Here is a 213,403-nt window from a genome sequence, read left to right on the forward strand (position 1 = left end):
TTATAATGAAAGATCTATAGATGATGCTGGTGTTGAAAAATGACAAAAACTGTAAGGAAATTAACAGGGATTCTTTTTTTTTATTTTACGGAAAGTTTACAATCACAAACAGCGGAGGGGACAGAAAAACAACTAAAAGTAATGAAATAATGTGCAGAGATGAGATTTTTGCAGAGTGAGGCTCCACTTTTACTCCTTCCAGCCCCGTCGTGGCCAAGGTAACAATGGGCCACACTGGACACGTCTTGCCTAACACTGCGGGATTCTACATCTTCTTCTATTCCGCACGGACGCACCGGAAGTACTTGTATCCAGGGACCTAATGGTGAAGCCGTGAGGTTGGAAGCAGCAATAGTGATTTCTCTTCTAATAACTACAATAAAAATTCTAAATCGAATTATTTTAAGCTATGGATATGTGTGTTATCCCCAATACGATGAATGTGCCCTGATATTGTTATTATGGATGTCGGGGTCATGTATGAGCGAGGTTACAGAACAACAACTGACTTTGACGAGAGATATATTCTTGGAGATGTCGCACTTTTCCTACAGTAGTTACGCTCTGCAATAGTAACACAGATGAACTTGAATTGACAATCTGGTCATTTCCGCTAAGAGCCAAAGTTTAACCCAATGGGGTTTACTTTTCTTTGAGTGTTAGCTAATCTGTAGCCCTTTTCAGGGCTTATTTTTTCCATGGATTTTTGCTCACGCCCACTGATTACCTTTCGGGGTCCACTTATAAAATTTTCCAATGAGATGATACAGACTTTGTCAGGATTAGGAGCAGTGAGATCGGAACGTGTAGACCCTGTGTCTTTCTCCCTTCCCTTCCCGTTTTTCAGAATTAAAATTTTTCCCTGATTTTAATGATACCAATAAATGTGATGTTTTATTATTTTTTTCTAACTCTTTTTTTCCCGGATGCTGAGACTACATCCTTTTGTTGTCTACATTGCCCAGTTTGGTCTGGAGTTTCTGTGCACCGCACCCCGTATCAAGGCATTATCTGGTGAGCGGATATCGGTGCTTTTTTTTTCTCCTTTGTGTAATGTCCGTTGCTACATTGTTTACAGGGAGACAAGGAGACAGTACTGTCTGTTCCTGCATCAATTACAGGGAGATGAGGTGATGGTACTGTCTGTTCCTGCATAGTTTACAGGGAGACAAGGAAACAGGACTGTCTGTTGCTACATTGTTCACAGGGAGACGAGGATACGGTACTGTCTGTTCCTGCATCCATTACAGGGAGACAAGGAGATGGTACTGTCTGATCCTATATCGTTTACATGGAGAAAGTCCTTGTCCGTCCCTGCATAGTTTACAGGGAGACAAGGAGACAGGACTGTCTGTTCCTACACTGTTTACAGGGAGATGAGGCAATGGTACTATCTGTTCCTGCATTGTTTACAGGAAGAAGAGGAGATGGTACTGTCTGTTCCTATATCATTTACAGGAAGATGGTACTGTCTGTTCCCATATCATTTACAGGAAGATGGTACTGTCTATTCTTGCATCACTTACAGGGAGATAATGACTCAGTAATGTCTGTTCCTGCATAATTTTTAAGTAGACAAGGATACCATGCTGACCATCTATAAACAATGCAGGAACAGAAAGTACTGCCTCCTTGTTTCATTGCAAATGATGTAGGAACAGATAGTACTGCCTCCTTATGAATGATGTACTGTCTCATTGCTTCTCTGTATATGATGTAGGCACAGACAGTACTGCCTCTTTTTCTCCTTTTGAATGATGTAGAAAAGACAGTACTGACGGTACCTTTTTTCCTTCTCTAAATGATGTAAAAACAGGCAGTACTCTCTGTTTCCATATTATTTACATAGAGACAGTACTGCGTCCTTGTCTCTAACTGCATCATTTACAGGGAGACAAGGACTCAGTACTGCGTCTGTGTCTCACTGTAAATCACATGGGGTCAGATGATACTATCCGTTCCTACATGATTTATAAATGGTCATGGAGGCAGTACTATCTGTTACAGAAGAAGGAGGGGACTATTAGAAGGCAGTGCTAATCAGGCACACATATAAGGGGTAGGATAGTATGAAGATCAGAATTGTTGCATTATTGCGGTGGTAAAAGTTCCTCTTTCATACATGACCCCATTTGTGAGGTAGAAGCCCCCGACCTCTGTGTGTGAGGACTCGGGTGTCACAGAGGTCTTCTGATGAGCAGGTTCTCTCCGCTCCGGGATTTCTCTGGCTCCCCCGGTCCGTCTATGCCTGCTGGTGCTTGTGTTGCTGGTATTTCCGGTAATGGCTCTGAATGGTGAGGGCAGCTCGCTCCGTGGCGTCTTGCACTGACGAGTCACTTTGTGGGTTTTCCCCCTTCAGCCCTGTAGACACAGAAGAGCGATGTGTCCTGTTTCTATACATCTCCTGATCTACTATCTATAGCAGCCACTCGCCCGCTCTTCAGCTGGAAGCATTACCGCAGATCTGATCCGATTACAGCACCACGCAAGAGGACGTATAGTACTAACACAAAATTACTCCGAACTTCTCTGTTTTGTATGATCAACGGGTAAATCATCGACAATGAGAATCAGAAGGCAAACTTGGCAGATGCCTAGGGACCACAGAAACGGGGGGTTGGCAAGATTACAGAAAAATACATTATCTGGGGCAAAAAGTAGGCATATTGGCTCTTAAGAGAGGAAGAGGACTTGAACACTAGAACCATTCAATGGAATTGGCAATTCTAAAATTCAATATTGACCCTTTTAATGAGCCTTGTCACGTGACTTGGGAGAAACGTTACCCCTTAGATCCCAGTCTTAAGCCTCTCACCTAGCCAAATCAGATCTCCTACTTTGCACTGATGAGGGGCAACCACCCCGAAACAGCCGTCAGGGCGTTCAGGCAGGCAGAGAACATAGCCATCAGAGAAACGTTACCCCTTAGAGCCCAGTCTTAAGCCTCTCACCTAGCCAAATCAGATCTCATACTTTGCACTGATAAGGGGCAACCACCCCGAAACAGCCGTCAGGGCGGGCAGGCAGAGAACATAGCCGTCAGAGAAACGTTACCCCTTAAAGCCCAGTCTTGAGCCTCTCACATAACCAAATCAGATCTCATACTTTGCACTGATGAGGGGCAACCACCCCGAAACAGCCATCAGGGCGGGCAGGCAGGCGGAGAACACAGCCGTCAGGGCGGCAAAGAAACGTTACCCCTTAGATCCCAGTCTTAAGCCTGTCACCTAGTCAAATCAGATCTCATACTTTGCACTGATGAGGGGCAACCACCCCGAAACAGCCATCAGGGCGGGCAGGCAGGCGGAGAACACAGCCGTCAGGGCGGCAGAGAAACGTTACCCCTTACATCCCAGTCTTAAGCCTCTCACCTAGCCAAATCAGATCTCATACTTTGCACTGATGAGGGGCAGCCACCCTGAAACACCGTGTCTGCAAACTGATATTCTGGTTTGGATTTTCTTTTAAGTCATATGGCAAGGCTCGTTAACGGGGCAATATTGACTTTTAGGATCTCTAGGTGGCACTAGAGTTCAGAGAGGGAGAGGACTAGAAGAGGCAATTTGCATATTTAATAATTTCCCAGAGGGGCATGTATGGCTTATACGTCTCCTCATTCTGACATGCCAGGCTTGGCTTGTCACTCTCCACAAGGAGAAGTGATCCCTGGGGGGAAAAAATAAAATCATGCAGATAATTGCTGACTGTCATGGCATGACTGTCAAATGCGATTTCCAATGCTTTATTCGGGAGCAAAAATACAAAGCCATGAGTACAGCTGGACCCCTCCACTAACGTGCCCCATAGATGATGATCTATATATATGAATACTGACCATTCTTGTCTCTTGCAGGGTACGTCATACACGTGTACTGACAGCTTCCTCTCCTCTACAACGTGCAAAAAAACAAAACATAAGACACATTAATATGCAGCACAACATCAGGGGGACTCATTTTACCCCCCACACTGCATGTGACATAGTAATTGATAATGTTTTTTTAAAGGTAATCTGTTACCAATCTGATGGTAGCATAAAACAGGTGCGGAAACCCCGATTCCAGTGAAGTATGACTTACTTGGCTGCGTGCTGCAGTTTTGATTAATAATTGTTTTTTTTTTCTGCTGCAGATCTCTAATGCTGAGCTGTGTATGACCCCGCCCCCACCACTGATTGGCAGCTTTCTGCCTATGCACAGTGTACACAGAAATCTGTCAGTAAGCGTTGGGGGGTGTAGCTAGAAAGAGCTAATTAATATCAAATACTACATGACAGGAGCTCATCTCTGAGAGGAACAGCAGATAAATCAGTGTTTGATCAAAATTACAGCAAGTAGCACAGTAAGCAATACTGTGCTGGAATCAGAGTCTCTGTCCCTGAAACAGGGCAGCAAATATCTAGTGACAAAATCTATTTAGAGCCAAGAGGAATTGAGTCACTTAAAGGGTTTATCCACAGACATAAACAGTTAGTTGGATGTACAGTGGGTACGGAAAGTATTCAGACCCCTTTAAATTTGTCACTCTTTGTTTCATTACAGCCATTTGGTAAATTCTAAAAAGTTCATTTTTTTTCTCATTAAAGTACACTCTGCACCCCATCTTGACTGAAAAAAAACAAATGTAGAAATTTTTGCAAATTTATTAAAAAAGAAAAACTGAAATATCACATGGTCATAAGTATTCAGACCCTTTGCTCAGACACTCATATTTAAGTCACATACTGTCCATTTCCTTGTGATCCTTCTTGAGATGGTTCGACTCCTTCATTGGAGTCCAGCTGTGTTTAATTAAACTGATAGGACTTGATCTGGAAAGGCACACACCTGTCTATATAAGACCTCACAGCTCACAGTGCATGTCAGGCCAAATGAGAATCATGAGCTCAAAGGAACTGCCCAAGGAGCTCATAGACAGAATTGTGGTAAGGCGCAGATCTGGCCAAGGTTACAAAAGAATTTCTGCATTACTCAAAGATCCTAAGAGCACAGTGGCCTTCATAATTCTTAAATGGAAGACGTTTGGGACCACCAGAAGTCTTCCTAGACCTGGCTCTCTAGCCAAACTGAGCAATCGTGGGAGAAGAGCCTTGGTGAGAGAGGTAAAGAAGAACCCCAAGATCACTGTGGCTGAGCTCCAGAGATGCAGTAGGGAGATGGGAGAAAGTTCCACAAAGTCACTGCAGCTCTCCACCAGTCGGGCCTTTATGGCAGAGTGGCATGACGGAAGCCTCTCCTCAGTGCAAGACATATGAAAGTCCGCATAGAATTTGCTCAAAAACACATGAAGGACTCCCAGACTATGAGAAATAAGATTCTCTGGTCTGATGAGACGAAGATAGAACTTTTTGGTGATAATTCAAAGCGGTATGTGTGGAGAAAGCCAGGCACTGCTCATCACCTGCCCAATACAATCCCAACAGTAAAACATGGTGGAGGCAGCATCATGCCATGGGGGTGTTTTTCAGCTGCAAGGACAGGATGACTGGTTGCAATTGAAGGAAACATGAATGCGGCCAAGTACAGGGATCTCCTGGATGAAAACCTCTTCCAGAGTGCTCTGAATCTTAGACTTGGCCGAAAGTTCACCTTCCAACTAGGCAATGACCCTAAGCACACAGCTAAATTAACAAAGGCGTGGCTTCAGAACAACTCTGTGACCATTCTTGACTGGCCCAGCCAGAGCCCTGACCTAAACCCAATTGAGCATCTCTGGAGTGACCTGAAAATGGCTGTCCACCAACGTTCACCATCCAACCTGACGGAACTGGAGAGCATCTGCAAGGAAGAATGGCAGAGGATCCCCAAATCCAGGTGTGAAAAACTTGTTGCATTATTCCCAAGAAGACTCATGGCTGTACTAGCTCAAAAGGGGGCTTCTACTCAATACTGAGCAAAGGGTCTGAATACTTATGACCATGTGATATTTCAGTTTTTCTTTTTTAATAAATTTGCAAAAATTTCTACATTTCTGTTTTTCTTCTGTCAAGATGGGGTGCAGAGTGTACATTAATGAGAAAAAAATTGAACTTTTTAGAATTTATCAAATGGCTGCAATGAAACAAAGAGTGAAAAATTTAAAGGGGTCTGAATACTTTCCGTACCCACTGTAAAATATATACAAAATAATTAACTTTAAATATCCAAATACCATCAATGTCCCAATACATTTTTTTACTGACATATGCCAATATAGTTGGACACTTCCAACAGAGTTATATATGGCTATACTGCTGCTATACACCGCAGAAAAGGGAAAAAAAGGAAATGAGAACAGACTCGTATAAATATGCACTATTATGTGGTACATGGCAAAGGTGGTAGGACTTGATATCCAGGCTGAAAGGCAGTACAGTCCAATGTGTTTTATCCACAGATATTTCCATGATTTGTCTAGAAAAAAATGATTTATCGAAAACATCCATAGACAGAATTGCACTACGTTATACAGACGTCCTCCTACCTCTTGGTCTCGGCTTGCTCTTCTGTTCTGTGATACATACTGCACCTGCCACGGGAGGGGCTGGTACGTAAAATATGGGGCTTGTTCCTCTCGAAATAGTGAGCTGCCTAACTGTAGGAGGAGAATATAGTTGTCAGTACAGGTAGGAGGCGAACATAGCAGTCCAGGCAGGTAGCGCGAGAACATAGCGGTCCGGGCAGGTAGCGCGAGAACAGAGCGGTCCGGGCAGGTGGACAGAGAACAGAGCGATCAGGGCAGGTGGACAGAGAACAGAGCGGTCAGGGCAGGTGGAGAGAGAACAGAGCAGTCAGGGCAGGTGGAGAGAGAACAAAGCGGTCAGGGCAGGTGGAGAGAGAACACAACGGTCAGGGCAGGTAGAGGGAGAACAGAGCGGTCAGGGCAGGTAGAGGGAGAACAGAGCGGTCAGGGCAGGTAGAGGGAGAACAGAGCGGTCAGGGCAGGTAGAGGGAGAACAGAGCGGTCAGGGCAGGTAGAGGGAGAACAGAGCGGTCAGAGCAGGTGGAGAGAGAACAGAGCGGTCAGGGCAGGTGGAGAGAGAACAGAGCGGTCAGGGCAGGTGGAGAGAGAACAGAGCGGTCAGGGCAGGTGGAGAGAGAACAGAGCGGTCAGGGCAGGTGGAGAGAGAACAGAGCGGTCAGGGCAGGTGGAGAGAGAACAGAGCGGTCAGGGCAGGTGGAGAGAGAACAGAGCGGTCAGGGCAGGTGGAGCGAGAACAGAGCGGTCAGGGCAGGTGGAGAGAGAACAGAGCGGTCAGGGCAGGTGGAGAGAGAACAGAGCGGTCAGGGCAGGTGGAGAGAGAACAGAGCGGTCAGGGCAGGTGGAGAGAGAACAGAGCGGTCAGGGCAGGTGGAGAGAGAACAGAGAGGTCAGGGCAGGTGGAGAGAGAACAGAGCGGTCAGGGCAGGTGGAGAGAGAACAGAGCGGTCAGGGCAGGTGGAGAGAGAACAGAGCGGTCAGGGCAGGTGGAGAGAGAACAGAGAGGTCAGGGCAGGTGGAGAGAGAACAGAGAGGTCAGGGCAGGTGGAGAGAACAGAGCGGTCAGGGCAGGTGGAGAGAGAACAGAGCGGTCAGGGCAGGTGGAGAGAGAACAAAGGTCAGGGCAGGTGGAGAGAGAGCACAGCAGTCAGGGCAGGTGGAGGGAGAACACAGCGGTCAGGGCAGGTAGGAGAAAATAATGGACAGGGCAGTAAGGAGGAGGATAATAGTCAGGGTAGATAGAGGGAGAATGTAGCGGTCGGGGCAGGTAGAGGGAGAACGTAGCTGTCAGGGCAGGAAGGAGGAAAACAGTGGTCAGGGCAGGTGGAGCGAGAACACAGCGGTCAGGGCAGGTGGAGAGAGAAGAGCAGTCAGGGCAGGTGTAGAGAGAACACAGCGGTCAGGGCAGGTGTAGAGAGAACACAGCGATCAGGGCAGGTGTAGAGAGAACACAGCGGTCAGGGCAGGTGTAGAGAGAACACAGCGGTCAGGGCAGGTAGGAGAAAATAATGGACAGGGCAGTAAGGAGGAGGATAATAGTCAGGGTAGATAGAGGGAGAACGTAGCGGTCGGGGCAGGTAGAGGGAGAACGTAGCTGTCAGGGCAGGAAGGAAGAAAACATAGTGGTCAGGGAAGGTACAGTAGGGGGAGAACACATCCATCAGTGAGCTAGAATTTTGCAGTCAGTGCAAGCTATAGGAGAATATAGCAGCCAGGAGAGGTAGGACAACATAGAGCTCACTGCAGGTCAAAGGAGAACAGGGCAGCCAGTGCAGATGCCAACTCCTGTAATCTCTCACTGCTCTTTAACCCCATAGATGCAACTTTCAATCTTTGACAGTAACATTTCAGCGGTTGTAACTAAAGAAGCAGCGACTGAGCGCCCATCCTTTCCTACTTCTCCCAAAATGCATTTTGGGACATCATTAGAGATGATTGAATCCTTTGAAATTCACATTCACACTCTTTGGTGAATCATACGTTCTCTAACTGAACTGAAAAGACGTGAATATCACTCAGAGGTCTCTTTACTATCGCACATTGAACAACTTCTAAGCGAAACACAAAAGTAGGGAAGGGAAAAAAAAAAAAATCAAAAGGTGCAAACACGAAAATGGTCCACAACGTTAAAGGGTCCATATCAATATTATACAGCCATTCTGAAATGGATTTTCAAAGTAAGTACACCAGCCTCATCAGGTCAAATGTTTATTTGCAGTTTCTTGTGTGTGATTGGGTGACAGATTGGCTTTAATATTGAACTTAAAGATGTATTCCAGCATGAAGCACCTATCACTTTCTTACTGGCTAGATGACAAATGCTATAGATAGTTGGTGGTCCGACCACTTGGGACTCTCACTGACCACCACAACTGGACTGCGGTATAGCAGAAATATGCTTCTCCTCCTCCTTCACTCTCAATTTAAAGATTAAGCCTGTACACTAAGACATCTCCTTTGTCATCGACATCTAGCTGTAAATCTCGTGCCATCACAGGTCACCTTAATGCCGGCGCAGGCGCGTTTCACACTGCCTTGTTCCTGGCATTGGTATTAACTGGGCTTTGTCCACGTGCCGGCCTTTACGTGCACGGCCACCGCAAGAGGTTTATGGCTACATGTGGATGACGTTAGTGATGTCAACAAGAAACTGGATTATCAGGATGTCCCAAGGTGCCAAGAAGGGTCCAGGCTTGCCTAACGGGCCACTCGGCAGTACGTTGAAAGTCATCTATCTATGCCTGACTGTGGTGGTGGAAAAAAGTCACTGAAGGGATGGCAAACATACGGAAGCAGTTTTAAGGTCCATTTACACTGCTCCATTATCGGGAACAAGTGTTTCTAGGAACGCTCCTTTCACAATCTTGCAGTCTAAACAGGCAGCCGATCACCCGACAAACAAGCAAAACGCTTGAAATGCTGTTTTGGGCTGCACTTTCGAAAGAGCATCATTCTCGGCAGCACATTATCCTGTGTAAACAGGAGTTGTGCTGCCAAAAACAATGGCTGCTTACATGGACTGAAAGATCCATTACCGATCATTCAGTGAGCATCCAAACTGTGGTCGGCACAGAGTCTTACACCACCGCCAAGTAGCTGATCGGCGATTGTTTCGTGCCGGTAGTCAGCACAGACTCTTACACCAGCGCCAAGTAGCCGAGTTGTTTAGTGCCGCCGGTTGGATAATGGAAACAGTCGACAGGTTCCATTAAAAGAAGAGTGTAGAAATGATGTAACTATCAGTACCTTGATTGAATAACCCAAGTGCAACCATTGGCCCATGAACAAGAAGGCACCGATCATCTCCATTGTCCCCTGGCAGCACGCAACAATGCAGGCCGCAAAGGCCCTGCGACTTTACCAATCGGCGGATTTAAACGTCAGCTCCATAAACTTAGCATTGCCGTAATTGTACTGAGCCACAAAAATAAAGGACCTGCGTTATTTTTATTGCATAGTAAACATCTTAAAAATAAAGGCGTAATTGCCATTTTTCTTCATTGCCGCCACCCCACAAAGAATTTATTCCTCTTTTCGATACACTATATAGCAAATAAATAAAATAATTAATAAATAAATAATAATTTGGCAATTAAAAACTGCCCAAAAAAAAGAAGCTCTCGCATTTGGAAGATGACGAAACAACTAAAACTGGCCAGGGCTGAGAGGGGTTAATGGTAGAATGTCGTAGATTTGTCGCAAAGAATGTCTTAGGTAAGATCCCAAAGCAGCAATTAGCTGTTCCTTTGCTACAAGAGAAATATGAAGACTTAATCTATACTTATAACAAACAGTGCAATTACCATTGGTACGAGAGAGAGTTTGCACTTAGTGGATGGCGCGGGCTGTGATTAAGATCAGCGACTGATTGGCAGCGGGACGTCTGCCCACAACGACAGATACTAGACAGGGTAGCGATGCTGCATCCGGACCCAGATCTGAGATACTGACCTTGCCGATTACTCGTACCACGAAAAACAGCGCGGTCATCAGAGACGCCAACATGATGCCGGAGGAGCCGCAGTGTATGAAGTGGCCAGCGCCGGCTGTCAGCAGCTGAACCCTAGTAATAGGATTACAGGACTACATCCCGCACCTGCTGTCCTAGGATGTAATCCCTCTGGGGAGAGAGGAAAAAAAATCAAACCAAGCCTGGACGAGGGGGGGGGGGGGTGAGAGGTGCAGCGGAAAGTGGAGCGAGGACCTGGAAGATAAAGTGTTAAATCAAAATAGACACTAATGTATCCGCTGCGGGAAAAGTTACCTTCTGCACTGGAGGTCACCACTATTTTAGAGAGAATTGTTACAACCACTTATCTTTTACCCTTAAAGCATCAGAAGATGACCCATTGCTAACCCCTTCATGACGGGACATTTTCTGTTTTTTGTTTTTCCATTTTCCCCCCTCCTTTAAAGAGCCCTAGCTTACTTATTCCATCCACATAGCCATATAAGGGTTTGCTTTATTATTTTTGTAATTATTAACACCATTCACTTTGCCGAGTAATATATCAAATAAAATAAAAAATAGTTCTTCTCTTTTTTTTTCTTATTTCTTCCTCTTTTTTTCCCCTCCCCATTAAAGTTTAATTTTCCCTCCCCTCCTTCAACTCCCTCCCCCAGATTTCCTTTTACCTTAGTTTAGGTGTAGTTTAGTATTTAGTTTACATTTCTTTGTCAACCCCCTAAAATTTAAAATCAATAAAAATACTGGAATAAGAAAAAAAAAAAAAAAAGAAAGAAAAATTTCAAGTGTGGAAAAATGGTGACAAAAAGAAAACACATTATTTTTGTGGGGTTTTGTGCATTGTACGGTAAAAATTACCAGGCGGTATGATTTTCCAGGTCAGTATGTGTATGGCGTTGCCAAACTTATACTTTTTTTTTATATATAAAAAATGTAAAAAAATCATACATCATTACTTTGTGAAAAAGAAATTATTCCTTTGTGAAAAAAAAAACACTTTTAAGACCCAATGGAGCTGAACAAGGTCTTGTTTTTTTGCCCACTGAACTGACAATTTTATTATTTATAACATTTGGCGTACACACAACGTTTCGATCTCTTTACTGCTTTTTTTGTGCAGCGACTGAAAAAAAAAAAAAAGAAGCCATTCTTGCATTTTAACACTTTTTTTTTTTCGGCATTTAAACATATGGTTAATGTAATTCTATCTCATGATAGATCAGACTTTTAAAGACCGGGGCACGAGACCAAACGTTTATTTTTCTATTTTTTAAATGGGAAAGGGGGGTGATTTAAACTTTATTATACTTTTTTTTTTAATGTTTTTCTTTTTTTTCTTAGGAGACTTGAACCTGTGATTGTTTCTACTATATACATGCACTTTATATTGCAATAACACAGTATTGGCATATAGTGTAATCACAGCTCTCCTATGAAGCTCAGCCAGTGGCTGAATTTCACAGGAGTGACAAAATACATAACATATGAATGAAAAAAAAAAAAATCTCCAAAAAATGCTGAAAAGTAAATAAAAATATTTCGGCTGTATCCAGCCTTCCTGAGGCTGTGACATCACCTATTATGAATGGCAAATCATGAGTTCTCAATATAAAGGTGTTATCATTGTACACCTGTCTGTGATGATAATGGGAGTGCTGAAAAGTGATCTGTATAGAACAGGAAGTAGGAGTCCAATATTGAGCTTAGTGGAAATTTTCAATATTTTTTATTTTGTTTTTAATATAGATATTTTTTAAATTTTCCATATTACTCTCAATAACGTTTAGCTGATCTGCTGTTTTAGGGTCTGCTGTTTTTCGCTGTGCTTTTGCTTTCGGAAAATCCACTGTGTATTACAGTATCGGTGATGTGAATGAGATTTACCCCCCTTAAATCCTCCAAACATGTACAGCTCATCAGGTGCAGGAGTACGGATCGGGCTCAGGAGCTGAGCCTGCGTCATACCCACAATGCTAGCTGTACTACACAAACGGCATCTGCCTCTAACAGCAGCGATTGGAGCGAAGCTGTGAAACAATTGCAGACAGCCGAGGTTTTCTGAAAGCCCCCAAGCCTGCCATGTCGTAACTCCTGCGAAGCCCAGCTATACGCTGCGCTTCATAGGAGACCCCAGTTTTCTCCGTATACTGCAATACAGTTGTAATGCACTAAATAAAACAAGTGATCACAGTTTCAAGTCCCCTAAAGGGAACTAAAAAGTGAAAAAAAAAGTTTAAAAAAAAGATATTAAACCCCCAAAAATTTTCAAATGATATTTAAAAAAAAACATTTTTTTGGTAGCACCACATCCGTAAAATTCCTATCAAACTATAAAATGATTTAAACCGTACAGTACCCGCCGTGGATCAACAAGAAGAATTGATCCGGCAGAATTGCCGTTTTTCAGTTGTCACACCTCTGCAACAAAATGCAATTAAAAGTGATCAATAAGTCTTATTTACCCCAATATTGTATCAATAAAATGTCAGCTTGTCATGGGAAAACTAAGCCCCGACTCGGGTCATTTGACAGAAAAATAAAAAAAATTACAGGTCTGAGAAAATGGTGGCCCTAAAAATTTTTTTTTTTTTTCCATAAATTACAATTTTTTTTAATCACTAAAATAAAAAAACTACACAAGTTTGGTATCGTCGTAATCGTGCTGACCTAGAAAAATCATCATCAATGAACACCTTAAAATTAAATCCCTCCCAAAAAAATTGCATTTTTTTCACAATTTTACCATAATTGTAAATTCTAGAACATATGATGAAATTGTCGAATAATAATCTGGACGTCGGGAGCAGGAATAATTGTGAACATGGGCCAAGTGGATCCTTCAAGATTCAATTCTCCGCAGATTGTGATTCTTAGGCAGAGAAAATTCTCCTTCCTACTCAGCTCATTATTCACTACCAGTGTTACAATGAGATTCCACCAGCAACGTACAGTATATGGATTTATTCTGAATGATGCAATTCACACACAGCATACAAAGAACGGGTATAAAAAATGCCACAATGTCATTGCCACAGTCAATAAATATCAGCACACGGCTATAAAAGATACATAACCAAACACAGCAGGCGCGAGTGCGTCCGGTAGAATTGCATAGTAGCAAGGAGTGCAGATCTGTCGCCATGAAAAAAAAAACTAGTAAAAAAATATATTTAATTTACTGATACAGGGATCGTATGATCTATTGTAGATACAGTTGCAGCCGGATGGGCATGCTGGGAGTTGTAGTTGAGTAAAAGCCTCAGGTTGCAGCCCACTGCCTTACACAATTCATATACAAATTATGTGACCCGCCTCGGCCGGTGATTGTCTCAGCTGGCATTTCTGGGGGTCCGGGAAGCACAGACCTGCAGGGAGTGGATGAGCGCGGGAACAAGACCTGCGGGAGTTAGAGGGGTTAATATAGGAGCATATAATTTTTTAATTATTATTTAAATCCAGTCTGAATCATTTAAAGTATGAATTTGATTGGCTAGTAATCCATTCAGGGCCAATCCTTACAATTGTCTGATTGAAGAGGATCTGGCAACAGTTTTTTCCTATGTAAACTCAGAGCAGCATTATGTAGGGGCAGCGATCCCGATTCCAGCAATGTCTCAACTGCTGGTCTGTATGCTGTCGTTCTGAAACAATCACTGTTTTTTTTCTCCAGCAGAGCTCTGAATGCCGAGTCTTATATAACCCCACCCACATCACTGATTGGCAGAAAGCTAGCCAATCAGTGGTGGGGGCGGGGTTACACAGAGCAGAAGGGCTGGGAGGCATGAGACACCTAGTGCTGTAAGGATAATCTCCTGCTGATAAAACACTGATTTTATCGAAACAACAATACACAGCCCAAAAAGTGACACAAGTGGAATCAGGATCTCAGATTACATAGCACAAACGTGCTGACAGATTCTCTTCATGGCCCCCGTTTACTAGTCCTGAGATCCCCAGGAAGAAACACTCAAGCTTATCCTCAAGTCCGTACGCAGCTCTGCTAAACGCTCCCAGGGTTAGCAGATTACTTCTGCCTTATTCCAGTGATCACTGGAGGTGTTAAAGATCCCGGCCTCCACCGATCCAAACTACTAGGCGGTGGCAACAACATATTGTCAACGTTTCAAAAAGTCAAAACTTTCGTTGTCCAATCTGCTGGAAAATTTTAAATGTCATGAACATGGGTAACTTTTTCTTTATTTTTCACCATCGGCTTCCAACCGTTTGAGAACCGAGATGTACAATAAGGCAATGTGTAAAATCATCAGGCACTGACGTGACCTCTGTAGGCGACACTGATGGGCAGAGTGTGTACCGCTCACAGTGTGCCTCTGTACAAAGTGCAGAAGCGAATATTGATCCAGTATAAAAAAATAAATATATACACAATGTATTGAAACCATTCTACCTGTTGTACCTGACAATCCCTGCAGGAGAAATATCTAAAGCTTAGGAACAAGACATTTGCATACTTGTCGATACAACCACAGTGCTACGGATTTTTTCTTTTTTTTTTACAAGATTCCTTCAGCGGATATGGAGTGCGCATAATCATTATGATCTGTAACTTCTGCCTTTGTTTTGGAATTACTCCTTTAAACAAATTTTCACCTAGGAGATAAATGGCTGATGGGTGGGGATCCAAGGATCCCAAGATCGGGGCTATGCAGCATCTTAAAAGGAGCGGAGGTGTAAACACTTGACCCCGTTTCAGAATCCATTAAATGTTGTGGAAGTCGAGCACTAGCACCTCTGCTCCTTTCAAGCCAGGACTCTGCAGATCCTGATTCTCTGGGTTACCGAGCCACATTCTTGGGTTTGTTGATGTCCCAGCAATCAGCAAGTTAACCCTTATACTATTGGTAGGGGGTAACTTTTTTTGTGAATAACCCTTCAAAGTTAATTTCTACCCTTGAATTTTTTGCTTTATCTAGATCGGTTGACATTAATATTAGTCGGCACGGTACCCTGTCCGATCAGCTATCTGCCTTGGCTCCATGCGCCATGTAGTGGATATTCTTGGTACTGCAGCTCAGTTCCCATTCACTTCAATAGGAGCTGAGCAGAAGTACCCAAGAATGGCCATGCTGTTCCGGCACTTCACACTGGCATACATCCAGCTTCAAACAACCGATCGGCCGGTTTGTTGGGTGTCAGACCCCAACTGATCTGAAAATGACAACCTATCCTGCCCTCTGCAGTGCTCTGTAGAAAGTCTTCTTGACTTTGTCCATAGACTGACTGTAAAGGAACATATAGAAATGAATGTGTGCAGCCACACAAAGGAAACAAAGTACAGTGACGATCGTGGGGGCGCTCAATTATACAAGCCCAGAATTGCAAAGCCTTACTTTGGGGTACAGGACTTCATGGATATATAACATTCATTGAAAGATAATTAGAATTTTGATATTAAATGATATCCAAGTGGTAACCTTTCTCCTTGTGCAAAGTGACAAGCCAGGCCTGGAGCTGGCATAGCCTATAAGTCTCCTCACTCTGACTTGGCAGGCTTGGCTTGTCACTCTCCACAAGGAGAAACGTTACCCCTTAGATCCCAGTCTGAAGCCTCTCACCTAGTCAAATCAGATCTCATACTTTGCACAGATGAGGGGCAACATCCCGAAACACCATGTCTGCAAATTGAGAATCTGGTTTGGCTTTAATTCTAAGAGTTCTTGTTCTCTTCCTCTCTGAAGACGCAATTTGCACTATAAAATGGTAAAACCCATTTACTAAATCAACAAAGGGTGGAGATTCACTTTAAAAAACAGTTAAGCAGATTATATAGGGGGAAATAGTGCATAAATGGCAACTCTGATGGGGTGTTAAAAGTTAAAGTGGTAATGCAATGATGGGTAATTGCTATTTATGCCATTTCCTAACAAGGAACACTAAACCTAATGTCCGTAACGAGCAGAAAGGGAGCTAATAAAAACTGATACTATTGGTATATATGTATGTAGCCGGACATATAGGAAAGCTATCATGCAGCTATCATGTCGCAATCACCGGCATAGGAGACGTACGTGGAAAGTACTTTGCAATCGCTGGCACCGCAGACGTAGGTGGGAAGGACTTTGCAATCGCCGGCACCGCAGACGTAGGTGGGAAGGACTTTGCAATCGCCGGCACCGCAGACGTACGTGTGAAAGAATTTGTAATCGCCGGCACCGCATACGTACATGGGAAGGACTTTGCAAATGCTGGCACCACAGACGTAGGCGGGAAGAACTTTGCAATGGCCGGCACCCCAGAAGTACGCAGGAAGGACTTTGCAATCGCTGGCACCACAGACGTACGCACAAAGGGCTTTGCAATCGCTGGCACCGCAGACGTAAGCAGGAAGGACTTTGCAATCGCTGGCACCACAGACGTACGCACGAAGGGCTTTGCAATCGCTGGCACCGCAGACGTAAGCAGGAAGGACTTTGCAATCGCTGGCACCACAGACGTACGCAGGAAGGACTTTGCAATCGCTGGCACCACAGACGTACGCAGGAAGGACTTTGCAATCGCTGGCACCACAGACGTACGCACGAAGGGCTTTGCAATCGCTGGCATCACAGACGTACGCACGAAGGGCTTTGCAATCGCTGGCACCACAGACGTACGCACGAAGGGCTTAGCAATCGCTGGCACCACAGACGTACGCACGAAGGGCTTTGCAATCGCTGGCACCACAGACGTATGTGGGAAGGACTCTGCAATCGCCGTCACCGCAGACGTAAGCAAGAACTTTGCAATCCCCGGCACCGCAGACGTACGCACGAAGGGCTTTGCAATCGCCGGCACCGCAGACGTACGCGGGAAGGACTCTGCAATCACTGGCACCGCAGACGTATGTGGGAAGGACTCTGCAATCGCCGGCACCGCAGACGTAAGCAAGGACTTTGCAATCCCCGGCACCGCAGACGTACGTGGGAAGGACTCTGCAATCGCCTGCACCGCAGACGTACATGGGAAGGACTCTGCAATCGCCCGCACCGCAGACGTACGTGGGAAGGACTCTGCAATGGCAGGTACCGCAGACGTACGTGGGAAGGACTCTGCAATCCCCGGCACCGCAGACGTACGTGGGAAGGACTCTGCAATGGCAGGCACCGCAGACGTACGTGGGAAGGACTCTGCAATCCCTGGCATCGCAGACGTACGTGGGAAGGACTCTGCAATCGCCGGCCCTGCAGACGTACGTGGGAAGGACTCTGCAATCCCCGACACCGCAAACGTACGTGGGAAGGACTCTGCAATCCCCGACACCGCAAACGTACGTGGGAAGGACTCTGCAATCCCCGACACCGCAAACGTACGTGGGAAGGACTTCAGGCTTAGTGTTCTCTAGTGAGTTACATGAGTGGCCATTCCTGATATAGTAAGGTGGAGCTCCCCTTTAATATCTGTGACCTGCAATATTATGAAAAAGTCCCCAATTCTTTCATAATTCTGTATCTGCAATGTCAATTCTGTCTCATCGGTTTCCTGATCTGAAGATACTGTGTCGGCTCCACCGCTAGTAATGATAGACTTTAATCTTGTCATTTTCATCCAATCCCAGCTGCAAAACTCCTTTTCCTGTTGGAGATCGGCTCATGCGAGAAGGAAGTAGACTGAGCGTTTAGTTAAGGTAAACCGGGCAACCGGGGCGACAATCTAAAATAGTCACATGGACTAAAATTCAAATTGTTACTTGTTAGTATATATGATATTATTAGTATTCAAGTACTCAAAAATACCTGCTTTACTGCGTGCTGAAAAATGTGTGTCCCAAACCTATTCTATCACACACTCTTGAAAAGGGATTCTGTTATGATCCACATCTTTATTAAAGGGACAGTCTGTGATATATAAATGTTCTGTCCTACAAATAGATCGTCAAAGTGTGATCTGTGAAAGGTCCAGAGTCCGCAACCGGCAATCCTGGGCAAGTGGTCCAGATCTCCATTGGCGACATCTTCTGTATAAGAAAGGTGGATGTGCACACTATATGTATTGAGCGGGCTGAGGAGCAGAGCAGGTGCAGTCTGTTATACAGCCGGCACCTGAGTATAACTGCTGCCATTGGAGCTTGGTGTCCCTTACAATGTCCATCGTCCCCCTCCTGAGACATAATTGCATTCTGATGATATGATATCAGCTTAGGACCTGCTGAAATCCCCCATGTCTAGTAAAATATAAATACAGTGTAATAGGTCAGATCATCATCCTTTTTCCTGAAAAATTTTAAAAAAAATAAAATTGGGGTATTGCTGCATGAGTAAACTAATAAAATATCAAAAACTAATAAAAATAAAAAAACAGGTCTTCTGTATTTTTGACACTTTGCATTTGAAGAAATGGAATCAAAAGATATATCAGAAAGTTGTATGACACTCACAGCTCGTCTGTCGAGAATGTGTCAGGTTTGACAGACAGTCATTATGGATCCGGCTGTAGGAGGTCGCTGAACTTGGCCTTGCAAACACCTTCTTGATCCTTTCATCATCCCTCAACTCTAGGACCCAGCGGTGATCTCCACCTTCTGCTGCTAATTAACACACCCTAGCTGGATCCTTAAATACACTCAGTTTATCCAGAGATTCGCTTGTGATAGAGTAATATCCTCTGTCCAGGTCTGGAGTTCTGGCGGTGGGCTGGATTCTCCTTGGAGTTCCTTTGTGGTTTGTAGTCGTGATCTCTCTGGTGTCTTCTCAAAGCTAAGTGTATCCCCTTGTCTGTTTCCCTGGTTTGTCTTTAGTTGCAGTGGGGCTGACTAGTGCTCACCCCTTCCCCTCCCTACCTAGGGCCTAGCTCTAGGGTCAGCCAGGGCTAAGGTATCCTGCTCGGCGATGGGTGCGGAACCTATTTAGGGACGATAGGGGAGTCAGGGTGTCGTTAGATCTGCCTATAGGTCTCCACTCCCTCTTTCCCATCGTCGTATGGTGGGTTTCTTCCCATACCTAGCGTGACATTGTCCCGTTGATCAGCTGATTGAAGTGATCAAGGCACCCAGGAATTGGTATATGTCACGGTCCTGTGCCTGTTCTGCTGCCCCCTTAATCCAATGATCGTTGAGAGTCCCAGGAGTGAAATTCCAACAATTTGATATATGTTCTAAGGAATGGATCATTAAAGGGTTCTTTTTTTTTTACTTAAAGGGGTTTTCCCACAAACAAAGATAATTTTAATCAACATTTTAATCAATAGATTTTGGAATAATAATAACTTCCACAATTGGATGTGTTTAAATAAAATGTTCCTGTGCTGAGATAATCTTATAAATGTGCCCCTCCTGTGTACTGTGTAATGGCTGTGTCTGACCGTGCTGGAAAATGGTCTGATCATACCACATCTCCTGGGCAGGGGAGGAAGCAAAAGAGTATACAGAAATTACAGCACCGGATCACAGTTGATTCTTTCTTTGAGGTAAAACATTTCCTTAAAAATAGGCAGTGAAATGTTTTACCTCACAAAAAGATACAGACAGGACAGTATGGGATCACAGCAGATTATTTTCTTTTGCCTCCTCCCCTGCCCAGGAGATGTGGTATGATCAGACCATGTTCCTGCACGGTCAGACACAGCCATTACACAGTACACAGCAGGGGCACATTTATAAGATTATCTCAGCACAGGAACATTATTTTTAAACACATCCAATTGTGGAAGTTATTAATATACAAAGATCGATTGATTAAAATTAGAGTTTTTTTGTGTGCGAAAACCCCTTTAACCCCTTAATAACATCTGACGTACTAATACGCGTCTGTGCCCTGGGACTTAAGAGCCAGACCCGTATTAGTACGTCATGGCGATCGCGCGCGCACACAGGCTGTGCGGGCGCGATCGCCGCCGGGTGTCAGCTGATTGTCACAGCTGACACTCGGTACTATGTGCAGGGAGTGGTCCTGCACCGCTCCCAGCACATTAACCCCCGCGATGCTGCGATCGAAGTCGATCACGGCATTGCGGGGGCAAGGGGAGGTGATCGGCGATACTCACCTCCTCTTCCGGCTTCCAGCGCAGTCTGCAAAGGCTTCCCGGGTGTTGCCATGACGACCCGATGTCGTCATGACAACATTCGGGTCACCAGAGAGCAGGAAGATTGCTTGGGCATGCGCAGTGCATCTCCAAGCAATCTTCACACTGTGCACTTCTGACAGCCTTCATGGCATAGGGATGGTGCTTCATTCCTGTGCCATGCAGGCGATCAGAAAAAAAAAAGTGAAAGTCCCAGAGTGGGACAAAGTAATAAAGTGTATAAACTGTGTGAAAGTGGAAAAAAAAAAAAAAAAATGTGCAAAAATATTATAAAAAAATAAAAAAAATAATACACCAAAAATAAAAATATAATGTACCCATCAATAAATATTATTATAAAAAAAAAAACAATAAAAGTACACATATTTGGTATCGCCGCGTCCGGAACAACCTGACCTATAAAACTGTCCCACTAGTTAACCCCTTCAGTGAACACGGTAAAAAAAAAAAAAAAAAAAAAAGAAGCAAAAAACAATGCTTTATCACCATACCGCCAAACAAAAAGTGGAATAACACGCGATCAAAAAGACGCATATAAATAAAAATGATACCGCTGAAAACGTCATCTCGTCCCGCAAAAAACAAGCCGCCATACAGCTCCATCAGCCGAAAAATAAAAAAGTTATAGCTCTCAGAATAAAGCTATGCTAAAAAATATTTTTTTCTATAAAATAGCTTTTATTGTGTATAAGCGCCAAAACATAGAAAAATGATACAAATGTGGTACCGCTGTAAACGTACTGACCCGAAGAATAAAGCTACCTCATCAATTTTACCACACGCGGAACAGAATAAAAAAAAAAAAACAATTCCTGAATTGTTGGTTTTTGTTTATTCTGCCTCCCAAAAATCGGAATAGAAAGCGATCAAAAAATGTCACGTGCCTGAAAATGGCACCAATAACAACGTCAAGTCATCCCGCAAAAAACGAGCCGTCACATGACTGTCTGCCAAAATCTGGAAAAATTATAGCTCTCAAAATATGGCGATGCAAAAACTAGATTTTACAAAAAATGCGTCTTTTAGTGTGTGACAGCTGTCAGTCATAAAAACCCCATATGATTCTGGCATTGCTGTAATCACACCGACCCGAAGAATAAAGTCGTCTAATCACTTATACCGCACAAGGAACGGCGTCAAAAATAAACTCTTGGGTTAGGATTGGGCTAGGGTTAGGGCTGGGTTTGGGGCTATGGTTGTGCTGGGGCTAGGGTTGTGCTGGGGCTAGGGTTGTGCTGGGGCTAGGGTTGTGCTGGGGCTAGGGTTGTGCTGGGGCTAGGGTTGTGCTGGGGCTAGGGTTGTGCTAGGGCTAGGGTTGTGCTAGGGCTAGGGCTGGGGTTGTGCTAGTGTTAGGGCTGGGGTTGGGATTTTTTTCAAAAGTAAGAAAAAAAGATGACGATATGGCGACTAGTGTTGAGCGCAAGTGCTCGCTACTTGAGTTTGCATCGGGTGCTCTGGTATGCATTGAGTATCGTGGGTATTTGAGTGACATGCTCGAGTCTCTGCCCCATATGCTTCGCGGCCAAAAAACTTTACGGGGATTGCCTGCCATGCACGAGCGATCCCCGCATGTTTTTTTTTGGGTGTCTAATAACCGTGAAACATGCGGAGCAGGACTCGAGCATGTCACTCGAGCACACGCTGTACATGGTGCATACCTGAGTACCCGATGCAAACTCAAGTAGCGAGCACTTGCGCTCAAGAATAATGACAACTTATTCAATATGATGACCTAATGTAAACAAATTCTGTGCCGTACCTCTGGGTTCAAAATGTTCACCTTAATAAAATCCTTGAGGGGTATAGTTTCCAAAATGGGGACACTTGTGGGCGAGCTCCATTGTTTAGGCACATCACGGGCTCTCCAAACGCGACATGGTGTCCGCTAACAAATTGAATGGAAAATCGGCTCAAATTGTTAGCGGACGCCATGTTGCGTTTGGAGAGCCCCTGTGTGTCCAAACATTGGAGCTCCCCCACAAGTGACGCCATTTTGGAAACTAGACCCCCCAAGGCACCTATCTAGATGCATAGTGAGCACTTGGAACCCCCAGGTGCTTCACAAATTGATTCGTAAAAATGAAAAAGTGAAAAAAAAAACACTTTTTCATTTTTATGAATCAATTTGTGAAGCACCTGGGGTTCCAAGTGCTCACTATGAATCTAGATAGGTGCCTTTGGGGGTCTAGTTTCCAAAATGGGGTCACTTGTGGGGGAGCTCCAATGTTTGGGCACACAGGGACTCTCCAAATGCAACATGATATCCGCTAACAAATTGTCGGCTCAAATTGTTAGCGGATATCATGTTGCATTTGGAGAGTCCCTGTGTGCCCAAACATTGGAGCTCCCCCACAAGTGACCCCATTTTGGAAACTAGACCCCCCAAGGCACCTATCTAGATGCATAGTGAGCACTTGGAACCCCAGGTGTTTCACAAATTGATTCATAAAAATGAAAAAGTGTTTTTTTTTTCACTTTTTCATTTTTACGAATCAATTTGTGAAGCACCTGGGGGTTCCAAGTGCTCACTATGCATCTATAAAGGTGCCTTGGGGGGTCTAGTTTCCAAAATGGGGTCACTTGTGGGGGAGCTCCAAAGTTTGGGCATACAGGGGCTCTCCAAACACAACATGGCGTCCGCTAATTATTCAAGCAAATTTTACAATCAAAAAGTCAAATGGCGCTCCTTCCCTTCCGAGCCCTGCCGTGCGCCCAAACAGTGTTTTTTCCCCAAATATTGGGTATCTGCGTGCCCAGGGGAAATTGCACAACAAATTTTGGGGTCCATTTTTTCTCGTTACCCCTGTGAAAATAAAAAAAAATTGGGTCTAAAGTAACATTTTTGTGAAAAAAGTTAAATGTTCATTTTTTTCTTCCACATTCAAAAAATTCCTGTGAAGCACCTGAAGGCTTAATAAAGTTCTTGAATGTGGTTTTGAGCACCTTGAGGGGTGCAGTTTTTAGAATGGTGTCACTTTTGGGTATTTTCTGTCATAAAGACCTCTCCAAGTGACTTCAAATGTGATGTGGTCCCTAAAAAATGGTTTTGTAAATTTTGTTGGAAAAATGAGAAATCGCTGGTCAACTTTTAACCCTTATAGCTCCCTAACAAAAAAAAATTTTGGTTCCAAAATTGTGCTGATGTAAAGTAGACATGTGGGAAATGTAATTTATTAAGTATTTTGTGTGACATATCTCTCAGATTTAAGGGCTTAAAAATTCAAATTTTGAAAATTGCAAAATTTTCAAAATTTTCACCACATTTCCGTTTTTTTCACAAATAAACGCAAGTGATATCGAAGAAATTTTTCCACAATCATGAAGTACAATATGTCACGAAAAAACAATCTCAGAATCAGGGGGATCCGTTGAAGCGTTCCAGAGTAATTACCTCATAAAGTGACAGTGGTCAGAATTGTAAAAATTGGCCCGGTCATTAACGTGCAAACCACCCGCGGGGCTTAAGGGGTTAAGTGCATGTAACCAGGGCTAAAAATAAATGCATTTATGTTAAAAAAAATAAAATAAAAATGAAAGCCAGAGAACCTCTTTAAGCAGCACATCCTCTAACCCGGAGACATCAGACAGACACGATGTATAAGGATACGCCTTGGGGTCATTCTTATATGTCTCCAGCCATTTCTTGTTGGTCTCGATCATGGCCTGCATGGTCTGCTTATCCGTGTGCTGGGCTCGTAATGTCACGCTCTGCATGTTTTTGAGCTGTTCCCTACAGTAGAAAAATGACAAGTTAACTATCGATTAGATATATATATCCTCTTTAGACAATCCCTACTTGCTAAAAGTATCTCTTGACAATAAGCAGATCACCGAGTGTTGTCTGGACCACCAGCGGTCACCTAGAAATCTATGGAGAAATCTGAGATAGTGACTCACTCAGCAGAAACGTAGCCTAATTTATTCTCTGTGCGTAGCGGATGATCATTCAGTGACGGCGTCCCCCCTGAAATACAGAAAACACAGGTCACATTTGGTCATGGATATGTTCCAACCCACTGAATATGGCAGGACCAGCAGGCCTTCTATCATATCTTCTATCTTCATTTGTCAGGAGAGACAAGGATCAGGCATGTTGTATTTGAATGCCTGACCATTTTGTTATCAGGTGAGACAAGGATCAGGCATGTAGTATTTCAATGCCTGACCATTTTGTTCCCAGGTGAGACAAGGATCGGGCATGTTGTATTTCAATGCCTGACCATTTTGTTCCCAGGTGATACAAGGATCGGGCATGTTGTATTTCAATGCCTGACCATTTTGTTCCCAAGGGAGACAAGGATCGGACATGTTGTATTTGAATGCCTAACCATTTTATTCCCATGGGAGTGAAGACGCTGGAAGTGTCTGGCAGAGGATTACACCCCTCTTCCCATGCAGAACACATGCACGCCCAACTTACCGGGGTGTGTTGATATGTATGAGGAGGATGGGGAGAGATAGAGGTCGGCTGAGAAGCTGAGTCTGCGATAGGGCAGGCGCCAGCTGTGTTTTACAGCCAGCAGCGGCCGGAGCATGCTCGATTGTTGCTGTTTAACCACTTAAATGCTGCTGTTAAAAATGTATTTACCTGGGAAATACTTTCTCCATTTCTCTGCCATAATGGCGTCCACCGTCTGGGCGGCAGAGGCAGAAGCAGCGGCGTTGGAGTGGACACTGGTTCTCCAGGCCCATGGGGACAGAGGATGGCTGCCAATGTCAGGACTCAGTCTGGACAATGATGTGTAGGCGGAAACAGGGATCCCCGTCATGGCTGGAGGCGGATGGAGTATGGAGTGAGGGTCGGAGGAGAGTGATGATAGCACGCTGTTCAGCTCGGCAGTGAGGTGACGCAGGGATTGTGTGAGGTGCTGGACCTTCAGGGGAAGGCTGCTCTGTGATCCTGAAACATCCACCGCTGAAACATGAAGGAAGGATCATTACCTGATGCCAGAAATTCTCTCTTTTTTACCATATAAGTGGATGGTATACTCATCCAACCACCTAATGTGTATGGGGGTATATAAAAAGGATCAGCCATGCTGAATAAAAACATGCACAAAAAAAAAAAAAGCCAATGAAAGAGGAATCTGCAGCGGCGAAACTCCACTATGTCCACTGAAAAGGCAAACGTAGAGCCAAGTGGAGGTGTGTATGGAGAGTCAAGAGAGAGCTGTCAAGTGAATGAGCGGTCAGCAGATAGATGCAGAACTATGGACTGATGAATAGGAGAAACATTATGGGTGACCTGGTGGTGCCAAATATATAAGTAACGATAACAATCAGCTTCATAGACAAGACTATTATACTGAAAGAAGGCAGCACGTCACTCATCTCCAGGCTCACCTCTATGTACGTCCATACTGGTCCCACTACTGGTGTCATCCGAGTCACTGACATCAAAGGTCACAAATTTTTTGTTCTTTCTGCTCTTCAGAGTATCATCTTCTGATACCTTCAAAAGATAGAAAGTGAAAGGTTCAGAAAAATGTGTTATCTACTGTATATAGAGGTGTTATCAGTCATTGTACAGGAGGAGGAGGAAGTGAGCTGTGACATCACCTATTGTGAATAGTGGATCCTGTGTTATCTACTGTATATAGAGGAGTTATCAGTCATTGTACAGGAGGTGAGCTGTGACATCACCTATTGTGAATAGTGGATCCTGTGCTATCTACTGTATATAGAGGAGTTATCAGTCATTGTACAGGAGGTGAGCTGTGACATCACCTATTGTGAATAGTGGATCCTGTGTTATCTACTGTGTATAGAGGAGTTATCAGTCATTGTACAGGAGGTGAGCTGTGACATCACCTATTGTGAATAGTGGATCCTGTGCTATCTACTGTATATAGAGGAGTTATCAGTCATTGTACAGGAGGAGGAGGTGAGCTGTGACATCACCTATTGTGAATGGTGGATCCTGTGTTATCTACTGTATATAGAGGAGTTATCAGTCATTGTACAGGAGGAGGAGGTGAGCTGTGACATCACCTATTGTGAATGGTGGATCCTGTGTTATCTACTGTATATACAGGTGTTATCAGTCATTGTACAGGAGGAGGAGGTGAGCTGTGACATCACCTATTGTGAATAGTGGATCCTGTGCTATCTACTGTATATAGAGGAGTTATCAGTCATTGTACAGGAGGAGGAGGTGAGTTGTGATATCACCTATTGTGAATGGTGGATCCTGTGTTATCTACTGTATATAGAGCAGCTTCTCAGTATTGCTATTACAAGGCTTCTTGAGGGTACGTGCACACGCCTTTTAGAAGCCGATGTAACCGCCTAGTGAAGCAAAAAAAACACATTAGAAAAAGCCAGTGGTGCTTTTCCTGAAGCTTCTTCTCCTTTTCATCTTTTCAGTCGTTTTTTTGTTTTAATTTTATATACAAAATAGATGCGGTTTCCCAGCATTAGCGGGCAGAAGAATGGACTGGTTATTTCTTTCAGCCGTTCCACAGCTTTCGAAGCCTGAAGCGGTTAAAAGAGACGGCACATCTGCACGGTAAGTCGTTTCTACATTGTTGTGCAGATGATCATTCTTTTTGGTGCTTGTTTCAGTGCTTTTTCAGGAGCGTTCAAGACGAATCCACCTGAAAAAGACGTTGTGGGCACTTACCCTAAAAGTGCCAGTAGTAAATGGAGCTGACCAAATTTTCCTCATTCCCTCAACTATGATATACAGTCATGGCCAAAAGTGGTGGCACCCTTGAAATTATTCCAGAAAATGAAGTATTTCTCCCAGAACATAATCACAATTCCACATGTGTTGTTATACATACGTTTATTTGCTTTGTGTGTATTGGAAAAAAAAAAACAGAGAAAAAAGGCAAATTGGACATAATTTCCCACAAAACCCAAAAAATATGCTGGACAAAATTGTTGTCACTTTTCAGAAATTGTGGGTAAACAACTTTGTTTCAAGCATGTGATGCTTGTTCAAACTCACCTGTGGCAAGTAACAGGTGTGGGCAATATGAAAATCACACCTGAAACCAGATAAAAAAGGAGAAGTTGATTCAATCTTTGCATTGTGTGTCTGTATGTGTCACACTAAGCATGGAGAACAGAAAGAGGAGAAGAGAACTGTCTGAGGACTTGAGAACCAAAATTGTTAGAAAGATATCAACAATCTGAGAGTTACAAGTCCTTGTCCAGAGATCTTGATGTTCCTTTGTCCACGGTGCACAACATAATCAAGAAGTTTACAACCCTTGGCACTGTAGATAATCTCCCTGGAGGTGGACAGCAGAGAAAAAACGATGAAAGGTTGCAATGTAGGGTAGTAAGGATAGTGGATAAGCAGCCCCAATCAAGGTCCAAAGAAATTCAAGCTGTCCTGCAGACTCAGGGTGAAGTAGAGTCAGCGCAAACTATTCGTCCAAATTTGAATGAAACGCTATGGCAGGAGACCCAGGAGGACCCCACTGCTGACACAGAGACATAAAAAGCTAGACTGCAGTTTGCCAAAATGTACGTGAGTAAGCCAAAATCCTTCCGGGAAAGTGTCTTGCGGACAAATGAGATCAAGAAAGAGGTTTTTGGTAAAGCACATCATTCAGTTTACAGAAAACTAAATGAGGCCTAGAAAGAAAAGAAAACAGTACCTACAGTCAAATATGGTGGAGGTTCAAAGATGTTTTGGGGTTTTCTGCCTCTAGCACTGGGTGCCATGACTGTGTGCAATGCATCATGAAATCTGAAGATTACCAAAGGATTTTGGGCAGCAGTGTAGTGCCCAGTGTCAGAAAGCTGGGTTTGCATCCTCGGTCTTCCAGCAGGAAAATGACCCCAAGCATTCTTCAAGAAGCCCCCAGAAATGGATGGAAACAAAGTGCTTGAGAGTTCTGAAGTGGCAGCAACGAGTTTGGATCTACATCCCATTGATCACCTGTGGAGAGATCTTAAAATTGCTGTTGTGAGAAGACGCCTTCAAATATGAGAGACCTGGAGCAACCTGCCGAAGAAGAGTCCAAGATTCCAGCTGAGAGGTGTAAGAAGCTTGTTGATGGTTATAGGAAGCGACTAATTGCAGTTATTTATTCCAAAGGGGGCAACCAAATATTAAGCTGAGGGTGCCAACAATTTTGTCCGGCTCATTTTGTGTGAAATTATGTCCAATTTGCCTTTTTTTCTCTGTTTTTTGTGTTGTTCCAATACACGCAAAGGAAATAAACATGTGTATAACAAAACATGTGTGATTGTGATAATGTACTGGGAGAAATACTTCATTTTCTGGAACAATTTCAAGGGTGCCATTACTTTCGGCCATGACTGTATTTGTGCCAAGTTGAGATACAACTTGAGTGGTCTATGCACACAGATATGTGGCCCCTAAATATCTAGATCTTAATATTGCATCTTGTGTGCAGTACTTGTGCTATCATTCACACCCATGTGACGTCTGTCTAGCTGCATGAACTGGCTTAGTGCCGCAGTTTTCTTTCATTTTTTGTTCAATCCTAAAACATCAATGACCATTAACTACCCCCCCCCCCAAAAAAAAAATCCTGAAGCTTTCCTAAGTTCTGTTATTGTGTATTTATGAGCGACTGCATTATCACCCTCTGCTGAAATCCGTTTCTGCTGTGAAACCCTAAACCTCCCCTCTGGAGTTGCGTGCCAAGCCCACCATCTGCTGCGTTACTGCCGCCCCCCAGAGAGCGCTTGTGCCAGCCTCCGCTCTGGGATGCAGATGTGCCCGTGTACGGTGTGGATTACAGAAAAAATGTTGTTGTGCATCGCCGTGAATAACGTCTGACCCTCAGAGATAATAATATAGCGATAGTCTGCTGCAATATGGCATCAAGCAGACGTCGGGTATGGTTCTTTATTCTTGGGTGGGCTTATGTCGGGGCTGTGGACCAGCCGCTCGCATAGGGAGTAGGATTCCTTTCCGTAAGTGTCTACCTCCTCAAGGAGCGAGTCCTCCAGCTCCTGCAGACGCTGCTCCTTCTCCTGCAGCAATACGTGTCCCTTCTCCATCGTGCTGCGGATGTCTTTCAGGTTGCGAGATTCCTGCAGGAAGAAAAGCAGAGCATTAAGGGTTATCTACCGAGACATGGATAACGAACGCGGCACTGATAATAGAGTGACATAAAGATGGCGGTCCGCATACGATGAGGATGAGGAGTATGGATGCTCCATAATAGTCCACAAGCCGCCCTGTAAAATGCTGTGGTGCATTTATACCTGAATAATGGCTCTAATATGTATACAGTAATTCTCCTACCGCTGTGAGCCGGTGCACAGTAAGTGTCTACCATGCTGATCCGGCGGCTTACCTTCCCCTCTCCCGCCCCGGTAGCTGGCCTCCTCCCTGTGTGACAGATGACAGATTTTTCTCCGGGTGTCGGTAAGCTGTCAGCGGGCCCTCGCGGCTGTCCATAAAACAACAGCGTGGTTTCTACGCTGGATTTTATTGATACATAAAATTAAAAAATATATATTAAAATGGTGGGAAGACAGATCAATATTGGAAAGTTCAAGACAAATGTATTAGAACGACGTGTATGTGGAAGGGGTTAATCAAAAACTACTGGTGTGTTCTCAGTAAAGTATTTAATATGTAAAGTGAAATGTAGCAGCTATATATCCAATATAGAGGTATAGTAGTAAGGAGATAGTTATAAGATAGAGAAACTGCACATATCAATTAGGGAACACACCATAAAAAGAGAAGAACAGCATATAAGTCAAGACCCCAGGACACCGACGTACGTTTCGCCATTGGCTTTCTCAAAGAGTCCCGGGGTTTTGACTTATATGCTGTTCTTCTCTTTTTTATGGTATGTTCCCTAATAGATAAACTGCACATATCAATTAGGGAACATAGCATAAAAAGAGAAGAACAGTATATAATTCAAGACCCCACGACTCCGACGTACGTTTTGCCTTTGGCTTTCTCAAGGAGTCCTGGGGTTTTGACTTATATACTTATATGATGTTCTTCTCTTTTTATGGTATGTTCCCTAATTGATGTGTGCAGTTTATCAATTAGAGAACATGCCATAAAAAGAGAATAACAGCATATAAATCAAGACCCTAGGACTCTTGAAGTACGTTTCGCCCCTTGGCTTTCTCAAGGAGTCCTGGGGTTCTTGACTTACATGATGTTCTTCTCTTTTTATGGTATGTTCCCTCATTGATGTGTGCAGTTTATCTATCTTATAACTATCAATTAGGGAACATACCAAAAAAAGAGAAGAACAGGATATAAGTCAAGACCCCAGGACTCCTTGAGAAAGCCAAAAGCGAAACGTACGTCAGAGTCCTGGGGTCCTGACTTATATGCTGCTCTTCTCCTTTTATGGTGTATTCCCTAATTAATATGAGCAGTTTATCGATCTTATAACTATCTACTTACTACTATATTTATATATTGGATATATAGCTACTGCATTTCACTTTAAATATTAAATACTTTACTGAGAACACAACAGTATTTTTTGATTTACTTCTTCCACATACATGTTGTTCTAATACGTTTCTCGTGAACTTTCTAATGTCTTACTCCCCGCAATTTTAATATATATTTTTTAATTTTATGTATCAAAAAATTCTATATTTTTATGATATAGGTAAGTTTCCACTGTGATTTTTCACTTTTCGGTGTAGCCCATGATGATTTCTACGTGAATATCTACTCAGATTAAGTGATTTGCATATTTAGGTTTTTTTGTGATGTATTTCTATGGTTTCTAAGCTGTCAAGCCAAATCCTTCATCATTTAAAGGGCTTCTAAACCTGACAACTGGAGTTTGTAGACAATAAAAAAAGGTTGTCCGGCATCGGGAGGCAAGTGGCGCTGATGATGATGATGACGACTCGGTCCCATATACATCCACCTGCACGATCCACAGATATGGTGCACACGTACGATACCTCCCTTCGTGGCCTGTCCGCAGTGTGCCGCTGGTGCCACCTCCATCTTTTCCCAAAAATCAGTTTTCCTTGCTCCTTAAAGGGGGTTATCCGCTTTTAATAAAAAATGTCATCCCAATTGATGGCTCTCATGTAAAATAACAGAATCAGATAGTACTCGCCCTCCTCGATCCAGCGCCGGCTTCTCTGCAGCTGCTCCGGTCTCTGTGTTTTAGCTGTAGAGGTGACATCATGTCAACGGCACACGGCATTGCTGCAGACAATCACTGAGCCCAGCAGCTTGTGCTGTCTAAATAGGCAGTGCCAATAAGCTCAATGATTGGCTGCAGCAGTGATGCGAGCTGTCGAAGTCACGACTGCAGCCAAAACACAAAAAACAGAACAGAAGTAGAGAGTCGGCACTGGACCAGGGGAGGGTGAGTACCATCTGATTTTTTGCCATCATTTGGAGACCTTCCGTCTGACGGTTTCTCCTTCTGGAGTCTGGTGCTGGAAGGATCTTCACAGTGACATCATTTGGAGGCTGTCTCATCATGGGAAGCCAATGGGAACGTCATGTGGAAATCTATTTAAAAAATGGCTCATTTTGCAGATTTAACTTCACAGGCCTGAAGAGCGGAAGTAGTGGCCAGGCCCTTTAAACAGAAGAAGTGCTGCGCTTCACAAGTCTCCAGGTGAGTACAAGTTCACCGCCGGCCACACCAGGACCTCAGCGTGTTATCTATATCCTCAGCAGACACGTTTCGCCCACCCTTACCAGAAGCGTTTCACCCACCCTTACAAGAAGCGTTTTGCCCACCCTTACCAGAAGCGTTTCACCCACCCTTACCAGAAGCGTTTCGCCCACCCTTACCAGAAGCGTTTCGCCCACCCTTACCAGAAGCGTTTCGCCCACCCTTACAAGAAGCGTTTTGCCCACCCTTACCAGAAGCGTTTCACCCACCCTTACCAGAAGCGTTTCGCCCACCCTTACCAGAAGCGTTTCGCCCACCCTTACCAGAAGCGTTTCGCCCACCCTTACCAGAAGCGTTTCGCCCACCCTTACAAGAAGCGTTTCGCCCACCCTTACAAGAAGCGTTTCGCCCACCCTTACAAGAAGCGTTTCGCCCACCCTTCCCAGAAGCCACCCTTACCAGAAGCGTTTCGCCCACCCTTACCAGAAGCGTTTCGCCCACCCTTACCAGAAGCCACCCTTACCAGAAGCGTTTCGCCCACCCTTACCAGAAGCGTTTCGCCCACCCTTACCAGAAGCGTTTCGCCCACCCTTACCAGAAGCGTTTCGCCCACCCTTACCAGAAGCCACCCTTACCAGAAGCGCTTCGCCCACCTTTACCAAAAGCGTTTCGCCCACCTTTACCAAAAGCGTTTCGCCCACCCTTACCAAAAGCGATTCGCCCACCCTTACCAAAAGCGTTTCGCCCACCCTTACCAAAAGCGTTTCGCCCACCCTTACCAAAAGCGTTTCGCCCACCCTTTCAAGGCGCCTTTCGCCTAGTCTTCCAAGGCACGTTTCGACAACCCTTTCAAGGCGCATTTCGCCCACCCTTACCAGGCGCGTTTCACCAAAACACAAGTGTTTAGCAGCGGTTTGAGTCCTACAGAGTATACAGGTGTAATACAGCCATATACCTCCTCTAGGTTCTTCCTGATGCCATCCAGCTTCAGCGACTCCTGTAGATCCTGAGACTCGTGGACGTTGTGACGCCACTGCTGTTTGGCTGCTTTCAGCAAAGTCTGTCGCCGGCACATGGATCGGGTCTGAAGGAGTAAAAAATCCTTGGCCCTCTGAATTGAAGCTCCTTGTGATGATATGTAAGAACGCATCCTGGAAAAAATATATACAAAGGAGGGAGAATAATTAAGTCAAATAAATATTTTTGCTAAAGGGACCGCGTCATGTTGGTAACTATACTTTTATTAATCAGAGAAGAGAAATAATGTTTTTTAGTTGTAGATTTAAAGGGAACCTGTCACCTGATTTATGAGGCCCAAACCGCAGCAGCGTGAATCAGATCCTGGCAAGTATATTATTCTCTAAAATTATCAGAGAAAATATACTTTACAGATCTTACCGGGGACCATAACCAGAGACGAGATGCACAGAGCCTTATCTGTGTGCATAGTGTTACATTGCACGATTATCATTCCTATGAAAACTCTTTTCCCGATAATCGTGCAGTGTAAACAGGCTGACGATCACTTCATGATGGGAGTCCCAGCAACAGATCCCCAGCGATCAGCAAGGAATTACTTATCCTATGGATTGGAGATATCTTTGCTAAGACTCTGTAATGGAAATGAGATTTCTCTGCTCATTCTTTCCAAGTCCCTACAGGAAAGTTGGTAAGGGATATACGGAAAAGACGGGAGCGTCTGCCTGTTGTCACTGCTCCAATTTAAAGACGAATTTTAGAACTCTGTTCTCAGGATCGATATGAGTCCCAGAAACAGATCCCCAGTGATCAGCAGGGATTGGAGATAACTTGCCAAGACTCTGTAGTAGAAATGAGTTTTCTCTGCTCATTCTTTCCAAGTCTATACGGAAAAGCCCGGAGCGTCTGCCTGTTGTCACTGCTCAAATTTAAAGGGGCATTTTAAAGTTCTGTTCTCAGGATCGATGGCAGCCCCAGTGATCAGCAGGGTATCACTTATCCTATAGATTGGAGATAACTAGTTAAGACTCTGTAATAGAAATGAGATCTCTCTGCTCATTCGTTCCAAGTCTATATGGAAAAGCTCTACTCCAACGGTCAGCGTGAAAACTTCTCATTAAGAAAAAATGTTAAAAAAATGACACCATTTCTACAAAAAATGAAATGTCCGGAGGCTTCCGCAATCCCCTTTAACCCCTTGTGCTACCGGGATAATTTTCAAACACAAATAAAACCTTAATTGTAAAATTTAAAAAAAAATAAAAAATCTTAATATATCCCAATACTGATATATTTTCTAAAAGACACCTTGCTTTAATATTAAGTGTGCTTTACTCATCCTCCCCTCCCCAATTAGAGAGCTCAGTGGCTCTGCCCGAGTCGCAAAGCTTGCTGATCAGCGGCAGCGCTGTAGATGTGATGACAGCGCTGCGGACAATCGCAGACACTGGGAGCAGCAGCGGAGACACAGCGCTGGACTCAGGGATAGAGAGCAAAGAAAAGTTTATGTTCAATCAAACTGCAAATTCCTTTTAATTCCCCCATACACATTGGATAACCCGCTGATTTTAGGGGAAAATAGAATCCTTTTAAGCTACAGATGATTTTGGCAGCGAGTTAAGGCCCCCATACACTTTAGAGCTGAACAAACCAGGATTGGCTGACAGTCTAGTGTGCATGGAGGCTTCTAGACTCTTCCCAGACACATGATGTCAGGGAAGAGAAGGATTCTGCATGTCCAATTTCCGAGCAATAAGTCAGTACTAGAGTCGTCGTTCAGCTGACAGCTATCTGTGTACGGGGGACTTTACTCCACTCTTCCCATAAAGAACACTGGAAATCTCGGCTGAGAGTTCCTATATATGGGGAAAATCGGAAAAGATATCATCCAAATTGTTCTATGGTCATCTTCAACCTATGATTTCCTTCCATCGAGAACTCTAATAGCTCCATATGTGGAGCCCAACTCACTCATCAATGCTGGAGTCCAGGGCTGGGATGTGTACAGGGGTCACGGACACCATTGGACGCTCTGTCTTATACTGCGAGGGAGAAGAAAGCAAGAGAGCAATGTCAGTAATTGCAATTATCGGCGTAGAGCATTACTCCGGTCCTATGCCGGGTGGAGGACACTATAGGCCATACGAACAAATGTAGTGGCTGCAAACATGGTGCCTGCGGCGAGCTATAGGGCACCTGCACTATTTCCGTAGCACACTGCTCATCCACACCTAATAGGAACAGGCGCATGGCACAAATAATGGGAACAGGCGCACGGCACAAATAATGGGAACAGGCGCATGGCACAAATAATGGGAACAGGCGCGCGGCACAAATAGTGGGAACAGGCGCGCGGCACAAATAATGGGAACAGGCGCGCGGCACAAATAATGGGAACAGGCGCGCGGCACAAATAATGGGAACAGGCGCGCGGCACAAATAATGGGAAGAGGAGCGCGGCACAAATAGTGGGAACAGGCGCGCGGCACAAATAATGGGAACAGGTGCGCGGCACAAATAATGGGAACAGGCGCACGGCACATATAGCCAAGATCACCCTGTGCCGTTATTGACCATGTTGACGGCTGCTGCATCTGTTGAGATCTAAAAATTCACATCATAGAAAATAAAAAACTCTGACAACTAAAGACTAGAATAGAATGGTTTGCAATAATTAGTAAAGGTGCTGACCGGAGTGGACGTGGTGTGGACAAAGCTCTCTGACTTCATTAGATCCTCTACGCGGAGTTCGCTCTCCCCGGGATCATCAGTTGCCTCTTTCTTCAGCTCCTCGCGTTTCTTGCTTACTTCTCCCTCCAGGTCGCTGCAGAGAATATATTTGTTACCTCTGGTGACATATCAGTGATACTGGGCGATTATTTTATTCATTACGGACAGAACAGATTTTACTTGGCCATTTTCTGAAGGCGGCTGCACCGGCTCTGGAGGTTTTCTATTTGGGCCTCCAATTCGGCCTTCTGGTCCTGAACCTCTTCGAGTTCCCTGAGTTTTAGTTGGATTAATTCACTGAGTTGTCTCTGCTCCGCAAGTGCAGTTTCCCGAGACTTGACGCTCTATGAGAGGAGGAGAACAATAACGAATGAGTTAACTGAGAATCCATCAGTGAGCTTGTTCTAACGCTGAATTTATAACTGTTTATGTCTATTTCTTGCATCCTGGGTACCTCTGGCATTAACAAGGCTCCCATGTTGTTGCGGTGCAATGTCAGGACCTCATGCGAGGCCTAGTGACAAGGACCCACGAGACGTTACGATGTCGCAGGAGCCTAGTCAATGCCAGAAGAAGTTCGCAGGACACCGGTTCGGCTATCATGGAGTACTGACATGGATGCCGAACCCGGGTCCTATGAATCTGTTCGCTCGTCTCTAGTAATAAATGCTTTTCATGGGATAACCTCTATAAACGGATTTCCTAACACTGAGAACACACTGTAAGCCATTCAGGTTTGATCAGTAGGGATCCGACTGCTGGGACCTGGGTGTCCTAAGCCATTGCTACAAGGGGCTTTCTGCCGTGTGATGCACAGGCAGGTTGAGCACCTAAGATGTATAGGAAGACAACTGGATAATTTGCATTAAATTTAGTTTTTTTCCAAAGTTGCAGTATTGCTGTATGACAGCGACTGCAGAATTTGTGCAATGGTCCCACAGATAGGACTGTCCCTGCACTATCAATGATGCAAGCCACCATGTGCATGAAGTGGTAAGGACCATGGACCTCTATATACAGTCATAACAGTGTGTGCGGTCACCTCTGCTTTCTCCTCCAGCTTCTTTTCTTGAACTTCCAGGTCCTCTCTTTTCTGAGCCAAAGCTTCTGCCTAAAAGAAGACGTCACATAGAGAAGATCACCAAAAGCCTGGCAAATTAATTGCCCCAAACACGTTCGGAAGCCTGAGACTGTCTGACCTGAGCGTGTTATTAAAGGAGCTTTCTATAACTTTACATATGGACCGAGCATGGAAAAAAATAAGAAATGGCAAATACGCACCTATACATCCCCCGTTGCTCCTCTGTCCCTGCCAAACGTGTCCTCCACTGGTCTCATTTCCCTCTGTTCTAGTCAAAAGCTGTGCCAATTGATTGGCTGCAGCGGTCAGAAGTAAGGTGAGGAGACCAGTGGGGAACACGGCTAACAATACAGAGGAGCAGCGGGGAATCCATAGCCGAGTATAAGTAATTTCTTATTTTACCACACTTAAAGAAAAAAGAGGAAACCCCTTTTAATATGACAACTCTCTGCTTTTAGTGAAGAGAACCCTTCCCATTTACAATCAGAAGGCTGAAAACTCCTCGTATAAAGGATCAGGACAGGTCTTCAGCCTCTGGATGTAAACAATGTGTTTATTTACATACAGCAAGTAGAGTTCTTACAAAAAAAATAACTTTTCTTACAAATCTGCACAACTTGTCATTAGATAATGGACTCTACAGACAACATTGCAATTCTTCTTCACGTCTCCTGACGAAGCCGGAAAGAGAAACGCGCGTCGAGGCGCTTGCACAGATTCCCAGCTTGCTCCATAACGACAGCATGTCTCAAGGTATAGCACCTTTTCACTGAAGATTTGTTATGCTTATTAGCTCTTAACTCACCAGGTACTTGCTCATGTGCTCTGTGTATTCTGATACCTGGAGAGTATTATTATTTCTTACACTTTTTAGTAATATGTAATACTAATAAGCATACATGCTGTCTCCTAAAAACTTTCTAGTGAACCTTGTTGAGGATCCTATGTGTCTTTTTTATGGGCATCCACTATTTATCATTGTTCATAACAATTAGTTCTATCTCACCTTATATGTCTTTTCATCTATATGAGAATATATTTTCAATAAAATTTATTATACGTATCATTAAACTGATCCCACAGTTTTTTTGATCTTTTGTTTAATTTCAAATGACTATATTAATCCCTTGACATTTCAATTTTACAAATATTACCTTGGGACTTATTAATTAGATCATATCTTACAGATCAAACTATTTTTCTTTTTTGGTTGAGAGAACTTGTCATTAGATAAATGACAACATTGCAATTCTTCTGACCGAGCAGCACGCTACCTCTCGATCCAGCTGACCCGTCTTCATCACCAGCTGTTTTCGTCTGATCTCCAGGTTTTGCTCTAAATCCTGTAACTTGTTCTTCTAAATAAAGAGGCGACATAAAGAAAAAAATAATAAAGATACTTCAGCGTGCGCCTGCAGCCTATGAGCATGTGCCGGGACAAGTACCTGCTCCTGGTAACTTCGCTGCCGTTCTTCCAGACGCCTCTCTTGCTCCTGGCGTTGGATCTCCAGCTCCTCTTCATGCAGCCGCATTATCCTTTCCAACTCCTCTTTTAACTTTTCCAGCATTTGTGACCTTTGTCTCTGCTCCTAACGGTAGACGTTAAAGAGAACAACGCGGGTCATCCACAATATCTGTATGGAGTGTGCATGTTCTAGCCGTGTATTTCTGGGGCTTTCATGTGCGCCCCTTCTTCTGAAGTCATGTTTCTATTGATTGGCTTTACTGCATGTGAGCCTGAAATGCGGACATTAGTCTGGGGGTCTCCTGGGGGGCAGGAATATTGCAGAATGAAGAGTGATGAATTAATACATCCACATAGGCTTAATGCAATCTGCCTGCAGAGCAACTTTGCGCTCAGTAACTTTTCCCACTAATAACTAACTGCATGAATCGAAGGTTATGGTCACATCTTACTTTTGTATCGAGATTAGTCCTGGATGTTCACCTTCCATGAAACCAGCGAGTGCCAGAATAGTGTCCCTTTTGGACATTTATTTAAAAGTGTAATCTTCACGGTATTACCTGTTTACAGTGGGTGGTGACTAGGGATGGGCGAGCATTCTCCGCATGTTTAGTGGCAGTGTATCAGCCACGAGACATGAGGCCGTGGGTCCCCAAGTATTTGACTTGAGCACGCTGGCTCCGCTATCCGAACCAGAGCACGATCGCTCATCCCTAGTGGTGACGTATGGTGCCGTGTGCCTATGTAATGGCAAACATGGGTGGATAGATTTGGTGAAAATCTCTTTGTAGGACCAATAATCTATGGCCGCTGGGTGAGACCCATGGGGACCACCGTTTTCCTGACAGCTCTTCTTTTGATTAATCAGCCGGGTATGCCGTCGTCATTGCGGCATGATGAACGAATAGCATCGCGCCTGGCTGGCTAATCAGAAGAGCCGAGGATGCCGTTAGGTTCTCAGGGCTCCATAGCATCCAGAGACCACTGTCGTGACAGATGGATTGGGTCCTGCAAATGGATTTGCAACAACTCTAGTTGGTGGCTATTGTGATGTGTACGTCTAATAGAGCCTAAAAGTGAGGCAAGGAGCCCTACCTCGCTCTCCAGCTGATCCCGCGTCCTCTCCAGGACCTGCCCATGGTCCTCTTTTATACGCTCTAGTTTTCTTTCGTGGTCGCACTGCAATGCATCCCGCTTTTCTTGCAATAGGTCCTTCATCTAATGTAAAAATTGGAAATGGAATAATTGGAAAAAACTGTAGAGAACAGAAGGCAATTATATGTGATCTGCTTCGTGACTATTGATTTACTGTAGGAGGATACCTGTGTCTCAAAGTCCAACGCTTGAGTCATCTTCTTGTTAGCCAGGTACAATTCACCTGGTGTCGCAGAATCCTCTTTCTGCAGATCGGACGCTTCCTGAGAGACCCAAAACATTTTTTTTAACCCTATTCTATGGATGAGCCACCAACACTAACCACCATATCCAAGATCAGAACATTTTACAGTAGGCTGCATAGGAGCTGACCTTTTTTGTGGAAATCCCACGTGCCGGTCATGAGAAATCTAGTGTGAAAGCCATATGCAAATCAGACTGGAAGTGCATTGGGGGTGTGTCAATGAATTTGAAAAATGCAGTGACCCACCCCCAGTGCACTTCCTGCCTGATTTGCATGTGGCTTTTAAGTTAGTTTTCTCATAACTTACACACCGGATCTCCTTAATAAAGGAATCTTTGTGTTGGAGTAGACAGCCGTACCACTACTGCTATATGCAAGATTATGCTGACAGGCTCCCTTTAAACTGATATTTTCTGGCAGAGAAAATATATTAAAAAAACAAAGTCTTAAGTGCCTCCTGTCCCGACCTTGTGATGTCTCTCCAGAACTTCGGCTCTAAGTCGCTCCAGATCTTCCTGATGCTTTTTCTCCAAACACTCAAGAACCTGAAAAAAATAGGACACATACATACGATGACATTGCAGGACTTAGATATTAACCACCCCCCATTAGATGGCCGTACTCGGGTATAGCATCTCAGCTGCTACTGAAGTGAATGGGAGCTGAGCTGCAGCACCAGAAATGACCACTACACAGGGTATGGCGCTGTGGTATTCCGGCACCGTACACTGGAGCTGGGGACAGCTGATCGGTGGGGGTGTCAGATGTCGGACCCCACCTAACCTAAGGATAGAAATTAACTGAAAAGGACAGAAATCCAAAAAACATCATAGAAACAAAAAAAAAAGGCGCCATACTTACAAATGCCTGGTCACAACACTAAAGCATTGCAGGAGCAGCAGACCCCAATGATATTAACCCCTTAATGCTGAATGATGTATATACTGTATCTATCATGGAGAAGATCGGGGTGTGCAGATTGGGCTCAGAAGCTGAACTGACACAGTGCAGATGTCGGCAGTATTACTGCCAGCATCTGCCTCTAAAAGCAGCAATAGGACCTAGCTCCGATCGCTGCTGTTTAACTCCTAAAATCCCTCAAAGGCCAGAGAGAACATCTGCTACCCATCCCCGAGCCTCCAACGTCAAGGATAGTGCTGGATCTACGAGTTGCTGTGTGACCTTCACTTTATGATGAAATAGGAAACATAAGTAACTTGGCACAATAAAGGGGTCCTCCACCCTTTCTTATACTTTACATATGGGTCGAGTATAAAGATAATAGCACACACTCACTGACCGATACAGTCGCTCCTCCTTCCCACTAGTGTCCTCTCCTGTTCTGTTCTTAAAGCACAGAACCGCTGCAGTCACCGATTAGCTGCAGTAGTCACGCGCCGACAATGCAAGGAAAGATATATATAACATGCATATCCCCAGGATTAAGCCCTTGTCACCATGGGAAATGTTTCATTTTTTGTATTTCCTTTTGTGTTTTCCTTCCCTTCATCCAAGAGCCATAACTTTTTTTTTTTAATTATCAATCAAGACAGCCAGCCACACGAAGGCATGTTTTCTTTTGTGAGAAGAATTGCAGTTTTGATTGACACTATTCATTTTACTGAAAAATGGGAAAAGTAGGGTGAAGTTGTGAATAAAAAAAACCCAGACTTACCGATAAGGCAGCAAAGAAAACCCCTCGCTGGGTACCCGATAAATACCTGGAATGGCACGTGGGAACACATGCCTTAAGTGTGGTCTATCAGAAGTTGATAGCAGCATTTAGATGGTTGACAGCAGCATTTAAGCGGTTGACAGCAGCAATCACAGTTTAGCTCCGATTGCTGCAGTTACAGGCAGGTGTTTGCTGTACAACACATATACGGCACACATCGGGAAGGGCTAATACTGTACTATTCGGTTTAGATTCAAGTAGTCAACCGCTCACCTCCTTTATTTCCAGCCCGTGTTTCTCTCTCAGCTTTTCCAGGGAAGCTTCTCTTTCCCACAACGATATATTTCTTTCTTGTTCCAGTAAATGTTCAGTTTCTCGTTTCATCCTTTCCAGCAGCTCCTGCTTTTCCTGCAACATCTTCTCCTCCTGAGCCTCCTCCATGTCCTCTAATGCCTGCTTACGCTTCTCTCCAAGTTCCTCTTCTCGGATCCTGCAGGACATAGACGAGTCCACAGCAGAAAAGTGCGGTGAGAATAGTTGGGTCACCGGCCACCACAAAAAAAGGTCCTGACTTATTCCCAAATGTAAAAGTATTACACTTACCAATACACTTTATTCCTCAAAACTTTATGGGTGGTCCAATTTTAATCCCCTCTTGAAGTGAAGCTAAGAATTTCCTCCTACTCCCTGTATAAGGGATACGGTGAAGGGGGCTGGCTTCACGGTTTCATTAATTAGCTAAACTAACCCATTTCTCCGTCTCTGCAACAGCCATGATGGAGAAAGGGGGATGGCTTAGATAATAAAGTGTACCAGACAGTCTTCTCCTCTTTGTCTCTACATCAACACTTATAAAGAAGGGTCTGTCTTGGCTAATGAACCGAGTTGTGGGCAGTCAGCCTCCTTGTCTTCCTTAGCATTAGCCGTAATGGAGAAGAGGGCTGAATCAGGCTGATTTGTTGCCTCCTCCTTCTTTGGTGACAAGCTTGAAAGGGGCAGGGCTGTCTTTGCTAATGTCCGTTACCAGACAGCCAGGCCCCTCCAAGCTCGTCTTTTCTGTTTTTGCCTCAGCTGTGATGGAGTATGGGACTGGTTTAGTTAATGAATTGAGCCAGACCCCTTCTTAGTTTTTCCATCAGCATTAATGGAAAAGGTGGTGGTTGTAAGTAATAGATTGCGCCAGTCAGTAGTAAGGGGCTGGCTTAGGTAATGAACTGACCCACGCAGCCAGCCCCCTTCAAGCTTGTGTTTTCTGTTTTCGCCTCAGCTGTGATGGAGTATGGGCTTGGTTTAGTTTGAGCCAGACCCCTTCTTGTTTTTTCCATCAGCATTAATGGAAAAGGGGGTGGTCGTAAGTAATAGATTGCGCCAGTCAGTAGGAAGGAGCTGGCTTAGGTAATGAACTGACCCAGATGGCCAACCCCTTTCATCACGTCAATTACATGTGTTAAAATTTGTTTTCAGAAGTGAAGCATTCAGTACCACTGGTGACCAATCACAAACTTTGTGTGAACTTTTTACACCCCCACCCACCCCTGTTACATTTCCCCTTACTTCATGTGTTCTTCTTCCTCCTCCCTCTCCAGGTTGAGTTCACTTTCCAGCTTTAGCAACTTCTGTTTCTGGATTTCCAGAAGTTTTTCCTCTTCTTTCTTTGTCTCCTGTTCTAACCTTTCTTCTAAGGCTCTGGGGAAACAAGAAGCAAATACATCCATATAACTTTCTTTCCATCACATGTGAACCAGATGCAGAAATTACCTATAAATGTTAAAGAAGGGGGCTGGCTTAGTTACTGAATCACGTGAAAAAGCCAGCGTCCTTCCCCTCTTTTTTTCCCCCAATAAATCCACAAGTATCACAGTTTAAGATCACTTTATTCCTGGAATAAGTGGGTCCTAATAGAAAACTCGGTTTAGTATTGGTGGAGGATTACCTGAGGTTGCTCTCCTGTTCTTGGTACAGTCGATGTCTCTCTTCCTCCTCTTCTTTTCTCAGCTCCTCTCTCAATTCTTGCAGTTTCCGTCGATGTCCTTCCCTTACTGCCTCTTTCTCCGGCTCCACCATTGATTGAGAATTATCACTGGAAAGTTTCGAAGCCTCGTCCACAACGTTCGCTGGCTCCGGGGTGGGTGGAACAGATTCTTCTTTTAGTTTGGACTCTTTCGCAGCAGTTTGCAAGGACGGGATACTGGGTTTATAAGATTCTGATAATCTGGACGGGTCCTTAGTGATCGCCAGTTCCAGGGTAGAGTTTATGGACTTTGGTTCCGGAATATTTCTAAAATGAAAAAAAACAACAGCAAAAATAAGTATCAAGAATTAAAAGGTTAAAAAAAATAAATAAACAAAACAAACTATTTGCACTTACTTTTTCGTTATCTCTGTTAGATCTTTTACAGGCTCAAGGTGATCGTCACTAACATCTTCCTCAATATCCTCATCTATATCTATAGTGTCCTAAATTATAAAAAAAAGTACATTATATATAACATGTCTATCCATCCTGTGATTTCCACAATTCCACGACTTTTTCACAATACAAGCTGAATACCATAACAAATAAGTCTCTTATACCTGATGAGACTAGTGTGCTTACTTTGAAAATCCATGTCAGAATGGCTGCATAATTCTTTATCAAATTTTAACTCAATCTCAGCCTACCTAGCCAAAGTGACAGCTCCTCAGTGTCCCTCCGCCCTGCTGAATCTCCCCCCACCTAGCCCAAGTGACAGCTTCTCAGTGTCCCTCCTCCCTGCTGAATCTCTACCCACCTAGCTAGACTGACAGCTCCTCAGTGTCCCACCTCCCTGCTGAATCTCCCCCCACCTAGCTAGACTGACAGCTCCTCGGTGTCCCACCTCCCTGCTGAATCTCTACCCACCTAGCTAGACTGACAGCTCCTCAGTGTCCCACCTCCCTGCTGAATCTCCCCCCACCTAGCTAGACTGACAGCTCCTCAGTGTCCCACCACCCTGCTGAATCTCCACCCCACCTAGCCCAAGTGACAGCTCCTCAGTGTCTCTCCTCCCTGCTGAATCTCCCTCCACCTAGCTAGACTGACTGCTCCTCAGTGTCCCTCCTCCCCTCTGAATCTCCCCCCACCTAGCCCAAGTGACAGCTCCTCAGTGTCCCTCCTCCCTGCTGAATCTCCCCCACCTAGCTAGACTGACAGCTCCTCAGTGTCCCACCTCCCTGCTGAATCTCTACTCACCTAGCTAGACTGACAGCTCCTCAGTGTCCCACCTCCCTGCTGAATCTCCCCCCACCTAGCTAGACTGACAGCTCCTCAGTGTCCCACCTCCCTGCTGAATCTCCACCCCACCTAGCCCAAGTGACAGCTCCTCAGTGTCTCTCCTCCCTGCTGAATCTCCCCCCACCTAGCCCAAGTGACAGCTCCTCAGTGTCCCACCTCCCTGCTGAATCTCCCCCCACCTAGCTAGACTGACAGCTCCTCAGTGTCCCACCTCCCTGCTGAATCTCTACCCACCTAGCTAGACTGACAGCTCCTCAGTGTCCCACCTCCCTGCTGAATCTCCCCCCACCTAGCTAGACTGACAGCTCCTCAGTGTCCCACCTCCCTGCTGAATCTCCACCCCACCTAGCCCAAGTGACAGCTCCTCAGTGTCTCTCCTCCCTGCTGAATCTCCCTCCACCTAGCTAGACTGACTGCTCCTCAGTGTCCCTCCTCCCCTCTGAATCTCCCCCCACCTAGCCCAAGTGACAGCTCCTCAGTGTCCCTCCTCCCTGCTGAATCTCCCCCACCTAGCTAGACTGACAGCTCCTCAGTGTCCCACCTCCCTGCTGAATCTCTACCCACCTAGCTAGACTGACAGCTCCTCAGTGTCCCACCTCCCTGCTGAATCTCCCCCCACCTAGCTAGACTGACAGCTCCTCAGTGTCCCACCTCCCTGCTGAATCTCCACCCCACCTAGCCCAAGTGACAGCTCCTCAGTGTCTCTCCTCCCTGCTGAATCTCCCTCCACCTAGCTAGACTGACTGCTCCTCAGTGTCCCTCCTCCCTTCTGAATCTCCCCCCACCTAGCCCAAGTGACAGCTCCTCAGTGTCCCTCCTCCCTGCTGAATCTCCCCCACCTAGCTAGACTGACAGCTTCTCAGTGTCCCTCCTCCCTGCTGAATCTCCCCCCACCTTGCTAGATTGACAGCTCCTCAGTGTCCTTCCTCCTTGCTGAATCTCCCTCCACCTAGCTAGACTGACAGCTCTTCGGTATCCTTTGTCCCTGTTGAATCTCCCTCCACCTAGCTAGACTGACAGCTCTTCAGTGTCCCTCCTCCCTGTCGAATCTCCCCCCTCCTTGCTAGATTGACAGCTCCTCAGTGTCTCTCCTACCTGCTGAATCTCTACCCACCTAGCCACACTGACAGCTCCTCAGTGTCCTTCCTACCTGTTGAATCTCCCTCCACCTAGCTAGACTGACAGCTCTTCAGTGTCCCTCCTCCCTGTCGAATCTCCCCCCTCCTTGCTAGATTGACAGCTCCTCAGTGTCTCTCCTACCTGCTGAATCTCTACCCACCTAGCCACACTGACAGCTCCTCAGTGTCCTTCCTACCTGTTGAATCTCCCTCCACCTAGCTAGACTGACATCTCTTCAGTGTTCCTCTTCCTGTTGAATCTCCACCTACCTACCCAGACTGACAGTCCCTCAGTGTCCCTCCTCCCTGAACTTAAATTCAACTAGCCAGACTGACAGCTCCTCATTGTCCCTCCTATCTGCTGAGATCTCACACTACTCAGAACAAGCTGCAGCTGTCAGGCTGGGCAGAGACTTAATACACTTGGATTCATGAGTTCCTTTACTCTCTAGCTGGATTCCTAAAATGCTCGTTTTAATATCAGGTTATACAGCCATTCTGCCATGGATTTTCACAGTACACCAGACTCATCAGGTCTAGGAGATTTTTGTACTATTGTATGCAGTCTTGTGAAATCTGGTGACTGAGCCACTTTAAGGTTTTGGCTCTACATAGCAAATGTTAGACACTTGTCAGTGCCAGAGCGGAGGGTCGCTTTAAGGATGTGTGGTCAGTGTCTTAAAGGAGTTGACCCAAGTCGAGAACAGGGCTCTGAAACACCCCATCCCAATGGAACTCCATTCATTGTCTGTGGGCCTTCCGCAGATAGCGGAGTACAATGGAAGTTCCATAGAGAATGAATGGAGCGATGGTGCAATGTGGATTTTCTGTTCAGATGTGCAGGCAGAAAATCTGCAGCATATTATAGCAGCCGAAAAATCCACAAATTTGTATGTGTGAACGTGCCCTAAAATCAGTGGTGCTGCTAGCAATGCTATTAATGGTGGCGTGGTGCACCGCTATCCTCCGAACCGTCGGAGCTCACTGTAATATGCAGCCTACAGCTGTGATTAATATCTTGGCTGGTTCTACCTGAATATTATCATTTTTGCAGTCCTTTAATTAGCAGTGTGCCCCTTCTGTTCTTGCTGCCTGCGCTTAGTGATCACAGGTCAGGTAATGCTATACCCACGGGTGGCCGTATCTGCTGGAGCCGTCATCCAGCTGAGCCCTGGAACGAAAGCTGCTGAGCAACCGAAAATCCGAATAAGAAGTGTATACAGCGCCGCCTGCTGGCTGCACACTTGCATTACTTAATTTTTTTTATTTTTTTTTCTCCCTTTTTCCCTCTAAAAAGCTTATATTTTTACTAAAATAATTATTTTCTTATTTTCTTTTAAGCTATGGCTCTTATTGGTCATTTTTAATTCCATTTTTTTTTTTTTTTTTTTTTACAAATATTCAGACTTTTTTTTTTTTCTTTTTTGCTGCTTTTTACCAAGCAGGTAAACTTCAGATTGTTCAGGACATCTGCAAGAATGATTGTCCGGAGAATAAAAAGCGAGCCCTGTGTTTTCCAACAGTAAAGCATCTCGAGACATTCATGTGTGGGGAGCTTTTCATCTATGGAGGGGGATCACTCACAATTTTGCCTAAAAACACAGATGATATCTAAACATCCTCCACGAGCAACTTTTCCCGTCATCCAGGAGAATTTTGGTAATGGACAATGCTTTTTACGGCATGACGGAGACCATATAACAAGACAAAATTGATAACTAAGTGGCTGAGTAAACAAAGCAGTAAAATGTGGGATCAATGGCCAGGAACCTCCCCAGATCTCAATCCCATTAAGAACCTGTGGTCAATCCTCAAAAAGGAACAAACAAAAACCCAGAGGTTGAGCTAAACCCGAAGCACTGATGAGACAAGAACGGGCGGCCATCAGTCAGGATTTGGCCCAGAAGCCGATGTCCAGCTGCCAGTGCAAAGGGCAGAAGTCGTGAAAAATAAGGGACAGAGCTGGAAACATTGAGGCTTTGTACAAACTTGTATTTGTCAATAAAATGTAAAAAACATTTGAAATGTTTGTAACTGCACTTTGGTAACTATAGAAACATCCAACTAAAAGATCTAAAAACACTGAAGCAGCAAATTGCAAAAAACAAAATTTGTGCCATTCTCAAAACTTTTGGCCACGACTTGAACAGTCTCCAGGGGGCTGACTTGGCAAGGTGGGGATACAGGAGCTCTTCTTCATGTTCTCACCCACCTTCATTCACCAATGGCAAGGTGGGGATACAGGAGCTCTTTTTCATGTTCTCACGCACCTTCATTCACCAATGGCAAGGTGGGGATACAGGAGCTCTTCTTCATATTATCACCCGCCTTCCTTTACCATTGGAAAAGTGGGGAAACGAGATATCTTCATATTATCACCCACCTTCCTTTACCATTGGCAAGGTGAGGATACAGGAGCTCTTCTTCATGTTATGACCCACCTTACTTTATTGTTGGCAAGGTGGAGATACAGGAACTCTTCTTGATGTTATGACCCACCTTCCTTTACCATTGGAAAGGTGGAGCTGCAGGAGCTCTTCTTCAAGTTATCACCCACCTTCCTTTACCATTGGAAAGGTGGGGATACAGAAGCTCTTCTTCATGTTATGACCCACCTTCCTTTATTGTTGGCAAGGTGGAGATACAGGAGCTCTTCTTCATGTTCTCACCCACCTTCATTCACCAATGGCAAGGTGGGGATACAGGAGCTCTTTTTCATGTTCTCACCCACCTTCATTCACCAATGGCAAGGTGGGGATACAGGAGCTCTTCTTCATGTTATCATCCACCTTCCTTTACCTTTAGCAAGATGGGGATACAGGAGTTCTTCTTCATGTTCTCACCCATTTTCCTTTACCATTGGCAATGTGGGGATACAGGAGCTCTTCTTCATATTATCACCCGCCTTCCTTTACCATTGGAAAAGTGGGGAAACGAGATATCTTCATATTATCACCCACCTTCCTTTACCATTGGCAAGGTGAGGATACAGGAGCTCTTCTTCATGTTATGACCCACCTTACTTTATTGTTGGCAAGGTGGAGATACAGGAACTCTTCTTGATGTTATGACCCACCTTCCTTTACCATTGGAAAGGTGGAGCTGCAGGAGCTCTTCTTCAAGTTATCACCCACCTTCCTTTACCATTGGAAAGGTGGGGATACAGAAGCTCTTCTTCATGTTATGACCCACCTTCCTTTATTGTTGGCAAGGTGGAGATACAGGAACTCTTCTTGATGTTATGACCCACCGTCCTTTACCATTGGCAAGGTGAAAAAACAGGAGCTCTTCTTCATGTTAACACCCACCTTCCTTTACCATTGGCAAGGTGGGGATACAAGAGCTCGCCTTCATGTTATGACCCACCTTACTTTACCAATAGCAAGGTGGGGATACAGGAGCTCTTCTTCATGTTATCACCCACCTTCTTTTACCATTGGCAAGGTTGGGATACGGGAGCTGGTCTTCATTTTATCACCTACCTTCCTTTATTGTTGGCAAGATGGGGATACAGGAGCTCTTCTTCATGTTATCACCCACCTTCCTTTACCATTGGCAAAGTGGAGATACAGAAGCTCTTCTTCATTTTATCACCCACCTTACTTTATTGTTGGCAAGGTGGAGATACAGGAACTCTTCTTCATGTTATCACACACCTTCCTTTACCAATAGCAAGTTGGGGATACAGGAGCTCATCTTCATGTTATCACCCACCTTCCTTTACCATTGGCAAGGTGGGGATACAGGAGCTCTTCTTCATGTTATGACCCACCTTACTTTACCAATAGCAAGGTGGGGATACAGGAGCTCTTCTTCATGTTATCACCCACCTTCTTTTACAAATGGCAAGGTTGGGATACAGGAGCTGGTCTTTATTTTATCACCTACCTTCCTTTATTGTTGGCAAGATGGGGATACAGGAGCTCTTCTTCATGTTATGACCCACCTTCCTTTACCATTGGCGAAGTGGAGATACAGGAGTTCGTCTTCATGTTATCACCCACCTTCCTTTACCATTGGCAAGGTAGGGATACAGGAGCTCTTAATGTTATCACCCACCTTAATTTATTGTTGGCAAGGTGGAGATACAGGAACTCTTCTTCATGTTATCACCCAACTTCCTTTACCAATAGCAAGGTGGGGATACAGGAGCTCATCTTCATGTTATCACCCACCTTCCTTTACCATTGGCAAGGTGGGGATACAGGAGCTCTTCTTCATCTTATGACCCACCTTACTTTACCAATAGCAAGGTGGGGATACAGGAGCTCATCTCCATGTTATCACCGACCTTTCTTTACCATTGGCAAGGTAGGGATACACGAGCTTTTCTTCATTTTATCATCCACTTTCCTTTACCAATGGCAAGGTGGGGATACAGGAACTCTTCTTCATGTTATCACCCACCTTTCTTTATTGTTGGCAAGGTGGTGATACAGGAGTTCGTCTTCATGTTATCACCCACCTTCCTTTACCATTGGCAAGGTTAGGATACAGGAGCTCTTCTTAATATTATTACCCACCGTCCTTTACCATTGGCAAGGTTAGGATAGAGGAGCTCTTCTTCATGTTATCATTCACCTTCCTTTACCAATGGCAAGTTGGGGATACAGGAGCTCTTCTTCATGTTATCCGCCTTAATTTACCATTGGCAAGTTGGGGATACAGGAGTTTTTCTTCATGTTATCACCCACCTTGTTTTACAAATGGCAAGTTGGGGATACAGGAGCTCTTCTTCATGTTATCACCCACCTTCTTTTAGCATTGGCAAGGTGGGGATACAGGAGCTCTTCTTCATGTTATCACCCACCTTGTTTTACAAATGGCAAGGTGGGGATACAGGAGCTCTTCTTCATGTTATCACCCACCTTGTTTTACAAATGGCAAGGTGGGGATACAGGAGCTCTTCTTCATGTTATCACCCACGTTCTTTTACCAATGGCAAGGTGGGGATACAGGAGCTCTTCTTCATGTTATCACTCAACTTTCTTTGCCATTGGCAAGGTTAGGATACAGGAGCTCTTCTTCATGTTATCACCCACCTTTACCATCGGTAAGGTGAAAAAACAGGAGCTCTTCTTTATGTTATCCACCTTAATTTACCATTGGCAAGTTGGGGATACAGAAGTTTTTCTTCATGTTATCACCCAACTTCTTCTACCAATGGCAAGTTGGGGATACAGGAGCTCTTCTTCATGTTATCACCCACCATCTTTTACCATTGGCAAGTTGGGGATACAGGAGCTCTTCTTCATGTTATCACCCACCATCCTTTACCATTGGCAAGGTGAAAAAACGGGAGCTCTTCTTCATGTTATCACCCACCTTCCTTTACCATTGGTAAGGTGGGGATACAGGAGCTCGTCTTCATGTTATGATATAAGAGCTTTTCTTCATGTTATGACTCATCTTCCTTTATTGTTGGCAAGGTGGAGATACAGGAACTCTTCTTCATGTTATCACCCACCTTCCTTTACCATTGGCAAAGTGGATACAGAAGCTCTTCTTCATGTTATCACTCACCTTCCTTTACCATTGGCAAGGTGGGGATACAGGAGCTCGTCTTCATGTTATCACCCACCTTCCTTTACCATTGGCAAAGTGGAGATACAGAAGCTCTTCTTCATGTTATCACTCACCTTAATTTACCAACGGCAAGGTGGGGACACATGAACTCTTATTCATGTTATCATCCACCCTAATTTACCATTGGCAAGGTGGGGATACAGGAGCTCTTCTTCATGTTATCATCCACCTTCTTTTACCATTGGCAAGGTTGGGATACAGGAGCTGGTCTTAATCTTATCATCTACCTTCCTTTACCATTGGCAAGATGGGGATACAGGAGTTCGTCTTCATGTTATCACCCACCTTCCTTTACCATTGGCAAAGTGGAGATACAGAAGCTCTTCTTCGTGTTATCACTCACCTTCCTTTACCATTGGCAAGGTAGGAATACAGGAGCTCTTAATGTTATGACCCACCTTACTTTATTGTTGGAAAGGTAGAGATACAGAAGCTCTTCTTCATGTTATCACCCACCTTCCTTTACCATTGGCAAGGAGGGGATACAGGAGGTCTTCTTCATGTTATCATCCACTTCCTTTACCATTGGCAAGGCGAAAAAAACAGGAGCTCTTCAAGTTATCACCCACCTTCCTTTACCAATAGCAAGGTGGGGATACAGAAGCTGGTCTTCATCTTATCACCTACCTTCCTTTATTGTTGGCAAGATGGGGATACAGGAGCTCTTCTTCATGTTATCACCCACCTTCCTTTACAAATAGCAAGGTGGGGATACAGAAGCTCTTCTTCATGTTATCACCCACCTTCCTTTACCAATGGCAAAGTAGGGATACAGGAGCTCTTCTTCATGTTATCACCCACCTTCATTTACCAATGGCAAGGTAGGGATACAGGAGCTTTTCTTCATGCTATCATCGACTTTCCTTTACCGTTGGCAAGGTGAACATACAGGAGCTCTTTTTCATGTTATCACCCACCTTCCTTTACCATTGGCAAGATGGGGATAGAGGAGCTCTTCTTCATGTTATCCACCTTAATTTACCATTGGCAAGTTGGGGATACAGGAGCTCTTCTTCATGTTATCCACCTTAATTTACCATTGGCAAGGTGGGGATACAGGAGCTCTTCTTCATGTTATCACCCACCTTCCTTTACCAACGGCAAAGTGGGGATACAGGAGCTCCTCTTCATGTTATCATCCACCCTAATTTACCATTGGCAATGTGGGGATACAGAAGCTCTTCTTCATGTTATCACCCACCTTACTTTACCTTTGGCAAAGTGGAGATACAGAAGCTCTTCTTCATGTTATCACTCACCTTCCTTTACCATTGGCAAGGTGGGGATACAGGAGTTCTTCTTCATGTTATCACCCACCTTCCTTAACCATTGGCAAGGTAGGAATACAGGAGCTCTTAATGTTATGACCCACCTTACTTTATTGTTGGCAAGGTGGAGATACAGGAGCACTTCTTCATGTTATCACCCACCTTACTTTACCAATAAAAAGGTGGGGATACAGGAGCTCTTCATGTTATCACCCACCTTCCTTTACCATTGGCAAGGTGGGGATACAGGAGGTCTTCTTCATGTTATCACCCACCTTCCTTTACCATTGGCAAGGCGAAAAAACAGGAGCTCTTCATGTTATCACCCACCTTCATTTACCAATGGCAAGGTAGGGATACAGGAGCTCTTCTACATGTTATCACCTACCTTCCTTTACCAATAGCAAGGTGGGGGTGCAGGAGATCTTCTTCATGCTATCACCCACCTTCCTTTACCAATGGCAAGGTGGGGATACAGGAGCTCTTCTTCATGTTATCACCCACCTTCATTTAACAATGTCAAGGTGGGGATACTGTAGTTCTTCTTCATGTTATCACCCAAGTTAATTTACCATTGGCAAGTTGGGGATACGGGAGCTCTTCTTCATGTTATCCACCTTCATTTACCATTGGCAAGGTGGGGATACAGGAGCTCTTCTTCATGTTATCACCCAAAATCCTTTACCAATAGCAAGGTGGGAATACAGAAACTCTTCTTCATGTTATCATCCACCTTAATTTACCATTGGCAAGGTGGAGATACAGGAGCTGGTCTTCATGTTATCACTCACCTTCCTTTACTGTTGGCAAGGTGAGGATGCAGAAGCTCTTCTTCATATATATGTGTATGTACAGTACAGACCAAAAGTTTGAACACACCTTCTCATTTAAAGATTTTTCTGTATTTTCATGACTTTAAAAATTGTACATTCACACTGAAGGCATCAAAACTATGAATTAACACATGTGGAATTATATACTTAACAAAAAAGTGTGAAACAACTGAAAATATGTCTTATACTCTAGGTTCTTCAAAGTAGCCACCTTTTGCTTTGATGACTGCTTTGCACACTCTTGGTATTCTCTTGATGAGCTTCAAGAGGTAGTCACCGGAAATGGTTTTCACTTCACAGGTGTGCCCTGTCAGGTTTAATAAGTGGGATTTCTTGCCTTATAAATGGGGTTGGGACCATCAGTTGTGTTGTACAGAAGTCAGGTGGATACACAGCTGATAGTCCTACTGAATAGACTGTTAGAATTTGTATTATGGAAAGCAAAAAGCAGCTAAATAAAGAAAAACGAGTGGCCATCATTACTTTAAGAAATGAAGGTCAGTCAGTCCGAAAAATTGGGCAAACTTTGAAAGTGTCCCCAAGTGCAGTTGCAAAAACCATCAAGCGCTACAAAGAAACTGGCTCACATGAGGACCGCCCCAGGAAAGGAAGACCAAGAGTCACCTCTGCTTCTGAGGATAAGTTTATCCGAGTCACCAGCCTCAGAAATCGCAGGTTAACAGCAGCTCAGATTAGAGACCAGGTCAATGCCACACAGAGTTCTAGCAGCAGACACATCTCTTCAACAACTGTTAAGAGGAGACTTTGTGCAGCAGGCCTTCATGGTAAAATAGAAGAAGAGAAGAGACTTGTTTGGGCTAAAGAACACAAGGAATGGACATTAGACCAGTGGAAATCTGTGCTTTGGTCTGATGAGTCCAAATTTGAGATCTTTGGTTCCAACCACCATGTCTTTGTGCGACGCAGAAAAGGTGAACGGATGGACTCTACATGCCTGGTTCCCACCGTGAAGCATGGAGGAGGAGGTGTGATGATGTGGGGGTGCTTTGCTGGTGACACTGTTGGGGATTTATTCAAAATTGAAGGCATACTGAACCAGCATGGCTACCACAGCATCTTGCAGCGGCATGCTATTCCATCCGTTTTGCGTTTAGTTGGACCATCATTTATTTTTCAACGGGACAATGACCCCAAACACACCTCCAGGCTGTGTAAGGGCTATTTGACTGAGAAGGAGAGTGATTGGGTGCTACGCCAGATGACCTGGCCTCCACAGTCACCAGACCTGAACCCAATCGAGATGGTTTGGGGTGAGCTGGACCGCAGAGTGAAGGCAAAAGGGCCAACAAGTGCTAAGCATCTCTGGGAACTCCTTCAAGATTGTTGGAAGACCATTTCCGGTGACTACCTCTTGAAGCTCAAGAGAATGCCAAGAGTGTGCAAAGCAGTCATCAAAGCAAAAGGTGGCTACTTTGAAGAACCTAGAATATAAGACATATTTTCAGTTGTTTCACACTTTTTTGTTAAGTATATAATTCCACATGTGTTAATTCATAGTTTTGATGCCTTCAGTGTGAATGTACAATTTTCATAGTCATGAAAATACAGAAAAATCTTTAAATGAGGTGTGTCCAAACTTTTGGTCTGTACTGTATGTATGTGTATATATATATATATATATATATATATATATATATATATATATATATATATATATATATATATATATATATATATATATATACACACGGTGGGCCATTTATATGAATACACCTAAATTAAATGGGAATGCTTGGTGATATCAACTTCCTGTTTGCGGCACATTAGTATATGGGAGGGGGAAAACTTTTCCAGATGGGTGGTGACCATGGCCACCATTTTTAAGTCGGCCATTTTGGATCCAAGTTTATTTTTTTCAATGGGAAGAGGGTCATGTGACACATCAAATTTCATAAGAAAAACAATGGTGTGCTTGGTTTTAATGTAACTTTATTCTTTCATGAGTTTTTTTACAAGTTTATGACCACTTATAAAATGTGTTCAAAATGCTGCCCATTGTGTTGGATTGTCAATGCAACCCTCTTCTCCCACTCTTGACACAATGATAGCAACACTGCAAAAGAAATGCTATGGTCACCACCCATCTGGAAAAGTTTTCCCCCTCCCATACACTAATGTGCCACAAACAGGAAGTTGATATCACCAACCATTCCCATTTAATTAAGTAGTATCCATATAAATGGCCCACCGTGTATATATACATACAAACATACATACATACAAAGATCTGGCATGTCCGTTTCGGACTGCCAATCCTTTAGTTATTGGTGAAATAAGCCGATGAGACTGATAGCAGCTCTCTCATAGAGAACACAGGAGTGTCTGGCAGAGCGAGTGCTCCTGGGTATGGAGGAGTCAGGAGAGATAGCAGCTGAAAGACTGCTTATTGTAGCGTCGAGAACATTTTGGCCATCAAGAGGGTAAGAGGAAAGACTTTCTTTCTTGTGGATTGGAAGGGGTTTGGTCCTGAGGAGAGGTCTTGGGAGCCCAGGGAGAACATTCATGCCCCTCGTCTTCTTGAAAAATTTCTTGCGGGCCTAAAGAAGACGGGGCGTAAAGGGGGGGGGGGGGACAGTAGCGTCGGCGTCTCTGCCTCCTGCTGGGCAGAGATGCCGTTCCCCTCACCGCCATGGTCCCGGTCCGGCGTCCTCCAGCTCCCTTGCTCCTGCTGCTGCTGTTGCGCGCAACGTGAGCAGCTTCTCGGGCACTGTGCTTAGGGAGCGCGCTCCCTCCCTCTTAAGGGGCCGTGCGCGCTGTCCTAAAGCGTCCCCGGACAATGGCCGGAGGACCACTCCTATATGAAGCACCTCCTCCAAAATGGAGGTGCCTGTGCAAGGTTGTTGTTTGTGTGCTATCACTCTCCTCAGCCCTCAGGTTCCAGTACCTGCCAGCCTGTCTGTTAGCCGTGCCTGCCAGCATGTCTATTAGCCGTGCCCGCCAGCCTGTCAGGTTAGCCGTGCCCGCCAGCCTGTCAGGTTAGCCGTGCCCGCCAGCCTGTCCGTCAGCCGTGCCCGCCAGCCTGTCCGTCAGCCGTGCCCGCCAGCCTGTCCGTCAGCCGTGCCCGCCAGCCTGTCCGTCAGCCGTGCCCGCCTGCCTGTCCGTCAGCCGTGCCCGCCTGCCTGCCTGTCCGTCAGCCGAGCCCGCCTGCCTGCCTGTCCGTCAGCCGAGCCCGCCTGCCTGTCCGTCAGCCGAGCCCGCCTGCCTGTCCGTCAGCCGAGCCCGCCTGCCTGTCCGCCAGCCGAGCCCGCCTGCCTGTCCGTCAGCCGAGCCCGCCTGCTTGTCCGTCAGCCGAGCCCACCTGCCTGTCCGTCAGACGTGCCCGCCTGCCTGTCTACCCGGATCATCCGTCTGGCTACCTGCCGTGCCCGCCTGCTTGCCTACCTGGATCACCTGTCTGGCTACCTGTTGAGCCCACCTGCCTGCCTACCCGGATCACCCGTCAAGCTACCTGCCGTGTTCATCCGCTGTACCGGTCAGCTTCAGCTATCTGACCCGTGGGAGTCGCCTGCTCTCACACAAGGTCGATTCCAGAGTGGCACCTTGTCCACCTGCCCGGTCCCTCCCTGGTTCACGGAGTGGACTAAGCCGCCATGCGACCAGTGTCGGTCCGAGTAGGCACTTATTTACGCCCTTCTGGTCCCTCCTTGCATCTCGGCACAGAGGTTCCATCACCCAGATCCCTAACACTTATCTCTGGTGTGTGGTGGTATAATACCATTTTATTGTTTAATAATTCAGGTTTTGTTTGTTAAAAGTGTGAAAATCTTTCTTGCAGAGGAAGCATTAGCATTGTACTATATTTAAGACAGGTGTCTTACTTTTGGGCTGAAAGGTTCAGGAGACAGTGCACTGATGTCAAGAACTTTCTCAAGCGATCGACCACCAAATCCAAAGTCCTGTAAAGAAAACATGATAGAAAGTAAGACAATATGAAAAAGTAAATGTGAGTGGCTGATATATTCCTAATTCTGTTTCATCTGTCAACACAGAAAATATGTAAAGTACATAAAAGGCGCCGCAAGCAAATGCCATCGCTTCATGACCAACCTCTGAGAATCCCACCGATTCTGAAAATAAAAAAGGCTGCTGCTCCGCTCTCGTCATAACTTTCCTCTGCACAGGGGCGACTGCTGCAGCGTGGCTCTATTACGTGGGCAACCGTAAAGGGGATACAGGGCTGAAGCCACTTCATTCTCAGGATCTGGGGTCTAATTCCCAGTGATTGTTAAATGATTGCAAATCCTAGAGATATGCCATCACTTACGGAGATGATCTCTACTACCTGCAGTTACCTAAGTGGGAAGTAGTGATGGGAACTGGAACACAGATACCACCGGGATGGAGTAAGACCCCATCGCTATACCCCATCATCGGTATACAGAATAACAGTAATGTCCTTTATAAAGGGGGCTTACCATAGTTCCTAGTCCATTGTTACTTGGCTTGGGAAGATCTTTGACATCGTCACTGGGTTCAGACTCCTGAAATGAAAATGAGAATGTGGATTTTATAGGCTCCGTTCACTTAACTCTGCTCATTCCGGGCTTAGGAGACATCGCCGCCCTGTTTGAGAGTACATACAGATAGGTTGCGATCAGTAAGTGTGAGAAGAGAAAATGTGATTAACGTTAAATGAGTGTTTTCTAGTTTGATCGCTCAGATAGTGATCGGGAAACTTCTGAAGATGGTTTGTTGGGGCGATCCTCACCCTTTGCAAAAGGTCTAAAAGTTTCTCCGTTTGCTAGGCCTTTTTGCTCAGGTTCAAACATTAGTTTTACGATGTTTATCAAGTAGGATAAATAATGTGAGATTTTATCAGTTAAGACTGATACAGAAGTAAAGATACATGATGGCCCGACGCATCCCACAATCATGGGTGGTGGTGTAAAAGAGCAACACCTTTTCCCCCCTTTCCTCTCAGACTGTTTCCCTCCGAGTATGGAGCAGATGCCAGCCGACCATCTGACCGGAAATAAAGCGTAGATGTTAAAGGGGTTGAAGAAGTATATAAGTTATCCTCTACCCAAGGGACAGGGGATGACTTATTGATCGCTCTGCAGCCAACCACTGATCAAGAATGGAGCAGAGATGGGCATGCTGGAGGGGATCCGCTGTTCTCGAAATCATAGAGATCGGACCCCAAGAGATCAATAGGTTATAACCCAAGACAACTGCTGTTCATTTACCGTGATCATCCTACTGTTAGGGCCCAATTATGAGACAAAATGAAAATCAGCACAGAAGTTTGTTTCTGAATGGCCCCCATCCAACATTACATCGTATGGCCAAAGGCAGCTTCCTCTGGCGTTCAGAGGAATATTCTGCCTTTTCCCTTCTTTGTTCAGAGGGGTGAGGACATTTTACTTCAGCAGCTTCTCTATTACTTCTATATCATATATACTATATACTGGTCATCTTCTTTGAGAAGACCACCCCCTTAGAAGACCACTTTGCGGTGCAATGGTTGACTTTTGCAATACTCACTTATGGAATAACAGCTTATACTTACACACGAGCAATGGTCTACCACCTACGACCACTACTAAACAGATCAACTACTACTATAGTCTATCACAGAAGCACTTTCGGGGGAAAGGGATATTTCTTACATCCTGGGCATCATGTTCCAGGATACGATCCCCGGTACTGGAGCCCGGTTCTCCGGCTAAGGAGGCAGCAGAGATTTCTTCCTTAGCGTCACTCTCAGAGTAGTTTGGAGCAGGCTTTTCAGCTGGAGACATACTGTGCTCCTCTTGTATATCTGACCCTTCGCGTGATTCAGTCTGTGCTTTGACCAAACTGGTGTCCCGGACTCCGGGTGATGACTGAGGGGTGGAATGGGAAGTAGGATGCCCAATCGGACTTTCCTTTAATGCCATCTAGAAAGAGCATTAGTGGGAATGTCAATGTGCAATGGTAGCGTTGCACACCGTCACCAATCACATAGGACGTCTGCAGAAATTTGTCTACAGCCCGGAAAACCCTTTTAAAAGCCACTTTTTGCTAAGTCTAATCAACACAAACAATAATACATCTAGTGAGAAAGTAGGAAAGGCTGCACTCGGAGAAGGCTACAGGTGAGTGAGGAGGGATCACACACATGCAGGGTGTCCATGACATCACGGCGGCGTGATGTCATATGCCCAGGGCACCTCTCTTTGGCTCTCCTCTTCATCCTCAGATTTCGCAAGGTTCTGCAGCTCTGGCTCAGAGCCTTCGTCTGCACTGGACTCCTCTCTCCGCTCACTCTCCTGGATAACACATACAAATGCAACTTCCACTTCCACTTTGACAAGCCGCGTGTATTGATTTCACCGGTAAGTAGCTTCCCAGGCCCATAGCTTTATTGTGTATTAAAGATGCTTACCTCATATTCAAAGCCCAAAGATCCAATGTCCATGTGCAGGTTCTTGAGCAGACGAGCAGATCCGCGCGGACTCTGAAAGAAGTCATTCAAGTGATAGGAAACTAATAATTGCCAAAAATGAACATTGTGGTTCTGTCTAATGAGGTTTTATGCAAGAATGGAAAATCATAAAAATCACTTTTGTCTTTATTTTAACAGATGTGGTTTTGTGGCACTCCTAATATATAAGTATTGCACGTTCTCCTCCTGTACTTGTTAATGCTGAAGTCCTGCTGTGTCTAGCACAAGCGATCGGATCCCATGGAGACTATTGAAGCAAGTAAAAAGTGTAAGAAAAAAAAAAGTTTTTAAATATACTTAAAAAATTAAAAAAATATATAAGTTCAAACCCCCCCCTCCTTTTGTTCCATTCAAAATAAAACAATCAAAAATACAAATATTTGGCATCATCGAGTTCAGAATCACTCGATCTATTAAGATATAAAAATAATCCGATCGGTAAACAGTGTAACGAGAAAAAGAATCAAAACGCCAGAATTACATTTTTTGCTCGCCTAAACATTGCAATAAAATGCAATAAAGGGTGATCAAAACATCGTATCTACCCCAAAATGGTATCAGTAAAAACGTCAGCTCAGCGCACAAAACATAAGCCCTCACCCAGCTCCAGATCATGAAAAATGGAGACGCCATGAGTTTCGGAAAATGGCGCCATTTTATTTGTTTTACAAACTTTGGATTTTTTTTTCATCACTTAAATAAAAAAAAAACTATATATGTTTGGTATCTACAAATTCGTAATGACCTGGAGAATCATAATTGCAGGTCAGCTTTATCATTTAGTGAACATGGTTATATAAAAAAAATTAAAAAAAATAATTGTGGAATTGCACTTTTTTGCAATTTTACAGCACTTGCAATTTTATTTCTGCTTTCCGGTACAAAATATGGTAAAACCAATGGTGTGGTTCAAAAGTACATCTCATCCCGCAAAAAACAAGCCCTCACATGGCCATATTGACAGAAAAATAAAAAAGTTATGGCTCTGGTAAGAAGGGAAGCAAAAAATGAAAATGCAAAAACGAAAAATCCCAAGGTGGTAAAGGAGTTAATCGGCTAAGTTTAGTACCTGATCTTCGCTATCCAGCTCTCCTTCCTCATCTTCCTCTTCCAGACCCGGCAATGTGAGGCTCACTCTCTCCTCCGGCTGCTTTATTGTGGGGTTCTTGATATACACTGCATTTTTTTGTGGAAGTGCAGCAGAGACCTTATGAAAAAAAAATGTACGTTAAAAAAAAATCCTATAATTTCAGCTTCAACATAAAAAATGGTTAAATTGTAAAAATAAGCAACATTGCAATTGACTTCTTATAATAAATCATCACAGTTCTCAAGAGTTTTTATTATTTACTCCTCCTCGTCATCTAAGTTACCGGCCGCCTCTGCAGGCTATCAAGTGTTGGCTGGTCTTCTATGAAAGGATCACAGAGTTTACAAGCTTGTTTTATGGAGCTTGTACGCGCTGCTCTGAAGCTGGCCAGATCGCTGGATCCCTTCAGCTTCCATACCCCGAGGCTCCAGTATGGTAGCGTTTGCCAGGACCAGAAGTGACAACACCCTGTCCATTCAGTCACTTGATCAATGATGCCAGTGATCGGCTGCAGGGTCAGGTAACAGATAGATGGGACATCAGTTTCCTTGGCAGTATGGTAGCACACAGGATCCCTAAAGTTACATATTATGGACCATGGGTACTCCAATGCAGCATCATATGGTTTCTCTAGGTATAATGCTTCTGTGGGACAAATTCGCCATAATAAATGAGGAATTTGAACTTTTTTTCTCTCCCAAATTGCATATGAATCCATCCATAAAAACAGGCACTTACTCCAGACGTGCCGCCCAACAGGTTGTCGAATCCTCCGGAGCTTCCGGCACTGCTGCTCAGAGATCCCCGCGCTCCACCGCCGCCTCCTGCAGATTCCCCCACCGCACGCAAAGGGGCCAGACTGCCGAGAGGTCCCTGCACAGGTCCCAGAGGCGTCCCGAGAGACTACGGATGAAAAGCACACGTGTCATAAATACAACAATAAATATTCTCCGGAAACAACTCAGAATACCCAAAATCACTGAGCTAAAGCAATCTGAGGTCTCATGACTCATTTCAGACAACTCATCTGATAGATAATGTGATAAACAAACAATCTGAAAATTACGGTATTTATATATGTTGTCTTACCCCAGAAAAGTCACCCAAAGTGCGGGCCACTGGCTGTCTCTCTCCATGTAATCTCCATCTCTAGCAGCAGAGATGCCAAGACAAGTGGCGGTGGGGTATTAACCCTACACAGGAGGTGGGGGGGCGGTTCTTTCTCCCTCTACAGGAGGTGGGGGGGCGGTTCTTTCTCCCTCTACAGGAGGTGGGGGGGCGGTTCTTTCTCCCTCTACAGGAGGTGGGGGGGCGGTTCTTTCTCCCTCTACAGGAGGTGGGGGGGCGGTTCTTTCTCCCTCTACAGGAGGTAGGGGGGCGGTTCTTTCTCCCTCTACAGGAGGTAGGGGGGCGTTTCTTTCACCCTCTACAGGAGGTGGGGGCGGTTCTTTCACCCTCTACAGGAGGTGGGGGCGGTTCTTTCACCCTCTACAGGAGGTAGGGGGGCGGTTCTTTCACCCTCTACAGGAGGTAGGGGGGCGGTTCTTTCTCCCTCTACAGGAGGTAGGGGGGCGGTTCTTTCTCCCTCTACAGGAGGTAGGGGGGCGGTTCTTTCACCCTCTACAGGAGGTAGGGGGGCGGTTCTTTCACCCTCTACAGGAGGTGGGGGGGCGGTTCTTTCACCCTCTACAGGAGGTGGGGGGGCAGTTCTTTCACCCTCTACAGGAGGTGGGGGCGCGGTTCTTTCACCCTCTACAGGAGGTGGGGGCGGTTCTTTCTCCCTCTCTACAGGAAGTGGGGGAGGGTCACTGTCTCTCTACAGGAAGTGGGGGAGGGTCACTGTCTCTCTACAGGAAGTGGGGGAGGGTCACTGTCTCTCTACAGGAAGTGGGAGAGGGTCACTGTCTCTCTACAGGAAGTGGGAGAGGGTCACTGTCTCTCTACAGGAAGTGGGAGAGGGTCACTATCTCTCTACAGGAAGCTGGGGAGGGTCACTGTCTCTCTACAGGAAGTGGGGGAGGGTCACTGTCTCTCTACAGGAAGTGGGAGAGGGTCACTATCTCTCTACAGGAAGCTGGGGAGGGTCACTGTCTCTCTACAGGAAGTGGGGGAGGGTCACTGTCTCTCTACAGGAAGTGGGAGAGGGTCACTGTCTCTCTACAGGAAGCTGGGGAGGGTCACTGTCTCTCTACAGGAAGTGGGGGAGGGTCACTGTCTCTCTACAGGAAGTGGGGGAGGGTCACTGTCGCTCTCTTGTCAGTCACTGCACACAGGTAAAACAGAGAGGTACAGAACAGACGTCTGGCACTCTGGGAATCCTTCTGTATCTCTCCAAGCTGCACGGAGTAAAGGGAGAGTTGCTGGATATTCAAAATGTCTGATATACCACGGCTGACAAGATCTCACAGATAATGGTTGTATCCTGGGAGCCAAAACGTCCCATATAATAAAACTGCCAGGACATTGTAGTCGGGATATTTCACATTTTGTAATTATTGTTGAAGGATCGTTCAGTGTGAGGTGGTGGAAGATGAGGGACGTGGCTCTTCAGAAGAGAGTAAGGAATATAAGTCCTTATGCTTAGCATCATGGAAGCTCAAGAACGGGAATTTGAAACCATTGAAAAATTGTTGGCTCATGTATCATTTGAATACATAAAATTGCTATTTTCATGTCCAATTTTAGTGACAAAAGGCAAGAAAATACACACTGATAGGCATCGGTACAGAGAGCAATTCACACCAACCATCAGAAATGATTTTCTTTCAAATGGACAGCCGGTTACACAGAAATGCTCTGACACGTTGACAGCGCGATGCTACGTTCACCAACAACCTAGCATTTTAGGTTCACATTTATTAAAACTTCCAGAGAGATAGGGAACACGACATTCCCTGCTGTCAATCACCCCTTAAAAGAGGGTGTCCAATATACTTTCTTCAGGAGTGAACCGTTTCTCTGCCTTCCAGCTTCCTGGAGTGGCGGTGCGCTCCTGAAGACTGACAGTTCAATCCAACGTCATGGTAACGCTGCAAGTAGAGTCAGTTTTACTGTGAAACTTGAGAGGAATATAGGGGTGATGCTGAAGCTGCTCAAATCCAGCAGTGATTGCAAGCTTTAAAGCAAAGAATTGGCAAGTGGAAACCGGGCACCACTGATGCACTGCAGAAGTAGCTGGTAACATGGGCAAAGAGCAGTAAATTACGAACCTTCATCATATATCATTCTACCCACACGACTTCCTACTCTTCACCCCCCCATTGTGCTTTCGATTACATTTCTTCCCTTACCTCTGCTCTATGTTGCATGTCTCTCAGGATATTGTTTCTTACAGATCTCTGTAGGACGATGACCTTCCCCTTTCCAACCCATAATTCTGGGCTCACCTGTACTGCCACCTACCTGAATGTCCAGTGCTTCCTTGCCCTTTCTCACGTTTCATTGCCTCTACATAATTCTATTTATTCATAAAAGAAAACGTTAATAAAGGAACTAACTTTCACATTCAGGGACTCTGACGGCTCGTCAAAGGGATGTTCGGAATCTAAGTCGGCAAACTTTTGGGATGGGCAAGAACGGCGCAGCGGTTGATGTGGGAGCTTCCAATCTTGGTGACATTTAATGCTTGGACATGACAGAGAACAATCACTTAATTCATCCAAGGTGTCTATACAAGGTGGAGACCTTTTGCTAAGAGACGTTCTTTCAGAAAATGGTTCTTCTATCTCCTCCTTTGCATCGCTGCCCGTTTTTGTGATGCTTTCTCCTCTGGTGGCGTACTGTTGCTGCCTCTGCTCTGCCTTCCTGATAGTTTTTCTTCCCTCGATACATCTTTCCACGTACTTTTCACTACTCTGATACTTTTCTTCCACAGGACCTGGAGAGATCTGAGCTTTGTGTAGGCCCTCCAAGGGTATAATCAAATGATCTATTTGCCGATTAATAACTTGACCCGGTACTTCTCCCTCACTGAGATCACTAGTTTGTTCTATCTGGTTTATAAAAGGGTATTTTACATCAGAATCATCCTCGGATGCGCTCGATACGTCTAATGTGGCAATGGGTATGAGTCTTTTGTGTCGCACCCCAGCGTTTGGAGGTGGATTGCACGCTCGAACTACTTTCGGCTTACGGTCAACCGCAGAGATGCCTTCTGTCCTCCACAAAAACTCATCTAAGATGTTTGTGCTCTGCTCTATTTCCAAAGGCTGCAGTCTGTGAGGCGCTCGGGCTCTCCCTGTACCACATATATCGGCTCGCACTGTCTCCATAGGAGTGGTCTCCCTATTTTCGTCTTCTCTGGTACTCTGTCTACCTGACGCTTGAGACTGTAAGCTACAGAAAAGGTTTGAGGACGGATGATTTTTCTTTGCTTGTGCAGCCTAAACACGCAATAGGGAAACAGAAAATTATGATATCACTACTGCGGATACTTCTTGATTAACATCTATTTTTCCTATTCAATAAATATACTAAATGTAAGATAGAAATTAAATGAGCATATAACCTGCTATAAGTAAAAAGCAATAGTGAATAGAAATTACATGGTGTACTGTTTTTGATGAAAAAAAGCATAAAAGCCATCCCACCAGCACCAGGGTGAACCTAGTCGGAACGGTCCTAACCTCTAGTATTAAAACCCTCCCAGCTGGGTTCACCTTGGCGTTGGTGGGATGGGATGGCTGACTTGGACGCCTTTGTCTCACCCCTCTATCTATGACGTACCATCCTAGTTTTAACCATGGACTTCTTGACTACACAGCCTCCTGGCTTGTCCGTGAGTAGTGACTAGCATCACACTTACAATAATTTGATTTTCTTCATGGTTTTCTTAAAAGGGAACTTGTCAGCCGGTTTCCCGTTAATAAACTGCTGCTAGCCAATTATGTCCTTTCTAATTAGGATCCTAATGATCCTTTCTATGCACCTTGCATACCCCTAAAAATTATCTTTATTCGCTGCTCTCATGCATGGTACTCAGTGCCGCGCGGTCCGATGGGCAGGTAAGGACCAACCACGGCGCCTACTGTGACCTCACTAAACTGCCTAACCCGGTGTCACACACAGTGTGGGAAAGACTAAGTGCAACACAAAGGGATGAGGGGAGGGTAGCCCAAACGCTAGGGAAAGGGGTAGTGGAGACCCCTAGGCAGATCTAATACCACCCTACCTGTCCTAGCGTCCCATTATTGGTTCCGCACAGGAAACCTCATCCCTGTATATCCCTAGAGCTAGGCCCTAGCTAGAGAGGGGGTGAGCACTTGTCAGTTCCCACTAAACTAAGGACAACAAGGGAAACAAACAAAGGGGGGAAAACTTAGCTTGAGCAGCCACCAGAGAGATAACACCAAACGTCCTCCAAGAGCACCAGAGAGGAAGCTAGCCGATTGCTATTGCTCCAAGCCTTCACACGGGAAAATAAGAATATCACTGGCGACTCCCTGAAGCACACAGAGTGTATAAACACCCGGACCAGTGTGTGTCAATCAGAGCAGGAGGGAGGTTGCCGCTGGGTCCAAAAGTCAGAAGGATTAAGAAGGCGTCTGCAATGCCAGACGCAGTGACCTTCTGCAGCCAGATCCAGGGTGACTGTCTATTATATCTGACACACCCGTGACACCTGGCCCCATTAATCCAAGTCAGAGGGGCCGGGTTAGCGATTTCACAGCAGGGGCCGAGATTGAGCCGCATGGCACTGAGTACAGTGAATAAAGACAGGTATGCCGGGATACAGGGACGAACAGAACGGGTCATTAAGCTCTTAATTAGGAAGGGTATTATGAGCTGGCAGCAGTAAGATAACAGGTCCCCTTTAGAGTGAACAGTCACGCTGAATATTCAGTCTGATCTACTGACACCATGTTTTATAACTAATTTATTTTATCTAATTTTGTGGGAAAAGATTCAGTATAACTTGCATTTTATTCAGTGAAGCTCTAAGAGTCCAGTGGGTGGTCCTATAGTTAATGAAAAGGACCACCCTCTGGACTCCTAAGCTCAAAACTTAAACAAAAGTAAAAGTTCTACTGAATCTTTACTCACAAAACTATGTCGATGTGCTCAGCATCTCCTGCCCTAAAACATGGTGTTGGAAAATCTGACTGTTAAGGGGAACCGATCAGATCCGCCATTGCCACAAAACGGTCGCGGTCGATCACTAGAGCCCTATTACTGTATTATAATAGAGTTTTTGATGCGCCAAACCTCTCCTGTTATGTGTGGCAAAAAAAAAACACTGTGATATCGTTGCTTATTATATGCAGTTTAGTCAGGACTAGTCCAGTGGGGCCTCTTTTCCCCCAGACTAGTCCAGCCTTAGGTTCAGCCCATTGGCGTGATTGCGTCTTCCTCCCTGTCATCATCACATCTTCATTACAAGAAACCTCACGTAGTCACACAATGTTCCGCATGGAACATATGACAGATGCAGTGAAGAAGACGCCAATCCACTGACCTGGACAGCTTCAGGGCAGCACTTGCAAGATGAATAGCAAAGAGCTGCCGAGTGCTGCCCACCTTGCCCAGCAAACCGGCCACTCTCAGGTGTCAGAGGTGGAAAACTTTAAGTAGAAAATGCCTTTAAAGGTAGGGGGTGTCACGCAAGGTGAGGGAAAGACTAAGTGCAACACGAAGGGAAGAGGGTCAGGAAGCCCAAACACCAGGGAAAGGGGGAGTGAAGACCCCTAGCCAGATCTAATATAACCCTGCCTACCCTATTGTCCCTATATAGATTCCACACCTATCGCCAAGCAGGAACCTAAGCCCTGAATGTTCCTTGAGCTTGACCCTAGATAGGGAGGAGCAGCGGTGAGCACTAGTCAAGCTCCACTATAAACTAAAGACAACAAGATAGACAAACAAAGGGGATACACTTAGCTTGAGCAGACACCAGAGAGATAACACCAACTGTCCTCCAAAGGCCCCAGAGAAGAAACTAGCTGACTGCTAGTGCTCCAAGCCTGCACACAGGTACATAGAACTATCACCGGAACCTCTCTGGAGAAACTGAGACTTTTTAACTACCCAACAAGGGTGTGTCAATCAGAAGCAGAAGGTGGTGGTCGCCGCTGGGTCCTAAAAAAGAAGGATATAACTATACTACAGAGATAAGGGAATCACGAAGGCATCTGCAATGCTAAGCGCAGTGGCCTTCTACAGTCGGATCCAGAGCGTCTTTCTGTCACACCTGACACACCCGTGACAGGGGGACTATACACAATTCTCACACAAGGGCCCTTTGCTCTCAGTATAGAAGTTTCCTTTCTTATTATATGTATATAGTACATACAGCAAAATAATCTGTAGTATACTGTATAAAGTAAATTAGAGAGTCCGTGGGGAGCAAGAAGGGCTTTCCTCTCATCTACATTACATTTTCCCACATGAGCTTTCCCCTGGGAATAAGGATTTACGCTCAAAGTCATTTTTTTAGCTCTTGTCGATTTACAGATGAGATCTGGTCGCCGGTACGTTGACGCGTTTCAGGCTCATTTTACTCTGCATAGAAGTAATTAACGGATACAAAAGCCTTTACTGACGAGAGAGCTTCTTGGCAAGTGAGAGACATCCGAGATCAATAGACATCAAGGAAGAATACAGAAATAGCACGATATTTACTAGCGCATTGATCTGTTGGCGAATATATGCAGCGATGCACTGTCCTGATCCCATCATGACTGCGCGGACGTTTATCTTGGATAGCCCCCCATTAGGGCAGTACACATATGTCGACAATACTTGTCCATTTGCACCCACTTAAAAAAAAAGTTTAACAGCGGAGATAAAATTTTAAGGGGTGTAAAATACCAATCATCACCATTCACCTACTTTTGTCCCCTGCGATCCAGCCCTGACCCCTTCTGCTGTGCGCCTGATCTTTGTTTTACATAGGGGTGGCACAGGACCACCCGCAGCGGTCACGTTCTGTACTACTGGCACAATGGCGCCTATCAGTGAGCAGTGATGCTGGTGGTACAGCACGGGACTGAAATGACCACTGATCAGTCAGCAGTCCTGTGTAAAAAAAAAGTCCGGGGGCGCTGCAGAAGGGTCAGGGCTGGGTCGCTGGGTAGGTGAGGAGTGATGATTTTGTTAAGAGCAGCCATAGAAATCAGGAAAGGGGAAAGAAAATGACATAGTATGAGGACGACCAGAAGACTAATCACACTCCTGAACCACATGGAGAGATGAGACTGAAATATACCATCATAGGGAACAGGGTGTATATATGTATCCGGCTCCATGTTAGGGATCCTAGTGCTGAAAAGAGGCACCGGTCTTATTAAAATGTTGGTACATTGACAAATCGTCCATAACTGAAGGCCTGGACTGTGGACTCGGATATGACCGGTGTTGAGGTCCTCATGTACTGTTTGTCACAGTTTTTTGTGATTTTAAATATCAATGGTATTGTAGTGCTTTCTGATTGGAAAACAGGGGATCACAGTGCTTTCTTATGGTAAGTAGTGTCCCACGGAGCGGTCGCCCACGGCTCATTACAGCTGCATCATCTTTTGTACATGGCTGCCCGGTTTTCCAAAGACGGTCTTTAAAATTGAGGATGTGTGTTTTATTGTGATGTGACAGCAGTGTGTCTTTATGTCTGGGCTGTGTTTTATTGTGATGTGACAGCAGTGTGTCTTTATGTTTAGGCTGTGTTTTATTGTGATGTCACAGCAGTGTGTCTTTATGTTTGGGTTGTGTTTTATTGTGATATAACAGGAGTGTTTCTCTATGTCTGAACTGTGTTTTATTGTGATGTAACAGCAGTGTGTCTTTATGTCTAGGCTGTGTTTTATTGTGATGTCACAGTAGTGTCTGTCTTTATGTCTGGGTTGTGTTTTATTGTGATGGAACAGGAGTGTTTGCCTATGTCTGGGCTGTGTTTTATTGTGATGTGACAGCAGTGTGTCTTTATGTCTAGGCTATGTTTTATTGTGATGTCACAGCAGTGTGTCTATGTCTGGGCTGTGTTTTATTGTGATGTCACAGCAGAGTGTCTTTATGTCTGGGTTGTGTTTTATTGTGATGTGACAGCAGTGTCTGTCTTTATGTCTGGGTTGTGTTTTATTCTGATGTAACAGGTCTGGGCTGTGTTTTATTGTGATGTCACAGCAGTGTATGTCGATGTCTGGGCTGTGTTTTATTGTGATGTCACAGCAGTGTCTGTCTTTATGTCTAGGCTGTGTTTTATTGTGATGTAACAGGAGTGTTTGTCTATGTCTGTCTGGGCTGTGTTTTATTGTGATGTCACAGCAGTGTCTGTTTTTATATCTGGGCTGTGTTTTATTGTGATGTCACAGCGGTGTTTGTCTTTATTATTTGGATTGGTTTTACTGTGACATCCCAGCAGTGTTTGTCTTTATGTCTAGGCTGTATTTTATTGTGATGTCAGAGCAGTGATTCTCTTAAAAACATATATTATTATTATTTAATATTATTTTTTATGTCTTTGCTATGTGTTTTTCTTTGTTATGATGTCACAACAGTGTTTTCTTTTCTGGTGCTATTGTGATGATTCTATCAGACTATGTGCGCACAGTGAGTATTTGGATGCAGAAATTTCTGCAGCATTTCTGCACCTCTTGGCAGCAAAAAAGAAAAAAAAAGCGTTTTGCCAATGCAATCAATAGGAAAAACGCTGGCAAAAACGCACAAAGAATTGACATGCTGCAGATTTAAACGCACGTGAAATCCTGTTAGGAAAAACACTGATCATGTGCACAGATCTTCAGAATGCCCATAGACAACACTGGGAAAAGGATTCCAATGCATTTTTGGGGCCAATTTCACGCGTAAAAAAAAAACGCTTCAAAAACGTACCATGCGCACAGAGCCTAATACTGTTACTTTAGTAAGGTTCTGCCTAAAACATGACTTCTCCACTTACATAGGGGTGACACAGGACCATCCACAGCGGTCACGTTCTGTGCTACTGGCACCACTGCGCCTATCGGTGAGCAGTGATGCTGGTGGTACAGCACGGGACTGAAATGACCACTGATCAGTCAGCAGTCCTGTGCAAATAAAGCCCGGGGTCGCTGCAGAAGGGTCAGGGCTGGGTCGCTGGGTAGGTGAGGAGTGATGATTTTGTTAAGAGCAGCCATAGAGATCAGGAATGGGGAAAGAAAATTAAATAGTATGAGGACGACAAGAAGACTAATCACACTCCTGAACCACCTGAAGAGATGAGACTGAAATATACCATCATGGGGAACAGGGTGTATATATGTATCTGGCTCCATGTTTGGGATGCTAGTGCTAAAAAGCGGCACGGGTCTTATTAAAATGTTGGACTCAGATATGACCGGTGTTGAGGTCCTCATGTACTGTTTGTCACAGTTTTTTGTGATTTTAAATATCAATGGGATTGTAGTGCTTTCTGATTGGAAAACAGGGGATCACAGTGCTTTCTTATGGTAAGTAAATGGCCAGGCTGGTGTCCCACGGAGCGGTCGCCCACGGCTCATTACAGCTGCATCATCTTTTGTACATGGCTGCCCGGTTTTACAAAGACGGTCTTTAAAATTGAGGATGTGTGTTTTATTGTGATGTCACAGCAGTGTGTCTTTATGTCTACACTGTGTTTTATTGTGATGTCACAGCAGTGTCTGTCTATGTCTGGGCTGTGTTTTATTGTGATGTCACAGCAGTGTGTCTTTATGTCTACGCTGTGTTTTATTGTGATGTCACAGCAGTGTCTGTCTATGTCTGGGCTGTGTTTTATTGTGATGTAACAGGAGTACTGTCTATGTCTGGGTTGTGTTTTATTGTGATGTCACAGCAGTGTATGTCGATGTCTGGGCTGTGTTTTATTGTGATGTCACAGCAGTGTCTGTCTTTATGTCTAGGCTGTGTTTTATTGTGATGTAACAGGAGTGTTTGTCTATGTCTGTCTGGGCTGTGTTTTATTGTGATGTGAAAGCAGTGTCTGTCTTTATGTCTAGGCTGTTTTATTGTGATGCAACAGGAGCATTTGTCTATGTCTAGGCTGTGTTTTATTGTGATGTCACAGCGGTGTTTGTCTTTATTATTTGGATGGGTTTTACTGTGACGTTCCAGCAGTGTTTGTCTTTATGTCTAGGCTGTGTTTTATTGTGATGTCAGAGCAGTGTTTCTCTTAAAAACATGTATTATTATTACCTGATAATATTATTTTTTATGTCTTTGCTATGTGTTTTTTTTTGCTATGATGTCACAACAGTGTTTTCTTTTCTGGTGCTATTGTGATGATTCTATCAGAGTATGTGCGCACAATGAGTATTTGGATGCAGAAATTTCTGCAGCATTTCTGCACCTCTTGGCAGCAAAAAAAGAAAAAAAAAGCGTTTTGCCAATGCAATCAATAGGAAAAACGCTGGCAAAAACGCACAAAAAATTGACATGCTGCAGATTTAAACGCACGTGAAATCCTGTAAGGAAAAACACTGATCATGTGCACAGATCTTCAGAATGCTCCTAGACAATGCTGGGAAAAGGATTCCAATGCATTTTTGAGGCCAATTTCACGCGGAAAAAGAAAGCATCAAAAACGTACCATGTGCACAGAGCCTAATACTGTTACTTTAGTAAGGTTCTGCCTAATACATGACTCCTCCACTACATTATTATCCAATATAGTTTCCAATGCTTCCAAGGTATCTGAACTTATCTTTCATTTGGCAATTATGCTGCTAAAATAGTGATTTCTGCAGTTAAAAAATGGCCCCATGAAACGATATACCCAGCTGCTCCTTACTATTCACTGCGTGACCTGTGACCTTGTGAGTTCCGGTCTATTGTGAAAAGAAACACTACATAATATCTCAATAAAGTTGTCCAATTTTGTTGGAATCAGCTGACCTTCTAACGTTAAGGGTATCTCCTGACTCTCCCCCTGATAGATGATGTTGGGGTAGATAAGGATCATCCACTCTGAATTCAGATGCCCGATCGTTTTATTCTCAATCTAGGCATCTTTTTTGCATCGTAAAGTAACTGCAGAACCTCTTTAATCAATGTATAAGAATAGTCCATAACTTTGCCGAAGAAAAATAAAACAAATTACCATGAAAATGTAGTAATTACAGACTGAAGTAGGAGCAGTACAAGATGGGGAGACGCACATTCATGTGGCTTCATTTCACAAGACATCTGATGAACACATGTCCCTATCTAAACCTTGAAAGAAGAAGTAACTTAATACTTCACCCTGGAAAATAAAGAACAAGGGACCGCGCAAATGTTTTCTTGCTCCTGGTACTTAATTTTGGTTTATGCAAATTCTGCAGCTACACATCTGAGCTTGACAGACGCTGTGAGGTGCGGGTTATCCAGTGCAAAGAGCTGGTAAAGTCTGCAGGTCAATGCACCGGAGACCAGGGGTCCGGGAGAGCTGAAATTAATTGCAATTGTCCAGAATAATGCAACCAGGACTATGCAACCCAACACTCTGTAAATATGGTACATGCATGGCCAAACTGTGGAAAATATATAGATTACAGGGTTGAACACGCATCTGATTTAAAGGGAACCAGTCATCAGTTTCTTTGAAGCCTGGATCGGTTTGATTGACAGGTTTATTCCTATGCGCAAACAGGAAAAGAACAGTCAATCATACCAAGCAGGGTTGAAAGAAGCTGGAGGGGAAACACTTCTCCCCAATCCCGGACGCTTCTCCCAGAGCCCGGAGGCTTCTCCCCGAGGCCGGACGCTTCTCCCCGAGGCCGGACGCTTCTCCCCGAGGCCGGACGCCTCTCACCAAGCCCGGACGCCTCTCCCAGAGCCCGGACGCCTCTCCCAGAGGCCGGACGCCTCTCCCAGAGGCTGGACGCCTCTCCCAGAGGCCGGACGCCTCTCACCGAGCCCGGACGCCTCTCACCGAGCCCGGACGCTTCTCACCGAGCCCGGACGCTTCTCACCGAGCCCGGACGCTTCTCACCGAGCCCGGACGCTTCTCACCGAGCCCGGACGCTTCTCACCGAGCCCGGACGCTTCTCACCGAGCCCGGACGCTTCTCACCGAGCCCGGACGCTTCTCACCGAGCCCGGACGCTTCTCACCGAGCCCGGACGCTTCTCACCGAGCCCGGACGCTTCTCACCGAGCCCGGACGCTTCTCCTCAAACCCATCTCACTTTTAAAACTTCAATTCAGTGTAAAACATACCACTCTCTTGGGATTTCATAATACCCGAACCATGGGCGCCATGAAAACCCAACAGAGAGCCTCTTTACACAGGTTCCCTTTAAAGAGGTTTATAGCCCTTTTTAAACAAAATATAAATGATACTCATATTCAGATCCCCCCTCCCCACTGCTCCTCCATATGGCGGCCCAGGCTCTCCCATGGTCTCCTCTTCTGACAGCCGACAACACATGACCCATGTAGCTACACATCAGAGGCTGCAGGGGTGCGTAGGAGCGTCAGGGGTCAGCAGGGGAATACTTTTGTTAACCTAATGGCCATGATGGGCTCATTTACTAAAAAGAACCGGTGGACATCTCATCTATCTATGGTGGTGAAGACGTTCAGCAATCCTTCCGACGACTTATAACCACCAAACTATCTACAATGACTTTGTTTATCCTGGCAGACTCCTTCACTTACCGTCGCAGGTTTATGAAGTTCCTTTGCCTTCTTGTCTTTCTTTTTCTCCTTCTTTTTTTTCTTCTCTCGCTTCTTGACACCACTTTGACTTTGCAGCTTCGCTCGCTCCTCTGTGACCAGTTCTCTGTAATGTTCATCTATCGGATGGTCCCACGTGGACTGGCCGGTGGCAAAGTTGAAGTAATAGATATCGCCGGTAACATCCTGGCTGCAAGACAAATAAGAGGGCACAGTCTGCGGAGAGCTGGTATCTCGCCTTGTAGGACTGCAGTCGTTACATCAGGCGTTATGGTAGTAATCTGCCGCAGTAGACTTAAAGGGATTGTCCAGTGAAAACAAGTCATCATCAATCCACAGGACAGGTGATAACTTATTAATTGCTGGGGGTCTGGCCACTGGGACTTACATTGATTGGAAAAAAGGATACCTTTTAAAATGGCCCTAGACCACCGCTCCATTCTTTCTCTGCGCACGTCTTTCTCCGGCAGGGAATAAATGAAGCAGCGGTCATGCGCCCTCCATTTTGGAACAGGGATAAAAGTTCTCCGTCGGGGCAAAAGTTCCCCAATCTGCAGATTGGTGCGGGTTTCATAGTTGGGACACCCACCAATCAGCGAGTTATCATTGCTTTAACCAGGAAACGTTTCATTCTCTCATGTCATTTTAGTACCTTGGTGAAACTTTTAGAGCTGCGTCAGGCAACAAGCTTGCTGACTGTTTCCAATTGTAACCCGAAGATTTGTGAATGCAACTTAATACAGACGCAGAAGGTACCCAAACTTTCACTCTCCCCCAAACCTTTCAAGAAACATGCACGCTCGGCTTGGATAACATGCATATTTTTTTCAATGAGTAGAAGCAGGCAAGTCGCTGACAGTCACTTCTGGCAGCGACTCCTTGTCTAGCACAAAATAAAGCATTGAAAGGCCTTCCGTATAAGAGCTGCCCAGGATTTAAAGAATGGATAGCAGCAGGAAAAGCAGTAAAAAATAAGAAATATTCAATTTTTCACTGCTCTGCAGCTCCAGCACCGATTCTTCCAGGGTCGGCACTGATCTCTCTTCACTTGCCCGCAGCGATGAGAACATGTATATTTAAGTGACCTCTGCAGCAAAGTGCCGACTCCGCGGTCACGTGTCGTACATGCCAGCATGGCTGGAGAGGCCAGAGACTGTCTGCAGCACTCACAGCAAATCCCCCCCCCCCCCCCGAGGGCTCGACGTGTGCTGTGGCCTGACTTTCCCCTTACCATGGTTTCCAATCTGGAGGTAAAGGAGCGACAATCCCTTCCCGAGCCAACCACATCAGTTCAGCTTCAGTGTCTGGATCGATCCCTATCATCCTGGCATACTCTTGAATTTCTTAAAAAAAAAAAAAAAAATGTACAAAAAGACATTATCAGAACTGCAAAAATGCATTGAAAATCCTAACCGGCTTCTTTCTCCATTTATAAGCCACTTCCCCTCCTCCCTACCTACTGAACTCATAATTTGTCCTGAAAAACAGCTAAAATCCATTTGCTTAAGACAAAATACACTGCAGGTATCAGATTTCAGCTGCCATTTTAAGTCTATGGAGAAGAGAGCAGTACAGTGACACTCCGAGAAACAGATCATGCTGCAACTTTTAAGTAAGAGTGTCAGTGCTGGATTCACAGCAACTCTACTCAGTGGAACTGCTGGATAATATCCTCCATGCTGCTGCTGCTGCTGCTGTACAGGTCATACATAGAGACTAGCCCTAGTCTACTAGTGACAATCTGGTTTTCTGCAGCACATCGCATACCGTGCTCTTGAGGTATGTAGCTTTCATCATGGTCTTCCTCCAGAATCAGCTGATCACCCATACGAGTTGCAGGAATAGCCAACATGTCGGAGCTTGACACAAGCAGGCCTATGGAGGGAAACCGGTTAGCAATCGCCATATTCAACTCTCCGAGCCAAGGACCCTCCTCTATGGGGCCTATATACCCTAATACAACAGATGCACATGTCTTTATGACACCACAGGTAAAGGGGTTATCCCACCAATAGAATTTATCAACTATGTATGATCGATAAAGGTCCAACTGATCTGAAGATTGAATGAATCGAGTGGTAATGTTCATCTATGATTGCAACTCCTGTAGTGGTCATGCATGTGCAGCACCTCTACTGTCACGCATGGGAGCAGTGGTCATGCATGTGCAGCACCTCTACTGTCACATACGGGAGCAGTGGTCATGCTTGTGCAGCTCCTCTACTGTCACGTACGGGAGCAGTGGTCATGCTTGTGCAGCTCCTCTACTGTCACACACGGGAGCAGTGGTCATGCATGTGCAGCACCTCTACTGTCACGTACGGGAGCAGTGGTCATGCATGTTCAGCACCTCTACTGTCACGTACGGGAGCAGTGGTCATGCATGTGCAGCACCTCTACTGTCACGTACGGGAGCAGTGGTCATGCATGTGCAGCACCTCTACTGTCACGTACGGGAGCAGTGGTCATGCATGTGCAGCACCTCTACTGTCAAGTACGTGACACCCCTGTTCTTGAAGTCAGTAAGGGAGTTTTAAGTAGGATAACCCCTGTAAAGGGTTGTACAATGAAAATACACTTTATGGGAGACATAATTGGACTGGCTTTTCTCTTAAAGGGGTGGTCCATTACTAAATAGCACATTAGTAAAGGGATTTTCAACTTTAACAATAATAGTACAAAAAAAAAGCTGTAAAACAACAAATACAGATAATACTCACCCTCCCCGAGTCCTGCTTTGGTCTCTGTGTATTGGATGTGTAGCGCCCCGAGGGCTTGGCCGCTACAGGGGTATTGCACCTCTGGCAGAGGTGTGGTATTCCACTCCCGGGTAAGGATGGAGTATGGACCAGGGCTCAGTTAGCTGCATACAGCACACTCACCCCATTTCCGAGGGACAGCTCAACGGTGCTCCCATTAGACAGAAATGCAGGTACGACAGACCATGTCCCTGGCTGGAGTGGGGAGGGGGGAGGAATACCCAGTGATGTAGGAGCAGATAGGGGACGGTTCCTGAGCGTAGGTAGGAGCTCATTGGTTGCTGGTCACCTGGGCTCATGGCTAGAGGGAGGTATAAAAGGTGGGCACCATCTTAGGACAGGAGTTCAGTTCAGTCTGTGCAGAGAGTGGAGAAGACAGGGAGTAGAGGCTCTGTAGGAGCTCTACTCCAGAGTGGGCCTAGAGAGAGGCCGAGGAGGAGAGTGGAGTGGAGAGAGAGAGGAGGTGAAGGGGAGCTGGGATTACTTCTCAGCCCAGCTCCACGAGAAAGGAGAAGAAGGAGGAACAGAAAAGAGGAGAAGAAGAGACAGAGGAACAGAAGGGCTCAGGAACAAGAAGGTGGAAGGGACCCTAAGAACCCACGAGAATACAGGGTGAAGGGTCAGGCAGATTAAGGGTGCCGGATCCCAAGTTGGTGGAGGAGAAACAACCCTCAGCCAAAGACCGGAGGTCGTGATCATTTATTGGTGTGACACCTCATCAAACCTGCTAGGAAGGCACCATATAGGACAGCGGAGGACGGGATCCACGTTTACCTGCACAAGTTCGCGGCAGCTGGACAAAAGTGGGTCACTTGTGAGGCAGGCCAGAGGAAGGATTGAAGGGGGTCCTGAGCCATACTTCTGAGCTGCCTGGGAGTTGACCGAGCCCCTCACCTGGTGAACGCAGCACGGCTCGGGCAGTCATTGCCAGCTGAAGTGACTTGGATATTAACTGTGAGTAAAGACCCTGGACTGCAGTACGTTGTCTGTGTGCTTTTTCGCTCCTCCGGCACTATCGGTACTGGGACTCTCACCACCATCACTCCCACCATCCACTACACTGCCCTGGGGCTGCACTCTTCCCGTGGGGAGTCACACCACCTCAGCTGCATACACCATCAGCACCAGCGGTCTGCCCTGCAGCGGCGGTTCCTAGTGACCGCAAATCCACGGGTGGCGTAGTCGGACGTTATCAAGAGCACATAGCAGACTACCACTGGCCTGACCAACCTGAGCCACGGAACCGGGTAGCCACTACTACCCCCATCGTTCCCCTATTGCCTGGATCCGAGTGCCCCACGGCCCAGGGGGCGAGTCAGATGCAGTGAAGTCACAACTAAAGGCACATCACCGCTGCTGCCAATCACTCATGCCATCTACATCAGAAGGGCACCTGACCTCAGTGATGGGTGGCAGTAGTAATGTGCCCAAATCAGTGCAGTTCGGGCTTGTTCATAAGTATTATTTTTACAGCTTTTTTTTTTTCCGTACAGAAACAAAATGCAGCGTTTTACAGTAGCAGCAAAACAAATGAGTGAAATTTTTCCCTTGCGTTTTTTGTTTAGCTGCAAGGGACCGTACGCAGCACCTTTCCAACTAACACTCTGCATTTTTTCATGAGGAAAAAAACGCTGCACAGAAAAAACATTTTGTGAACAAGCCTTTATACTGTACCAGCTATGCAGATGACAATTCTACAAGTTTCATGTACACATTGCAGATATTTTTTGCGAGTAAATTGATCTGCGGTACTTTTCCAACACCACATGATTTCGATGTTTTTGTGTGGATTCAGAGTGGATTTTAGCAGCGGCTATAGAAAGTGTGAAATCTGCACCAAACTCACAAAATCCGCACAAAATATCCAATGTTTGTGTTTAGCGATGGGTTTGCTCGTATGATGCAAATGTGCAACAGATTTTCCGCAGCGCAAAGCAGCAAAAGCTAAACAGATGAGATTTCTACAAAACGCCATCTACACGTCACAGAAAACCACTGCGCTAAAAAATCTGCAGCATGTAATGTCATGCAACGCAAAGGATGAAACCGGCATGAAATCTGCAACACAATCAGCAGCAAAACCTTCCATAAATATAAGTTAGGATTTTCCCAGCAAATAAGCAGAGACCTTTCTTTATACCATAATTAGGTTATACTTAGAGGGGTTGTCCTAAATTAGCAAGTTATTAAAAATCCGCAGGAGAGGTTACAACTGACTGATCGCAGATGATCCCACTGATGAGACGTCAACAAATCCCAAGTGCCAGAAAGACAAAGGATTAAGGACTGGCGCAGCTTCAGACATCTGTCAGTCTCTCGGGAAGGACACTGTGTAATTACACCGGGGCCTATTATATGTGGTCACAGACACGACCGTGATATTGTACAGCCATATAGTCAGAGTTTACAACAAGAAAGAGGATGAGGAGGGGAAGAAGGAAGAAGAAGAAGAAGAGGAAGGAAGAAGAAGAGGAAGGAAGAAGAAGAGGAAGGAAGAGGAAGAGGAAGAGCAACAACAGGAAGAAGAAGAGCAACAACAGGAAGAAGAAGAGCAACAACAGGAAGAAGAAGAGCAAGAAGAGGAAAAAGAAGAAGATGAAGAAGAGCAAGAAGAGGAAGAGCAAGAAGAAGAGCAAGAACAGGAAGAAGAAGAGCAAGAACAGGAAGAAGAAGAAGAGCAAGAACAGGAAGAAGAAGAAGAGCAAGAACAGGAAGAGGAAGAAGAAGAGCAAGAAGAGGAGGAAGAAAAAGAGCAAGAAGAGGAGGAAGAAAAAGAGCAAGAAGAGGAGGAAGAAAAAGAGCAAGAAGAGGAGGAAGAAAAAGAGCAAGAAGAGGAGGAAGAAAAAGAGCAAGAAGAGGAGGAAGAAAAAGAGCAAGAAGAGGAGGAAGAAGAAGAGCAAGAGGAAGAAGTAGAAGAGCAAGAGGAAGAAGTAGAGAAAGAAGAGGAGGAAGAAGAGCAAGAGGAAGAAGAGCAGCGAGAAGAGCGGCAAGAAGAGGAAGAGGAAGAGCAAGAAGAGGAGGAGGAGGAAGAGCAAGAAGAGGAGGAGGAGGAAGAGCAAGAAGAGGAGGAGGAGGAAGAGCAAGAAGAGGAGGAGGAGGAAGAGCAAGAAGAGGAGGAGGAGGAAGAGCAAGAAGAGGAGGAGGAGGAAGAGCAAGAAGAGGAGGAGGAGGAAGAGCAAGAAGAGGAGGAGGAGGAAGAGCAAGAAGAGGAGGAGGAGGAAGAGCAAGAAGAGGAGGAGGAGGAAGAGCAAGAAGAGGAGGAGGAGGAAGAGCAAGAAGAGAAGGAGGAGGAAGAGCAAGAAGAGAAGGAGGAGGAAGAGCAAGACGAGGGGCAAGAGCAAGACGAGGGGCAAGAGCAAGACGAGGGGCAAGAGCAAGACGAGGGGCAAGAGCAAGACGAGGGGCAAGAGCAAGACGAGGGGCAAGAGCAAGACGAGGGGCAAGAGCAAGACGAGGGGCAAGAGCAAGACGAGGGGCAAGAGCAAGACGAGGGGCAAGAGCAAGACGAGGGGCAAGAGCAAGACGAGGGGCAAGAGCAAGACGAGGGGCAAGAGCAAGACGAGGGGCAAGAGCAAGACGAGGGGCAAGAGCAAGACGAGGGGCAAGAGCAAGACGAGGGGCAAGAGCAAGACGAGGGGCAAGAGCAAGACGAGGGGCAAGAGCAAGACGAGGGGCAAGAGCAAGACGAGGGGCAAGAGCAAGACGAGGGGCAAGAGCAAGACGAGGGGCAAGAGCAAGACGAGGGGCAAGAGCAAGACGAGGGGCAAGAGCAAGACGAGGGGCAAGAGCAAGACGAGGGGCAAGAGCAAGACGAGGGGCAAGAGCAAGACGAGGGGCAAGAGCAAGACGAGGGGCAAGAGCAAGACGAGGGGCAAGAGCAAGACGAGGGGCAAGAGCAAGACGAGGGGCAAGAGCAAGACGAGGGGCAAGAGCAAGACGAGGGGCAAGAGCAAGACGAGGGGCAAGAGCAAGACGAGGGGCAAGAGCAAGACGAGGGGCAAGAGCAAGACGAGGGGCAAGAGCAAGACGAGGGGCAAGAGCAAGACGAGGGGCAAGAGCAAGACGAGGGGCAAGAGCAAGACGAGGGGCAAGAGCAAGACGAGGGGGAAGAGCAAGACGAGGGGGAAGAGCAAGACGAGGGGGAAGAGCAAGACGAGGGGGAAGAGCAAGACGAGGGGGAAGAGCAAGACGAGGGGGAAGAGCAAGACGAGGGGGAAGAGCAAGACGAGGGGGAAGAGCAAGACGAGGGGGAAGAGCAAGAAGAGGAGGAATAAGAGCAAGAAGAGGAGGAAGAAGAGCAAGAAGAGGAGGAAGAAGAGCAAGAAGAGGAGGAAGAAGAGCAAGAAGAGGAGGAAGAAGAAGAGCAAGAAGAGGAGGAAGAAGAAGAGCAAGAAAAAGAAGAAGAAGAAGAGCAAGAAGAAGAAGAGCAAGAAGAAGAAGAGCAAGAAGAGGAGGAAGAAGAAGAGCAAGAAGAGGAGGAAGAAAAAGAGCAAGAAGAGGAGGAAGAAAAAGAGCAAGAAGAGAAGGAAGAAAAAGAACAAGAAGAGGAGGAAGAAAAAGAGCAAGAAGAGGAGGAAGAAAAGCAAGAGGAAGAAGTAGAAGAGCAAGAGGAAGAAGTAGAGAAAGAAGAGGAGGAAGAAGAGCAAGAAGAGGAAGAGGAAGAAGAACTGCAAGAAGAGGAAGAGCAAGAAGAGGAGGAGGAGGAAGAGCAAGAAGAGGAGGAGGAGGAAGAGCAAGAAGAGGAGGAGGAGGAAGAGCAAGAAGAGGAGGAGGAGGAAGAGCAAGAAGAGGAGGAGGAGGAAGAGCAAGAAGAGGAGGAGGAGGAAGAGCAAGAAGAGGAGGAGGAGGAAGAACAAGAAGAGGAGGAGGAGGAAGAACAAGAAGAGGAGGAGGAGGAAGAACAAGAAGAGGAGGAGGAGGAAGAACAAGAAGAGGAGAAGGAGGAAGAACAAGAAGAGGAGGAGGAAGAACAAGAAGAGGAGGAGGAGGAAGAGCAAGAAGAGAAGGAGGAGGAAGAGCAAGAAGAGAAGGAGGAGGAAGAGCAAGAAGAGAAGGAGGAGGAAGAGCAAGAAGAGAAGGAGGAGGAAGAGCAAGAAGGAAGAGCAAGAAGAGCAAGAAGGAAGAGCAAGAAGAGAAGGAAGAGCAAGAAGAGAAGGAAGAGCAAGAAGAGAAGGAAGAGCAAGAAGAGAAGGAAGAGCAAGAAGAGAAGGAAGAGCAAGAAGAGAAGGAAGAGCAAGAAGAGAAGGAAGAGCAAGAAGAGGAGGAAAAGCAAGAAGAGGAGGAAGAGCAAGAAGAGGAGGAAGAGCAAGAAGAGGAGGAAGAGCAAGAAGAGGAGGAAGAGCAAGAAGAGGAGGAAGAGCAAGAAGAGGAGGAAGAGCAAGAAGAGGAGGAAGAGCAAGAAGAGGAGGAAGAGCAAGAAGAGGAGGAAGAGCAAGAAGAGGAGGAAGAGCAAGAAGAGGAGGAAGAGCAAGAAGAGGAGGAAGAGCAAGAAGAGGAGGAAGAGCAAGAAGAGGAGGAAGAGCAAGAAGAGGAGGAAGAGCAAGAAGAGGAGGAAGAGCAAGAAGAGGAGGAAGAGCAAGAAGAGGAGGAAGAGTAAGAAGAGCAGGAAGAGCAAGAAGAGCAGGAAGAGCAAGAAGAGAAGAAAGAGCAAGAAGAGGAGGAAGAGCAAGAAGAGGAGGAAGAGCAAGAAGAGGAGGAAGAGCAAGAAGAGGAGGAAGAGCAAGACGAGGAGGAAGAGCAAGACGAGGGGGAAGAGCAAGACGAGGGGGAAGAGCAAGAAGAGGAGGAAGAGCAAGACGAGGAGGAAGAGCAAGAAGAGGAGGAAGAGCAAGACGAGGAGGAAGAGCAAGACGAGGAGGAAGAGCAAGACGAGGAGGAAGAGCAAGACGAGGAGGAAGAGCAAGACGAGGGGGAAGAGCAAGAAGAGGAGGAAGAGGAAGAAGAGGAGGAAGAGGAAGAAGAGCAGGAAGAGGAAGAAGAGCAGGAAGAGGAAGAAGAGGAGGAAGAGGAAGAGCAAGAAGAGGAAGAGCATGAAGAGGAAGAAGAGGAAGAGCATGAAGAGGAGGAAGAGGAAAAAGAGGAGGAAGCGGAAAAAGAGGAGGAAGAGGAAAAAGAGGAGGAAGAGGAAGAAGAGGAGGAAGAGGAAAAAGAGGAGGAAGAACAAAAATCATTGTCTCCAACTGGACAGAAACGAGCAAGCTGACATACACTTTATAACAGCATAATACATTAAAAAAAGATTGCAACGTTTTCTCTATGGTGAAGTCACCGCCATTGTCCAAATGACAGAACCTGGGCTGCGAAACGCGTCTGCTTGACTTCTAGGCTCATAGAAGTCTATGAATAGCAGAAAAAGGGGAGACCATATTGCACAGGCCCGACCCGCAGCAGGACGCCATCCGGGCGGTGACGGAACTTACTGAATTTTTCCCAGGGGAGAAAGGGCGCAATTATGTTTTTGGAAGGGAGGTAAAATGTAATAAAAGAATGACAAAGTCGTTAATCTCCTATATAATCTCCCTGCGGTTCCCATGCTATACTGCTCTCTGTGGAGATGAAGTGGTGAATACCACAAGTGACCGCTGCAGCCAATCACTGAATTGAGCAGACAAGAACAACAAGAGCGGAGGGCAGCACTGGGATCCAAAAGTAACTAGGCCGAGGCTACATCTCCGCTGCGCCATACACCGGGCCGGGGTCGCCCCCAGGGTACTATGACCGCGACAAGAGTCTTTGATTCCTTGTGAAGAGTAGCAGCCGCAGCCTCCTTCCGACCGCATCCACTCACACTGCGCTGTGATGTAGCAGCGACGCCACATGTCACATCCAGGCCGGGTTCACACACTGCAGATTTTACGATGCTGCGGGGTGGGGGAGGGGATAACGTTTTGGTGCAGGGACCAAATATTAATCGTCTCTTGTCGGTTTTTATAATTAGGCAGAGCGTCACTTCTCTGTTGGCCTTTACAAGGAAAAGGAGGAAAATCAGCACCAAATCTGGAAGAAAATCAGCAGCAGAATCCACATGTCACCAGCAAAAGAATCTGCTGCAGAAAGGCTGGAAATCAGCACCGTCTGATCCTAGACTGAGGCGTGTTCACACCCAGCGTTAATGCTGCTGCTGATTTTTTTCTGCAGCTTTCTATCCGGATAATTTCCTCCATAACGGCGGATTACAGGACGGTTTCGTCAGAATCCCGGATAGTCGTGGACTCTTCTGGGAGAGAAAACAGCAGAAAACTACAACTCCCAGCATGCCCGGGCTACCTGTCACTGTCCGGGCATGCTGGAAGTTGTAGTCTTCCCTCAGGTATGGCTCGGTGAGCGCCGGTATGTGGTGTAGTGAGAGGTGCCGAGCTCTGCCTCCCGGTACACAGTCCTTTCCACACAGCCAGGCCTCCCCTAATAATCCCGGCCATGGCCGCCTCCTCCCCCGCCGCTCCGCACTCACCTCGGGCCCCGACGTGCACACATGCACTAACGGCTCCGCTTCCAAGGACGCTCCCTGCGTTGCCCTGCAAAAGGCAATAGCAACCACTTCCGGGCTCTTCCTGCCTGGCAACGAAGAGAATCCGCCCACTTCGATTAATGATTGGATAACGGGATAAAATTCGCGTTCTGATTGGATCAGCTTACAGTCAGTCATGAAAAAGCAGGGTCATGACGTCACGGACGTCCGAGGGCTGCCGGTAAATGTAGTCTTTAGGTCGTTGTAGGTCAGTGTCGTGCAGTGCGAGCGTCAGAGCGAGTGAGGTGTGCGGAGGTCCCCTGTAAATGGTGTTCAGAGTGGGGAACAGGGAGAATGGAGAGTGCTGATGTGCTCTGAGCCCTGGTGAGCCCTGGTTCAGACCAAATCTGTCAGTCTGCCTACTCATCTATCTATCCCATATCAATCTATCTAGGAAAAAGAAAGCGACAATGCGGGAACAAACCTCCGGAGCCACCGGCCATCAGATCCCAAAATATAAAGCGCAACCCTGGCGGCCGCGATAAATCCCAGAAATGATTTATCTCATGTCTGATATGCGACAAGGCTGCGCTAAAAAGGCTGAGAGCCGAGGAGAAACAGAGAAATCCTTCTCGGTTTTATTGCAGGACGCACAGCCTCCATGACTCCATGTCTCCAAGACTTCTCTTGTGCTGCCCCATTTCTCTGGAATGCTCTACCCAGGACAATTTGATTCATTCCAATACCCACAGCTTTAAGCCTGGCCTGAAACTGCATTTCTTTAGGCAGGTCCATCGTCTCACCTCACTTATCTAACTATCCCTATTTTGCCCATAGAAAACTTTCTTCAAAACCAGGACCCCTGTAGCATCTGTTCACACACGCTACATGCACTTAATAGCCCTCTGTGCAGCATTATGTGAATCCCCCCATGTAGTTTATTGATGGTCGAACCGCACAATACAAGCCTTTCTTATCAGTTTGTCTATTTCCTCATAGATTGTAGTTTGTGGGCTGCAGTCCCTCTCTGCTCTTGGCTCCTAATGATTTATGTCATTATCATTATTCTGAAATGTCTTTATTGTCTGTACAAGTCCCCTCTGTAATGTAAAGTGCTGCCGAATATGTTGACGCTATAGAAATAAAAATTATCTATATAATATCTATTTATCCTTCATCTATCTATCTATTTTCTCAAATTCATCTATTATCTATCTCTCTATATATCATCTATCTATTATCTATCTATCATCTATCTATTATCTATATATTATATATCATCTATCTATTATCTATCTATCATCTATCTATTATCTATTTATCTATCTATTATCTATATATCATCTATCTATCTATTATCTATTTATCTATCTATTATCTATCTATCTATTATCTATCTATTATCTATCATCTATCTATTATCTATCTATTTATCTATCTATTATCTATCTATTATCTATATATTATATATCATCTATCTATTATCTATCTTATCTATCTTTTTCAAATCCATATATCTATTATCTATGTCTATCTATGATCTATTATCTATTCCATATCTATCTATATATATAATTTATTAACTATCTATGTATCCATCTATTATCTCTATATATCTATTATCTATCAATTATCTATATATATATATATAACTATTATTGATCTATATATTATCTATTTCCTATCCATCTATTATCTATAGTCTTATAGTATTATTTATCTATTATCCATCTATTAACTATTATTTATTATCTATCATCTATCTATACAGTATATCTACTACCCATCTATCTATTAACTATTATCTATCATCTATTTTCTATCTATCTATTATCTATATATCTATATATTATCTATATATCTATATATTATCTATCTATCTATTATCTATATATTATCTATCTATCTATTTTATCAACCTATTGTACGTAAACAAGCAAAAAAAGTGGGCAGCACACAAAAGCAAATCCTATACAAAAACCCGTTGCATTTATTAGCTCACGTGAACAGGTGGCAAGGAGCAAGTGAGTCTTTGTCAACAGTTTTTTGCATGGAATTTGCTATTCACAGCTGCTCACTTTTTTTTGCTTGCTTGTCTACCTGTCCTGTAGTAGTGCTGCTTTTTTTTATTATTATTTTTCTATTTTTGATCGAATTGCCAGTGGACTGAGATGCTTGCACACAAATTCATGTATTTATTGCTGGCTCAATTTTTTCTTTTGCTGTCTATCTATCTATCTATCGATCGATCTGTGTTTCTATCCATCTTTCTTTCTAAAGGCTCCATGAAGGAGCTGAAACGTGTTTGACATGGGTGAATACAATACCCCACCTTCTCCTGGTTGCAGTGCAGTGTTGCTGTTACCTGTGCTGATATTTGGTATTTGCGCCCTCTCTGTAGCTCAGTGCAACTTCTATTCACCTTTTTTATCTATCTATTATCCATCTATCTATCATCTATCTATTTATCTATCTACAGTATCTATCTATCTATCATCTATTATCCATCTATCTATCTATCTATTATCTATCATCTATCTATCATCTATCTATTATCTATCATGTATCTATCATCTATCTATCATCTATCTATCTATTATCTATCTATCTATCATCTATCTATTATCTATCATCTATCTATTATCTATTTATCTATCTACAGTATCTATCTATCTATCTATCTATCATCTATTATCCATCTATCTATCTATTATCTATCATCTATCTATCATCTATCTATTATCTATCTATCATCTATCTATCATCTATCTATCTATTATCTATCTATCTATTATCTATCTAACTATTATCTATCTATTATCTATATATCTATTATCTATCTATCTTTTATCCTATCTATTATCTATCTATCATCTATCTATTATCTATCATCTATCTATTATATATCTATCTATTATCTATCTGTCTATTATCTATATATCGATTATCTATCTATCATCTATTAGCTATCTATTATCTTTCTATCATCTATTATCTATCTATTATCTATCATCTATCTATTATCTATCTATCTATAATCTATCTATTATCTATCTATCATCTATCTGTTATCTATCTATTATCTATCTATCTTTCTATATATCTATTATCTATCTATTATCTATCTATTATCTATCACCTATTATCTATCTATCTATTATCTATCATCTATCCATCTATCTATTATCTATCTATCTATCATCTATCTATTATCTATCATCTATCTATCTATTATCTATCTATTATCTATCTATCATCTATTATCTATCTGTTATCTATCTATTATCTATCTATCTATTATCTATTATCTATCTATCTATTATCTATCATCTATCTATCATCTATATATTATCTATCTATCTATTATCTATCTATTATCTATCTATCATCTATTATCTATCTGTTATCTATCTATTATCTATCTATTATCTATCATCTATCTATTATCTATATATCTATTATCTATCTATCTATTATCTATCTATCTATTATCTATCTATTATCTATCTATTATCTATCTATCTATAATCTATCATCTATCTATCTATCTATTATCTATCTATTATTTATTATCCATCTATCTATTATCTATCATCTATCTATTATTTATTATCCATCTATCATCTATCTATTATCTATCTATTATCTATCTATCTATTATCTATCTATTATCTATCTATCTATTATCTATCATCTATCTATTATTTATGATCCATCTATTATCTATCTATCTATTATCTATCTATTATTTATTATCCATCTATCATCTATCTATTATCTATCTATTATCTATCTTTCTATCTATTATCTATCTATTATCTATTATCTATCTATTATCTATCATCTATCTATCTATTATTTATTATCCATCTATCATCTATCTTTTATCTATCATCTATCTATCTATCTATCTATTATTTATTATCCATCTATCATCTATCTATTATCTATCTATTATCTATCTATCTGTTTTGTGGGTGCGATCTGTACACTGAGCTCTGGGATACAATGTTTCTATATTGATAAATACATAAATAATAATATTGACATTTTAGCTGTAGATTTCTTCGTGGACGCAATGTTCATCGTGATGATGTTCCATGGATGACATTTGTGACTTTGTATCTGTGTCCCTTGTTACAATGTGAGAAGTTCTAGGTCTCATCAGAACAATGTTTCAATCTTTCCTCATCAGGAACTACATTTCCCATGGATCCCCAGGAAGCCCCCTCCTTCCCTCTTCCTTCTCCTCCTCCTCTTCCAGCATCATTGGGTCTATCCTCCTCCACAGCACACAGTGCAGACGAGGAGGGGGCACTGACTATTCAGCCTGGCACCAGCAGGAGGGGGAGACCGTGGAATGTAGTAAATCCCCAGCCATGGTGAGGGAGGGGGCACAAGGCAACTCCAGGGCCTGGTGCATGAATGTGCTCAGCCTGGTCCTCCTCCCTGCAGACCTCTAGACCAGAGCATCCTTCATCCTCAGGAGGAGGGAGGAGAGAGTGATTCAGGATCTGTATGATGAAGACACTCTTAGCTGACATGGAGCACTGGAAGCTTTGAGGAAGAAGACAACCTGCTTTGGGTTTTCTTAGCACAGAGGGAGGAACGACTGCAGGTTAGAAATATGGAGATCTTGGCTTTTGCGAGTACAAGCAGCCTCTTGCTGGTGCTACTACCCTGTTGCCTGCCAGTCACTGCCGAGCAAATGGCCATTAGAGTTCCCCTGAAGAATTATCCATGGCTTGGTGCGGTCCAGTCCAACAGAGTCAAGAGGTCAGCGGAAGAAGAGACCGGGCAAGAGGCCAACTTCATGGACATGAAAGACAACCTGAGAGGGAAGTCTGGACAAGGATATTACGTGGAGATGAGGGTGGGCACTCCTCCCCAGACGGTATGTGATGGTGGCCTTGTGCCAGGGCTTCAATGTGTGTAGTATTATAAGCTAGGCAAAAGAAACGTTAAGTTTGGGATTTTCGACTAAAGAATTGGCAGCGTAAATTTGTAAGTCTGGTTCCCAGCAGGTGAGAAAGTCCATTAATACATCGATATCACCAGTGATGGAGCAGATTCATGTCTGCTGTAGCCTTATATTACATTGTATCATACAGTGAGCCTTCATAATGTATCAACTGGAACAAGTCTACAAGTCAGTCCCCGCACCGTAAGTTAAAGGGGTTGTCTGGGACTTTAACATTGATGGCCTATCCTAAAGGATAGTTCAACAATGTTTGATCGTGGGGGTGCGACACCCGGCACCTCCGCTAATCAGCTGTTCCTGGTGTCGGCGGAATAATGGCCACTGCCGGGTACTGCACATCTATCACTTATTGATTGAATGGGGGCGGATGTGCAGTGCCCGGCCGCAGCCACTATCCCGTTGACAGAGCTGTGCTGTGCAGACACTGGAAACAGCTGATGGGTGGAGGTGCCAGGTCTCACACCCCCACTGATAAGACATTGATGACCTATCCTAATAATAGGACATCAGTACTAAAGTCCCGGACAACCCCTTTAAGGGGTTATTCCTGAAATATGATTTTATACCCTATCCATTCGAAAGGGGATAACTTATTGATCGCCTGGGGGTCCGACCACTGGAACCCCAAGAACTTGGCGTTGGAAGCCAAAAACTGGGATTTGCAAAGATCTATCTTCAAGGGAGCCGAACTTGACCTTTCCAACAGTCCAATAGACAATGAATGGAGCGGCGACTGAGCATGGCCACCTCCACTCCAAGCAAGATGGGCTCGGCGCAGAGTCCTGTTCACAGGATCGCTGGAGTCCCATTATTTTGGGAATAACCCTTAAATAAGTTGTCCACTACTTTTACATTGATTCCCCAGCCGCACCCGACACCCCCGCCGATCAGCTGCTATTGGTGCCGGCAGCTGGAAGTACTTACTTGCAACGCTTGGCCGTCTAGCTGTAGTGGCCGCCGAGGGGTACTGCACATCCACCTCCCATTCAATTCAATAGGAGGCGCATGTGCAGTACCCTGCGGCGGCCACTACAGCTAGACGGCCAAGCGTTGCAAGTAAGTACTTCCAGCTGCCGGCACCAATAGCAGCTGATCGGCGGGGGTCCCGGGTGCGGGACCCCGGCCGATCAGACATCGATACCCCATCTTACTGATGGGGCATTAATGTTAAAGTAGTGGACAACTTCTTTAATTTAATGTAATGTATAATGAAAAGTGATGCAATCTAATTATATACTTTGTTTCAACTCATTGCTCTTTTTAAGATCTTGCTGTCAGTGAATCCAAAAGCTTAAAGACAAGTGATCATCTCTCCTCAAGTTTTATATAGTAAATGCTTCTATTTCTCACAAAATCACAATTCTGGAGTTTCTTTTCTTAGAACCATGCAGTGTGTCGTTCCTCTGTTATTCCTCCTAGAAATACACGAATAAAGTGACAGCTGGGTAACATCATTCCTCTTATCAGGGGGAAGGGTCCGCGCACAGTCTTGTATGGCAGCAGCGATAGGACAACGTCACAGTGTGCAGGGGAACAACTCTAGATGTGAATACATAGTTTTCAATTAGTTTCTAAATTGCTAGGAGAAATAAAAGGAGAACAGCTGTTATGCCCAATGGAGGCGCACATGGATTTGTGGACCCGCTGTGCCACAGGGCCGGGCCTGCCTAGGTAGGGGCCTAGCTAAGCGGCTGCCAAGTGTTCATTGGAGCTCCTGATGGTGGAGACAGGTGGGGCTGCAGGTAGCCGCCAGGTACCACTCCAGGGCAGAACCCGGGAATGCATCTGCTGACCCCAGGCGTCAGGTTAGCTGACACTGATTAGGGCTACATTCAGACACGCCGGTCTAGGATATTGGATCAGAGACTGGCTGCACGCAGACCGGGGGACAATGTTTAAGCACTGGCCGCAGCGGGACCAGGGGACTTCGGGGACAGGACTGACCGCACCAGGACTAGGGGACAATGTTCAGGCACTGGCCGCAAGAGGACAAGGGGACTTTGGGGACAGGACTGGCTGCACCAGGACCAGAGGACAATGTTTGGGCACTGGCCACATCAAGACTAGGGATTCGTGTTCAGTACAATGACCACATTGGGACCAGGGATTCGGGTTCAGGACACTGGCCACACCGGGACCAAGGATGTGGGTTCGGGACTTGGCCGCATTGAGATCAGGGATTCGGGTTCAGGACCTGGCCGTACTGGGGCCAGGGATTTGGGTTGAGAACATTGGCCGCATCGGGATCGGGAAATCGGGTTCAGGACATGGGCCTCACCGGGACCAGGGGACCTCACAACTGCACTGGTAGAACACCACACTACCTAATGGCTAAACTCATTACTTGTCGATTCCCTAAGGGGGAGGGAGTCCTTTTTACAGGATGACTCCCAGCAATCGGCTGGGAGCCATCTTGCAGGTGCACCATTATACTAAATGCCTCTCAGCTACAAGCTAAGGGCATTTACTATATGCACACGCTGCCCCTTTAAGAGCAGGGGAGAACGTGTTCAACCTAGGCGTGCTGCCAGGACTCTGAACAGGTAGGAAGCAGGGAGCACGCCGGGTGACCACACCGCAGGGTCGGGGCTGTGAGTAAGCCGGCGTCCCTGCATGGAGGGAGACGCGGACACCATGCAGGGATGCCAGCCATTGCCCTACAATAGCCAAGTATAGAGTTCTAAGAAAAGAGTATTTACTAAAACTGACATGTCAGGAACACTGACCGATCCTCTTTAAACCCTCCTTTCCTGATATCTTTTGGGCCATGCAGGTGTGCACCACTGATATATCTACAGTTTTCAAGATCTATATTAGTAATCATTGAATAGGAGCTTCATATAAATGTGCCCTGGGCATGTGATAATCACATAGGTATGTAGTATATTACAGGTATATTTCAATTCTCAAAATCTGTATCTATTCAATTACTACAAGCAGATATCTTGATACACAAAATGGAATACTGTACAAAAGTTTTAGGCAGATGAGGAAAAATGCTGAGAAGAATGCATAAAAAATCAATTAGCAAAATGAAAAGTGAATGAACAAAAGAGAAATATAAATCATCAATATTTGGTGATCGCCCTTTACTTTCAAAACAGCATCAAATAATTCGTTCTAGGTATTTGCAAACAGTTTAGAAGGAACCCGGCTGGAGGTTGTTCCAAACATCTTGGAGAACTGACCGCAGATCTTCTGTGTATGAGGCTTGTATGGATCCTTCTGTCTCTTCATGTGATCCCAGACAGACTGGATGATGTGAGATCAGGACTCTGTTGGCATGGATCATCACTTCCAGGACTCTTCGTACTTAATGACATTGACTGGATGTTTGAGGTTGTTGTCCTGCTGCAGAATAAATTTGGAGCCAATCAGACGTTTCTCTGACACCTTTAATCCTGACCAAATCCCCAACTCCATTTGCTGAAATTCAGCCTCAAACTTGCAGGGGCTTCCACCATGCTTCACTGTTCTCGCAGACCCTCATTATTGTGCCGCTCTCCAGACTTTCGGTTAACAAACTGCCTCCTCTTACAGCCAAATATTTCACATTTTAACTCCTTAGTCCAGAGCGCCTGCTGCCATTTTTTCTGCACCCCAGTTTTTGTGCATAGTTGAGTCACTTGGCCTTGTTTAAATGTTGGTTTTTAGCCATGAAGACACTTTTGGCCAAACTTCTGCAGTAGATGGGTGTAGCTGGGTACCAGTGGTTGCTGCCAGTACTGAGTTGATGGCACTGCTGGACATCGTCCAAGTCCTATGGGCAGTAAGCATGATGTGACTTTCATCTGCTGCACAAAGTTTCCTTGGCTGACCACTGCATCTATAGTCCTCAACGTTGCCCATTTCTTGGTGTCCTGAATGCATGCCCAGCATTATAAAATTAAAAATCCATCTATTCTTAAGAACAAAGGCAATTTTTAATAAGTGGCAAATTGCAACGTTTCTTGTTTTTACAAGCACTTTGCACTTTTACGCCCTTATGATTATGGGAAAAGCCTTTTTAAGAATCCATTACTTTCCACATCCATTCACCAACCCTCCTCCCAGCTCATCTCTGATGGAGTCCTGCTTCCCTATGTTACCAGCAGGTTGGCAGTGACCCCCTCAGTGTTTATTCTGTAGATGCTATTATTTGCTGCACTTCTTCATTCATGAAGTTATGGGGCAATGTTTCCTGGCAGAGGAATACAAAATTGAATGTGATGGACCAAGCAATCTGGTAAGTGAAGCATATTAAATGCTGACCTAGGTTCAACCCCTACAGTTTCGCCGTCACATCTGTTCCTCAGTAGCAGAGGAAGATGCTTCTGAACGTCTCCCGCCCCTCCTGCAGCTTCTTCCGTCACTGCTACGTTTCCATGCAACGCTTTTTTTTTATTAAAGCGCACTTATCTTTTGTAATAAAATCTGCAGAAAAGCACGGTCTTACTTCCGTCACCCAAAATAGCAAATTAAAGGGAACCTGTCACCAGTGTTTTCCTGTATGAACCAATCCCACCACCTTCCTCAGCGCCTGTGCTGCATTCCAGAAAGTTGTATATTATGTCCTGACTTCCCTCTGTATCCCCATAGAAACCTTTTGAAGTGCTCCAGCAAGGTATGGAAATTCGGACAGTTCAGCCTGGTGGGCGTCATTGCAGCGGCGCCTTTCCATTCTATACTGGTAAATGGCGTCCTCCCACTGTGATTCATGTAGATGACACGTCCTGCCGAACGAAATCTCGCACCTGTGCAGGGACATCGCCGGCTCTGGTAGGCGCACTTTGCTCTGCCCTACTGCATGCAGAACCTAAAACCTAACACCACATGTGATGGCATAAGTCTTCCCAGCTCCTGCTTACTGGAACCATTTTGCCCATATTGTTTTGTTCCCGGCTTCTGCTTACCAGAATCATTTCGCCCATATTGTTTTGTTCCCGGCTCCTGCTTACCAGAATCATTTCGCCCATATTGTTTTGTTCCCGGCTCCTGCTTACCAGAATCATTTCGCCCATATTGTTTTGTTCCCGGCTCCTGCTTACCAGAATCATTTCGGCCATATTGTTTTGTTCCCGGCTCCTGCTTACCAGAATCATTTCGCCCATATTGTTTTGTTCCCGGCTCCTGCTTACCAGAATCATTTCGCCCATATTGTTTTGTTCCCGGCTCCTGCTTACCAGAATCATTTCGCCCATATTGTTTTGTTCCCTTCTCCTGCTTACCAGAATCATTTCGCCCATATTGTTTTGTTCCCGGCTCCTGCTTACCAGAACCATTTTGCCCTTATTGTTTAGTTCTTCGGCTCCTGCTTACCGGAACCATTTTGCCCATACTGTTTGGTTCCCGGCTCCTGCATACCAGAATCATTTCATCCATATTGTTTTGTTCCCGGATCCTGCTTACCAGAATCATTTTGCCCATATTGTTTTGTTCCCGGATCCTGCTTACCAGAATCATTTCGCCCATATTGTTTTGTTCCCGGCTCCTGCTTACCGGAATCATTTTGTACATATTGTTTTGTTCTTCTGCAATTTCCGGCGGCAGAGAACAAAACAATATGGACATCGTTTAGAAGGGGAGAGGAGGGACAGGCCCTGCTGCAATGATGCCCATCGGACCAGACCGTCCGAATTTGCATACCTCACTGGAGCACTTCAAAAGAGTTTTTGGAGATATACAGGGGAGTCAGAACATAATATAACACTTTCTGGAATGCAGCACAGGCGCTGAGGAAGGTGGTGTTATTGGTTCATACATGAAAAAGCTGGTGACATGTTCCCTTTAAAGCTGCTTTAGGTGCACAGACCAGTTGCATATGTCCAGGAACTGTCCAAATGCTTATAACTTGCCATCCACACATTTTGAGTGAGCCATTCCTCTTCATCAGTATTATGCCAGCACTGTTTGTACCATACCAGCAATGTATGTACAATACTGTTTTGAGATGTGCATTCACCAGCTGCATCACGTGGCGGCATGGGGAGGGGGGCAGAAGACTATGTTCTTCCTCTCATTTGGAATTTTAGTCATGTACAGCATGTGAGAACTGGGTAGATTGTTAAATTAATAAGATGCTGCCTTTGTCTGTACATAGTGATTCACGTATATTGTGCCAAGTACTGCTCATATAAGAGGGTGGTGGCCCACCGGAGGATTCCCCTGCTCTCCTGTGGGCCAGTCCAAGCCTGAGCATGTGCCACAAATATCTTAGATAGGAAATAGTAAATGTATATGTATAAATGCTGCATCTATGGAGAAAAGATATTAAAATGTCATTAATATAATATATGTCTCTAAGAAAGGAGATCTCTTGGACTTGTTTCCCCTCTGTTACATATTGACAGGTATCATTAGGGTCTGGTAATGTGGCCGAACCCAATTGTCACTGGTTAGAGATTTCTGACACAGGGCAGTGTGATTTTTTTTGCCAGCATTCATCGTGATGGTGAGATACTGGGAAATCAATGCCACTTCCGTTGCAGTCCTGTGTAAAGAGTTTCTGAGCTATGGAAATAATTGACAATGGCGAAAGATCTCAGACACATTATCCTCCCTGGGAATCAATGTGCAGCCTCAGCTCACACTGATATTTATTTCATTATATTCTTATTTCACATCAGTCCTCCTTCCTTTCCTGACTCGAGCTCTAACTTCATCTCAAACACAAGCCAGTTACATATCAATATATATTTTGGAACGAGGGAAGAAAGCGGAGTGTACCAAGGAAAGCCATGCTAACATTTCTAATCTCCCAAAGTTGGAAACTCCTAGTAAATGACCCTTACAGTCATCTGCTCTGTTACTGCACTTCTGAGAAGAGATTTCACATCTTTATGTACTATTATATTGTATTTTATTACATTCCAACACTCCTCAACATTAAAATTGCAATACCAAGAAGAAGTCACGGAATGATTGATATTACAGGATGGGGACGTTACTGATCTGCAAATGCTGAAAAAATGGAAGCAAAATGTTCAAAACATCATAATTTATTCAGGAAGGAGTATGCACCACATGCAGACATACCACCACTTACAGCCTTGGGAGGGGGGCAGATATAGGGCTGATTCAGGAGCTCAGCAAGGTATGTAACCCCAGCATCTTCACCATCAGATGTCATCTGGGGAGCTGGGATAGCTAGGGCGCCCCTAGCGTAAGGGACAGGGAAGGAGCCCCTGGCCCCGAGTAATCTGCCAACAGAATCGTGACAGTGAGCTGTTAGTGTAACTGGAATGAAGAATAGAGGGGTCCGGCTACCGTACATTATGCCACTACACATCATAATCCCAGGAGTTGGACCGATGTGACGTTTTCTCATGGTGTTGCCCACGTAGCCTCCACATGGAGGCTGGAATGGCGGTCTGTCCTTTACTGCGATGAGTCCCACTTTCGTCTTGGATGCAATGATAGCCGAAGATTGGTCTGGAGACCATGTGGACAACACCATGAACAAGACTTGATGAGAAAACTTCACACCAGTCCTAGTCCCAGGATGATGGCGTGTGGTGGCATAATGTTGGTGCACTAACAGCTCATCGTTCCATTCATTTGGAAGTGCCACCAGTGGTGTGGCCACTTGTCGCCCATTGAGCGCATCTGGGACGTCATTGGTAGGTGATTATTCAGGAGCTGACAGCAGAGGATCTTGATGATTTGCCTAAGTGCATTCAGCGTGGAGAACATTCCTCAGACGACCATTAATAACCTCAATGATTGCTGCCGAGGCTGGAAGTGCAGGAATTTCTGCATGTGGAGCTCATAAAAGTTTCTAAGCATATATAATGTAACTATGAGCATACATAATGTAATTTATAAATGATAGAAACAGATATAACGGCATAGCGTATACAGACGGTAAATACTTATACTGCACCACTGATGGCCACAGACAGATGAGGCCCCTGTGCAAGAACAATAAAAGGGTCCAATGGTCGTCACCTTGCACAATTCCTGCTTTGGAGGTGGGTAGTGGCCCCCTGACCTCTTGGGCCCCTGTGCTTTCACCAATGATATGTCCGCCCATGTACTGTACATTTGTGCAGCTGTACAGCATGAACTTTGAAAAAAAAAAAAAAAAAGTGCCCCCCCTCCTGCAGGAGACGGAAAGTCTCCAAAAATGAGACTAATGGAAAGTATGGATTGAGACAAGCGGAGAGGTCAGAGACGCCTGGTACCTTGCAATTGATGGATCAGGTTACTGCCAGGAGTGGAGGCTGCATCCTTTATATTACATTAACCCCTTATCTCCTGCACGTGATTTGTCCCCTCCTCACTGATGAGCTTCTGTTGGGAGGATTTACATTTTTAAGAGGAACTCCGCTCTCAAAAACCAGCAACCAATCAGTCATGTGACTGTATGCAAAGGCCACTGATTGGCTGCAGCGTCGGGTAACTGATGCCTGTGAGTTCATCACTTCTGATCCCAATGGAAAAATATTAAACTTTGAGAGTTCTGATCCCAATGGAGGTAGGTTTTTTTTTTTGTATTTTTGTTGTTTTGTTTTCACAAAAGTGAAATTATATTGAGTTCATTTTACAGCAAAAATGACCGGGTAACATGATTCTCCGGATCATTTATATTATGGTAATACCAAACTTTTATGTTTTTTTTTTTTATATCTTAGTAGTGAAAAAATAATTCTGAAATTTGTAAAGAAAAAATAATTTTGCGTCGTCATCTTCTGAGACCCATAACTTTTTTCTTTTTCTTTTAATGGAGCTGGGTGAAGTCTTGTTATTTGAGATCTGAGCTGTAATTTTTATTGGGTATATATGATATACTGATCTCTTTTTTATAGCATTTTGGGGAGAAGGGGGGACTGCGGTATCTGGAGAAACTGCAGATCTGGCATTTTTATTTGTGTTTTGTTTGTTTTTGTCTTTCATTGTATGTTTTAAATAATTTTACATTTTTATAGGTGGCAATATCAATTATGTTTATTTATTTTTTCTTTATTTTCAAACCAGGAAAAGAATGTGGGGGAGGGGGTGATTTAAACTTTTAAATATTTTTTATTATTTTTTTTACATAATTATTTATTTAAAGGACATATAAAGTAACAACAACATCAAATAGTATAGAAATATGATTACAAGCAAGAATTATAAATCGGAGAGCTGGGGGTACAAAATCCATATCAAAGGGTCGTTGTGTAGAAACAACAGAAAATAATATTAAATGATTAAATCTGCATGAACTAAGTGAGTCCATTAAGTAATAGATGGGATAATGATGGGAAGACTGAGTTGAATAAGTGTCCGTCACAAGGGGGTAATTCACAGTCCAATGGTGGCAGAGGAGCGAAGGGGGATAGGGCTGAGTAAGGTTGGGGGTTATATCAGTTACGTTTCAGTGCTAAATTTTAAGATCCAGGGTGACCAAAGTTTTGGAAAAGATGAGTGCGTGTGCGTTTCCCAACTAGACAATTCCTCCAGTCGATAAATCAAACATATTTTATCTATCCATTCTGAATGGGTCGGGGGAGCAAATGTTTTGCAGCCCCTATCAATAGAGCCAGAAGATCATGTTTTTTTGTTTTAAAGTGTTTGAAGGGGCAGGACAGTGGGACTTCAGCGGACAGTGGGACTTCAGCGGACAGTGGGACTTCAGCGGACAGTGGGACTTCAGCGGACAGTGGGACTTCAGCAGACAGTGGGACTTCAGCAGACAGTGGGACTTCAGCAGACAGTGGGACTTCAGCGGACAGTGGGACTTCAGCGGACAGTGGGACTTCAGCAGACAGTGGGACTTCAGCGGACAGTGGGACTTCAGCAGACAGTGGGACTTCAGCAGACAGTGGGACTTCAGCAGACAGTGGGACTTCAGCGGACAGTAGGACTTCACCAGACAGTGGGACTTCACCAGACAGTGGGACTTCAGCAGACAGTAGGACTTCAGCGGACAGTGGGACTTCAGCGGACAGTGGGACTTCAGCAGACAGTGGGACTTCAGCAGACAGTGGGACTTCAGCGGACAGTGGGACTTCAGCGGACAGTAGGACTTCACCAGACAGTGGGACTTCAGCAGACAGTAGGACTTCAGCGGACAGTGGGACTTCAGCGGACAGTAGGACTTCAGCGGACAGTGGGACTTCAGCAGACAGTAGGACTTCAGCAGAAAGTGGGACTTCAGCAGACAGTAGAACTTCAGCGGACAGTGGGACTTCAGCAGACAGTAGGACTTCAGCAGACAGTGGGACTTCAGCAGACAGTAGGACTTCAGCGGACAGTGGGACTTCAGCAGACAGTGGGACTTCAGCAGACAGTGGGACTTCAGCAGACAGTGGGACTTCAGCGGACAGTGGGACTTCAGCAGACAGTGGGACTTCAGCAGACAGTAGGACTTCAGCAGACAGTGGGACTTCACCAGACAGTGGGACTTCAGCAGACAGTGGGACTTCAGCAGACAGTAGGACTTCACCAGACAGTAGGACTTCAGCAGACAGTAGGACTTCAGCGGACAGTGGGACTTCAGCGGACAGTGGGACTTCAGCGGACAGTGGGACTTCAGCGGACAGTGGGACTTCAGCGGACAGTGGGACTTCAGCGGACAGTAGGACTTCAGCAGACAGTGGGACTTCAGCAGACAGTAGGACTTCAGCGGACAGTGGGACTTCACCAGACAGTGGGACTTCAGCGGACAGTGGGACTTCAGCGGACAGTGGGACTTCAGCAGACAGTGGGACTTCAGCGGACAGTGGGACTTCAGCGGACAGTGGGACTTCAGCAGACAGTGGGACTTCAGCGGACAGTGGGACTTCAGCGGACAGTGGGACTTCAGCGGACAGTGGGACTTCAGCAGACAGTGGGACTTCAGCAGACAGTGGGACTTCAGCGGACAGTAGGACTTCACCAGACAGTGGGACTTCACCAGACAGTGGGACTTCAGCAGACAGTAGGACTTCAGCGGACAGTGGGACTTCAGCGGACAGTGGGACTTCAGCGGACAGTGGGACTTCAGCAGACAGTGGGACTTCAGCGGACAGTGGGACTTCAGCGGACAGTGGGACTTCAGCGGACAGTAGGACTTCACCGGACAGTGGGACTTCAGCAGACAGTAGGACTTCAGAGGACAGTGGGACTTCAGCGGACAGTAGGACTTCAGCGGACAGTGGGACTTCAGCAGACAGTAGGACTTCAGCAGAAAGTGGGACTTCAGCGGACAGTGGGACTTCAGCGGACAGTGGGACTTCAGCAGACAGTAGGACTTCAGCAGACAGTGGGACTTCAGCAGACAGTAGGACTTCAGCGGACAGTGGGACTTCAGCAGACAGTGGGACTTCAGCAGACAGTGGGACTTCAGCAGACAGTGGGACTTCAGCAGACAGTGGGACTTCAGCGGACAGTGGGACTTCAGCAGACAGTGGGACTTCAGCAGACAGTAGGACTTCAGCAGACAGTAGGACTTCAGCAGACAGTGGGACTTCAGCAGACAGTGGGACTTCAGCAGACAGTGGGACTTCAGCAGACAGTAGGACTTCACCAGACAGTAGGACTTCAGCGGACAGTAGGACTTCAGCGGACAGTGGGACTTCAGCGGACAGTGGGACTTCAGCGGACAGTGGGACTTCAGCGGACAGTGGGACTTCAGCGGACAGTAGGACTTCAGCAGACAGTGGGACTTCAGCAGACAGTAGGACTTCAGCGGACAGTGGGACTTCAGCAGACAGTGGGACTTCAGCAGACAGTAGGACTTCAGCGGACAGTGGGACTTCAGCAGACAGTAGGACTTCAGCAGACAGTGGGACTTCAGCAGACAGTGGGACTTCAGCGGACAGTGGGACTTCAGCAGACAGTGGGACTTCAGCAGACAGTGGGACTTCAGCGGACAGTAGGACTGCAGCAGACAGTGGGACTTCAGCAGACAGTAGGACTTCAGCGGACAGTGGGACTTCAGCAGACAGTGGGACTTCAGCAGACAGTAGGACTTCAGCGGACAGTGGGACTTCAGCAGACAGTAGGACTTCAGCAGACAGTGGGACTTCAGCGGACAGTGGGACTTCAGCAGACAGTGGGACTTCAGCAGACAGTAGGACTTCACCAGACAGTGGGACTTCAGCAGACAGTAGGACTTCAGCGGACAGTGGGACTTCAGCGGACAGTGGGACTTCAGCGGACAGTGGGACTTCACCAGACAGTGGGACTTCAGCAGACAGTGGGACTTCACCAGTCAGTGGGACTTCAGCAGACAGTGGGACTTCAGCGGACAGTGGGACTTCAGCGGACAGTGGGACTTCAGCAGGCACTAGGACTTCAGCGGACAGTGGGACTTCAGCAGGCACTAGGACTTCAGCGGACAGTGGGACTTCAGCAGACAGTGGGACTTCACCAGTCAGTGGGACTTCAGCAGACAGTGGGACTTCAGCAGACAGTGGGACTTCAGCGGACAGTGGGACTTCAGCGGACAGTAGGACTTCAGCAGACAGTGGGACTTCAGCAGACAGTAGGACTTCAGCGGACAGTGGGACTTCACCAGACAGTGGGACTTCAGCAGACAGTAGGACTTCAGCGGACAGTGGGACTTCAGCAGACAGTAGGACTTCAGCAGACAGTAGGACTTCAGCAGACAGTGGGACTTCAGCGGACAGTGGGACTTCAGCAGACAGTGGGACTTCAGCAGACAGTGGGACTTCAGCAGACAGTGGGACTTCAGCGGACAGTAGGACTTCAGCAGACAGTAGGACTTCAGCGGACAGTGGGACTTCAGCAGACAGTGGGACTTCAGCAGACAGTAGGACTTCAGCGGACAGTGGGACTTCAGCAGACAGTAGGACTTCAGCAGACAGTGGGACTTCACCAGACAGTGGGACTTCACCAGACAGTGGGACTTCAGCAGACAGTGGGACTTCACCAGTCAGTGGGACTTCAGCAGACAGTGGGACTTCAGCGGACAGTGGGACTTCAGCGGACAGTGGGACTTCAGCAGGCACTAGGACTTCAGCGGACAGTGGGACTTCAGCAGGCACTAGGACTTCAGCGGACAGTGGGACTTCAGCAGACAGTGGGACTTCAGCAGACAGTGGGACTTCAGCGGACAGTGGGACTTCAGCGGACAGTGGGACTTCAGCGGACAGTAGGACTTCAGCAGACAGTGGGACTTCAGCAGACAGTAGGACTTCAGTGGACAGTGGGACTTCAGCAGACAGTGGGACTTCAGCAGACAGTAGGACTTCAGCGGACAGTGGGACTTCAGCAGACAGTAGGACTTCAGCAGACAGTGGAACTTCAGCAGACAGTGGGACTTCAGCGGACAGTGGGACTTCAGCAGACAGTGGGACTTCAGCGGACAGTGGGACTTCAGCGGACAGTAGGACTTCAGCAGACAGTGGGACTTCAGCAGACAGTAGGACTTCAGCGGACAGTGGGACTTCAGCAGACAGTGGGACTTCAGCAGACAGTAGGACTTCAGCGGACAGTGGGACTTCAGCAGACAGTGGGACTTCAGCAGACAGTGGGACTTCAGCGGACAGTGGGACTTCAGCAGACAGTGGGACTTCAGCAGACAGTGGGACTTCAGCAGACAGTAGGACTTCACCAGACAGTGGGACTTCAGCAGACAGTAGGACTTCAGCGGACAGTGGGACTTCAGCGGACAGTGGGACTTCAGCGGACAGTGGGACTTCAGCAGACAGTGGGACTTCAGCAGACAGTGGGACTTCAGCAGACAGTGGGACTTCACCAGTCAGTGGGACTTCAGCAGACAGTGGGACTTCAGCGGACAGTGGGACTTCAGCGGACAGTGGGACTTCAGCAGGCACTAGGACTTCAGCGGACAGTGGGACTTCAGCAGGCACTAGGACTTCAGCGGACAGTGGGACTTCAGCAGACAGTGGGACTTCACCAGTCAGTGGGACTTCAGCAGACAGTGGGACTTCAGCGGACAGTGGGACTTCAGCAGGCACTAGGACTTCAGCGGACAGTGGGACTTCAGCAGGCACTAGGACTTCAGCGGACAGTGGGACTTCAGCAGACAGTGGGACTTCTTTGAGTTTTAGGTTCCTTCTTATTAAACCTAAATTGCATAAAGTCCGGTTAATTTCTGCCCAAAATAATTGTAATCTTGGGCAGTGTCAAAATATATACGATAGATTCGCTATATACAGGTGCTTCTCACTAAATTAGAATATCATCAAAAAGTTAATTTATTTCAGTTCTTCAATACAAAAAGTGAAACTCGTATATTATATAGAGTCATTACAGACAGAGTGATCTATTCCAAGTGTTTATTTCTGTTAATGTTGATGATTATGGCTTACAGCCAATGAAAACACAAGTCATTATCTCAGTAAATTAGAATACTTTATAACAACTGCTTGAAAAATGTTTTTAAAATCCTAATTGTTGTCCTACTGAAATGTATGTTCAGTAAATGCCCTCAATACTTGGTCGGGCTCCTTTTGCATCAGTTACTGCATCAATGCGGCAATGTGGCATGGAGGCGATCAGCCTGTGGCACTGCTGAGGTGTTATGGAAGCACAGGTGGCTTTGATAGCAGCCTTCAGCTCGTCTGCATTGTTGGGTCTGGTGTCTCTCATCTTCCTCTTGACAATACCCCATAGATTCTCTATAATAGATTCTCTATGGGGTTAAGGTCAGGCGAGTTTGCAGCCAATCAAGCACAGTGATACTGTTGTGTAAACCAGGTATTGGTACTTTTGGCCGTGTGGACAGGGGCCAAGTCCTGCTGGAGAATGACATTTCCATCTCCAAAAAGCTTGTCGGCAGAGGGGAGCATGAAGTGCTCTAAAATGTCCTGGTAGACGGCTGTGCTGACTCTGGTCTTGATAAAACACAGTGGACCTACACCAGCAGATGACATGGCTCCCCAAACCATCACTGATTGTGGAAACTGTAATGCACGTGCCCGGACTGACTGGCGTGTGCGTGTATATGTAGTGATTCCACTGGACCGTACCGGAGAGTGAATGCCTGGAGGGGCGTAACTAAGTATCCACCCGATCCAACCAAGGTTGCACGACTGCATACGACGCCAGTGCACCAAGGAGGAACCGAGCAGAGGGACCAGGTGCTACTCCAGGTCAGACCCCGGACACGGCTGTTGACCCACACCGAGGAATACAGGAACAGGCAGGTTAGGCTGGCACACAGATGGGTGGATGCTGGCAAGCACGACTGGTATGCAAACAGGGAGGTACTGACAGGTACGGCCGGTATGCAGGCAGGTGGATGCTGGTAAGCACAACTGGTATGCAGGCAGGGAGGTACTGGCAGGTACGACAGGTTGGGGCACAGAGTGGATAGGTCCCAGTACAGACTGGGACTCAGGAACAGAACCGCAGATGCGGTGGACAAACACAGCAGAGTGAGGCCGCCCGGAGCGGCGAGCAAGAGCAGAGCGAGACGAGACCGCCTGGAGCGGTGAGCGAGAGTAGAGCAGGATGAGGCTGCCTGGAGCGGTGAGCAAGAGTGGAGCAGGACGAGGCCGCCTGGAGCGGTGAGCAAGAGTGGAGCAGGACGAGACTGCCGGAGCAGTGAGCAAAGGGTCAGAGCAGAGCGAGACTGCCGGAGCAGTGAGCAAAGGGTCAGAGCAGAGCGAGATTGCCAGAGCAGTGAGCAAAGGGTCAGAGCAGAGCGAGACTGCCGGAGCAGTGAGCAAAGGGTCAGAGCAGAGCGAGACTGCCGGAGCAGTGAGCAAAGGGTCAGAGCAGAGCGAGACTGCCGGAGCAGTGAGCAAAGGGTCAGAGCAGAGCGAGACCGCCTGGAGCGGTGAGCAAAGGCAGAGCGAGACCGTCTGGAACGGTGAGCAAAGGCAGAGCAGGCAAGAACCGCTGGAGCGGTGAGCAAGGCAGAGCAGGCAAGAACCGCCAGAGCGGTGAGCAAGGCAGAACAGGCAAGAACCGCCGGAGCGGTGAACAAGGCAGAGAAGGCAGAAACCGCCGGAGCGGTGAGCAAGGCAGGGCAGAGGGGACAGGGCTCTGTTCACACGGAACAGACAGGAAGGGAAAGGCAGAACCAGATACCCACAGGGTACTTGCAGTGAAGTAGCGAGTGGACCACAAACTCACAAACGGAAGTACAGTGACAACGAGCAGGAGTTAGGTACGAGTTCAGACTCTGCAGAAAAAGGGAAGATATGGGCGTAGAGAGAAACAGGAAACAGGCTGGAAGATGGTTAGGGCAGGGACAGACACTGGGAAAAGACACAGACAACAGATCTAGGTATGCGGCCCCTAGAAGGCGGAAGGAACAGGCTAAGAGAGTGTTCACACGGGCCTGGAAATACAGCCTCCAGGAAAGGCAGAAAGACAGCTGGCTAGAGTACACAGACAGGACACAGTTCAGACACGGGAACTGATACCGCAAGGCAGGAAACATAGACAGGACCTGGCACATCAGTGACTAGAAGCCAACTGACAGAACAAGATGCTCAGGCATGGATACCAAGGAGGAGCTGGTTTAAATACCAGGTGACAGACAGCAATAGGCTGAGGACGCATTAGGGGTGTGTCTGCAGCAGCTACAAGAAACAGGAAGTTCGGCGGGCGTCGCCCTAAGCAGCCAGAGCAGAGCAAAGCAGACAGTATGGAAAGAAGCCAGAGTGGCAGTCTGGACTGGAAATCAAGTGCGCGCTCTTGCACAGTGGGAGATGGACCACTATGCAAGGACGCCGCCAGGTATGTTACAGAAACTTCACACTAGACCTCAAGCAGCTTGGATTGTGGCCTCTCCACTCTTCCTCCAGACTCTGGGACCTTGTGGAGTGTGTCAATGACTGCCTTCTGGACATCTGTCAAGTCAGCAATCTTCCCCATGATTGTGGAGCCTACTGAAACAGACTAAGGGACCGTTTTAAATGCTTAGGAAGCCTTTGCAGGTGTTTTTTGTTACTGTAATTATTTTAATTTACTGAGATAATGACTTTTGTGTTTTCATTGGCTGTAAGCCATAATCATCAACATTAACAGAAATAAACACTTGAAATAGATCACTTTGTGTGTAATGACTCTATATAATATGAGTTTCACTTTTTGTATTGAAGAACTGAAATAAATTAACTTTTTAATGATATTCTAATTTAGTGAGATGCACCTGTAGATACCACATCTCGTCAGAAAGACCCAGTTGATGTAGGAGTTGAGGGGTCCTGTACCTCTGAGACAGTATTTTGAGGGAGTTCTTCTGGAGGAGCGTACATCTAGAGAAGCCATTTGAATTGGAAAGAATATTCTTGACTTCAGAATCGTTAAAGTCAATACTTAGTTCCTTTTCCCAGAAGGTCAGATAGATCGGTTTATAAGCCATTGTGGTGGAGGTTAAGTGGTGGTTATATATTTCAGAGATCATCTTGGGGAAGGAGAAGGAGATTTTTGAGAGTAGGTCAAGTCAGGACCAGTTTCCCAAGATTGGGAATTTTAGTTTCAATTGTTTAAGAATGTGAATAACGTGGATTTGTTGCAGGAAGTTAGTAGGGTGATTCTTGGCTTTTCTTTGGCTATGAGTTTGCTATGGGGACTAATTAAGAATTGGGAAATGGTGTATATGGGCAGATAGGACCACAGCTCGTATATATCCACATAGTTGGCGTCAAGAAGATATGCTAAGGTGCAAATGGGCGCTAAGGCTGATGGAGTATTTGAAGGGGATAGGGCCTTAATTAAAGCCCTTTTAATATATTTTTTTATTTTTTAAAACATCTTTTTTTTATTTTTTACCTTACTTTTTAGTCCCCTTAGGGGACTTTAACCTACGATCGTTTGGTCCCTTATATCACAGTATTGCAGTATACAGTATAAATCACGGTCTCCTATGAAGCTCAGCCTCTAGCTGTCGGTGAGCGCATGCAGCGGTGATCACGCTATTTAAATGCCGCTGTGAGTGATTGTCAGCGGCATTTAAATAGTTAAATAGCAGCGATCGCATCTAGCACCAATCACTGCTGTTATGGGCAAATGCCGGCTTAGTATTACAGCCAGCATCTGACATGTAAGCAGCGGGCACAGCACCTGAGCCCGCTCCATACATATGCACCCCGCCTGTGATGTACATCTATGGCAGAGTGCACAAAGGGGTATATAGGTGATTTTAAGAATTGATTTCTAGGTTTTGGGATGTTCATCGTTGCTTGTTTTTTTCTTCCCAGCTCAACATTCTGGTTGACACCGGCAGCAGTAATTTTGCGGTGGGCGCAGCCCCCCATCCCTTCCTGAAAAGATACTATCACCGACAGAGGTAAGTGAGATGTGACTACATAAGGGTTAATCAACATCTTTGAAAGTGATAACTTTCTGATCGGTGGGGGGATATGACCACCGGGACCCTCACTGATCCCAAGCTGTGAAATACCCCATAAAAACGCACACATTCCTACTCCATGAGACAGCTCAGATATTTCCTGTAGCCCCACGAAAATATTTGAAAGAGCAAAAATGAAAAATCAAGCTATGGAATCTGAGAGCAGTATGATGTAGGGACAGAGACCCTGATTCCAGCGATGTGCCACATACTGGGCTGCTTGGTGTAGTTTTGATAAAATCCCTGTTTTCTCTGTTGCAGATGTATCAGTGGTCAGAATGCTGAGCTCTGTATAACTCCGCCCACACTCCTGATTGGCAGCTTCCTGTTCATACTATGAGCAAGCTGCCAATCAGTGGTCGGGGCGGGGTTACACAGATTATCTGGACTTCCTTGCACCGGACACCTAGTCCTGCAGTGATAATCTCTTGCTGATAAAACACTGATTGTATCAAAACTACAGCAAGCTGCTCAGCAAGTGACACATCTCTGGAATCAGGCTCTCTCCCCCTACATTATACTGCTCTCAGATTACATGCTGACACATTCCCTTTAAGGGGTTAAGTAGAATAGAAGAACTTATAGATCCATTAAAAAGGGAAAAAATAAATGTAATTAGCTCTTTATTGCCTTCCATATTATTTTAATAGATCTCCAGTGCCTACAATGATTTACACAACAGCTCATAAAGGTGTAAAAAGATGGGCGCCGTCTGCTGAACTGAGCAGGTGCCCAGTCCCCCCTGTGACCTGTAACATGGTTTCTACAGGGACTGCGGGAATAGGCCGTTCTGGTGCTCGTTAGTGGTAATGAGTCAGTCGGGTTAGGAGATTATTGCTATAGTTACATATTGACCTGATTTACCTGTAAGTCTTGCCTAAATATATAACGATATTGTCATTGTAAGCCTGATTATTTTTTTTCCTATGTCTTTTGATAATAATTAAGTATAATACTATAAGAAACCTATGAGAAATGGAAAAATAAAGAGTGATACAGATCCTATACTATGTGCATCAGTGGAAAGTGTAAGGAGACCATATAGAGCTTATACTTCTGTACCAGAGTACACACAGCATAACCTTTAAGGGGTAGCCCAAAGCACAAATTAATATTCACCCTAAATGCCTACCCATATAATGCCATAATCTAATCTTTTTTTCTAATATATTTTAATTAAAAAGTCCCTATCCTTCCCTCACTACACTATCTGACTGCTTTATTATTTTTTTTTTTACTTCTTCCTCTTTGATAACGCTTTGCTTAGATACCTAAATGAAGCGTCTTCATGGGGTAGAGGCTGTGGTCACTGCCACAGTCTGTGCCTCCTTCCCGAAACAAAACAGCATCACTGACCCCTATTTCAGGAGCTGGGCTAGTTCCTGTTCTCCTGAGCATTCGCAGCTTATGAATTCCTAAATATATTCAGCACAGTGACAGTGCGCTCTCTCACCTGTTCTCTTCAGAAGTATGGAGCCGACAAGAGAATGCACTTTCAGGGTGCGTAGTAAGAATACTCTGTGTGCAGAGACCAGCGTGGGTGAAGTGTTGGTCTCTGCATGCCGGGTATTATTTGTACAACGTGCACTGACAGTGGCCTCTCTGGCCAACTCTTCACTTTTGATCAGAGCAGGCGAGAGAGCGCACTGTCACTGTGCACTGAGAAGAACAACATCCTACTGAACACACGTAAGAATTGACAGCCAATGCTTCCTCATTAGAGCAGGGACTAGCTCAGCCGATGAAACAAGCGTTACTGATGATGCTTTAATTCAAGGAGGGGACCCCCTGGTGACGCTTATTTTGGGCAGCCCAACATGCACTTAGATTCTCAAACAAATTGTCATAAAAAAGGAAGTAGTAAAAAAAGTCAAAAAAAGCAGTTAAATAGTTTATTTTTTAATTAAAGTATTTTAAAAAAAAAGATTAGGTTATGGCATTAAATAGATAGGAATTTAGGATGAAAATTAATTGTGTTTCGGACAACCCCTTTAAAGGGTTATTTCTTGTCTTCATAAATATGCTCAGGGCTTACAAGCTCTTTTCTATTGAGCTTGTGAGCACTGTTTTGAAGCTGGGATTGCTGGAATGTGCTGTTACCTCCCAGTTTCAGCGCAGTACTTACAAGCTAGACAGCAGCGGTGGTCGGTCTCCTAGGCAACGAGCTGTAAAAAGTGTTAATATCTCAAGAACGGCTGCAAATTTTAATAAGCAGTAAATTGCAAAAGTGCTTTTTTTTAACAAGCTCTATCCATCTATGAAGATGGGAATAACCTTTTCATACAATGGTCTATTATTGGCATCGCTCCTTTATAAGCAGAAGGGAATTGATTTTTGAGCCGGACCGCAGTGCGGTCACTATCTCCCCCGCTGTTGACTTGTGAAGCTCTAAGCCCCAATTTACGGAGCCCTGTAGTATGTCTCGGGCACAGAAGATAAAGGCTATTGTATGGCGGCTTTGTCTGCTCACAGATTCCTTCTGGGAATCATTCTGATCGCTGATTTATTATAGAATTGTCATATATTCTATAAATTCTAGGTTCATCATTGCAACATTGGAGGTAAATTGGGAAAGGAAAGAGTGTAAAGACTTTTCTCTATTAAAAGGATTAAATTTTAATAATTAAAGGGGCTGTCTGGAATCAAACAAAATATGGGAAAAGGCAAGAAATGGTGCAAAATAACATAACAAGCATTACATACCTGTTGATCCAACTCTGCCTCTTTATTGGGCTCTAAGACACATCACCGCTGCGACCAATCACTTGCCTCAAATTATGTTGATGTAGACAGCATGACCAGTAATTGTCTGCAGCGGTCATGTGTTATAGATGGGGTGTCAGCGCTGCAGCCCTGTAAACAAAGACCGGCATGGAGACCAGATTAATTTTCTAAATGGAGCCGGTGAGACTTTTTCTCCTGCAACATCTGCAGTTCAACTCTGCTTTGAAGATGGTTCAGGAGAAGAGAGTTAAGGGTTATAGTCCCTATCGTCAGAATGAGCTCACTGATGGATACACTAGTTAACTCATTCTGCAGTCTACTATGTACTCTGATGCAAAGAGGATGTACAGAGGGTACGGAAAGTATTCAGATCCCTTTACATTTTTCACTTTTTGCTTCATTGCAGCCATTTGGTAAATTCTAAAAAGTTCATTTTTTCCTCATTAAAGTACACTCTGCACCCCATCTTGACTGAAAAAAAACAGAAATGTAGAATTTTTTGCAAATTTATTAAAAAAGAAAAACTGAAATATCACATGGTCATAATTATTCAGACCCTTTGCTCAGTATTGAGTAGAAGCCCCCTTTTGAGCTAGTACAGCCATGAGTCTTCTTGGGAATGATGCAACAAGTTTGTCACACCTGGATTTGGGGATCCTCTACCATTCTTCCTTGCAGATCCTCTCCAGTTCCGTCAGGTTGGATGGTGAACGTTGGTGGACAGCCATTTTCAGGTCTCTCCAGAGATGCTCAATTGGGTTTAGGTCAGGGCTCTGGCTGGGCCCCTAAAAATTTAAAGGGGTCTGAATACTTTCCGTACCCACTGTAGAAGACAACTGCTTCAACATTTTTAAGGTTGCGATGCTTTTTAGCCAAAATATATGCATTTAAAGAGTAACAAAACTTTCTTTTTTTATTTATTGTTCTAAAACTTTCCAAATCACTTTATTAGAAGATTTGCTATAAAAAAATGGTTTCCAAACCTTGGGTTTTCCCTAGTCTATTTCCCAGCCCTCAGCTGTACTGATATCAGAACGTACTCATGTGGAGTACAGCTGATGGCAGTGATGGGTCAGCTCAGCACCTGTGTCATTAACTCTGGGGAGAAGCTGCTGCAGGAGATTGTTCTGAAGAGCACAACACTCAGAGGAGGATACCTGTGCTGGCAAATCACTGCCATCAGCTGTACTCCACATGATATCAATGCAGCTGAAGGCAAAAAACAGACATTCTTACCGTCTCTTATCAGATTATCAAGCCTTGGCTAAATCTCCTCTGTACATGGCTTCTTTTGGTGAGATTAATATTTTTTGTTAGCCGAGGTCAGAGCTCAGTCTGAAAGCAGGATATTAGGGATTAACCTGATGCTCACTGCTCATGTGAGATCCCAGTGCCGGAGTGATATTACCAGCGGAGAGCTGGCACAGGCACTGGTGAAATAAAAATGACACCAAGAAATGTTGTGCTTGCACGGTTTATCCGAGTATGTAATTCATTCTTCTTGGTCTATGTGCACAGACAGCTTTTTTTATCTGCAGTCAAAACCTGCTCTCTAGGCATTATTTTTTTCAGCATTTTTGCAGCTTTTTTTACATTTTTTTTAGTAAGTATTACATGTGTGTTTTGTCCACAGTTCATGTTTAATAAAAATTAGTTTGCTGCATTATTTTGCACTTTCTCATTGCTTTCTGTGGGTTAAAAAACTCTGCTAAAACACTGAAAAAAATTGACATGCTGCAGATTGCAAAAAAACGCTGCAGATTGCAAAAAAACACTGCAGTGCTAAAATTTGGTCAGGAAAAAGCAAGTGCATGAGATTTCTGAAATCTGACAGCTTTAGCTGGTATTATAAAATGCAGCTTATTTGCATAAAAAAATGCTGCAGAAACACTGCGTGTGAACATAGCCTTACACTAAAGAAAAGTAATGAGTCTTGCAACAAAATGCAACATTGTAGCACAAAAACATGACACAATGTATCAGTGTAGCTTTTTCTAGGGGTCACCACTGGAGAGACACAGATTGGCAGAGGTTTTGAAGTTTTTATCTGCAGAAAAAAAACGCAGCAAAAACGCAACGTGTGAACATAGCCTAAGCAGGAGCAAATAGTTTCATAGGGGTAAAGGAAGAGCAGAAAAGTGTCAAGAAGTAGAAGCTGAATATTAGTTAAAGAACTTCCAAGTTGGATGATTCTAATCGGTAGTGGAGTAAAAGCTACCTGCGTGGGACAGATGTATCAGTAAGGAGGTTGGGTCTTCATCAGACCGATGGATCAGTTAAAGGGGTTGTCCGGCTTTAGGCTACAAGTTTGCAGTCACTCTATGTAATTGCAGACTTGTGAGGATTCTCGGGTGCCAATACCAGGAACAGCAGGCATGTGACTGCAAGTATGTGATTTTCATGCATGTTGTCACATACCGACTAGACGTGAGCAGCCTTGCTCAATGAAAGTGTATTGAGTGAGGCTAGTCTAGTCGGAATGTGGCCGGGACTATGCAAATCGCATACTTACATTCATATGGCCGCTAACGCCCAGCGCCGGCACCAGAGAATCCTCACAGCGAGCAATACCCGCAACGTGAGGATCCACAAGTCTGCAGACAAATAGAGTGACTGCAAACTTGTAGCCGAAAGCTGGACAACCCCTTTAACTAAAATACCACAGAGACTGTGCTGTTACAGTTTATTTGAAGCGACGGTGCCGCTTCCATTTACTTATGTTACTAGATCAGAGATTAAATAAGGTCCCAAAAAGAAAGGCTACGCCAGTTTTTAACCATTTGCAGACTGTGCATAGCGTCAGAGTCATTGACCCACGTATATAAAGCCGCTAACACCAGGTTTCGGCATAAACTAAACCAGAAAAATTAGCAATTTATGCAAAAAATGCACAAATTGTGCAAAATTTTTGATGTTTGTTAAAAGTTGAAAAAATGGAGCTGGAACAACGGGAAAGTGCATAGGCAAGAACTTTGGGTGATGCTTGACCCCGTTTATTTTTTATGGCTTAGCTGCTCCCAAACCCTCGGAGCCATCATTAGAAATTTCCATGATTTCTGGCGCAATGCATGATAAGAAAAGCGATTGATTCAGGTTCAGGTGGACTGAGCCCGTTTTGTTGCAGGTGTTTAAAGCGGATCTATAACCAGAATTCATAATACAAACTGCATACAACAATACACAGCTCTCTCAGACCTGATGAGGCCGGTGTACTTACTTTGAAAATCCACATGAGAAAAGAAAGCTGTATAATCCCAGGATTAAAAGAAGCATTTTATGAGCCTAGCTAAATAACGAGAGACTCTAATGGCCTGATTCATCAATGCTTTTACGCCAAAAAAGGGGCGAAAAAGCTTTAACAGGTTGCTAAATTTTGGTGCAACTCAGACTTGCTTGAAAATGTTGTGACTTTTGCCGTTTGCACATTAGATTCTCAAAGTTCTGTCAAAATGAGTTGGGCTGGGGTGAGATGGGGGCACGACGTCAAAGATTGTTTAATTCACAATGAGCTGTGGCATTCCCTACTCCAGAAATCTCACTCCAGTACCTGACTGCACCTCTTCATGAATCAGGAGCGTCTGACTCCAGCATTCCCCCTCATCAAGACCGGCTATTTTTGAATCAGGGCTTAAGTGTAATCATCGTCTGATCACCCACCCAGCCTGAACAGCAGCTGCAGCTTGTACTGAGCAATGTGAGATCTCAGCAGGGAGGAGGGACACTGAGGAGCTGTCAGTCATGCTTGGTGGATGCAAATTCAGCAGCAGGGGCGGAGGGAGCTGTTAATAAAGCTAAATGGGAGGAGATTCAGCAACAGCAGTGAGGAGGTAAATCAGACTAGGCAGGCAGAGATTCAACAGTTGAGAGGAGGGATACTGAGGATCTGTCAGTCAGCCTAGGTGGGTGGGTATTCAGCAGAAACAGGGATGAAGAACACTGAGGATTTGTCAAACAGACTACATTGGTGGATATTCAGCAGCAGCAGGGAGGAGGGACACCGAGGAGCTGTCAATCAGGCTAGGTGGGCAGAGATTCAGTAGGGGCAGGAAGGAGAGACACTGAGGAGCTGTCAAACAGACTACATGGTGAATATTAAGCAGCAGCAGGTAGGAGTGACACTGAGAATCTGTTAATCAGGCTAAGTGGACAGAGACTCAGAAGCAGGAGAAGAGGGAGCTGTCAATCAGGTTAGGTGGGTGGAGATTCGGCAACAGCAGGGAGGAGGGACACTGAGGAGCTGTAACTCAGTCTAGACAGACAGAAATTCAGCAGCAAGGAGGAGGGACTCTGAGGATCTTTCAGTCTGGCTACCTGGGTGATTCAGAAGCAGCAGGGAGGAGGGACACTTAGGAGCTATCAATCAGGCTCGGTGGGCATAAACTGGGATCAAACTTTCAAAAAGGATTATGCTGCTGTTCTGATATGGTCACAGAGAGAAAAGTACATCAGCCTCATCAGGTCTAAGATATCTATTCAATAACGTATGCAGTTTACATTGTGGGATTTGGTGACAGAATTGCTTTAAGAGACAGAGAATATTGTCCCAGACGTGGAGAGTAATATAAGGAACACCTAATGTCGCACTAGATGGGTACAGGTTGTTTTTTTTGTGTATTTTCTGATTGTCAGGCACTTAAAAGAGTTAAAATATGCGGGTGCTGATATGAGACAGATGGCGTGCCAAGTAGTTATGGAAACCATAGCAAACAGCAGCTGGAGCGCTTGTCGCTGTCCGTACTGGCGCTGGGCATAGGAAACAACTAATCATTTATCATATGTGGCACCAAATTAATTAATATGTAGCAATTGTGTAAATAAATGTCGTTGCAGCATGAGGATGGGGCCGATATTCATAGGTGTTACATTAAAAAATTACATTCATTTGGGGATATATACTTAGATACAACTGTAGAAGGTGGGAGCCGGTGCAGAATTTGGACTTAATTCATATTGATATGTCACAGTTCACCTCCTCCCCCTCTCTGCACAGTGACCTCTGCACAGACCACACAGGGCATGCCTAGACAACTCTCCCAACAGAAATCAGCCAGTCAGTCTATTCCTGTCTATAACCTTTGTAATGTAAATCTCTAAATACCTGTCTGCAGGAAACAGAATTAAAACAACTAAAAACAGATAAATATTCCACTAGCTAAATTTAAAGGTCCTTCCCTTCTTCATAGATGAATAGTGCTTGTAAAAATAAGAATTTTTGCAATTTACTGCTTATTAAAATTTGAAGCCGTTCTTGAGATATTAACACTTTTCTTTTGTTTACGGCTCGTTGCCTAGGAGACCGATCACCTGATTTCTTGTCTACCTGTGGTGGTCGGTCTCCAAGGCAATGAGCTGTAAACAATAAAAGTGTTAATATCTCAAGAACGGCTGAAAATTTTAAGAAGCAGCAAATTGCAAAAGTGCTCGTATTTACAAGCTCTATCCGACAGTATCCATCAATGAAGATGGGAATTAACCCTTTAATAATTTTAAAAAATATACATAAATTATACGTTTTTATTAAAATTGGATCAGTGATTAAATGTTTGCATTGAGTCGTACAAAGCTTCTGTCTGTATCATTTATTGACCTCTCGATTTTGTGTTTGCAGGTCTAGGACGTACCGGGATGTCCGAAGAGGAGTGTATGTTCCATACACTCAGGGAAAATGGGAGGGAGAATTGGGTACAGATTTGGTTACAATCCCACGCGGCCCAAACGTCACCGTCACAGCAAACATTGCAGCCATAACTGACTCAGATAAGTTCTTCATCAATGGCTCCAACTGGGAGGGAATTTTGGGACTCGCATATGCCGAGATTGCACGGGTGAGTTACACAAAATGCGCGTATAAAAAAAAAACAAAACTCTACTTTTCACAAAGTTTTAAAAACTCCATATATTCACTTTATTTGTCTCTCTCATGGTAATGATGGCAGAGGGATTAAAGTTTGTTTTACTTTGCAAAGTGTTAAAAAAAAAAAATTCACCCACTTGACCCCCTGCTGTTCCTCTTCACTGCTGCCCATATCCTCTGCCAGTCCTTTCTCATCTTCTTCTGGCGGGTAATGTTGCATAAACCCTGCAGCTAATCACTGATTGGCTGCAGCAGTGACATTCCGCTTGAGCTGGAATAGAGAATTTGGAAGAGGACATCGTGGTGGTGCGAAGGAGTGGTTAATGTCCCGTAGGCGAGTATCTTTTTTATTTTAAGGCAACCATGGACCTTAAAATGTCGATTTATTGCAGATTTGCTGCAAAATCTGAAACGTTTTGCAGCACCTGAATTTACCCATACAGGATAAAGTATTTCTGAAATTAACATCCATGTTTTCTTCCAGCCGGACGACACACTGGAACCATTCTTTGACTCTCTTGTAAAGCAAACACGGGTCCCCAATGTCTTCTCCCTGCAGTTGTGTGGGACAGGATACCCAATCAAGGAGGGGAACACGTCGGCCTCGGTGGGTGGAAGTATGGTGAGTGCGGAGATAATATTCCCACTGGTTTCCAGTGACGTGCGTTGAGCCTTGTGTTGTGGTCAGAAACTAAAAACAGATAAGTATGATTTAAAGGGTGATTCCCATCATCATGGATAGAGCTTCTAAAAATAAGAACTTTTGCAATTTGCAACTGTTCTTAAGATATTAACACTTTTCTTTTGTTTACGGCTCGTTGCCTAGGAGACCGACCACCGCTGCTATCTAGCTTATAAACATTGCGCTGAAGCTGGCTGGGATTAGGAGGTAACAACTCACTCCAGATCATCCCAGTCAGTTTCAAAACCGTGCTTACAAGCTTAACAGAAAAGAGCTTGTAAACTTTGCGCATGATCTGCTGTCTAGCAATTTTAATTAAAAAGTATTAAATATTTTTTTTTAATTATTAAAGGGTTACTTCCCATCTTCATCGATGGATATTGTCGGATAGAGCTTGTAAATACAAGCACTTTTGCAATTTACTGCTGGTTAAAATTTTTAGCCGTTCTTGAGATATTAACACTTTTCTTTTGTTTACAGCTGGTTGCCTTGGAGACCGACCTCCACAAGTAGACAACAGATCATGTGGTCGCTCTCCAAGGCAACGAGCCATAAACAAAAGAAAACTGTTAATATCTCAAGAACGTCTGAAAATTTTAACAAGTAGTAAATTGCAAAAGTGCTCGTATTTACAAGCTATGTCTGATAGTATCCATCGATGAAGATGGGAAATAACCCTTTAACTATTAAAAGATTATATACGTGATACTTTTTTCATTTAAATTTGATCAATAGTTAAATGTGTTCATTGAGTCGTACAAAGCTTCTGTGTATATTATTATTGGACTCGCAATTTGTTTTTTTTTCAGGTCTAGGAGTGGGAGTTGCATGTAATATACTTATTTTTCTCTTTTTTTTTTCTAGGTCATTGGCGGGATTGACCCATCGCTGTATGTAGGTAATATATGGTACACACCTATAAGGAAGGAGTGGTACTACGAGGTCATCATTGTAAAGATCGAGATCAATGGACAGGATCTGATGATGGACTGTAAAGAGGTGAGCGTCATGGGGGTCATGCTACTAATGGCCAGAGTTGAGCACAATAATTCAGTCTGGTCCAGCGGCCACGTCGGGAGTCCGTGGCTGTCGAAACAACTTTGAGCCTCGTCCTCCCTGCCACCTCTTCTGATTAGTAGATCCGGCACAACATCACGCGTGAGACAAGTCATACTGAAGGGCTTATTAGTCAGAAGTGGCGGGTAGAAGGAAGTCTGCAGAGCTCTGGTCCGGTGGCCACGGACTACTGACAAGGAGCAGAGTTAGCCGAATCTTTTAGCTCAACTCAACTCAATATAATCTTAAAGGGGTATTCCCATCTCCAAGATCCTATCCCAACATGTACTAGGTGTAATTCATAATAAAATTAGAAAATACCTCCAATTAGAAATATAGTATAGTTCTTCTGATAAGGCATGTAGCTTACCTCATGTGCAGGGCATTGTAGTAGCTTAGGTACTCATATGGTGGTAACCATGGATACCTAAGCTACTACAATGCCCTGTACATGGGGAAAGTGAAATAGCTTATCAGAAGAACTATAGTACATCTTTAATTGGATTCATTGTAATTTTCCAGTCAAATAACTATTAGAGTACAATTGAAAGGTTTTTGTACAAACTGCCTATGATAAGGCTAAGTTCCCACGTTGCGGAACTGAAGCATATTTTTTACGCTTCTCCCTGGCGGGAAAATTGCATGCGGATTTTACATGCGGTTTTCCCGCCAGGTAGAAGCGTTTGTGAGGCGTCTTTGCATGCATTTCCACATGCGGGTTATCAAGCGCTTTTCCAAGCGATTTTAGCATCACTTGGAAAAGTGCTTGACAACTTGTTCACACTATATAAATCCATGCAACCGGCATATATAGTGTGACCAAGTAATAGTTAAAAAAAAAGAATCAGAATGGTAAAAAATAAAAAAATAAAGTTTATACTCACTTTCCGATGCATTCTCTGCCCCGTCCGGAGTCTTGAGCGGCTCACGCTGTTGTGTGCAGGACCTGCGGTGAAGTCATTGAGTCATGTGATGGGTCACATGACTCAATGACGTGGCAGGTCCTTCAGACAACAGCGCGACGGAGGGAAAACATCAGAAGATAAGTATAAACTTTATTTTATTCTTTTTTTTTTACAGGTTCTTTGGTACCCAGGTCTGGATGAGAGTCTCCTCTCATCCAGACTTGGGTACCATTCGCACATTAATTTTGCGTTTCCGCATGCGGAATCAATGAACATGCTGCGGATTTTTGACCGCAGCATATACGCTGCGGAAAAATCTGCAGCATGGGCATTGACATTGCGGAATGCCATTGGGGACCATGGGGTGCGGATATACATGCGTTTTACAAGCGTTTACGGTGCGGAAATTCCGCAGCGTATACGCTTGTAATACGCAACGTGGGCACACAGCCTAACAGTATATTTTTTAAAAAATAAAGAACTCAAACTGCACTCAAAATGCATGTTCCAAATTATTATGCACAGCAGAGTTTTCAACCTTTTCATTTTAATAAAGAACAAAAAAATGGTCATTTTTGAAATTCTAAGCATTAGCAGGTTATTACAAACTGAAATCAAACAGTTTTCAACTCAAAACTTTATTCTAGGTCATGTTACATTTGCACATAGGACTGCTTGTTCGAAAGAAGCTTCTGAACTCTCTCGTCCATTGAATTTGTCAGGTTTTGGATGGTTTCTGCTTCAATTGTTTTGCATGAGGACAGAATACCCTCCCAGAGCTGTTGCTTAGATGTGAACTGCCTCCCGCCATCATAGACACTCCTTTTGATGATGCTCCAGAGGTTCTGAATGGGGTTGAGGTCAGGGGAGCATGGGTGCCACACCATAAGTTTGTCCCCTTTTATGCCCATAGCAGCCAGAGATGCAGATGTGTTATGTGCAGCATGAGACGGTGCATTATCATGCATGAAAATGATCTTGCTGCGGAATGCACGGTTCTTCTTCTTGAACCATGGAAGGAAGTGCTGTTTGAGAAACTCAACATACATTATGGAGATCATCTTTACCCCTTCAGGGATCCTAAAAGGCCCGACAATCTCTCTCCCCATGATTCCAGCCCAAAACATTACTCCACCTCCTCCTTGTTAGCGCCATAGCCATGTTTGCGTGGGGTGTCCATCATCCAGCCATCCTCCACTCCATCCATCTGGACCATCGAGATCATTTCATGCATGATAATGCCCCGTCTCATGCTGCACATAACACATCTGCATCTTTGGCTGCTATGGGCATAAAAGGGGACAAACTTATGGTGTGGCCCCCATGCTCCCCTGACCTCAACCCCATTGAGAACCTCTGGAGCATCATCAAAAGGAGTGTCTATGATGGCGGGAGGCAGTTCACATCTAAGCAACAGCTCCGGGAGGGTATTCTGTCCTCATGCAAAACAATTGAAGCAGAAACCATCCAAAACCTGACAAATTCAATGGACGAGAGAGTTCAGAAGCTCCTTTCAAACAAGGGGTCCTATGTGCAAATGTAACATCACCTAGAATAAAGTTTTGAGTTGAAAACTGTTTGATTTCAGCTTGTAATAACCTGCTAATGCTTATAATTTCAAAAATGACCATTTTTTTGTTCTTTATTAAAATGAAAAGGTTGAAAACTCTGCTGTGCATAATAATTTGGAACATGCATTTTGAGTGCAGTTTGAGTATTTTATTTTTTTAAAAATATACTGTTATCATAGGCAGTTTGTACAAAAACCTTTCAATTGTACTCTAATAGTTATTTGACTGGAAAATTACAATGACTGCAATTCATATAGGTAATTTGGGAAAATCTGAGAAAATATTATTTGAATAATAATTTGGAACACAGTGTATATTTTATTGTGGTTAAAACATTAAATATAACTTCTTTATTCATTTCTATTACAACTGTTTTTATTACAGGAGTCCAGTGGGCGGTCACTGATTAGGACCGCCCACTGGACTCCTCACCATAGATTAAGCAAAGATTTCAATGAATAAAACAGAAGTTCTACTGAAGCTTTTTCCACCAAGATATATATCAATCTACTCAGCTCCTCTTGCTCTATAAAGAGATAGAAGCGCATCTACAATGTAGCAGGATCGAAAAATGTTTTTCCAGGAAAGATCTGATTGCGCATTTTTATATTCTCAGTACAACTATGATAAGAGCATCGTCGACAGTGGAACCACAAACCTTCGCCTGCCAAAGAGAGTGTTTGATGAAGCTGTAAAAGCCATTAAAGCTGCTTCCTCGGTGAGTGAGGGACAAAAAGAAGTCGCCCGTTTGCACAGCTGCAACTTTGTTACAATTGTATCCTGGTCTCTGCAATTTTAATACATCAGAAGATCCAATTCTTTTCATTTCTAGAGGGTTTGTTACAATGTATTCAATGGGTTGAACAAAAAATTTAAAGTTTCTCCCCTATCCACAAGGGATTCACTGTTGGATCCCCCCCTACGTATCACGACCCAGGAGTGGTGGCCGTGTGTGCTCACTACTGCTTCATCCATTGTGGAAGTAATGGAGACAGCCGAGTGCCGCAGTAGAGAATGAGGGATAACTCTGCCATACCTGGATTATTAGGATTATTTTGAGGATAGGGTTTGGGCGATACTGGTTTTCATTGATGAGATCCATGTAGGTTATGGATTTCAACGTACAGGTAGAGATGGCGGAGACCCTGGTGCATCGACCCCATTAGTATTCCATGTCCGCTGTATGAACCGTCTCCTATCTCTCGTCATCCCTGGTTAGTATGCCGAATATAACCCCATACATGCATCACTCCGTATTGAGGACGTCACACTGGGCTTACAAATAAGAAGAGGCGCCGAGGATTCCAGCAGTTCTAGTCCGGCGGCCACTGATTACTGAGCTGGCCCCTGGAACAGGATCGTGAGAATTTATTCATTCATGTCTGCTTACAAGAAGTGCAATATGGGTGAAAAAGTATGTAAATGATCTCTCCTCTAGAAGGAAGAGGACTATAATGGCTTAACTACATTGGTGTGAAAAAGTGTTTGCCCCCTTCCTGATTTCTTATTCTTTTACAGGTTTGTCACTTAAATGTTGCAGATCACAAAACAAATTTAAATATTAGACAAAGGTAACACAAGTAAACACAAAATGCAGTTTTAAAATGAAGGTCTTTATTATTAAGGGAAAAAGAAATCCAAACCTACAGGGCCCTGTGTGAAAAAGTGATTGCCCCCATCCCTCTTAAAACATAAATTAACTGCGGTTTATCAGATCTTTGGGAAGCTGAGTTCACTTTCCCTAGCCACACACAGGCCTGATTACTGCCACACCTGTTCTCAATAAAGAAATCCCTTAAATAGGACCTGCCTGACAAAGATCTTCAAAAGCTAGACATCATGCTGCGATCCAAAGAAGCTCAGGAACAAATGAGAAACAAAGTAATTGAGATCTATCAGTCTGGGAAAGGTTATAAAGCCAATTCTAAAGCTTTGGGACTCCAGCAAACCACAGTAAAGAGCCATTATCCACAAATGGTGAAAACATGGAACAGTGGTGAACCTTCCCAGGAGTGGCCGGCCGACCAAAATTACCCCAAGAGCGCAGCAACGACTCATCCAAGAGGTCACAAAAGACTCCACAACAACATACAAAGAACTGCAGGCCTCACTTGCCTCAGTTAAGGTCAGTGTTCATGACTCCACCATAAGAAAGAGACTGGGCAAAAATGGCATGCATGCCAGAGTTCCAAGATGAAAATCACTGCTGAGCAAAAAGAACAAAGTCTTGTCTCAGTGTTACCAGAAAACATCTTGATGATCGCCAAGATTTTTGGGAGAATACTCTGTGGACTGATGAAACAAAAGTTGAACCAGGTGTATGTCCTATTACATCTGGCGTAAAAGTAACACAGCATTTCAGAAAAGGAACATCATACCAACAGTAAAATATGGTGGTGATAGTGTGATGGTGCGGGGTTATTTTGCTGCTCCAGGACCTGGAAGACTTGCTGTGGTAAATGGAACCATGAATTCTGCTGTCTGCCAAAAAATCCTGAAGGAGAATGTCCGGCCATCTGTTCATGACCTCAAGCTGAAACACTTGGGTTATGCCGCAGGACAATGATCCAAAACACACCAGCAAGTCCACCTCTGAATGGCTTAAGAAAAACAAAATTAAGACTTTGGAGTGGCCTAGTCAAAGTCCTTACCTTAATCCGATTGAGATGCTGCGGCGTGACCTTAGAAAGGCGGTTCATGCTCGGAAACTCTCCAATGTGGTTGAATTACAACAATTTTGCAAAGATGAGTGGCCAAAATTCCTCCAGAGCATTGTAAAAGACTCATTGCCAGTTATCACAAACGCTTGATTGCAGTTGTTGCTGCCAAGGGCCCAACCAGTTATTAGATTTAGGGGGCAATCTCTTTTTCACACAGGGCCCTGTAGGTTTGGATTTCTTTTTCCCTTAATAATAAAGACCTTCATTTAAAAACGGCATTTTTTCTTTACTTGTGTTATCTTTGTCTAATATTTACATTTGTTTTGTGATTTGAAACATTTAAGGGTGACAAGCATGCAAAAGAATAAGAAATCAGGAAGGGGGCAAATACTTTTTCACACCACTGTAGATGCCTATCTGCAAACAGCCTTTTCAGGGTTCTTGTTGGCCGGATGGGTTCCCTTTGGTGCAGCTCTTGGGGTGACTATTGGTTCTCATAGGAGAACTCCAGATGGGGTATGGCAACTTAATAGCGTTGAGCAAAAAGTGGCCACATAGGAAGTCCGCTGCTGCTGGAGCAGACATCTGTGAACCTCCTCCTACCCGCATTATCCCTGGCACCACTTCTGATTAGTGTGCCGCTGCAACGTAATGATATCATGGCTGCCTGCTAATCAGAAGAAGCACCACTCTCGCCTGGCGGCCACGTATTGCCGGTGCATGTGAAGGACCCAGATCTTTTTGGTTATTATTGGCAATACTACATCTGAATGAAAAGTGTGCACTTTGGATTTAAAAGGGTTTTCTGGGATTTTATTATTAATAACCTGCTCCCAAGGATAGATCATCAATATTAGATTAGAGGGGGTCTGACACCCCCCACCAATTAAGTGAATGGGAGGGGGGGGGGGTTAGTACCATTCACAGCCACTAAACAATGTACGTTACTGCGCCACTTCTGGTGCACCGCGTCCCCTTCAATCAGCTGATTGTGGTGGTGGTGGAAGTCATCTGATATTGATGGCCTCTCCAAGGATGGGTCATCAATGCTAAAAGTTCCAGAGAATCCCTAAAGGCATATGATTTATTAATCTATATCCCCCTTATTCTCTTCTGTCGCAGACAGAGAAGTTCCCTGATGGCTTCTGGTTGGGAGAACAGCTGGTGTGCTGGCAGGAAGGTACAACGCCGTGGAATATCTTCCCTGTAATCTCCCTGTATCTGATGGGTGAAGCTACCAACGAGTCTTTTCGCATCACCATTTTGCCGCAGGTTAGTATCCTATGAAGGACTGTCCAAAGGAAGAGTCACCTAGGACCGAAGTAAGAGATAAAGAGACAAAATTCTGTCTGCTTGCAGCTACCAGTATTGCATTTCTACACTAAACTCAATGCTAAAACACTATGCAGTAAGCTCCTAAACTGTACAAAAAACCCTCGTCGCAGCCAAAATTGTATCATTTAAACTGAACCTGTCACCTAGGCAGAAATGTCCAGTCTTTGGATTATTTTATTTGCGCTACTCCCCTGAGTATGCTGCTTTTGTTTTTTTTTTTAAATCCGCCATACAGATCCAGAGATACGGGGCTTTTTGTCGTGTTTAGGATCCTCGGGGGCGTGTCTTTCGGCTGCAAAGTACCTTGGGTAAAGACCATAAAAATTAGAACTAAATAAAAAAAGATCATATCTCTGGAACCGTATGGAGGATTTGAAAAAAACAAAAACTGGAATACTCAGGGGAGCAACGGGAATAAAATGTAAACCGAAACCGGCCACTTTTGACCTCGCCACAGAATGTTTGGAAAAAAAAAAAGAATGGAAAAAGAATTACTAAAGAGCAGTGATATCACTACATTCCCGATAAAAGATAGTGGAACTGAGAAAAAAAATATATGAACTCGCTAGATACGGCACGGCGGAAATGTTAGTTCCATTTTCAGTAGCATTCATGTTTCAGACATTTGATGGATGCATTCGATTTTAAGAAACCTATGTGATACATCAGTTTTTCTTCTCTCCGCAGCAATACCTGCGCCCCGTGGAGGATATCGCTACGTCTCAGGATGACTGCTATAAGTTTGCGGTATCCCAGTCTTCCACTGGCACAGTGATGGGAGCCGTCATCATGGAGGGCTTTTATGTTGTTTTTGATCGAGCACGTAAGCGCATAGGATTCGCAGTCAGCACGTGTCACGGTGAGACATCATTCACAATTGTACACTGTAGTTATAGATACTTTATAGACACCCACTTCTCTCTCATCCTTTGATGTTGGTGAAGTTTGCTACTTTTCCAGAAACAGCACCACTCTTGATCATAGGCTGTGTCTGGTATTGCAGCTGAGACCCATTTACGTGAACAACCCTTAAAAGGAATGTGTAATCAAAAAAATGACATTGTTTAAATCATGTTTTTGTGTTATATGTACTTTAAAGAAAAAATGGCAATTTATTTTTTCAATATCACAATCTTCATTTAAAAAAAAAAGTAATCCTGAAATTTTCACAATGGCCACTATGGCTATTTTATACTTCTCTTCCCCAAAGGATAGGAAGTATATTTCAGCAGGCTCATCATCAGCAGAGGTAGGATGACAATGACCGATAACACCTCTATATAAAGCCGATAACACAGGATCCACCAATCACAATAGGTGACGTTACAGCTCACCTCCTCCCCCTCCTGTACAATGACAGATATCTACTTTATATAGAGGTGTTATCAGTCATTGTACAGGAGGAGAAGGAGGTGAGCTGTGACATCACCTATTGTGAATGGTGGATCCTGTATTATCTACTGTATATAGAGGTGTTAACACAGGATACACCATTCACAATAGATGTCACAGCTCACCTCCCCCTCCTCCTCCTGTACAATGACTGATAACACCTCTATATAAAGCCGATAACACAGGATCCACCATTCACAATAGGTGATGTCACAGCTCACCTCCTCCTCCTGTACAATGACTGATAACACCTCTATATACAGTAGATAACACAGGATCCACCATTCACAATAGGTTATATCTGTCACGGGTGTGTCGCCACGAAGATCGTCACGATTACACAGCCTGACTTCTCGCAGCTGACTTTTTGGTGCTTTGTGTTTTCGGCAGTGAGGGAGTTAATTCTCTCTCTCTCTGTGCTAGACGAGGTCCAGCCTCGCCCAGCTGCAATCAATGCTGCTGTAGTGAGTCTCCTTCAAATGCCTGCTGGTCTGTTTGGGAAGTGTCGGTGAAAGCATTTCATACAGACTTACAGAGCGGATCGTGGTACTTGGAGTTTCTGAGATAAGTGTATTTGGAGTGTTTTTTCCCTTCCTCGCTTTATCATTTATCTCCTTTCCCGTTGGTGTTCCCTCTGTTGTAGTTGTGTAGTTTTTGTATGCAAGGTGGTTTTGGTTTTTCCCTTGTACTGTCTCGTTCGTCTAAGTACTGTGTGTGGGCATATTATTACTTGTCCTCTTTTGTTGTGATCGGGGTCCTTCTCAGGACTAGATTACTTAGGTGCAGGGATCCTCAGGAGGTAGGGGTTACGCTGGCGGCCTGGACCTCTGTACCTTTAACAGTACCTCCAGGTTGAGGGATTAGTCAGGGCCCCAGCTTAGGCCCCCTACCTCCAGTATACAGAGACAGCGTGACAATATCACAGCTCACCTCCTCCTCCTGTTCAATGACTGATAACCTCTATATACAGTAGATAACACAGGATCCACCATTCACAATAGGTGATGTCACAGCTCACCTCCTCCCTTCACAAATCACCTTTGCACATACTCATTAGACGCTGTAACACAAATGATAGTCAGCATCTATTAATTGTGGTTAATGTGCATTTGTTGTTTCCTGAAAGAAAAGCAAGTTAGAGTCTAAAAGAAAAAAGTCCCAGTGATTAGGGTGAAAACTGCCAGATTTCTCATTTTTAAAGAAGATTGTGACCTTAATATTGGACCTTATTAATTAAATATCCTCTCTGTATAATGAGGTCGGACAGCTTTAAGGTTGGCCAGCCTTAAAGGGATTGTCCGCCTTTCGGGTCAGCTTTATTGTTTTTTTTTTACATAATTGCATGCGCTTTGGTCTAAATAAACAAATTTTGCAATTGGGTTTTATTAAACATTTGCCTTCTATAGCCTCTGTGCTGCACTGTCTATTGCTGGCTGCAGAATGAGTTAACTGAGAATCAGTCAGCGAGCTGGTTCTTACGATCTAACAGTAGAGTTTGTAACTCTGTTATCTTTTTTTCTGAGCTTTTCTCATCTGACTTATGACCACAGACCACATCAAAGTTGAATGTACAGGGAAAAAACAGCCTGTAAAAAAAAACAAAAAAAGGTACAAAATTTTTAATGAAACCCAATTGCAAAAATGATTTTTAGCCCAAAATACATGCATTTAAGTGGAAAGTAATCAAATATGGATAGTCACTCTAAGTTTCATGATCTCCCATGGTTATAAAGAAGTGATTTTGTAACTCAATTCTTATTTCACAGTTCATGACTATTCCCGCAAGGCTTCGGTGGACGGTCCATTTTACGCATCAGACTTGGAAGACTGCGGCTATAACACCCCACAGCTGGATGAGTCGGCGTTGATGACGACAGCCTACGTGATGGCGGGCGTCTGCGCCCTCTTCATGCTCCCCCTCTGTCTGATGCTGTTCCAGTGGCGCTGCTTCCGCTGCCTAAGACGATCACAAGATGATTTTGCTGATGACATTTCCTTGCTGAAATAAGAAATGGCATCTCTAAGCGTTCATAGGTGGCCGCCTCCGGGAAGCAGGAGGAGCGGGTGGCCTGTGCAGCGGGGTCTCGGGATGAAAAAAGCCATTGGTCCTGCGCAGGCGATGTCTACCAGAGAAGCCCGGACATGATGCAACCAAATGACGGATTATTTTGCAGCTTTACAATACAGCCTCCCTTGTCTTATGTAACAATGCTGAATACGATTATTAGGACAGAGGGAGCTCCGTTAACACAAAGCCATATTAATGACTAACCGAAAACTGCGTTCCCTGTTCTTCATGCTTAATGCTAATTCACAAGGGCCTTGGTTTGCTGGTGACATCCTAAATGATTGCAAAAAAAAAAAAAAGACAGAAAAAAAATGGGGTAGGAGCAAATGACAAAACATAGAGGAGGTGCAAAGGCTCCAAATCTGCACCAGCCCTATAGCTACAAGGTTCCATGTACAGGCATGGCGGTGGCACATACTAATGAACGGAGCACGGCCGCGAGTGCCGAAAGGTTAGATATCCCTCTCCAGTCCACAAGGGCTACCTTATATTATCGACCAAATGTTTACTAGACAGGAAACCTTACAGATCCAATATTCAGAAAATGAATGGTTTTTATATATTACATTCTGCCACACATAAACTATCAGCAGCTAAAGGGGCAAATGAGAGAAAAGGATATGGACAGTTGAGGCTTTTTTTTTTTTACTTAAATGTACGTATTTTTGGCTGGAACATAATTTTTGCAAAGGGTTTTATTAAAAAACTTGGACCGTTTTGGCTTCTACAGCCTCTACGTATCACTGTACATGGCAGACTCCAGTTACCAGTTCTTCTATTCATAATTGAGCTTAGAAGATTCAGAAGAAGAGAGATAAGAGTGACAGACCCTGCCATGTACTGTGATAGAGGCTGTAGAAAAAAAAATGCTTCAAAATTATCTCTCTTCTCTTGAATGAACTTCTAAGCTCAATTATGACTAGAACTGGCCACTGCCAGCTCATTCTACAGTTTGCTATGTACTGTGATAGAGGCTGTAGAAAAAAAAAAGTTTAAAAATTCTCTCTTGTTCTTATCGCTCTTCTCCTGAATGATCTTCTAAGCTCAATTATGAATAGAAGAACTGGTCACTGCTAGCTCTTTCTACAGTCTGTGATCTGTGATAGAGGCTGTAGAAAAAAAAAGCTTCAAAATGATCTCTCTTCTCCTGAGTTATCTTCTAAGCTCAATTATGACTAGAAGAATTGGTAACTGGTAGCTTATTCTACAGTCCGCTATGTACTGTGATAGAGGCTGCAGAAAAAAAAAAAAAATGTTCAGCATTTTTAATGAAATCCTATTACAAAAAATATTTTTAGCCAAATATACATGCATCTTATTAAAGAAAAAATACCCCAATGATGGCTCATATCCTTTAAGACCAGGCTAATTGGGGTTAAGCTGAAAATCCCAGCCTGACCACTTGTTGTCAGACTCTTAGTCAGGCCAGGATTTTCAGCTGTAACAGCATTGTACGTCCGTTTGATGTTGTTAGGTTAGTTCTGGGGATCAGACCCATGGTTGTGCTGAGATGTCCAGCTTTAATACGCTCACTATGCCTATGTGGAACCGATCTAAGGGAGAATTGTAATGAAAAACATTTAGAAAGGCTTGTCTGACAAGTCTGTTTTAGTCGGTACTTCGCCCTAATAAAACTTTTCTGTAGCATTTTTTCTTTCTTAGAGCTCTATGTTTTGTTGATCCTCTTTTATTCCTCCTGAAAATACATTCTCTATTTGACATTTAGATTGCTCTTGTCAAAGCGTTCCTACACAGTCTCTTGTCAAAGGCTGTGTAAGCATACATTTTCAGGAGGAATAACAGAGGAATGGAACAAGCCAGAGTTCTTAAAAAAAAAAAAAAAAAAAAAAAAAAAAAAAAAAATTAAGAAATTATATTTTACAGGAAAATACTAAGATTTTCCAAAACAGTAAAGTTCTTTAAAATGAGTTGTCCAGGACTGTGATATTGATAGTTAATCAACATCATATTGGTGGGGGTCTGACACTTGGCACTCCTATGATCAGCCGATCGATTGTGGTGCCGGACTCGCAGAGAACTGATATTGATGACCTATCCAAAAAGATAAGCCAGGAATATTGTATTCCTATATGATTTTAGATTCTGTTTTTCAAAAAATTATGCTCAGCCATCCCCCGTAAAACTTTTTTTTAATATGGACACCTTAATTGGGCTAAAAATATTTTTTGCAATTGGATTTCAATACAAATTTTGAAGTTTTGCTTCTACAGGCTGCAAAATGAGAGACTATCAGTGAGCTCATTCTGACAAGGAGACTTTTTTTCTGTCTCTTTCTGATCTTCTCTGTGCTGATTTGTGACTACAGACCACATTAAAGTTGAGCTGGTCATAAATCTGCTGAGAGGCACTCGGGAAAAGACAGAAGTGAGAGAAACTCACTGTCAGAAGCTCACTAATGGACTCTCAGTTAGCTCATTGTTTAGCCAGCAGATAGGAGGGAAACAAACAGATTGGCTTGTACAAACGGTGCAATCTTCTTAATAAAACCCAATTGCAAAAAATATTTTTTAGCCCAAAATAGACAAATTTGGGGATTTGAGGACCATTATACAATCTGATCCTACCTGTCGTCAGGTCTCAGACACAAGTTTTATGCAGGAAGGTGAACATATCGGGTAATCTGGATCCAGAAGACAAGGTGTGTAAGGGGGGAGACTATGAAAAAAGTGTCTTATCTAACTGTAAGTAACGATCATTACCCGTAATTGTTATATCTGTGGTACTAAAACAATCAGTAACAATTTCCTTTTTTTGATCATTTTTGTGTAACTATTACATATATTTGGTGTTAACAGTAAAAGGGACTTCACAAGCACGAGAAAAATTGTAAGTATTGGTACAAATAATGTCTTACACTTAGGACTATCCTTTCACACAAAACCTGTAAAAAAAAAAAACATGGTCGTGCTGCCCTCATCAGCGAGGTAAAGCCGATTTTAGTGCACATAACAGTCTAATATGTGCAGAAAATGTACTCATTCTCATGGCCTGTAATTTGACATTCACTGTTTTTTGGAGTGTTTGTTTCCTTTTTAATCAGAAACTGACCAGCACTATAGGTGCTAGAACTTCCTTTTCCCCTCCTTTCAGCCATTGTACAATAGTTTGCAGGCTCTGAACTGAACGCCTATCTCTGCCTTCCGCTTGTATGCAGTTTGGCAGGCAGGCAGAACAGGAGAAGAGACAAAGACCTACCCCTACTTCCTTTTGAAAAATAAAGCCCTGCCCCCCATTGTGTGTAGAGACAAAGACCCTCCTTCATGTAGAGAGACCCAGACCTGCCACACTTTCTGTACAGAGACAGACCCGCCCACACTTTCTGTACAGAGACAGACCCGCCCCCAGTTCCTATAGAGCGACAAAAACACACCTCCACTTCCTGTAGCGCATCAATGACACCCCCCCACTTCCTGTAGCACAAAGACACGCCCCCACTTCCTGTAGCACATCAAAGGCACGCCCCGACTAACTGTCTCAGAGACACGCCCCCACTTCCTGTATTGCATCAAAGACACGCCCCCACTTCCTGTATGACATCAAAGACACGCCCCCACTTCCTGTATCGCATCAGACACACCCCCACTTCCTGTATCGCATCAGACACGCCCCCACTTCCTGTATCGCATCAGACACGCCCCCACTTCCTGTATCACATCAGACACGCCCCCACTTCCTGTATCGCATCAAAGACACGCCCCCACTTCCTGTATCACCTCAAAGACACGCCCCCACTTCCTGTATCACCTCAAAGACATGCCCCCACTTCCTCCTTACCAACAATGTTAGTAAAATAGGCACTTTCAAGAATCGCCCCTCAGGGTCGGTTGCTTGCTTTTAGGTGGGATTTACATAAATCCCACTTCTTTTTTAAACCTGGGACAACCCTGAGTTTGGCAGGATATATCCCAACCGTAAGGACAGTCCCAGCAAATCCAGGACAACTGTGTCACAATAACTCAGAACTTGCACGAGACCTACGCAACTCATAATTAGTTATGGTGCCTGATTGATACATGTAGAACCATAAGTAAAAAATTATCGCATTCACATCCACTACTTATATCAGTCATATAGCAGCAGTGTCCCAGATGCTGGCTGTATAACACAGCTGGACCCCTCCTCAGAATGCTTCATATACCTACGGTGAGTCTTATATTAGGGTAGGGGTTAATATGCAACTCATACTAAAAAAAAACAAAAACTTTTATTACAGATATTCACACTTTCTTGTAGTTTTCTAAACTTTTTTTTTTAAAAATGGAGGAAGATCGTGCACCATCTATCCGCGTGGATCAGGATATAAGGCGTTGTTCACATGGATATACGGTTTAAGAAACAACTTTTCTGGAGGAGCTAAAGAGATGTTAAGTTAATCCAGAAAGGTTCATTATGGAGAACTTTCTGACGTGATGAAAGCATGAGGCACAGAGATGCGCACCACATTCATACTTCCAAGGGCTGCGAATCCATATCTGGCTAACGATGGCTCAGGCAGAATGGGCAGGAAGCGTCATGGCTGCTGGATGACCAGAGTTTGGCACACTGCACAATAAAAAAAACAACTTGCTTCAAAAATGATATATTTACACAATTGCGTACCTAAAATCACATCTCAGAATATATTGTGTTAATATATACATTTTTATTGCTTAGGAGCATTAGTTGCAAAAGTGCACACAGACTTTATAGCATTAACATTTACAAAGCAAGCTGCACCTCTGCTCAGATAAAAATGCAGTTTTTGCAATAACCCATTACTTAGCAAGAAAAACTGCAATATGCCAGCTTAATAGAAGTGCACAATTGTGAGCACACCTCCTCTGTAAAATAGCTAGCACTGCCCAATATTTACCTCTCGGTGTATGGCATGGCTGCAAGATACAGGCTGGCGGTCGTGTAGCTGTACAATCTTTTGGCATATGAAGCATACCTTAAAAAAAAAAAAAAAAAAAAAAAAAAAAAAAAAAAAAAGGGGGAAAATTGTTTTATCACCCCCAAAGACAATAGCATGGCTTTACTTACAGAAAAATGCTTTACGATACCTGTGGTCGCCCTGGATATCCTCCAAAACCTGGGAGCAGGAACGTAGGGGTTCTTTGTGCAGCTGGATACTGAGGCCTGCCATGGCCGATAGGCTGAAAAAAAACAAAAAAACAGCACGTCAGGTAAAATACTGCAAAATGCAAGTAAAACCTCTGCAGCGTGGCTTTTAACCAGCAGACTATGTGAAGTAGCTTCTGTCTTCAGGAGCAAACCGCTCCACTGCCCCCCTGCTTCTCGGGGAGCAGTGCGTTCCTGATGATTGACAGTTCGGACCTGTGGCACGGTTGAGCCATTGGCCAAAACAGACCATTTTCCGATTCTGCTGGCAGAGGAAGCTTTACTTCTGCAGCATTGGAGGAGCGCAGGAGCAAAGAGCTTGTAAGTGCAAGGAGGAGGGTGGTGGTCGCAAGAAGAGAGGAGGAGCCGGATCAAGACCAGCGACGTCCGTCAGACTGGAGACATATACAGCATTCTAGAATGCGGATACAATAGAATAGAGCGCATTCAGAATACAGCGTTCTAGAATGCGGATACAATAGAATACAGCGTTCTAGAATGCGGATACAATAGAAAACAGCACATTTAGAATACAGCGTTCTAGAATGTGGATACAATAGAATACAGCGCATTTAGAATACAGCGTTCTAGAATGCGGATACAATAGAATACAGCACATTTAGAATACAGCGTTCTAGAATGTGGATACAATAGAATACAGCGCATTTAGAATACAGCGTTCTAGAATGTGGATACAATAGAATACAGCGCATTTAGAATACAGCGTTCTAGAATGCGGATACAATAGAATAGAGCGCATTCAGAATACAGCGTTCTAGAATGCGGATACAATAGAATACAGCGTTCTAGAATGCGGATACAATAGAAAACAGCACATTTAGAATACAGCGTTCTAGAATGTGGATACAATAGAATACAGCGCATTTAGAATACAGCGTTCTAGAATGCGGATACAATAGAATACAGCACATTTAGAATACAGCGTTCTAGAATGTGGATACAATAGAATACAGCGCATTTAGAATACAGCGTTCTAGAATGCGGATACAATAGAATACAGCGTTCTAGAATGCGGATACAATAGAATACAGCGTTCTAGAATGTGGATACAATAGAATACAGCGTTCTAGAATGCGGATACAATAGAATACAGCACATTTAGAATACAGCGTTCTAGAATGCGGATACAATAGAATACAGCGCATTCAGAATACAGCGTTCTAGAATGCGGATACAATAGAAAACAGCGCATTTAGAATACAGCGTTCTAGAATGTGGATACAATAGAATACAGCGCATTTAGAATACAGCGTTCTAGAATGCGGATACAATAGAATACAGCGTTCTAGAATGCGGATACAATAGAATACAGCGTTCTAGAATGTGGATACAATAGAATACAGCGTTCTAGAATGTGGATACAATAGAATACAGCGCATTCAGAATACAGCGTTCTAGAATGCGGATACAATAGAATACAGCGCATTTAGAATACAGCGTTCTAGAATGCGGATACAATAGAATACAGCGCATTTAGAATACAGCGTTCTAGAATGTGGATACAATAGAATACAGCGCATTTAGAATACAGCGTTCTAGAATGCGGATACAATAGAATACAGCGTTCTAGAATGCAGATACAATAGAATGCAGCGTTCTAGAATGCGGATACAAAACAATACAGCGTTCTAGAATGTGGATACAATAGAATACAGCGCATTTAGAATACAGTGTTCTAGAATGCGGATACAATAGAATACAGCGTTCTAGAATGCGGATACAATAGAATACAGCGTTCTAGAATGCGGATACAATAGAATACAGCGTTCTAGAATGCGGATACAATAGAATACAGCGTTCTAGAATGTGGATACAATAGAATACAGCGCATTTAGAATACAGCATTCTAGAATGCGGATACAATAGAATACAGCGTTCTAGAATGTGGATACAATAGAATACAGCGTTCTAGAATGCGGATACAATAGAATACAGCGCATTTAGAATACAGCATTCTAGAATGCGGATACGATAGAATACAGCGTTCTAGAATGCGGATACGATAGAATACAGGGTTCTAGAATGCGGATACAATAGAATACAGGGTTCTAGAATGCGGATACAATACAGCGCATTTAGAATACAGCGTTCTAGAATGCGGATACAATAGAAAACAGCGCATTTAGAATACAGCGTTCTAGAATGCGGATACAATAGAATACAGCGTTCTAGAATGCGGATACAATATACTACAGAGCATTTAGAATACAGCGTTCTAGAATGCGGATACAATAGAAAACAGCGCATTTAGAATACAGCGTTCTAGAATGCGGATACAATAGAATACAGCGTTCTAGAATGCGGACACAATAGAATACAGCGTTCTAGAATGCGGATACAATAGAATACAGCGCATTTAGAATACAGCGTTCTAGAATGCGGATACAATAGAATACAGCGTTCTAGAATGTGGATACAATAGAATACAACGCATTTAGAATACAGCGTTCTAGAATGCGGATACAATAGAATACAGCGCATTTAGAATACAGCGTTCTAGAATGCGGATACAATAGAATACAGCGCATTTAGAATACAGCGTTCTAGAATGCGGATACAATAGAATACAGCGCATTTAGAACACAGCGTTCTAGAATGCGGATACAATAGAATACAGCGCATTTAGAATACAGCGTTCTAGAATGCGGATACAATAGAAAACAGCGCATTTAGAATACAGCGTTCTAGAATGCGGATACAATAGAATACAGCGTTCTAGAATGCGGATACAATATACTACAGAGCATTTAGAATACAGTGTTCTAGAATGCGGATACAATAGAAAACAGCGCATTTAGAATACAGCGTTCTAGAATGCGGATACAATAGAATACAGCGTTCTAGAATGTGGATACAATAGAATACAGCGCATTTAGAATACAGCGTTCTAGAATGCGCATACAATAGAATACAGCGTTCTAGAATGTGGATACAATAGAATACAGCGCATTTAGAATACAGCGTTCTAGAATGCGGATACAATAGAATACAGCGCATTTAGAATACAGCGTTCTAGAATGCGGATACGATAGAATACAGCGCATTTAGAATACAGCGTTCTAGAATGCGGATACAATAGAATACAGCGCATTTAGAATACAGCGTTCTAGAATGCGGATACAATAGAATACAGCGCATTTAGAACACAGCGTTCTAGAATGCGGATACAATAGAATACAGCGCATTTAGAATACAGCGTTCTAGAATGCGGATACAATACAATACAGCGCATTTAGAATACAGCGTTCTAGAATGCGGATACAATAGAAAACAGCGCATTTAGAATACAGCGTTCTAGAATGCGGATACAATAGAATACAGCGTTCTAGAATGCAGATACAATATACTACAGAGCATTTAGAATACAGCGTTCTAGAATGCGGATACAATAGAAAACAGCGCATTTAGAATACAGCGTTCTAGAATGCGGATACAATAGAAAACAGCGCATTTAGAATACAGCGTTCTAGAATGCGGATACAATAGAATACAGCGCATTTAGAAGACAGCGTTCTAGAATGCGGATACAATAGAATACAGCACATTTAGAATACAGGGTTCTAGAATGCGGATACAATACAATACAGCGCATTTAGAATACAGCGTTCTAGAATGTGGATACAATAGAATACAGCGCATTTAGAATACAGCGTTCTAGAATGCGGATACAATAGAATACAGCGTTCTAGAATGCGGATACAATAGAATACAGCATTCTAGAATGCGGATACAATAGAATACAGCGTTCTAGAATGCGGATACAATAGAATACAGCGCATTTAGAATACAGCATTCTAGAATGCGGATACAATAGAATACAGCGCATTTAGAATACAGCGTTCTAGAATGCGGATACAATAGAATACAGCGTTCTAGAATGCGGATACAATAGAATACAGCGTTCTAGAATGCGGATACAATAGAATACAGCGTTCTAGAATGTGGATACAATAGAATACAGCGTTCTAGAATGCGGATACAGCGCATATAGAATACAGCGTTCTAGAATGCGGATACGATAGAATACAGCGTTCTAGAATGCGGATACAATAGAATACAGGGTTCTAGAATGCGGATACAATAGAATACAGGGTTCTAGAATGCGGATACAATACAATACAGCGCATTTAGAATACAGCGTTCTAGAATGCGGATACGATAGAATACAGCGTTCTAGAATGCGGATACAATAGAATACAGCGCATTTAGAATACAGCGTTCTAGAATGCGGATACAATAGAATACAGCGTTCTAGAATGCGGATACGATAGAATACAGCGTTCTAGAATGTGGATACAATAGAATACAGCGCATTTAGAATACAGTGTTCTAGAATGTGGATACAATAGAATACAGCGTTCTAGAATGCGGATACAATAGACTACAGCGCATTTAGAATACAGCGTTCTAGAATGCGGATACAATAGAATACAGCGTTCTAGAATGCGGATACAATAGAATACAGCGTTCTAGAATGTGGATACAATAGAATACAGCGCATTTAGAATACAGCATTCTAGAATGCGGATACAATAGAATACAGCGTTCTAGAATGTGGATACAATAGAATACAGCGTTCTAGAATGCGGATACAATAGAATACAGCGCATTTAGAATACAGCATTCTAGAATGCGGATACGATAGAATACAGCGTTCTAGAATGCGGATACGATAGAATACAGGGTTCTAGAATGCGGATACAATAGAATACAGGGTTCTAGAATGCGGATACAATACAGCGCATTTAGAATACAGCGTTCTAGAATGCGGATACAATAGAAAACAGCGCATTTAGAATACAGCGTTCTAGAATGCGGATACAATAGAATACAGCGTTCTAGAATGCGGATACAATATACTACAGAGCATTTAGAATACAGCGTTCTAGAATGCGGATACAATAGAAAACAGCGCATTTAGAATACAGCGTTCTAGAATGCGGATACAATAGAATACAGCGTTCTAGAATGCGGACACAATAGAATACAGCGTTCTAGAATGCGGATACAATAGAATACAGCGCATTTAGAATACAGCGTTCTAGAATGCGGATACAATAGAATACAGCGTTCTAGAATGTGGATACAATAGAATACAACGCATTTAGAATACAGCGTTCTAGAATGCGGATACAATAGAATACAGCGCATTTAGAATACAGCGTTCTAGAATGCGGATACAATAGAATACAGCGCATTTAGAATACAGCGTTCTAGAATGCGGATACAATAGAATACAGCGCATTTAGAACACAGCGTTCTAGAATGCGGATACAATAGAATACAGCGCATTTAGAATACAGCGTTCTAGAATGCGGATACAATAGAAAACAGCGCATTTAGAATACAGCGTTCTAGAATGCGGATACAATAGAATACAGCGTTCTAGAATGCGGATACAATATACTACAGAGCATTTAGAATACAGTGTTCTAGAATGCGGATACAATAGAAAACAGCGCATTTAGAATACAGCGTTCTAGAATGCGGATACAATAGAATACAGCGTTCTAGAATGTGGATACAATAGAATACAGCGCATTTAGAATACAGCGTTCTAGAATGCGCATACAATAGAATACAGCGTTCTAGAATGTGGATACAATAGAATACAGCGCATTTAGAATACAGCGTTCTAGAATGCGGATACAATAGAATACAGCGCATTTAGAATACAGCGTTCTAGAATGCGGATACGATAGAATACAGCGCATTTAGAATACAGCGTTCTAGAATGCGGATACAATAGAATACAGCGCATTTAGAATACAGCGTTCTAGAATGCGGATACAATAGAATACAGCGCATTTAGAACACAGCGTTCTAGAATGCGGATACAATAGAATACAGCGCATTTAGAATACAGCGTTCTAGAATGCGGATACAATACAATACAGCGCATTTAGAATACAGCGTTCTAGAATGCGGATACAATAGAAAACAGCGCATTTAGAATACAGCGTTCTAGAATGCGGATACAATAGAATACAGCGTTCTAGAATGCAGATACAATATACTACAGAGCATTTAGAATACAGCGTTCTAGAATGCGGATACAATAGAAAACAGCGCATTTAGAATACAGCGTTCTAGAATGCGGATACAATAGAATACAGCGCATTTAGAATACAGCGTTCTAGAATGCGGATACAATAGAATACAGCGCATTTAGAACACAGCGTTCTAGAATGCGGATACAATAGAATACAGCGCATTTAGAATACAGCGTTCTAGAATGCGGATACAATACAATACAGCGCATTTAGAATACAGCGTTCTAGAATGCGGATACAATAGAATACAGCGTTCTAGAATGCAGATACAATATACTACAGAGCATTTAGAATACAGCGTTCTAGAATGCGGATACAATAGAAAACAGCGCATTTAGAATACAGCGTTCTAGAATGCGGATACAATAGAAAACAGCGCATTTAGAATACAGCGTTCTAGAATGCGGATACAATAGAATACAGCGTTCTAGAATGCGGATACAATAGAATACAGCATTCTAGAATGCGGATACAATAGAATACAGCGTTCTAGAATGCGGATACAATAGAATACAGCGCATTTAGAATACAGCATTCTAGAATGCGGATACAATAGAATACAGCGCATTTAGAATACAGCGTTCTAGAATGCGGATACAATAGAATACAGCGTTCTAGAATGCGGATACAATAGAATAAAGCGTTCTAGAATGCGGATACAATAGAATACAGCGTTCTAGAATGTGGATACAATAGAATACAGCGTTCTAGAATGCGGATACAGCGCATTTAGAATACAGCGTTCTAGAATGCGGATACGATAGAATACAGCGTTCTAGAATGCGGATACAATAGAATACAGGGTTCTAGAATGCGGATACAATAGAATACAGGGTTCTAGAATGCGGATACAATACAATACAGCGCATTTAGAATACAGCGTTCTAGAATGCGGATACGATAGAATACAGCGTTCTAGAATGCGGATACAATAGAATACAGCGCATTTAGAATACAGCGTTCTAGAATGCGGATACAATAGAATACAGCGTTCTAGAATGCGGATACGATAGAATACAGCGTTCTAGAATGTGGATACAATAGAATACAGCGCATTTAGAAGACAGCGTTCTAGAATGCGGATACAATAGAATACAGCACATTTAGAATACAGGGTTCTAGAATGCGGATACAATACAATACAGCGCATTTAGAATACAGCGTTCTAGAATGCGGATACAATAGAATACAGCGTTCTAGAATGCGGATACAATAGAATACAGCGTTCTAGAATGCGGATACAATAGAATACAGGGTTCTAGAATGCGGATACAATAGAATACAGGGTTCTAGAATGCGGATACAATAGAATACAGCGTTCTAGAATGCGGATACAATAGAATACAGCGTTCTAGAATGCGGATACAATAGAATACAGCGCATTTAGAATACAGCGTTCTAGAATGCGGATACAATAGAATACAGCGCATTTAGAATACAGCGTTCTAGAATGTGGATACAATAGAATACAGCGTTCTAGAATGTGGACACAATAGAATACAGTGTACTAGAATGCGGATACAATAGAATACAGCGTTCTAGAATGCGGATACAATAGGCTACAGCGCATCAAGAATACAGCGTTCTAGAATGCAGATACAATAGAATACAGCGCATTTAGAATACAGCGTTCTAGAATGCGGATACAATAGAATACAGCGCATTTAGAATACAGCGTTCTAGAATGTGGATACAATAGAATACAGCGCATTTAGAATACAGCGTTCTAGAATGCGGATACAATAGAATACAGCGCAATTAGAAAACAGCGTTCTAGAATGCAGATACGATAGAATACAGCGTTCTAGAATGTGGATACAATAGAATACAGCGTTCTAGAATGCAGATACAATATACTACAGAGCATTTAGAATACAGCGTTCTAGAATGCGGATACAATAGAAAACAGCGCATTTAGAATACAGCGTTCTAGAATGCGGATACAATAGAAAACAGCGCATTTAGAATACAGCGTTCTAGAATGCGGATACAATAGAAAACAGCGCATTTAGAATACAGCGTTCTAGAATGCGGATACAATAGAATACAGCGCATTTAGAATACAGCGTTCTAGAATGCGGATACAATAGAATACAGCGCATTTAGAACACAGCGTTCTAGAATGCGGATACAATAGAATACAGCGCATTTAGAATACAGCGTTCTAGAATGCGGATACAATAGAATACAGCGTTCTAGAATGTGGATACAATAGAATACAGCGTTCTAGAATGCGGATGCAATAGAATACAGCGCATTTAGAATACAGCGTTCTAGAATGCGGATACAATAGAATACAGCGTTCTAGAATGCGGATACAATAGAATACAGCGCATTTAGAATACAGCGTTCTAGAATGCGGATACGATAGAATACAGCGCATTTAGAATACAGCGTTCTAGAATGCGGATACAATAGAATACAGCGCATTTAGAATACAGCGTTCTAGAATGCGGATACAATACAATACAGCGCATTTAGAACACAGCGTTCTAGAATGCGGATACAATAGAATACAGCGCATTTAGAATACAGCGTTCTAGAATGCGGATACAATACAATACAGCGCATTTAGAATACAGCGTTCTAGAATGCGGATACAATAGAAAACAGCGCATTTAGAATACAGCGTTCTAGAATGCGGATACAATAGAAAACAGCGCATTTAGAATACAGCGTTCTAGAATGCGGATACAATAGAAAACAGCGCATTTAGAATACAGCGTTCTAGAATGCGGATACAATAGAAAACAGCGTTCTAGAATGTGGATACAATAGAATACAGCGCATTTAGAATACAGCGTTCTAGAATGCGGATACAATAGAAAACAGCGCATTTAGAATACAGCGTTCTAGAATGCGGATACAATAGAATACAGCGTTCTAGAATGTGGATACAATAGAATACAGCGTTCTAGAATGCGGATACAATAGAATACAGCGCATTTAGAATACAGCGTTCTAGAATGCGGATACAATACAATACAGCGTTCTAGAATGCGGATACAATAGAATACAGCGTTCTAGCATGTGGATACAATAGAATACAGCGTTCTAGAATGCGGATACAATAGAATACAGCGCATTTAGAATACAGCGTTCTAGAATGCGGATACGATACAATACAGCGCATTTAGAATACAGCGTTCTAGAATGCGGATACAATAGAATACAGCGTTCTAGAATGCGGATACGATAGAATACAGGGTTCTAGAATGCGGATACAATAGAATACAGCGCATTTAGAATACAGCGTTCTAGAATGCGGATACAGTAGAATACAGCGCATTTAGAATACAGCGTTCTAGAATGCGGATACAATAGAATACAGCGCATTTAGAATACAGCATTCTAGAATGCGGATACAATAGAATACAGCGTTCTAGAATGCGGATACAATAGAATACAGCGTTCTAGAATGCGGATACAATAGAATACAGCGTTCTAGAATGCGGATACAATAGAATACAGCGTTCTAGAATGCGGATACAATAGAATACAGCGTTCTAGAATGCAGATACAATAGAATACAGCGTTCTAGAATGCGGATACAATAGAATACAGCGTTCTAGAATGTGGATACAATAGAATACAGCGTTCTAGAATGCGGAAACAATAGAATACAGCGTTCTAGAATGTGGATACAATAGAATACAGCGTTCTAGAATGTGGATACAATAGAATACAGCGTTCTAGAATGCGGATACAATAGAATACAGCGCATTTAGAATACAGCGTTCTAGAATGCAGATACGATAGAATACAGCACATTTAGAATACAGCGTTCTAGAATGCGGATACGATAGAATACAGGGTTCTAGAATGCGGATACAATAGAATACAGGGTTCTAGAATGCGGATACAATAGAATACAGGGTTCTAGAATGCGGATACAATACAATACAGCGCATTTAGAATACAGCGTTCTAGAATGCGGGTACGATAGAATACAGCGTTCTAGAATGCGGATACAATAGAATACAGCGCATTTAGAATACAGCGTTCTAGAATGCGGATACAATAGAATACAGCGTTCTAGAATGCGGATACGATAGAATACAGCGTTCTAGAATGTGGATACAATAGAATACAGCGCATTTAGAAGACAGCATTCTAGAATGCGGATACAATAGAATACAGCACATTTAGAATACAGCGTTCTAGAATACGGATACAATACAGCGCATTTAGAATACAGCGTTCTAGAATGCGGATACAATAGAATACAGCGTTCTAGAATGCGGATACAATAGAATACAGCGTTCTAGAATGTGGATACAATAGAATACAGCGTTCTAGAATGCGGATACAATAGAATACAGCGCATTTAGAATACAGCGTTCTAGAATGCGGATACAATAGAATACAGCGCATTTAGAATACAGCATTCTAGAATGTGGATAAAATAAAATACAGCGTTCTAGAATGCGGATACAATAGAATACAGTGTTCTAGAATGCGGATACAATAGAATACAGCGCATTTAGAATCCAGCGTTCTAGAATGCGGATACAATAGAATACAGTGTTCTAGAATGTGGATACAATAGAATACAGCGTTCTAGAATGCGGATACAATAGACTACAGCGCATCAAGAATACAGCGTTCTAGAATGCGGATACAATAGAATACAGCGCATTTAGAATACAGCGTTCTAGAATGTGGATACAATAGAATACAGCGTTCTAGAATGCGGATACAATAGGCTACAGCGCATCAAGAATACAGCGTTCTAGAATGCAGATACAATAGAATACAGCGCATTTAGAATACAGCGTTCTAGAATGTGGATACAATAGAATACAGCGCATTTAGAATACAGCGTTCTAGAATGTGGATACAATAGAATACAGCGCATTTAGAATACAGCGTTCTAGAATGCGGATACAATAGAATACAGCGCATTTAGAATACAGCGTTCTAGAATGCAGATACAATAGAATACAGCGCATTTAGAATAGAGCGTTCTAGAATGTGGATACAATAGAATACAGCGCATTTAGAATACAGCGTTCTAGCATGCAGATACAATAGAATACAGCGTTCTAGAATGTGGACACAATAGAATACAGCGTTCTAGAATGCGGATACAATAGAATACAGCGCATTTAGAATACAGCGTTCTAGAATGTGGATACAATAGAATACAGCGTTCTAGCATGCAGATACAATAGAATACAGCGCATTTAGAACACAGCGTTCTAGAATGCGGATACAATAGAATACAGCGTTCTAGAATGTGGACACAATAGAATACAGCGTTCTAGAATGTGGACACAATAGAATACAGCGTTCTAGAATGTGGATACAATAGAATACAGCGCATTTAGAATACAGCGTTCTAGAATGTGGACACAATAGAATACAGCGCATTTAGAATACAGCGTTCTAGAATGTGGATACAATAGAATACAGCGCATTTAGAATACAGCGTTCTAGCATGCAGATACAATAGAATACAGCGTTCTAGAATGTGGATACAATAGAATACAGCGTTCTAGAATGTGGATACAATAGAATACAGCGCATTTAGAATACAGCGTTCTAGAATGCGGATACAATAGAATACAGCGTTCTAGAATGTGGATACAATAGAATACAGCGTTCTAGAATGCGGATACAATAGAATACAGCGCATTTAGAATACAGCGTTCTAGAATGCAGATACAATAGAATACAGCGCATTTAGAATACAGCGTTCTAGAATGTGGATACAATAGAATACAGCGCATTTAGAATACAGCGTTCTAGAATGTGGATACAATAGAATACAGCGCATTTAGAATACAGCGTTCTAGAATGCGGATACAATACAATACAGCGTTCTAGAATGCGGATACAATAGAATACAGCGTTCTAGAATGTGGATACAATAGAATACAGCGTTCTAGAATGCGGATACAATAGAATACAGCGCATTTAGAATACAGCGTTCTAGAATGCGGATACGATAGAATACAGCGCATTTAGAATACAGCGTTCTAGAATGCGGATACAATAGAATACAGCGTTCTAGAATGCGGATACAATAGAATACAGCGTTCTAGAATGCGGATACGATAGAATACAGGGTTCTAGAATGCGGATACAATAGAATACAGCGCATTTAGAATACAGCGTTCTAGAATGTGGATACAATAGAATACAGCGCATTTAGAATACAGCGTTCTAGAATGCGGATACAATAGAATACAGCGTTCTAGAATGCAAATACAATAGAATACAGCGTTCTAGAATGCGGATACAATAGAATACAGCACATTTAGAATACAGCGCTCTAGAATGCGGATACAGTAGAATACAGCGCATTTAGAATACAGCTTTCTAGAATGCGGATACAATAGAATACAGCGCATTTAGAATACAGCATTCTAGAATGCGGATACAATAGAATACAGCGCATTTAGAATACAGCGTTCTAGAATGCGGATACAATAGAATACAGCGTTCTAGAATGCGGATACAATAGAATACAGCGTTCTAGAATGCGGATACAATAGAATACAGCGTTCTAGAATGCGGATACAATAGAATACAGCGTTCTAGAATGTGGATACAATAGAATACAGCGTTCTAGAATGTGGATACAATAGAATACAGCGTTCTAGAATGCGGATACAATAGAATACAGCACATTTAGAATACAGCGTTCTAGAATGCGGATACGATAGAATACAGGGTTCTAGAATGCGGATACAATAGAATACAGGGTTCTAGAATGCGGATACAATAGAATACAGGGTTCTAGAATGCGGATACAATAGAATACAGCGTTCTAGAATGCGGATACAATAGACTACAGCGCATCAAGAATACAGCGTTCTAGAATGCGGATACAATAGAATACAGCGCATTTAGAATACAGCGTTCTAGAATGTGGATACAATAGAATACAGCGTTCTAGAATGCGGATACAATAGGCTACAGCGCATCAAGAATACAGCGTTCTAGAATGCAGATACAATAGAATACAGCGCATTTAGAATACAGCGTTCTAGAATGCGGATACAATAGAATACAGCGCATTTAGAATACAGCGTTCTAGAATGTGGATACAATAGAATACAGCGCATTTAGAATACAGCGTTCTAGAATGCGGATACAATAGAATACAGCGCATTTAGAATACAGCGTTCTAGAATGCAGATACAATAGAATACAGCGCATTTAGAATACAGCGTTCTAGAATGTGGATACAATAGAATACAGCGCATTTAGAATACAGCGTTCTAGAATGTGGATACAATAGAATACAGCGCATTTAGAATACAGCGTTCTAGCATGCAGATACAATAGAATACAGCGCATTTAGAATACAGCGTTCTAGAATGTGGATACAATAGAATACAGCGCATTTAGAATACAGCGTTCTAGAATGCGGATACAATACAATACAGCGTTCTAGAATGTGGACACAATAGAATACAGCGTTCTAGAATGCGGATACAATAGAATACAGCGCATTTAGAATACAGCGTTCTAGAATGTGGATACAATAGAATACAGCGCATTTAGAATACAGCGTTCTAGCATGCAGATACAATAGAATACAGCGCATTTAGAATACAGCGTTCTAGAATGTGGATACAATAGAATACAGCGTTCTAGAATGTGGATACAATAGAATACAGCGCATTTAGAATACAGCGTTCTAGAATGTGGATACAATAGAATACAGCGCATTTAGAATACAGCGTTCTAGAATGTGGATACAATAGAATACAGCGTTCTAGCATGCAGATACAATAGAATACAGCGAATTTAGAATACAGCGTTCTAGAATGTGGATACAATAGAATACAGCGTTCTAGAATGTGGATACAATAGAATACAGCGCATTTAGAATACAGCGTTCTAGAATGCGGATACAATAGAATACAGCGCATTTAGAATACAGCGTTCTAGAATGTGGATACAATAGAATACAGCGCATTTAGAATACAGCGTTCTAGCATGCAGATACAATAGAATACAGCGCATTTAGAATACAGCGTTCTAGAATGCGGATACGATAGAATACAGCGCATTTAGAATACAGCATTCTAGAATGCGGATACAATAGAATACAGCGCATTTAGAATACAGCGTTCTAGAATGTGGACACAATAGAATACAGCGTTCTAGAATGCGGATACAATAGAATACAGCGTTCTAGAATGTGGATACAATAGAATACAGTGTTCTAGAATGCGGATACAATAGAATACAGCGCATTTAGAATACAGCGTTCTAGAATGCGGATACGATAGAATACAGCGCATTTAGAATACAGCGTTCTAGAATGCGGATACAATAGAATACAGCGTTCTAGAATGCGGATACAACAGAATACAGCGTTCTAGAATGCGGATACAATAGAATACAGGGTTCTAGAATGCGGATACAATAGAATACAGCGCATTTAGAATACAGCGTTCTAGAATGTGGATACAATAGAATACAGCGCATTTAGAATACAGCGTTCTAGAATGCGGATACAATAGAATACAGCGTTCTAGAATGCGGATACAATAGAATACAGCGTTCTAGAATGCGGATACAATAGAATACAGCACATTTAGAATACAGCGTTCTAGAATGCGGATACAGTAGAATACAGCGCATTTAGAATACAGCGTTCTAGAATGCGGATACAATAGAATACAGCGCATTTAGAATACAGCATTCTAGAATGCGGATACAATAGAATACAGCGCATTTAGAATACAGCGTTCTAGAATGCGGATACAATAGAATACAGCGTTCTAGAATGCGGATACAATAGAATACAGCGTTCTAGAATGCGGATACAATAGAATACAGCGTTCTAGAATGCGGATACAATAGAATACAGCGTTCTAGAACGCGGATACACTAGAATACAGCGTTCTAGAATGTGGATACAATAGAATACAGCGTTCTAGAATGTGGATACAATAGAATACAGCGTTCTAGAATGCGGATACAATAGAATACAGCGCATTTAGAATACAGCGTTCTAGAATGCGGATACGATAGAATACAGCACATTTAGAATACAGCGTTCTAGAATGTGGATACGATAGAATACAGGGTTCTAGAATGCGGATACAATAGAATACAGGGTTCTAGAATGCGGATACAATAGAATACAGGGTTCTAGAATGCGGATACAATACAATACAGCGCATTTAGAATACAGCGTTCTAGAATGCGGATACGATAGAATACAGCGTTCTAGAATGTGGATACAATAGAATACAGCGCATTTAGAAGACAGCATTCTAGAATGCGGATACAATAGAATACAGCACATTTAGAATACAGGGTTCTAGAATGCGGATACAATACAGCGCATTTAGAATACAGCGTTCTAGAATGCGGATACAATAGAATACAGCGTTCTAGAATGCGGATACAATAGAATACAGCGTTCTAGAATGCGGATACAATAGAATACAGCGTTCTAGAATGTGGATACAATAGAATACAGCGTTCTCGAATGCGGATACAATAGAATACAGGGTTCTAGAATGCGGATACAATAGAATACAGGGTTCTAGAATGCGGATACAATAGAATACAGGGTTCTAGAATGCGGATACAATAGAATACAGCGTTCTAGAATGCGGATACAATAGAATACAGGGTTCTAGAATGCGGATACAATAGAATACAGGGTTCTAGAATGCGGATACAATACAGCGTTCTAGAATGCGGATACAATACAATACAGCGCATTTAGAATACAGCGTTCTAGAATGCGGATACAACAGAATACAGCGCATTTAGAATACAGCGTTCTAGAATGCGGATACAATAGTATACAGCGCATTTAGTATACAGCGTTCTAGAATGTGGATACAATAGAATACAGCGTTCTAGAATGTGGATACAATAGAATACAGCGTTCTAGAATGCGGATACAATAGAATACAGCGCATTTAGAATACAGCGTTCTAGAATGCGGATACAATAGAATACAGCGCATTTAGAATACAGCGTTCTAGAATGTGGATACAATAGAATACAGCGCATTTAGAATACAGCGTTCTAGAATGTGGACACAATAGAATACAGCGTTCTAGCATGCAGATACAATAGAATACAGCGCATTTAGAATACAGCGTTCTAGAATGCGGATACAATAGAATACAGCGCATTTAGAATACAGCGTTCTAGAATGTGGATACAATAGAATACAGCGCATTTAGAATACAGCGTTCTAGCATGCAGATACAATAGAATACAGCGCATTTAGAATACAGCGTTCTAGAATGTGGATACAATAGAATACAGCGCATTTAGAATACAGCGTTCTAGAATGCGGATACAATAGAATACAGCGTTCTAGAATGTGGACACAATAGAATACAGCGTTCTAGAATGCGGATACAATAGAATACAGCGCATTTAGAATACAGCGTTCTAGAATGTGGATACAATAGAATACAACGCATTTAGAATACAGCGTTCTAGAATGTGGATACAATAGAATACAGCGCATTTAGAATACAGCGTTCTAGAATGTGGATACAATAGAATACAGCGTTCTAGAATGCGGATACAATAGAATACAGCGTTCTAGAATGTGGATACAATAGAATACAACGCATTTAGAATACAGCGTTCTAGCATGCAGATACAATAGAATACAGCGCATTTAGAATACAGCGTTCTAGAATGTGGACACAATAGAATACAGCGTTCTAGAATGTGGATACAATAGAATACAGCGCATTTAGAATACAGCGTTCTAGAATGTGGATACAATAGAATACAGCGTTCTAGAATGTGGATACAATAGAATACAGCGCATTTAGAATACAGCGTTCTAGCATGCGGTATATGAGGGTGTACAGGAGCTGCTCCTACTTTATATGGGAGAAACCTGGTGACAGGTTCCCTTGAACAGCTAAATTGTAAATTTGCTTGTTTTTACAATTGGTCCGTTGCGCACACAGTCAGAAAATATGTTTTTGTGTGTACATACCCCAAGGATGACTCTTCCCAGAATGCAAACCACTGGAGATACTGGACAAGCAGGGAATGCTGTGAGATATGAGCTCAGCAGAATTCCATGTGAATGTAGTTTGTCTACGATACAAACTCCGCAGAAGGCAGCAGCCTCCTCTGTGTCTCGCCGTGCCATATAGCAGCACACCGTCGTCTATTTGTTAGTGACCGTGCAAAGCTGTCCCACTGAATTGCATGCAATATGCTGCTACCAACTAGATGGTGCAATGTCCGCATAGAAGATGCTGCAGCGCTTGTCCGAGAGGTGGGAGTGCGCAAATCGTGCTCCAGGTATCCACCAAAGCGAAACCAGGAGCCGATTAAGACCTTGTCCTCTCCCTAACCCCCTGCCTCCCCAGACCTTTCAGGAGGGAACCCGTAGGGGAACTGCATCCCAAGAAGTCCTTGACGCAGGACAGATGTGCAAGCAGTGACAGCCATATGCCCGCTCTTACCCTGGCTGCTGGGTTTGCAGATTCTTTCAGTTGAAGCTTTTCTGTGTGCGTTTCCACAAGCTGGAACAAGGCCTCCAACGTGAGGCCGGACAGGGTGCCACGCTTCTGCTTAATCTGCTGAAGGATATCGGTTAAGTGCCCCCTAAACAAGAAGAGATCTCAGATAAGGAAAAGTAAAGAAAAAGCAAATCTGCAGGTAGATAATGATAAACCTAATGCTACAACAGATAACAGCAGAGGAGAAGACCCTGGTGGACCTATCTTCCTACAGAGCGTTCATGGCTCAAGATCGAGCTTAAGGCCATTAATAATAATAATGATGATGATAATAATAATAATAATGCTTCAACTTCATAATAATGCTGTAATAAATGCAGGAAGATAAGGACGATATTGGCAAATGAAGGAGCAAACATCTGCAACATCGGGGCGGCTGCATTGAGCCCCGTCAGCAGGGGTCACTTACTTATCGTGTTGTGGGAATCTGGCTTGCAGCTTCTCAAGGATTTTGCTCAGCTTGTCTGTGCCGGCCGGACCTGGACCGTCAGAGGCGCCGGGAGCTGAGGCCGTATTACCAGGGAAAGGTAATGTAGGAAAGGCCATTGGGTGGGAACGCTGGTACGGCTGGGGTCCCGTATCTGCAGGTGGCATCTTAGCAGGGGCAAGAGCGATTCTGTGTAACATGAGGCTGGGCTGGAGGCAAGAGAAGGCGATCACTGGATTTTATATCAATGCAACAAGAAAAGGGATGAACACATGTAAGGTGTAACAAGTCAGGGAGGCTTTGAACACATTCCCTGTAATACCAGAGCTGTCAAATAGAGTGCAAACAAATGACCATACCCTCTTTAAAAATGGTTCCCAACGTCCGGCATTTCAGCAGTTGTAAAACTACAACTCCTAGCATTTTTCTAAACAGTTAAATAAACAGTATAAGGATGCATAATAGCAAATGATAAACAGGGGCCCGTGGCGACGGTAACTGCTCTTCTCCTGAATGCTTTCATCCAGGCGCAAATAGCAAAATGGCTGCAAAAAGACAAATGTCCAGCTAGTCTGATGCGTTCTCCCGCACTGCTGATCTAAGGGGAAAATGAACTAAACAGCGGCTATAAAATCAATTTATTCTGTACTCGAACTCCAGACGAGGAGAGACGGTGCGGAGAGAAGCGACTTACATCAGAGGGCGGAGGAGTCAGGTCTGGCGCCATTATGGAGGGTAAGCTGCTCAGCCGGGTGCCGTTCTTCACCTGTTTAATTTGCTTCTCAAATTGCTCCTAAAAGGAACAGAAATAAGAAATAATGAAGAATCTTCTTATTGTATTTCTGGTAACGCAAGTTTTACTTTAAATGCCTGCACTTATCCCTGCGCCATTATTCAATCACTTATGGTCCCTTTATATACGAGAGCAGACACCATTGGTAAATTGAAAACTTATAGGGTGATGTTTAGTATAGAAATCCCATATTAAAACACCCTGAATTACTAGAGGGGGACCCTGCTAAGGACAATCGTATCTTGGCCAAGAGTCGTTTGTTGCTTCCAGTGCGTAGACGGCTGAGCGGACGCCATATAATGGTTCATTTCCCCCTTTTGATGAAAAAAATGGATATCTGCATCCAGTTGTGAAACGTTAACTCCCGGCATTCACCGTTGATTGAGAGAAGCCTTTGCCTACCTGGAGATTTGCCTTCATTTGCTGGATACCGGCGAGCCGGGCCTCCCACCTCTGCTTCAGCGTAATCCACTCCAAATTAGGAGGCGCCACCCTGATAAGAGATTATAATAAATAATATGAACTTAGCAATTATAATAAATATATATAAAGTTACCAGGTGATTGCGGGGTGCCATGACAGTCGAGGGTCAGCTGTGAAAGCTAGCGTTTGGCTGGCGTTTATAGGAGATTCTTATTTTAGTTGATGCACTGATATGGACAGTACAAGCGATCAGATGATCGCAGCTTCAAGTCCCCTAAGGGGACTATTAAATACAGTAAAAAAAAATAAGTTTTTAAAAATATGAAAGAAAAAAAAAAAAAGTCACCCCCATTTTGCTCCATTAAAAAAATGAAACAATTTAAAAAAAAACAAAAAAAAACACATATTTGGTATCATTGTGTTCGTAAAAGTCCAATCTATTAAAACATAAAAAAGTAATCCAATCAATAAGCATCATAATGAGAAAAAAAAAGTGCTCGAATTATTTAATTTTTGGCCGCCGAAATAAAATGCAATAAGAGGCGATCAAAACATTGTATCTGCCCCAAAATGGTATCAGTAAAAACATCAGGTCAGCGTGCAAAAAATAAGCCCTCACCCGGCACCATATCTCGAAAATGTAAAGCGTTATGAGTCTCGGAAAATGGTGACACATGCAAAAATTTTTATTTATTTTTTTTTACAAAATTCCTGAATTTTTTTTTTCACCACTTAAATAAAAATAAAACTCTACATGTCTGGTACCTGCATACTTGTACTGACCTAGAGAATCATATTACCAGGTCAGTTTTACCATATAGTGATCATGATAAATAAAAAAAATAAAAAAAACATAATTGTGAAAAAAAGCCATCATAGGAGTACGATGACAGAAAGATAAAAGTGATGGCTCTTGGAAGGAGGGATAGAAAAAACAAAAGCGCAAAATTGGCAGAAGGAAGGAAGGTGTTGGGGGAAATCTCCGTCCTTGGTAAACTTTACGCTACTTTATAGAGTGAGGCGAGACCTGCTGCGTATTCCATACCGGAGATAAGACAAAGTGACTTCTGCCTCCTTTTCGGCCTCCTCTAATGAGATGAGCAATAAGTCTCTTCGACTCTCCAGTGACGAGACCTACGGTGGAGAGGTATATACCATTACTGTAATGCAGCAGACATTTTACCCATCTCTATACTAACACAAAGATTTTACATGGACCAAGGCATTAGAATATTGTTTTTTTTAAATAAAGGAGTAAAAATGGGATTTCAGCAAATGGGGGTTGATTTAACATTGATCTTTCTCCAGGTCAATGTCAGGGAAAGGATGTTCCTGCACCTATAGTACTGGGAGAATGCTAATAAAAGAAATCTTGTCCGCTGAATAGCAGTGGATGGCAAGGTACAGAGCTGAAGAATCTAAACCCATATCCGAGCCTTGGCCATGCCTCAGCTCTTCTCATGTGCTCGATTTGCTCTGTCGCGCTTTGGTTCACTTCACTGTGTTTCTTCTTCAGGTCGGTCAGTTCAGCTTCCCACTCTTTCCTGTGAAACACAAGTCCAATACTATTGTGATGAACACATTCTGAAATCTGACTTTCCTATTACAATACATTAATTTTGGACACGTGTTTATGTGATGGTTTTCCTTGTTCTTAGTGGAATGTGCACATGTAGATTCAGACTGGAAACAGCAAAAGCACAAAGGAAGACACATGGAAACAAGAAGTAAAGAAACACGTGTGAAGCAATCCAGAATGTGTGTTATACCTTAAATTCCTCATGTACCCCTCTTTTACTCTGATGGCAGCTTTACACCACCTAGATAATCTCCCCGCAGATTCATCAAGTGGTCACCATGAATTGTTTCCAATGGACCGGTCGCTTCAGCAAGAGATTCCGCGTGTAATCGCCGGCCTTCAGGAAGTGTTAGCGGCCATCAGGTGTGGTTCGGAGAGTTAGTGTCGGTACACAGCTCCGTACAGTGCTGAGCCCTATTCCACAGCTGTTCTACACTAGAATATAAAGCAAGTAAAGAGACTCAATGGTCCATCATTACTGTAATACATGAAGGTCAGGCAACTGGGAAAATTGCTAGAGCCTTGAAGTCAGGCAACCGGGAAAATTGATAGAACCTTGAAGTCAGGCAACCGGGAAAATTGCTAGAGCCTTGAAGTCAGGCAACAGAGAATATTGCTAGAGCCTTGAAGTCAGGCACCCGAGAAAATTGCTAGAGCCTTGAAGTCAGGAAAGCGGGAAAATTGCTAGAGCCTTGAAATCAGGCAACTGGGAAAATTGCTAGAACCTTGAAGTCAGGCAACCGGGAAAACTGCTAGAACCTTGAAGTCAGGCAACCGGGAAAACTGCTAGAGCCTTGAAATCAGGCAACCGGGAAAATTGCTAGAGCCTTGAAGTCAGGCAACCGGGAAAATTGCTAGAGCCTTGAAGTCAGGCAACCGGGAAAATTGCTAGAGCCTTGAAGTCAGGCAACCGGGAAAATTGCTAGAGCCTTGAAGTCAGGCAACCGGGAAAATTGCTAGAGCCTTGAAGTCAGGCAACCGGGAAAATTGCTAGAGCCTTGAAGTCAGGCAACCGGGAAAATTGCTAGAGCCTTGAAGACATCCTCAAGGGTAGTCATGAAAACCATCAATAGTTAGAATTAAAAAGACCAAGAATTACCTCTGCTGCAAAGGATAAGTTCATCAGAGTTCCCAGCCTCAGAAATCACAACTTGACAGCATCTCAGATAACAGCCCTCATAAATAAAGCACAGAGATATCACAAAATCAACTGACTAGAGGAGACAAAGAAACGGGACTTTAAGGTCTACAGACTGCAAAGAACCCACAACTGAGGACGGCAAACAAGAAGAAGAAATTTGTTTGGACAAAGTAAAACAAGGAGGTGTGACACATTCTGGCTTGTTCCACACGCGTTTCTTTACTCCTCCTTTCTAGATGTCTTTTTTGGTGGTTTTGCTGCCTTCAGTCTAAATCGACAGTATGCACATTCCAGTAAGAAAAACCATCACATGAACAGGTGTCGATAATTTGACAAGTACTGTAAGCTATGGCCATGCAGGCAGTGAGAATTCAGACCCCTTTCCCACTGATAACGTGCACTAACGATCGCTCACCTCTCTGCCGTTTGTTCAGCAAGTAAATCTGTGATTTTATTCTCAATTTCTCTGTGCTCTTTCTCGAGGCTGCAAGAAATTAAAACTGTGAGAGGACGCGGCACCCTTCTGTTTTTTGCACATTGTTAGATGCAGTATTTCCAGAACAGACCTGACGGGCCGCCCCTCCCTCCATCAACATATCTATGCAAGTTTAAAGGAAATGTAGAATAATCCGCCAGCAGCACAGGTATAGAAGAGGAGATAAGGGGAAAGATTCACTACAGGGTCCCTGCTTAACGAGTCCAGTGGGTGGTCCTAGTCTGCTGTACGTCCATGTCTGTATGCAAAGGTGAGACCGCCCACTGGACTCCTTAACCTAGCTATATATTCATTTGCTCAGTTTCTCCTCCTTTAGAACATGCAGATGAGACTGAATGGTTGCTGACCATTCACCAACTTGGTCATATACAGCAGTGAAATTTGCTTCTTTTGCCGCTTATCAGACAAATATTCTCCTCCCTTTGTTTCTTGAACTCATCATCCATTCTGAAAAAAGTCTGAAAACACACGCAGAGACCTGTGCTGCTGAATTGTTTTATTTCACTTTAGAGCTGGATTCCCATCTACACTGCTCAGTACTGCTATATAATGTCCTCCATGCTGCTGTTACTTCTGAACATGTGGTAAAGAGAAACAGGGGAGCAGGAATCCCTCATGGCTATGTGTTTTATTCCTCATGTATACACAGACAGTACCTCTTCTTAACTGTTTATTTCACCCCAGAGCTGGAATCACAGCTATATTGCTCAGTACCATTGTATACAGTGTTCCATGTTGCTGCTTTTTCCGAATATGTATTACGTAGAGAGAACAGGAATCTCTCGTGTCTGTGTGTGATATGCATGGGAGAAAAATTGTGGGCATAAATGTACTCCAAAGTTTTTTTTATTACCCATTTCTTTTTTACAGATTTATAGCCTGTTTAGAAATGACCAGACGATCCCTTATGGCCACATGTTACAGGATATTCAGCCTTTTATTTTTTTTCACTCCTAGAGATGACAATACCTCTTATTCTTCCTTTGCAGTTTCAGCAGATCAGCGCCCAGATCCTGCTCCTTCTGGACGTGTTCCCGTTGCTCTTTCTCTATTTTCTTTTTAGTCTCTCGGTTCTTAGTTACGAGTTCTTCAATGTGTTTTAGATATATCTAACAGGCAATAAAGATTCAGTAAACGACTGCAAGAGAATCTCTAATCCCAGCATCAAAGAAATGTCCGAAACACATTCCCGTAGTTCTCTGTATATACAAAGTGTTACACACCTGTCACGGATCCGTGCTTTGCTTTCTTCACCCGGTCCGCTAGACTCTCTTGTGCTCCACGTTGGGCTTTGAAAGTAGCCCGGTGTGCTCCCATGTGTTGCATTTCCTGGGCCTATATACGGCCTCCCAAGACACACACCAGGGACTTGGCATTAAGACTTGCTAGTAACTCTTTTAGTTGTCTGTGCACAGTACCTGTCAGTAGTTTCCTGGTCCCCAGTAACCCGACTACCTGTCAGTGGTCCCCAGGACTTCCCCTGTTAGTCTGCAGCTTCCAGTAACCCTGCTACCTGTCAGTGGTCCACAGAACTTCCCCTGTTAGTCTGCAGCTTCCAGTATACCTGCTACCTGTCAGTGTGTCACGGGTGTGTTGCCACGAAGATCGTCACGATTACACAGCCTGACTTCTCGCAGCTGAGTTTTTGGTGCTTTGTGTTTTTCGGCAGTGAGGGAGTTAACTCTCTCTCTCTCTGTGCTAGACGAGGTCCAGCCTCGCCCAGCTGCAATCAATGCTGCTGTAGTGGGACTCCTTCAAATGCCTGCCGGTCTGTTAGGGAAGTGTCGGTGAAAGCATTTCATACAGAGCGGATCGTGGTGTTTTGGAGTTCTGAGCTAAGTGTATTTGGTGTGATTTTTCCCTTCCTCGCTTTATCATTTATCTCCTTTCCCGTTGGTGTTCCCTCTGTTGTTGTGAGTAGTTTTTGTATGCAAGGTGGTTTTTGGTTTGACCCTTGTACTGTCTCGTTCGTTTAAGTACTGAGTGTTGGCATATTATTTCCTGTCCCCTATTGTTGTGATCGGGGTCCTTCTCAGGACTAGATTACTGAGGTGCAGGGATCCTCAGGAGGTAGGGGTTACGCTGGTGGCCTGGACCTCTGTACCTTTAACAGTACCTCCAGGTAGAGGGATTAGTCAGGGCCCCAGCTTAGGGTCAGCTTAGGCCCCTGACCTCCAGTACGCAGAGACAGCGTGACATTTTCACCGACCAACTAAGATTCTCTCCAGCTACCATGGATCCAGTAGCCAGTCTAGCTCGGCAGTTGCAGAGTTTGTCCATGGAGCTGGCGGACGTTAGGTCTAAGGTTTTATATCCCCAGGAGCAAGCCGGACCAGAACCTAAAGTAGCTCTCCCTGACAGGTTCACTGGGGGGCGGGACAAGTTTTTTTGTTTTCCGGGAGGCATGCAAGTTGTACTTTCGGCTGCGGCCTCGGTCATCGGGGAGTGAAGAACAAAGGGTGGGAATAGTCATCTCGCTCCTACAAGGGGACCCACAATCTTGGGCGTTCTCTCTTCCCCCGGGCTCCCCGGCTCTCCAGTCAGTGGATAGGTTTTTTGCAGCTCTGGGTCTCGTATATGATGACCCGGATCGGATCTCCCTTGCTGAATCTAAGTTACGTAGGATCCAGCAGGGAGATCGTCCGGCGGAGGAATTCTGTTCGGAGTTCCGTAGGTGGGCCACGGACACCCAGTGGAATGACCCGGCTCTTAGGAGCCAGTTTTGTCAAGGTTTATCCGACAAATTAAAGGATGTGTTGGCACAGTATGACTCTCCCGCGTCACTGGAAGCCGCTATGGCCCTTGCTATTCGCATTGACAGACGGCTTCGGGAGAGGTGCGGGATAACTCCACCCCCTGTGATGACTCCACCTCCTACAAGGTCCCCTCATATGGTGGTTCCCCTGGTCAGTCCAGAGGAGCCTATGCAATTAGGAGGGACATCATTTCAGAGGAGGGGACCGGTGGTGCGCCATAAGACAGGAAGGTGTTTTTTCTGCGGGAGAAAGGGACATTTTATTGGGGGGTGTCCATCCCGTCCCTTGCAGAGTGAAGAGTCGTCGGAAAACTGTTGATCCCAGGTTGTGTGGTGGACGGCAATCTGGGAGTAGGTATTTCGTCCCTAGGTTCGTCTCAGTTTCTCGCACCGGCGGAGGTGGTGGTGGGTACGAGAACTGAGAGGATATCTGTTCTTCTGGATAGTGGGGCCGGGGCTAATCTGGTGGACGCTCGGTTTGCCCGGGTTCAAGGTATGCGATTGAGTGAGTTGGCTAAACCCATCCCCATATTCTCGATCGATGCCAGGCCTCTCTGTCAGGGAAGTTTTTTGCAAGCTGTGCATAACGTAAAACTTCAAGTGGGGGCGATACATAAAGAACTGTTGTCTTGCTACGTGTTGGAGGGTCTTCCTACTCCTATAGTGTTGGGCCTTCCTTGGTTAACTAAGCATAACCCGGTTATTAATTGGCAATCCAGAGAGATAAGCCAATGGAGTAAATTCTGTAATAAAAACTGCATGAATACGGTCATCGGTGCGGTTACTCCTTGGGTCTTGCCTCCATTTCTGGCGGACTTTGAGGATGTATTCTCGGAGAAAGGGTGTCAGGAACTACCTCCTCATCGCGAGTATGACTGTTCTGTAAAACTGCTCCCTGAGGCCAAGTTACCTAAAGCTAGGTTGTATAACCTTTCTGGTCCTGAGAGGCAGGCCATGAAGGATTATATTTCAGAAAGTCTGGCTAAGGGGCATATTAGACCTTCATCTTCACCGGTGGCCGCGGGGTTCTTCTTTGTTAAGAAGAAAGATGGAGGCCTACGCCCTTGCCTGGATTTCCGTGAACTTAATCGGATTACGGTCCGAGATCCGTATCCGCTCCCTCTTATTCCCGATCTCTTTAATCAGATCGTGGGCGCCAAATGGTTCTCTAAGTTGGATCTCAGGGGGGCGTACAATCTGATTAGGATGAAGGAGGGGGATGAGTGGAAGACGGCGTTTAACACTCCGGAGGGGCATTATGAGAACCTTGTCATGCCATTCGGTCTGACTAATGCCCCGGCGGTGTTCCAACACTTTGTTAATGACATTTTTCGCCGCCTGGTGGGACAGTTTGTTGTCATATATCTGGATGATATCTTAATTTACTCGCCGGATCTGGTGTCTCATCAGGAGCACGTTAGGCAGGTGTTACAGATCTTGCGGGATAATAAACTGTATGCCAAATGGGAAAAGTGTGTGTTCGCCGTACAGGAACTCCAGTTTTTAGGCTTCCTGGTTTCAGCGTCCGGTTTTCGTATGGACCCTGGGAAAGTGCGGGCAGTTCTTGAGTGGGATCGGCCAGAGAATCTTAAGGCACTACAACGTTTCCTGGGGTTTGCTAATTATTACCGGAAGTTCATTCGTAATTTCTCTTCCATGGTTAAGCCTCTCACAGACATGACTAAAAAGGGGACGGATTTTTCTAGGTGGTCTGACAAGGCTTGTCAAGCATTCTCCTCCTTGAAAAAAATGTTTTGCCTCGGCACCCATACTCATTCAACCTGATGCGTCACAGCCGTTCATCGTAGAGGTAGACGCTTCCGAGGTAGGGGTGGGAGCAGTGTTGTCACAAGGTTCGTCCCCTGGTAAGTGGCATCCGTGCGCCTTTTTCTCTAAAAAATTGTCGTCCGCTGAGAGGAATTACGATGTCGGCAATAGGGAACTCTTGGCCATTAAGTTAGCTTTTGAGGAGTGGCGCCATTTTTTAGAGGGGGCAGTCCATCCGGTCACCGTCATCACCGATCACAAGAACCTGCTATATCTGGAGTCCGCAAAACGTCTGAATCCCAGACAAGCTAGGTGGTCATTGTTTTTTACCAGGTTTAATTTTGTCGTTACATATCGTCCTGGGTCAAAAAATGTAAAGGCGGATGCCTTATCTCGTAGTTTCCCTGGGGCCGGGAATACGGACGACCCCGGTTCCTATCCTTCAGGAGGGGGTGGTGGTTTCGGCAGTATGCTCTGAGCTTGAGGAGGAGGTATTGGAGGCTCAGGGGGACGCCCCTGTTGGACCTCCGGGGAGACTGTTTGTTCCAGATCAGCTACGACAAAAGGTGATCGAGGCACACCATAACTCAGCTTTGGCAGGACACCCGGGGAGTAAAGCAACGGTGGATCTCCTCTCGCGTCGGTTTTGGTGGCCTAACTTACATAAGGAGGTGGTAACTTTTGTCGCGTCCTGTGGGGTTTGTGCGCGCTCACATACCCGTCCGTCTGGGGCCCTCTTACCTTTGAAGATCCCGGAGCGTCCTTGGACTCATCTGTCTATGGACTTTATTACGGACCTCCCGCCGTCTTCGGGTAAAACGGTCATACTCGTTGTAGTGGACAGGTTCAGCAAGATGGCACATTTTATCGCTCTTCCTAATGCTAAAACTCTTGCGCAGGTGTTCATTGGGGAGATTGTGAGGCTTCACGGGGTACCCTCCGAGGTGGTGTCAGATCGGGGGTCTCAGTTTGTGTCCAAATTCTGGAAGGCGTTTTGTATACGGCGGGGGATGCATTTGTCGTTCTCATCGGCTTTTCATCCTCAGACCAATGGTCAGATGGAACGTATGAACCAGAGCTTGGAGACATATCTCCGGTGTTTTGTGTCAGAGAACCAGGAGGACTGGGCTTCTTTCTTACCTCTGGCAGAGTTTGCTCTTAATAATAGGCGGAGCGAGTCCACTGGTAAGTCCCCGTTTTTTGGGGCATATGGTTTTCACCCCCAGTTTTGTACTTTCAGTAGGGGGGGGCTCTTCGGGGGTTCCTGAGGAGGAACGATTTTCCTCATCACTCGCTTCAGTATGGAGAGGGGTACTGAATAATCTGAATACTATGGGGAACCGATACAAACGTATGGCTGATAGGAGGAGAGTGTCTGGTCCGGACCTAAGTGTGAACGATCGAGTATGGTTGTCTACCGGGAATATAAAACTTAAGGTTCCCTCCTGGAAACTGGGTCCCAGGTTCATCGGGCCGTACAGGATCAGTTCTATAATTAATCCGGTGGCATTCCGTCTTGACCTCCCCCCTACGTTTAAAATTCACAACGTGTTCCACAGATCGTTGCTTAAGAGGTATGTGGCGCCGGTGGTACCGTCACCTTTACCTCCCCCTCCAGTGGTGGTCAATGGTAACTTGGAGTTCCAGGTATCGAGGGTCATCGATTCACGCTTTAATCGCTGGTCCCTTCAGTACCTGGTTCATTGGAAGGGGTATGGTCCTGAGGAGAGGATGTGGGTTCCTGCGTCGGATATTAACGCAGACCGATTAGTTCGGGCCTTCCACACGACTCACCCGGATAAACCTGGCCCTCAGGGTCCGGAGGCCCCTCGTAGAAGGGGGGGTACTGTCACGGGTGTGTTGCCACGAAGATCGTCACGATTACACAGCCTGACTTCTCGCAGCTGAGTTTTTGGTGCTTTGTGTTTTTCGGCAGTGAGGGAGTTAACTCTCTCTCTCTCTGTGCTAGATGAGGTCCAGCCTCGCCCAGCTGCAATCAATGCTGCTGTAGTGGGACTCCTTCAAATGCCTGCCGGTCTGTTAGGGAAGTGTTGGTGAAAGCATTTCATGCAGACTAACAGAGCGGATCGTGGTATTTGGAGTTCTGAGCTAAGTGTATTTGGTGTGATTTTTCCCTTCCTCGCTTTATCATTTATCTCCTTTCCCGTTGGTGTTCCCTCTGTTGTTGTGAGTAGTTTTTGTATGCAAGGTGGTTTTTGGTTTTACCCTTGTACTGAGTGTTGGCATATTATTTCCTGTCCCCTATTGTTGTGATCGGGGTCCTTCTCAGGACTAGATTACTGAGGTGCAGGGATCCTCAGGAGGTAGGGGTTACGCTGGTGGCCTGGACCTCTGTACCTTTAACAGTACCTCCAGGTAGAGGGATTAGTCAGGGCCCCAGCTTAGGGTCAGCTTAGGCCCCTGACCTCCAGTACGCAGAGACAGCGTGACACAGTGGTCCCCAGGACTTCACCTGTTCGTTTGCAGCTTCCAGTATACCTGCTACCTGTCAGTGGTCCCCAGGACATATCCTGTTAGTCGGCAGCATCCAGTAACCCTGCTTAATGTCCACCTGCGTCTTCTAGGACATCTCCCATCCGCTTGTGGCTTCAAGGAATTTATTAAGCTTGGGCTTAGAATATCCCCATCACCCAGTAAGCCTGCGCTATGTAACACACAGTCTTTTATATCTTTATATGGTGAAGGGAAGCTGTATTCGCTCTGTGCAATATGTGGAGGACATAGTGATGGCGCTGGCAGAGAACCTCTGCGGAGTAACTAAGGGTTTTACCAAGCTTGGTCAGCAATCACAGCATTACTAGGGGGAGCTACGGCAAACGGGTATTGAAGGGAATGCAGTTACCCTGGATGAGCAGAAGAGGTTATTTCTGCTGAGCACTTAACAGCAAAACAGATAAAGAAAAAATTGTGGAACTGAAATATATATTTGTTTTTTGTTTTTTTTGCATTGCCATGATCCCCCCCCCCAAAAAATACAGAAAATGAAAGGGGTTGTCGATACTGATTATCTATCCTTATGTGGGTGCTGGATCCCACCGTTCAGCTATCAGCAAATGTCAGGGCGGCTACAAATCAAACCCCATACACTGTATTAATTACAGTTTTGGGGACCTATTAACAGGAGGGACCCTTGTGTCGGACCCCCACTGATAATGACTTATCTTTTATGAGAGGTTATTATCATGTTCCTGGACAGACCCTCTAAATACTGTGTAAATAATAACCCAGTAATGTTTAATCACAGGGGTCTGACCTCTGGTTTGCCTTGTTGGTCATTTGTAAGGTGGGCTTCCTCAACACTGTGGGGTTGGGGGGGGGGGTTCCTCAACACTGTACGGGTGTGTGTGTGTGTGGGGGGGGGTCTTCCTCAACACTGTGGGGGTGGGGGGCAGTTTTTTTCTGGGTACCATTGAGAAATCTCACAAACAACGTCATTAGAAGGACACGACGATTAGCCTTCAGCCTCCACTGCACAGGACGTCCCTTTTCGGCCCCTTCATACCTTCCATCTCTGTGCTTCCTCCTCAGCTTGCTGCCGTTGTTGTTTTATCTTCACCTGCAGCTGTTTCTCGGCCTGGGTCTGTCTGTCCAGCACATCCTGGTACGTCTCTGTCAGCTGTTCTCTGTGGCCCACCAGCAGCTTCTGCGGGAGGATTGTGACACCTTAATGGTGGTTTTCCAGGACATTAATATGGACTTATCTTTAGTATAGGCCATCAATACCAGATCAGTGGGGGGGCGGGGGTTCACATCCTAAGACCCCCACTAACCAGCTGTTTGAAGGAGCATTGCAGTGCTGTAATGGTCGTGAATGGTACGGCGGGCTGTCTCCTATTTGCTTTGGGAGAGGGCTTACAGTACTAATCACAACCAAGCGATCGGACGATCGCAGCTTCAAGTCACCCAAGGGGACTATTAAAAAAAGTGAAAAAAAAAAAGTTTTCAAAAATAAATAATAAAAAAAATTTTTTACATCACCTCCCTTTTGCTTCATTAAAAAAAAACCCACATAATTTGGTATCGCTGCGTTCAGAAAAGTCCGATCTAACAAAATATGAAGTAAATGAATCTGATTGGTAAACGGCGTAACGAGAAAGAATTAAAAAGCCAGAATTAGGGTTTTTTTTTTTTTTTGGTCACTGCAACATTGTAATAACTGGGGATCAAAAAATGTAGCTACCCCAAGATGGTATCAAGACAAACATCAGCTCGGCGTGCAAAATATAAGCCCTCACTCGGCCCCAGATCATGAAAACAGGAGACGCTACAGATCTCGGAAAATGGCGACAAACGCAAAAAAAAATTTTCAGACATTTGGGAATCTTTTTTCAGCACTTAAATAATACACTATAGATGTTTGGTATCTGCGACCTGGAGAATAATAATGGCAGGTCAGTTTTAGCACTTAGTGAACACCCAAAAAACAATTTTGGAATTCAACTTTTTTTTTGGCAATTTCACCGCACTTGGGAATTCTTTTTTCCATTTTGTGGTACACTATATGGTAAAATCAATGGCGTCTTTCAAAAGTACAACTCGTCCCGCAAAGAACACGCCCTCACACGGCCCTATTGATGGAAAAATAAAAAACAGCTATGGCTCTGAAAAACGAGAATTGCCCGGGGGTAAAGGGGTTAATATAAACTTTTTATCTTCACTCACCAGGAGCTTCTCTGTGTCCGTGTCTGTGATGGTTTCTGCATCTCGCTTCTCGTACTCTGTCTGCAGGGATGGAGCAGAAGAAAAACTCAAATACTAACAGTAGAGCGGCTCTGACACTAGAGGGCGTCACATAACCAGGCTGTATGGCGGCTCGTTAGATTCTAGGAGCCTGGTGTAATGCGCAGACGTATTCTGGTGCACTGTACCTGTTCCTGGAAAGCCTGCGATCAAATGGTCCTATTATGAGCACACAGGTGACCCAGCACTATGGAAGCAAGTCCTGGTCCGACCACAGGACTAATGACCCAAACCAACAGCTTTATAGATCCCCCGCGTACTAGAAGGGACCACTGACTAGAATTCTAAGTGTTGAGACAAAAATTATGATGTCAGACTTGAGCAAAAAAAAAAAAAAAAGTATGCTGCCCAGTTCATTAGTGCTCCGGCCCTACATGGCAGCTGGACCAGGGTGGTCTTCACTTCTGTGACCGACATATTGGGCAGCGCCAGCATTACTAGGCACGGTGGTGCGGTGACCAGGCAGCGCAAATCTTTTTCATGTCTCACTGCAAAATCGCATTTAGTGTTTGTCACTGGGGTCATATTGCAGCACGGCGGCTCAGCGGTTAGCACTATATACGGAGGCGGCTCAGCGGTTAGCACTATATACGGAGGCGGCTCAGCGGTTAGCACTATATACGGCGGCGGCTCAGCGGTTAGCACTATATACGGAGGCGGCTCAGCGGTTAGCACTATATACGGAGGCGGCTCAGCGGTTAGCACTATATACGGAGGCGGCTCAGCGGTTAGCACTATATACGGCGGCGGCTCAGCGGTTAGCACTATATACGGCGGCGGCTCAGCGGTTAGCACTATATACGGAGGCGGCTCAGCGGTTAGCACTATATACGGCGGCTCAGCGGTTAGCACTATATACGGCGGCGGCTCAGCGGTTAGCACTATATACGGCGGCGGCTCAGCGGTTAGCACTATATATACACGGTGGCTCAGCGGCTAGTACTATACACGGTGGCTCATCAGCTAGTACTATACACGGTGGCTCAGCAGCTAGTACTATACACGGTGGCTCAGCAGCTAGTACTATACACGGTGGCTCAGCAGCTAGTACTATACACGGTGGCTCAGCAGCTAGTACTATACACGGTGGCTCAGCAGCTAGTACTATACACGGTGGCTCAGCAGCTAGTACTATACACGGTGGCTCAGCAGCTAGTACTATACACGGTGGCTCAGCAGCTAGTACTATACACGGTGGCTCAGCAGCTAGTACTATACACGGTGGCTCAGCAGCTAGTACTATACACGGTGGCTCAGCAGCTAGTACTATACACGGTGGCTCAGCAGCTAGTACTATACACGGTGGCTCAGCAGCTAGTACTATACACGGTGGCTCAGCAGCTAGTACTATACACGGTGGTTAATGGGTAGCATTATATACAGTGGCTCAGTGGTTACTACTATATACAGTGGCAAAGTGCTTACCACTACATATGGTGGCTCAGTGGTTAGCACCATATATGGTGGCTCAGTGGTTAGCACCATATATGGTGGCTCAGTGGCTAGCACCATATATGGTGGCTCAGTGGCTAGCACTGTTGCTTTGCAGCGCTGGGGTCCTGGATTCAAATCCCACCAAAGACAACATCTTATGTTCCCCCCGTCTTGCGTGGGTTTCATCCCACATGCCAAAGACATGCTGGTGGGCACCATAGATAGGAGTAGGGCTAGGCTGCCGCACCGTGCACAACCTGCAGTCAGGGGCAGCGGTGACTTTACTAGGAAGCAGCCATGTTTTTGTAACAGCTCCTTTCAGCCCAGTGATAACGAAGGACGAGAGGAAAAATTATAGACCCAAAGCTGAATCCATGTTATCGGTAATCCCCATAACACAAGATCTTACCTGCACTGCGGTGCACTTAGTCAGAAGCCCCCCGGAGTCCTGTGATCCGCTTTGCAGCCTGCAGTGGTCTCCCTCGGCGTTGATCCGTCCCCCTTCTGACATGTCTCCTGGCATGAGGTCTGATCCTGCAGAGGGCATATCACCCGCAGAACGTCTCGCCTCTAGTTCATCCACCTTGTCCAGATGTCACCACTCCCTATAGGAAGACGTCATTAATAGGGCCGTGTGTACGGTGCGGGCTCAGGAGCAGCGCTCCCTTCATACAGCGCAGGCGTTGTACTGACATCTACCCCGTCTGACAGCAGTGGGACACCAGACAATTAAAAAGTTGGAATTGGGGCACAGGGGCACGTATGACGCCCAGCACCCCCCAGAGTGCCGATGTGGCGGCCGGGGGCTTACAGAAGGTGTCTGTGTCTGGGCCTCATAGCAAATAGGTCTGCAGAGCATTGTACAAGCGATCACAGGTTCAAGTCCGCTCAAAGGACTAATATAAAAAAAAAAAAAAAAAAAAAAAAAAAAAAACAGTTAAAAGTCATCACGCCCTTTTTTTCTAAACAAAAAAGAAAAATCTGAAAAATTAAAAACAAAAAAAAAACACTTTCTTTTTTCAGGACATAAAAAAGCCCCCAAAAAATAAAACAAGGTAATATTTTGGTATCGCCACGTGCGTAACTGTCTGAGCTAATAGATTATTATATGTATCCTGAACGACGATCGACAAGACAAAAAATATAATACAAATGATATAAAAAAAAAATACCAAAAAATCATCAAACAGTGAGGAGGGAAATAAAGAGGCCTGGTGATGTGACTCTCCTGATGTAATGAGTTTCGCTTTATGACAACTTAGGCCTTCAAAAAAGAAAAAAAAACACACCTTTCCTCCATACTTTATACTTCCACTCTGCTCTATAAACCTAGGGCTCCACACAAGAGCCGCTGATAATGACAGCTGCCACCACCCATGTATCACCTACTGTCGCCTCCCGTACTATCCGGTAGCCGCCGCTATTCACGTTACGTTAGAAGACGAAGTAAACCGGTTACTTCCGGTCTGTGCTGCGCCACGTCACGCCCACCGGAAGTGACAACGGTGAAACGTCACTGCCCAGCTGAATGCGGAAGTGGAGCGCGGAGCAGCGGCCGGAGGGGAAGGGTGAGTGTGGAGCGGCTGCCTCTCAGTGCGCTGCAGGCAGTCAGGCTACTGTCCATCACACGGTCCTGGACGAATAGTTTTTTTGTTTTTTTTTTAAATCTTGCAGCACATTAAACTCCCTGCTGACAAGTCCTGAGACCCCCAGTCACACAGAGCACGGGGCAGAGGGTCTGGGGGTCCTGTGCGAGCTCAGCGCCGCTGCCCCGTGCACTCAGTGGGGTCCTCTCTATCAGCTGCTGTTCAACCACTTAAAGGGGTTTTCCACCTTTTACAAATAAGGGCCCGAACATTACCTGTAATGTAACCTAACAGTCTCTGGTAATCATCGCCCTACCCACTCCAGCTCTTCTCATGGATTCACGTTGATTGCTTACATTACCGCTGCAGCCAATCACTGAGCTCAGCGGCATCACTGTCAATCGTAACTGGTACGATTCTGCCCTGGGCACCAATCACATACCCCGGCAGAATACTGATGGGCTGCCAGGGCAGTGGGTGGTCTACTGAAGTCCCCTGCCATCATGGTACTCCTTTTCATTGGAGACTGTCTTGTACAATGCGATACTTAAAGGGATTGTCCAGGGGTGGGGGGGAGGTTAAAACTTTTCCCAGGGGGGATATGTAAGAAGTAACAAACTCAGCCTTATATAATGACACACACCTGGTTTTTGGTGATGTCAGCATTACTGTGGCCTGTGATTGGCTGCAGCGGTCAGGTGACTTAAGCAGCACATCATCGGATCTTTCATGATTATCTGCTCAAAGCCAACTGACCTCTGCAGCCAATCTATTGTGCTGGATACAGGTGGGTGCCAGTAGGTTAGCGTGATGGATTTTTTTTTCCTTACATAACCCGGTTTTTATTTTGCTCTGACAACCCCTTTAAGTATTGCAGTGTATACAACCCCTGGCAAAAAATTATGTAATCACCGGGCTCGGAGGATGTTCATTCAGTTGTTTAATGTTGTTGAAAAAAAGCAGATCACAGACATGGCACAAAACTAAAGTCATTTCAAATGGCAACTTTAGGGCTTTAAGAAACACTAAAAGAAATCAAGATTAAAAATGTGGTACTCAGTAAGGGTAATTTTTTTCAGACCAAGCAGAGGGAAAAAATTATGGAATCACTCAAAAACAAACACACAAAAGAACACTCCAGTACATCACTAGTATTTTGTTGCACCACCTCTGGCTTTAATAACAGCTTGCAGTCTCTGAGGCATGGACTTAATGAGTGACAAACAGTACTCTTCATCAATCTGGCTCCAACTTTCTCTGATTGCTGTTGCCAGATCAGCTTTGCAGGTTGGAGCCTTGTCATGGACCATTTTCTTCAACTTCCACCAAAGATTTTCAATTGGATTGAGATCCGGACTATTTGCAGGCCATGACATTGACCTTATGTGTCTTATTTCAAGGAATGTTTTCACAGTTTTTGCTCTATGGCAGGATGCATTATCATCTTGAAAAGTGTCATCATCCCCAAACATCCTTTCAATTGATGGAATAAGAAAACTGTCCAAAATATCAATGTAAACTTGTGCATTTATTGAAGATGTAATGACAGCCATCTCCCCAGTGCCTTTACCTGACATGCAGCCCCATATCATCAATGACTGGGGAAATTTGCATGTTCTCTTCATGCAGTCATCTTTATAAATCTCATTAGAATGGCACCAAACAAAAGTTCCAGCATCATCACCTTGCCCAATGCAGATTCGCGATTCATCACTGAATATGACCTTCATCCAGTCATCCACAGTCCACGATTGCTTTTCCTTAGCCCATTGTAACCTTGTTTTTTTCTGTTTAGGTGTTAATGATGGCTTATGTTTAGCTTTTCTGTATGTAAATCCCATTTCCTTTAGGCTGTCTCTTACAGTTCGGTCACAGACATTGACTCCAGTTTCCTCCCATTCGTTCCTCATTTGTTTTGTTGTGCATTTCCTGTTTTGGAGACGTATTGCTTTAAGTTTCTGGTCTTGACGCTTTGATGTCTTCCTTGGTCTACCAGTATGTTTGCCTTTAACAACCTTCCCATGTTTGTATTTGGTCCAGATTTTAGACACAGCTGACTGTGAACAAACAACATCTTTTGCAACATTGCGTGATGATTTACCTTCTTTTAAGAGTTTGATAATCCTCTCCTTTGTTTCAATTGACATCTCTCCTGTTGGAGCCATGATTCATGTCAGTCCACTTGGTGCAACAGCTCTCCAAGGTGTGATCACTCCTTTTTAGATGCAGATCTAATTTGATGCAGGTGATAGTTTTGGAAATGAAAATTTACAGGGTGATTCCATAATTTTTTCCTCAGAATTGAGTGATTCCATAATTTTTTCCCTCTGCTTGGTCTGAAAAAAAATTACCCTTACTGAGTACCACATTTTTAATCTTGATTTCTTTTAGTGTTTCTTAAAGCCCTAAAGTTGCCATTTGAAATTACTTTAGTTTTGTGCCATGTCTGTGGTCTGCTTTTTTTAACAACATTAAACAACTGAATGAACATCCTTCGAGCCCGGTGATTCCATAATTTTTGCCAGGGGTTGTAGAACAAGCAGACGATCGCAGGGTCAAGTGTCTTTAAAGGGGTTGTCCACTACTTGGATGAAGCACTGATTGGCTGCAGCACTGACGTGACATAATGTGCCGTGAGCCTCGAGAGAGCAAGGTCCGACACTGCCGTAACGGAGTACGTGTTGGAATTTTATTCAGGGAATACACACTGATGGGAAGGGTGTGTCCAAGTAGTGGACAACCCCTTTAAAATAAACTTTAAAATAAATAATAAAGAAATTCTAATTTACCCTTCTTTTCCCCATCTAAAAACAAAAAAAATTAAGCCTTTTTTTGTTGTCGCATCCATAAAAGTTTGATTTATGAAGATATAGAATTATTTAGCCTATAAAGTAAATGCCATAAAGAAAATAAAAACAAATCTAAACACCAACCATTTTTTCAGTACATTATTTGATAAAACTGCAAAAACCAAAGACCTCATACTGTACAAATATATAAAAAAAATTGCGTTCTTGGGTAAAAAAAGGAAAAAAAAATAATGGTTGCAAAAGGAAGGGGTTAAATCTACCATATTTTATACATGTGTGTTCCTTTGGGTTCTTATTAATCTTGCCGTGTTGTTCTCCGCAGGTCCCAATGCCCTCGCTGGGATGCTTCCTGTGTAATGGGCCATCACCATGCATCGCTTCTTCATTCTACTCATGTGCCTTTGTCTTTTCACGCTGCCCCTCTTCCTCTTCCTCCCCTCGCTCACAGCCAGTAATGACGCCACAAGTCTGGGGGGAGAGCTGACCTGGGCTGTCCGTCTGGACCCCTCTCAAGGCTCTGGACGGAGAGAGGAGTTGGATGCTCTGGCAGAAGTGCTTTCGCGCGCTGTGGGGCTGGAGAATCGGGGTGTTATCGGGGAGTTAAAGGATCACTACTTGTTTGCACACGTGGGACCTGGTCAGACCAAGGAGACGACTAGGAGGAAAGTTCACGAGATCTTCTCACAACACAACAGCGTGCGATGGTTCTCCGAACAGAAGCTACTAAAGAGATCCAAGAGGAGCTTGCACTTTAATGACCCCAAATACCCACAGCAATGGCACTTGGTGAGATGGTCTACAAGCGTGAGCCTGCTTCTCATGGAGGAGTCACTCTTGGGGAGTTTTTCTAAATAATGCAATTTCTATAGTGTCTATTAGAAATGATCGAATGTTTTTCAATTCGAATTAGACAGGTTCAATTCATTTTTAAAAAAAACACCTTGAATTGCTGCAAAACCTCCAAGACATGTGTAACATTGTGACCTCTCCTAGGACTGGTGCAGTCACTGGCAATGATTCCCAGCAGGATCTTTAAAGTATATCTTCTTTGAAACTCGGGATCGTTTTAGAGACTCTGCTGCAATCGTACAGCCAGGCTCTGATTCATGCTGTCCACGGTTTGGGTGGCATGAAATCAGGTGACTGGTTCACATTATAATAAAACATCCAAAAATTATCCCTTTTAGTCATTTGTGATGAGGCAGATTGTTTTGTGCAGAACATTAACTCAACTGACAGTGTCGCTGTCAGAGGTAACATCGGTCTGCTGTGACTGAGACAAGGGATGAGCAATATAATCAATAGTGTACTCCTCTTCCTCCACTACCATTGTTTTCAGAGGCAAAGGAGGCCAATTATTACCTGCATTTGGTAGCACTATTGGCCGGACGGCTGGTACCAGTGGTGGTTGTGTTGCATCTGCTGCTAAACAAAACACATGAAATCAGGTGACTGGTTCCCATTAAAATAAAAAGTCAAAAAATTATCCTTCTTAGTCATTTGTGATCAGGCAGGTTGTTTTGTGCAGAACACTATCTCAACTGACATTGTCGCTGTCAGAGGTAACATCGGTCTGCTGTGACTGAGACAAGTGATGTGCAGTATATTCCATAGTGCACTCCGCTTCCTCCACTAACATGGTTTTCAGAGGCAAAGAAGGCCAATTATGACCTGCTTTTAGTAGCCCTACTGGCCGTACGGCTTGTACCAGTGGTGGTTGTGCTGCATCTGCTGCTAGCAGCTGCCACTTTCTTATTTTTCTTTAACATTTATTAGTCCTTTGCCACTTTTTTTACTTTTACAATACATTTTGAGCAACACTATAATTAACTTTTGACAATCTTTTCAACCTTTTACCAAAAAGGAGGTAATAAGAAATGCTAGGCAGGTAGGTACATGTACTGATGAAACATGTGGCAGCAGGGCGCAGTAAAGGTGTGGCATGTTGTACAGGTGCCAAATTGGAGTAGTAAAACAAGTATACAAAAACATAGTTTAATGTTGACATGTTTATTTTTTTTATTTAACACAATTCAACCACCTTCCCAAAAACGACCTAACAAGAAATGCTAAGTAGATACAGTAGAACCAAAAAGACAGCTAGTAGAACAGATGTGCAAAAATACAATTGCTAGCGACATGCACACTTTGTGAGGTAGACAGTCACAGTTAAATGTCTGGAATTTTGGGGAATTTTCTGTTGTAGTTCCCCCATTTGCAAAAACTCAATAGAATTGCTTGTGACAAGGAAGTACACCCCGTCTGACTGACACTGATTTGAGAATTATTTTTTGTGACTTGCTTCTGCTTTCTAGTGCATGAAGAAAATAAAGTGCAATTGTAATACAAATGCTGCAGGATAGATGCCAGCTGCTCCATATCACTGATCAGTCTGCCACTGCTGCTGGCACCTGTCTTATCTCTGTCCCCCTATCATTTGAATCTGTGTTATTCCCAGACTACTACACTCATCATCTTCACACATTACTGTCTGGAGTATTTGTCCAATGTTTTAGGGCTTTCACTTTCTATGTTTTTAGTTGAGCTCTTACGTCTTCTCACTATTGTAAAATAGCTGCTGCATTCCCTGTATCGGCTTTTATACAGGCTATGATAGTCCCTCCTGATTGGTTGTGCTATTCCATGTGATGTGATGGATGCAAGGCATTATGGGGAAGACCACACAAATGCTCTTGAGGTCATGTCAACATCACCTATTGTGAATGGTGGATTCTGTGTTATCTACTGTATATAGAGGTGTTATCAGACATTGTACAGGAGGAGGAGGTGAGCTGTGACATCACCTATTGTGAATGGTGGATTCTGTGTTATCTACTGTGTATAGAGTTGTTATCAGTCATTGTACAGGAGGAGGAGGTGAGCTGTGACATCAGATTGATTGCTCCTGTGTATGGAGGACTTTGCAGAGAGCCGCTGGCTGGACCCTCGTTCCCCCGGCCTCTGTCTTTTGTGTATGAGGCTCCTGATTTTGTCACCCCGTCTTATGGTTTGCGCGGATCCCTCTAACCTGATCCGTTTCCTTTTCAGCACAATACCCGTAGCCCTGGGATGGATATTAACGTTACTGGTGTGTGGGAGAGAAATGTGACCGGCCGGGGAGTTACCGTGGTGGTGGTGGATGACGGCGTGCAGCACACCATCCAGGACATTCAACCAAACTATGTAAGCAATAAGTATAGATGGAGATGCTCTCCGCCTCCTTAGACTCGCTGGGCGCCCGCGGACAATCATTGGGGTGATCCCACAAAAGTAAAAAAAATCCGATTAGCGACGAGACTGTGCACCAGCATCTGAATCGTAGGGCCCATACGGAAGGAAATAGCGTATATGCCCCAGAACAGGAGTGCTGTATAAAACGAGATTTATCTTCTCCAGAGCCCAGAAGGAAGCTACGACCTCAACTCCAATGATCCCGACCCCATGCCGCATCCTGACGGGTACAGTGACAACCACCATGGCACCCGCTGTGCGGGGGAGATCGCAGCCGTCCCTAATAACAGCTTCTGTGCAGTGGGGGTCGCCTACGGCAGCCGGATCGCAGGTAGACGCACAGCCACTGCTGTTCAGCGATGTCTCGTCATGTCTCGCATGATCATCCTGTGCAGCACCGTTACCGGCCCGGCTACAGCACCACATCAGTGCTTAAAGGGCGATACCATCAGACAAGCGTTTAAATTAGGTGTTTGCATTACATGTGTGTTTAAAAAAAAAAAATTGGCAACTTTTTTATGTCATGGGCTTTATTAAACAACATTAGTAATCTGCTGTTTTCACACCAACTGCTGGAGCTATTTTAGAGTAATACTTTGTCCTTTCAGGAAGAGTTTACATCAGTTTCTTTACCATCAGAGGCAGGATTACTATGATGGATAACACCTCTATATACAGTAGATAACACAGGATCCACCATTCACAATAGGTGATGTCACAGCTCACCTCCTCCTCGTCCTGTACAATGACTGATATCACCTCTATATACAGCAGATAACACAGGATCCACCATTCACAATAGGTGATGTCATAGCTCACCTCCTCCCCCTCCCGTGCAATGACTGATAACACCTCTATATACAGTAGATAATACAGGATCCACCATTCACAATAGGTGATGTCATAGCTCACCTCCTCCCCCTCCCGTGCAATGACTGATAACACCTCTATATACAGTAGATAATACAGGATCCACCATTCACAATAGGTGATGTCACAGCTCACCTCCTCTTCCTTCTGTACCTTTGTACACGCTCATTAGACACTTCAGTACAAAAGATAAGGTTGGAATCTGCTCATTGCTGCTAATGTACGTGTAAATTTCATGCAACAACCTCTAGAATGTCCCCAGTGGCCAGATTGAAGATTGCAAGATTTCTACTTTTTATTTTTAATTCAGATTGTGATATGGAAGAAAAAATGTCAAAGTAAAAAAAAAAATACTTCTAACACACAAACCTGATTTAAACAATCTTTAAAACCTGATCTTTTGGGGATGTCTTTACTTTATCGTGACTTCTGTGGAGCTGTTCTCCTTGACTCCTGCTTCCACCTTCTTTGAAGCCTCTGTGCTGATCTGCTTTACTTCTGTTTGTCTTTATCAGGGATCCGAGTCCTGGACGGGCCACTCACCGACAGCATGGAGGCCATCGCCTTCAACAAGCACTATCAGATCAATGATATCTACAGCTGCAGGTACGCCGAGGTTTACACCGCCCGTGCACCGTCCTACGCAGATTTAGGTTTATGTAAATCATTCAGTTTATACAATTTACGATATAAATGAAAAGTCTTCACTTTTTTTTTTTGCACTGGTTTTTTTTTGTTATTGTCAGTTTTTCTTAACTACAAGATTAAGCTAGTTCTTCAGTAAGGCCGTGTGCAGACTCACTTTCTTGAGACATTTGGAAACCACCTCCTTTTTTGGAGAATTATTTTTTTCCCAGAAGCGTTTACTTAAGAAGTTTTGGAAGATTCCCCCCTTCCTTAAACCCTTTAATTAAATCCCTTAAACTAGTCACTAGCCACTATGTACCTGCGGATATAGGGTTAATTTGCAGCATTACAATGCTGCCCGTCCGTCGTACTAAAAGTGCAGTTACTGGGAGAAAACTGATTTCGTCCCTGGAGCCGCCGGCTTTCAGTCATAAGTGCCTGCACGGAAGGGACTTGGATGCCCGATGATGATGATGCCAGGAGGGTGGTAAATAAGGGGGCTCTTGGGTATCTTGTTCTCACTGGTGTTGACTGTGTTGTTCTTTCACAGCTGGGGTCCTGATGATGACGGGAAGACGGTGGATGGACCTCATCAACTGGGAAAGGTAGAACTATTCTGCGCGAGACAGCTCCAAGATCTGTCAGTCACTCCATAATACCGTGCACTATGTCACTTTTCTGGTTTTGCAGGGTACCCTTATATATTAATCCTCCACATATTGAGCCTTTTCTTAGGGAGCATTCACACTAGCTGATTATTGGGAACATTCATTCCTAGGATAATAGTGCAGTGTAAACGGATTACCGATCGCCCAACGAACAAGCAAAGGCTTGTTTGTCGGGTGAAATGATTTTTAAACTTGCTTTTAAATCATTCCTGGCGGCACATTGTTCAGTGTAAACAGTACATAAGCTGCCAAGAACATAGATATTCTGTGTTCACAGAACAATGGTGTTGCTTATCGTCCTGTGTGCAGAAATTTCCGCTGCGGACTATCATTGCGGAAAAATCCGCAGCACAGCCATTATTTTTGTGGAATCGCGGCGTAAATTGCCGCCATTGACTTGCATTGAACCGCATAACATCCGCATGTATACATGCGGATGTTAAGCGGTTCAATGTGCGGTTGGTACCCAGGTCTGGAGAAGAGGAGACTCTCATCCGACCTGGGTACCATTAGTAAAAAAATAGAATAAAATGTTAAAAATAAAAAAATACATTATACTCACCTTTCCGGTGGCCCGCCGGCTCCTCTCCGGTGCGTCCTGTGTCCTCGGTGTCCAGCGGTAGTAAAAGGACCGGCGGTGACGTCATTTAGTCATGTGACAGGTCACACGACCGCCTACGTCAGCAGTCGCGTGACCTGTCACATGACTAAATGATGTCATGGCAGGTCCTTTCACACCACCGCTGGACGCCGAGGACACAGGACGCACCGAAGAAGGAGACCGGGGGCCACCGGAGAGGTGAGTATAATGTTTTTTTTTTATTTTTAACATTTTAATTATTTTCTTACTATTGATGCTGCATTTACAGCATCATAACTTGGTCACCCAATATAAATCCATGCCAGTTGCATAGATTTATATTGTGTGACCAACTTGTCAAGCACTTTTCCAAATGATGCTCAAAATTGCTTGGAAAAGCTCTTGAAAAAACGCATGCGGAAATGCATGCAAAAACGCTTAAAAAAACGCTTCTCCCTGGCAGAAAACGCATGTAAAATCCACATGCATTTTTTCTGCCAAGGAGATGCAGAAATGCTCAGGAAAATTTCTGCTTCATTTCTGCATTGTGGGCACATAGCCTTAAGGCTATGTGCCCACGATGCAGAAATGAAGCAGAAAATTTCTGCAGCATTTCTGCATCTCCCTGGCAGAAAAAAACGCATGCAGATTGTGCATGCGTTTTTCCTGCAGAATACATGCGGATCCACATGCGGGTTCACATGCGTTTCCGCATGCAGATTGACAAGCACTTTCCAGGCGATAGCATCACTTGGAAAGTGCTTGACAACTAGGTCACACTGTATAAATCCATGCAAACAGCATGGATTTATACAGTGTGAACCGTAAAAATTAAAACAAATAAAGCTATACTCACCCCCGAGGCCCCGGCGTGGCTGCAGCGCTGCTTCCTGGCTGGTTCCCGGCTGCCGGCATATCGCGAGACAGAGCGGTGAAGGGCCTGCGGTCACATGACTGTGACGTCACCGCAGGTCCTTCAGCGCTGCTGGCATTCAGAGAGAAGACGCCGGACAGGTGAGTATAAATTTTATTTGTTATTTTATTCTTTTTTTACAGGTAGAATGGTACCCAGGTCTGGATGAGAGTCTCCTCTCCTCCAGAACTGGGTACCATCCGCACATAGAGACGCATAGAAGCCGCTTGTACAAATGTACAGTCGCGGTTTCTATGCGTCTCAATGCAAGTCAATGGCGGGAGTTCCGCTGCGCTTCCGCAAAATTAAATGACATGCTGCGGATTTTTGTACGTAGCATAAACGCTGCGAAAAAATCCGCAGCATGTGCATAGAACATGTGGAATCCCCTTGGGGACCATGGGGTGCGGATTACCTAGCGTTTTACAAGCGTTTCCGCTGCGGAAATTCCGCAGCATAAACGCTTGAAAAACGCTACGTGGGCACCAAGCCTTAGGCTGAGTTCACACGATGCGTATTTCATGCGTTTCCGCGGCGTTTTTGCAGTTGCGTAAACGCCGCGGAAACGCATGAAAAACGCATGGTAGAAGGGAAGCAATGTTCCCCAATGGAAATCCGCATGTGCTGTGCCCATGATCCGCAGCATGTCAATTAATTTTGCGGAAACGCGGCGATTTCGCCGCCATTGACTTGCATTAGAACGCGCCAATTCCGCAAGACTGCATCTGTACTTGCGCTATTGGCGCGTTCTAATATGCGGATGGTACCCGAGTGTGGAGGAGAGGAGAGTCTCATCCACACCCAGGTACCATTAAAAAAGCTGTAAAAAAAAGAATAAAATAAAAAATAAATGTATTCTTACCTTCTGTCGGCCCGCGCAGCGCTCCTGCTTGGTTCCCGGCACTTGCAGTGAGTTGTAGGACCTGCGCTGACGTCAGAGTCATGTGACGGGTCACGTGACGCTGACGTCGGCAGGTCTTTCAATTCAAAGTTGCCGGCAGCCGGGAACTTTGTAAAGCAGGACAGCGCGGGCCATCGGAGGTAAGTATATACACTCTCTCGGGTCACACTATATAAATCCATGCTGTTTGCATGGATTTATATAGTGTGACCTAGTTGTCAAGCACTTTCCAGGTGATGCTAAAATCGCCTGGAAAGCGCTTGTCAATCTGCATGCGGAAACGCATGTGGATCCGCATGTATTCTGCAGGAAAAACGCATGCACAATCTGCATGCGTTTTTTCTGCCAGGGAGATGCAGAAATGATGCAGAAATTTTCTGCTTCATTTCTGCATCGTGTGCACATACCCTAAAGGGGTTTGCCAGACTTCTCCTTAGGGGGCAGACAGACGGCCGAATTTTTCGTGCGAGGATCACATCGCAATCCACAGACTGACCGTCAGCTCTCCTGACCTGAGCGTGACATCTGCATAGAAATACAAAAAAAACAGGTACATTATGATAAATAAAGATCAGGCCATAATCAAACATAAATCAGTGAACAAACACGCCCAAAAAGTCACTCCTGAATCATATAGAAAAAGGAAGAACAAATTGGAGTTTTAAGGCTAAAAACTTCCTTTATTGATACAAAAAAATATATAAAAATATCCACATAGATCATGAAAAAGACAGACAAGTAACAAAACGAAAAAGAGGAAGGGATGTACCACATCTCCTTGAGAAAGCTATGAAGTAAAGAAGCAAAACGCGCGTTGAGGACGTTCAATTATTCTTTTGGGGGCTGTCCAGTGGAATGGGTGAGGTTTGGCAACATTTATTTGGCCTTATTTAAATACTTCAATATTATGGTATGTGGAGAAGCTACACATATTATAGTGATATATATTTATATTTTATATATATATATATATATATATAATATATACACACTGCTCAAAAAAATAAAGGGAACACTCAAATAACACATCCTAGATCTGAATGAATGAAATATTCTCATTGAATACTTTGTTCTGTACAAAGTTGAATGTGCTGACCACAAAATCACACAAAAATCATCAATGGAAATCAAATTTATTAACCAATGGATGCCTGGATTTGGAGCCACCCCCAATATTTAAAGTGGAAAAACACACTACAGGCTGATCCAACTTTGATGTAATGTCCTTAAAACAAGTCAAAATGAGGCTCAGTATTGTGTGTGGCCTCCATGTGCCTGTATGACCTCCCTACAACGCCTGGGCATGCTCCTGATGAGGTTGCAGATGGTCTCCTGTGGGATCTCCTCCCAGACCTGGACTAAAGCATCCGCCAACTCCTGGACAGTCAACGTGACGTTGGTGGATGGAGCGAGACATGATGTCCCAGATGTGCTCAATCGGATTCAGGTCTGGGGAACGGGTGGGCCAGTCCATAGCTTCAATGCCTTCATCTTGCAGGAACTGCTGACACACTCCAGCCACATGAGGTCTGGCATTGTCCTGCATTAGGAGGAACCCAGGGCCAGCCGCACCAGCATATGGTCTCACAAGGGGTCTGAGGATCTCATCTCTGTATCTAATGGCAGTCAGGCTACCTCTGGCGAGCACATGGGGGGCTGTGCGGCCCTCCAAAGAAATGCCACAGAACACCAGGATTGGCAAAGTTGCCACTGGCGCCCTGTGCTCTTCACAGATGAAAGCAGGTTCACACTGAGCACATGTGACAGACGTGACAGAGTCAGGAGACGCCGTGGAGAGTGATCTGCTGCCTGCAACATCCTTCAGCACGACCGGTTTGGCAGTAGGTCAATAATGGTGTGGAGTGGCATTTCTTTGGAGGGCCGCACAGCCCTCCATGTGATCACCAGAGGTAGCCTGACTGCCATTAGGTACCGAGATGAGATCCTCAGACCCCTTGTGAGACCATATGCTGGTGCGGTTGGCCCTGGGTTCCTCCTAATGCAGGGCAATGCCAGACCTCATGTGGCTGGAGTGTGTCAGCAGTTCCTGCAAGATGAAGGCATTGAAGCTATGGACTGGCCCCTCCGTTCCCCAGACCTGAATCCGATTGAGCACATCTGGGACATCATGTCTCGCTCCATCCACCAACGTCACGTTGCACCACAGACTGTCCAGGAGTTGGCGGATGCTTTAGTCCAGGTCTGGGAGGAGATCCCACAGGAGACCATCCGCAACCTCATCAGGAGCATGCCCAGGCGTTGTAGGGAGGTCATACAGGCACATGGAGGCCACACACAATACTGAGCCTCATTTTGACTTGTTTTAAGGACATTACATCAAAGTTGGATCAGCCTGTAGTGTGTTTTTCCACTTTAATATTGGGGGTGACTCCAAATCCAGGCCTCCATTGGTTAATAAACTTGATTTCCATTGATTTTTGTGTGATTTTGTTGTCAGCACATTCAACTTTGTACAGAACAAAGTATTCAATGAGAATATTTCATTCATTCAGATCTAGGATGTGTTATTTGAGTGTTCCCTTTATTTTTTTGAGCAGTGTATATATATCTATATATATATATATATATATATCTATATATATATCTCACAATATTTGTAGCTCCTCCACATACCATAATGTCAAAGTATTTAAATGAGGCCAAATAAATGTTGCCACACCTCACCCATTCCACTGGACAGCCCCTAAAAGGATAACTGTACGTCCCCAAGCTTTTTGCTTCTTTACTCCATAGCTTTCTCAAGGAGATGTGGTACATCCCTTCCTCTTTTTCATTTTGTCATTTGTCTGTCTTTTTCATGATCTATGTGGCTATTTTTATATATTTTTTGTATCAATAAAGGAAGTTTTTAGCCTTAAAAATCCAATTTGTTCTCTTTTTCAATAGAAATGCATCCCGCTGTCACGCTTTGGTCAGGATAGGTGTCGGGCCAGTCCATGCACTGCCATTCGATCCTCCCATGAAAAATATGTCCGTCTGTCTGCCCCCCTTAGGATAAGTCATCACTATCAGATTGGTGGAGGACAGACTTCCATCACTCCCACCAATCAGGTGTAGACTGCGTCGGGGTGTCTATTATACACTCCCGAAAATGATGCGCGACAGTGTGCACGTTCACTCTGTCGCCACCATTATAGTCTAACAGCTCTGTCGGCGCATACGCCCAATCCCATTTTGTGGGGGGATTTGGACTTAAGCCCCGGCAGAACTAAGGAACGGATGCGAAAACGCACTTACTGACTTTGCTCTTACCCTTAGGCAGCTCTTCAGCACGGAGTGATTGCTGGTCGGAAAGGTTTTGGGAGTATTTTCGTGGTTGCCAGCGGTAATGGAGGCCAGTACAACGACAACTGTAACTACGACGGGTACGCCAACTCCATCTACACGGTCACCATAGGTAAGTGCACTCTTAGCCCTGCGCTCTCACTGGGTGTTTTGTGTCGCTTTCAGGGTTAAAATCCCGCTGGTAATGTAAAATATTACATTTATGGTCGAATGTCTGGGACGTTGATCAGATATGAATATATTGTGGATTTATTCTTCTGAAAGGTGCTGTTAACGAAGCTGGTAAAATGCCTTTCTATGCCGAGGAATGTGCTTCCATGCTGGCCGTCACCTTCAGCAGCGGAGACAAGCAGATGAGGAGCATCGTGAGTCGCGGGATCTCTTCTTCCAACTGCAGTGCAGATTAATGGGCTCCGCATGTATTTTACACATTACAGATCAGCTTAGAAAATTATTTGTTTTGGTTCTACCATTCTGGCATGGTTACCGATGTGTAAGTCGTGTAGTGCTCTCTCAATATGGGGATTAGGGTTGGTGCAAATTGATTTGTAGCACCCGGTCCATTTGCCATGTCAGTCATCTATGGCGTCTTCTTGAAGCCCTGACAGCCAATCCTACCTGACGGCATCCGCTGCGCCTATTTGATTAGCCGCCCTGGCACAATGTCATGCTGCAACTATGATGCCCCACCAGGCCGGCTAATCAAATGGTGCCGTCAGGTAGGTGGCAGCTCTCAGGGTTCCCGTCTAGCAGCCACAGATCACTGACGTGGCCAATGAAGTCCAGCAAATCCATTTTCACCTTAAGAAGCAATACTTACCACTGCGATCTGCCTCCCCTGTGTCAACTCTGCTTCTTCAACGCTCTTCTTTGGACCGGGAGCCCACTGATTGCCCCTCAGGGTCTGGTGGCCGGGATGTCCTCTGTTCCAGTCCTGTCGGAGAGGCTCAAGTGTTGCTTCTTTTGTAAGGGTCACCTCCATCTGTAAACCTTAAAAAATGTAGTAGAATTACCCCTTTTTTATTTTTTTTGCAAAGGTTTTATGTTATTCAGTCATTGGGACCATATTCTGATTAAAAAAACATTTACTTAGTATATTTTGTGATGACTGATGTGGAAGAATAAATAGACTGAGCAAATATTATTAAAAGGCTGTTTCCATCTCAGCCGTTCATGGTTAAAATGGAAATATTACCTACACTGTATCGGCAACACCCATAGAAGTAAATGGGAATAATCCTTTAAACGGATTTGCACTACTCTGCGTTACACCACACTGGGCCCATTAACTTTGTTTAAGAAATTAAAAAAGATGGACATCGGTGTACACACTCTGCCCTGTGTCGTCACCTCCGTCCCCTTCGCTCTCTGCCGCCCCGTGTCGTCCCTCCCCCCCCCCCCTCTGCGCTCTGCTGCCCCGTGTCCTTCCGTCCGCTCTCTGCCGCTGCTTGTCCTTCCGTCCGCGCTCTGCAGCCCCGTGTCCTTCCGTCCCCCCTCCGCGCTCTGCAGCCCCGTGTCCTTCTGTCCCCCCTCCATGCTCTGCCACCCCGTGTCGTCCTGTCCCGTCCTCCCTTTGGCGCTCTGCCGCCCCGTGTCGTCCTGTCCCCCCCCCCCCCCCTCCGCGCTCTGCCGCCCCGTGTCGTCCCGTCCCCCCTCCCCTCGGCGCTCTCCTGCCTCTTGTCGTTCCGTCCCCCCCCTCCGCTCTCTGCCGCTGCTTGTCCTTCCGTCCGCTCTCTGCCGCTGCTTGTCCTTCCGTCCGCTTTCTGCCGCTGCTTGTCCTTCCGTCCGCGCTCTGCCGCTGCTTGTCCTTCCGTCCGCGCTCTGCCGCTGCTTGTCCTTCCGTCCGCGCTCTGCCGCTGCTTGTCCTTCCGTCCGCGCTCTGCCGCTGCTTGTCCTTCCGTCCGCGCTCTGCCGCTGCTTGTCCTTCCGTCCGCGCTCTGCCGCTGCTTGTCCTTCCGTCCGCGCTCTGCCGCTGCTTGTCCTTCCGTCCGCGCTCTGCCGCTGCTTGTCCTTCCGTCCGCGCTCTGCCGCTGCTTGTCCTTCCGTCCGCGCTCTGCCGCTGCTTGTCCTTCCGTCCGCGCTCTGCCGCTGCTTGTCCTTCCGTCCGCGCTCTGCCGCTGCTTGTCCTTCCGTCCGCGCTCTGCCGCTGCTTGTCCTTCCGTCCGCGCTCTGCCGCTGCTTGTCCTTCCGTCCGCGCTCTGCCGCTGCTTGTCCTTCCGTCCGCGCTCTGCCGCTGCTTGTCCTTCCGTCCGCGCTCTGCCGCTGCTTGTCCTTCCGTCCGCGCTCTGCCGCTGCTTGTCCTTCCGTCCGCGCTCTGCCGCTGCTTGTCCTTCCGTCCGCGCTCTGCCGCTGCTTGTCCTTCCGTCCGCGCTCTGCCGCTGCTTGTCCTTCCGTCCCCCCTCTGCCGCTGCTTGTCCTTCCGTCCCCCCTCTGCCGCTGCTTGTCCTTCCGTCCCCCCTCTGCCGCTGCTTGTCCTTCCGTCCCCCCTCTGCCGCTGCTTGTCCTTCCGTCCCCCCTCTGCCGCTGCTTGTCCTTCCGTCCCCCCTCTGCCGCTGCTTGTCCTTCCGTCCCCCCTCTGCCGCTGCTTGTCCTTCCGTCCCCCCTCTGCCGCTGCTTGTCCTTCCGTCCCCCCTCTGCGCTCTGCCGCCCCGTGTCGTCCCGTCCTCCCCTCGGCGCTCTGCCGCCCCGTGTCGTCCCGTCCTCCCCTCGGCGCTCTGCCGCCCCCGTACACAGTGCGTGTAAAGGAAGTAATGTGGAGGAACAGCGCACAGATTAGTTCTCCCAGCAATGTTTTTGGTGCGAGTTCTGACTTCTCCCCTTTTCCTCAGGTGACATCAGACTGGGATCTGCAGAAGGGAACCGGCTGCACAGAAGGCCACACAGGGACGTCAGCTGCCGCTCCCATCGCTGCAGGGATGATCGCGCTGATGCTGCAGGTCCGGCCATGTCTGACGTGGAGGGACGTTCAACACATCATCGTCTTCACAGCTACAAAAGTACAACGCAACTTGTTTCTTATTGTCTTCCTCAAAGAACAGTTTAAAGGGATGTTCTCCAGATATATCCTGCCTGACATTGACAACTGGGACAACCCCTTTAATATTGTACTGTAGCAATGCACGATAGTTTTGCAGTTTTCTGCTCGTACTGATTCTCTTTGCTTCCGATCTATCTCTGCAGTATGAAGACCATCAAGCTGCCTGGGAAACCAACGGCGCAGGGTTCAGCCACAGCCATCAGCACGGGTTCGGCCTGTTGAATGCCTGGCGTCTTACCAATGCTGCCAAGGTGAAGTGCCCATAGTCTGTGCCGTGTCTTGCAGGCTTGTCATCCACCAGCTGATCTGGCTCCGCTTTTTACCAAAGTTTTGAGTTGACTTTGTTTTGTTTTTTTTGGCCAACGTGGACCAGATTTATAATTTACCAGTACCAAAGACAATGGTCATTTCTGCAGAGCAGTGTGGATCACTACTGATATTGACAAGCTGTATAATGGCATACCCCGATGTTAAGGGTAAATGGTGATGCCTATATTTTAACGTATTTATATATTACCAGGAGAAGTTACAGAGGGACGGAATCATTTTAGTGGGGGGAAAAACACCAGATAAATGTTTCAGAATTTTCCCGTGTCTTGAAACCAACGATCAGATCAATAAATCTTCTTTTTTCTCCCCGTCTGTAGGTGTGGGAGTCTGTGCCGTATTTAGCTTCCTATGTCAGCCCAGCGCTAAAAGAAAACCGAAATATTCCTTTGCTTCCCAACGTGCTGGAATTAAGCTGGAACGGTGAGTTTACAATTAGCTTAACTTGGATATTTATATATATATTATTATCACACTTAAAGTGGTGTTCCCACCTCAGCCATTCAAGTCCTAGATGGGAGTACCTGTCTACATAGACTGGGCAGAGCTCCACTGGGAATTTACATAGCAGTCAATGCGAATTACAAAAATGGCATGGCACATGGATGGCAAAGATGGAAATATCCCAAATGTGGACAACCCCTTTAAGTTTTCAGTGATGCAGGACTTGTGTTCAAGCAAAAAGGAGGAGCGCTCTGTACAAGCAAAAAGGAGGAGCGCTCTGTACAAGCAAAAAGGAGGAGCGCTCTGTACAAGCAAAAAGGAGGAGCGCTCTGTACAAGCAAAAAGGAGGAGCGCTCTGTACAAGCAAAAAGGAGGAGCGCTCTGTACAAGCAAAAAGGAGGAGCGCTCTGTACAAGCAAAAAGGAGGAGCGCTCTGTACAAGCAAAAAGGAGGAGCGCTCTGTACAAGCAAAAAGGAGGAGCGCTCTGTACAAGCAAAAAGGAGGAGCGCTCTGTACAAGCAAAAAGGAGGAGCGCTCGCCAGGGCTTCATTCTTGCAATCGGTGAGGGTCTCGCCTTCCGTATCATCTCTAATGATTTGTTCGGGAACATCATCATTATTATCATTTATTTTGGTTTTATGTTTAGTGTGGGATTCTATTGAAAAAATAATTAAATACTAAAAATAATATACTAAAATTAATATAGTTTGTTTTATAATGTTAGTATTTTATTATTCATATATATATATATATATATATATATATATATATATATATATATATATATATATATATATATATATATACCGTATATTCCGGCGTATAAGACGACTTTTGAAGACTGAAAAATCTTCTGTCTAGTCTGGGGTCGTCTTATACGCCGGTAATGCTTTTGAACTTTCAGAAATTGACATGCGGGGATACTCTGGGGGTGTTAATAAGCTGCCGTGGCCGTATCCCTGCCATGTCGGAGTTAATATAAGGTGGAGGGAGTTAAAATACGGTGGCGGTAGGTCCAGACAGTCAGCGCTTCTGTGCTGAAACTGACACATCGCTGCGTATTCCCAGCTCCGGACACAGCGCAGGGCTTCTGTGCCGACAGCTTTCACTTGTCACAGAAGCGCTGCGCTGTGTCCGGAGCAGGGAAGTTCGCATCGCTTCTGTGACAATATATGAAAAGCCGGCAATTCAGCAGCCGCATAAGCCGGCACCCGACAATTTAGAATAGAAAGAATAGAGCTTCACACATAGATTAGATAGAAACATGTCAGTCACATATATATGAAGTACAGTGACAGTGTTGGTTACTGCACTTGTCATTTAGTGTAAAGGATTTATTAAAACAAATAATAGTGTTTTCATGCACCGTCTCTTTAAAAAAGCCGGCCGGCAATTCAGCATCGGTACCCGACAATTTATAACAGACAGAATAGAGCTTCACACATAGATTAGATAGAAACATGTCAGTCACATATATATGAAGTACAGGGACAGTGCTGGTTACTGTACTTGTCATCTAGTGTTAAAATAACGGATTTATTAAAAAAAAAATTGGCGTGGGGTTCCCCTTAATTTTAGTCTCTAGCGGAGGTTAAGCAGACAGCTGGGGCAGATGTTTGAAGCCTGGGAAGGGGGTAATACCCACGGAGCTTCCCAGGCTACTAATATCAGCCCCCAGCTGAATACATAGCCTTTACTAGCTATTAAAATGGGGGATCCCAAAAAAATGACGTGGGGTCCCCCCTATTTTAATAGCTAGCAAAGGCTAGGCAGACAGCTGGAGGCTGATATTAATAGCCCAGGAAGGGAGCCATGAATATTGGCCCCCTCCCAGGCTAGAAACACCAGCCGTCAGCCGCCCCAGAAATGGCGCATTCACAGGATGCGCCAATTCTGGCACTTAGCCTCGCTCTTCCACGCTGCCCTGTAGCGGTGGCAGTGGGGTAATAGGGCTGGGGTTGATGTCAGCTTATAATGCCAGCTGACATCAAGCCCAGGTTAGTAATGGAGAGGCGTCTATAAGACACCCCCATTACTAACCCCATAGTCAAAGTTAAAAAAAACACAAACACCCAGAATAAAGTCCTTTAATTGAAATAAAGACACAAATCTTTATTGTTCTAAATTAAACCATACTTACCATCACGCCCATTCCAGCTGAAGCCAACGATCTCCTGCAATAAAAGAAAAATAATAAAGCAACCTCATCCTTACCTTTCCATGGTTCCCAGGACGGGTCCAGCTCTGCTACATCGAGATGACAGGCTGGACCGCAGCAGAACGCTGCCATCCAGCCTGTCATCCCGCAGACACTGAGAAGCGCAGGCATGCTTCCGCTCCTCAGCGTCTCTCTGTGACGGCATCCAGATGAGCCGACAATGAACTCAGCTCACCTCCTGGACGTCCGTCACTGACAGCGTGGGAAACTTCTACTGCGCATGCGGGGAGCAGGAGAATTTTCCCACGCTGTCAGTGACGTGCATGAGGTGAGCCGAGTTCATTGGACATGATCTCGGCTCATCTGGATGCCGTCACAGTCAGACACTGAGGAGCACAAGCATGCCTGCGCTTCTCAGTGTCTGCCGCATGGCAAGCTGAACGGCAGCGTTCTGCTGCGGTGCAGCCTGTCATGTGAATGTAGCAGAGCTGGACCGGTCCTGGGAACCATGGAAAGGTAAGGATGAGGTTGCTTTATTATTTTACTTTTATTGCAGGAGATCGTTGGCTTCAGCTGGAATGGGCGTGATGGTAAGTATGGTTTAATTTAGAACATTAAAAAATTGTGTCTTTATTTCAATTAAAGGACTTTTTTCTGGGTGTTGTGTTTTTTTAAATTACTTTACTAGAAATTCATGGTGGTCATGTCTAATATTGGCGTGACCCCATGAATTTCGGGCTTAGGGCCAGCTGATAATGCCAAGCTGGCCCTAACCCCTTTATTACCCAGTGAGCCACCGCACCAGGGCCCTGGATGAGTTGGGTACAGCGCCAGAAGATGGCGCTTCTATGAACGCGCCATTTTCCGGGGTGGCTGCGGACTGCAATTTGCAGCGGGGGTGGCCCAGAAAGCTTGGGCCTCCCTGCGCTGCGGATTCCAGCCCCCAGCTGCCTAGTTGTACCTGGCTGGACACAAAAATAGGGCGAAGCCCCACGTATTTTTTTTTTTAAATTATTTCATGAAATAATTAAAAAAAAAAGGGCTTCCCTATATTGTTGTGTCCGGCCAGGTACAAATAGGCAGCTGGTGGTTGGGTGCAGCCCGTTCCTGCCTGCTGTACCTGGCTGGACACAAAAATATGGCGAAGCCCCACGTCAACATTTTTGGGAAAAATTAATTACAAAATTAATAATTTAGGGACTGCATCTTTATTAACCCCTCAATTGTCATTTAGTGTTAAAATAAAGGATTTTTTAAAAAGAAAATTGGCGTGGGATCCACCATCATTATAGTCTCTAGCGGAGGTTAAGCAGACGGCTGGGGCAGATGTTTGAAGCCTGGGAAGAGGGTAATACCCACGGAGCTTCCCAGGCTACTAATATCAGCCCCCAGCTGAATACCTAGCCTTTACTAGCTATTAAAATGGGGGATCCCAAAAAAATGACGTGGGGTCCCCCCTATTTTAATAGCTAGCAAAGGCTAGGCAGACAGCTGGAGGCTGATATTAATAGCCCAGGAAGGGAGCCATGAATATTGGCCCCCTCCCAGGCTAGAAACACCAGCCGTCAGCCGCCCCAGAAATGGCGCATTCACAGGATGCGCCAATTCTGGCACTTAGCCTCGCTCTTCCACGCTGCCCTGTAGCGGTGGCAGTGGGGTAATAGGGCTGGGGTTGATGTCAGCTTATAATGCCAGCTGACATCAAGCCCAGGTTAGTAATGGAGAGGCGTCTATAAGACACCCCCATTACTAACCCCATAGTCAAAGTTAAAAAAAACACAAACACCCAGAATAAAGTCCTTTAATTGAAATAAAGACACAAATCTTTATTGTTCTAAATTAAACCATACTTACCATCACGCCCATTCCAGCTGAAGCCAACGATCTCCTGCAATAAAAGAAAAATAATAAAGCAACCTCATCCTTACCTTTCCATGGTTCCCAGGACGGGTCCAGCTCTGCTACATCGAGATGACAGGCTGGACCGCAGCAGAACGCTGCCATCCAGCCTGTCATCCCGCAGACACTGAGAAGCGCAGGCATGCTTCCGCTCCTCAGCGTCTCTCTGTGACGGCATCCAGATGAGCCGACAATGAACTCAGCTCACCTCCTGGACGTCCGTCACTGACAGCGTGGGAAACTTCTACTGCGCATGCGGGGAGCAGGAGAATTTTCCCACGCTGTCAGTGACGTGCATGAGGTGAGCCGAGTTCATTGGACATGATCTCGGCTCATCTGGATGCCGTCACAGTCAGACACTGAGGAGCACAAGCATGCCTGCGCTTCTCAGTGTCTGCCGCATGGCAAGCTGAACGGCAGCGTTCTGCTGCGGTGCAGCCTGTCATGTGAATGTAGCAGAGCTGGACCGGTCCTGGGAACCATGGAAAGGTAAGGATGAGGTTGCTTTATTATTTTACTTTTATTGCAGGAGATCGTTGGCTTCAGCTGGAATGGGCGTGATGGTAAGTATGGTTTAATTTAGAACATTAAAAAATTGTGTCTTTATTTCAATTAAAGGACTTTATTCTGGGTGTTGTGTTTTTTTAAATTACTTTACTAGAAATTCATGGTGGTCATGTCTAATATTGGCGTGACCCCATGAATTTCGGGCTTAGGGCCAGCTGATAATGCCAAGCTGGCCCTAACCCCTTTATTACCCAGTGAGCCACCGCACCAGGGCCCTGGATGAGTTGGGTACAGCGCCAGAAGATGGCGCTTCTATGAACGCGCCATTTTCCGGGGTGGCTGCGGACTGCAATTTGCAGCGGGGGTGGCCCAGAAAGCTTGGGCCTCCCTGCGCTGCGGATTCCAGCCCCCAGCTGCCTAGTTGTACCTGGCTGGACACAAAAATAGGGCGAAGCCCCACGTATTTTTTTTTTTAAATTATTTCATGAAATAATTAAAAAAAAAAGGGCTTCCCTATATTGTTGTGTCCGGCCAGGTACAAATAGGCAGCTGGTGGTTGGGGGCAGCCCGTTCCTGCCTGCTGTACCTGGCTGGACACAAAAATATGGCGAAGCCCCACGTCAACATTTTTGGGAAAAATTAATTACAAAATTAATAATTTAGGGACTGCATCTTTATTAACCCCTCAATTGTCATTTAGTGTTAAAATAAAGGATTTTTTAAAAAGAAAATTGGCGTGGGATCCACCATCATTATAGTCTCTAGCGGAGGTTAAGCAGACGGCTGGGGCAGATGTTTGAAGCCTGGGAAGAGGGTAATACCCACGGAGCTTCCCAGGCTACTAATATCAGCCCCCAGCTGAATACATAGCCTTTACTAGCTATTAGAATGGGGGACCCCCCCAAAAAATGACGTGGGGTCCCCCCTATTTTAATGTGTTTATGAGTGACAGTTTTCCTGCTATATACCTGCATGTCATAAGAATTTAAATTAAAAAAGGACCATGTTAAATTCAAATCTGTTTTTTTTTAATTTTTACCGGTGTTTGGTATGCGTTGGAAAAGGGGTAGTCTTATACGGTGAATATATCCTAAACTCTATATTTTAACAGGAAAGTAGGGGGGTCGTCTTATACGCCAGAATATACGGTGTATATATATATATATATATATATATATATATATAATAGATAGATAGTTTTCTACTTTTTACACTTTGTTAGCAAACTATTTTGCATTTTAATTTGTTTCACTTTTTATTTTTAATTAGGACTGAGCTTAGTCCCAGCACTTGCTAATGCTCACCGTTAATAAACTCATCACAGTGTACATGTAGAATAACATTTGCGGCACTTACAAATTTACACTCTAGAGGGCGCTATTGACTTGCAGTTATTGTGGGTTGTTGTTTTTTTTTTTTTGTTCTTTTAAAAAGAAAATAATGATTTATTGAATCAAAATTTTTCCCCTCAAACTACTTGGATCAAAAGAAGAACTCCAAATTACTATTTGAAAAACTATTATTTATTTTGGATGTCTTGTATTTTTATTGTATTTAGCCATTGCCAAAAATGGTTTTGTTCCCATTTATTAATATGTATTGTCCTTTTCTTTTGCGGTCAGTGTAATTCTTGATGCAATGATCTGTCATCACTGTGGTAGTCATCTATATTATGGTATTGGCACTTGGCATTTTCTTCCGGTCTTGCAGTCATTGAATGTGATCTAAGTTGCAGTTCTTGGCAGCGGCCACTACGCTGTGTATGGCGCTGCGCTGATCCGGCTCTGTTCACTGACAGCGCAGCTAAGAGCAGCTGATCGGGGGGTGCACCGATCTGATATTAAGGCCACGGCCCCACTATCAGTATTTTCGTGCAAAAATGCTGGGATTCTGCACTTAAAATGCATGTGGTTTTTTTTTGTGTTTTTTTTACATGCATTTTTGTTTTCAGGCTCCCTATTAGGGGAAAAATACCCCAATAAGCACATAGTTGAACAGTGGACGTCATGAAAGCATGAGCTGCTGCTGAAGTCGGCACTTTTTTGGTGCATTTTTTTTTTTTCTATAAGTTTCCTTATAGAATAATCGTTACAGTATTTTTTGGACTGTAAGACGCACTTTCTAGCAAGGAAAAAAATCGTAAAGTTTTATAGGCCGGAGGCTGCTTCCTATGATTGAGCAGAACACTGTTGGCGCGTCCTTCCCAATCACTGAGAGAGCTACGCAACAGCACAGTTCTTTCTCCTGCAGCCTGAGACTAATCAATGTGAGCGGTGCAGGGCAGGAGAAGAGGGTACCAGAACCTGCACGTCACCAAAGTTGCAGGTCCTGACTAGCTGATGGACCTTTCAGATCATGTGATCAGTCACATTCCTGGATGTGACTTCAAAATGGGGTAGTGTATAAACAGTGTGCAGCACTGCTGTGCTTGTGCTTTGACGTAGCCGAGCTGTGCTTGTGCTTTGACGTAGCCGAGCTGTGCTTGTGCTTTGACGTAGCCGAGCTGTGCCTGTGCTTTGACGCAGCCGAGCTGTGCCTGTGCTTTGACGCAGCCGAGCTGTGCCTGTGCCTCGACGCAGCCGAGCTGTGCCTGTGCCTCGACGCAGCCGAGCTGTGCCTGTGCCTCGACGCAGCCGAGCTGTGCCTGTGCCTGGACGCAGCCGAGCTGTGCCTGTGCCTGGACGCAGCCGAGCTGTGCCTGTGCCTGGACGCAGCCGAGCTGTGCCTGTGCCTGGACGCAGCCGAGCTGTGCCTGTGCCTGGACGCAGCCGAGCTGTGCCTGTGCCTGGACGCAGCCGAGCTGTGCCTGTGCCTGGACGCAGCCGAGCTGTGCCTGTGCCTGGACGCAGCCGAGCTGTGCCTGTGCCTGGACGCAGCCGAGCTGTGCCTGTGCCTGGACGCAGCCGAGCTGTGCCTGTGCCTGGACGCAGCCGAGCTGTGCCTGTGCCTGGACGCAGCCGAGCTGTGCCTGTGCCTGGACGCAGCCGAGCTGTGCCTGTGCCTGGACGCAGCCGAGCTGTGCCTGTGCCTGGACGCAGCCGAGCTGTGCCTGTGCCTGGACGCAGCCGAGCTGTGCCTGTGCCTGGACGCAGCCGAGCTGTGCCTGTGCCTGGACGCAGCCGAGCTGTGCCTGTGCCTCGACGCAGCCGAGCTGTGCCTGTGCCTCGACGCAGCCGGCCTGGGGGCACGCGTCGACGTAGCAGACAGTAAAAAAAACAGTTATGGATCTACCATCTCCCTATTCTTCCCTAGTGCATTAATTTTGATAGCATTGACCCCTCCACTTTTTCACTCCTCCAGTAAAGTTTTTATTAGGATGGGAAATATGTTTTTCCTACTTTCTGCTGTATAAACTTACTCATTCATCATCTTCGTAGAGACTTTGGATTAGTAAAGGTTTAGAGGGTGAAGTAACATTTTCTTAATTTTATTACGTTCCCTACCCTCTGGAAAGTTTTCAAAGTCCAGAAAAACCAACTTTAATTTTTGAGCTATCACTTATTACCTTCTCGTGTCTCAAATCAAATCTATCAAAGTTTAGAAAAAACAAAATTGGGCCAATGCAGCGCACTGTATACACCACAGTGTGACCAGAGCCTACGAGAACAAAACATTGTGTTACTGCCCATGAAGTGAGACTTCAGATTTATTGTCCTTCTCGTCTTCATAAAATAGCAGTAATTTCCTAAATTGACCATGTTGATAGAAGTTGCTTTCATATAATATACTGAGCTTATGAGACTTTCCAGAACAATCCTCAGCAGCGTTTATTAGACTTTGCATCTAATCCTGTAGGATTTGGCGAGACTTCGGGCTTTTTTTTCCCTTAGATTTGGAAGCATCGGAGACCCTGTAGTAGACACATTGCAGAGTGCAGAGCAGTGCGTGACTTCTAGCTGTACGTATCCTAATCACACCTGGCATCAAAGTTTCAACTGCTGCTGATTTTATGCATTGGGAATAAAGGTGATTTGCAGAAATAACCTGTAAATAATTATTCATAGCTGATGTTTGAAAACTTTTTTTTAAAGGGGTTGTACACTGCTGCTTTCCAAACTTCTTTTGTGTGAGCATAAGGTGGCTTCAAGAAAAAGAAAGCAGCCAGTTCTATCCACCTTCTTGACTGGTACCACTCTCCTTTGCTTTCCTTGTCATGCGGAGGGGAAGAGGTGGTGTCATGTAACCACTGCAGTCAATCACCCAACGATCACTTGCATCCTTCATGTTCCATCTAAGCATGCTTCCTATGCTCGGCTAGAACATGAAGTCTAAGAGGAAGCAAAAGCAATGGCAGTCCAGAAGGAGGAGTAAAGATTTATTTTTTCTTAAACCATCCTGTGCCTATGTAAAGTAGGGGATAACTCCTTTGTTCCCTTTAGGGCTTTATTGACAGCAGCCTGGAAAAGAGCAGTTTTAGAAACACGAATTACTGTAATCAGGGTTCAAATCCTTACAAAAAAATTTCCTTCCATAATAAAGACCTTTTTATCGCTTTTTCATTGTTTCATTAAGTGTAAAGAAAAGTAGAAATCATCAGTTTGGGTAAAGAAAGTTTAACATTGTAGAGAAAAGGTGGTTAAACTCCTAAGGTGGAGACTGCTAGGGTCAGAGTTATCTGCCAGCTGTATAACACAGCTCACACCTCACTTGTATGTAGCAGGCTCCACTCCTGACATGCGGACGACCGGATCAGCCCCTGACCAGTGTAAATCTTTTCCCTTCTCGTACCTCAAACAGCATCAACAGCTGTCTTATTTTTCCCCAAAAAAACTATTACATTAATTGCCCTAAAAATGAATTATAAAGACGAGCAATTTAATTCTTATGTAATATCATCTTGGTTCTCAAGATTTTAATTCTTTAGATCACGGCTCATTGCTTAGGTTACCGGCCACCCCTGCAGCTTGTGAGCGGTGGCAAAGAGTGTAATGCTTACAGCACAGCCTGCACTCCTCTCAGGCGGCAGAGGTGAAGGTATCTGTGCTATGCTTGAATTAGAAACCGTCCAAACAATAGCCGGCACTCACATCTTCTTAATAGAATTGCTTTATTGATCCAGTAGCATAAAAGGCACAAAAATTGATTGAACACAACAGTACAAAAATTAAAAAGGCAGAAAAGAAAAATCTGCTGCGCTCCCAGGCAACATGTTTCACACCTACATGGTCCTTTGTCCTGTGTTTAGTCAGGCTTGACAAAGGACCATGTAGGTCTGAAACATGTTGCCTGGGAGCGCAGCGGATTTTTCTTTTCTGCCTTTTTAATTTTTGTACTGTTGTGTTCAATCACTTTTTGTGCCTTTTATACTACTGGATCAATAAAGGAATTATTTTAAGAAGATGTGAGTGCCGGCTATTGTTTGGACTGTTGCCATTACTGGAGTATTTTGCCGTGCACCCAGACAGGTGAGCTCCTTTTTCACATTTTATACGTGAAATAGATTTATCTTAGTTAGTTTTTTTTCTCTTTTTACTTTTTTTTTTTTTTTTTTTTTATTCCTTTTTCATTACTATACAATCCTACTGTTTTTTTACGGGATTTGTAAGGGCTTTTGTTGTGAAAAAGCTCCTGTAAGAAGAGTGTTCCTTTAAGCTGCAGCCAGTGTCTCCATAGACTTTATTCATTTCCTTGGTAATCAGATGAGGATAACATTCATTACACGGAGAAATGTTATACTTGGCCCCGATCGCATGGTATCTAGTCTGGTAGAGGTTATTTGTACTAGAAAGGTATTTTTATAAAATATTTCGGCAGGGTCTGACCCAGGGTAGGTATCTGACGCTGGCAGGGACGCTCCGCTGCATGGACCTTTAACTTTCCAAGTTATAAAAACAGCCCATAATAAGAGGCGGCCGGCGCAGCCAAGTTTATCCCTCTGTTAGGACGGTGAGCGGGGAATGTATATTTAACACGTTACATAAATCCGAGCGGTTCTACATCACATTCTCCTTCTCGTCATCAGGCCCGGAACTGATTTATGTCATACAGAACTTCTTCCAAAAACAAGAGCCTGCACCTTAACCCCTGGCTCCCCATAACCGGCCTCTTTCTGCTCCCCACTGCTCATTTTATATGTGGTGCAACGGGCACATTCACCTCCTGGGCACCTGCCAAGCTGCACTCCGGCTTTCTCTCTCTGTCCTTTTTAGGCAATGTTTACTGCTTCTGACTTGTCCGACAAAGAATGCGACCAGAGAAAAGAGCAAGAAGTGTGATGGCGGGAGGCGGGGGATGGGGTAAAAGAGAAAAGAGAAGCTACGGGATGAGAAGTACGGCTAGTAATGTGATCAGGACGTATAGGAGGAACCGCGGACGTTGCGTTGTTCCTTACATTTTACTAGGCTTTCTAGGTGGTTAACCCTTGCAATTTTGAAAGCACTTTGCCCCACTTTTCTTTTGCACGTTACACGATTATTTGCTCATGGCTTTTTATCATTTATGCTCCTATACCAACTACCGAGCTACATATCGGATTTTTTTTTTTAAAGGTAACTAAACTTTTAAATAACTTTTTTGATACTTTTTACCCCTGTTCTGTACCGTTAGGCTAAGTTTCCACAGAGAGCGAACACATTTCAATTTTTACAGTGCTAGCATAGCGGATGAGATGTAAAGAAATTTGCAAAAAAATATATATTTATCCGCGGCGTGTTGATTTCTGCTGCAGATGTAAGTGCAAGTTTCACCCTTTGACACGCAAAGAGCGAAACGTTGCGGCTTCCCCATAGTAGTTTGGCTTTGTATCAGATCAAGAGATATTTCATCTCTGAAAGTGATGGCATGTCGCGAAGGATATGTCATCACTAAATGATCGCTGGAGGTCGGATCCTGAGAATGAAGATCCCGCAGAACCGTGTCAGCTTCCTCTTTTTTCCTTTCCTAAATCTTGGAATGTCTCTTGGGTAAATTACCTGGTGTAATATTGAAAGAGGTTGTCTACTACTATTTCTTTTGATGACCTATCAATGATATAGGATAGGTCATCAATGAAAAAGTAGTGGACAACCTCTTTAATATACCACCTAGGGGGAGACTGATTGCGACAGAACGGCCGGTGATCAGTTGAATGCCCTAATCGCGCTTCAGTGAAACGGGTCGGCTCATTTTGGATTGTTCTTGTCCCCAGTTACCGCTGCCGATCTCCTCCTGTCGGGGATGAGGACATTGGAGCATGTAGCGGTGAGTGTAGTGGTCACGCATCCACGGCGGGGAAACCTGCAGATACAGCTGTTCTGTCCCAGTGGAATTTCATCCCTCATTGGAGCCACAAGGAAAATGGACGCGTGAGTAATCATGGGGAGCACAAGGGTTGTAATGACTGAGCGGCCAATGCTTCATGGGACTAAAATACTCTGTGCTTTAAGTGACCCAGGTGGCTTCACCGACTGGACCTTCTCCACGGTTCGCTGCTGGGGAGAGAATGCAGAAGGAACCTACAGACTTCTGGTCACGGACATAGGTACAGTATTACAGTATTATTAAGGGATTGCAACGTTACTCCCTTTTAGGGAGAAGCTCTGGAGAGGGACAGAATCGCACACAAAATAGGGCAATACTGTCTTGTAAGGGATGGGTATAATCAATGGTAGCACTCGCCTAACTACAGTTGCATGTAAAAGTTTGGGCACCCCTGGTCAAAATTACTGTTATTGTGAACAGTTAGAGGATTAATTCATCGCACACTCAAATGTCGTGGATGCAAAATACATTTATTAATAAACAGACAATTTATTCAAACCAAGTTGCAGGGCGACAGTGGTAAGACGTTTCGGCCACAATTTCGGCCTTAATCATTTAGTCGCTTACTAAAAAAAGAAGAACATACATGGTGTCAGCACCAAATTTGTAACATCATATTCAAAACTCCAATCATGTTACAGAGAAGTATGACGAAGAGGTACGGGTGGAGGGGAAGGCGGGTTGGAGAGGAAGGGGGAAGAGGAAGGCGAGAGGGGTGGAGGGGAAGATGGGGGGGGGGGGGAGGGAGGGGAAGGCGGGAGGGGGGAGAGGTGGAGGGAAAGACGGGGTGGAGACCTAGGGGAAGGCGGAGTGAAGAGGAAGGCGAGAGGGGTGGAGGGGAAGACTAGGTGGAGTGGAAGGCGGGGTGGAGAGGGAGGAGAAGGCGGAGTGGAAGGCGGGGTGGAGAGGGAGGAGAAGGCGGGGTGGAGAGGGAGGGGAGAGGGGTGGAGGAGAAGGCAGGGTGGAGAAGGAGGGGAAGGCGGGGTGGAGAGGAAGGCGGGAGGGGAGAGGGGTGGAGGGGAAGGCGGGGTGGAGAGGGAGGGGAGAGGGGTGGAGAGGAAGGTGGGAGGGGAAGGCGGGGTGGGGGGGAGGGGTGGAAAGGAAAGACTAAGGAGGGGGTGCTGGGGTTACATATAAATAGTTCCTAGGCATAGCATGTACAGTATATACACACAGAACAGGGTAGAAGTACCATAAACAGTATATAGTAGATAAAAGAGGAATTAATTCTTACTTTTATGGGTGGTTTGAAACTGTTTAGAGTCTGAAAATAGGACTAAAGTCCAGGAAAGAGGAGGGCTGCAATATCAAGATGTTACAGTTTAAATATGTTACCCATGATGTGCCGGTAAGATGATTAAATTGTCTGGGGTGGTTACCTCAACCAGGTCCAATAGTGGTGCAGGGCCACGTGGATCTACAGAAAATATAGCGTGGAGAGTTAAAGATAGTTGTATACTCATAGTGACATGTGTAGCCCATCCTATGCTGGCTGGTCAGTAGCTTACCATGTGGTCATGTGGAGTCCCTGTATCATCAGGGTGCAGGTCCCGGGAGAGATTGTGCCATTCATTGGTGGTGTGGAGGGGTATAGCGGTGCTCCTGCGCCTTGCTTGGGCCGTGGTAGTTGGAATAGTGGGGTGGCTGTGCTTTATACACTTGCGGGGAACGCCGACCAGAAGTGCGTCACTGGTAAGGGGCGTGTCACTGGAAGTGACGTTCCGCCGGCCCCACACTGCGTGATTTAATGGCTGGGCACTGCCTGTGTTGCCAGGCATGGCACTACTTCTCATGTTGTGTAAGGTGGTTGTCAGGGAGCCTGTACAGTGGCGCATGCGCAGGGGACCAGGCTATGAACTATAGCACTGAGTAGATGCATTGGACTTATTAGGTGTATTGCATAGAGGCATGATATACATATATCTCTAGGGCACAGTATGATACACATGTCATTATTGTCCTAGTACTTGACATATAATAGTGGATAAATTGAGTCAGTGTTGGATGGTAGAAGTAAGGGCAGTGGCGTGCAGGAATGGTATTAGTGTAGCCGGGACACAATTATAGAGTATTAAATGGTATTGGATGGTCGCATGGGTGGTTCATGGGGCACCTTAAAGCATTATAAACAAATAATATTATACGTAAGGATTGAGACACTCACCCATGGGGCAGGATGGATTCAGTGTGTCTGTGGAGGGAACAAACCAGTGAGTCAATAAATCCAGTCAATTTCTCTATTCAAACCATTAGGCGCAAGGGTTTTCAGGGTATAAATCCAATATGCTTCCCGTTGTTTTAGTAATTTCACATGATGACCACCCCTCCTAGATCTTGGAACATGTTCGATGACTTGAAAGCGGAGTTGCGCTTCAGTGTGCTTGGCTTTTGTAAAGTGGTCTGGTAGAGGTAACCAGGTTTTACCGCATCTAATGGTTGATTTGTGACTTGCTATGCGGTCCTTCACATGTTGTGTTGTCTCACTCACGTAGAAAAGGCCACAGGGGCACTGTATGTAGATGACGAAATTGGAATCACAAGTATGAAATCCCTTGATGGGGTAACTTTTGCCGGTCCTGGGGTGCGTGATGGTGTCTGATTTGATTACATTAGAGCAGGCTGCACAGCTCCGACAAGGAAAGGTCCCGCACATGCGGGTACTCAGTAGCCGTTGTGAAGGTGTGGTACGTGAGCTACCTATGTCAGCCCTAATGATCTTATCCTTGATGTTTGGGGCTCTCCTTGTTCACATCAGGGTCGGAGCAGTAAAGGCTGGACTGTGGGGATATGCTTTCGTGAGGAGGGGGCAATGTTTCCTATTGTAGTGTGGACTTTGGACATGAGTGGATGATAGGTATGCACAAAGGGTACCCGCTCTGGTTTGGAGGAGGGGAATAGGATAGGTCTGGGTTCCAGTATTCTAGATTTTCATCTGAAAGGAGTTGACTTGGGTAGTTCATCTCCTGAAATTTAAGTGACATCTCCTCAAGTCGTAGGCGGAGGGTGTCAGGGTTAGAGACAATTCGCCTAACCCTGTGGAATTGGGAGCGAGGAAGGCCGTCTCAAGTGGCAGTCGGTTGGTTTAGTTAAAAGGACAGTTGTAAGGGTGCCATTATCCCCGCGGATTACCATTGTGTCCAGAAAGAAGATTTGTTGCGGATTATAATTTAGTGTGAATTGTAATTCTGGTCTGATAGAGTTAAGGGTGGTTAGGAATGAAGAGAGTGTCTCCGCTGACCCCTGCCAGATGAGAAAAATGTCATCAATATAGCGGTGATACGAGGTACAGTGTCTTAGGAAGAGCTCGTTGGGATAGACAAAGTCAACTTCAAATTTATGCATGTAGGCATTAGCATAGGCTGGCGCTACATTCGAGCCCAGTGCGGTGCCCTGTTCCTGTATAAAGACCTCGTCTCTGAACATCAAGAAGTTCTCATGGAGAACTAGTGACAGGCGTTCAAGGCAAAATTGGACAGAGGCAGGTGACAGATCAGACTGTGAGAGAAGGTAGGAGGAGGCCTCCAGGCCTTTGTCATGGGTAATGGAGGTATATAGAATGCATACGTCCATTGTGGCCAACAGACTGCCTCTAGGTAAGGCCGGCAAGCTTTTGATAATACCTAAAAACTGACTGGTATCTAGTACAAAGGATCTCGTTTTCTTGACCAGGTGGGTTAAGATTTTCTCAAGGTAGATGGCCAGAGGGGAGAGAATGGAGTCAGTGGAGGCTACAATGGGTCGGCCGGGTGGGTTGATCTGTGATTTGTGAATTTTTGGTAAGGTGTAGAATACAGGTATTACCGGATGTTGGTTGGTCAAGAATGTAGCTGTCTTAGAGTCTATTGCATGGAGATGGAGGTGTCTAGTCAGTATCTCTTGTATTTTAGTATGAATAGTAGGTGTGGGGTCAGTATTGATCGGTCTATAGGTAGTGGTGTCTGCTAGTTGTCGATTAATTTCACTGATGTAGGATGACTTGTCCATAACAACTGTGGCACCCCCTTATCAGCAGGTTTAATGACTATAGACTTATTGTTTTGTAGTGACTTAAGGGCATGTTTTTCCTCATTCGTTCTGGTGTGTAGGGAAAAAGCCGAGTCGTTGTTCGTGTATAAGATTTTTTATGTCCCTTTCAATGAGTGCTATCGTTGTTTCTGCTGCATGGTTGCTGTGGGGAGGACAGAAAGGACTAGTGTTGCGCAATCCAAGAGTGATTATAGAGCGCTCCGGGACAGGGGAACCCCCGGATGGAGGTGCCCTGTTTACGGAGGTCTCGTTAGATACACCAAAATGAGTCTTTAAGCGGATCGTCCTGTAGAACCGCTGGTGGTAATTCTTTAGCTGGAACGAGTCCCAGTTAGGCGTCGGACCGAAGGAGAGACCCTTCTGAAGGACTGAGAGTTCGTTAGGAGTGAGGGTATAGCTGGAGGTGTTCTTTACTGTTTATGGTACTTCTACCCTGTTCTGTGTGTATATACTGTATATACTATGCCTAGGAACTATTTATATGTAACCCCAGCACCCACTTCCTTTCCTCTACGCCCCGCCTTCCCCTCCGCCCCGCCTTTCCCCCCCGCCCCGCCTTTCCCCCCCGCCCCGCCTTTCCCTCCGCCCTGCCTTTCCCCCCTCACCCCGCCTTTCCCTCCGCCCCGCCTTTCCCCCCCGCCCCGCCTATTGCTAGAGAGGCAAATCAGAACCCCCGCTTGACTGCAAAAGACCTTCAGGAAGATTCAGCAGACTCTGGAGTTGTGGTACATTGTTCTACTGTTCAGAGACACCTGCACAAATATGGCCTTCATGGAAGAGTCATCAGAAGAAAACCTCTCCTGCATCCTCACCATAAAATTCAGTGTCAGAAGTGCAAAAGAACATCTAAACAAGCCTGATGTATTTTGGAAACAAGTCCTGTGGACCGATGAGGGTAAAATAGAGCTCTATGGCCACACCTATCAAAGGTATGTGTGGAGAGAAAAGGGCACAGAATTTCAGGAAAAGAACATCTCACCAACCATTAAGCATGTGGGTGGATCAATGATGCTTTGGGGTTGTGTTGCAGCCAATGGCACGAGGACCTTTTCACTGGTAAAGGGAAGAATAGATTCAATGAAATTTCAACAAATTTTTGATGCAAACATAACACCATCTGTAAAAAAAGCTGAAGTTGAAAAGAGGATGATTCTAAAAATGGATAATGATCCTAAACACAAATTCCACAATAGCTACCTCAAAAGGCGCAAGCTGAAGGTTTTACAATGGCCCTCACAGTCCCCTCTTCTGAACATCAATGAAAATCTGTGGCTAGATCTCAAAATATCAGTACATACAAGACGCCCCAGGAATCTCACAGAACGGGAAGAATTCTCCAAGGAAGAATGGATGAAAATCCCTCAAACAAGAATTGAAAGACTCTTGTTTGGCTACAAAAAAGCTTTTACAAGCTGTGATACTTTCAAAAGGGGGCGCTACCAGGTACTAACCATACTGGGTGCCCAAACTTTTGCATCGGCCCATTTTTCTTTTTGTCATTTTTAAAATGTAAAAGGTGAAAATATATATATATATATATATATATATATATATATATATATATATATATATATATATATATATATATATATATATATATATATATATATATATATATATATATATATATATATATATATATATATATATATTTTGCCTAAAATACAAAGGAAATGTGTCATCTGTAACTTTAGACCTTTTAGAGAACATTTCATCTTCTACTTGCTTAACTGTTCACAATAACAGGAATTTTGACCAGGGGGGCACAAACTTTTACATGTCACTGTAGAAAGGCATGGAAAGCTATCTGGAGAAAAAGGTTCTTCCAGAGGTATAACGGCAAAAATGGAAGCTGGAACGTTTAGGTGGACTGCTCTGTGGGAATGAAGAGCCTTGGGATTCCAAAAAATTTTTTATGAATACCAACGCGTTTCTTTGCCGGACCAGCGCCTTTGTCAAGGTATAAGAATCACGTGGTTCAATAGGGCTACAATAATTGCATAACAGCAGGTCGCAGACAAGTCACACACATTTCTGGTCACACTACTTGTCTGAGAATTGCACGTTGCGGTGTAGCCCCAGCCTTTGCCGGACTTTGGCGGGCTACATATTGGTCTGGCCTGTATGTAATAGTAAATTCTCCCTCCCTCGTTTCAACTTCCTTCGATAATATCTGTGATCAGATAAGCCTCCGGTCAGGCTTTATTTTATAACGCTTTGACTGTTATTCCTTGTATAGGAAATTAGTCATGAGAAGTATAATATCTCTTTCCCAAATAACCGTGATTTTTCTCAAATAGGAGATGACCCTGTTAAAAGAGGAGGTGTTTTTCAGACATGGCAGCTAACACTTTATGGTTCCTCGTGGAAAACTGAGGATGTGGCCGAGAGGAGGAGGTAAAAGGATAGAAAAAAAAAATCTCATATTTCACAATGTTTTTTATAGAAATGAAGATGTCTTTACCCGAACAATTAAACCTTTATTACACTGCCTTCTAATTCATTTTTTTAGGCATATTCCGACATTAATTTTTTTTGCTATACAAAGGGGTTAAGTAATTTTAGATTTTGATTGGACTTTTGCAGCTGCGGAGATACCAAGTTTGTTTTCGTTATTATTTTTTCTTTCATTGGGAAAAGTTAGGTTGATTTTTAATTTTGACGAGGGTTTTTTTTTTTTTTTTAAACTTTTTAAAAAAAATTGAAAAAATCTTTCTTTATTTCACTTTTTCTTTAGTCTCTACGGAGTACTTAAACCTAAGTTTGTATTATATGCGGCAATCTCTCAATATAGTGGTGAAAATTACGTTCTCATGATGCTTTGCCACAGCCTGGACTTTATGGGATGACCAAGGTGTCGGTGACGGGGACCTTCATTAGTCCCTTAACTGCCTAAGACCCCGTCATTATGTCACGTGGGAGCCGTTTAAAAGCTGCAGTCAGTGTTTGACAGCTGCATCTAAAGAGATCGGAGCGCGCTCCAGTCGCTTTTATCGCATGCAAATGGCGGCTGTTTAAGTCAAGAAGCATCTGCCGCATATGGAGCAAGCTCCGCTCACGAACCCAGCCATACGCCCGCACTCGACAAGTGGATTTCATCCTGCTAATATCAGCATCGTGCAGAACTACATGGGATGTAGCCTCTGCAGATTTTGCAGCTTCATTGGTTGCTAAATGCAATGCAATTCGCAATGCAGTGCAACCAATGAAGCTGCAAAATCTGCAGCGGCTACATCCCATGTAGTTCTGCATGATGCTGATATTGTACATTTTATTGATCGATGCCATCTCAAGCATTGATAATTATCACAGCACTGCCACAACTTGTGTATATATACATATATATATATTTTTTTTTTCGTCAGGCTGGTGGAACTGTCACAGGGCGGTCAATTTCTGAATGAGAATTTCTCACTACCTTGTCCCCCAGGACTGGAGATTTCTGAACAGGACAGCTATACAATCACCAATAACACCCTGCGGGTAAGGTTCTCTATGGGAAAGTACAGTGGTAAAGGTATTGTAGAAGAAGGGCCTGTGCCCTAATTTTCTGATCTCATATGTATCATTCAGACCTTTAATTTACCCAATAACTTCACAAATAGATGTGTATCTCTGGCACGGACTGATGGTCCAGTGTGTACAGTGACCGGCCACAATTTTGCTGCTTCTTATACGTTCCAAGGATACAGAGATAAATGATTGCTCTTTTATGTCTCATCTTTTACATTTCTCTGTTAACTGTATGGAGTTTTAGGCAGTAAGGAAAGGACTAACCCCTCCTGAGTGTGGACTTGCATTTAGAGAATAACGGTGGAAGAAAATCTTTTTTGGGTACCTCAATGTTTTTTCTTGATATTTTATGTATTTATTTTGTTTCCTCTTCGCTTTTGTTTTTTTACCAGACCCTCATGCTGCTCGGCTGTTTTGCTGTGTTTTGGTCCCTTTATTATACAGTGGAGCTCTATCTTTCCAGAATTTCCAGTACCGGCGATCTGGACCTAAGCTGTGAAGGTTCCTCTTGCATCTTATCCCGAAAACAGGGAAGTCCTAACCCCCGTCAGTTAGAAGGGGGTCTGGAGACAGAATCGTTGCCTCTGTGCGGCGTGAATGACGCTACTGTAGAATATGAGGACGAGCCAGACGATGTGGAGCACATTGCACTATACAGGCATCAATCCTCCTCCAAACAAACCAGAGTCACGGGCGTGAACCTGACCGATGCCCGGCACGGTGTGACCTCTGAATTTCAGGTGCACAGGGACATATTAAGACATGATACTCGTGACAGTGGTGCAAACCTAGATGAGTATGGGTAAGAGGGAGCTGGATGTCTGCCGATAGGACGCCATGGGACAAGCAAGGATGCACTTCAGAGTATTTAATTTAAGGGTATCTGCCTTATCCATTGCTTTACTATCGTGTGCGGATGACTGATACGTTATGGAACTGCTTTACCAGCTGTCTACGTTTCACTCTCATGACGGACGACGTGTCGACTAACAACTGCTGGATGCAAGAAGCTTGACGTGTTGACCCAACCATCATGTCTTTAAGGGTTGGCCCCATGGATATACCATAAATGCCTGAAGGGTGCAGATCCCACCTCTAGGCCCCTTACCTATTGGGTGATCCCCATCAATCAATGGTTACTTATCATTAAAGTCAATGGAGAGGTGAATCCGCTAGCTAAGCAGTGGGGACCCCTTTTCTATCGATAGCTGAGGGTCCTAGATCTGCACTGAGGGTTCTGCAATTTTTAGGCATTTATATTGCATATCCTGTGAGCGGGAATATTCCGGATTCTCCAGGTGTTGTAGCGCTGGAACAGTTCATACCGTCTTTGATTTTTACTTTATGTTAATATGGGTGATTGTCATTTTTTTTTTTTAAGCCGTTTTAAAAGGACCCAAAAGTTTAAAAAAAACATTTTATGAGGTTTTTTTTTTTCATTTGTAGTGAATTTTTTTAATGGGAATCTTGGACACATCATTTATCTATTATCTTCAATCCAAATTCACACACAGAATTTCTTCCAATCGTCACACTATTACTAACCAAAGTTGCCTCTGAAGCTTTTGCGAGTTCTGTTGACTCTCTTTACAGGAGCCGGGCTCACGGTACATTTTTGCTGCTGTGGATTTTGATGTGGGAATAGTGTGGGATAGTGGCACATTTTATTTTTTGCACGGGAAAGGCTGAAATCCACAGATTCAATTTACATTCCACGGATTTCAATTACATACATTGTGCCGGTCAGGTTACGCTATCTACGATAGGAGCCGAGCTGCAGCGTGTATAGACCTACGGCGTGTATAGACCTACGGCGTGTATAGACCTACGGCGTGTATAGACCTACAGCGTTCTTACCCTGTGCAGCCGCTGCAGACTATTGATGACTTTGATATTGATAGCTACAGTTGCATGTAAAGTTTGTGCCCCCCTGGTCAACATTACTGTTGTTGTTAAGCAAGTTGAAGATGAAATGATCTCTAAAAGGCCTAAAGTTAAAGATGACACATTTCCTTTGTATTATAGGAAAAAAAAATGCATATTTTCATCTTTTACATTTTAAAAATTACAAAAAGGAAAATAGGCTGATGCAAAAGTTTGGGCACCCTGTATGGTTAGTACCTGGTAGCGCCCCCTTTTGAAAGTATCACAGCTTGTAAACGCTTTTGTAGCCAGACAAGAGTCTTTTAATTCTTGTTTGAGGGATCTTCATCCATCTTCCTTGGAATATTCCTCCAGTTCTGTGAGATTCCTGGGGCGTCTTGCATGCACTGCTATTTTGAGGTCTAGCCACAGATTTCCAATGATGTTCAGATCAGGGGACTGTGAGGGCCATTGTAAAACCTTCATCTTGCGCCTTTTGAGGTTGTCTATTGTGGATTGTGACGTGTGTTTAGGATCATTATCCATTTGTAGAATCATCCTCTTTTCACCTTCAGCTTTTTTACAGATGGTGTTATGTTTGCATCAAGAATTTGTTGAAATTTCATTGAATGCATTCTTCCCTCTACCTGTGAAATGTTCCCCATGCCATTGCCTGCAATACAACCCCAAAGCAGCATTGATCCTCCCCCATGCTTAATGGTCAGCGAGATGTTCTTTTCCTGAAATTCTCTGCCTTTTTTTTCCACACATACCTTTGATCATTGTGGTCAGAGTTCTATTTTACCCTCATCGGTCCACAGGACTTATTTCCAAAATGCATCAGGCTTGTTTAGATGTTCTTTTGCACTTCTGACACTGAATTTTATGGTGAGGATGCAGGAGAGGTTTGCTTCCGATGACTCTTCCATAAAGGCCATATTTGGGCAGGGGTCTCTAAACAGTTGAACAATTACCCCATCTCCAGAGTCTGCTAAATCTTCCTGAAGATCTTTTGCAGTCAAGTAGGGGTTCTGATTTGCCTCTCTAGCAATCCTACGAGCAGCTCTCACTGAAATTTTGCTTGGTCTTCCATACCTTATCTTGACCTCCACTGTTCCTGGTAACTGACATTTCTTAATTACATTTCAATCTGAGAAAAAGGCGAATTGAAAACGCTTTGCTATCTTCTTACAGCCTTCTCCTGTTTTTGGGTGTCCACTATTTTCATGTTCAAAGAGCTAGGCAGCTGCTTAGAAGAACCCATGGCTGCTGTTTTTGGCACAAGGTTAAAGGAGGCTGGGATTTTATAAAGCTGGGAAATTTGCTATAACCCTAACGGGCTAATTAAGGTCTGAAACCTTGGTCAAAGTTATGTGAGCACACAAATCTCCAAGGCTGCCCAAAATTTAGCATCGGGACATTTTTCTTTTTTGTAATTTTTAAAATGTAAAAAATTACTATTTTTTTTTGCCTAAAATACAAAGGAAATGTGTCCTCTTTAATTTTAGGCCCTTTAGAGATCATTTCATCTTCAACTTGCTCATCTGTTCACAATAACAGGAATTTCTAGGAAATACAAGTTTTTCCTAAGTTAGACACTAACAGATCCACATAAATGTTTCCAATATAAATGTTACACTAACACAGTTAGGGATTTTAGCTTTTCATTTTGTCACCTTTAGTGACATTTATTATTATTGGGTTTAACGTTCTTCTGGAATATGCGAAAGGCTAAATTTGTTGTTGACCAATTAATGACTTCAATAGGATTATTGTGGTCTTCCAATAAATTTCTGTACCACCGTGGGTTGTCTGGGAACGCCGCTGCTTCATCTAACTAGGGACTCGCTGTTCTGAAGATAGCCCCAAAGTGCGTTTTGATCACATTTTGTGCGACAGGTGGAAATCAATGGGAAATTACTGTTTTAATTTAGGGAATAGTATATGTAGAATGTACCTCCACTTGTCCTTCATTTCTATTTTGTCAAATTTTTCAATTAAATGTGTGAACTATACTTCTGTACAGAGATCAGCCGTTCACCCCTTTTAGGCTGAGGCCACACGGCCACGTGTGTCACATCGCAGCAATTCTCAGACAGGTTGCGCAACCAAAAAACATTTGTGTGACTTGCTGCGGCACAACTTTTTTTTTAGAGTTGCAATTTTACTTTTGAAAAAAAAATGCCAAGGTGTAATTCAAGTCTCAGCAGCATGCGACTCGCATTGCATACTATGGCAAGACAGTCACGTGTGACTTCAGACCAAAAACAGAAAATCTACCACAACTGGAAACCTTTAGCGGCTGCGGTAGGATGCAGGGTTGCAATGTGACATCATGCTTGTCGCTGTGTAGCACAGGGTGATTGAATCACTACTTTACCCGGAAAAATTGCTGTAACTTCTAAAAGAGACATGAAAGTCATAGGAAACCTTGCGGTAACCTGGTATTCAGCTCACCCATGGACTGCGGATCTCCTCTGCACAGATGGTCTTGTAGTATAGCAAGGAACAATGAAGAGAAAAGGAAGGTACATCCAGCACTGGGTCCTCACAAAAAATTCTTCTTTATTGCAAATAAATGAAGCTCATCAAAAGAATGCCAAGAGTGTGCAAAGCAGTCATCAAAGCAAAAGGTGGCTACTTTGAAGAACCTAGAATATAAGACATATTTTCAGTTGTTTCACACTTTTTTGTTAAGTATATAATTCCACATGTGTTAATTCATAGTTTTGATGCCTTCAGTGTGAATGTACAATTTTCATAGTCAAGAAAATACAGAAAAATCTTTAAATCAGGTGTGTCCAAACTTTTGGTCTGTACTGTACTTCGCTTCATGAGAAACTGCAGTTTTAAAGCAGGCGTTGAAAATGGCCACCGTTCGCATCCAAGCACGCCTGCACGTGCCATTCCATATTGTTGAATGTATTCCGCAAGACATCTGGGATCATAGCCTGAATTTCTCTCTGTATGTTCTCTTGGAGTGCCTGTAATGTTTGTGGCTTGTTACTGTACACCTGACTTTACTAATGGCCCCAAAGGCAAAAAAAATCTGGTGGTGTTAAATCAGGTGATCTTGGTTGCCACAGTCACTTTGAAGTTACTCTTTCATCAAAGAAGGCTTCAATCCTCGGTTTGGACGGTGGATTTCAACCTTCAAACTTCTTTAGAAACTCACTTTGGCTCCTCTTTAAGGACTCAGTTTTCCAATAAGTTTTCACAATGAAAACACGCTCCTCCAAATTATCTGTACATTGTTAACAAATGAAGAAGGAATTTGGCAGGAGTGAAATACAAACACCACACATAAACTACCGACAGGCAAAAAGGCGTGCAGCAAGTCTATCTCATGGAGATGACAAGCCAACGAGACCACTCGGCGTGAGGATGTTTCTCGTCGCTATCACTGAGGTTCATTGCACTCTCACTTCTCATGAACCAAAGTATGTACAGGCCAAGTTTCAGTACAAGTCGCCCGTCTTTTAGAAGTTACAGCTATTTTTCTGGGTAAAGTAACAAGTGAATCGCCCTGTACTTAGTTTCTTCCTGGGTTTAGCAACTGCAGACAATCCAGAAGAATGACCATTATCTAGTATCTCTAATAGTCACCTCCCTTTGTACATGAACCCAGGGAGGTAGCCGAGAGTGAACTGGGACAACCAGGGCATTCCTTCAGGTCGCAACGTGCTGCTTTGCCTTGTTTATGGCATGTGGCTAGCCCGGGAAATCGCACCTTTGTACCTGGTGAGGTTTTTCAATTTATTTTCCTATAGTCAAACAAGTGTTCAGTTATTATGGCTGATAAGGAAGTTTTCCTTTTCTATTTGATGCGTAACACTATACGAGCCTAAGAACTTTACAGACTTTTTATATTGCATTAGTCTTTCAAACCTCCATCTGCTGCTCACACTTTCAGCTGGTTTAGTTATTTTTATTTTATTTTTTTAAATGAAAATGGCAAATTCCAAAAATGTTAAGTTATGTCATAAAGTGTTGGTCAGTGGACTTTAAGGTAGTTGAAACCAACAAAATTATTTGGCAATTTTTAAATATTTTATTGGTGTAAATAAATTGAAGTTTTACAGAATTATACATAGGAACCATGAAACATAATTTTATCTTTTTATTATTTAATTTATTGTTTTTATGAGACATTATTATGGATTGAATGATGGTGAAAGTTTTGCTGGAAATTTTATTTTAAGGGCAATAAAAGATTTTACATGGTTTGTGGCTTTATTGATGCGCACCACTATAACGTATCTTAACTGCTTGCTCCCCACTATATCACCAACGCTCACTGCTATACAACCTGTATATATGACCTGGATGGCAGCTATGCTCCCCACTATATCACCAACGCTCACTGCTATACAACCTGTATATATGACCTGGATGGCAGCTATGCTCCCCACTATATCACCAACGCTCACTGCTATACAACCTGTATATATGACCTGGATGGCAGCTATGCTCCCCACTATATCACCAACGCTCACTGCTACAGTGGGTGCGGAAAGTATTCAGACCCCTTTAAATTTTTCACTCTTTGTTTCATTGCAGCCATTTGGTAAATTCTAAAAAGTTCATTTTTTTTCTCATTAAAGTACACTCTGCACCCCATCTTGACTGAAAAAAAAAGAAATGTAGAAATTTTTGCAAATGTATTAAATAAGAAAAACTGAAATATCACATGGTTGTAAGTATTCAGACCCTTTGCTCAGACACTCATATTTAAGTCACCTGCTGTCCATTTCCTTGTGATCCTCCTTGAGATGGTTCTACTCCTTCATTGGAGTCCAGCTGAGTTAAATGAAACTGATAGGACTTGATTTGGAAAGACACACACCTGTCTATATAAGACCTCACAGCTCACAGTGCATGTCAGACCAAATGAGAATCATGAGCTCAAAGGAACTGCCCAAGGAGCTCAGAGACAGAATTGTGGCAAGGCGCAGATCTGGCCAAGGTTACAAAAGAATTTCTGCATTACTCAAAGTTCCTAAGAGCACAGTGGCCTCAATAATCCTTAAATGGAAGAAGTTTGGGACCACCAGAAGTCTTCCTAGACCTGGCCATCCAGCCAAACTGAGCAATCATGGGAGAATAGCCTTGGTGAGAGAGGTAAAGAAGAACCCCAAGATCACTGTGGCTGAGCTCCAGAGATGCAATAGGGAGATGGGAGAAAGTTTTACAAAGTCAACTATCACTGCCGCCCTCCACCAGTCGGGCTTTTATGGCAGAGTGGCCCGATGGAAGCCTCTCCTCTCAGTGCAAGACATATGAAAGCCCGCATAGAGTTTGCTCAAAAACACATGAAGGACTCCCAGACTATGAGAAATAAGATTCTCTGGTCTGATGAGACAAAGAACTTTTGGTGATAATTCTAAGTGGTATGTGTGGAGAAAACCAGGCACTGCTCATCATCTGCCCAATACAATCCCAACAGTGAAACATAGTGGTGCAGCATCATGCTATGGGGGGGGGGGGTTTCAGCTGCAGGGACAGGACGACTGGTTGCAATTGAAGGAAACATGAATGCAGCCAAGTACAGAGATATCCTGCATGAAAACCTCTTCCAGAGTGCTCTGGACCTCAGACTTGGCCGAAGGTTCACCTTCCAACAAGACAATGACCCTAAGCACACAGCTAAAATAACAAAGGAGTGGCTTCAGAACAACTCTGTGACCATTCTTGACTGGCCCAGCCAGAGCCCTGACCTAAACCCAATTGAGCATCTCTGGAGAGACCTGAAAATGGCTGTCCACCAACGTTCACCATCCAACCTGACGGAACTGGAGAGGATCTGCAAGGAAGAATGGCAGAGGATCCCCAAATCCAGGTGTGAAAAACTTGTTGCATCATTCCCAAGAAAACTCATGGCTGTACTAGCTCAAAGGGTGCTTCTACTCAATACTGAGCAAAGGGTTTGAATACTTATGACCATGTGATATTTCAGGTTTTCTTTTTTAATAAATTTGCAAAAATTTCTACATTTCTGTTTTTTTTCAGTCAAGATGGGGTACACAGTGTACTTTAATGAGAAAAAAATTGAACTTTTTAGAATTTATCAAATGGCTGCAATGAAACAAAGTGAAAAATTTAAAGGGGTCTGAATACTTTCCATACCCACTGTATGAAGAATTAACACCATAGAAACTGTACATCACCTGTATGAACGACCTAGATGGCAGCTATGCTCCCCACTATATCACCAACGCTCACTGTTATACTAACTGTATGAATGGCTTGGAAGGCGGCTATGCTCATCATTGTACTTACCAATGCTCACACCTATATCATCTGGGCAAAATCATTATCCTGTTCATTTTCAGGACCAAGATGTTCAGTTTGCAACCTGCTTGTAGTTTCCCATCCGGTAATACCTGCGACATGTAAGGCCTGTGTATCCAAGTTGCTGTCTGCTCTAGCTTTCA

At 44.4% G+C, this 213,403-nt stretch overlaps 4 protein-coding genes across 9 annotated transcripts; 2 read left to right on the forward strand and 2 right to left on the reverse strand.

The window, feature by feature from the left end:
- Window positions 1–201: 201 nt before the first annotated feature.
- CEP164 (centrosomal protein 164) lies at window positions 202–84,857 on the reverse strand. 5 transcript variants are annotated; one of them, XM_073657073.1, is made up of 33 exons: window positions 84,741–84,782; window positions 76,299–76,406; window positions 75,763–75,874; window positions 74,514–74,721; window positions 61,667–61,831; window positions 60,908–61,045; window positions 59,779–59,850; window positions 59,564–59,662; window positions 59,021–59,290; window positions 57,827–57,892; window positions 57,230–57,307; window positions 43,701–43,789; window positions 43,266–43,610; window positions 42,887–43,018; window positions 41,606–41,822; window positions 40,125–40,202; window positions 39,581–39,676; window positions 39,354–39,476; window positions 38,239–38,382; window positions 38,068–38,151; window positions 36,755–36,823; window positions 35,893–36,056; window positions 35,674–35,806; window positions 34,954–35,024; window positions 32,960–33,155; window positions 29,357–29,464; window positions 25,787–25,895; window positions 25,032–25,358; window positions 24,341–24,407; window positions 23,990–24,173; window positions 6,463–6,573; window positions 3,836–3,890; window positions 202–2,361 (listed from the first exon to the last, which is right to left on the reverse strand). In XM_073657073.1, exons 2-33 carry the CDS (start codon window positions 76,381–76,383, stop codon window positions 2,243–2,245), a joined length of 4,314 nt encoding a protein of 1,437 aa, XP_073513174.1. In that variant the 5' UTR covers window positions 76,384–76,406; window positions 84,741–84,782; the 3' UTR covers window positions 202–2,242. The 5 variants fall into 5 exon arrangements, with proteins under 5 accessions (XP_073513174.1, XP_073513171.1, XP_073513173.1 ...); XM_073657070.1 differs by lacking the exon at window positions 59,564–59,662 and having other exon boundaries at window positions 204–2,361; window positions 84,741–84,857; XM_073657072.1 differs by lacking the exons at window positions 59,021–59,290; window positions 59,564–59,662 and having other exon boundaries at window positions 206–2,361; window positions 84,741–84,857.
- A 4,110-nt stretch (window positions 84,858–88,967) lies between these two features.
- On the forward strand, window positions 88,968–129,039 carry BACE1 (beta-secretase 1). Of its 2 annotated transcripts, none has more exons than XM_073657088.1 (9): window positions 88,968–89,631; window positions 107,808–107,896; window positions 116,292–116,508; window positions 117,022–117,159; window positions 118,084–118,218; window positions 121,368–121,469; window positions 124,534–124,683; window positions 125,434–125,605; window positions 127,905–129,039. In XM_073657088.1, exons 1-9 carry the CDS (start codon window positions 89,365–89,367, stop codon window positions 128,144–128,146), a joined length of 1,512 nt encoding a protein of 503 aa, XP_073513189.1. In that variant the 5' UTR covers window positions 88,968–89,364; the 3' UTR covers window positions 128,147–129,039. The 2 variants fall into 2 exon arrangements, with proteins under 2 accessions (XP_073513189.1, XP_073513190.1); XM_073657089.1 differs by lacking the exon at window positions 127,905–129,039 and adding an exon at window positions 126,562–126,711.
- Window positions 129,040–132,412: 3,373 nt separating this feature from the next.
- RNF214 (ring finger protein 214) lies at window positions 132,413–167,997 on the reverse strand. The gene is made up of 15 exons (XM_073657104.1): window positions 167,853–167,997; window positions 166,873–167,068; window positions 164,952–165,011; window positions 163,792–163,932; window positions 156,716–156,855; window positions 155,666–155,734; window positions 153,978–154,074; window positions 153,576–153,664; window positions 152,510–152,600; window positions 152,009–152,107; window positions 151,297–151,523; window positions 150,831–150,972; window positions 133,270–133,362; window positions 133,080–133,157; window positions 132,413–132,769 (listed from the first exon to the last, which is right to left on the reverse strand). Exons 2-15 carry the CDS (start codon window positions 167,008–167,010, stop codon window positions 132,704–132,706), a joined length of 1,530 nt encoding a protein of 509 aa, XP_073513205.1. The 5' UTR covers window positions 167,011–167,068; window positions 167,853–167,997; the 3' UTR covers window positions 132,413–132,703.
- On the forward strand, window positions 167,923–208,931 carry PCSK7 (proprotein convertase subtilisin/kexin type 7). The gene is made up of 16 exons (XM_073657087.1): window positions 167,923–168,031; window positions 171,182–171,645; window positions 173,908–174,042; window positions 174,256–174,421; window positions 175,476–175,566; window positions 176,138–176,192; window positions 181,929–182,067; window positions 182,220–182,320; window positions 184,784–184,951; window positions 185,136–185,243; window positions 185,640–185,742; window positions 197,455–197,611; window positions 197,693–197,787; window positions 203,894–203,990; window positions 204,959–205,076; window positions 205,499–208,931. The coding sequence occupies exons 2-16, from the start codon at window positions 171,229–171,231 to the stop codon at window positions 205,910–205,912; spliced, it is 2,364 nt and encodes a 787-aa protein (XP_073513188.1). The 5' UTR covers window positions 167,923–168,031; window positions 171,182–171,228; the 3' UTR covers window positions 205,913–208,931.
- The last annotated feature ends 4,472 nt before the right edge of the window (window positions 208,932–213,403 follow it).

Source organism: Phyllobates terribilis, unplaced genomic scaffold, assembly GCF_046119375.1.
Source record: "Phyllobates terribilis strain yellow unplaced genomic scaffold, ASM4611937v1 Scaffold_12__6_contigs__length_324123572, whole genome shotgun sequence".
In the NCBI taxonomy this organism is placed as follows: domain Eukaryota; kingdom Metazoa; phylum Chordata; class Amphibia; order Anura; family Dendrobatidae; genus Phyllobates; species Phyllobates terribilis.

Excerpts from the sequence above, each read along its gene's own strand:
- PCSK7 (XM_073657087.1), top strand. The coding sequence starts at position 171,229 with ATGCATCGCTTCTTCATTCTACTCATGTGCCTTTGTCTTTTCACGCTG. Across the intron at positions 175,567-176,137 it reads AATGATATCTACAGCTGCAG|CTGGGGTCCTGATGATGACG; the intron begins GTACGCCGAGGT and ends GTTCTTTCACAG. Across the intron at positions 205,077-205,498 it reads TCACCAATAACACCCTGCGG|ACCCTCATGCTGCTCGGCTG; the intron begins GTAAGGTTCTCT and ends TTTTTTTACCAG.
- BACE1 (XM_073657088.1), top strand. The coding sequence starts at position 89,365 with ATGGAGATCTTGGCTTTTGCGAGTACAAGCAGCCTCTTGCTGGTGCTA. Across the intron at positions 118,219-121,367 it reads TGATGATGGACTGTAAAGAG|TACAACTATGATAAGAGCAT; the intron begins GTGAGCGTCATG and ends TTATATTCTCAG. Across the intron at positions 125,606-127,904 it reads CGCAGTCAGCACGTGTCACG|TTCATGACTATTCCCGCAAG; the intron begins GTGAGACATCAT and ends CTTATTTCACAG.
- RNF214 (XM_073657104.1), bottom strand. The coding sequence starts at position 167,010 with ATGCCCTCTGCAGGATCAGACCTCATGCCAGGAGACATGTCAGAAGGG. Across the intron at positions 153,665-153,977 it reads AGCACATGAGAAGAGCTGAG|GTCTCGTCACTGGAGAGTCG; the intron begins GCATGGCCAAGG and ends TCTCCACCGTAG. Across the intron at positions 152,601-153,575 it reads GTCACTTTGTCTTATCTCCG|GGTGGCGCCTCCTAATTTGG; the intron begins GTATGGAATACG and ends ATCTCTTATCAG.
- CEP164 (XM_073657073.1), bottom strand. The coding sequence starts at position 76,383 with ATGTTGGCTATTCCTGCAACTCGTATGGGTGATCAGCTGATTCTGGAG. Across the intron at positions 74,722-75,762 it reads CCTCCAGATTGGAAACCATG|CCAGGATGTTACCGGCGATA; the intron begins GTAAGGGGAAAG and ends TTTGTCTTGCAG. Across the intron at positions 43,019-43,265 it reads GAACAGGAGAGCAACCTCAG|AGCCTTAGAAGAAAGGTTAG; the intron begins GTAATCCTCCAC and ends TTGTTTCCCCAG.